At 37.8% G+C, this 202,500-nt stretch overlaps 13 protein-coding genes, 1 long non-coding RNA gene and 3 other non-coding genes across 22 annotated transcripts in view; 5 read left to right on the top strand and 12 right to left on the bottom strand.

Annotated features, from left to right (window-relative positions):
* LOC136265677 (transmembrane protein 115-like) overlaps positions 1-1,544 on the top strand; it is an 8,828-nt gene extending 7,284 nt beyond the window's left edge. Inside the window, exon 9 of the mRNA XM_066060577.1 lies at positions 1,215-1,544. Within this exon, the coding sequence (XP_065916649.1) occupies positions 1,215-1,434 (220 nt within the window). The 3' untranslated portion in view covers positions 1,435-1,544. The remainder of the gene's footprint in view (positions 1-1,214) is intronic.
* A 1,762-nt stretch (positions 1,545-3,306) lies between these two features.
* Positions 3,307-6,339, bottom strand: LOC136266549 (DNA-directed RNA polymerases I, II, and III subunit RPABC1-like). The gene is made up of 9 exons (XM_066061553.1): positions 6,182-6,339; positions 6,042-6,130; positions 5,840-5,901; positions 5,731-5,788; positions 5,587-5,668; positions 4,137-4,217; positions 4,023-4,081; positions 3,509-3,587; positions 3,307-3,462 (listed from the first exon to the last, which is right to left on the bottom strand). Exons 1-9 carry the CDS (start codon positions 6,236-6,238, stop codon positions 3,397-3,399), a joined length of 633 nt encoding a protein of 210 aa, XP_065917625.1. The 5' UTR covers positions 6,239-6,339; the 3' UTR covers positions 3,307-3,396.
* On the bottom strand, positions 6,234-7,176 carry LOC136266547 (peroxisome biogenesis factor 2-like). Its single transcript, XM_066061552.1, has one exon. The coding sequence runs from the start codon at positions 7,161-7,163 to the stop codon at positions 6,321-6,323; it is 843 nt and encodes a 280-aa protein (XP_065917624.1). The 5' UTR covers positions 7,164-7,176; the 3' UTR covers positions 6,234-6,320.
* Positions 7,177-12,642: 5,466 nt separating this feature from the next.
* On the bottom strand, positions 12,643-13,584 carry LOC136267442 (leucine-rich repeat-containing protein 74B-like). Its single transcript, XM_066062604.1, has one exon. It carries the CDS (start codon positions 13,582-13,584, stop codon positions 12,643-12,645), a length of 942 nt encoding a protein of 313 aa, XP_065918676.1.
* A 17,150-nt stretch (positions 13,585-30,734) lies between these two features.
* LOC136267443 (protein NLRC3-like) lies at positions 30,735-48,092 on the bottom strand. The gene is made up of 2 exons (XM_066062605.1): positions 47,686-48,092; positions 30,735-33,655 (listed from the first exon to the last, which is right to left on the bottom strand). Exons 1-2 carry the CDS (start codon positions 48,035-48,037, stop codon positions 30,735-30,737), a joined length of 3,273 nt encoding a protein of 1,090 aa, XP_065918677.1. The 5' UTR covers positions 48,038-48,092.
* An 8,270-nt stretch (positions 48,093-56,362) lies between these two features.
* On the bottom strand, positions 56,363-58,549 carry LOC136266424 (uncharacterized). Its single transcript, XR_010706109.1, has 3 exons — positions 58,411-58,549; positions 56,613-56,718; positions 56,363-56,563 (listed from the first exon to the last, which is right to left on the bottom strand). It is a non-coding gene; the product is annotated as an uncharacterized lncRNA (long non-coding RNA).
* Positions 58,550-58,698: 149 nt separating this feature from the next.
* On the bottom strand, positions 58,699-156,785 carry LOC136265338 (U4/U6 small nuclear ribonucleoprotein Prp4-like). Of its 2 annotated transcripts, XR_010705479.1 has the most exons (18): positions 156,582-156,785; positions 155,954-156,030; positions 155,819-155,891; positions 155,159-155,221; positions 155,043-155,104; positions 141,669-141,754; positions 141,192-141,285; positions 140,786-140,880; positions 140,170-140,352; positions 139,818-139,907; positions 139,151-139,208; positions 139,038-139,102; positions 138,145-138,252; positions 137,558-137,676; positions 137,457-137,506; positions 136,890-136,971; positions 136,715-136,832; positions 58,699-58,755 (listed from the first exon to the last, which is right to left on the bottom strand). XR_010705479.1 is itself a non-coding variant. In XM_066060135.1 (17 exons), exons 1-17 carry the CDS (start codon positions 156,727-156,729, stop codon positions 136,765-136,767), a joined length of 1,521 nt encoding a protein of 506 aa, XP_065916207.1. In that variant the 5' UTR covers positions 156,730-156,785; the 3' UTR covers positions 136,663-136,764. The 2 variants fall into 2 exon arrangements, 1 of the variants encoding a protein (XP_065916207.1); XM_066060135.1 differs by lacking the exon at positions 58,699-58,755 and having other exon boundaries at positions 136,663-136,832.
* Positions 58,748-65,706, bottom strand: LOC136265339 (U4/U6 small nuclear ribonucleoprotein Prp4-like). Of its 2 annotated transcripts, none has more exons than XM_066060138.1 (12): positions 65,101-65,706; positions 64,621-64,714; positions 62,935-63,029; positions 62,318-62,500; positions 61,990-62,079; positions 61,217-61,274; positions 61,104-61,168; positions 60,206-60,313; positions 59,601-59,719; positions 59,500-59,549; positions 58,933-59,014; positions 58,748-58,875 (listed from the first exon to the last, which is right to left on the bottom strand). In XM_066060138.1, exons 3-12 carry the CDS (start codon positions 62,952-62,954, stop codon positions 58,808-58,810), a joined length of 843 nt encoding a protein of 280 aa, XP_065916210.1. In that variant the 5' UTR covers positions 62,955-63,029; positions 64,621-64,714; positions 65,101-65,706; the 3' UTR covers positions 58,748-58,807. The 2 variants fall into 2 exon arrangements, with proteins under 2 accessions (XP_065916210.1, XP_065916208.1); XM_066060136.1 differs by having other exon boundaries at positions 64,621-64,767.
* LOC136267835 (U5 spliceosomal RNA) lies at positions 72,250-72,368 on the top strand. Its single transcript, XR_010706798.1, has one exon. It is a non-coding gene; the product is annotated as a U5 spliceosomal RNA (small nuclear RNA).
* LOC136265337 (protein NLRC3-like) lies at positions 76,053-97,523 on the bottom strand. The gene is made up of 2 exons (XM_066060134.1): positions 97,214-97,523; positions 76,053-78,992 (listed from the first exon to the last, which is right to left on the bottom strand). Exons 1-2 carry the CDS (start codon positions 97,518-97,520, stop codon positions 76,255-76,257), a joined length of 3,045 nt encoding a protein of 1,014 aa, XP_065916206.1. The 5' UTR covers positions 97,521-97,523; the 3' UTR covers positions 76,053-76,254.
* Positions 98,213-101,588, bottom strand: LOC136266400 (uncharacterized). 3 transcript variants are annotated; one of them, XM_066061415.1, is made up of 16 exons: positions 101,178-101,588; positions 101,006-101,119; positions 100,784-100,951; positions 100,561-100,731; positions 100,279-100,395; positions 100,080-100,224; positions 99,909-100,036; positions 99,631-99,843; positions 99,461-99,583; positions 99,279-99,404; positions 99,162-99,230; positions 99,024-99,109; positions 98,785-98,917; positions 98,622-98,730; positions 98,494-98,570; positions 98,213-98,433 (listed from the first exon to the last, which is right to left on the bottom strand). In XM_066061415.1, exons 1-16 carry the CDS (start codon positions 101,586-101,588, stop codon positions 98,302-98,304), a joined length of 2,322 nt encoding a protein of 773 aa, XP_065917487.1. In that variant the 3' UTR covers positions 98,213-98,301. The 3 variants fall into 3 exon arrangements, 2 of the variants coding, with proteins under 2 accessions (XP_065917487.1, XP_065917488.1); XR_010706105.1 differs by lacking the exons at positions 98,213-98,433; positions 98,494-98,570 and having other exon boundaries at positions 99,031-99,109; XM_066061416.1 differs by lacking the exons at positions 98,213-98,433; positions 98,494-98,570; positions 98,622-98,730 and having other exon boundaries at positions 98,914-98,979; positions 99,031-99,109.
* On the bottom strand, positions 123,033-136,415 carry LOC136265336 (protein NLRC3-like). The gene is made up of 4 exons (XM_066060133.1): positions 136,344-136,415; positions 128,283-128,567; positions 123,211-126,105; positions 123,033-123,162 (listed from the first exon to the last, which is right to left on the bottom strand). Exons 1-4 carry the CDS (start codon positions 136,375-136,377, stop codon positions 123,131-123,133), a joined length of 3,246 nt encoding a protein of 1,081 aa, XP_065916205.1. The 5' UTR covers positions 136,378-136,415; the 3' UTR covers positions 123,033-123,130.
* LOC136267833 (U5 spliceosomal RNA) lies at positions 150,791-150,908 on the top strand. Its single transcript, XR_010706796.1, has one exon. It is a non-coding gene; the product is annotated as a U5 spliceosomal RNA (small nuclear RNA).
* On the bottom strand, positions 152,653-152,770 carry LOC136267834 (U5 spliceosomal RNA). Its single transcript, XR_010706797.1, has one exon. It is a non-coding gene; the product is annotated as a U5 spliceosomal RNA (small nuclear RNA).
* LOC136265342 (calcium channel flower homolog) lies at positions 156,769-161,273 on the top strand. The gene is made up of 5 exons (XM_066060139.1): positions 156,769-156,941; positions 158,520-158,619; positions 158,942-159,070; positions 159,339-159,446; positions 161,033-161,273. The coding sequence occupies exons 1-5, from the start codon at positions 156,857-156,859 to the stop codon at positions 161,139-161,141; spliced, it is 531 nt and encodes a 176-aa protein (XP_065916211.1). The 5' UTR covers positions 156,769-156,856; the 3' UTR covers positions 161,142-161,273.
* A 96-nt stretch (positions 161,274-161,369) lies between these two features.
* LOC136266783 (uncharacterized) lies at positions 161,370-176,277 on the top strand. The gene is made up of 3 exons (XM_066061799.1): positions 161,370-161,513; positions 172,498-176,068; positions 176,117-176,277. Exons 1-3 carry the CDS (start codon positions 161,510-161,512, stop codon positions 176,211-176,213), a joined length of 3,672 nt encoding a protein of 1,223 aa, XP_065917871.1. The 5' UTR covers positions 161,370-161,509; the 3' UTR covers positions 176,214-176,277.
* A 17,575-nt stretch (positions 176,278-193,852) lies between these two features.
* LOC136266499 (uncharacterized) lies at positions 193,853-200,586 on the bottom strand. Of its 2 annotated transcripts, XM_066061517.1 has the most exons (4): positions 200,323-200,586; positions 200,229-200,261; positions 195,262-195,515; positions 193,853-194,061 (listed from the first exon to the last, which is right to left on the bottom strand). In XM_066061517.1, exons 1-4 carry the CDS (start codon positions 200,465-200,467, stop codon positions 194,011-194,013), a joined length of 483 nt encoding a protein of 160 aa, XP_065917589.1. In that variant the 5' UTR covers positions 200,468-200,586; the 3' UTR covers positions 193,853-194,010. The 2 variants fall into 2 exon arrangements, with proteins under 2 accessions (XP_065917589.1, XP_065917590.1); XM_066061518.1 differs by lacking the exon at positions 200,229-200,261.
* Positions 200,587-202,500: the final 1,914 nt, after the last annotated feature.

The following is a 202,500-nucleotide window of genomic DNA, read 5'->3' on the forward strand; positions in this document are numbered from 1 at the left end:
ACCCAGCTGGGTACCAAAAGGTGGCAGAATTTGGTGCGTGTTCGTCACTCGGAGCTACTTTCCTGGAGACGCTGTTCACCCACATACTCCCAACCTTCATTACATCACTGCTAACGGTTTCCATGGATATCTACTTGTCCATCAAAGCTTACAAGGTGAATAAGCAAATTCAGAAAGAGTCCCAATTGACCGGAGCTACCAATCAACTACAAGCCTTAAAGCAAAAGCAAGCTGCCATCAAGAGGAATTTGAAGCCATTGATAACCCTACTGGTGGTGATCGCAGGCAGCACGTTGATCGGCCTACTGTTTCCATTGATGTATATTCCAGTGGGAATACTGGAAGATGCAACAATGTACAAGTACTTCGTGGATTCTGCCATAGCCCCCAACATTGGCTACATTGTTCTTCTTGTGCAGCCGTTCGTGTATGGGATATACTTCAAGCAGATTCGTCACCCACTGATGAATTCAATGAAGTCTGTGTTTTATGCATGCAGGTGTAAATCAGCTGCTGTGGCTCCACAATTGTAATGGACTAAATGAACTTGTGACACTTAATAAGCATGTGTGCTGTATATAATTATGATATGCACAAGTGTATCTTTGTGAATTTTATTTATCCTACTGTTTACCCCAGCTAGTCCTATCCCCAGGGGTGTTTATCCATATATGCAGTATTTCACTGGATATGCTTGACAATTAGGGTTGGGAAATATTTCAATAAATTGCCAGTATCGCCTAAGCAAGTACTTGCAGTACCATTATCGCATGTATTTTGCCTTCGTAATATTATCACATAGGCAATATTTATTGCATTTTGCAATAATTATCACAATGATCATCCATTTCGTGTCTCTTCTAGACCTCATATTTGATGCAGTTCATGTATATTATTGCTAACTACGTATGTCAATTGGTTAACTTGTTAGCAAAGAAGTTGTGTTTGTAAACTAATTCTCAGTGAAAACAAGTAGTCATGTGGTTGTGTTTCAATTTTCATATGCAATATTGCAATAATCGAATTAAATGACTCGTGCAATAATTGCATAAATTCAATATCGCCCAACCCTAATGACAATGTGTAGACGGAAGTTGAATTCTTTGCTTTTGTGTGTGCATGTGCTCACATGTATATACGTATGTTCATGTAGTTGTGATGTACATGTGTGTACACAGTGCTTCATTTTTTACTGCTGCCTTTCCCACCCACAGACAAAGGGCTATTAAGGCCCTCAACGAACGTCTCAACAAATTAGATCAACCTCAATCTAGCCAATGGCCTTCCATGGAGGACGAGGACTCCACCCCTTCACAACCACTTCCACAAGGATCCCCAGATACCATTGAACTACAAGATGTTGCCGTGGAAACTGAACCATCAAAAGAGACTACCAATGAACCTGCCCTGACTACTACTGACCACACCTCCTAGCGACATCCAATCATTATTTAATTACTATAATAGACAGTACATGGTTTGTACATTTTCCATAGCAGCACAAATTGACTATGATTTTAAACATTACAAAGTATTTCAGTAACTACAGTAGGATCAGGTGCTACGTTAAATCTTATTTCTCTAATAAAGCAGTCGACAAATTCAGGTACTTTAGTAAAATGTTCATCTCCAACTGTCATCTATCTTATGCTCTAACACATTTTACTGTTACTTCAGCTACCGTAGTAAAAGTGATACAGTCTGTATGCACAACTTACAAAACGTGACATTTATATCACACAACAACTATGGTCATGTGCAAATTGCACAAGAACAATTGCTGGCAACATGATTAGGAGAGAGGACATTAATTTACAATGATTTATTCTTGCAGGTTCCATTGGGAAAAGATAGACATTGTGAATATAAGGCTAGTACACTTTATTGTCGCTGTACACAACAGAAAGCAGTTAAAAAGTCCAAGGTGTACTCTTATTAAAGAGCAGCATAGCACATAAATGATTTTGTGTACTTTGTGAGAAAAGCATCAAACTTAGCACATAGTTTGTACTTCCAGTGCCATATAGTTTCATTGCATTTTTGACCTTCGGTGATCTTTATGGCCACTATTGGAAATTCATCATTTTTGTCTATCTCCCTCAGGCATCGTTTTACACCATTAAAACATGGTTTTAAATTAAGGATCTTGTTGAAAGAAACAACTTGGTTTTTATTTGAAGTTAATCAGTGATTTCATTCCAAAGATGTGATCATTTGTAGTAGCTGTAAAATTTTATGAAGTTTCCTTCCCATTGGTAATTTACACCTCAAGGGCAAATAAATTCAAAGAATTTATGACCACTAAAAATGATCATAACTTTCAGTGGAGTGGAATGAGCTACACTGTGTTGACTTCAAATTAAAATCAAGCTGTTTATTTAGCCATGTTTTAGCATGTAGAATGCCTTGGACAAACATGTCTAAATTTTCAATACAAAATTGGCTGCAAAGGTCATCATATAGGTAAAATCTATGGTGGCACTATAATGTCATTAAGAGTACAATTTGATATGAAGTTTCATGCTTTGTCACAAATGATACAACCTTAATTTGCGCTATGCTGCTCTACTACTGATATTTTCAGAATTAGTGTGCTCCAAAAATTTTTTATTACGTGATATCTGTAGCACAATACTAGGACTAACACATTAAAGTAGAAAGATGGTTGAGGTTCCCATGTAGTTGAGATACTCTAATACAATGGTCTGATGGGCCAGTGAAGTCGGACTAAATATTGTAAGAATTAGCTTTATCAGCAATGTATAATATAAATGGGTAATTTGTAACTTACTCCATCTGTACGTGTGTCAGGCACAGCACTGACAGTCTGAGATGAGAGACTCAAAAACATTATAACAGAAAAAGACCACCCGTGCTTATGGTGTTTTGAAATAGTAAAAGTCCACATTTTATAGGTATTCTCCAAATTCTCAAATTAGACCATTGGACATACCAATACAACTACTCTATTGGCCTGCAACTGTGTCATCATCCAATTGTGTAAAATGGAAAGTTTCAATTTGATGCCATGATTACTTTTCATGGTACAAGTTCTAGCAGGAGCTTGTTGCGGCACTTATGAGCTCCTGTAGCTGGTTCTAGTACATGCGCTGGATTTTGCAGAGACAGTCACATTAAGTGTTAGTAGAGTGGAATCACATAATTTAGCATAATATGGTTTACAGGTAGATCTTCCTCACTTGGAAGATTTACATACATCTAGAAAGTAGTGTGTAACAAAATGTTAACAGCAAAGTTTGTCATTTACAATCCCAATTTGAAATTGATGAGACGAATCTTAAACCATCAAGAACAAGAAAATTACATTTACTGATCATGGCATGTTGTTACATATTGTATGGTCATGTGCACTATCAGTTACTATGGTAACAGTGGTCATGTGACCAGCCGATAGGTGATATAACGTCCAGCAGTCTCACTTGGTCTAACAATCTTCACAACCTGTTACATTATGGTGTGCATTAATAAAAAATATATACTTGTGTACCTGTCCTCTTTTTAGACCAAAGTAACGTGCCACTGGATCACTCTGCTGTATCCGTGGCAACTGGTGTTCTTTTAATTTACTGTGTACCAAGTCAAGGAGAATTATTTGAGTCAAACGATTTACCTAATGATTTCAAGCAAGGCTAACTGGACAATTGTTACTTATATAATTTGTTGAATAATTGTACCATTACCTGTGCTTGTACACACTCTTTGTAAGAGAGTAAACAATAATAATAATAATGCCAATGTGCCTTGCTTCAGTGTTGCATATTATGCTGGAGACCATTCCCTTTTTGAATAAGGATCAAACAAAACAGCTCTAAAAGTTAAAAGTAGGACAATAACATTGCATTTCTGTAAAGGAGAACATTGAATTCATTTACTCTAAAGAAATATTATTACTCATAACATATTGACAAAACATTCTAATAAAACAGTATGTAGGCGATTGTGATAATCCAATGGTTTGTTATTGTACTGGGATAATAAACTCAGTGTGTTCACAAGGATACTATCTTGCTAGCAGATCATTTTTTTCTTCTGTTGTCATGACAACATGTTCTGGTACAAGCTGTGGTGTGAAATAATTAGAATAAAATTGCTACCATGAATACGACATAACGTACCTCATGTTCGGTGATATTAATCATCAGTTCAGCCTCCATGAACTGCTCCAGTATGTACTTGGGAGCCATCTCTACCAGTGCCTAGCAATGAATAGGTTGTGAACAATTAGTTTGAGTGTCAAAATAACAGCATTGAAAAATGTTATTATTGAGTATGCACAAATTTGCAGTTTTTGCTCTCCTGACCTGGTTATCAGCAGGAAATATAAATGCTGATATATTGGTTATTTACTTGACTGCTCTATTAGAGTATCTTGTAAGTCTGCGTATGTACCCTGTGAAGAAGAGTGGAGGTACTTTGTTTGTGCCTTACACCTGGTGTGAGAATACGCTAACATGGATCTCTACAATTAAAGAACTGTATTAGATTCCTTGAACATGTATAATAACACTTGCAGTGTCTCAGACTCTAAGTTACACCTTACTAGAGTATGCTGTTAAACTTCATAGTGAAGGTGTTGCATATTCTTTACATTTTATTAAACTATAGAGTATATTTCCATGATTTATTAGATATTTTTATAAAAAAAAATTCTGTCTGAGCATGCGTATGTTTATCCTTGCTTGTTTTGTCTTAGCTAGCTATACTTAATTTTTGTTTGGTATATACTTGACATGATTACATATACTTTATGCAGTGCTCACATGATCTCTTTATAGTGGGCTGCATACCTGTTGGGTCAATGGTATATGCAGTATATTGGGCTAAGGCAGAACCCTCCAAGTTCAGATCATCAGTTTTATTGGATTGCCAGTGGGAAAGGACCAGAATTTGTGTGGATCGAGAATCATACACCCATGTATTATCGCAAATTCTGCATGGACTTCACAACATGATTAATCTCAAGTCTATATAGATGGTCTGTATGCAATAGCTAAAATTTTCATATGTGGTTAGCCAATCTAGTCATTTTGGCAGCCAAAATTAGTCATTTTCATGTACTTGGCCCATCTCTAATTGATACAAAACAGTAAATAGAGCATAGTTGTATATACAGGTTAGCATACATGTGCAGTGGTAATATACACGCAAGTTATAGATTGAGAAGTATAGAAGCAGGGGCAGATCCATGCAGGAGCTGGAAAGGGGAGGGGGCACAAACAGGCTAAGGTGTAGGTGGTTGGGGAGTACGAAGGTGCGGGATGACAGTTTGACCTTGCAATAAATACAGGTATTATCATGAGTTATATAACTAAACTGATTTTGGTGACAACCCTCGTATGCACTTACAAATGAATAAGCACTACTCGAAGACAATGTTTGGGAGTACTGTGCAGAACAATGTTGAGTATTATTGTATAAATACAAAGGCGATGATATACTAGGAAGGCCAATGCTAATTGAATGTTTATGCCTCGGACTCAAAGGCAGTTGTGTAATTCACATACGCACTCAGAGTGTTACAGCAGTGTTCACTTATCCCACACTAACAAAATTTGGGACTCTTACCATTTTAGCAGACGGTGTCATTCCCTGCTGCACTACAATGATGGCTCTTGATATGTTCTCCTCCTGCATCCTCTGACAGTACCTACATAAGGGGGTGGGGGGCTAGCATTATGCAACACAGCTTGCTACCACTTTAAGACTTACTGTTTAATTGTCTTGATGCCAACCTTTGGATCTTCAGGAAAGAAAACAAACAACTGATCTGCAAGCATAACAATTAAAATATTAAATCTGTTGTTTTTTCCCCGAATACCTGTAGGATCATTGTTGTGCTCTACTAAGATGGACAGGTCAGCACGTGATGGATGGTGATCACTACAGAAACACAAGAAAAACAACACACATGTACACAGCTTTTTAGATCCACGTGGTGCAAAATAATTTGTTTTGAGACATTTAAATGAACACAAGAACAGTTTTAGATTCACTATGCTCTAAAACTCACTGCGACTAACCTTGGTCGATCACCAAATTGTTCTTTAAACTGTCCTATCGTCTGATCGAGTTCGTCTTGAGTCACGAGGTATCCACGATCGTGACATAACTACACGACATGTCATAAGTGAACTTAACTATTCACGTAGACTACAATTACCTGCATAAGCGTCTTTCGTACACGCCACAATTTGTGGCACTCTGCTTCGTCATCCATTCGTTACTCTAATAAATTCACATAACGCGCATAAAACATTACACAAATAAAAAAATTAATAGGCGCTAATAAAACTGATTTCTCATGTTGTTCCCATTGGATGGCACTGTGTAATGGGTTCATTACATACTCCACACTGAAACATTTCATCAGCTAGAAGGTTAGCTCTCAGGCAGTAATAACAATGTACATGTCCACATTCTGGCTGGTGTGGCATACAGGGGACTTGGTTGCACACAGGACAACAATTATTGGTGGGACGGGGTAACTGTATGCCACATCTTCTGACAACATTATGACTCCATCGCTTTAGACGTGATGTATTTACGAGGGGAAGCACTGCAAAAATGAATTCGGAAAATCCGTGCCACAAAATTTCTCTGTTCATGTAGACATATTCAGGTGATTGTGATACTTGCTTGTGTGTGTGAGACATTCCCAAATTTAGTAGTCGTTGTAGCAAAGTTGGATATCTCCCGTGTAACAAAAAGGATAAAAAGTTGATCAAAGTTACTAATTTTAGTAACATTTCAATGTAAGTCATACATTTGCACAAGATGGCACCTTTAACTGGTGATAACCATGGCAACAAGGCGCCCCATCTCTCACGTGCCCACTCCACAAGCACTACAAATGCAAGGAGCAAAATCCTCCTCACACGTGATAATGGTAAAGATGAATTGTAGTTCTCTGCGTATGTCAATCCTAGCATTCGTTGTCCAAACGTAGCTCCGGTGGAAAATACAGAGTACCTCCACAGTAGTACTCGCAACAACGCGGTCATTTCTGGCTTGATCGTGTACAGCACGTTGGTCGTGAAGTGACGTGCACAATTAGAAAACTGGGTCCAAATCATTTCCAGGATTTCTTCATCCAGTTCTATCGCGTCTAGTTGGCTTACTCGTAGCACCGTTTCTGATTCCATTATTTCAAGTAATTTGATAATTAATAAATTGCGCATAAATACCAATATCACTTGTAATTATCTAATTACAGGCTTACGTGAGGTAGGTAGACTAATTGCGTCTTGTAAGTAACTTCTAAAGTGCATAGCCAGGCTTTTAATAATTTCTGGCTGACCCGTAGCCATGTAGTCAAGCAGTATGGGGTTTAAAGCTGAAAGTTGCAGTAGCTATTTTCCTGTGTTCAATTCACTATGCATGTGTGGTTTTTTTTAGCATGCATAAATTACTTAACATGCATGTGTGATGCATGTAAAAATTTATGTCACATCACACACAGTCCATCAGCTATTTGTGTCGCGCTACGATTTATGTGAGGTGTACTGATGAGCCGACAGGTTGAGGCTAGATATAGGTAGTTGTTTGAACAAATTACTCAGCATGCACTATGAAGTACTCAGCATGCGTATATACATCTATGCAACAACTTTCAAACATCAATTCAGTTCAATCAAAGCACTTTACCACCAAATGTGTGTAACTCTACTGATTAGCCTGTAGTGTATGTTATATTAGAGTAATTCAGTGCACATAAAACAAATAACTTTTACGTTGATACTTCTTGAAAGATGCGGATATATACTGCACGTAGTTTTCTTCTACATGCACCCATGCCTACTAGCAACTCAACTATCAAGCCTTTTCCCTTGTTAGTGAACATTTTGTAATCATTAAATCTCTGTATACAGGATTTGCAAGCCCGGGAATGCCTGCAGTAGCAGGACTAAACGGACTATTTCATTACTTAAAAAGCTACACAAACATTTTGGCATTGCCTGCCCACACCATGTAGTCTTTCAATTGTACAGATACACAAGAGAAAATAGTTAACCTTTGCATTCTTGATCACTCCCATTGTTCTAGCCACCCAACCATCAATACAAAGAATCAAAAAGAAATACATAATCTTCCATAATGGATCTGGTTGGTAGTTACCTTCATTACATAGTGGTTGTTTGTTCACTGTCACTCATATCTGGGTGATAAGTACTTTGTAGCATGTGCCACTCCCTTCAATCATAGATGCAACATACGTAGCTAGATAGCTAATGCTTACAGCTTGCAGTCACAAATTAGTGCTTAAATATTCCTGCCTAAGTATTCTTTGTGGATAGTTAGTCTGTGAATCATTATAATGATCCTCACTAATCCCAAGTAAAGTTGTTTAGTTTATAGAGGCAACATACAGCAGTGGATAGCAGCACTTATATGCCAACTCTGCCACCACTATCAGTGCATATGCATCTGGGTAACCGAGTTATCTGTACACCATATAAGCACTTCCAAGATCAATGATGTCATCACAAACAGTTCTTGTACAAAACAACTATACAGTGAAACCTTATTAATGGGGCCAACAGGATACTGAACAACTCTATATCCATACAATATAACCAACTTTCAAAAAGAAGATGGCATGCAGCGAGCCAAAAAACAATAGTTTAGTAGATTAGCTAACATACACACCGGCCACTATAATTATTTGATTTGAAAGAATGCAGGCATATTTGACGCAGGGAAATCATTATCACACAGGGATCTTACATTACATTATGAGATTGCCCAGACATTGCAATCAATGACACAGCTGATCACTGATATGATGCTGTAGTATGTTACATTGCTTAGGTGTAATGAGTAATATGTAATGAATGGTTATCATTTTTGTACATGACCATTATAAAATTCATAGGGTGTGATTTTTTTTAAAAATTTCACAACCACACAGTCAATAAAAAAATTCAGAAAATCGGACACAAAGCTAGTTTATTATTAGTGTGAGAGATATTTATGCACTATAAATACATAGTATTTGTTATCAACATACTAGCACATTTTAGCAGTCAGTATTGTACAGGTCATGATGTTGGTAGTTTAAGTTTATTACATTATATACCTTCAGTGCTGGTCACTGTAAAGTGCTAATAATAATAATACCACTTTGACACCTCAGATCAAAGGAAACCACAGGGCTATATTGCACATATTGCCCTGACCACAGGGCAATATCTAGATATCGCCCTGTGGTTAGGGCGATATCATTATAGCCCTGACCACACCTGCCTTTGATGCTGAGGCAGTTACAAAGCATCAGTTCCCTTTGATTATTTATATGGAGCTGCTTAAAGTTTTGCATTGTGGGTTTGAGTTTAACACGTTGGTTTAGTTATGGGCATGTTGTGGAGCAAAAAGAATTGAGTGAGTCATTGCATAGTTCTAATCATTTTTGCAATGTGGGGATTGTCTTTCTACATTGTACATTTCAACTGCATGAATTCATCCACAAAGTGGTTATTTTAAAATGGTATCACTACAACCAATGAAACACACAATCATTATTTCTTTTTGTGCCAACAATTTATACGCACAATCGATGCTTGCAAACATCTGTATAAAAGTAATGTGGTGAATGCAGGTTTGTATCTATTAGGTGAGTGCTTATACCATGGCCACTCGGGATTTGACTGATATATATGCCCAGGCTCGGGCTTGAGCATATATATCAGGCAAATCCCTCATGGCCATGGTATAACTATTAAATAACAATGATCCTCACTAAGGAACTGGCGATGTCTACTGATGATCGGTGTAGTGAGTATAAATTTCTTCTACCCTGGTGTATCTAGTAATTCCTGTCAGGATATCTACAATAAGAATCTTGACAGTCATGACAGGTTTGGATATTACTGGATCCTTAAAGGTCCCAGGAAAGTCTTCTGTGAGATGAATTATACTGGATCATCTTGCGAGGATGTACAACAACAATCCTGAAACTGGTGACAAGTCAGAATACTATCGCATTAATGGCAACCAGTGCAGTGGACATATATATTGTAACATGACAGAGACTGCTGCTACTACCTTTATTCCCACATGCATGTGCTGGTGTGGATGGAGAAGAATTGCTCATATCAACATTAGCACAGGAGACGATTGTCCCAGTGAATGGTGTAAAACTTACTCTAATGTTAGTTTCTGTCATGTGCTCTGTGGTATTTGCTCTTCTACTAACTTCCATACTAACAGAGTAAGTTACCAGAGGGTGTGCGGTAGAGCAAGAGGATATCAGAAAGGACAAACCTTTGCCTTTTATACATATCACTATGACAGTCAGACGACAGTTGATGACCATTATGCTGATGGACTATTAATAACATGTGGCAATCACGTCTGGACTTTTGTTGTAGGTATGCACATTTGATGATAATGTACTGTTGGTGAAGGGGTAGCCCCACCTCCTTTGTGGGTACTAACTATTACTGTGAATCAGGGGGTATCAACGCTGTCAGCTTATTTCTTTAACCCATTGTGGAGCAGATCTGATTGCTACCGTAGTAGTAACTGTTGCACCAACCCTACCTTGCCATGGTTCTACTGAGAGTTGAGTCAGAGCACTACAAGTGATATAGAAGCTAGAATATACACTTGACATCGATTTTCTGCTGGATCTCCTTTGATTGATCGACTGGAGCTCTACATTCAGTAGTTTTATTTATTAGTGTATAATCAGTAACATGTCATTTCTGTACTTACCATGCACTTGTATGCTTTCTTACAATCATATAACCCTAGCTTGTAGTTGAAACCTGTAGTTGTATGGACCATGTAGAATTGTTTTGATGTACACATGCTCAGAGGCTGATACAACATGGACTAGTCCCTATTGTTGATCATGTGATCACCTGAGTTTGATGTACGTACATGCTACAAACATTTGAGTACAGCTATAATATGATTACATGAACTATACACAGTTACTACACTATATCCTTATGTAGCTTAGTATTGCATGTGGGAAAGAAAAGTATTACAAAATATGTGACCAATTGTTAATTTCTACAAATTTGGGATATGGTACACACCACTAATTTGTGCTCTCCAATAGTGAAATCTTATAATCAACTCCTTGCATAACAGGTAAAATAATTATGTGAAAATTATATTCTTGACTGTGAAACTGCATTTTCATGGTGGACCATCAGACCTATGCACTCACAGCATTAAACAGAATAGTCCGTAGTTCCAATAAAGTAGTTAGCCGGTAACTTATTTAACATGACTGTTATATTAGAGTATATTACAATTAAATTGATAAAAACTCATTTGCAACGATACCTTGTACTTTCAAGCTAACAATTAAAGTTATTATTATCCATTCAAAAAGTTCATTGGCAAACATTCAAAGGCTAAGCATAATAGCTAGCTGCAGAGTTTTTATTAAGCACTGTATATTATATAATAAAATATAGGATCGGATCTCTGGGGGCAAGGTGCATGTATGTACCTGGTCTGGGTTTCAGAGGGCACAGCCAATCAGATTATGCATTGTTAAAAATCACACTAGAATTAATGTTGTAGTTGCAAAATGGAAGCATTTTAACCTGAAAATCTGCATGAAGCTTAAAGTGAAGCTATAAAGCTTACCGCCATAAGTACATTGGAATAGTTTTCAAAGCACCAACAAAAGTTATGTGTTTAATTGATCAGTGTACGAGAAAGTACAGAATTTAAACGAAGATGTTCTGGTACAATAGTTGACTACTCTATTTCAATTTCAACAGCTTTTTAGTTTAACCACTAATCCTACAAATATAAGTTTGATTTCAGTGTATAGTGTATAGTGCTTACTACTCAGCTATTTAGTGTATTCATCTTTCAGTGTTACACATGTGTATACATATGTTTAAACACACTTGGTAGCTAGCTGTTACATACAGTGAATCATGATCATTCAGCGGTATAATTCTGATAGTTCAATAACAAGTGCCTGCATGTACACTGACAACACATGAACACAACTTTGATCATGCTAGATAGATTCCAGAATTTATGAAGTGCATATCATACATTAATCTGGCAGCAATAGCTATTTTTGTAAGGAAGTGACAGCATATTATTCTATTGTGCATGTGACGTACTGTAGCTATAACCACTTTCACATATAATTATAATAGTAACAGCTCTCAAAAGTTCGATGGGTCTTTTATTGCATGCGCATGCACATTATATCACCCTCATTACTTCATGCATATGCCAATAAATTATACTATTATGCACACCACAATTTCTCCAGAACTATAACTTCATATATGTGACTGGATCTGCAAAAAGGGTCTTCCACACACATCCAACTTACCAACTTTGACTACTCATAACTTTACATCAAAATAGGCTATAGACTCTAAATTTGGCTAGTAGAGAGCACCAACATAGCTAAGTGGATGAAGAAATATTCATGTATATTATACACTGAATGATACTCTTCCAAGTTCAAGAATTGGATGTGTGTGGAAGACCCCTTTTCGCTAATCTGGTCACATATACACAATAAGAATAATTGATTAGTTAAATTAATTCAAATCTTACTCTATACATCAAATGACATTCTGCTGCATGAGGCAACTTGTCAATCACAGAATGCAGAGTGTAATCTAGCTGAGGTTACAACACAACATTTAGAGTACAGGATACACCTGCTGCTCTTCTGGCCGCTTCATTAATGCCTTTGACAAATGTCTCAACACTTTTTAAGGTTTCCTTATATCCATATTTCTCTGGGTCAAATGATCCCAATTCCAATTTCTCCAAAACATCATTGTGTATTGTTTTTAACAAAAACATTAAAGTAGTAAATTTTACCCTATTTTTGTGAATTGTTAGTGTTTTAAGTGAACTGTTAATCATCAGAGATTCAGCTAATGGCAGTACATCTTCACATGATCCCATATCAGACTCTATAACTAACTCTTTAAGTGTTTTGGTGTTCTTTAGTATGCAGGCTACACCTGGTATCCACTTATAAAAACAGAAGTAACCAAATGTAAGCTTAAATCTTTCAATGCTCTTGTTATGACTAATAGCAATTAGCACATCATTTTTGTAAGCGGAGCGTAGACCCCAATGATTTATGCAGATTTCAAGATTGTTCACTGTGGTGGTTTCAGCTATAGCGTTGTAGACTAGTTCACTATCCATAAAGTTAGACTTGACCTTGTGTAATGCAGCAGCAATGATTGGGCAAGATAACATAGTAGCACCTACCCACCGCAATCCAAACTTCATTGTTACTGTCAGTGATGATAAGATTACATGAACTCCTTCATCTTTCAGACCATAATTACCTGACAACTCAATACTGGTGAGTGTTGGATGATCAGTAGCTATCAGTCTTTTTAGGTAGTTAGCACCAACTGTAGTGATCTTATTATCCCTCAAGTCAATATGTTGGAGTGCTGTGTTATTGATCAAATGGTACATTAAGCCTTCCACTCCAGTGTCCTCAATGTCATTCTCACTAAGATCAATAGACACAATGGAGTTATTATGATGCAACATTTCACCAATCTTGTCTGCTCCTGCACTATTTAGACTACAATGTTGCATTCTGAAATCACAAACCAGGGGCGTAGCCAGGATTTTTTGAAGGGGGGTTCCAGCACCAGCATTGAGTTACTAGTAGGGCTGGGCGGTTTCTCGGTATTATAGTAATACCGCGGTATTGCAATGAAACGATATCTGTATCGCGTAGATTTCGGTGAAACGATAATATCACGATATCGATATTATTACGATTTTTAGTGTTTGTGACAGCTTATTAAGCCCTTAAGATTGTTATAATGCACCTCAAATAATCACGTGATACTACTGCAAACAAGGACCTAGTACTAGCTAGTCATTTTTTTTTTACAAAGATCGAGATACTCTAATAGAACAGTCAGCTAGGATCGAGATACCCTAATAAAGCAGTCAGCTACTCTAATATAGCAGTCATGTTTAATAACCGCGATAAATAGTAATATCGTGATATATTTCTGCACGATATATCGTGAAGCGAAACTCCAATACCGCCCAGCCCTAGTTACTAGAAGCAGGGGTCTGGGGGCGCAGCCCCCAGCCGCTGGGAGACTTTCAATATTTTAATAAATCAAAACTCAGCAAATTGCTATATTTTATGCAAAAAAGTACATTAATTATGATGCATTAAGTGCCCCTGGGATAAAGGTAGTACTAGATAAAGTCACCTAGTGGAAACAGACAGCATAACACATAGAGAGAACACATATAGTAATCTGTAAGCGATGGTTATATCTCACTGTGGTATAGGAGCCATGAATCCACTGATACAAATGACAATCAAAACAATAATACTATACAAATATGCATAGCATGAATTCATTTTGCATAACACAAATGATAAATTACTGGAGCTCTATATCTTTAAACACTGCACACTAAAGCTATAGCAGTATAAGGTCATGCTAAGTTTTGCATTTAATGTTGGAATGTCTGAAAAACTTCATATGGACATGGATATTTAAATGCATGTTCTATTAGAGTATACCTGACTGCTCTATTAGAGTATATACCTGACTGCTCTATTAGAGTATATCGATCTTTTTAACAAGTTTTGAAGAGGGCTCATGTTACCTCTGTAAATCCTTCCCTGAGAGATGAATATAAGTTTTATCAATTGTTGTGCTGTGCCATTACACTATATTGCTCACTCATTTTGTCCTACCACACTAAATGGTGTGTTAGGATCCTGCTTGCAGAAGTCTAAATTTCACAGGAGGGGTTCCTGAACCCCCCGGAACCCCCCCTCCCTACGCCCCTGCAAACCTTTATATTCCTAAGAAACAGATAGCACCTTCAGGGCCTAAATTTATTCTACTGATGTCTAAAACAGTGAGAGTACTACTACTGGTAAATAGCTTTGATAGCAATTGCACATATCAGTGATGACGGTAATGTTTTTTTTGCATCATAAACCAAGATCTTTGTGCAACTAGCAGGGGCCTGCAGCTGAAAATTTATACATTCAACACAGAGCTCAGCAATAGGATACTGGATTGACAACAAGTTAATGGTAAAAGAAAGTGACTGATGTGAAGTCACACCATCTAAACGAAGAACAAGGTTACCATTACCATACAAAAACATTCGTTTTTGTAATGCTTCACATAACAATAGAAACTCATTATCATCAAGAAACCTTGACTAAATTTGTGTCAGTTTACCTTTGTAGTGTATAAGAAAATAACTAAAGACATGAATTATTGGTTCTTATAAACACACTTCTATATTTCCTGTAACATCAAAACAACCATCAAGGTGGTCTCCAATTACCTGGCACAACCTAGCATTTTGTGCTTCATAAACACAGTGCATCAAGAGTGGCACAGTTCTGTCACAATAACTGCGCTTGACTAACTTAGATGGTAATACAGAGTTTAGTACTTCGCAATTACGTAGTCCAGTGATACCAGAATAAAACCTCATTACCATTGTATGCCTATAACTATCCCAGTTAGTGTGTATTTGATCTTGTAGGGGCAATTTAGAGATGTACCATGCTGTGCAAAATCCTTGCAGTGTTCTATGAAGAAAATTATATGATTTCTCTCTGCCATACACTGAGGTACTGGGGGCAGTCACTAATAATCCAATGTTATTCAGTTTTTCTTGAACAACACCAATTAATGTCTCGCAATTCATGAGATGAAAATATTATCTTACAATTCTCCATGCCTTTGTATGCAATAATACACAACTGAGAAAATTGCTCAGCGATATCCTCTGGAAGATCATTCAATGAACGAAGTTAGTTCATTTGAACCACATTAGTTGTTTTTGTGGAGATGTGTCTCAGGATCAAACGTAAACACAATAAAGTGTACAATTCTGTGAGTGTCTCTGATAGTTTTGATAGGTGGAAGAAAATTTGACAGACTATTGCTACATTGATTGGAATGTGTAACATAGTTCTCACAAAATAGTTGCTCTGTAACAGTGATTTTAGATGTGATTTTAGCCTCTCTCTATCACTGATATACTGATATGTTTTCAGTTTGCAACGCATTCATCAACTGACTCTTTGTTAAACCCTTCTATTTCTATAACTTGGGAAGCGAGACTTTCCAGCTTACCATAAGCTCCAGGGTGAGATGTATAGACAACAGTACACTTGGGAAATTTGTCTGTCAACTTTGTGAAGATGGCAGACTTTTGTAGTGATGGAGGTAATTCATCATATCCCTCAAGAATGAAACAAATACCTTCACCTAAGCATTCCCCAATCTCATTAAAAATCATCCATCTCATCTCATCACCTGGTATCAATAACAAATCACCTACAGTTTTAGTTCTTGTATCTCTGGGTCACGTAAAGGTAACAGAATCACTGCTTTATAATTTTGCAGCAAATTGTCACTTGCCCAGCATTTGCAAATGTTTATAGCAAGAGTAGTTTTACCCATTAAATTTTCCGGGATCTCCCTTTATCAAAATAACTTTCTTTTCCTCTCCTTCTACATTAAGTGCCTCTGATAAACTAATAATATCACCTCTTTTATTTTTTGTAGTTGTGGTCTTTCCTTGTTCATCAATCTTTACTAAAGTTAGGTTGATATAATCTGATACTGAGTTTTCATCAATCGAAATTAAATCTAATATTTCATACTTGCACTTCAGTAACTGACGATATTTACTCATGCAATCAGTGAAGTAAACTTGAGGAGATTTGACTACAGTAGGCTCTACACAATACACCAGCATGTGACATACATATGCTATATGTATATATGTTTACATATATATATGTGTAACTTATAGACATACTAGCTGTGCATGCATGTGGTGCATACAGTACTCCATTACATCATTATACAGTACATATATGTTTGTGTTGAACTAATCTATACCAAACCAGCCAAGCTGTGAAATAGGGTGTAGTCAAAAAAACACAGGTGAAAAAAGTTGTGAATGAAGAAATGGCTGAAATTCCATTGATGGCAGTGAACATTAATAAAAATGATTGGCACTAACTTCATTGCTTGGCCACCATTTTTGATTGGACAACTTTTTCAGCTTGGCTTTTTTTTAGAGGGATGGGGGCACCTTGTGTTCACAGCTTGACTGCTTTGGTGTAGATATCACTTTTTTGTATTTGCATGCAGACTTGTTTTCCTTTCTACAGGAATAGCAGAGTGGTAGTGATCAAGTCTTTTTATAAATTATGTGTTTATATGGTTTACTGATTTACATGGTGAAGGGAGTCTCAATTGCACTTTTACACACGTTTGGCTTTTGCATTATAACTCTGTAGCCGCTACTCTGATTCACTTGCAAACACAATGGTTTTAGCTGTGATGTGTAGATGACTTACATAATATTGAGTTTCAACTCAGTCCTATAAGTAGTTTGTCCTGTAGGTATTCTTCTTTAAGAATTTAGATTGCAAGCTTAATTGTTGCAATGGTTGGGCTTTGCATTATAACTCCGAGGCTATCACTCCAATTGGTTTCAAACTACAATGTTCAACTTACTCATAACTTACTCATACAGTGAAAACAGTTTACCCTGTAGGCGTGACAACAAAATTAACAAATCGGTCTTTTTTACATGAATAATTGTTAACAACTACACGGCTGAATTCAAACCAAACTTTGTAATGAGATTTGCCTTTGAACCAACCTTATGTGTGCCAAATTTCAAGGCTATTAACATATTCACATTTTACAGCAGTTTATTTTTGTTTAATGTGCAAAAAGGGGAAAACTGATGAATACAAGTTAATGTTCATATCTTAGGGATGCACGGGGGTGATTGGGCTCATACGTGGACTACTGATGGTGGAGGGCATTTCTATAGTAACAATTCACATGCTTCAGCATGGATGGGGGAACATTGCATTATTGTTCTTGTTAACAACACACTGGTGTGGAACACTGCAGGTGGCTTCTTGGGCTGCATGACACGATATATAGGTGATAAATATCAGTCTATTCTCAATTTGCGATGACAGTTAGGGTGTAGATAATATTTGGCACTATTGCAAGTTTGTAAAGTTCTTTACCAGACTAAAGGTCCATACCAGACTATAATTCATATGGCTTCCCACAGGGAAATAAAACGCCTAACATTTCAATGAAATGGTTTCTCCAAGTACGTAGTACTACAAATGAGCCAAATTTCAAGATCTTGTGTAGTTAATCCCATCAATGACATACTAAAATTTTTCAGCTCAACATGAAACAGCTCAAAACAATTCGCTTTGTGCGCAGTACTGTAAACACTTAAATGTTATACAACACATGCCCTTCATATACTGTAAGGTTGCGGTAGTCGTAGTATTGGTCTAGTTTTCTGAACCTCTATGAGGAAAAGTCCTGTACATTACATGTAAAGTGTACATATTTTAAATAAGAAAATAATTGATATAGCTAGTCTGTCAGTTATAAAAATAACTTCACATTAGCTATAGCTACAAATGATTCTCTTTAAAAGTTTCAGTCTAAATTTTACTAGAAGCCAACCTCCTCTGGCAGACTATTCCATAATGGTGGAAAATGAATCATGGTAATCATTTATTCTGGTTGGTAATGTGTCTGTAGGCCCCCGAGTGTGGTTAGCATTTTATTCTAAATTGTAGTCCACAAATACAGAGTTGTTCAGTATCTTATACATCATTACAACTCAGACTTCAGCTTCAGTTCTTCGCTGTTTAAGTGTTGGCCACCCTAGTTGTTCTGTCATGCATTCTTGTGACTTTATTCTTTTCTTTATTATTAATTACTAGGCAGGCTGATTTTCCTAGGATGTGGTACAATCACACAATATTACAGTACATTACTGCGTTACAATTATGAATTATACAATACTAGCTATATTAATTACATAGAATACAGAACTACAAATACTAAGTTACTATGTTACAATTACGAATTATACACTATATTACATACTGTAGATTACAGATATTTATAAACAGTACAGCTATTTCCAAAGTAATTAAATCATGTAGACCTTTATACAATATGGTAAGTCTTGAGATGGTTCTGTGAATATGTAATGCTGGCCACTGCAGTTCAGAAAGCATGGTTGATACACTGTTCTCCTAGTTATAGTTTGATTTCACCCATCTTGCTGCTATTCTTTGTACTCTTTCAATGGCATTGATGTCTTGGATCTCAAACTGCACATGCATACTCCAAATTTGGGCAAACTAATCCAAGGTAAGTAGCAGATTTTATAGACTCATTACAATTATTGAAATTATGCCGCACAAAGTTTAGTGACTTTGTTGCATTATTTGCTACATTGTTAATATGTGTTGAGAATGGAATAAAACTCCAAGATATTGGTGTTGGCTTGTGTGATTTAGCATTGTATTGTCAATGTTGTAATGATATTCAAGTGGAGAGGTAGATCTTGAACAGGTACAGTTAGTATGACACATTTATCGATGTTTAAGCTCATTTGCCAACGTTTAGTCCATTGAATAGTATAAATTCTGCTGTAAGTGGTGATGATCCTGTTCAGATTGAATAACATGGTACATATATAGTCATCCACAAATAATGTGATGCAAGAGGAAATATTAGAAGTAATGTAAAATAGAAACACTAGTGGGCCAAGCACTGTTCCTTGAGGAACACCAGAATCAACATGAATGTAAGTTGAAGTGTGACCATTGATGACAACCCGTTGTGTTCTTTTGGTAAGCCAGGTGGATATCCAGTTATAAACATTTCCCTGAATTCCATAGCAATGTAATTTCTTGAGCAAACGTTGATGTCTAACAGTCCAGATGTCTCTTTCACTGCCCTTCACTCTTTATCTGTTGCTAATTGTGTACCAAATTTCAATACTATCTAATAATGCATCTGCATTTTATAGCAGTTTTTGTAAAAAAGGGCAAAAAACTGAATAATATGAGTTATTTTCATAACTCAGGGATGCAAGGAGTGATTGGGCTCATATTATGACGTATGTGAACTACTAATGGTGGAGGGAATTTCTATAGCAACAATTGGCTTGTTTCGTAAAAGTAGCATGGAGCTATGCATGGGGAAAATTGCATTATTGTTCTTGTTAACAACACACTGGTGTGGCATGCTGAGTCTTGGGCTATATGACACATGGTAGGTAGGTGACAAATATTAAGTGACAATTAGATAGTTACATGATGACAGTAAAGGTGTGAATAATACTTGGCTCTATATGACAAGTTTGGACATATTCATATACCGTAATTCGCTTTATTGTCGTGCAAGAAATTTCGCGATAAAAATTATCGTGTAAGAATGGTTAACGTGAATGACTGCTCAATTAGAGTAGTTCGATCTTGAGTAAACATTTTCATATAAGAAATTTTCGTACAAGTTTTGCATACGAAAATTATTTTACAACGGGAAAAAGCTAATTACGGTAGCTTCCCACAAGGAAATAAAACACCTAACAGTGGAATGAAATGCAAGTATGGTATTACAAATGAGCCAAATTTCAAGATCTTAATAGCTAATCCAATTAATGACTGACTGAGGTATCGACTCAATGTGAAACATGCTATAGTTCACAACATTTTATTTTGTGCAGTACTGTAAACACCGAAGTGTTATATAAGTAACACAACCCTTTCACATGCAGCTATGTAGAAAGGATTGGTACTGGGAATACATAGGACCCGAGTACATTTGCACAAAGCACACCGATCATGCATGTGTAGAACTTGACAGAATATCAAGTTACTAATCTTGTGTCTATATAGATTGTTTTCCAAATTCAACACATAAAGAGATCTATGTTTATGTACACAGGAATGCATCAAATCCTATGGGTAAGGTTTGCCCCATAGGATACAAAACACACAGTAATGTTATATATGCAACAAAAGTGGTATCCTTCAGTAGAGAATGTGTACTTAACTTGTAAGTGGCTTTTTATCTGACTGGTTACATAAAAGTGTGAAAATCAAAAGTGCATGTGGTGGCCAAGAAATAGTGTAAACTGTTAAAAACATGATCTCATTATTAAAATTGGTTGACAAAAGTGTAAAAACTGTATTGGTTTCCATCTCATTCTGTGATTCACAACTTTTGATCCCTGCATGGCATTTATGAAAGCAATACCCCTTTTTCACATGTGTATAGCTTGGCTAGACAGACAATGGCATGCATAATTTAAGTCACATTCACTAATTGTTTAGCTGTAAATAAAATTGAATTTGAAAGCAACAACACACAATGTGTACATTCAACACACTGTATAGCTATATATAGTTTTGTGTATAGCTATATATATGTATAGCTATATATAGTGTTGTATTGGTGCATGTTTATTTTCAGTGACTGTACAATGACTAACAGTACTGCAGTTTTGAGCTTGCATCTTTGACTAAGGTATACTAAATTTTGCAAGTATTCATATAGCCAGTTATTTAAGGCCACATAAACTTAATAATTATATTTCTCATTCCCACCCTATCCTTTTTTATAGCATGGTTGGCTGAATGCAGCTTAATTACAAGCTAGAAAGTTGTATTCTGGGTCATGTGAGCTATGTAATTCAGCTATTTAATGTATAAAACTTTGAACGCATTGCTACGTATTTTGAGAATTGGATATGAGAAACTATTAGCTAATTAAGTTTATGTGGCCTAAAACATTTGTATACTGGTACGTTTATGTATCTGATTTGTAAATATGTCTATGTCCTCAATCACAAATTGTGTAGCTAACTCAATTAAATGTATCAATACATATAATTATGTGATTAACAGATTCCATAGCTATAGGAAGTTGCTGTTACAGTAACACCAAGTGCATCATTTATACTACATACATACATATAATATTATGTGTGTGTGTGTGTGTGTGTATGTGTGTGCGTGTGTGCGCGTGTGTGTGCGTGCGTGTGTGTGACTCTGTGTGTGTGACTCTGTGTGTGTGTGTGACTATAGTGCCAATAACCCACCAAATCTTTTGCAATCGTATATGTGATGCAAGCATTGATTTAATTATTAGCTACAACTTGTGCAGCATAATTTTGTAATAATTGGCAGGGCAGATGATAGTGTTGTGTACAGGGATGAAAACCTTATTAAGTGGTTTCTGTTTCCAATTCCAAAGTAGAAGAGTAGTTGCTTTACTTAGCCACAGGAAGCTTTAACAATGCAGTCTAAAGTTGTTAAGTACAACAATTAGTTTAGAAAGGCTTAATTTGCTTTATGTACTTCAAGTGAAGGTGTTGAATGAGATGTTGAGAGATTTTGAATCCTGAAACGGGGTTATGGCTTTAGGCTGTTCTAGTTATTACAGTATATCGATTTTTTCATTTGAAAATATTTATTGACTGGTTTTTGAAAACTCGTGAAACCCACCTAGAACCACACTTGATTGTGCTGACAGGTCATTCATGCAGTAATGAAGATTTTCATTTTAAAACTAGTATCCCAAAATAATCATACTTTACATCATAATATGTGTGCTAAAATGAGACATGCATGCAAACAGTTGCAAACAGTCACCAGTTCATTTTTGAAAAATATTCTAGCCATGTGAGACTATTTTAGTGATGCTTACTAGCTACTGGTCTGGAGTTTCAACAAGTTCTACATCAGTGCCACATTTAGGAGCAAAAGAGTTCTGTGCTCTTGTCCAGCTGCAATTTATCAGGATTTAGAAGATATAATTATAGTGATTTACCTTTAAGGTTGAATGGCTTTATGGTAGCTATATCTGCTTTAGTGATTTAGCCAGGTTACATTGACCAAGTACAAGACTATAATAAACAAGTGAAATAGTATATACAGTTTCCTTTAGCTATGCATTTACTGCACTGGTATAGAACTTACACTGGTAAGCATCACTTAAAGTAGTTTCATGATGTTTGAAAATGAACTGTTTCAGAAGTATATTTATGTACACTGTACCAAGTGACTGCAGGTAACATACACTGTACGTACCATTAGTATGAACTTCATACTTTTGAATTTACAGTGAGTTACATTGTGTGATTGACCAGCAATATATTACTGGTGCACATCCTCAATTATCCGCTTACAAACTCTGCGCAAATAGCTGTGTAACTGCTGGGAATATATCTAGAAAATTAATGGTAAAGGTAAAGTACATGCATGTTTTCGGTGAATCAACTTTAATTCTTACTGTATCTATTGTATGTAGATACAAGTATCAATTACAATACAATAATGAAACTGATAACAGCATTTACTCTATTGCTGCTAATAATACCCATGACATGGGCACAGCAACCGATGGTCACAACCATTCACCTAACTCCTCAAGACGACATAAGCAAGTACAATATGTCTAATGTACATATACACCTCACTCCAGGAGAGTATCACCTAACAAATGACCTCATACTTGATAAAATTGATAACTTTATGATAACAGGATCCATATTTACCAAAATAAAATGTGTTCAACCAGTAGGAATACTTGCAGTTAATGTCGGAACTATTGCACTGAAAAATATAGTGTTTGTCAATTGTAGAAAACAGGATGATGTTCAAGTAATCCCTTCATATTTACAGCACCAATACATCAAGTTTGCAAATTATAATGCATCAATTATGCTCCACAACTGTACATCAATGGTTATTGAGAATGTTACAATAATTATTACACCGGGTACTGCTGGGATGTTGGTTAGTACCATAAATAGCTTATTGAATGCATCAAATATCAGAATTATAATGAACTGCTCATCTGATTCAACTATTTCTTTCGACCAGGTACAAATAAATGGCATAGTTCTTTACCAGCACAACATTGCAGGAAATACATTAAATGGGAGTAGTGTTCAATGTGTCATAAGTCATTTTCAATACAACACTAATGAAACATGCTTACAGTTCCAAAGATATGCCCTAGGAATATTGCTATTTAAGGATAACCATAATGTTTCGATTGTCATTAACAAAGCAAACATTGATAGTGTCTACAACACCAGTGTTTTGTATTACTATAGTTTAACTTGTGGAATTGATATACACACTAAATTAGATGTTCAGAATATCAATGTGTATAACCGTATAGGATATTCAATGCTGACAATGTTTCACATAATACTACGCAGCCGTATATGCATGCACTACTTTGGAAACAATAATTACAGTAGGCAGCAATACAACATAATTGAATTTGTCAATTGCAAATTTAATCACAACAATGACATGAGAGCAATGATTTATATAGATCCAGCATGTACCCGAGCTATCACTGGGGTTGTCAACATTATCAACAGCACATTTTGTGAGAACAAAAATGTTAATTTCATTTATATGGGGAGTTCTGGTGAAATATTATGGCAACTAACTAATTCCATTTTTGTTGTTAATACGAACATATCATCAAATTACAATTACGGCACTAACAGTTTAATGTCCATCACTAATGGCGTAATGCTTATAGAATCATCAACAATAATAGACAATCAAAATTACGAGAATATAATTGAACTTTATTTGTCTACATTATTTGTGAAGGGCAGCATTAACGTGTCTAACAATTTTGTGAGACATGTTTTAAAAGCATCTAAAGATGGATCTTACATTGTTGTGATGACCAAAACAACTGTGCATGTAGTGAATAATGCTCTATACTCTGTAATAAAGCAGGAATATAGCAATGCACAAAGGAGTTGTCTTTTTCAGTTTTACGTCCCTAGAAATACAATGGACAATAATTTAAGCAGTATAGAAAATATTTTCAAAGTTCAAATAATTGGTAATACATACATGACATCCAAAGAAAATTTAGCTGCAAAAAAGTCTTTTTTTGACTGCAAGTGGATTATTGGATCTGCTTTTCATACTGCTCATTCTGAAGTAGTTTACAATAAGACGTTAACTATAAGAAACACAGTGATAGACAAAGGTATTCTAAGACCAATTCCTTTGAGCGTTTGCCAATGCTCAAATAATATGACCAACTGTTCTTGGTCTGATTTAGGTGAATTATCACCTGGACAAACCTTAAAAGTTAAATTGATTGTATCCAAACACTGGTTGAATGAAAACGAGTCTGTTACAACTTTAGTAGCAACAAATTCAGCAGAAGATAACTGTAGCATTGTGGATGCCTCACAGCTGTCACAAACCCACTTCAACTACAGTTGTAATCAATACAGCTACACTATTCAGCCAAGGGATAATGCTGTAAGAGAATGTGAACTTTATGTAGGCTTAAGGGGCATGCCAGAAATGTTTTTTGTACAAATAAAGCCATGTCCAAAGGGGTTTACACTGCAAGGAAATAGACGTGCTTGCTATTGTGATCCAATTTTAAATTCCAAGGTCTTATCCATCACAACCTGTAATTTGGATGATGAGACTGTTTTCCGTCCAGGGAACAGTTGGATATCAGCTAGAACTAATAATGATAGCACACACCACTACCACATATCTCCATATTGTCCACCTGACTATTGCCTACCTCAATCATCACATCTCAACCTATCAAATCCTGACTCACAGTGTCAGCTTAAAAGATCAGGTATGCTGTGTGGTCAATGTCAACAAGGTCTCAGTGTTGTGCTTGGTTCATCTCAATGTGAATGGTGTTCCAGTGTTTATTTACTAATCATAATACCCATAGCAATAGCAGGTATTGTATTGGTGACAATGCTGTTTATTTTCAACCTCACTGTTGTGAATGGAACAATCAACACCTTCATTTTCTATGTAAACATCATAAACATCAACATGTCATTGTTTTCTCCTGTTTGCTATCCAGTAGTATGTACATTGTTGTCATTACTTAACCTTGACTTGGGCATCACTACATGTTTCTATAATGGTATGGATGACTATGCTAAAATGTGGCTACAGATGGTGTTTCCAGCATACCTTATTGTGATTGCCATTTTACTCATCATAACGAGTCGCTATTTTACTACAATTCAAAGAATGACAGCACATAGAGCACTACCAGTACTAGCCACACTATTCTTATTATCATACACCAAAGTACTGAGCACTGTCTGCAATGCATTGTTTTGGTATTCTGAGCTTACACACCTATCCAACAATACACATACGAGTAAGATGATATGGTTGGCAGATACTAGTTCTCCAGTGTTTGGAGTAAAATTTTTGATAATGTTTGTTGTATACTTATTCCTTCTCTTCCTTCTACTTCCATTCAATTTTATTCTTCTGTGCAGAAGGTTATCAGCCATAAGATTCATCAATACATTTAAGCCATTGCTGGATGTGTACTTTGGTCCCTACAAAGATAAGCATTATTATTGGATGGGCCTTCAGCTTTCAGTCAGAGCAGTTATTTATGGATTTTCTGCTCTTAATAAAGATGACAGAATCATTGCCATTAGTATTCTCCTGGCACTATTACTTTGTTTCCAAGGATTTGTGCAGCCATTTAAGAATAAGTTCAACAATATACAGGAACTGTTAGTGGTGTTTAACTTACTTGTGGTGCACATGGTTTTGAGCCATGAAAGCAAAAAGTTTGATATTACCACATCACAAATCTTGATCACAGTTGCCTTAGCATATTTCATTATTACTATCAGTTTTCTGTGCTGTGTAAACAAATGTAAAAGTGCTATTTATCGCAATAAATTCTTTTGCAACACAATTAATTTAGTTCACAAGAATGAAGACAACAATGAAATTGAAATGAACGCATTCAACAAGACAGGATTAGATGAAAATAGCACTTATGAGGAATTTCGTGAGCCATTAATTGAGTTTGATAGTTGAAACATAAATGCTAACCATGCATTTACATTGCATACTGTATATGTAGCTAAGCACTCGATATTACATGTGTGTGCGTGCACTGCACTGTATTGTACATGCCACATTTTTCTGTATATATATTAATTTGGTATTCATGTTTGCAAGCATTATATCTTTATCATCAAAACTATTCCATCCAGCACTCATCAATTTGTTTCCACTTTAAACATAGCCTCCTTGCATTATCACTGAACGTGCATGGATCTTACGTATCATGACCTACAAGATCATTCATTTGTACGAGCAGTGCGATATAAGTGCAGGGGCCACTGGCACAGGGGTACCATGCAGTGATAGCCACAGGTTAGTCAGTACAGAAGCCCTGGCAAGCCTTACACTACTTAACTTGGCAATGCAAAAAGTAATTATATTATCCGCTAATCAAGTTCACCTCAGGTGATCCAATGGATTCCAGTCTAGGGAAACTCTAGAAATACTGAAAGATTCTGTATGAGCAGGAGACAGCAACACAAGCAGCCTGCTCAAGCAACAGATTCTCTTTCTTACATAATAAACATTAGCCAGTGTGTCTAGCTGGCATAAAGTGGCCTAAAACATTTAATCTCAGTAGAATTAAGATCAACAGTTAACCCAGAATGTTCAAGGTAATTTAAAGTGCTATATCGATCTTCCTTATGAGCTTGTGTTGCCAATAGACGTTGCTGGGTAGCTATTATTAGTATAGGAATTAGTAGTCTCCAACAACAAAAAAAACAACAGATGCATGGAATCATTAGAATACATCAGGTCTGCTATGGGTACATAATAAGAAATAGGGATAGCCTGGAAGGTCAGCATAAATTATAAAAAAATTAAAATTTAGGTAAATGCTGTTGGGGCCCATGAACAAGAACCTGCAAGACTGAATCATATCTCTATGCAGATATACTTTCCCTGATCAAGAGCAACAGAACATCCGATCAAGATATATGGTCCGTTATGGGTTGACAAAGAGGGTAATAATGTTCCACAGGAACGGTAGAGTATCATAACTAGCAAGACAGACAGTTGTTTGTCAGGGACTCAGGGTGACCGTCCATTGATCTCTTCTACAAAGGACAAACTTGCTAATGGCTCAAACTGTGGAATAAATGTGAGCAGCTAGAATGTAAATGATGATATGATGTGCATGGTTCATGTTGGCAACTGATGCCTTAGCAGCAGATTAAGAGTCAAGGACAGTAGAAGAGACATCTGGACTGCTAGTATGTCACAGCTCTACAACCAGTGGTCTACAATCAGTGGTCTACAATTAGAACGTATGTTGGTATGAGAATAAAATGTACATGGCTATTGTCTTGTAATTAGGGTATGTTGAGGGATGCTAGAGGAGAATGGTCACCATGCTCGGACCATGCTCCATGTCATGAGTACAGCTAGACCAATAATTAAGAATACTGAACTTTTTCACACAATTTTTTTTGTGAAAACGAAAGTCCACGACATTGATTAGTAGTAGTAGACTATACATGGCTGGTGCATAGATCAGTAGTGTGTCAACTTATAATGTGTAGAGGTTCAGTATCAGTCAAGCAAGAAGCAGAAATTCCATTGTCCCTCATCATCCATATGTGCATTTGCCTGGGCTATGATGGACAGAAATGCTGATGGTATGCATTTATTTGCCTTGTTGTTATGGATAATCAAACAGTCGCATAACAGGGTTAAATATAACATTGGATTGCTGCGATGGCACACTGAGAAGTTAGAAACGAATTTGAAGCGTAAATAAATTTAAATCTCAAAATTTACACTTATCCATGACTTACAGCTACAAATCCCTGTCTAAATCTTAAAAATCCTGTAGGCAATTTTTCACTCATTGCAGACCCATCATGACAACACAGGCATTAACTATAAAACTCAACTAAAGCACAGTGTATAAATCTATGCTAATGCACCTGCATATCACTGTTAAAACCCTGCACCACTACCCCACAGTACAGGCAAAGGTATTTTCATCAACCAGACTCTTACTCAACTGGCAATTTTAGGTTATAAACCAACACCAGATCTAAAATCAATAAGTATGTCTGAGGAAGGGTCTGAGTGGTGATAGTGGGAATCAAGCGTGAGAGGTTTGCATTCTAATTTCTTAATCAATTGTCTGTTACAGTTGCTTTATGTGTGCATGTATAATATATTATGTTTGGATGTGGTTGTATCAATTTCCTGTACATGCATGTGTGTGTATGTGCACGTGTGGTGTTTGTAAAATGGATGCTATTTATGGGTGTATGCAGCTCCAAGGAATAGTAATCTAGATATGACATTCTAATCCTGTTATTTGCATGTGCATGGATGTGTGATAAACATGAGCCAATTGTGTGTTCTGAAAATAATCCATCATGCTTTTGAACAGTGCTCATAAATCAAGCCTATTATGCTCAAAATTATATTTTCATGTTCAATTCGAGAGCTGACTGTTACTGTTTTATTAGGGTATATCAGCATTTCCTGACTGCTGTATTAGAGTAAACAACTGTTCTATAAGATTATCTCAATCTCCTTCTAATTGTCAGCCACAAAACAGTAAAAATTTTTGTAAAATTTGTGCTTATAGTGTGTTCATGTTTGTAGTTATTTCAGTTGGTGTGTACATTGTGTGACAAGCATTTAATCCTATTATCTGAAGGTATAGACAGCCACTCTTGTTTCACTAAAATTTCCTTTAAATTCCTAATTTTTCACTTGTTATTATGCTGGCATAATTAATGCTTGATTCTCAGTTTTGCTTATAAATTATGCTGGCATGTTGAAGCAATCCTAGTGTGTGTGTGTGTGCGTGTGTATGCCTGTGTGTGTCACTGTAATAAAAGGTTAATCACAACTAAATATATATTGCCTTCAAATTTTACGACTCACATATACATGTGAAGATAAGTATATTAAGTATTTATCTGCAATGAAGCCCTGCAAGGTCAAATAAACCCTAGCATGATTCTAAGAAGATACAAAGCTTTCATTTAAAGGAACAAAGCCAATGCCTTAAGACATTACATGGGCTAGTTTCCAAGATTCATTGCTATGGTCATACAGATGATACCACATAATGAACTGGCCTTATTATGAAGTCAGTAAGTAATAATGTTTGGTCTTAAAATTAACCCATTATGTTTTTGACATGCACCAATAATTGGATCGGTTATTGGTTATCAGCATTGTTTTTGCATATAAACAAGCAGCAGATAAAGATATACATAAACATCTATTTATGGACACTCATACTCTAGTAATATCCTAGTAGCACCTGTTCATGGAACATTGGTGTTGATTACAGTCCCATTCTGACTATTTAGAGTGCAATTTATTAGAGAAAATATCTATCTGATCAGCTTTGTTTATTGGCTTGATAATATTATATCTGCTTTGCTAAACTCTCTACACGGTGATTTCTGATGTAACTAAAATTAGTCTAAAATATTGTAACTAAACTATCTATAAGGTGACTTGTTTGTAGCTGAATAATAATTACTGAGTTGTAGCTAAACTTTCTACAGGGTGACTTTTTGTAGCTGAACAATACAAGGTGGCTTATAATGGAGTTAAATTCTCTTAAGGTGACTTGAGAATATTGGCTAAAAGTCATATCGGTGCACAGTTGTTCTGTTTTTTGTATACCTGTAATTTGATAATTCAAATCCAGAATTGTGTATAATTGTAACTATCACCATTATAGCTATATATAATTTCTTGAAGTGATTGTTGGTTCTATGGACGAAATACTCAGGGGAATACCTACCACAGGGATAGGGTCATTAAGTCATATGCATATTCAAATAATAAATAAACTGTATCACACACAAGAAGAATAATTGCAAATGTCATAATTTATCAAAATTTTAAATGTCACTCATACATCACATGATTAATAACTGTATACCTGCAATGAAATGGCTATTTCAATAACAGAATAGAATAGTGATTGAATTTATAATTACCAGTTATTATAGGAGGAATTTGGCTAATTTATAAGAAGCAGTTTTAGTTGGCAGGTTACACCTGCTGTTCTCCTGGCTTGGTTAATCTCTTTGATAGTTTTCTCCATGTTGTCTAATAATTGATGGTCATCAACACCAAAGAAATTAATTGTCAGCTCTTCCAAAACATGGTTATGCTTTAATTTTTCCAGTAGTTCCATTGGAAGTTTACCTTCCATCGAAATATTGTAAATGGACAGTACTTTAATGGAATTGTTAACCATTAATGAATCAGCTAATTGTGTTACAAATAGCAGTACAAATAGCAGTACAGATTTATTACTAGATTTATTACTAGATTCTATTAAACAAGGCTTTTTAATAGTCAATTCCTTTAGAGTATTGTTGTGTTTCAATATGTGTGGTATACCTAATATCCACCCAACATACCACATGTAACTGAGCGTAAACTTCTCAATACTCTTGTTATGGCTAACTGCAACTAACGTATCTGGTTCATTAAACTTTGTATGCATGATGTTATAATACACTTCAAGATTTTTTAATGTGGTGGTTTTAGCTATACTCTTGTTTATTATTTCATTATCAGGTAAATTTAAACTGATAGATTTGACCTTGTGTAATGCAGCAGCAATAATGTAGCAAGTTAACGGCATCTCAACATCTATTCCCTCCAATCCAATGTGGTCCATAGTAACAGTCAGTGATGACAATAAGATCACACAAACTCCTTCGTCTCCCAGAGGATTACCTGACAACTCAATACTAGTGAGTATTGGATGATCAGTTGATATCAGTCTTCTCAGTTGCATAGCACCAACTAAAGCAATCTTATTACCCCTCAGGTTGAGATGTTGGAGTGTGTTATTACTAATCAAATGGTAAACCAACTTCTCTACTCCACTGTCCTCGATATCATTGTGACTCAAATCAATAGATGTGATGGACTTGTTGTGATACAGCATTTCACCGATTTTATCAGCTCCAGTATTCTGCAGATTACAGCGTTGCATTCTAATGTCACATACCAGAACATTCCTAAGATCTGCAAGACTGGCTACTTCCTCAGTGTTGAAAGAAGTTCCACTGATATCTAAAACAGTGAGTGTGTTACTAGTTGTAAATATCTTTGATAACATTTGAACATCAGGGTAAGTTGGAGTTGAGTCTTTATTATTGCAAGTTGTATCCTTGAGATACATATGGGGCATGTAAAGTTCAGTAATGGGATATTGAATTGATAACAATTTGATAATAAAAGAAAGTGACTGGTCTGTAATCCTAGAGTTTTTGAAACGAAGAACAAGGTTATCATTGCTGTTGTTGTGTTGTGGCATTCTTTCCTGCAAAGCCTCAAATAACATTTCAAACTCATAGGCAGTTCTCATCCAGTCTGTACTAATCTGTAACAGTTTTCCTTTGTATTGTATGACAAAATAAGCAGTGGAGTGAATTATTGTATCATGTATCGACAGTGTGTTCTCTGATGTAAGATCAACAATACCATCAAGGTGGTCTCCAACTAGCTGGCACACCTCATCATTGTGTGCTTCATAAACACAATACATCAACAGTGGTATAGTATTGTTGAGATGATCAGTAAACCACCAGCTGACCAGCTTAGATGGTAACATGAAGTTTAGTACTTCACTGCAACGGAGTCCAGTAATACCAGCATAAAACCTCAATTCCATTATATGGTCACGGTATATCCAATAAGTCTTTATATACTCCAGCTGATCTTGTATGGACATTTTAGAGATGTACCATGCTGCACAAAACTCCTGTATTGTTCTATGAAGAAAATTATATGACTTTTCTTTACCATATATAGAAGTAGTGGGAGCAGCTACTAATAGTCCAAGGCCACTTATTTTATCTATAGGAACTCCAAAACTTTGAAGGTCTTGAGATGAGTATATTATACGACAACTTTCTATACCTTTGTATGCAATAAGACATAATTGAGAAAACTGTTTGGCTATATCCTCTGGGAGATCATCTAACGAACAAAGTTTTTCCACTTGAGCTACGTTAGCTGTTCGTGTGGTGATGTGTCTAAGAATCAAACGTAAGCACAACAAAGTGTACAGTTCTGTGAGTGTCTCTGGTAATGTTGAGAAGTGAAAGAAAATTAGACACACAATTGCAACATTGATGGGAATATGTAATATTCTGCTTATCACATGGTTGTTTTTTAACTGTAATTTAAGCTTTGATGCTAATGTTTCTCCGTCATCAATTTTCTTAAAAGTGTTTGAAATGTATTCTTCAAGTGATTCTTGGTCAAATCCTTCTATCTGGATAATTTGGGAAGCAACATTTTCCAACCTGTCACAAGCGTCAGGACGAGATGTATACACAAGCGTACACTTGGGAAAATTGTCTGTTAATTTTGTAAATATAGAAGACTTTTGTAACAATCGAGGTAATTCATCATATCCCTCAAGAATAAAACAAATACCATCTCCACAGGATTCCACAATCTCATTAAGAACCATTCGTCTCTTCTCATCCCCTGGTATTAATAACAAATCAGCTACTGTTTTTGCTGCTTGTATTTCTGGGTCGCGTAAAGTCAACAGAATCACTGCGTTATAAGTTTGTAATAAACTACCTTCTGCCCAGCATTTACAAATGTTTATGGCAAGAGTAGTTTTACCCATCCCAGGATCTCCTTTAAACAAAACAACTTTCTTTTTCTCTCCCTTTACATCAAGTGCTTCTGATAAAGCAGATAGATTACCGGTTTTGTAGTCTTCATGTGCATTCCCTTGTCTATCAATCTTTACTATAGTTAGGTTAATATAACAAGATGCTGAACAGTTCAAGTATTCATCAATTGAAACCATATCTAGTGCTTCATATTTGCACTGTAGAAACTGACGATACTTGCTCATGCATTCAGTGAAGTATGCTTGAGGGCATCTGGTTACAGTAGTTCCTAAACAATAATCATACATAACACAGTCATTTGGAGTGTAAGGAGGGGAATTCCTAGGGTTCCAAAAAACCTTTAATATAATTATTTGCACATATATAGCTATATGTATGATTTGCAGCACAAGAACAATAAAATGCAGTATGATTATAGTAGTTAACTAGTGGTACCTGCGCAAAATGCGTGTGATACTAAGACAATTGTTATGTGCTATTGTGTGAATACACTTAAATTTGAACATTACTAATGATCAAGGAGTAATCACATCATTACATACCAACAAAGTCATGATTACGCATAACTACTGATGTGCACGCATAATTTCTTCAATTGTGTGTGGCACTAACATTTATAGCTATAATGTTGGTGGCTTCATGAACAAAGAGTGACTGATTTCATAGTTTTTATAATGTAGGTTGGCCTTGTGCACTGGAATTTCTGCGCATCTGCACAGTACTCACATTACAACCATGCACATACATAAAAGAATTAGTTTTGAGCGGCAGACAAATACTACAACTGGGATGTACTCTACTTCATTTGGATGATGTTACATGAACTAACATAAAGTGTCTGAGTGTGGTATGAGGATCAGGTTACCAATAGTTGGTGCATCACCACAATGAGCTATATTTTAATTCAACTTGCATTTGTCACATAATATATTTAGATAGATTGTGTAGTCAATTTGAGTAACTGAATTGGAGTTCCGTTTCTACATCCTAGTCATTACATATTGCATAGCAAAGTGTGTATGCAGTAAAGCATTGAGTATGGGTATTCAAGTTAATCGGCTGTACTGGGCAAGACCAGCATGTGTATTTGGATAGAGAAGAGTTGTATTTTATTGCTTTCAGAACTATTAAGGTATCAGCATAGCCCAGGTGAATACTTCATACGAAGAGTGGTTTCTCAATTAGAGGTCATGTGTATTCTATTAGGGTAGATATTGTGATGTATGTTCTATTAGGGTAGTCAAATGGATATAAAGTAATAGAGCTTCTGGGAGTAGTTTCAGCTGTCCCTATAGAGTTACCAAGGAGTGAAAATGTGTCTCTGTCTCCCTACACATTGAAGACTGCAATAGCAACTAAATGATCCTGTCCCCACCATTTGTCGCTTGGTAAGGTAGATGTATGTTCTATTAGAGTATTTGAACGTAATTTTCCGTTCTTCCTCGCTCACAAAGATGTCATCCTGCAGAGTGTGTCATTGTAGGCAGCCTGGTCGGAGTGATTATCACATGTTAACTTGCCACACCTACTACAAAACTATCCTTTGTTGACTGTTTCCTTCTCCCTTGCAGTGGTGTTGCTAGTAATCCTCCGTTTTAGGTCTGTCTATAGTCCCTGACCTGCCAGTCTTTTTGTCGTAGTAGCTATACTTCGTCTAGCGCACAGCGGGATAGGCCTCTCAGGATGTCTATCCTTGTAGTGGACAGTGGAACAGGGTGCAGATTGTGTATTTCTGACGAGTCTTTCTTGTGTAGTCTCTGTCAAGTAGCCTGATAGATATAATCATTGCTTGTACACTTGCCACACCCACTACAAAACTCTCCTTTATTGACTGTTTCCTTCTCCCTTGCAGTGGTGTGCTGGTAATCCTCCGTTTTAGGCGTCCCTGACCTGCTTGTCTTCGTGTCGCAGTAACTATACTTCGTCTAGCTCACAGTGGTGTAGGCCCCAGGACGTCTATTCTTGTAATGAGCGCAGCAGGGTGCAGTGTGTATTCCCGGTGAGTCTTTCTGGTGTACTCTTTGTCAAGTAGTCGTAAACTGGCCACACCCTCTACGAAACTCTCCTTTTATACTGGTGACTGTGTTTGCTGGATAATAGCATACACACCAGATCACACGATCAATTTCGCTGATGTGATTGGTTAAATCATGAAAAAGTGATTGATCCTATTTCATTGTAAGCTTTTAGATAGTTAAACCATGACATCATCTGATTTCTATTGGCAATGCGTGTATACCAGAATGCCGTATACTTGTATTGTAAACTTAAAATGGCCATTGGCAGTGATAAACATCTCGCAACCAAGGTTAGCACGTAATGATAGACATGAAAACCACCTTATGACACATTGATTTGGACGGGTAGTTGATCTAGCGAGTTTGAAGCTAATCGGGGGAAAAACCAGGGAGGAGTTTTTGTTTAAAAACTTTCAGTTTGGCCTCGATTTTCCGTTTCTTGTTCTGTCGTCCACAGGGGGAGAGTGATGTCTACTGTAAGCTGGGATGGGGAAGGCCAATAACATGATAAGGGTCTCCAGAAAGTTTTGGACAGAATCGTGTCTTCCTCAGGTAGTTACGGTGGTTTAAAGGATATTTTCTGTAGTTTAACGAATTGCCACCAATTCCGGATCATAAGATTCACCTCAAATGATTTGAATGGTACCGATCCGATTGGAATCCAACCAAGAACGAAGGGGCAGTGCTGGAAAAGAGTTAGAGAATATTATGTAGATTAACATGTAATAGCCATGATTCATCAGGGCCATTGTATTTTAGACACACAGTAGTGTGTTATGTGGCCAATAAAACCAACACACCACATTGTGCATATATTAATTAAGGAAACTTGTGTGCATAGCTCCATGGTTAACCCTTCTTCAAAGCACAGCATTGTAGTTGTCTGCCAGATAATAGTAAATCTGATTGAATTCACATCAGGCATTTGTGAGGTATGTGTGACCAAATTTTCAACTATTTTTCTTCTTAAGTTTCTTTTCGAACGCTTCACAAAATTGATATAAAATACAAACTCATACTTTGATTGCCTTGAAATTTGGTGCAGATAAAAAGCATATAAAGGTGAATTCAAAAAGTAAGCTTGATATGAATCTGATATACATCCACAGTGCTATGAACATTTATTTGCATAAAGCATCAAACTTTTGTCATGGCTACAGTCACCACAGGGTAAAAAGTAGTGATCCACCGATACAGAGAAAAGCCGATACACAAGGTTTTACATTGCCGATATCGATACCGATATATGTTTATGACAGTTATCAGGTAACATTTTACATTATATACTTTATTGACTTTTCTGTAGGTACAAAGACTACAAAATACAAACTACTAGTGATGACAAAGCAAATGACAATGGACAATCAGTACACTACAAATGACAAGTACAGCGGTTTTATTAGATCTTGCATGACAACAATTTAAAGCGGAAGTCACGTGCATGTTAATTGTTATGACGTGTCCATAGAGCGCGGTTTATTTGAAACCTTAGTTTTGGCGGACTGAACAAAGTCAAGTGTGAATGTTGGTGCTAGAATGAGCCAATACACAGAGCTCTTGCAGCAAATGCTTCGGCAGCTATCGCAGCATAACAGCGTTGTGTTACCACCACTAGCAGTGAATTCAGCAGCGAGCTCAGTGGTGAATACAACTGTTTCATCACCGTTGACTGTAGCTAGCACTGGTGGCCCCAGCCTTATAAGTAGGTTAGCACCACTGAATGTCCCAAGTTCTCAAAATAGATCGTCCTGGGATACGAACGACCGTGATGCAGCACCAATAGGCGTGGAGTATTACTACAGAGTGAAGCTGATTAACTCTAATAAAAAGAGTGACTCCATTGTTAGACAACTGAACAATTTCACTTCGAAATTTCGAAGCATTCAAGAGGCAAGAGGAAAGTTCAAGGAGCAATTTGGTGACCAAGTGTCAAGTTTGCCAGACTTTTCTCTTGGATACTTGGATGGCTCACAACAGGCGAAGGTATGGTTGTACACAACAGAGGACCTGACTGCTATGTACAGAAAGTATCCCAAAGGAGGAGCAATTAACCTCTGGTGCAAGGGAAATTATGATTTGGCTGATGGAGGGGGTAATAAGAGGAAGAGAGGAGATGCTGCAGAACAGTCCTCTCACCGTAAGGCAAAGGAGGATGAAAACGAATCCATCTTTAAGGACTTACATGAGAAGCATTCTGGCAAGTATGACACACCAAGGCTTCGGTTATGGTCCAGAATGATTGCAGCTGGTATCCATGATGATTATGATGAGCCTCCAGACATACCAGCTTTTTCTAAGAGTAAGAGGGCACGTAAGGAGACAGTGATGGATAGCATTAGTGGTGCTGCTGTTGCTATTGTGGAAGCACTGCAAGACAAAGGCAAGACAACTGGAACAAGTGCAGCACCTGTGTCAACAGGGATGTCACCTGGTAAATGTATTGATCTACGAATGAAGAAATTTGAGCAGTTACGGTACCTGCAATCATTGCTGGATGATGGAATACTGTCAGAAGCACAGTATGCTGAACAGAAAAGGAGCATTTTAGATATTTTAAATAAGTTAAAATAAATAGTAAACATGACTTAATAATTACATTACTTGATAATCACACATGATGTTTTTGATTAATTTTGTGCTTGAATTAACTATCAGTCATAAATAGTGCAATGCTTAATCCACTGTGTGCAGTCCTTTGAAGATATAGATGTAAAACTTGAATATAGTTGTGTCTCTACATCAAGGGCTTCATCACTTTCACTCCTTAAAGTTTGCTTTACTTTTGAAAAAGCTTCTTCTATTGGATTATAGTCTGGTGAGTATGGTGGGAGGTAGTGTACCAGCACACCAACCTCCTCTAGCACTTGCTGCACCTCACTGATGCGGTGAATTGAACAATTGTCCAGAACTACCACTGAGTTAGGGTTCCTACCATCAAATGGTAAAAGATGAGGCAACAAATGGCTATGTAAGAAGTCGTAAAATGTGTCACCATTACTGGTTCCCTTTACAACTTTTACATCTAGGATACCCATAGCTGACATACAGGCAATAGCAGATACTCTCTCTCCTCTTACTAAAAGTGAATGGTTTTGAGGTGGCTTTCCCCTTACACTATACCCTTGCTTACGCAACATGTTTCTACGATCAGCACCAGTTTCATCAATAAAAACAAACATTTCCATTGAATATACTGATACATCTGATACATACTGTGCCCTCTCAAACTCATCCCTTTGTAATGCAATCTGACGTAGCTTCTGTCTGGAGAATCCACTTGATGACAGAAAGGTGGCAATGGTTGATATATGAATATCAATTAAAAGGTACTCTTCTACAGATGCTTGAACTTCATGTAGATAGATTGCTGGGTTGCTGATAACCAAGTTTAAGATAAACATTGCACAGACAGGAGTTATCTTTCGAAAAGCAGCCTCCTTAGGGTAGCTCTTCTTTGATACACAGCCAGTACTCAAAAATATTTGCAAAACTCTGTCTACAGTTGATCTGTGTACATTCAAATTCTTTGCTATGTCCAGCGAATTCAATCCCAAGGCATGCTTTTGCCAAACCATTCTCCATCTGAGATCTTCACTGTAGGCGCTACTACGGCCAGATTCACACGAATCCATGCTTAAAGAACCACTGCAACAACAACCGGGTAGAGGCGCCAAAATACGTATTTGAGTTTATACAATGAAGCGATGTGATTGGACGTTTCTCATTGCACGTGACTTCCGCTTTAAATTTGTTGTCGCGCAAGATCTAATAAAACCACTGTAACACAGGACCTACAAAAACCTTAAAGATGTTCACACTGACTGTACTAATTAATAATCATAGTTTACTGTACGTAAATTTTGGTTGAGGAAAAGTAAGTATTCCACTTTTGTAGTAGAAAGGCGATTACGCAAGTCAGTACATATGTTAGAAGCTGAGCTAAACAATCTCTCTAATGCTACACTTGCAGGAGGCGCACATAAGTAGCGTAGTGCTAAAGCTGTTAATAAAGGTGAACTGTCTTGCTTACTTTTCCAGTAGGAAAGAGGATTCGATTTTCTTGGCTGTGTTGGTTCCTTATGATACTTATCAACCACAGACTGTGTAGACACTGGTGAAGTATCTGTTTCAGAATTCTCATCTATGAGCTCCTCACAATATTTCCATAACAGATATGACCTCTTCTTAGCAGCAGTACTACTACTGCTATCATCCCAATCTAACCTTGCACGTTTTGTAGCAATGGTACGACTTTGTTCATCTTGATCTTCCAATCTCTCGTGTGCAGCAATTAGCATTTATTTGGCTAAAGCAGCTGAAGATGAAGATGAAAACACTCTCTGTTTGAATCTAGGATCTAATAAAGTGGCTATAGCATAGTACTCATTAGATTCCATCTGCCTTCATTCTCGTCACTCCTGCATCACTATCACTTATTTCCAAAGAACGCATTATATTGTTAACAACTGGGATAACAACAGCAGCAGTAGCATAATTACCACTGGCTTCACGTGTAGCTTCTTCATAGATCTGCAGAAGTTTCACTACCTTCTCTGTTAGCAACCAATTTGAGCTTGTTGCTCAACAGGAACATCCAGCTCTACTCCAGTAGCAGTTATTGCTACTCTCAGCTCCACCAGTCTTTGCAACATATAAAAGGTTGTATTCCATCTGGTGGGCTCATCCTGGATTAATCTCTTTGGTGACAACCCTAACTGTTTTTCAATCCTCAACAATGACTGCAGTGTTATATTTGAATGCTTATAATGTCCCACCAGTTTACGAGCTTTTGCTGTGAGATCAACCACTACTGGTTGGGCTAAACAACTATCCTTAACCACCAACTGCAGAGTATGGGCCAAGCACCCAAAGCTAGGAATGGCTGCATCTCGTAGCCCGGCTACAAAATTACTACCGTTGTCCCTTACTACAACATGTATTTTGTCACTTAAGTTCCAGGAATCTAAACACTTGGTAATCATGGATCCGATACGTTCACCAGTATGATCATTGAAAGGAGCTGCGTGCAAGCAAACTTGTTGCAGGGTAAAATCTGGTGCAATGCAGTGACATGTTAAACTAATGTACAAATCTTGTACAACTGAGCTCCAAATATCTGTTGTTACACTAACATGGGATACAGAAGAAAGGGAATCTCTTACTTTTGCACAAACCTTCTGATACATTTCTGGTATCAATGTTTCGGAGAAGTATTTGTCAGAAGGAAGATTGTAACGGGGCTCTAAAAGCTTCAACAACTGACTAAACCCAGTGTGACCCACTACAGTAAATGGCTTGTTATCAAGTGCTATCATCTCACCTATAAAGGCTGGGATTTTGTGAAAGATTCCATGATTATTGGCTGGTCACTACTCCCACTGATACTTGAGCTACTACTCTTGCCTCGTTCTTTTTCTTCCTTCTCTTTCGCTTGTAATTGCGAGAATTCGTCGGGATGCTTAGTTTCAAGATGGCGACACATGTTGCTTGTATTATAACTCTTAACATCTTTTCCACCTCTGGGAACATCCGCTGGACAGAGAGAGCACGAAACTTTAGTTTCATCAGCGACATTAATCATGAAGTAATCCCACACAGCACTTCTTTTAACACGACCAGTCATTGTAACATTGTTCTCAATGTTTAGACTACATCACGTGATACAAGTCAGCAGTTTACTCACGTGAGTGATCCTGCTGTTACCTTGCTTTGTACTATTTGCTCTAGGTAGCTCGGCTTAATTCTACAGTAAAATATCGGCATATCGGAGTGATACAGCAACCGATACCGATTTGCCAGAAATGCTAATATCGGTGCCGATTTGATACCGATCCGATTATCAGTGGAACACTAGTAAAAAGTGCTTGAGAAAAAAACCCAACAACACTTGGGTTTGGTTTGGTTTGAACCAACACCCATATCTAGTTAGCGGCTGCTATCATAGTAGTAAACAACAGGATTGTTTTTGTACCATGGCATCCTGTTAATTTGTCCTTGTAATCCTATTGTTTTATAATGTCTTGTGTATAAGTGTGTTTGTGGGTAGTACGTTTGTAGGCTTGTACGACCCGGTCTTTTGACAAAATTGATACCGTAATTTGCTTTTTTTTCGTTGTAAAATAATTTTTGTATGCAAAATTTGTACAAACATTTCTTGCACGTATACAATATCGAACTACTCTAATAGAGCAGTTATTTACATAAATCATATGAAAATATTTTAACATGAAAATTTTATCATGATTTTTTTTTGCACGAAAATAAAGTGAATTATGGTCAATAAATAAATAGTTCACATAACTTATAAAATGAAATTCTAGCTTAAAAAGTTTATAAATTTATAGATCTACCAATAGAAATTTGTAGATTAGGGATTAAATGTCCACTAGCATATTTACAGGCATAAGCAAAACTTCATTGTTTCACCACTTTTTAGCTATTCCCTTGTTTCACTAGAGAAATTGAGACTGATTGTAGGATGATAATTTTGGCTGGAAAAACCCAGTTCTTCATGATCCCTAATATACTGTACAGTACTATAATACTGTACATATGATAATCTATAGTAAAAACAAGTATTAAAAAATTAGGAATTTTAAGGGACAGTGTATAGTGCTGCAATAAAAAAGTATTGAAACAAGCTGGATCGGAGTAGTACGTAATGTACAAATACTGTAAAACAATAAGAAGTGAATATCCCTACTGTGCTACACTCAATGCACAGTAGGGATATTCAATTCTTATTGCTTTACAGTATTTGGACATTACGTACTACTCCGATCCAGCTTGTTTCAGTACCTTTTTAATGCAGCACTATACACTGTCCCTACTCTAATTTTAAATTCCTAATTTTTTCTTATACTTGTTTGTGAATTTTTTTTGCAAGCTCATGACAACTAAATAGCTTGCTTTTCACAAAACCAAGTCACAATATTTTAAAAGAGTTAATCACAGCACTATTATACTAGAATATGACACATACAATAACAACTGATCAGTGGGTGTGGCTCTACATAAGCCTGCAGACAATAACGGACGTGGATTTGTGCATACCTACAGACTGATGAATGGGCGTGACTACCATATGTCTACATACAGTAATTTACGTAGGTGGGTGTGGCTCATGAAAGAGGCAGGGCTACACTATAATGTGTAGTAACATGTCCACATTTAATTTAGCATGTGGGGTCAGACCCGAATAATCTGTAAAGCGGGATCTGAATGACCCGACTTAGTTTAATATTGTTACTAAATAAACTATATTTATTGACTTATACATTGCTATACATTTTGCTGTGAGTAGCTCTCTCTGATCAATATCAACAGCAAGTCATGTACGCGTGTTCAAATATTTTAGTGCAACTGGCGACCACGTGTATTCGAATAGTTTGATGCTATAAACACTTGTAGATGGAAGCCGTACAGTAGTCTATTAACACTCAGCGGTAGAACCTTGACTGATGGCCATGGTAAAGAAGGATAAAAGGTAAGACAATAGTGCAAGCATTGTATGTTTATCAATATACCAAAGTTTTTTTCTTAAGCAAACTAAAAATGTTTCTGCGAAATAATTAGGGCTGTAGCTGTAGCCAGTTTTCCGCTATGCTTGACTGAAGGTGTAGGCAGTAGAAAATTCCGTTGAATAATTTTTATTTAAATTCTGTAGCAACTTGACAGAAACGTTTTGGGTTGATCTGAAGACACTTTTGGGCTTGGTTTTACCTAACCAATACTGCCATGTCGTTGTGAGGAAAAATAGTGGCAGGTTTTTGGGTTATATTATATCATAGATTGCCCCCACACCTTCGATGTCCCTACTATACAGTACTATTGTACTGTATGATGATATTTACACTTGTTTTAATTGCTTCAGTATGCACTGAAACAAAGCTGAAATCAATAGAATACCTATACATGGTGAACAAGTCTTGTCTTCGTACCTTGTTTCAGTCGTGAGTTATAATCGATTAAACAAGCATCTGTATAATTTATGTATTTGCAATAATGTTGCTGCACAATTAAATTTGCTGCTGTTACATCTGTCTAGCCACATTTATCATAAATGGGCTTTACATGAGAAAAGGAATTCGAGGAATGTGAAAAACGATCAGTTTTTGCTCAGTTAGTCGCATTTGACAGTAGAGTAAAATGGTTGGCCTGCTGGTCAAATAGCAATTCTAGCTCGCAAACAAAATATCTACTTCATACAAGTTGATGTAATGCTACTTTTAAAAACCAGGCACCCATGCAGTTAATACTATCCCATTCTAACCAAATAGGCAATTAATCAACCATGTATATAACTGTAGTTTATGTTCATGCTATTGTTATTATTAATTCAGCTAGACAATTAGATATGTACATACTGCAATTTAATGTATTTCATAATTCATGAATTATTTTGTAATTTGGTAATTACGTTGCTATGCACTGCTAAGGAAGCGTAACTATAACAAACCACTTTAAACACCAAATTACGCACAAAAGTATTTTCTCAACTGTTTCATAGTGTGTTATTTGCCTCAAGGCTGTCCTTCATTTTCATTCGTACAAATACAGGTAATGTCCCCTTTCAACTTGAAGGATACGCTATCTCTGGTAACCTAAGAGGCCTTCAACATTGTTTTAAAGATGTTAAATGTCTATAAAACCGAAAGGGAAGACTGTTCACGAAGTATATGAAGAGTTGCCATACCCGTATTTCAGACTGCAGAGAAGAAACCGCCTCAGAGCAAAGTTTACCTGTGCGGAAGTTTAATACAGACTTCATTTCGCTTTTACTTCTTATACATGCAAGCTACTTTTACCATTTAATGACTTTGCTCATGTGAGTGCGTATGGACAAACATAGGTAGGTAGGTAGGTAGGTAGGTAGGTAGGTAGGTAGGTAGGTAGGTAGGTAGGTAGGTAGGTAGGTAGGTAGGTAGGTAGGTAGGTAGGTAGGTAGGTAGGTAGGTAGGTAGGTAGGTAGGTAGGTAGGTAGGTAGGTAGGTAGGTAGGTAGGCAGGCAGGCACACACACACACACACACACACACACACACACACACTTTTCCGAAAACAAATTTCATAAACCAGGCGTGCACCCACAGCCGCCTAGGACTTCGGCCGGCTGTGGGCGCGCACCTGGTTTTAACATAAATTTATGTAGAGTCAATTAAGGATGGGCTTGCAATTTATACTAGTTTGTTGCATGGGGTGAAACTTGTTGGTAGTTTTGCCAACCCATCACTAAAGGTCTAGCTGAGTCAACTGATTTAGCTTTGTGGACGCTGAAATCGGAAAAAAGGAAGTAGTCTGCCCCTTCACAAAAGTAAGAATCTTATGAAATACAGATCTCATATCAGTTCAAGTACAGAAATTCTGTGCTAGCCAATTAAAGTGTGCCAATGACACTCACACACAAATCACTTTGGTAATGCAATACTCTTATTTGAAAAGAACAATTGAATTGGATTTAAAATATAAAGTAAAAGAAATGAACAGCAATCATCTGACAGTAGTAATGCATGTTTTAATGTGGGACCTGTATTTCACCAGAATTTACTTTTTGTGAAGTGTAGTGCAGCCAGACTACAAAGGAAGGTGACCCATAACTAAAGCTACAGAACTTTTACTTTTACTAAATTGGACAACATGAGATAGATGTACTGCCCTCGACACCACCCCCAGCACTGGCTGTCAAAGTGCTGGATAGTTGGAAATACCAAGGCTGCCAGAACCAAGGTGATCCTTGGAGTAGGAAAGATTGACATTAGATGGCACAGGATGATTAGATAACTCATCACAGCAGCTTTTATTAATGTACCCTACATTTACTATGTAATTAATACTTCACTTATCAGCCAACATGGAGGCTAGTTTCATAAACACAGTATTAGGGTTATACCTATGCCACCAGTACAAAGGGGGAGTCACTCCAACAGCCATTGTAGTACGATCTGTGACCATGATCAAAGCAAAAGGTCAGTGAACAAGCTAGGCTAATTCAATGAACAATTTTTCACAATGGGCAATGATCAAACTGGGTAAGCATGGCCAAAGTTGCACCAGTAAGTAGTGCATGAAAATAATTATAGCAAAGAAAAACAGAAACAAGTCAACGGTTAAGACAAATTTCTGGCTAAAGTCAATAGTCAAAACCAAAAATTGATCTTGGCCGATTTTTTGACTGCAGCTGCAGATCGTAGTACAGTGCCTATTGCAGGGGCGTGTCTAGGATTGGGTTTCCACTGGAAAGTAGATCCGGGATGTAAGGTCTGAGGTGCAAGCTCCCAGAAGATTTTAGCGGATTGTCAACTGCCAGTAGTCTGAGTATTAAACACAGTAAAAACAAAGTAGTGAAAGCCACTAGTGAGGTCCTGAAATTCCTAGCAAGCTAAATGTACACATGGAATAGTGCTGCAGATTCAAGTTTTCATGCTATAAGCAACTGTAGAAGTGTTAAATGGGCTGACTGTTCTATTAGAGTACTTCACTGACTTCTCTATTAGAGTATCTTGATCTTTTATAGTGGGAGTTGCTGGGGAGGGAGGCTGTGCCCCCACAGATCATCACTGTAATGATGTAGATTGATGTAATCATGCTGATATTGTGTTTGCCAAAAAATCAATCAGCAACACACTGGTCTGAGCTTTTCTTGCTACTGACAATTTCAGTTGGGGTTTCCTGAAACCCCTGGAAACCCCCTTCGGCACACCCCTGAATTATAGAAAGGACACCCCTTGAGCAGCCGCAAACACTAATGGTGAAAACCATGTATGATTTCTCCAGTCTCCACCTCCTGAATAAATTCATCGACATAATCATCTATTGCTGGTACGTAATGTTTAATCAGGTCGTGTTGAGACACTTTGTGAAATCTCGTATGCTCCCTGAAGTAGAAATCAGAAATCAAGCCTCTAATCTCCGTGTTTATCTGTAAATTGGAGAAGATTTTCCGTAAACTATAGCTTACGTGGACAGAAATCAACCTGGAAATCAAAAATCTCGGTAGAAATCTGGAAATCTTGTACGCTCTTTCTGAAGTGTCAGCGGGGGGGTCCTTCACATACAAAATCCATCTATGATATTTTGAAATATGGAAATTTGCCAACCCAAATTTCTAATTTCTGGATAAATTTCTACCAAATTTCTGAATTTCTGTCTTGAAAATTCTTGAGTGCTATGAAGTTGTAGCTTGAGTTGTAGCATATTCTGTGCCTAAGTCATTCAGTGTGTCCGTGGGTTACTGACGAGTGTTTTATTCAAATTCCTGAGAGATCATATGCACTGGCACCCTCACCCGAACCATGATAGAGTCACAACGGCTTACCAAACCAATAGTGAACCATTAGGCTAGGCTTGAACCCATGCTGAAACCATCATACAGTAGCCTAACACTGTGGGAATCGAATCAGCTCAAAAGTATACAACAAATTTACGAAGCAGATTATGGACAAATGTTAGTGCGCTTATAATCTAGATAGTGCTATAAGGCTTACGTCTTCTATTGACAGTGCATGACCCTTCTTCCTTGCATCTCAGTGCATCTGGCCTCGTGTATATACACATATAAATCCAATGAGTACATCTTACATTATTGAAATAATCAAAATAACATTTAAAAAATTTTAATCGTACCGATTTATGTATTTAAAATTTCAGTTAATATTTCTGAATTTCCAACAAAAATTTTTATAAGGCCCCTATTCGGTGATTATTAGTTTCTCATCCAGCCTTTCTAATTATTATGATGCGGGCGGGAGGGTATTACCATTAGGCCATTATTTTATAATATTAACACACTGATGTACAGACCTTGCCCAAATTGTCTTTCTTTCTTACTACAAACATTTCCTTCACCAGCTGATTCTACTTTTCGTGATCGCCAGCTGTTTTTCGACAGTCAGCTGAAAGCCTGCTTTGATGAAGTCGATAGAGCACGATTGCAACTGGTACTGCAGCAATTTGCTAAGGAAAACGACAGTTCTCCTGGTGATATATAGTGCATTGTAGCGTTCATCAACAAAATTATAACAGTTTGGTATCACGTGTTCTTCTGAGCATGCGCAGAGTAAATAATGGCTTACTATGCGGTAGCTTAAGAAGGATGCGGGCGGTGGATGAGAAACTAATAATCACCAAATAGGGGCCTAATTCTAATAAAAATTGCCAAATTTCCATGGTCATCGACGACATTTCTGGAAGTGAGGACCCTTCGAGTGTCGGACCCTTCGGGTCGTGTATAATACTACTACACCTCGTACTATACCAGTATGACATAAGTCATTGCCACTCACCGGTCGTGATGTTCAGTTCAGAACAAATCTGTCTCGCTAATTCAGCACACTCTACGTGCCGTGATGACTGCATAACCTTCAGGAATTCATGAAACGGACGAGGAATCCCCTCGAACAATGCCTTACGAATGGGTAGTAAAATAGCACGATCTTTGGACGACGACGTCGACTGTGATAATATTTCTTCTTCCTCTTCAAAACTAATGACATTACTAGTCACGAGATGAGGTAACAACTCTTCAACTGTCACTGGTAACAGTTCACACAATTTAGCATAGTAACGTGTAAACACTTCTCGTTCACTAGTCAACTGACTAGACGATTCCTTCTTGGACTGATCTTCACACGACATTATTCAAGTTGTTTATCTCTCTGAAAAAGCAAGTTATGTTAAACGCCCATTTCAATTTCCTAATATGGCAATCTATGTTAGGAAATCGAGCGGCAATCTATGCCGCTCGTTTTATTGTGTCAGATTACCGCAGATTAAGTAGTATATCGCGCTCGACTAGACATTGGGTGGCCTGCAGTTCGAATCCTGGGGTAGGAGGGATTTTTTTCCTTTCTTTGACCCTTTTCTGTTTCACCTTATTGTTAGCTAGGTCATGTAATCTTTAAGTCTCCAGTTCCGGCAGTGTGTTAGGTTAGGTTAATCCAAAGGCTGCAGCACATGTTGCTGTCAGACCTTCAGTGCAGGCCACTGTAAAGCTTTAATAATAATAATCACATATTCTAAATTCACTAAAGTTAAAATACATAGTGTACCACCATACAAGGCTTCGTCTCTTGACGTTCTACAAGATTGTCAATCACCTAGTACATATCAATAAATATGACGCATTAACAATACATTTAAACATTTTACGAATTTAAATTACGGAAAATAATACCGTGTTTTATACAATACGCCATAACTTCCGCATACTTCAATTTACGGAGATAAGGTTTTGTTCATCAGACTCCTTGATAAATTCCGCATCTTGTGATATATAAAGTTTTAAGACACGACCAAGGAATAAGAGAAGGGAGGGCCTTAAACAGCAAAAATACGCATCCAGGTACGAAATAATGTAGTGAAAAAACACGGTTTTTTCACACATTTTCTGTCACATCTTTGTAAAATAGCCTGTTACAAAAAAAGTTCGGGTGGATTCGTAATCAGTGTGATTCAACACGTAGAATGATACCAAGTTTAACAAATTTGGCTGGTTATTAAGCGCCGCCTTTTTGGGGTTTGCGTGCTGTGGTAATGGTTTTTTGTATGGGAAAAATGTATGGAGCGTGTTTGATGGCGGAATCAACAGTGAATAACTGCCTCTATAAAAGCGCTACAATAAAAGTTCGGGTTGCATTGATTAGATAAATTCATGGGCTTTATTTTCATGTATGGTGTGTCGGGCAAATTATGAATTCTAATGGACGCTTTTTTGCGTTTTCTAAATTTAGCGTAAATACATGTATTTCCATTGGGAAAAGAACAGCGGGCATTACAAAAATTTTCATGACAAATTCATACATTTAGTTTGACCAATGTGAGGCTGCCAACAAGGATTCAAGATGGACATTGGGCTGTTTTGGTGGATATATCACAAGAATTGAGGCTAAAACTTTGTTCTGTGCAAAGATTTTGCTCTGAGTAGTTCAGTTGACAATCCTCATTGGCCTTTTTTGATATGAGAGCTTCCTATCCCCAGTTATATTGTACATTCTACAAGATGCTTACGAGGAAACCAGGATAAGTTCATCAAACCATCTGCTACTGTTGATGCATACAAATTTAGTTTTTACCCAAGATCAATTACCCTATGGAATCAACTACCAATCAATGATATTTTTTCCCTAAATGATTTTGATAGTATTCTTCAATCAACACTGTCACATTCAATGAAAAACAGTAATTAATAATCTAAAGACATTGTTTTTATACTCAAATTTGTGAGTTTTACAATCATAAATAAATATATATATTAGGGTCCGCAACGCGAAAAATCGATATCCTCCAATCAACTACCTAACTATTGCAATGTGTTAGGCTAAGTGTAACTTGAATAACACCAGTGTGGCAGCCAAGTTTGTCACTTTCTTCTGGTAGAAACCATACAAATGTCTTAAAATCACGTGATTTTTTGTTGCAGCAGTTCGTAGGGTTGTTCGTATGCCACGATATTCACTCTCAACATTGTTCAAGTAGTCTATCATCAACTCAAAGTATTGGTGGTTTGATTTTATTGGTCAATTTCTGGTGACTCCATCATTCCATCTGCTACTGGTGTGCAGCAAGGTGACCCCTTGGGTCCAGTCCTTTTCAGTCTAGCCATCCATTCCTTGGCTAGTGAGCTAGTATAAACATTTAATGTTTGGTATCTTGATGATGGCACTCTTGGTGGCTCACCACAGTCTGTTCTAGCAGATTTTACAACTATTCTGGATCAATCTTCTTCCCTGGGACTCTCCTTGAACCTTTCCAAATGTGAAATGTACATTGCAGGTGCATCTTCCACCCCCTTTGTTGATGAACTACAATCTGTTGCACCTGGTGTCCGTCTCCTTGATTCTTCAGAGGTGACTTTGTTGGGTTCCCCTATTACTCTTGATGCACTACCTTCAAGTTTCGAATCCAAGCTTGGATGTATTCAGACTCTTATTTCACGTCTGGAGACTTTATTTGCTCATGATGCCTTTTATCTGCTGCGTCATTGTTTTGCCATCCCCAAACTCCTTTATCTCCTGCGCACTTCTCCATCCTGGAGGGTTTCTGGACTTTTAGAGAAGTTTGATGGGTTAATCTGCACTTCCCTCCAGACTATTACCAACATAAACATCAGTTCTTCTGCGTGGGCTCAGTCTATTCTCCCTGCTGCCAAAGGAGGTTTGGGAATCCATAGTGGTATTGATTTAAGTCTGCCCAGCTATCTTTCTTCCCTTCATAGTACCTCCGAACTAGTTTCTTCCATCTTGACTACTTCCGGTTTAACTTTTGAATCTTCTCTCCTCCACGAGGCTCTTGACCAGTGGTCTGCTGAGTATCCTATGCCCCCTGAAGACCGCAGACATTATCAACATAGTTGGGATGAACTGCTTTACGAACATCATTTTTCATCTCTTTTGGACTCTGCCTCTGATGCTAGGACAAAGGCTCGTCTATTGTCAGTTTCCTCCTCAGAGTCTGGTGCGTGGCTTGGTGCTCTACCTGTACCTTCCTTGGGCACTAAGCTGGACAATGAATCTTTGAGGATTGTTCTTGGTCTACGTCTCGGTGTTCCCATCGTTGTTAAGCGCACGTGTGTTTGTGGCAGTAAAGTTGATGTTTTTGGAACTCACGGTTTGTCTTGCAGGCATAGTGGAGGCCATATTCCTCAGCATGCTGCAGTGAATGAAACTATTCGTCATGCTCAGGTGTCTGGAGGTGTACCTGCTGTTTTGGAGCCAGTCAGTGTGTGTCGTAATGGGATTGTTACTGTTCATGTGAGACCCAGCTTTGCTTATATAACTTTCAAGCCTATAAAATAAAATATGGTAGCTATATTGATCAAATTAAACTAATTCATATACTTTGCAGTACCTTTGTTGTATTGCCGGAAGTAATACTTTATACCTGCAGTGCTTTGTAGTAGCTCCATTACTGCATCTTGATCAAAGAGTGAGTCCATTGCATTGTTTTGTCATAACTTTTGTTACCATTACCCTGATGTCAGCCTCCACTTTCAATGTGGGCTGGTATAAGATCTTTCTCAACCCAACTCTTCAGAAGCATTCTTAAAGCTCTTTGATTTAAGAAGTACACTTGTACCAAGTCTGTGACCTTCTGCTCTATCTCAGTTAGAGGTTTCATCGTAAGCTGATCTTTGATGGATGATGGAGTGTGTGATGACAAGTGTGCACGTAACAATGGCACTTTGATTTCTAAAATTTCCATCCCGTTGCTGACTATAAGGTGTCTAATGTAAATGCATGCTGGACAACCAAGACGACGAGTGTCAATTGAAGCACGTGATTTCTTCTCCGCATCTAGACTTGGTGGATTTAACTTCCCCTTGCCTCCACACAAGCAATTATATGTATGTACCCATGATGATGTATAGGAGAACTGGCCTTTGTTTACTCTGATAACACCTTTTTCTCTTGTTTTAATGTTGGCTTTAGAGCCATTTCGGGCAGTGTATTCACACTGTGTTTGAAGTGTAAACTGTTGAAGCCACTTTTCCCATTTTTCCTCATTATACGGCATCATGTAACCAGTTGCATTTGCATGGTGTCTTCAAGTTGTCTGGGTTTGAAGCATAGCATTCCAGGTGGAGACCTGCTAAGTTTAAGCAACACTGAGGAAGTCCCAGTTCTTCGCAACAGTCAACTTTTTTTTACAGGTGGCATTGCTCCCATCATGTCGCAGCTGCTGGCGACATGTTGTGATGTTGTTCTGCTTGTCATCACAGCTAGTGCACACATCAGCACCAGCTTCTTCATGCTGTTTCATCATTCGGCAATACTCAGTACTTGCTCAGTACTCCTCTTATTTCTGTAGCATGATATGCAGTGACCCAAGATTTCAATGTCAGCTGCATTTATAAGGCACACATAATGTTGTAGCTTTACAGTAAATATTTATTCACGTACACACTTCTGAAAGCACTGCATGGTGACATGCACACTATCATGCAATTTTGTTTGCATCTACTATAATGTATAGCTATGATCTGATCTAGGTAACTAATGTGATAGCTATAGCATGCCTCGATGGATCCATGCCTCAATAGCTTGTCATTTTTATATTAAGTCAAGCATAACTATTAATTTTTGTATAAAGTGCATGGAATTGAAGCTAGTTTCCTGCCCCTTAGAAAAACTTTCTAGCCAGCTTAAAGCTCTCTATATAGCTACATCTCTTACATCCACCTAATGCACCTATCAATGTATTGCCCCACCACCCCCCCCTCGGGCGTAAGTGGGGCTTTACAGGGGGAATTGACATGAAACTGCTGCCCCACTATGGGGCATTTGACGATCGTTCAGTAAGCACCCAAATATTTTTTTATTGTAACTTCCTTCGCTATGTCAAATCCCGAGTAAATCCCGCGTTGCAACTGGGGCCAACGGTGGGGATTTGACACGATAGGTTTGCCCTACTATGGGGCATTTGACATTCGGCTGTGTCAAATCCCCACTATAGCCCCATATATTCCCGAGGGGGGGGGGTAGTGGGGCAATACATTGATAGGCAGTGTTGGGAGTAACGCGCTACTTATGTAACGCGTTACGTAATATTATTACTTTTGTGGTAACAAAGTAATATAACGAAATACGCTATAAAAACAGGTAATATAACTCAAGTTACTCTACTTGCAAATGTAACGCGTTACCTAAGTAATATAGTTACTGTAACGAATCTAATATTACGTAATATTATTACTAAAAGTAACGAAGTTACTAATCTTGTTAGTAACCGACCGCTGAGTAACGCCTAGCCACAACGAAGTAATGAAGCCTACTAAAGGAGGCTTATTCACCAGCTACTTACTTATATCAAGACTTGCACATTGTCCAACAACGAAATCGTGTCACGTGATAAGGTGGTAGTTTCACACGTGACAGCTTAAGGCTATGGACACAATAATATGTAATATTATTACAGTTACTTTATTTTATGGGTAATATGTAACTGTAACTAAATAGTTCAGCTGCAAGTAATATGTAACTAGTTACTTTAAAAAGTAACTTGCCCAACACTGTTGATAGGTGCATAATAGACTTCGGCATTGGCAATCATGAATACGATTAGCTTTGATCAAATAACTCGCCACGACACCATCAGTGATTCAGTATACGTCCTACGTAAATTGATAATAAATAAATAAATAATAAATAAATAATATGTCTAAGCTACAGGGTAGTATGGGGTGCCGTTTGTACCAAAATTGTACAAAAATGCCTTATTTGTAAACTACAAGCATACTTTATAAATCAATGCACTACTTTATAAATCATGAACATATATTTTATAAATCAATGCACTACTTTATAAATCATGAACATATACTTTATAAATCATATGCATGCATGATTTATAAACCATATACCTGATTTATAAACCATATACCTGATTTATAAACCATATACCTGATTTATAAATCATTGACATACTTTATAAACTATAACATTGATTTATATAAATTATACATGTGATTTGTAAACTATAACACTTATTTGTAAAGTATAAACACTGATTTATAAATTATAATATTAATTTATATATCAATGTACTACTTTATAAATCATGTGTATAGTTTATAAATCATGTGTATAGTTTATAAATCATACGCATGATTTATAAATCAATATCATACTTTATGAGCCATACATGCATAATTTATAAATCATCATTATGATTTATAAATTGCACACGTCAGATTAATAAATCATAAGTATATTTTACAAACCATCATCACGAGTGACTTAGTTTGGTTATTGTTGTATTTTATAAATCATTGTCCTACTTTATAAATTTAACACATACTTTACAAATCACATGTACAATTTACTTTTGTAAACTAATACATGATATATAAATCAATAGTGTAATTTAGTAGCCATATGTTGTTGTTTAGTATCGATAGTTAGAATTCATATCTATATTGCTTAGATGTGCATCAAATGGAAAGCATTTGTGGCATGTGATTCAGCACAGGATTTAGCACACTTAGTAGCTACAAGCTTTGGAAGCTGTTGTGAGCACTTGCACTAATGAGAGCAACCCGGCAAAGTGGAGTATCACCATTACCAATGCCCCTGTCATCGTCGTGAGTAACTCTCCTGCCAGTAATTCCACTAATTATGCCACTCTTGCTGGCTACTCTTACATGGTGTAGGATTTGGGCTCAAGCCGGTCAGTGACAACAGTGGCATAATTGGTGACAACAGTGGCATAGTTGGTGGAACCACTGGCAGGGGCATTGGTAATGGTAATATACTCCATTTTGCCGGGTTGCTCTCATTAGTGCAAGTGCTCACAACAGCTTCCAAAGCTTGTAGCTACTAAGTGTGCTGAATCCTGTGCTGGATCACATGCCACAAATGCCTTACATTTGATACACATCTAAGTAATATTGATATGAATTCTAACTATCGATACTAAACAACATGCAAAATACACCTGTATGGCTACTAAATTACACTATTGATTTATATATCATAGTATTAGTTTACAATAGTAAATTGTACATGTGATTTGTAAAGTATGTGTTAAATTTATAAAGTAGGACAATGATTTATAAAATACAACAATAACCAAACTAAGTCACTCGTGATGATGGTTTGTAAAATATACTTATGATTTATTAATCTGACATGTGCAATTTATAAATCATAATGATGATTTATAAATTATGCATGTATGGTTCATAAAGTATGTTATTGATTTATAAATCATGTGTATGACTTATAAACTATACACATGATTTATAAACTATACACATGATTTATAAAGTAGTACATTGATATATAAATTAATATTATAATTTATAAATCAGTGTTTATACTTTACAAATAAGTGTTATAGTTTACAAATCACATGTATAATTTATATAAATCATTGTTATAGTTTATAAAGTATGTCAATGATTTATAAATCAGGTATATGGTTTATAAATCAGGTATATGGTTTATAAATCATGCATATGATTTATAAAGTATATGTTCATGATTTATAAAGTAGTGCATTGATTTATAAAGTATGCTTATAGTTTATAAATAAGGCATTTTTGTACAATTTTGGTACAAACGGCACCCCATAGGGTAGCTTTCGAGGCATGGTATCACTCAGGCTACTAAACCTACAACAGCTGACTATGCCACGGTCCAGCTGCAGCACGATGATCGTGTGCACAAATATACAGCACTCCACAATCGCTTGATCTCCATTCTTGGACTCGAGCTCAGTAGCATTGTTGGCCATATCTCGAGATAGGTAAAAGCATGTGACAATTACCCGCAACTCAACTCTGTACTCGAACAATGCGCCAAATTCATTATTAATTTTTGTAATTTTACCAAATTCATTATTTGTAATTTTTACCATTAAATTTTAGTTTTATGTACAATAACAATAAACTATTCGTAAAATAAATTACCATAAAAAGTTATAGTGAATAACAATGCACCCATCAAAGTTTTGTCAGTCTAACCCCATACCGGCAAAGAGGGGGATTTGGTCAACTCTCAAGTCAAAGTAAATTGCTCTGATGGAAAAACGTAGTCTGGACATTCACCTCTAGGGCTGGTGGTACCTCAGGTGGTACAGACTACACTAATGGTACAAATGAATAGACAATTTGTTTGTAAGTGAACACATAGTAAACTGGCTGCTTTTCATAGTGATTACATAGTAAATGCATCACCCTATGCAGGGGCGGATCCAGAGTTTGGAAAGAAGGGGGGCACCTGGCTGAAAAAACAGTTGAAGACCAAAAAAAAAGGTCACAACAATACTGTTATGTAAAACAAAATCCTATTTTATAGCTTCATAGGTAAGCTACACTGCCTCATGAACATTGTGACTGCTTTATTAGAGTAATTGACTGCTTTATTAGAGTAATTGACTGCTCTATTAGAGTATCTCGATCTTGTATGCAATTTCTTGAAGGGGGGGCATTTGCCCCAAATGCCCCATCCTGGATCCGCCATTGCTATGATATAACTTTAATCTAAATCATGGATCATGAATTTTTATATAGCCCCTCGTTTACCTAAATGGAGTAGGTGGGACAAAACTTTGATAGATGAATAACTATTGTTGTAAGTAGTGATCTAGTTCATTCCAGTCTTCTTCACCTAGACAGTGTTCAACTTCCTTGATGATTCAGTATATTGTCTCCTTATGTATTTGCTAGAAATAAGGAACTGTAGTATTGCTGACATATGCACTAAATACATACCATCACTGTACAGTATATGAAGCCCGGCTCTAGCCGGCTACTGGTCTTACATCACACAGAGATGCTCAGTGTTTCTGAATGCACTGCAAAATTCAGTGCTTGTTGCCTGCAAAGAATATCAACAAAATAGAGTTGTAGTTTGTTTTTAAATTGTAGCTTAATAGCTTCTATTTCTAGAAATACAGTACATTGCTTATGTCCATACACCTCGATACATTGATATACAGTATCGCTATACACAATATATCAATGACCTAATATTTTGTATCGATACGTATCATGGTCTCACTCAATACTCAATATATCGATATATTGTTGCATCTCTAACACATACATGTACGCACCTGCACATAAATATAGGAGCAAAGTACATACATATTCACACAAAAGATGAACCTTGTGCAGGCTAACTTGCAGCACTGTCTTGCAGCACTGTCCAGGTCTCATAGAGAGGACACGGGACCCAAAGTTTCACAATGGCCCCAACACTGCTAAACAAGACAAGGACAGTTGGGCATTTGCTTCCCCAGCTAACACTAGGTACCCATTGATGTTAGAGCTGAGTGAGCTGCTTCCCTGGTTGACACCAAGTCCCTGTTATATGGCTATGTAGACTGGAGAAAGTGAGTAGAGTGAAGATCAACTGGTTACTACAAAGTTTTTAAACAACACGCACATTAATAGACCACTAAAAACCTGTAGTCAAACAAAGATCTACTTTTCAAGCACAGCAGAATAATTATGCAACAACTACCCTGTAAGGGATTGCCAGGGAGACTCATATGGCACACCTTAAATAACAATTTTGAAGTTGGCACAAAGGTACCATGTGAACATGAAACACAGAAAATCTTAGCCACACACACAATGAGAAGGTAGATAAGGTGGGAATAAACCGTAACAGAAACACATTATATCAACAAACTGACCCTTGTGAAGTGAAAAGCCATACTGCACCAAAGAAATAGCTAAGAGCCAGTAAGAGGTACCTTTCTTCTGGTAGCACTCAATACCCCAACACAAATAGGAGGACAACGAGACACAATACATTTGGAAAGGTCTATACAAATTAAGGATTCTTAGCAAAGGTAGTAAGGTACATGTAAGCTGTTTAAGCAGTTAATTTGACAGTGGATTACATACGGTAACAAAGCTGATCTGATATGGTAGCATAGACCCCTTCCTCTTACAATTTTTGCTCTAACTTCAGCTATAAAGTTACAGTGTGGGCAACAGTTGACAACAGGTGTTGCTAGGATATTACTTGAACACGAGTGCTCATAAATAAAAGTTTATGTGTATCTATATCTGCTGCTTGTTTACACATGTTACTGATCTGATGATGAAGTTATGCAAAAACAAGGCCAATATAGCCAAAGCCAATTGGATTATTGGTACACCTCTACACCTGAGTGGTGCCACAAGGGCTCACAACACTACTGTAGTGTAGCTATCTAGTCAGCACAAATCAACACAAATTCTAATTTTGCGACTTAAAAACAAAGGTACAAGCTTAAGCCATAGACCTATAATGCAGGCCTTGCCTGCATTAAAAAACAATTAAAATAAAATAAATTATACAGCTTTTTATGGTTGTGCCAGGTAAATAAAGCTGCCAATCTTAATGGACCGCCCGCCTACATGCAAATATGCTTGCAAGTCCATGACTGGAAACGCAGAATTTATTTCTATGCTACAAGTGACCCCGCCCATCAATTCATAGCTGATTGCGCAGCCAATATGCCATATTATACTATTACTTTACAACATAAATGATCTGATAACACTTTTGCATTACCTGTTGAATGAATAGGACCTGGGTTTACCTCCATCGTCAGTACTTGGTAGGGCGTGAAGGTCAGGAACACGTGATTTCTGCAACTAACATCGACGTGGGGGTGCCTTATTGTCCATAGATTAGTTATGGAGCAGTGTGCAAGAGTCGTAATTGCACCCGATACTTCTGCTGTTCTCCACCTTCCTACAAACACAAGCAGTTACTGGGCTCAAGACTGGGCTCCAATTCTGCTTCAACAGATCTGACAGCAGGCCTAATAAAACCATGCTCATTAGCTACCTATTGTAGTCCACACAACTACATGACAATCTTTTACACATATTAGAACATAAAAAAGGACCATAGGTACATATCATAGTGTAAAGGAATATACTACACAGCTATCTACTCTACTAGCTCATGACTCATCACTAGTCCAGAGCTTAAATGTTCTATCATATGATGCAGTTACAATGTATTGCTGATCTGTAAACAGAGACAACAGCAACACTTCACATGTGATGATGAACTACAATCACTCACTTGAAGAGATGTCTACTGCCATGACCTTGCTTTCATGTCCTGCCAGTGTTCTAATTGGTGCCCACCCAGGATGTGTCCAAATCTACATCAGGTGGTACATACAAACATGTACTACTACAATTTCTCATAGTTCAAACAGTAATATGCATGTCTAAACTCTCTTATGTGCACATAACAAATTTCAGATCCCAATAAACATGCTAGCCAGTGAGTGAGTTGCTTTTCAGGGAGAAAGTTTCATATAGAATCTAGTAACCTCGGTACAAAAAGTTTTGTTGGTATGCACTTAGTGATGAACATAATGAACTTCTATGTTGAAATATCAACTTTACATACAGTGTATTCAGTCTCTAAGAATTCTCTAAGAATCATTGCAGAGGAGGTAGGACAGGCTCTTTCAAAACAAAGTACATTTTACGTAAAGTGGTATCTAAAGATTTACTGAGCATATTGAACTTCAATGTTTGCTGGTTTTGTGTAACGACTATTGAGACTCACATGAAATTATACAATTAATGTGCGTACGCATCCTCTGGAGTCATCGTATGTTCAATTCACAGTACATACCTTAGCAGTGTTGTCATAAGATGCAGTTATTAAGTAGTTTCCATCAGTTACTGAAAGAATATGAACACATGATGAAGCCATGTATACCCTCCACCCTGTACCTTGGTACTTGAGATGAGATACAAGATTGGTATGGGCTGGTATGGTGTACACACATTTGGCCTTTCTGAGGTCCCAAACTTTTACGAGATGATCATCACCTCCAGTAGCCAGATGTACTCTGAAATACAACAATATGAACTACCCAGTATTTATGAGTCAGCAATACAACCGTGTACACTACTATTGCATGCTTCAACTACGGGCAACCCTACATATAATGTGTGGTTGCACAAAAAGCTTTGTTGAGAGTTTCGACTAACATGAAATAAAACTGTGGGTTAAAGGCACCCACTACCTTTCAAGCACCACATGAAATCCCAATGCACTAATGTGCTTACACACATATCTATGGCTTCTATGCAATGGTGTTTATACACAATAGTAATAATTAAATCACTGAAACATGGTATTGTACTAATCAGTAAACCAAAGTGGAAACTGTCCTAGCCAGTTAAAATATAGACTGGTGAATAGCTGTATAAATATCCTAATTTGGTGAATTTAAAGATGGCCAGTTTTAAGAGGTGGCCCTTCTAAACAAGTCAGATTCCATTGTACCAATGTAATGGTAAGCATGTCAGTGTTTGTGTATATGTCACATTACCCATTGGGAGAGAAGTCTACTCCTAGTACTCCACTAAGGTGACCATCCATCAGTAAGATACACTTGCCAGACCTCAAGTCCCATAGTCTACCACATCCATCCATTGCACTATACAACAAAACAGGATGACAATTGTTTCTCTTATTCCACTCTTATGTTACAAAATGTGATCATCTCAGCAAACATAGCTTGCACATGCAAGCATACTTTTTTCATAAAATTGAGCCGTTAATCGAAAGTAAGTCTCAAATCTGTAGCATTTAATTCCATTACACGGGCTTGTCTCATCCCTCTGGTCTCAAATCAATTAAACTTATATACCTCCTGCTCATAGAGAGTTTGACTGTCTTACAATAGCCCTAAGGGTATTTTTTCACGTGTGTTTATTATATGATGCAGTAGACGTAAACAAAATTGCTATTATTTCTTCAATTAAAATGCCTTCATATTTGTATGCACAAGTGAGTTTACGGCTAACACTATACATGTACCTTAATGGATTGGCTATTCTACAGTTTAAGCCAAATCCCAACTCTGTAGACCAATACAAACTGAAACCTATTGCCTGTAGCTGTTTTTTTTTTTGTTTGTTTTTTTTTTCAGCATAATCACTGTACAAACTGATTATTTTTGCTCTTTCTACTGTCTACCTATAATCACCACAATAAGCTGCAACTTTGCTAACTCATTATTTAGACACTGTAGATAACACAAGAGACAACAGAAAAAAACTTGTAAACTGTGCTAATTATGCAGGTTCTTTGCTGAGACAGTCACAACTGTAATCACACACATGTACACACCACATACAGAAAGACACAGAGACAAACACAGACACCTTACACACACACAGACATGTACACACACTTCACTACACACACACACACACACACATTACCTTGTAGCTACTATGGACCCATCAACATGAAAGGCAATATTATACACTGGTCTTGAATGTCCTTCCTAATACACATAACACTAATCCACCATAGCAACCAGCTAGTTACTGACCTGATGAAGAACTTCACCACATGTTCCCAGGTCCCATAGTCGCCATGAGTTATCAAAACTGTAAAAATACAGTTTACAACATATTAACAGTCAGAAAATAAAAATGAAACTCTTTAGAAGTAGTACATGCATTAAGTGCAGAAGATGTACAGAGAAGCATCTTAATTCTACAGTGTAATTTTAAATGGGGTGTCAGGAATTTATAATGCAAACATGAAATGACACACAATAGAATTGCTCTATAACAAGTGTATGTCTGATAAAGTATTCAAAGTTCTATTACACTTTGTTATTTGAATTGGCCGGTACAGAGACACCGTTGACAGTTATACACACTGGTCCACTTCAACTGCCCAACAGTACAGTAGACCCTCAGTTATCCAATCCTCCTTTATTCATACCCACATTTATTAGAAATTGGAAATGACTGTTCTATTAGAGTATTTTGTGTACAAGTGTATGTTCTATTAGAGTATTTTGTGTACAAGTGTATGTTCTATTAGAGTATTTTGTGTACAAGTGTATGTTCTATTAGAGTATTTCAGCTCTGTACAAAAACTGTATGGACTTCAGCATTGCATACTTATGAGCTCCTGGCTTAAGTCCCTAGCCAAATATTTTTGTGAACACACACACACATCATATCACATGGCAATAATAAAAGTAGAATATAACGTCAGTGAAAGGAAAGATCTACTAAGCAATTACTGAACAAACCGGACATTAATGGACACCTTTGCTTCACTAGATATAAACAACAATGCAGTCCATACCATGCAATTCCAAGGAATCTCCCAGAAGGATGATAAGCCAATCTGGATACTCTCTGAGAATGACCCTCTAATTCTGCTATCGGTGTATCACTGGAATAAATGAAAATCACAAGAGTTAAAACATATCCCTTGAAGATACATGTGCACATGAAGATAATAAATAAACAAACATGTAGATGGTGTGATCACTTTAACACTGGATCCAAAATCGTGCAAAGGTATTATTACACACCCAGGCTTTAAATTACATGTAGCAGTTCTATATATGTAAGTATATACATTCACCACCGTACTGCATAAAGTACAAATACAGTATCTATAGATGTACCTGGTCAGGTTCCACAGGTATACTGATCCATCAGCTGCACATGATGCTAGTCCTAAGGAGGTCTCTGATAATCCTAGTGTAGCTTGAGGATGAAACACGATTGCTCCAACACGATCATTGTGACCTCGCAGCACACGGATCGGCTCACAATCAGGCACAGTCCACAATTTACACAGTCCACTCCTAAGATGGTACAACAAAACAAATGTAAGAGCCACGTGTATAGTAATGGTTTAGGTGGGGCTGTGTTTCCCATGTTCAAATAAAAGCAACACATTGTTGTGATTACTTTTAGGATTAAAAATTATATGTAGCCATGGTAATGAGCTGGCTTTGTAAGGCCAGAAAGCTGTATCTTTGGGACTTACTTGACATAGTCAATATAATGAGCTTGCAGTTAAGAAAACTATCACCACAGTAAAACTTTCAACAGTCTACATTGTATAGATTAACAGTAGTGATGGATGTGTTGATAGATTAGATCAATTCAGTGACTTAGTTTCAAGATGTAGGAACCCAATAGGAATATGAAATTACACACATACGTAACCATGAGTACCATACTTCAAATGTTGCACACAGACTACAATATTAAACATATCATATTTAGTGCTCACCATGATCTGGTGGCTAACATTTCAGAGTTAGGTGAGAAGTGACAGAATGATATCGGCCGATCATCACCAACCTGACTGCACGAGTTGGTCACTACCTGCGAGTGTACAAAAGTGTGACACTAACACAGTCAACTACAACTAAACTAATCTGGTCACCATTGGGTCAAAATTTCTGACCTTGCATGATTGCACTGGAGCGCTCACGTTGTATGCAAAAGACAAAATAATTAAGTTTTCAGGTTTAGACCTTAATGCTGTTGTCACGAGACTTTGTATACAAATGACATATTTGGGCATGTTCAAGGTTGGTCAATTTAGACACTAGATAGGTTATAATAGTGACCAGGTCTTAGTGCGCATGCACCGTACAAATACATACAAGTGTGTATGCATAAGTGTAGGCTTGCTAAGAGTAGTTTGCAAACTCATAACTTTCTGAATTAAGGAAATCTCTGTGATGCAGATACTAGTACCAGGCATACAATTTCTTTACTTGTATATAACAAGTTTAATAGAACTTGACTTTCCTAATCTCAGTGATGTAATGTAAAATCAAACCCCACAATCAAAGTGCACAAGTAAATACTATATAAAAATAGTGGCTTAATTTCAGTTGAAAGAGTTCATCTGCACCTATAACTAAACACATGATCATTTTTGGAAAGGCTTTTTACATACATAACTAGCCTGTAGGCTAGGGGATGGATTGCTTACTGAATTACACAGAGTAATACTGCATGTTAGGGATCATGAAGGTTTGGGCAAAACTATCACCCTTAAACCAGCCTCACAATAGCCAAAAATGGATATTCTTGATATTAGGAGCTTATTAGCGCCAAAGGCTTCGACGTTTATAAGCTCCTGTTGATATCTATCCACTTTACACAGGGATTAGCTAGCTTACTAAACCACTAATCTTCTAAAAGTGTTGTTAGCTGGTTTTGTGGCCATCAATCGCAAGACGTATGGCTTCAAAGAATCTTTACTTGACCATTTCACCTAATAACAGTATATATATCTGGTGGCGTCTTTCAAAGAAATTTTTGGTCTCGTTCAACTCACTACACATACCTCCACCATTATTATTAAGTAATGGTTTGTGTTGGACATCTATAGCTTTACCAATACAAGTCCAAAATGCTATCAAAAATTTAAAAAGTAATACTAGGGCACTTTAAGAGTACGGATTAGGTAAACCAAACTGCCTGTACACCATAGCACTACAAACAACTAAAACCCACAATCACTTGTTATACACTACAGTATATAAGACAGCCAATAGCAGCCAATAGTTCAACAGTAGAAACTGATCAAGTGTACTGGAGATGTGTTGTTAACAAAAATTTTTGGAAGGCTTGTTGAATGTATGAGCCTGTAGCGTCACAATGTGACAATGAATGCTTCTTTCTAATGTGATATCACAATTTCTAATATAATGTATGTAATAGTGTAAAGCACATTATAGCTAGTTGTACTACTTTTTCTATGCTTGCTTGCCAACACATATCACTATCATTTGAGATCCTAAGCTACAAACTAAAAATATACCAGCAATGTATGTACGTATTCCAATGCCTTTTCATGGCAAAACTTCATTTAATGACCACCCCCTTAAAAGACTACAGAACCAACACAACACTGACAATATACACGACAGCAACATCAGTACATATGAAGGATACTCACCCTTAGTCGTTTGTGTAGTTTTTGTAGTCGAGCAGCTTTCTCTGCTGGTGGCTTGGCCTCCTCCTCCTTCTGTTTAGCAATCCTTGTCCTTGCTCTGCAATCGATGGACAATTTGGAGATGTGATAACATTTCCAATAGCTTATGATCTGTAGAGAATCAAATGTGTGGGCACTCACAAGTTCAAGGTGAGCTTTTAAAGTTTTGAAGGCAACACTATTGCATCTCTGTATAGTCCTATTTAGTAAGTTACTAAAAAAAACTGGCCAGTCTGACAAATAAAATGTTATGGAAAATAATCCAAATCTTATTAAACTGTAGCATATGCAAGTGTTTTATGCTGACAAAATCATTCTAATTGTTGTACTACAACAACTAGATATTAGCTCTCTTGGATTTTTATCCACCCAAATATATGTATATATACTGGCACAAATTCTACATTACACTACACACGCACCACACTGCACACACACACACACCTTGGAAGAGAATACTCAGCTATCCAGTATCTGGCAATATACAATTCTTGTGATCCTTCATGGTACCAAATACTAGACTCATCGATCTAATGTATACAACAAAAACATATCGACTCGTACAAACAAACACACATCTATAGATAGGGAATAACTATTCACTGCTGGACAGTTTTTACACATGTAATGTTCATGTACCTTCAGAGACTCATCTCACCATTTGTATGTCAATCTAGCACAAATAAACTGCCTCAGAATAATACTTCACAGTTAGAGCTGGGAGATAGAGCTGGGAGATAATTTAGATAAAAAGATAATCTAGATACCTAAATCACCTATCGTAAATTAGATAATGATTTTCATTATTGAGATAATAGTAAATCTCCGTAATCTGGTGTATATCAACCACAGTCAGATGAAAAACCTTTGGAAAGGTATCGAAATAAATGAGGAACAGGTAAAATTTCTGACTTGACAAGGACTTTATGTCAACAAATATGTAAAACTGTGCTTATAATATTACATTATTATCGAGATAATATCGATTATCAAGATAAAATGGTTGTCACTTATCGAGATATAGGTTTTACTATTATTACACAGCCCTATTCACAGTACAGAAGTTAAAATACAGGCTCTATATAGCTTTCATTTCTTGCACACCGGCTGCTTTAGCATAAAACGTTTGCTCACAATGGTACAGACTGTGTTTTCAAACAACATCAACATCAGGAAACCAGATGTGCGCCCACAGCCAGCAGTAAAAACATTTGATGTTCCAAATATAGCCAGACTAAGCCTAATGCTACATTGTGCAAGATAATATGTATTATTTGCCATTCCACTGTACATAAGCCCAACAATCAAGTTGTGTTATCCATCACATTCTTAGTGCTGTACTATGACGGTTTCCTCTACTACTAATAAATAATACTACATGTTAGTAACACACAGTCCACGTGACTAGGTGTATTCTAAGAGGTGTCATTTTAAAGAATATGTAGCTTGTGTACAATTGAGTGTAGTTAGAAAAGTTGGTGTGTGTACAGTTGAGGAAAGGCTAGTGAGTGTAGTTTGCAAGGCAGTCTAGTTGGTGTTTATACAGAAGAAGACCACTACGAGTGGCATGGGTTGCTCTGGATCAGGAACTGATAATGAGACGGATCACCAAGGATCTTCCCTGTCAGGATATGTTGCCTATCTTGTACTGCTCTACCAGCCGATTGTTACAATAGTGAACTTGCTACTGGCTAGGTGGGTGGTCTACACTATCAAACCACAAGGAGCTTACACACGCATCATAATATATTTGTCACCAACCTACTGATATCTGGCATGATAACTAAACTACTTTTCTGTCTGACTCCATTTTCATGATAATCAGTTTTTAGTTAGGGATAGACTCCCCTAACAGCTGCTTCAGGCTAAGGATCGCGGTTTTCTCAGCTCTCGTGAGCACCATGTCATTTGTGTTAATAACAGCTGACAAGGTGGTAGCCATTTGTCCTCTCAACTCACTCCCCTTGAGGAGGCTATTCGTCTGCACTTGCTGCCGAAGTTATGTCTCCATGCCCTTAATGACTCTGAACAGGCTATGTTTGCTTTGCCAATCCGTCAAGGGGGCCTTGGTGTATTTGACCCTTGTAAATCTTCCCAAGACAGCTATCAGTTTTCCACATCCGTTACATCCCCCCTAGCATCTGCCATCTTGAATCAGCTTTCTTTCTTTGATTCCTCCATCCTACAACAATAGCGTGCTCTTAAACAAGAAGCTCTATCCATCAAACGTCAGAATCTCTCTCAAAGATTTTCAGAGTTTTTCTCAACTTTGTCCAACAATCTCCAACTGTCCCTGAAACTTGCTGGTGAGAAGGGTGCATCCTCCTGGCTATCCACTTTGCCTTTGGAATGTCATGGATTTGCTCTCCACAAAGGTGACTTTTGTGATGCGTTAGCTCCTAAGAATCTTCCTGTCAGCTGTATCTGTGGCAGATCCAACAACATTGAACATGCTCTCAGCTGTCCGAACAGAGCCTTCCCTACCATCCGCCACAATGACATCCGAGATTTGACTGCAGAATTAATGTCAGAGGTTTGTCATGATGTATCTACTGAACCTCCCCTTCAGCCCTTGAGTGGTGAATCTCTCTCCCTACGTACAGCTAACCAAGATGTCGGTGCTCGCTTGGACATCAAGGCTTCTGAACCTACTTTTATTGATGTTAGAATATTTAACCCCCCCCTTTTTTTTTGATTTTAGAATATTTAACCCTTATGCCCCTTCAAACCAATGTAATCCCTATCGCCAGCATGAAACTTCGAAGCGCCGTCAGTATGAGGAGAGAGTGCGAGAGGTGGAACATGGTAATTTTAGTCCTCTTGTTTTTTCAACTTCTGGAGGCATGGGTGCCTCCACCACTGTGGCTTACAAGCGCCTGGCCTTCTTCAAAGAAACCATCATGTAGAGAGTTCAGCTATAAACAAATCTCCCTGTAGAGAGATCAGCTAGAAGAAGTTACCTTGTAGAGAGTTCAGCTACAAAGAAACCATCATGTAGAGAGTTCAGCTGCAAATAAATCACCTGTAGAGAGTTCAGCGACAAACAAATCTCCCTGTAGAGAGATCAGCTAGAAGAAGTTACCTTGTAGAGAGTTCAGCTACAAAGAAACCATCATGTAGAGAGTTCAGCTGCAAATAAATCACCTGTAGAAAGTTCAGCGACAAACAAATCTCCCTGTAGAGAGATCAGCTAGAAGAAGTTTCCTTGTACACTGTTAAAAATGAAGTGCTATGGTAGCACCTAAAAGTGCTAAATTTTGACTGCTCCAGTCAAAAAATAGCACCTAGAGGTGCTACCATAGCACTTCATTTTTAACAGTGTAGAGAGTTCAACTTCAAACAAATCACCCTGTAGAAAGATCAGCTAGAAGAAGTCACCTTGTAGAGAGTTCAGTTACAAAGAAACCACCATGTAGAGAGCTCAGCTACAAACTAGTGACCTTGTAGAGACATCAGCTAGAAGAAGTTACCTTGTAGAGAGTTCAGCTACAAAGAAACCATTTTATAAAGAGCTCAGCTGCAAACAAATCACCTGTACAGAATTCAGCTACAAACAAATCACTTTGTAGAGAGATCAGCTAGAAGAAGTTATCTTGTAGATAGTTCAGCTACAAACAAATCACCCTGTAGAGAGATCAGCTAGAAGATGTTACCTTGTAGAGAGTTCAGCTACAAAGAAACCATCATTTAGAGAGTTCAGCTTCAAACAAATCACCTGTAGAGAGTTCAGCTACAAACAAATCTCCCTGTAGAGAGATCAGCTAGAAGAAGTTTCCTTGTAGAGAGTTCAGCTTCAAACAAATCACCCTGTAGAAAGATCAGCTAGAAGAAGCCACCTTGTAGAAAGTTCAGTTACAAAGAAACCACCATGTAGAGAGTTCAGCTACAAACTAGTGACTTTGTAGAGACATCAGCTAGAAAAGTTACCTTGTAGAGAGTTCAGCTACAAAGAAACCATTCTGTAAAGAGCTCAGCTGCAAACAAATCACCTGTACAGAATTCAGCTACAAACAAATCACTCTGTAGAGAGATCAGCTAGAAGAAATTACGTTGTAGATAGTTCAGCTACAAACAAATCACCCTGTAGAAAGATTAGTTAGAAGAAGTTACCTTGTAGAGAGTTCAGCTACAAACAAATCTCCCTGTAGAGAGATCAGCTAGAAGAAATTACCTTGTAGAGAGTTCAGCTACAAAGAAACCACCATGTAGAGAGTTCAGCTGCAAAGAAATCACCCTGTAGAAAATTCAGCCACAAACAAATTGCCCTGTACAAGGGTGGATTTAGGGGGGTGCTTGGGGGGCTGAAGCACCCCCCCTCCAAAATTTTACAATGAGCAAGCTAGGAAGCTTCTAGAAGCTGCAGTACAGGTACAGTTGCATTTTATACACATGTATGGGTAATGAAAAGGTAGAAAGAGCAAGGGGAATAATCTTATCCAAGAATTACTAAGAGGGGTTCATAATTATACTTTTGGAGTAAGTCTTACCTTAGAATCTGCTAAAATCGAAATACTCTAATAGAACAGTCAACTACTCTAATAGAACATCCATCATTAAAACTATAATTTTGAAGAAGTTACTAGAGTGTAAGCTGAAATTAAACCTATTCTTCTAGACCTGTGCACTCCTACCCTCACCATTGTACCAAACATCCTGCCATATATCAGGTAAAAGATTTATACCTTTAATGTACTAAATTGTATAAACATCATTAATTGAAAATCTATTCTGAAAACAACTTTTTCTGTCAGATAGTTAAAGTGATTTTAGGCTCTGCTACAAACTTGATTCTTTGGTTGAAATACTTCTCTTGCAAGTAAAACAATAATCTTATATAATAGTGAATTTCATAGCATTTATAAAGTTCACAAGGCTGCAACATCTGAGAGCTGTTTGTTTTTGTTTCCCTTACTTGATCAAACCCATGCTACATTTATCTAAATCTAGCAGCTGCAGCTTCTGGAGTTTGCACCTCAATTTTAAGCTTAAATGATACTGCAGCATTTATGTTGTCATGATCATTGTGTGCTAAAAAGAGGTTAGTTGCATGTGGCCAAAAACTAGTTGTATTTGTAAACTAGTTGTAAAACAATTATGGTGATGGATGGATCCATCATTTTAAAAGTTAGATTGAAATATATAGCAACCTGCACCACAGAACGGTGGCTATACAGTATTGAATCCTGTGTTTGAAATATTCTCCATGACCTTACATTCATAACTATACGCTCTATTCTCTTTGACAAGCCACTATTATACATTTTCTTAAAATCCAATAACAAGAAACAGTGTTTAGTTCTGTTTTTTATTTAAAATTACTTCCAACTGAACTCATTCATCTTGTACCCACATTTGGTTAAAAATAGCTTCTAGATTCAATCTTGTGATTAGCCATTTTCCAAAAATTTCCCAGGGAGTATGCCACCAGAGCCCTCTAGCTGGAGAATTCTATACATGCTGAGTGCATGTGCACTCCACACACTGGTGAGTCTACTTGCCTTCTCCACTCACACTTACCCTCTCTACTGTTTGGACAGCTAGTGTAGTTTGAGCCATGAGACTAAAATTATGCTATAATTCAAAACACTAAATTTGGTCATGTGTAGCTGATACCCATACGTTTCCACTACTAGTTCTTTAAGATGTTAGTCTAAGATTGAATTTTAGCAATTTAGCTACTGGCTGTGCTCTTTAGGTATTATTGAATAACTGTAGGGGAAAAATGGCATCACATAAACAAAATAACATCATTTTACACTCAAAATTACTACCAAATTCAATCTCAGTAGGCCAAATTTGCAAACTTTTCCTGTGGGGCATGCCCCCAGACCCCCCTAGATGGAGCGTGCTCCGCATGCTGAGTGTGCTTCACACACTAGTCGTATCAACTTTCTTGCCACATATATAAATGTCCATGCCAGCACCCCCCCCCCCCCCCACCTTCTGAAATCCTAGATCCGCCCTTGCTGTAGAAAGATCAGTTAGAGAAGTTACCTTGTAGAGAGTTCAGCTACAAATAAACCATGCATTCTGTAAAGAGCTCAGCTGCAAGCAAATCACCTGTACAGAATTCAGCTACAAACAGATCACCCTGTAGAGAGATCAGCTAGAAGAAGTTACCTTGTAGATCGTTCAGCTACAAACAATTCACCCTGTAGAGAGAGCGTCTAGAAGAATTCACCTTGTAGAGTGTTCAGTTAAAAAGAAACCACTATGGAGATTTCTGTAATAAATATATGTATTATATATATAATTTGTACATTTACTGATAAAATATTTTAAGTACATCTACTTCATCTTTTCTTCTTCCTGTGGTAAAGAAAAAAAGATAGGTTAAAAAGTCCCAAAGCCGGCCTATTTTGGGGCATACAAATACGTACAAAAAGAAATGAAATCTAATCCAAAACAGCCAAGCTGTAAAAAAAGTGTGCGGCCCTCAAAAAAACTATGGTGAAAGAAGATGTGAAATCCAAGGTGGCAGCCAAGAAATGGCTGTGATGGTAGGTTAATAGTAAAAATTTTAATAATGACAATTCAGGTGTATTTTGTGCCAAGACCAAGCGGCACAAAAATTCACCTGAATTGTAGTTATTAAATTTTTTACCATTCACAGCCATTTCTTGGCCGCCACCTTGGATTTCACATCTTTTTTCACCATAGCCTTTTTGAGGGCCGCACACTTTTTTTACAGCTTGGCTGTTTTGGATTAGATAATGGTTTCTCTAACATTACAAGAGCTAGAAAATTCCTGGATTATTGGTAAGAGGCTGTTTTCAGCCCAAACTGTGTGTTCAGCCTGAAAAATACATACCCACATTGAATTGTTTTCCTAACTAATATACTGTAGTAAAGTCGGGTAATATACTGTAAAGTCGGGTAATATACTGTAAAGTCGGGTTGTTAAGCGCATGTGCTTATAATTTTTGGAGAAACGTTTTGTAAAAATTATACAAAATAATCATAGTGAGTGCAACACAGAATCACTACGCTGTAATAGAGTAGGTAATAGTTTGTGCTGGTAACAGTACGTAAGGATATTTGACTCCATTTCTGGGTGAAATCCTTCGTGATGAACGAGATTATCACTATCCAGATGGCTGATTTGCTGTATATACATAGTGAAGAGAGACCTCAAGGGAGGTGTAAGCGCTTGAGAAGACATTAATTTTTCAGTACTTTCAGCTTTTCTTGCTGTGTGTAGCTTTATCATTGCATTTTGCCATGTGTGCTTATCATCCATGGTTAATTACAAGAAATGTGTATGCGTTTAACAAATAATATGCGCTTAATAGATACATGCGCTTAACAACTCGACTCTATGGTACAACATTCTTTAATACCAACACGTGGCTCTTGGTTGTAGACTTGTTCACCACAGGGTTATCAGGTATAGGGTAGGGCATGGCTTTTGTGCTGGTACATAGCTCTTAACAGGATATCAATGCTAATGTTTGCCACAACCAATAGCATGAAATGACTGTAATAATAAAAAAAACTATAACCCACAATCAATAGTGTGAGGTGACTGAAACTGTATCCCACAATCAAAAACTTTAGGAAGGTCTATATAAGAGAGATAGGTGGAATGTTGGGTTACTCTGGTCTTTCTTCAGAGCGAATAAATCTTTCGCCTTTTACTAAAGATTTCCATGGAGGAGGACACATAATGAGTATGAAATAATTATTTTTTGTTTGCCCCTAATTGGGGCCCAAAGAAAGAAAATTTAATGGTGTTAGTCAGATGATGCAGCGTAATGTAAGTTCTTTAGCACTTATGAATGTTGCATGCAATCAAAATGCATGTATGCTTTTTTGAACACAAAACATGTCGTTGTTTTCTCAATAATGTTTTCTCAAACATGTCATTATTTTCTCCTGTTTGCTATCCAGTAGTATGCAATGGCGGATCCAGGATGGGGCATTTGGGGCAAATGCCCCCCCCCCCCCCCCCCCCCTCCTCACCTTTTGGAGGAATCATACTTCAGATTAAAATATATACTAAACTCTATGTCAGGGTTAGATCAATTAACTCACGAAAACAATATGCAAATTTTAGTAGCATTACAAATTCACCTGAATCAAAACAAACAAAAGTCAAACTAGTTGTGAAATTGCCCCCGGCACCTTTGTGCGTACTAAGCACCTCTAAGCCTTTACACAGCTTTTAAGACTCCACAACCATCTGCAAAAGCCAAAATGTCAAAAATCAACAGTGAGACACTACTAAGTGGTGATTATTTGCTACTTCAAAAATGCAGCAACTAACAAGAGAATCTGGCTTTCCCCACCCACCTACAACTCAGCCTGTTTGTGCCCCTCCCCCTACCAGCTCCTGGATCCGCCCCTGGTATGTACATTGTTGTCATTACTTAACCTTGACTTGGGCATCACTACATGTTTCTATAATGGTATGGATGACTATGCTAGAATGTGGCTACAGATAGTGTTTCCAGCATATCTTATTGTGATTGCCATTTTACTCATCATAACGAGTCATTATTTTACTACAATTCAAAGAATGACAGCACATAGAGCACTACCAGTACTTGCCACACTATTCTTATTATATCATACACCAAAGTACTGAGCACTGTCTGCAATGCATTGTTTTGGTATTCTGAGCTTACACACCTATCCAACAATACACATACGAGTAAGATGATATGGTTGACAGATACTAGTTCTCCAGTGTTTGGAGTAAAATTTTTGATAATGTTTGTTGTATACTTATTCCTTCTCTTCCTTCTACTTCCATTCAATTTTATCCTTCTGTGGAGAAGGTTATCAGCCATAAGATTCATCAATACATTTAAGCCATTGCTGGATGTGTACTTTGGTCCCTACAAAGATCAGCATTATTGGATGGGCCTTCAGTTTTCAGTCAGAGCAGTTACTTATGGATTTTCTGCTCTTAATAATGATGACAGAATCATTGCCATTAGTATTCTCCTGGCACTATTACTTTGTTTCCAAGGATTTGTGCAGAATAAGTTCAACAATATACAGGAACTGTTAGTGCCGTTTAACTTACTTGTGGTGCACATAGTTTCGAGCCATGAAAGCAAAAAAAAATTGATATTACCACATTACAAATCTTGATCACAGTTGCCTTAGCATATTTCATTATTACTATCAGTTTTCTGTATTGTGTAAACAAATGTAAAAGTGATATTTATCGCAATAAACTCTTTTGCAACACAATGAATTTAATTCACAAGAATGAAGACAACAGTGAAATTGAAATGAACGCATTCAATAAAAGAGGATTAGATTCAAGTATCACTTATGAGGAATTCTGTGAGCCATTAGCTGAGATTAATAGTTGAAACATAAATGCTAACCATGCACTTACATTGCATACTGTAGCTAAGCACTTGACATTGATATGTAGCTATATATGTTTGTGTGCACTGCATTGTATTGTACATGCCACGTTTTACTGCATATTTATTAATTTGGTATTCATATTTGCAAGCATTTTATCTTTATCATTAAAACTATTCCACCCAGGTTCCAGTAGCACTCATCAATTTGTTTCCACTTTAAACCTGGCCTCCTTGCATTATCGCTGAACGTGCATGGATCTTATCATGACCTACAAGATCATTCATTCATTTGAGCAGTGCGATATAAGTGCAGAGGCCACTGACATAGGGGTACCATGCAGTGATAGCCACAGGTTAGTGAGTACAGAAGCCCTGGCGAGCCTTTCATTACTTAACGTAGAATGATCACGTGACACAAACTGTGTACAACTACATAAATATCCAAAGATTTACAGACTTTTTGTGGAAGTTAAGCTACATTGCTTGTAGGCATGAGATTCAATACTTTGGGCATGAGATTGCACCTCATATCATGAGAATCACTCCAGAGGCAAGTTGAGAGGTATGGTGTAAGGCTTCTTTGTCTGGTGGCAGTAGACCTGCGAAGTCATTTTCTGATTAATCCAGAAAAAAGTCGATTCACGGACACCCACAGTTTACAAATCACACTTACATATAATCAATGGTTTTATATCTTAAACTTGTAGAGTAACTCATCTACTTTCTAAATATCCCCAGTTTATTTAATCAAATCATTCAAATCACAAATCAAATAAAATGAGACATCACTAGGGTAATAATCGCACCATAAATTTAAGTATAAGGAAACTTGATAAAGTATATGTTGTTTGAGATAAGTTTACGGGAAATGTGTACCGTATACTTTTACAAACACAGTATACTTCCATACACTTAAATTCATGGTGCGATTATGATACTCCAGTGACGTCTCATTTTATCTGATTTGTAATTCATGATTTAAAGGATTTCATTAAGTAAACTGGGAATATTTAGATAGTAGATGAGTTGCTCTACAAGTTAGAGATATCAAACTGTTGATTAAATGTGTGATTTGTGGGTGTCTGTGAATCGACTTTTTTTCTGGACTAAACGTATTAATTGGAAATGACTGCAGGTCTGCTGCCACCAGACAAAGAAGCTGAGAAAGCTGATACTTGGTGTGCATAGTCCCACAGACTTGAACTACCTCAAGACATATAAGTTGTTCAAAAACTCCTGTTGTGGCTCAAACAACTGTGTCCGATTTTGGAGCCCGTCCAATATTAGGTGAGTTGCAGGTGTATAGGCGACCTCCCTTGTTTCTCAACTTTTTTCTATGATCCCAAATCGAATTTAAAATTCCTAATTTTCTTTATTATACTAGCATTGGCACCTACCTACCTTACGTGCAGGTGGACCATCACATTAAATGTTTCAACAAAGACCAAGCACTAAACACTTGTGACCAGCATCACTCATGTAGCTAAAAAGCACATACTGTACAATAATACTCGAGTTGTCAGATAATAGCGGCATTTAATTTTGTTAAAATCCCACATAGATACGTGCTTTGTATGCCAAGATACTATGAGCTAATAGTTGAGTATTAAAAAGGTGTTGCTTAGAAAGAAAAAGTGCCAACATATGGATTCAAACCCACGACCTCTTACATGCTATAGCTAGTCAGGTGTTCTACCACTTGAACAGTTTGTGCTGTGGTTTTCTCTACACCTTGGCCTTCTACATGCTGTAGAGAACAAACAAAAGCATGCATGAACTCGTGATAACAATCTTAGAGCAGCCGGATGATGAATACTTTACTATCAGCACAGATTCATTTGTGTCGATTGGCACCAAGTTAGGAAAGCGCCGTGACAGATACATCAAAAGCACTGGTTATAATTATATACACTTTAACTCAAACATTTCCTATAGTTATGTTTGATAACTTCCCAGCACCGATATTATGATACACATTATACATTTGTGACACACTGTAACATCACACTAGTTAGCTATATAATACAACAAATTTAGACAGTGTGGCATGCTGTTATAGTGATTGGTGAACATTGCTAACATTAATTTCAAAGGTAGCAAAATTACATATATAGTAGTACACCAATATACACATGTATTACATGCTACACTTTCTATTTACCAGGCAGTTATTTGTCTTGTAAATGTCAAAGATACAAACTGCTTGCTGCAGATGCTTAATTGTCATACTTACTATCTATCTTTTGCATGGATTCTCACAGTACAGATACCTTTATAACTCACTAGTATTTAACTCTAAATTAATGATAGATTTATTGTAATACAGGCTGTTAATTAGCATCTTAATAGACTCCTTGTTCAATCTGCTATAACGATTCTTTAGTAACAATTCCTTAAGTGTTTTGTTATTTGCCAAGACTTTAGCAATTGCTAGAGCTCCATTTTCTTTTAATAAGCAATAGCGCATTGATAACTTCTTTAAAGAAGTGTTGCAGAGCAAACTATTTGCAATTGCTATAACTCCTGTAGTCTGGATATAATTGCTATCAATGTCAAGTTTCTTAAGTGTGACAGTTTTTGCAATTCCTAGTGCAAGTATCACTGCTCCATCATCACCGAATTTGTTGTTATCAACATTCAGTTCCTCTAAACTGGTCATCATTTCAGATATGGCTGGTGCTTCCTGTGCTGTGAGTTCATTATTATTCAAGTGCAATATTTTGACTGAATTGGTACTAATTATCCTAATAGCAATGTTTTCAATACTAGTAATATAATTATTACCTAACAACAGAGTGTGTGGTTGAAGGTGGGTGATGAAGTCAGCAATAAGAAGTGATGATGCTCCAGTAAGTTCATTATGATCAAGATCAATTGTCCTTATTTTATGTTTCTTTGCTTTCTCTCCACAAAGATAATGATGCAGTAGGGTGATGCCATGATCTCCAATGCGATGTACATCAAGATGTAGTCCTGTCCAACTCCTCTCTGATTTTGATAGGAAGAATCCAAGCGATGCTGTCAGATGTGGGAGGAGACGGGATGTTGAGCTAAGATCGATTGTACCACCATCAAATGATTTGGACAACATGCTACATAATTTATCATCCTGAGCCTCTTGAAAACACTGAAATAAGTACAGAATCTTTACTGGATCCTTTAAGATAAATTGTGAGATACCTACAATGTTAGAGGCTTCTTTTTTTGAAGTTAAATCTTGTTCAGATATTGAAGCATGTTTTTCTAAGCATACACAAGTGTTAATATTAGCAGTACCCTGTGTACTTTTGGTAGGATGGAATGCTTGGAAATGGTAAAACAGTTTTTCACAACTAGACTGGATGCTGTCATATGATAAAGATGTATATTCACTCATAGATAAACGATCTAATATGGGTGATAGTGAAACAACTGATCCATGAATGACCTGCACAGGTGAGCACAAAGGTAAGTCACCATCATCGTCATCATCATCATCATTTGTATTGTTGTCTCCAATACTACAGTCATCATCAATATTGTTCTTGTGTGCATGTGGTAGATTTGATGAAGAAGAATCAGAATCCGAATCACATTCTATCAAGCCGTGTAAACCATAATCTGATGTAGGCTGGTACGTTGACAAGTAGCACCTTAAGGAATTACAATGTCCTTTAGTTATGCCACAATACATATTCCACATGTTGGAAAAACGGACATGCTTACTACGAGATTCGTCATTAAAGTTATCAAAAAACAGTGACTCTTTCAGGAGTTTGTGTATCTCATCTTCTGTTAAGGTTGCTACATGTTTAGCTGCAAAATATTCTTGAATTCCCACATGTAAGAAGTTAAAGGACTGTGTTGGAACACCAATGTCATCTGAACTGTAACATTCAACAGACTGTAACAGTCCATAACAAGTGGTATCATCCTGACATACACCAGGTAAATCATCTACTGTGAAGACTATTTTGTCCTCTACAAGACCATCATATGCAACTTTTTCTAGTTGTTGTAGTACTACTTGGACTTGCTGAGGTAAGTGTTCTATTGTATTAATGCATTGACTAATCTCTCCAATCCTTGTTAAATGTCGACAGACTATATGCAGGATGAAACTTGAAAACATTTCAGTTGCAGTTGGTGGTAGGGATCCTAGTAAACACAGAAATACTATGATTACCATGTTCAGTGGTATGTAGCACAATGCGTCAACAATGGGATACTGTCGAAAATGTGTCTTTAGCATTTGCAGCTCAGAAGGAAACATCTTGAAAGCATCATTGACGTATTGCTCTTTGCTGGATTTTGTAAATCCAAGAATTTCTACTCTTGTATGTATAAACTGATGTAGGCTAGCTGAAGCAGACGGTCTTGATGTCACCACCACTCGTGCGTTAGGCATAGTGTCCCCTTCAATAAGTTCCCTGAAAAACGATGCCTGTCGTAGTTCATTATTAAGTTCATCAAATCCATCAATGATTATAGTAATCCCAGTTCCATTAGTGGTATGCATAAAGCTCAAAGCATTTCTTCTTTGATTTGAAGGTAGCATATACTTCACCAGCTCTTCAGTGCTAGTGATCTTTTGAACACTTGGATCCCTTAACATCAGTAGGAAAAGCAATTTCTCTGATGTAAGCAGTTTGTCATTGGCCCATTGAATACAGATCTCCTTAGCCAGCATTGTCTTCCCAATTCCAGGGTGACCCTCTATTAGGATACACATAGGACTTTGAACATTTGAAGTGATAGGCATGAATATCTGATGAATATCACCCAGTTCAATCGATGAGGTTAGTTCAAACAAAGTGTCTATATCTCCTTTTGTGCGTACACTAGCGGCTAATTTAGCATCTCTTTTAGCTTGTAGCTGTTTGATTTTTTGATAAACTAATGCTAAGCTAGTAAAAGATTCTGCATGAAATGGAGGCCATGGATCTCGTTCCATTGAAGATTTCATCAATCCTTTACGTCGGTACCTTGCTTTGATACTGTCAGTGGCTTGCTGTAACTGACCACCATCACCTATAGAATTTGCACACATACATAACTATCACAGACTAGTATATCATCTACTAAATGTAATACTGTTATGTGTATACTATATCAATAGCATGTACAATGTTGCCAACACCTGCAACTATACTGAAACTACGTACGAATAAAATAAAACTTTGAAAGTGTATGGCTCAGAGATAGCTTGGCAGATTTAGCTATGAGGCAGTACCGCCGGTTCAGGTGGTCAGGTTTCAACCTGGCCACTTTTAGTAGCTGAGTCAAGTTGTTTTAAAGGCTCCAATTTCATTAGGTAACCCAAAGGCTACAGCACAAGTTCAGACCTTCCGTGCTGGACACTGTAAAACTCAAATAATTATACAATAATAATAATAATTATTATTATACAACTAGGGCTCAAAATAACGTTTGACAATCAGCCACTTTCCGGTCAATATTGCATTAGGCCTGTGCAATGAAGGGTAAACCAATAATAAAGCAGATTATCACGATAATGGGTACTACAATAATTGTACCAAGCACCCAACACTGCATATGCACAATACACATGTTTAATAAATTTCTATAGTTTCCACAGGTGCAGCCAAACTGGGCAAAGGTATGTTTCATATTGGAACATATTGTACACAATACACTTAAACAGTGATATACACAACTGTACTATGTACATTGTATGAAGCTTTAATCATGTATAATGAACTTGAGTAAGTACTGAGTAACGAATATTTCAGGTTTTGGACCAAAAACACAGCCATGTTTGCTCTGGAAGTAAACAGGATCATTTGGAGTTGATCACATGACCAGCAGCACTAAAAGCCCTTTCACTTGAAACTGAAGTTGCTGGGATACAGAGATACTTCCGTGCAATTTTTTACAAGACAGGAAATTGACTAGAATATTGTTTCCACCACAATAGTGGCTTTTACTCTGGATCACTGTCAATGCACAAGTATTTTTTAATTTCCTTCTTGGAATGCTCTTCAGGATTAGCTCGCACTTCTGGTTCCCACACATCCTCTAACAATGACATAAACTTACTCTTCTTCCTCTTTCGGGCAGGCTCCTGATCCACTTTCATATCTTTCTTCCACAGTAGCAGCTAGGTTTGCAATAACTATTACTTCCACTTTGATCGCTAGCATAACTCTCTGTTTGGTTTCTTCTGACAGAAAGCATAAAGATTTAAACCTTGGATCTAAAAAACAAGCCTTGTGCAAAATTTCCCCAACTGTGTATCTACTTTGAAAATCAGTAAACAATATCCTTTTCATCTGGTGTCAGACAATGTCTCTACAAGGTGCTTAACAGTAAGCTTGTACATCAGTGGCCAAACCCCAGAGAGGGTTACCCATTTCTCCCCACAAATCACTTCTGTGATACGAACTATGGGCTTCATGACAGAGATAAAAGCTAGCATCACTGGGCATAAAATCAGACTTGTGTATTTCAATCAGAGCTGTGAAAAGAGGCTGCTACTGTTTCAAAATTCTTTCTATCATATCATAAGTAGAGTTCCATCTCGTTGGAACGCACTGAATCAAGCACTGTTTATCATGCTTCAGGTCTTGTTGCTTACAACGCAGAACATAGCTTGATTTGCATGAATGGTTAAAGTGACTCACCAACCTTTTGGCTCTACCTATAGCCTTTGACATCTCTGGCAAGTCCATTGCCTTCTGGACACCCAACTGAATGGTGTGGGTAAAACAACTACTGTTCAACATCCAAATTCTCAAGTGCAAGACAAATATTTCTGGCATTATCAGTGACAGCAGCAGATAGCTTCCCTAACGGTAGCTTCCATCGTTCAAGTGCATCCTTCAAACCTGCTGCTAAGTTGGGAGCTGTGTAGTCAGTCATTATTTCAGCAGTTTCCGGCAAGTAGCAGCACATCTCCCAATCCTTGCTCATATAGTGCACAGTAAGGCTAATATAACTGCAGTTAGACCTTGATGTCCATCCATCAGTGGTTATTGTGAATGACTACACACCTGATAATAGTGCACTACTAACCTTCACCTTTTCACATTCATACATAGCTGGAATATAATTCCTAGCAAAAGTAGTCCTATCAGCAGGAGTGTATCTTGGTTCAAACTTGCTTAACATGTATCAGAATCCACTATCATTGACTGTATTGATTGGAAGCATATCCTTCGTGATGATAGTGTAGTCAGGGCTTTCCATTTAGCAGAACTTCTTGGAATAGGGCTGGCAAGTTCAAATGAATGTTCGATAGTACACTGACCAGGTTGTAGTGACACTGCAGGTGCGCCAGAACTTGTAGTTGCCTTTCTTTCTCCTGCACTTTATCTTCTTTCTAACTTCTTTGAACTACACTTTGTGGTGATACTGCAAATGAACCATCAAATTCGTTGTATTCCCTTTGTATGATAGAGGATTCTTACAAAGCATACAATATATTGTCATTCTTTTCCCCTTGTCCTTCTCCACAAATTGACCATCTTTCACTTTGAAGCCAAAGTGTTCCTACACAGGGCCTTTTGCTTCTTTCTCTAGCAGCAAATACCCACCATCATCGGCATGCTCTTCAATTTCAACATCTTCGTTATCCTTTCAGTACAAACATGAAACTGATCAAATTGCAATGTGCATACAGACTGAGAGTCTCCTAATCTGAGCTATAATTTACATTACTGGTGCCTTTAATAGTTGTCAAATTCAGTGAAAGGATTGTTATTATATGCTTGACTGCATTATTAGAGTATTTACATGACTGCTCTATTAGAGTATTTAATCTAAATAACCCGCCCATGTACAATAATCACGGAGTGAAAAAAAAAACCCTTGCAACAAAGTCTTCAGCACAGATCAGTGTTTATTCCAGGATCTCTCCTTTGGGAGGGGGATCAGGAATTTTGGGGGGTGACCAGGTGAAAGCCTACATATAGTTGTCCAAGTTCACGTAAAAAGTCACTGACTAATTGTCGAACTGGTTAGTCATTTAATACTGTGTTATGAGTGTTGACTTTTGTGATTGGATGAAGCCAGATCCTATGCTTGACACATGAGTGATAACATAATGATGTACAACCTGGACAACCATGTACACAATTATTCCTTTAGTAGCACACTGTGTATGTTGAATCTGTTGAACAAACAATTTGTGTGAGATCATGTATTGACTATTATTGTATGATACCACAAAGCACTAGCAAATTAAAAAGATCTGCATGGGTGGGATGTTTTCCAAGAACTTTAATAGGCTATTTGAAATTGAATATTATAGGGTGTTTTCATGGTTACAGAAAATTTTTAAATCAGACTTTCTAAGATTAAATCTGGGAGTATATTGCTGGCGGCTGTACATGGCATTTTAAAAGCAAACTGGATTAGAATTTTTTACAAAATAGACCAGTTCACTTAAGGACCTTAAAAATGCAATTAGTGTTAATTGCATATGACATAAAAACTGGATGCTGTGGATGCCCATAAAAATGTATTGAAGCCATTGGGAAAACGATGATAATCGATGGTTAAATCCCCGTTACTTACAAAGTATATGGTATGTTCCAATTCTCTGTACATAAAACGAAACTATATTAATTTCTCTTTCGCTTCATGGCTGTCTGCTGTGAATAGGGTAAAGGATGAGCGAGTTATAGAGCCACAAAGTTTAAGATTTTGCTGAACAACACTTTCCATGGTTGGTAATAGTGAGTTTGTACTTGAAAACCATTCAGAATTGATTGGCAAAGCTTTGTAGTAGAGTTTTCTGTGGTTCGCATCAAAGACAAAGGCTACTATCGACTTAATGGGTCAACAAGCAAACACCATGCTTAGTAAGTCAGCAAAAACTATCCAGGTGATCCTAACGCTTGTTTTAGTGTTGTTATTCTATATAAACATAGAAACAAGCACCTGCTGGCATTCTTTGTCACTAGACAAAGTTTTCACCAGGCGCTTTTAACTTCAGCAGCTCATAACTCACCAATCGCTACAGCAGACAACCACCATCAGATGTAGTTTCCCATGCTGTCTTCAAAACACGGATATCTTCTTTACTTTCTGTGCAGCAGAGAATTTAGTTCGTGGTTGTCCATTTCCCAATGGTTTCTGTACATTTTCATGGCTAACCACAGCATCCAGTATTGCGCAATAGCAAATACCACAGCAATTAAAATACTTTCACATTAAATGAACTGGTCTATTACACTTTCTGAAAGGATATTTTGACATTAATTTTAAACATGCTGTTTAGAAAAAAAAAGCTATGAAACTAATATTGCATAGCCATCATTATAATTATTATGTCAGTAGGAATTTTTGTTAGCTGTATATGCATCCTAGGGGAGATTTTTATAATTAAGAGATCTGATACTGAATCTGAAAGCATTTCCAGATAAGGTAATTTTTAACCTGTCTGAGAATGAATCTGAGAGAATTTTTGATAAGTTTTGTGTGCAAAAACAAGCTCAATCTAAGTGTAGTGTAGTAGTTATTCACGGGTGAGTCTGAGATTTTAGGGCCCCCAACAGCCCTAGAATAAACACTGGCACAGATTAAACTTCCTGGCCTATACTGAGTTTAATAAAGACAGATTCTATTAGCCACAAGCAATGCACACCAAAAAAACTTAACTCTGAGTGCAATCTTGTATGGCTTCTCATGTGTAATGGCGTTTGGGCCGTTTCCATTCAAAAACGAAATCAAAAATAGGTCATGGACACACACAATGATCCATTCAGCAATCCTTGCTACTTTTTATCCCAGGATTCTCCTTGTAAACTTTGCTATGTTGTGAAAGAATAATAATATTATGATATGAACAAACGGGCAAATTTCAGTGTTGTCTGAAATTCATTTACTGTTTCCTTTTTCACTTGATACTTACTAGTGGACCTATACTCATCGCAAAGAACTACTAGGGGATTGTTTTGAGTTGAAGGGTGCTTTTCAAGGTGGTTTTTAGGTGTGTGTTCTATCAGGATTTTTACAAAAACATGGGCGATCCCTATTATGAACCCACTATCGTGGTTCATGACAAGCATTACCTTTGATTTGAGGGATACATGAAGTTTCATTTAATAGCTTAAAGACTGTTGTACTTGACTAGAAACAATATTTTATGACATGTTACATTACTTTTGGCATGACTACATTGTGAGTACTGAAAACTTAAAACTGGGTACCAGTACATTTTTATGTTTTGGCAGGACAAAATCTGTGTTTTACTGGGTACACTAAAAAAAATTACCGGGAGCCCTGGACAACCAAATTCTAAGACTAATATAAAAATGACATCATAAATAATGAATGAATGAATAACTATTAAACTGTTTTAATAATAATTGCACACGTCTATTTCGCATTGTACTTGTGATATAATAAGGTTTAAGTCGGCAGTTATTCTTGTGTACAGCTGGAATTTGGGTGTTGCATCATGTAGTGTCTGGTATTGTTACTAAGTCATATACAAAACCCACTACATTAGGGGGCTTGTCTGGGGAGAGAAAAGCTATATGAATGAAACCGGAACAAGGCAGAGCAAGTAAACAAGCATACGGCCAGAACTTGGAAGATACCTGAACAGAAACAGAATACTCAATGGCAACTAAAGTGCTTAAAATTCAGCTGGACACCCTGCCTTACAAGTAGAGAATGTTAGACAATGTGGTGAAAACCCACAAACCGCAGAGGAAATTGATACGGAAAGGGAGGAGCTGACAATTTGACAAATGAAGTGGACGAAGTTTGTCAGAACTTACACACAAGCAGGGAGGCAGAGCTTCAGCTGAATCAGCAAAAAGTACGTAGTTGAAGAATTGAGTGAGACTAAGAAAAGAATTGAGTGGGCAAATGAAGATTTCTGAGGGAATGAGGCAGCTGCAAAACAAGAGATTATGGAGCTCCAGGAATTAAATGGTAGGCTTTAATTAGAGTTAAAGTATGCTAAACAATAAATTGAATTGTTCATTTGTCTGCTGAATGCAACAAAGTTGAAATACTGCAAGCACTGGGCATAGTGCGCAGTGCTACTGAGGGTTCCGTCAGTAGTGATTGTAGATCTAGAGCCTGTTGTTGAACTTACTCTGATGTCTAGTGATGATGTTACACCTGTTAATGTTTTGAATCTTTAGGACGTAGTCACTACTTCAAACTTTACTATGCTGTCGACAGCACATGCCCCTAGTATACAGTCTGCAGTGACACTGCTACACCCTTACCAGTTTGTGTCTGGGCTTCTAGTGGAGATTCAAGTGAAGGTGGCTGGTATGAAGGAACATTTGATCAATTGTGGATCAGTGCCTTGAAGTGGCCAAGTTAAGAGATCTGTCATCCGGAGACAGTAATGGTATTAGTCAACCCAGTCGAAGCCTGACAATCACCATTACCATTGCTACAGTCAGTCTAGTCATAGTGAGACACTGAGTTGTAAGTGCTATGTGTGTGCTAAGGTAGGGAACTTGGATAAGGACTGTCCTCAGCAAAGACAAGAGAAACCTGCAGAGTCTTAGGTCCTCAGCAGCAATCATGGCAGCAGTCTGGTACTACCTCTGGTCATGATGCTAACCATCATGTAACAATTGAATTGAGTGAAGCTCAGAGTAAGGTAGCCAGCCTTCATAAGGAACTACAAGCTGCAGAAATGGAAGAGGTGATGACTGAGAACAGTACAATAATGCAGGAGCTTGAGCCACATGGTTCTGCTGATGGGCCTGTGCTCGGACTTACTCTGTTTGTTGATGTTATGCTAGAGTTAGGGCACTGGTAGACACCAGATCATCGATCACTATTGTTTCTGTGAAGTGTTTGCTAGATACTCTGGAGAAATTGAGGACTCCAGGACAGTCTGTTGAAGAGTGGAGGAAAGGAGTAACAGTCCCCTAGCTTGTCAGTGAATAATTACGGTGAACGTTATTAGTTAGCTATCTGTGCATCTAGCACATGAAGGCCAAGAATATCAATCCACTATACTGGTACAGAAAGGGGGATCACTGGATTTATTGTTAGGTACTGATGTATTGGTTGTTCTGTAGTTCTGCCACAAGACAGTGACTAATTTGTTACAAGGTCAAGTGTGGGACAAGTCTCAGTGTCCATACCTGAGAAGTCAGGCTCCTAGTTTCAACCTAGCTGTTGTCCAAGGTATGGCAGCTGAAGTTGGTCATAGTAATTTGAAGTCTGGTGAGTCCAGTGAGTCTCAGCTGTGTGTAGAGGTTGAGACCAACAATAGTTTGAAGCGTTATGTTCCTAGTGAGTTTCAGTTGAGTGCTGATTTTGAGTTATTGAGATGAACAATGATCCGAAGTCTGGTGAGTCCAGTGAGTCTCAGCTGAGTGCTGAGGTTAAGCCTGAAGTGAAGTTGTTACAGGCTACATGTTTGCCAGCCCATCATGCTAAAGTAGTACTCAGCTGATGCTGTTAGTAGTGGAACACATCTGTTTATGTTGGAACCTGGAAAGTGTCAGAGTGGAGAGTCAGATGTGATTGTATCTACGTCCATTGTTCAACCTAACAGTGACGGAGATTTTAAGGTGCTTATAGAGAATGATGGTATGTGTCCTGTTCACCCAGAAGCCGCACATGCTGTAGGGTCACTGTCATCTATTACTAAAGTACTTAGTGAGAACTTACCAAGGCTGTGGAATAGTTAATTTGAGCCAGTGAGTGATGACAAAGTAGATGTTATGTTGTGCAACATGCAGTCCAGAGTTGTATTACTTCTCCAGTCTGTACCTGTGAATTGACAGAGCTTTGATGAAGCTGATGCAGTCCAGTTACAGTCACTGATTGAACACTATCCTGATGTTTTTGCAATGGATTACAAGGAGTTGGGTAGGACTGACCAAGTTCAGCATGTGGTTGACAACACCAATTAAGCAACCTCCTCACAGGAAAGGTAGAGACCCAGGTGCAGGAGGTGTTGACACAGGGAGTTAAGGAGTCCAGCAGCCCATGGACGAGTCCCATTGTTTTGGTGTTGAAACCAGATGGTACCACAAGATTTTGCATCGATTATTGACAAATAAATTCTGTGACGAAAGTTGATGAATACCTTGGATAACTGCTTAGATCTTTTATTGGGTCACACTTATTTTAGCATATTAGATCTTGCTAGTGAATACTGGCAGTCATCATGGGGTGCCACCTGAACTCCTGTCAGACCGTGTAACAGCATTTTTGTGTAAGAAAATGTATAATGTGTACAAGCTGTTAAACATAAAGAAGGTCAACACAACTGCTTACCACCCCAAAATGGATGGGCTGGTGGAGAGGTTCCACAGAACACTTACTGATATGCTAGCCAAATGCGTACAACGTTCAGGGAAGGATTGGGATGAGCAGCTCCTATATGTACTACTTGCTTACAGGAGCAGTGTGCAGTCTTTTTTATTTGTTATATGGGAGAGACCCCCATCTCCCTGCAGCTGAAGTACTTGCTGCCCCAGATGATTGACATACTGTAGACCTGCATGACTCAACACAGAATTCTTGTCACTGTTTTACTGAAGCTTGGAAGCTGGCTCAAAATGAAATAAAAAAGTCCCAGAAAGAGTACTATGATTGGAAGAATACACTTGTAAAGGTATGTTTCAGTGTTTGTGCATATACCTGCTGAGAAAACAGGGAAGCTTACAAATTTAGTTGTCTTTACGAAGGCCTCTACAGCCCTGGTCATGAAATGGTAAAGCGAAACGCCAAGAAGAGTTCCCAGGCTCACTATTCAAGTCAACAGCTCTTTGAAGCTGTGGAGAGAGACTGATTTCAAGAAAATGTTCCTTAGAGGCCTCATACCAGTGTTGGTGAACCTGAGCTTTCATGGATCAGGTATCTGGGGATGAACAGGCTGGCTAATAATCAATTCTTTTTAAAGGTGCAGTAATTTTCAGGGAAGCATTAAACTGAGAGTCACACAAATTAGTAGGGTCACTCGCACCCGACCCTGCCACCAAAATGACATGGAAGAGAGAACAACTCATACTCACTAGTGGTGCATGCAACGTGTTCAGTGATAGAAGGAAGAAGTTGTAGTGATTACATCCTCCAATGGTTGAAACAGAGAACCAATGTTAGGGATAGTTCCCATCAAGCGGCTAAAGATTCCATGAGTAAAACGGGGCATGTGGCTGATTACTAGCAACCCTTCCCAAGGCAGAAACCTCAGCAGTCCAAGATGTCACCTTTGCAGTCACTTACTCTTCAGCAAACTCTCTTGTTCCCAGAGCTGCACCAAGATATCACTGGTCACGAGCAGTGATCTGTATATCAGAATCAGCAAAGAGACCTATGCTGTAGATAGATGTTCTGGCGTTATGATTAAAGCTGCTTGGCAGCATTTATAAAATAACCATAATCTGGTTCAACAGAAGAAAGATGCTACCACACCATACAGTACAACAGTTTCAAAAATGATCCAGCAGCAGTAGCATCATCTGCAAACCATGCCTGAGGGACATCAGAGCACCATTGTGCGGAGACTCCTAATCAACGGCACCACTGCTAAAGCATATATGGCCATTGCAAGGGGATCACTTTGGGTTGTACCTTCAGTTGAAGGAATTTCCCCTTTACCCACAATGAACAGGCAAACTATAAGTATTGTGCAGGATGATAGATAAAAATCTGAGATACAAATAACACTGCACTTGTAAAGCTGCTCTGAGTTGGCTCCAAAACCCATCAACGTACTCAATTGCACAACAACTTTTACCATGTGCACATTACATCACAAATGCAGCTACACCCACCATCTACTTCCATTGCAGACAGACACATAAACAAATAAACATACAGAAACTTAACTATTATTTGTCTCGCACTATGGAACTCAGCAATAAACACCAGTCCTTATCACTACTCAATTTAATAACCTACATGTACTTACAAGAAGCCACGCACTCACTTTGTTAAGTTCAACCAGTAATTGTTACAGATATTTGGTTTTGTAAATACTATCCACCTCAAAAACACCTTCGCTGTAAAAAAAGGCGCGTCCAAGAAACTACAAGTACCTGTAATCCAATGTAATTAAAAACAGCTCAGTTGTAGGGAAACACTTCATAAAAGTAAAAATAACTGGTAACTTAAAGAGCTGATATCTGGAGCGGCCAAGAATAAATGCTGATATACAACTAATTGGAATTAACAAAAGTTTAACATCGAACCTTTATCTTTCAGCTGTGTTCTACATTCACTCTTGCTGCATCATAAATTGATTTCTTTTAACTCTAATTGGCTGGTAATTTGGCCGCCTTTTTTAATATTCAGTGTGAGCAAAAAAAAGGCGGCCAAATTACCAGCCAATTAGAGTTAAAAGAAATCAATTTATGATGCAGCAAGAGTGAATGTAGAACACAGCTGAAAGATAAAGGTTCGATGTTAAACTTTTTGTTAATTCCAATTAGTTGTATATCAGCATTCATTCTTGGCCGCTTCAGATATCAGCTATTTCAATTGCCAGTTACTTTCATGGGTGCACTTTTCTTGGCCACTCCAGATATCAGCTCTTTAAGTTACCAGTTATTTTTACTTTTATGAAGTCTTTCCCTACAACTGAGCTGTTTTTAATTACAATGGATTACAGGTACTTGTAGTTTCTTGGACGTGCCTTTTTTTACAGCGAAGGTGTTTTTGAGGTGGATATCACTCATTTTTGTTATAGTGATAGTCCCACTCAGTGGGGGAACAACAAAATTGTTAAAAATTTGATGGTAACATTTAGATGACTGATATTTGGAAATTAGCAATAATATTATTATCTTGGAGAGTCAAACATGTGCACCTGTCATCTTGTTTGACAAAGGCATGCACATTACAGACTGTTCACTCTGTAAATTTGGAAGTATGAATTTACAGTGTATAGACAGATTGTTTTATAGATTTATGTTTACTGTGTCATTCATTTACTATTTATAACATCTCATATCTGTGGTAAATGCTTTAGATTATGCTCATAATTAGCAAGTGCCTAATTAGTTACACAGCTAGCTAATAGCTATTGACTGTTCTATTAGAGTATATTTATCTTTTTTCTAATATTATTTACAAAATATATCTGTGGAATACTTCAGGCATCTTATGCTCAAACTTAGCTAAGTGTTAACTGGGTGCATAATAAATTACTACACAGCTAGTTATGCATACTTTTGACTGAATTCATAATACAGACAATTTATTGTACAAACACTGATTGATGGTAATATGACGCAATGCTTACCAGTAGCTATAGTGATCTTACTTAGTTCACTGCAGCTATATACATGTAAGTCTCAGATTACATTTCAAGTGTTTTTGTGTTGTGGCACTGTAGGGAACACTATGCATCTCTTCGTCTCAATAACTGTATCATCATCATAATTTTTAGATCAACTGTTGTAACTGGATTGACAAGGCGTACAGATTTTCTAGTCATATAAATTCAATACAGAGGGATCAGTAAAGAGGATGGAGGGAAACCAACAAGATATCAGATAATTGAACAAGAATCATAGGAGGAACAGTCAAAATGCACTTAAATAAAACACACTGTAAAGCACTAATAATAAATACTTTAAGTTTAAGGAAGAAAATCCATCCCTCCTGGAGGAAGACTGAGTGTGGCCCCGACTAGACATTGGGTGACCTGCAGTTCGAATCCTGGGGTTGGAGGGATTTTTTTCCTTACTTTGGCCCCTTTTCTGTTACACCTTATTCAGTCAGTAAGTCAAGTCACTAAGTCAAGTCACTAGGTCTTAAGTCCTTGTAGGTTAGGTAATCCCAAGGCTGCAGCACATGTTGCTGTTAGACCTTCAGTGCTGGTCACTGTAAAGCACTAATAATAATAATAATAATAATCTCAATTAATATTCGAACTCTTTGCTGATACAATAACCATGAACTCTGCTCTGACAATTATCTTATTATTGTGTTGAACATTATATAATTTGATTCTTAGTGTGGAGCTAGAGCCTTACATTTCCCAGGCCTCATAGTACATGGAATAGCAATTTATACCGGCAGATGAAAGAATACCTTGTATACGCAACCTGAAAGCTAAATACATATAGTTATTATTATCAAGAGTCCATGCAAGCATATAACAAGAGTTCATTTTAATATGGGACTCTACTGAATTATCAGTTGACTTAGCCTTAGCTACCACTTTCACCTTACTCTGGTGCCCCTGATGCATCAGCAACATAATAGTAGCTATAGCCATAGGCATAGCTAGGGGTGGGAATTTTCCCTACCATCATGCGTTCTATGCGACCATATGCATCATCACACAAAAAATCCTATAGCTAGGCTATAGTACACACGTACCACATTGCTGAGCCATGACTAAGGACAAGTACCGTATATACAAGACTGACAATTATCACGTGATCTATTTAAGGGAAATCCCTTGGAATGTCCCTGCAACACCCCAAGCGGACACACGTGATACGCGGTTTTAATTAAAATTGAACAAATGTTGTAGTTTAAAATGGCAGTCCAAGGAGGAGAGTGAGAGTAACGAGACTGAGTAATCAACATTAAGTCGTATTGAAACTGGATTTCATTTCATGGCGAGGTGTACTTTAATGCAGAGGCCGTACACCGTTGCTGAAGGATGAAAGAACCCGTGAAAGAATAAGAGTCTGGAGTGGAGGTTAACGAAACTGATTAGATCGAGGATTAGATCAACATCGACACACACCAATTAACCGCATTTGCAGTATTTTAGAGTCCCGCCAGGCGAGAACTCCTAGTAGCTCCACTAGCTCGTATTATCTCATGGTGAGATTGTAGTGACAAGGTATACGGACCAATTACCAAAAAACCGAGGCTATCTTATCATTTGCCACTTACATCATCATCAGAAGTCTTGGAACTTTGGCTGCAGATGAAAAGTCAGTAAGTGAATCTGTGTCATATCGATGTTTGTATGAAAAAGTATACCCATTCACATGTTCTGGTCTAAATTACTGAATTTATGTACAGTGAAACATATGAAGAAGTTTGCTGCATGGCATGGACATTATTTTGTTTAATCACGGAACACTGTCATTTTCACAAACTAAACTAATTCACAGTGCTTTTGTTCAATTGTAACACTAATGTGGTGAAGGTTAATAATGGCTGTCAAGACATCAAAATAGATCAGAGCGTCCTTTTCCAGATATCTGGCATTCAATTCGCCATAGAAAAAGTAAGTGATTTTCAACCTTAAAATGATGAGCTTAAATTTCCTGATTTCCTTCTGCTATAGCTCATCTTAATCACTAATCACTGCTATTTCCAAATCTGGTTCGGAATCTGAGGTATCTATCACGTGTCATGGGTTATTACGCCTTTATTGCATGACCCCAAAATACTCAATACAAAATGTATGGGGGAATTTGCTACATCCGGTCAGTTTAGGCCATTTTGACAGCCAAAATTTCCTTGAATTGGAGGCATCATTGTACTCGCAGAGAGTTGCTCTACACGTATCAAATTCAGAAAGTTACTAAACAGACTTGAGGTAGGTGGTACACGATAATTAATTTAATTTTTAATGGTTTTTCAATTGAAATGTATTGGACATGCTGTTCCAGCTGGCATTTTTGCCATGAACAAAAGTATAGCAAATGTCTGCAAACTTCTTGATATACCTGTCTATTCAGGTCTCTGTGTAACAATGTCAACTGTTTAAATGAATAAATCTCCAAATGTTTAAAAGTGATAAATTTAAGTGTATTGCATTTAATGCTGACCTATCTGTTTTTACAGGCAATCTAATCATAGTGATTCACCCACTAATAGTGGATGTGGTTGTGATACTTAACTCTGGACCAGGTAGGACCTTTATTAGTATTGTGAATTTCATACCATTGGTCTGTTGTGTTGTCAGTTTACCAAGCAAGTTGTGTTTTGTGGTGACCACAAATCCAGCCCTAGTGATAATTGGCCAGTTGTCTGATTAACAGCTTTGACTTCAGATATGTGCACAAGCTCACAGCAATTGCTTTATAAGTTGTACTTTTATGTACTAGTATTTAAGATCAGGTATTGGTTGTAAAATAGGTTAAACAATATTGTCAGGTATTCACTTAGCTTAAAAGTTGGAATTGGTACAATTGCAATCCTAAATTTCCTGTTGTATAGCTAAGAAATATATTTACCATGTTGTACATTCTGTTTGGTGCCCACTTGTTGTTTGACAGGTCTCCTTGTATTCATTTTTACGTACTTAGGCACCAAAACACATTTATGTTACCTCTGGTACACAGTGGCGGATCTAGAAATTTCAGCGGGGGTTTCAGATTCCACTCAACTTCAGCCTAGCTATAAGTCAAAGACCAAAAAAAAAAAAGGTCACAACCTGCTGTAGAACGTCGTAATTGCGATTTCAAAGGCTAAAGTATGAAGTTTTTCATTTTACACCCATACGACGACTCGTCAATAAATTTTGGGCATGCTATTTCCAGAGGGGGTTTCAGCTGAAACCATTGCAACCCCCCTGTAACTGCCACTGGTACACCAGATTCACTTAAGTCTTAAATATAATTTTTTAAATGTTAATTCAGTGCCTGCTTGTTCTTTTACAGGGCTCACTTTACCTTGTATCATCATGCAGATATCCAAGAAATAATCACTTTGTGTTAAACTGATGTTTATTAAATTTTTGTTATGTGTTGTAATAGCATTGTTATGTGTTTACTCTACCGCAAGAAATTTTTATGAATTTTGTAGCCATCCTATCCACAATTAGAATTGCCTCATTTGTTCTGTCACAGCAGTTCACACTTCCACAGCAGTTTCATACTTCCACAAAGCACCATCAGTTTAAGGTGGAGTGTAGTGGCTTTCATTATGTACGTAAACTAATGTAGGGCAACAAAGTTTTGTCTGGAATGTGGTTCATGGTTTCTGACTGTACATGAGTTTTCAGTGGTCATTCCACACAACTTACAAAATATTTCTTGTATCATAAGTGGTGCATGGCACTAAATGGAGTATTGACTAATGATTTATAGTGTCTGTACATTCTTCACGCTTTCACACCTTGTTTATAAGACATCTGCCAATTATAAATGCTCGCATGGGGCGTGGCACTAAATGGACTCTAAAAGATTTCTGCTCAAAACGCCTTCCCTAGGGAACTTACGGGTCTGCACGCTTTCGCAACTTGTTTGTCAGACATTAGGGCTTGTGTCCACATCGTGTCTTTAAAAGTTATTGTAGGGATTACAGGTTTGAATGGAGAAAATACGCGTAGGACCAACCAGAATCAGATAATGTCAGGCCTAGATGGCCAGTACAAACACGGGTAAGATGACTGGTATAACGTGATGATACGTGTAACACAAAGTAGAGAATAAAGTTAAATATGGCTATATTTTTTATTTTAGCAAGGTCGCAAGAAAACGACGACGACTAAAGATTTTTTTATTACGTAACACACTACAAATCCATTGAGAGATGTTGCATAATCCAGGGCTAATATTGCAAAACCGACCCTACATGTAAATAACTCACAGTAGTGGCCGCATCTTTTAATTGGGCGTACGCTTCGTAGTTTCTTGGCCGCGCGCCTCATTACCGTGAGTCTTGATTTTCCTTTAAAACCATATCCCCATGATCTCTCCCCCCCCCCCCGAGTCCCAGTGTTGCATTATTCTTGCATCACCTTTGTTATTTTTGCAGTTTTGGTCGTTTTAGTATTTGTAGTGTTAATTAACTATGTATGTCTGTAACATGGGAAAACTTGTGCAGGCCTCAAGCTTTTTAGTGAAACTCTGTATTTTGACAAATCAGAAACTGTAGTAAATAAAGAATTAGACTTCGGAACACAGGATACTATGAAAAATCTAGAAACCCTTAGCCTGACATAGTAGCACGTTTGTTTTGCTTAGGTGCCACAACACAGGGCATTTGAATTACTACATAAAACCTTGTGTTTCAAAGTCTAACCAATAGTGATAGGGAAGTTCTCTAATGCGAACAGTTAAACAGTGTGGACTGTTTTACAATGCATCTTAGTGTTCGACAAATTTTAAACTATAAGCTCTGCAGTTTTGCTCACAACTTAGGAGTGTATACTTGTGTGATTCATATAGTATCCAGGGAGACCATAGGTTGCTCTATTGTATGATGAGGTCCTTGTGCGGTAAGGAACTTTTAAGTGCTAATAAAGACTCAAATAATTTACGACAAGCCGCATACTAACCCATATTCGCAAAAGCATTCTCCGACTTGAAGAGACTGGGCAACTAAAAATTTCCAAGAACATTTCACATCAGTCATTATACACAGAATATAAGCATAATTGAAGGTTGGAAGTTTGTTACTAATGTATTTAAAGACTACCTATCAAAGGAAAGTTGATAAGAAAGTAATTTGTGAGCCAGAAAATTTAGTCGTGATTTCTTTACAAGCTGGATTTAAAGCTAAAGTCTAGAGATTCTTTGAACCCATTAACAACATACAGTATGTGTACTTTGGCACATTTGCATTGCTTATTTTCCACATGCTAATACAATGCCCCATACCTAGACGTTCAACATCACCTGGATGCGCAGGTGTTTACGGATATGGAGAATAGTAATACTCCCGTTTACTTATTATTGTCAACTTTACCAGTTAGCTAGGCACTGGAGAGCAAACACAGAAAGCAGAGCCCAATGGCGGATCCAGGATGGTACATTTGGGACAAATCCCCCCCCCCCCCCCCTTCCCCTCCATCTTCTGTGGAAAAGGCATAGTTACTTCTTTTGGTAGAAATACGATATATCTTGTCAGACCAAAATTTGTATAAGTCACAAAAAACAGCATATTACCACCATTTATTACCAACTCACCTGAAATCAAAGTTAAAAGAGCAGTCAAACTGTCACCTGGCACCTTCGTACATACTAAACGCTTCTAAAAATAATTATTGTATATTGTTGATGTTTAAGACTTTCATTAGTTTCAAACAGTTTTTTAAGACTTCACAACCATCTGCAAAAGGCCATAAGGACAAAAATCAACCTACAAGGAGTGATCATTGCTACTTAAAGAAGCAACTAACAATCTTCCTATCCACCTACAACTTAGCTAGTCTGGCAGCGCTCGCCCCTTCGCTTTTAAAGTAAGGGTCTGGTGACCGTAGTATATGATACTTATGCTACTACCACTATAGTGGTAGAACCAATCAAATCACTGTATCCAGTTTAAATATTTGTGATGTAAAACGTGTAGTTTGTGCCATGAATAATACAATAACCTGAGATACACATGCTGTAAAGGCTTACGTTGAGAAGTATGAAGTTTTGTGCTTTCTTCGCCGAGTTACAACAGCTGGAACAGATAGTTTATTACGTCACGCACAATTTGAAACCACATTTGAATTCCTGTTGCACAAGTACCGTATACTATGGTCACCAGACCCTTATTGTGTGCGAAGGGGCGGGTGCTGCCAGACTACAACTTAACCTGTTTGTGCACCTCCCCTTTCCAGCTCCTGGATGCAATAATCTTCAAGTACACTGAAGCAGTGGCGTATCTACACCCGGGCCTGGGCCCTAGTTAATTTGAATCGTGCCCGGGTAAATGCTATTCAACATCAATGTTGAATAACCATTTATAGCAATAATGATTGTAAAGAATAACAAGCACAACTTATGTAGCTCTAATCCATGTCAACTCAAACTTTTCTTTCCAGAGGTAGTGCAGAGGAGAACGGCGATCTTGCATTGGTTTCGATTGTGGTATTGCCAATGTAAGGCACTTAATAGAAGGAAGATCACATGACTACCAACTGCAGCATCGTGACAGAGACCAAATGAATGTGTGGTGAATAGTGCCAATTCAAGACGAAGATGTAGTCAAAATTCAGATGTGAACAGACAAGAGCAACTTTTGAGACGTTTTGAGATGTGGCTTGAAACTTCAAAGTTTCCTCCAGCGTACTGTGTGTGAAAAAGATGATAGTAGCTAGCGTTTGTATCAAGTAGGGTAATATTAGTTATCCTGCATGCAGTTAATGTAGGTATAGCACATAGATAGTGATGCACAACATATTTTAGACACTATATTGATGTCCATATGAAGATGGGCATGTGTATGTGTGTTGCTTGGCTGAGTGACGTGCCCACCCAGTGCCCCGGTAAAGTAAAACGTCTAGATACGCCACTGCACTGAAGTAATTTTCGAGTACACTTGAAGGACTGGGAAAAAAGCCAACCACTCGTGATTAGGCCAGTGAAATCGGCTACAACCCTGGCATGGCTACGTACTACCCCGGCTAATTACACACGAGAACCAACAGTGACCCTCACCTTGAAATAACGGTCCAATTTTACTGGCCACCCCGTTTAGTCCAATACTTCTCATAGCTTCTGTCAGTTTGTCCCAGTTAGCATTATCAGATGTTTCTAACCACTTGCTGAACATCTTTCTACAACAATACTGCACGTCACGACAATCGGAATCCTTTTCGATAATATCTAATGCGCTTTCATATTTGGTATCCAACAGCTCAAGACCAAGATCGTACCACTTCGTAGCAACTAGTGGGATTACATATTTGTTTAGGTCTTTCATTGCGGGACGTCCGCGACCGACTACAGGTATCGTTTGCGCCATCTTTATGCTTTATGTTTGATCTCGTGCGAGGGGATCTGTCATGCGACAATTGGTCCCCCCAAAATCAGTCCCCCCGGACTAGTTAAAGCCGCGCTATATGGTCCCCCCGGACCACTTGAGACACTTCAACTTGTCCCCCCCGGACAACCTAGAGCGCCACGGTTGGTCCCCCTCTGCTACAAGTGGTCCCCCACGCTGAATATGATCCAGGCGCGGCAAGCAACACGGCCGGATCAGTTTCTTCGTACAGCTTGTTTGTAAACTATAAAGCTACAGTGCCAGTGATCGGGTATGAGGCTACAGGCTGTGCCTTGTATGCTCGGCTAGGCCTGTGCTTCGTGGATTCTCAGCCATGATGCCGGTGATCAGTCTATGTTGTCAATTCACTACTAATGTATTCACTGACATATATATATATATTTGTTAATGTACAAACTCAATCATGAGTATATTCGTACATATGTAGTTAGCTACTTATTTACAAATTTATATAATTGTTAAATAAATCAAGAGATGGAGCTTGGATAATATGATCATCTAGTTGGTTCCATAATTTTATTGTAAAAGGAAAGGAGTTCATATAAGCATCTACCCTTGTTGGCAACTGCAGAAATCTTTGATGGTGACCTCTAGTTGTGGTGTTGCTTGGTCAAATGCGTCATGCCAGCCTATATAGCTAGCCATAAAAGCGATGCAGCTAGCATAATTAATGTATGCCATGAAATAGCTAACTAGTTAGCAAAGTTTGCCAATATACATCAACAATTGTTACAGTCATTAGCTAATGTGTAAAGTCTTTACGTTGTTTGACACAATCAATACAGTTAAATTCATAAGAGGGTGCTGAAGGGTCATCCACAGTTACTCCTGAGCAGATTACATGCACCCACGCATTACAGTTACCACACTGGATCTACATACACAATAAATATACATAAAGTTCTCACATGAATAATATATGTGTATAGCATACCCAGCGATCAGTATAATCTTCATGCTGAAAACTTTCTTCAGATCGTCCACACATGATGCAGCGCTCAGTCATGTCAACTGAATTTGAAACACACGTATATATGCACACTTTAACGCAGAGCAAATTACTTGAATTGGTGAGGAGTGCTGTGCCTATATCTATTCTGGCTTTCTTCATATTCATTTGCAAAATGGTGTCTTCGTCGATACGGTTAAAATTTAACAATTGTTCAGCAATCTGTGTATAATACACAAACTTTATAGCCTTAGCTACAAAAGCGAGATGTTATACATTTAAACTCAAAACACCACAGTTGAAGCTGTCTCCTGGCTTTTGCACACCTTTCTTGAGCTGAATGAGCTCAAAATTGTCCAATGAGACGTTGTCTTGACCAACGCAGTTATATCTCATAGCAAAGAACCTTCTATGGAGCATATAAAACTAGGTGTAAAAGTGCATTGCATCAATTTAGTTCACAGTGATGCACTGTATAATTATGTTAACAGTCAATGTTACAGTATTGAACATACTTCAAACCTGTGTATGCTCCACGTATGGCTCGCGATGGTCCAAGAGGATCGATGTAGTAAAACTTTTTTTCTTCCATGTTGATTGCCTACAGAGCAGCACAACAAGTGTATTGGTATCACCCTATGCAAATTGCTTACAATCAATATCCAGTGGTTTTCTCCACGATTGTACATTCCAACAATAAACACTTTGGTGCTTAGCGTCTCCTATAGTATGAATAAACTAACTCCTCCACGTAGCATTTGTGATCTTACCTTGCTTAAAAGGTGCGATGATTTCCCAGATTTTGAGCGATTAACCCAGGCAGTGATGGTTTGTGACAAGACAGCAAAACTGTCATTCCTCAATTCAACTAGCATGCGTAAATATCCATTCACTATCTATAACATTAATTTTAGTGCATCAAATTTAGAGGTATATAATACAATGCACTGACCTCATCATTTAACCAGTTATTTCCTTTCAAGTTGTGAAAGCTACCTTGATGTATAGCCAAATGTCCAAACCTAGCTTTAATTACATAGCACGGCTTTCTTTTCCAGATAGCTTTTAGCTGATCCTGTATGTATATATATGAGTCATATGTACCACAGCACAAAAACATACATAGGCTGTAAGTGGTATGATGCTTCCATTGTTGGCTCCGGCTGTATTAATCATTCCTGTTACTGCTGTAGACATTGTAGCTGTTACGTTAGGTGTGGCTGTTATCTTGGATTCCACTGTCTCTGTTGTTGTCGCAATCATAGGTGCTACCACTGATGGTTCCGCTATTGTAGGAGGCTTTGTTACGGTGTTTTTCTGAAACTCCTCACATCTCTGTGTAATGGTAAGCACACAATAATTACAATAGCTGTCAAGGAATTATCACAACAAAATACAACCTTTATAAGCTTGCGACGTCGTCTCAATGGCTTAACTGAATTCGTATCAGGACTATCAGAGAAATTCAGCTTTCTCTTGGTAACAATGTGCTTTGGTGGTGAGAATATCATATCAACAACCCTCTTTCCTATTGGAACTGTTGTGATGTTTTTCCAGCTATCACAATTTACCTTTATCAGATGTAGGCTTTATTTTAAATTCATTGTGTTCCAGTTTTTGGCTGTAAATAGGTGATAGCGCAGGTGCACTAAAACTGCCAAACTCTGGGAAGTAGCCTCCTGCTTGTTTGGGGGAACTGTAAACCAATGGGCAATTCTGAAAATAGACATTAGTAAGATATGTGAAGAACGAATTGGAGGAACCTCTAACCACATTAATAGCAACTGATACATTGTACCCTTGCTCCTTATTCATTCGTACTAGATCTTTACAGTGAGTGATATCTTCCTCATCCCATCGTGATATCAAACTGGGATAGCTGGGTTCCTATTACATGTACTCATATAGAATTCCACGTGGGTGTATATAGTATGCTACAGTAGCTATGTAACCAGCAAATCAGTGAGCTTATTAAAACTACTCAAAGTATGTATGCTGGCTGCACTACAACCATAGTTACCATGCTTGGCAATAAGCCTATACATTACTTACTTTGTCACTCATGATGCTGCTAGGATCATAAGAAATGGACGTTCTTGAAGAAGAGTCACTCTGATCATGAGATGTACGAGCATGTAGGAGCACTGATATGTTGCCATCATCCATTTGGTCCAAAATTTTGGTCTTAGTATCTTCATCACACTGAGATGTCAAGATGGGATCCTATAACATGTACATGATATAAATATTACAGTATAGTATCAAATAATCTTACTTTATCACTTTTGGTGGCACTAGGTTCATGTGAGATAATGGACACTGTTGGGTTGTGAGATTTTGAAGTATGTGTACAAGTATTGTGAGTAACAACTGATGTGTTGTCCTCCTCTATTTGGTCAGTCTTGATATTGTCATCATACTGGGATATCGAGTTGCATGGTTCCTATGTATTGCAAGATAATATTACATCAATTAACATGCAGTTATAAGTTCTTACTTTGTCGCTCACACTGGCACTAGGATCATGTGAAATGGATCCTTTTCCACTTCTGACAGATGTGTTGCCACTATTATCACTTTCGTCATGAGATGTTGAGATACAACCAGTTGCCTATACAATTATAACTTACATAAACACACACCTGTGTGCCGCACATACATGCATGTACCTTCTTGGGTGGATAGAACAATTTCAAATGTGTACCATGGACTTTTAAAGTCTGTTTAATGTCATTGGTGTTTAGGATCTGAAAAATTCCTTTACCAACAGACTTCACAACTTTATAAGGACCCTGCCACTTATAATCCATTTTTCCACCAGCCCGCTTTTTCCTCTTCATATCTTTTCTAAGAACCAATGCTCCAACTTTGAATGTAGCTGGGTTATGGTGCTTCCTGTCATACACTTGTTTTTGACGCTTTTGAGCGGTGAGTATGTTCTCCTTCACAATTTGTGCTACTTTTGTTTGATGAATGAAATGTTGTTCTATAACTTCATCATTATGATCCAAGTGCTGTACGATATCTTCTTCTTTGGGAGATTGAATTTCAACAGGTAACAGAGCTTGTCGTCCAAACATCACAGCAAAAGGGCAATATTTTGATGACTCGTGTTTAGAAGTATTGTAAGCAAAAACACAGGTGTCTAAATAATCTTCCCAGAGTTCCTTTTCTCATTAACAAACTTTACCAGCATATTCTGGATGGTCTGGTTAAAACGCTCAACCAAGCCGTTTGCCTACAACAGACACATAATACAGTTGTATCTACTTAAAGTGCATAAGGTAAATATGCATATTATAGCACTATGCATTTCTTTACCATGCAACTATTAATGTTGATTAGTTACAACATAGCATATAATATAGGATAGTAGAGTAGTAGTTACCTGAGGATGGTAAGGGGTAGTCAAACGGTGGTCAATTTTCATCATCTTCATCAATTTCTTGTCAAGGCGATTGTTAAATTCACTTCCTTGATCAGAAGTAATTACTCTTGGTAATCCAAACTGCATGAATAACTGTAAAGTATGTAATATGCAAGTAAATAACATGGTACACTTTGAATTGCATGGTTCTAGTGGCTGCTTGGGTTATAATGACTACTTCATTCTGTTAGTATTTAATTACATTTTTGCAGCACACTATAATACATTGCTTTGTCTTGGGTGTGTGTGTGTGTGTGTGTGTGTGTGTGTGTGTGCGTGTGTGTGTTCATGTATATGTGTGAACTTTTCCGAATGTATTAGTAGATTTTATTTTGCATTGTTTTATTGTTACTGCATGGAAACAGAATTAGATGCAACATACAAAAGTATTCTTTAAGTCAATTTGGACACCTGTGGATGTTATTAACTGCATGCACAGTTTCACATTAATGACAAACATTCAAAGTACATGTATTACTTCTGCACGGTTATTCTGTATTCCGTAATCTCCCAAATATTGTGCAGTTGTTTTACATACTCCTACATACAATAAGCAATCAAGTTGAAATTTTCAGCACCTAGCTGCTTCTCTACCATCTCTATCTAGCTACTTTTCTACCATCCAGTAACCAAGTCAAAATATTTTGGTGATCATAGCATACGATTGTGATAGGCTTAATTATAAAGGATCCTTTATGATGAAGCTATGACAAAATTAATAAGTTTCAGCAGCCGCGTGAAAGGATAGGAATACTAAAGCTAATCTATTGACATCCAAGTAAGCAAGATTCACATCTTGCTAAGATAAGTGATTTAGCCAAAGGTTTTCATACAGCTATACAAAATGTTTCAATTAGACGTAGAAAATGAATACTGGAATTGGTATGCTGGGAGAATACGGGTTAAACGGCCCACATAACTGGCTATACAACTCTTTTCCGACCCATATTATATAGCTGCTTTAACAAACATATACTGTAGTTCTGTATTAGTCTATACGTCCAAGTGTTTGCAAACTTTAAGTAAATATGTGTATTATACACACAACATATATATATATATATATATACCTTAAACAAAGCACTAAACACGGTTGAGGATTCCTTATTGCTGCAAGCAAATGCCTGCACAAACTTGCTAAAGTAGTCTGCTACTGTCAGAATATAGCAATTTCCTTGAGTGGACTTGTGCTTTAGTGGTCCGACAAAGTCTATTCCAATGTGGTACCAAGTTGCTACAACTGGAATAGGGTTAAGTTCTGGTACCCCTGTGTCCATTTTCTTTGTCATCCGTTGGCACACATCACATTCCTTCACCTTAGATGTATAGAAAAATGTGATGATGCAAGTTTATTACTGATGAAATATTTTGCATCTTGTGCAAAGGCATTATGTATACGTGCATGGTAAACCATTGTTCTTTACAACCTGAAAGCATATAAAATTAATAGAGTTTTGCAGTACAGTTCTATAGCAACTCCAACATGTTGATTGATATAATTGGGTCATTTTTCATTTATGTAGCTATTTAGAAAACAGAATACTGCAGTTGCAAGTGGTATAGAAGCATGCAAGCAGGGTAAATTTTCAACATAATCATAATTATTATATATGTCTACAACATTATCATAAAGTAAAACTGACAAGACCAAAAAGATGTAATAGGGGCATCATACTGTAATAAGCAACCAAATTACATAGCTTTTTGGTATATGTATTGTGAAAGCTGAGTATTAGTCTGCTATTCTAAATTGCAAGGCATCAACTGCATGATATACTTCCGCATATATGTATACCCCCAAGGTATAGCTGTATAGGTATGTACTTACAAATGCTTTTACATCCTTTCCTACTCCTTGCCACATGTAGCGTTCTGTAATCCTTGCCTGTGTCTTCTTTGTCCCCATGTGACCTGATGTAGGGTGTACATGACAACCTCGCAATATCCGCTCTTTCTCTTTCGGGTCTAGTATGTATCTGACCTATACAAACCATACACTTGTATTACCAGTCACATACACTGCATTATAGTATGCTGAGTCAGCAGCTATATATGGCCCTACAGCTCTATACAACTTAGAATTAGAGAGTCAATAGGATCTTGAACTAAAAGAGAAATTATCACACCAAGCAATTTGTCCATGTAGACAACAGCAGGCCATGCAAACTAGGTGGCTACCAAGTACCGGAACCATAACATCCTGAACGAAAAGAACTTCTTATTTCAGTGGAAACTGAATCAGTTCTGTTTCATTTACCAGAGGTTGCACTATATGTATGTTTTGCATTGATTTTGCAAAAGTTCAGAAATACTCTATAGCAGCCAGCCACTCCAACAGAACAGTGACAATTTTGTTTATTCAGCTGTGCATAGCAATTCACTAAAATGGTCCAAAACTTTATTTCAGTTGACCCACCCTGTTTAAGTGAAAAGTTTGGAAGCCATATAGTCACTGCTGCAAAATTTTATTCCTGACTCATAAGTTTGCTTTCTGTACTCAGGGTTACTGTGATTAAACAAATAATAAATATGGCAGGGAGACAGAAACATAACTATATGTTTAAGTTTTCATAGTACAATTATCTGGAAGCTAGCCAGATGTAATAAATAACAGAAAGGAACCATGGGACACGTGGTAGACTGTAAATACAATGGCTTATACGTTGGCAGCTGCATTCGCAGTTTCTAAGTGTGACTGCTCTATTAGAGCAACTGACTGTTCTATTAGAGTAAGTGGCTGAGCCACTTTCTTTCTACAATTATAGAAAGTAAGCCCGACTCGGGGAGTCTATGCCACGGCCTCCTAATGCTGGCTTCTCCACCTCCGTCCTATGCATACATGATGCATTATAATAGTAAATCTTTACCTTGGTCTTGTCCTGTTTGGTGTACAGAAGCGCTCCATCTTCTAAAGTGTACCTCATTGCCTTTCTTCTAATACACCTCTTCTCGTTCTTTGTACACTCTTGTCTGTACCTCTGCTCTTGAAGATACAGTAAAATATCCTCGTGCAGTTGTCTCTCAATCTCTCCACGACTATCTTCCGACTCCGTACATTGGCTGCTGCTACTGTGACCAGCAGGGTTAGCGGAGCCATCCGCCATCATCCTTAAACTGAACTGTTACAAATACTGCTCTAAGCGTCCTTAAAGTGCGAGTTAAAGTGACGAGCCCTCAGCCGAATCAGTACAGCTATAAACTTGAATCAAGTAAAGTCACGCCAACAGTCGAGGCCAACAGTCGCTGTTCAGCAACTGACACATGTTTAGACTGTAGATCAACCGTATCAATATAAAATATGGCTGAGTCGACAGCTGCCAGTCACCTTTGAACTCCTTTCGACACGATCATCAAAGGCAGCGGTGTGCCGGAAAGCTACTGATAACATCCACATAACTGAGTTTTCCGGTAACGAACAAGTAACCCATATCTAACCGGCCTCTATACAGCTGTTTCATTGGGGGGACCAATTGAAGCAGGGCGGACCACTTGACGCAACTTCACATGGTCCGGCCGGACAGCCTGAAGTGCGCTAGTTGGTCCGGCCGGACCACTTGGGGCGGGGGACCATCTGTAGCGTGACAGATCTCGTGTTTGACGTCCCACCCACGTCTTGTGTTAACTTATCTTTGCGCATTTTGTGTAATAATTCTGTAATTTGAACAATTATAAAATAACAATTAAAAGTTACAACTAGCTACCTATGTAACTAACTAAGTAGCTAACTACATATGTACGAATATACTCATGATTGAGTTTGTACATTAACAAATATATATATATATATATATATACACTGATATATAGCTATATAGCTAACTACGCAATGGCGGATCCAGGATGGGGCAAATGCCCCCCTTGTGGAGGAGTCAGCCATACTTCTAAGGCTGATTAAAATACTAAACTTTTTGTCAGGTCAAGATCAGTTTTATAAAGCTCATGAAAATATGCACATTTAACTAGCATTTAAAAATTCACCTGAAACCAAAGCGAACCAAAATCAAACTATAGCTGTAAAATTGTCATCCGGCACCTTCGTGCGCACTAAGCGCAATTATCGTCTTATTATTATTATTGTTTACTGAGCAGTCAGCCCTGCTGGTGTGCTCAGGAATCACATAAACACAAATACATTAGGTACAATAATATGATTGGAGTCTAGTCGTAAATAGATCAGTATCTGCAATTTCAATTGTATCAGTTGGTAGTATGTTCCAGTCGTTTATTGTTCTTGAGAAATAGCTGTTTTGGTATGCCGTGGTGGATGAGGTAGGTAAGATATAGTGAAGATGGTGGTATTGTCTTGTTGGTTGTGTTTTTGGTAAGTAATAATGAGGAATTTGGAGTGATAACTGTTGGTAGTGTATCTTATGCAATATTTGTAACCTAGATAATTTCCGACGAGCTTGTAATGTAGGCCATTTTAGCTGATCCAACATTAGAGAAACTGAACTGAATCTGCCATAGTCATTCAACACCCAGCGCGCTGCTCTTCATTGTACTTTCTCTAACTCTGAAATATCTCCAACGTGGTAGGGATCCCAGACAGCAGATGCATACTCTAGTTGTGGTCTCACCATTGTTAGGTAAGCTGATCCTTTAACTTGTTTTGAACACTTGTTTAGATTGTGTTTTAAGAAATTGAGTGTTCTAGATGCCTTATTGACAACATTTGCATGATATGTGAGGTGACCAAGACAGTGATTTATGAATTAAGACTCCTAGGTACATATGTTGATCAGATATATCTAGTATGTGACTGTGAAGTGTGTAGTCGTGAGTGAGTGGTGATAAGGATCTCGTGCAACGTATAACTGTACATTTACTAATATTCAGTGAACTTAAGTTGCCAAGTATCGGTCCATTCTGACAGTTTATTTAAATCTTCTTGAAGTCTATTGATGTCTTCTACACTATTGATAACTCTATAAAGCAAGCAATCATCAGCGGACAGGCGGAGCGGTGAGTTGATGTCTTTAGTTATGTCATTTATATACAATAGGAACATTAGAGGTCCAAGAACTGTGCCTTGTGGTACCCCAGACATTACCGACACTGGATTAGAGGATTCGCTATTTAAAACAACACACTGAGTATGTTGGGTAAACCAAGTTTGGATCCAGTTATAAGTCCTGCCATTAATTTCATAATATCTTAGTTTGGTCTTGATGCTGTTTAAGGCATTCAGAGCCTTTTAAACAGCTTTTAAGACTTCACAACCATCTCAGGCATCTGCAAAGACCAAAATGGGAAAAATCAACAGTGAGGCACTGCTAATATAGAGGTGATTATTTGCTGCTTCAAAAATGCAGCAACTAGTAAGTGAATCTGGCTAGCCTCCCCAACCACCTACAACTTAGCCTGTTTGTGCCCCTCCTCTTGCCAGCTCCTGGACCCCCTCCTGCTACGGTACAGCTATACTACTACACCAATAACTATCCAAGTCCGACATCCTCAGAAGGAGAATCATCTTGGCGGCATTAAAACTACACCGCAGATTGACAGAAAGTTGCTGCAGTAACTGTCGTCTAGCAATCTTATGGGGCAAATCATATTTGACTGTAGACCTGTCAGCTATTGAAAACAGGGTGGACAAAGCATAAGGTCATTAAAGTGTCCAGACACCCAAAGGATCGCCGTAGCTCAGTCACAAACGAGTGGCGGATAAAGTCGCCTGACTTGTTAACAATGTCCAGATATACTGGTTTTATTTATTTATTTATTTATTGATTAGCAAAACCCATCAAGGGTATAATGCTAATGTACAAAAAAAAGGTCATGTAAGTGATTAACTCAAGGGCGTAGGCAGGGGGGGTTCGGATGGTTCGGACGAACCCCCCTTTCAGAGGTAGAATTTTTTAAAATTAAACGTCACACCAAATCTTACAGCCCTGGAACTCTCCAGTAGCTACGTACTTGCCCACTGGCGCTCCTCTGTATTCAGGCCCCATCACGTTTAATGCTGAATATCTATTGAATCACGTGATCAATCGAGATCACGTGATCAATCGCGCACGTGATGCATGGTTGAAATGGCGCGACGAAGGACTGTTCAGTGGTTGGTTGAGACATATTACAAGACAGCAGCTGCTAAACTTCAGTGGTCGTGTTACACATGTGTCAGGTTAGCTGAATTGTTGATGTATATTTACCTGTTGAATGGTTTGTTTATTTGTTACATGTTGTGGGCACGTGATGTCTTGAACATATTGGAGTACTAGCTAAGTCTGAAGTTATTGACCATCAACAGGAGGACCGGACGAGAATAATGTATAGCTGGAAAGAAGTGTTGCCAACTAAGGGACTCAAGTGTGGAGGGCTCCCGTGTGCTGAAGTTGGCTGTCAGCATGTAGTCTCGCCCCCACACAAAGAAAAAAACGGGTCTGGGCCGGCACGAGACTAGTCAGTTTGCTGTCTGGAAGTGAAGATTAGTATAGGTTTATAGTTTCTATAAGCTGCATAAACAGCAGTGTGTAGGTTTTAGCTAGTTAGATGCACAAACACCTTTTAACGTTACTGCCTAAGGGCACATTTTGTGTATGCATCATTTTCGTTCAAACATGGTCTAGGGGAAGCACCCAGGCCTTTCCCTTAAGACATACAACTTTAAATCCGAACCCCTTCAAAAAAAATCCTGGCTACGCCCCTGTAACTAGATAAATAATCCTTAAAAAATTCTAGATTACAATTACTTAAATTCTCAATATTCAAGTTATTCCAGTCAGGGATTGTCCTTGGCAGAAATGAATAAAAATATCGGTCCGTTCTGGCATACTGTCGCATAAACTTTTGATCGTGGTTAGCCCTGGTAGTTGTTAAGGGGGATGGCACTGGCAAATACTGGGTAGGAATATGTATCAACCGTTGTTTACGAACTTAAATAGCAGAATTAAACGTGAATGTCTTCTACGATTCTCAAGTGATGGCCATTTCAACGTCATCAGCATGTCAGTTATACTGTCTCTGTGGTTCCTCCTCCAAGGTTTGTTTAATACAAACCGTGCAGTACGATGCTGTAGCATTTCAAGCTTATGGATGGATGTTTGCTGGTATGGATCCCATATAGCAGAACAATACTCAATTGTTGGTAAAACAATCTGTTTATAAGCACGCTCTTTTAAGTGAGGTGGACAATGATGGAGGTTTCTGCCGGTACTGAGCCGGAAATCCTAGTAGTCGATTTGCTTTGTTGCAAATCGAGTTAATGTGAGGGGTCCATGATAACTTGCTATCTAAAAACACTCCCAGATAGCACTCCCAGATAGTGATGGTTGTTTTTAGCCTCCGTCCTCACCGGCTGCAGCCACTCTAGTCTCGCGTGGCCAGACCGCTTTTTTCCGTGTATTGGGTGTGGAAAAAAGGGTCTGGTAGATGTTTACTTCTGAGCCGTCCCCAGACACTGGGAACACTAATTGAATAACATTGGCCGCAAAGGAGGCGCCGATGACGTCAGTAAGTAAATTCGAGATCTGTTTATCCTTTAAACGAATCTTAATTTGCTTCGATGTCTCTTTTATAGCGTCTTGAAAGTTTTTCCTCATCGTGTAACAGGACTCACAACCGGAGCAGGAGTGTAGGAATACTTCATTGTTTTACTGACGTCATGGCACCTCCTTTCTGACCAATGTTATTCAATTAGCATCCCCAGCGTCTGGGGACGGCTCAGAAGTAAACAGCTATTTGGAGTTGCACCAGACCCTTTTTTCCCCACCCAATACACGGAAAAAAGCGGTCTGGCCACGCGAGACTACAGCCACCCCAGCCAGAGAAGCAGTATAGGAAATAACAGCAGACTGAGTGGTGCACCCTGACAGAGAGGGTCGTACATATCTTGACGTTAAAAACTATGCAAAACCACGGGGATCCCATGGGACGATTTTACGTTAGCTTAACCACGGGTACCCACTTGCGGGTACCGAGCGGCGGGTATCCCATGGCATGGGACTATTTAACGTCAATACAAAATACGTGACTTGGTCAATATGCAATAATTGGCAATAATGTACTCTCCAGGGACGATTTTACGCTAGTTGGATCCTAGACACATGATCTCAGGTGATGTCATATTGCGTAATCTTTATATCAGGACTGCCAAGTGTAAACCAAAAACTTAATGCAACTACTTTGGCTTTGAAAAAGTGTCGAATTACGTAACTAGCTCACGTTTCCATTCACTTCCTATGTTGCACAATCGTCTGTACAGCCATAGATTCCCGAGAGAGGGGATAGAAAACTCGAGAAAACTATCACGTGATTTATTAAAATTTGTTGTGATGCGATTCTTTATCACAAACTAGTACCACGAAATAGTTTATAGTACTCTCTGGTAATGCTTACTCGTCACAGTCTAGGCGTTCCATCATAGACATTTCTAATATCTATGGTTCCATCAACTATCCACTGCCTGGTCGAGTTTTATTCCCGTGCGCACTCCTCACCTACAGCAGCCCACGAGCTTGTGGCACAGCTTACAAGCGACAGGAGTGGAATTAGATGATTCTTGACAGATCTAACGTTTCACTGATAAATGCCATACACCCTAAAACGTATTAAAACTTCGATCATAAAGCCCTCTGGTTATGAGTGAATGCGGCAAAACGTGTTCAATTTCAAAACGATTTATGCCCTTTGAAGTGCGAATTTGTGGCAGGGCTTACTCCTCGATAACAATGATTAGACGACTCTGCTTCGAGATGCGAAGTCGCTTTGTGCTACTGCTGATTGCACGAATCTTTAAAAATTGCGTGACGCATGCGTTTATGCGCACACAAGAATTGAAATATTTTGTTTCACGGAACAAGTTGCTTACATTGGGAATCTTAGTCCCCGACATCAGCAACCTATTCCGTGAAACAAAATGCTTTTAAATCTTGTGTGCGCACACACGCATACGTCACGCAATTTTTAAAGTTTCATGCAATCAGCAGTATTATACACCCCGCAGTAAACAACTTTTCTCTACAAACTTTTATAAGACAGTTTACAAAATGTGCAAATGGAACTGTATAGGTGAGGAGTGCGCGCGTATAAATCCCCCCTCTATAATCTATGGTACTGCTGATTGCAAGAATCTTTAAAAATTTCGTGACGCGTGCGTGTGTGCGCACACAAGATTTAGAAACATTTTGTTTCACGGAACAGGTTGCTGATGTCGGGGACTAAGATTCCCAATGTAAGCAACTTGTTCCGTGAAACAAAACACTTTAATTCTTGTGTGCGCATACACGCATGCGTCACGCATTTTTAAAGATTCGTGCATCTATGGTGCAATCAGCAGTATAGCAATTATAATGCGCAGTCGTTACTTCCGTTGTGTGGTGTTTAATAGTGGCTATATCACACGTTAGCATTAATAGAAAACGCTCTTGTCATAATGAAGAAGAAGCAATGAAACAAGATTCTCTGCACGTTTATTGCATCGTATAGAGGTAATTGGCTGATCCTGCTCTGCCTCCTAGAGCCACTATGCTTTTTTGCTGTTGGAATGGTGTTAGCTGCAGCAGTGACAGTTTTCTTGCAAAACCTACAGTTAAATGGCAATAGTCAAACGTAGGCAAATGATACATGCTGGTTGACGTGCTACAACTATAACATTGAAATTATATTTTTATAGATGCAAGGTAGTTACCATATTGCATGGTTGTTTTGTCTGTTTTGGGGTTGACTGAAAAATTATCAGCTCCCTTTGAAGATGATCCGATGATTTTGGATAAGTTCCCCTTCTAATATTGATAAGTGCACCACAAAGAAATTGTGTACCAAAAATGGTGCTTTTATCCACCCCGTAGCTAACAATAATTCAGCTAGCTACCCTACTAAAATTATGCAATATAGCTAGTCTAATGCCATAATAAAATTGTGGGTGGGACTCTGCTGACATATTTCTACTATCTTGAGCTAAATTTTAAAAAAACGCGACAATGATAAAATCATGGGTTGATGGTATTTCTCCCTAAAAACCACAAGTATAGTGAAAGGTCCTATACAAAAAAATAATTGAGTGCACATCTTATAAATGGCTACAATAGATGCCTGATAAGTGCATTGCAAAGAATTATATTTTACTAGTCTAAACTGTGATGCTAGCAACCAGCGGCGGAGGAAGTAGTTGATATGAGGGGGGGGGGGGGGGGGGGGGGCTCCGCTGGGCTGACCCAGACTTCTTTCTATAGTTTGGTAAGGTGAGACCAAAAAAAAAAAAAAGGTCACAACCAACTGACAAGAGTTTTCCACCTCACCAGCTACCATTTCTAGCTGATAAACTACATAAAAATCCTTACATAGCTCGCTACACACTGACTACTTTATTAGAGTGACTGCTCTATTAGAGTATCTCGATCTTTATCACGGTTTTCAGCCCCACTCCAAGAAAGATAATTTCGGTGTGATATCATTCTGAGGGGGGCTAAGCCCCCCCTCAGCAGACCGAGAGGGGGCTTCAGCCCCCTAGCCCCCCCCCCCCCCCCTTTCCGCCGCCTATGCTAGCAACACATCAGTGATTCATCGTATATAGCGGCTAAATTTTAGGTTAAAGATAGTAGAAAAGCAGCTTCCCGATGGCTTCAGCCTTACTTGTGATATCACGTGAGGATACTCAGTCAGAATCTGAAGCCCTAGGTTTTTTGATGTAGCTGCAAAGTATATATCTTACAAGATACCTAAGCCAGAATCACGTGCTATTACATAACATTCATCACGTGACTTCGTGTACTAACTGACGTTAAATTTTCCCAGGTTAGAGTAAAATAAATCCATTCATTCCACCATTTTACGCAATTAACAAAAACGTTATTTCGTCCCATGGGGTCCCCAAGGTCTTGCTGACGTTAAGTAGTCCCATGGGGTACCCGTGGCTTAGCTAACGTAAAATCGTCCCCCATGGGAGCGGCTTTTTAATCACTTTTACGTAAAGATCCGTATACGACGGACAGAGAGGTCGAAGTAAGCAGCTAGGGCGGCCACTGATTCGTAAGGCTGAAATTCTGCTGGGAGGGTGGTAAATATCTCCGGGACGAGAACGATCAGAGGTTGGGGTACCTTGTTCACGAAGAACACCGGGTTCGGCCGGGGTGATTCAGTGAAGTAGTAAAGCATGATGAACTACAGAAACTAAGGAATCGTGACGCTGGATGCGGAGGGGCCCATATTGCGAGCAGCCCCGGGATGTGGGTTACCAAACTGGTCAATATAAACAGAAAGGCAAGTACAAACAGGTGACAATGGGAACAAGGGAATCCCAAGCCACAAGTGGAGAACAATAATAAAATCATGAGGGGACAATGCTAAGCCCCAAGGCAGTTGTGGCAAGGCCTTAAGCCATCCACCGCTGGCCCGGTGCCAGAAGCACTGCATGCATACGTGCTTGATCATAAATAGTTGAGCTGTTCAAAAGTTGTTTGAACAGAAGATCATCCAGAGAAGTTTGAATATCATTCTGAGAGGAAGCATTGGACAATGAGATGGGAAGGTCTTCAAAGAATGATAGAGCACATACATTCTTCTCTGGGAAGTGGTACAGAAGCATCAGAAGATCCTACCAAATGATCATGAGATACCAAAATTTGAGTGATATTACAAGATTAGCTGAACATTCAGAGTCATGCAAACCTAAGCCACCAAACCAAAAAGGCAATGTGGCTTGCGACCAAGCACCATCAGAAATGCTACAGCACATGATCCTACTTAGACACTCTTGTAACTTATAGTCAAATCGTCATGGAAAGGTAGGAAGTAGGGACGCAACGTAAAATACAAGTGACCTTGCAAACACTTAGACAACTTCTCAGCAAGTGCAGCTCCACCTGAGGATCCTCAAGCAAGGTAAGCTTATCTTGAATGGTAAATATATTATCAATCTGAGAAGATAAAAATGAGTCATAAAACTGAGAGGGACCCCATACAGGGGAGCCAAGAAGCTCCAAACCATTACTTTCAGGATTAATGTGTTTGGTAGTGGGAGGGAAATCAGGATAGGTGCTATCATTACAAGGCCAGTACAGCTCGCATTTAGATAAATTGATGTGCAGACCAAAATGGGGCCCAAAATCAGCAAAGCAAGAAAGTATATAATTATAGTATGAAGTGAAGATCTAGGCCTTATAAAAGTATCATCGTCTAAGTACCACAAGCTTAAGAAACATGTGACATCAAAAGATGTGGAACCAAGAAATTGAACCAGAGCTAAAGAAAACAACAAATGACCTAGTGGATTGTTAATTTGTCAACTGCCACTGACTGCTGTAGCTAAATGCTGCACACTTATACTAGTGTCCATTTGGTTCTACTTGGGGTACTTAGAGATAATGAGTTACTCTCTAGAATTCCTATGGATATAATTACATGAAAATAACAAGGAGAAAACATCCTGACCACCTGGTAGACTCCTGTAAGCGTTCGAGCGTAAATCAGATGGCTGCAGGTTCGAGGCTACCTAGGTCCAGTCATGGATTTTTCTCCTTTCTCCAACTTTTCAAACACACCTTAGGTAGCTAAAGTCTTTGAGCAGGCTGTAGGACCAGGTGTCCTACAGACCTTCAGCACTTGTGCTGTAAAGCATTAATAAAAATAAATAAATAAATAAATAAAACCTTATGAACTCCTTGCATGCGTACTGCTGGCGTTCTGAGCTTGTGTCTATTAGCAATGGACCAAAGCCCATGCAAACACTTGGAATGAGCTCCCTACTGAACTGGCCACTGCACCCACGGTGACCCACCTTAAGTGTTTTCAAGAGATGACTTGATAGTTTTCATAGTAATACTTTTTTATAATAGACTGGCTATACATGAATGGTGCTGATCATGATGTTCGAGTTAATAACTTGGTTGGGAAGTAATGAACTGTAGGGCTCTGTCATGTTTCCTATAACTGATCCAGGGGTGGTTTTAGGAGCGTCCCAGAAACCCCCTTGGGGCTGGGCTTACTTCAGAACCCCTAGGCAACTAGTTATTAGCTATAGTACTATACTAATGTTTCCTTAACTACAACTATATACATAGGACATAACACACAAATCACACTCACCAATTCTCATGTGCTAACTGATGCTTTTACTATTCTTGCAGCAAGACACAAAGATCACTAGTACTATGAGACTGTAAGGTCTAGATACTCTAATAGAACTATCATCTACTCTAATAGAAAAGTCAGTTGAAACATTAAACAATATGCTAGTTCTGCAATTTATTTGTTTTTAGGGTGCAATTACCTGTCTACAATTATAGAGATGTTTCTTTACAAATTTATGCATGTATTTCAAAGACCTAATTTTATTGATATCTATACTACTTGTACAGTACTTATTGACAGTTATTGAGAAATACTGTATTCATGTATGCATGCACCACTGAAACTCAAATTCTCAAAGCATCTACCTTCAAAATTTCTTGTGGGGGCATATATGCCCTAATATGGTGATTTTCACACTAAGGTGCTATTAATGATTCTTAGATACTTCCTGAATGTTAACTACCTCATATGACTGCCCACCCCCCTCAACTTAGAGTATTATTATTATAATAATTGCAAGACCTCGCACAGCGAGTATGAATGCAATATACAAATCAAAATATATACAGCTAACTAATTACAATTTTACAGTTCATTTATAAGAAGGTTGTTAAACACGGTGATAGATGAAGCTTCAACGGTCTCTGGTTGCAAGTTGTTCCATAGTATAGCAGTGGAAGGAAAGAAGCTGAATTTATATGAGTCAATTCTAGTGAATGGCAGGGTAAGTTTGTACTCATGACCCTGGGTAATTCCTCTATTTAAAGTGATACATTCTGGCAGAGTAAGGTCCACAATAACATTATGATGAATAATTTTGTACATCATTTGGAGTCTTACCATATTTTGACGATTATTTAAACTGTCTCATTTCAGGGTAGTGAGCATTTGTGTTGCACTGCTGGTGGAACGAAAATCTCCAATTACAAATCTTGCTGCGTGCCTTTGAACAGCTTCTAGCTTGTCAATATTACATTGGGTGTGAGGGGCCCAGGCACAAGTAGCATACTCCAGTATGGGATGCACATACATCAGGTAAGCTTCAGCTTTCACTTCACGCTGGCATGAAGAAAAATTTCTTCTCAGGAAGGACAAGGTATTGTTTGCTTTCTTACATACTAAATTTACATGTGTGTTGAAAGTAAGCTTGGAGTCAATCATTACTCCCAAATATCTAGCTTCATTTACACACTTTAGTGGTTCATCATATAATAAGTACAACTTCTTGATGATCTGCTTCAGTGAAATGTGTAGAACTTCACATTTATTCACATTTAACATCATTAACCACTTATTTGCCCAAAGTTGTAAATTATATAAGTCTTACTGAAGAATTTCTTGGTTGATTTGATTGGTTATTGGTCTATATAACACACAGTCATCTGCGAAAAGACCACAGGATGATGATATACACTCTGGTAAATCATTGATATAGACCAGAAACAATAAGGGACCCAACACTGTCCCTTGAGGTACACCACTAGTAACATTTACTGGGTGTGATATACAACCATTACATACAACTCTTTGACTATGGCCATTAAGAAACAATGAGAAGGGAGTGGATTCCCTAATACCATAATGGTGCAACTTGTGTAACAGAAATCGGTGTGAAACCTTGTCAAAGGCTTTACAGAAATCCAAAAATATGACATCAGTTTGTACCTTGTGATTTAAATTTAGAGCAAAATTGTGAATAGTTTGTAGTAGCTGTAGTTTGGCAGAACGTTTTCCATGGAATCCGTACTGACATTCTGAAAGAATACTGGACGTTTCAAGGTGAGACATAATATTTGAATAGACAGTGTTCTGTTAGAGTACTATTCTCTGCCTGTGTTAATTCTTGTTATTGATGCAGCAATAAACCTTCAAAGACTACAGAACAAATAGAAGAGGATATAGAAGGTGATGGTAATAGTGATAATGAAGGAGAAATGTCAAGTAGCTGTGAAGAAACAAAGAGTTGATAAACAGAATTATGACTAGCTATAAAGCTGCTAAATACTTGAATTTAGTCATAAAGATTCAGTAGACCAATCTAATAGCTATAACTACATAACAAACATGACATCAAAACCTCTGTAAAATAGTAGGTTTTAAATAGTAAGTTATTAAATTTCAAGCATTGTAAAATTAAAAACCTTGTCAGTGTCTGGGGGTGCACCCCAAGACCCCCCACATCTGAGTCCTACTACCACTGGAAACTCCCTTCTAGAAATCCTAAATTTGCCCCTGTGATCATGAAGTACCAGTAACTAATACAGGGGCGGATCTAGGATTATAGAAGGGGGGGTGCCAACATGGACACTTATATATGTGGCAAGAAAGTTGATACAACTAGTGTGTGAAGCACACTCAGCATGTGGAGCATGCTCTATCTAGGGGGGTCTGGGGGCATGCCTCCACAGAAATTTTTTTGCAAATTTGGCCTATTGAGATTGAATTTGGTGGTAATTTTGAGTGAAAAATGATGTCACTCTTTAATGTGATACAGGGGCAGTGGAGAAGGGGGTTGGGGGGCAAGTGGGGCTGCAGCCCCTCTGAAAAACTTATGGAGGGGCTTAGCCCCCTAAAATTATTCAATAGCATTATTCGAGATACTCTAATAATAGAGCAGTCAAGATCGAGATACTCTAATAGAGCAGTCAGAGTATTCTTTGAGGAGCAGTGTAGCAAGCTACGTATGTACTTATAAATAAGGAGCTAGTTGGTAGAGGGCAGCAGCAGGTAATGACTTTGTTTTTTTTTACAACTAGGCCATGGCATCATCATGCTAGACTCCCAGCCCCCCTAAACATAGGTCTCTCTGCCGCCTCTGATGTGATACCATTATTCCCCTACAGTTTGTTCAATATAACTAAAGAGCACAGCCAGTAGCTAAATTCAATCTTATAGAACTAGTAGTGGAAACATATGGGTATCAGCTGCACACGATCAATTCTAGTGTTCTGAAGTATAGCATAATTTCTCATGGCTCAAACTACACTAGCTGTCCAAACAGTAGAGAGGGTAAGTAGACTCACCAATGTGTGGAGTGCATGTGCACTCAGCATGTATAGAATTCTCCAGTTAGGGGGCTCTGGTGGCATAATCCCCTGGAAATTTTTGGGAAATGGCTATCACAAGATTGAATTTAGAAGCTATTTTTAACCATAGATAGTATATTCAACGTAACTGTAGAATATACTATCTATGTTTTAACCAAATGTGGGTACAAGATGAATAGGGACCCGCCGATTATGCTCATAATTTTACCTATTATGCTATGCTGCACTGCTCAAAAATTTACCTATTATGCTTAAATTTATGCTCAATTATTTATGCTTCAGTACTCATGCTCTGCTAATAATTTCCAGTTTATGGATAATAAGTGGCTGAAGCACAAACCTACTTGACAAAATACATATATATCACAGAAAAGATCGATATACTCTAATAGAACAGTCAGCTATGTGATTGTTCTATTAGAGTTACTGACTGTTCTATTAGAGTATATCGATCTTTCTGAGATAGCTATTTTTATAAGCAAGAATTCATACTGTTACAAAATATTCTATCTATTATGCTAGCATTATGCTCAACACCTATTTTGCTCATAATTATGCCAGCATAATCGGCGGGTCCTTAAAGATGAATGAGTTCAGTTGGAAGTAAAAATATAACTATACACTGTTTCTTATTATTGGATTTTAAGAAAATATAATTATAATAGTGGCTTGTCAAAAAGAATAAAGAGTGTATAGTTAATTGAATGTAAGGTCAAGGAAAATATATGAACACAGGATTGGATCTATTTCATATATATAACCACTGTTCTGTGGTGCAGGTTACTATTTCAATCTATCTTATAAAATGATGACCATAATTATTTTACAACCAGTCTACAAATACAACTAGTTTTTGGCCATAACTAGCCCCTTTTTAGCACACATAATCATGACAACATAAATGCTGCAGTATCATTTAAAGTTGAGTTTCAAGGAATTTGATAGTGCAAACTCCAAAAGTTGCTAGATTTAGAATGGGATTTGATCAAGTAAGGGAAACAAAAACAAACAGCTCTCAGATGTTGCGGCCTCATGAACTTTAAAAATGCTAAGAAATTCACTATTATAATAAGGGTGACTATTGTTTTACTTGCAAGAGAAGCATTTCAACCTAAGAATCAAGTTTGTAGCAGAGCCTAAAAACTTAAAATATTTGACAGAAAAAGCTGTTTTCAGGATAGATTTTCAATTAATAATACATTAAAACCTTTCTAAAGTGATAGGTATATGGCAGGATGTTTGGTACAATGGTGAGGGTAGCAGTGCACAGGTCTAGAAGAATAGGTTTAATTTCAGCTTGCACTCTGGTAACTTCTTGAAAATTATAGTTTTAATGATGGATGTTCTATTAGAGTAGTTGACTGTTCTATTAGAGTATTTCGATTTTAGCAGCTTATAAAGTAACACTTACACCAAAAGTATAATTCTTGGATAAGATTAGCTATTCCCCTTGCTCTTTTCATCTTTTCATTGCCCATACATGTGCATAAAATGCATAAAATGTAACTGCACCTGTACTACAGGTTCTAGAAGCTTCCTGGCTTGCTCATTGTAAAATTTTGGAGGGGGGTGCTTCAGCCCCCCAAGCACCTCCTAAATCCACCCTTGTAATAATGTAATTTTTGTACTACTTATTTTACTTTGTTTTAGTAGAATACTAGAAGTGGTACCAGTCTGTGCCACAATGGAATATCACTTAAATGATCGGAATACACACTTAATACTCTAATAGAGTGTTCATCTGAAACAAATAGGCTGCTATAAAGCTGCATTATGGCTATCCCCAGATATACACATACATAACTAATGGGAATTTAATGTGCTGCACATAGTAAAGGTGAGTACAGACACTACCTAAGCTACATACAGCTGGCAGCTCCCGTACGGTGCAAGAAGAAAAAAAAAACGAAGAAAGTAAAACGAAACTTTAAACCTATATCGCGCAAATGGCTGTTGCAAATTTAATCAGATTCGCTGTGTGGCCTACCCTGCCTGGTGGACAGCTATAGTACACAAATGGTGTGCTTTGGAGAAGGGGCCATGGAGCTATGCACGTGTGAAAAAGCTGTTTTCTTTTTTTTCCTGTCAATATACTTGTGCCGGCTTTCTTGGCCACACGACACACTACTGTGTGTCTTGCTTGATACAAGAATTACATTATAATTATTAAGCTCAAAAATTTTTTTTTCAAAACTTGTACTTCTATCCCACATTGGAAAGTGATGCACATTAGGTCTATCACAGTTGAGTGCAATGCTTGTATGGCATTTATATACACTTAGTAACAAATTATATTCTTAACACTGTGAAAAAGGTGGGATATAAGATGGTATTTCCAGTGGCTTATTGAATACAAATAAGCCTTAATATAAATCCTGTATTATACTCATGTTATACTTTAGTATAATGCATACTATACTATTGCATGTATGGTTTCAGTTTAATTACCACAATACTTGGAATAGCTTATATCTGATATAATTCCCACACTATACTATCACATATATGGTTTCAGTATGTTTAACACGGGATTGTTAGTATAATACAGGTTATACCAAGCTTTTTTGTATTCAATAAGCCACTTGAAATACCATCTTATATCCCTCTTTTTTCACAGTGTAAGGGTTTTGCATGAGTAAGCACATTATTTCTACTCAGGGGTGTACACAAAGGGTTTCAGGAAATCCCATTGAATGTTGGCTACACACTACTTGAGAACTGAAATCGACACTTCAAAAATTCATTGTCAGGAATAGGTTCGAGTCAATTATGCTATGAAAATTGCCTATTATGGTTTTGAGCAGTGCTCAAAAATCCAGCCTATTATGGTCAAAATTATGCTCTCAAAATCAAGACTATGCTTGAGAGCTGACTGTTTATTAGAGTATATCTGCATCTGTATTAAAGTAAGTGACTGCTCTATTAGAGTATCTCGATATTATTTCCATAAAGTGTGAATAATCAGTCAAGTAGTGAAAATAATAACACTGCATAGTTTTTGATATGAAATGTAGCAATAATGTGCAGTGTGTTCATGTTGTGAAGTGTTTTTGGTACGTGCATTGCACGTTTTAATTAAAATTCTTGAATATCGTCCTATTATGCTGGCATACTGCTGAATACTTGATGCTTTTGCTAGCCTATTATGCTCGAAATTATGCCGGCATAATTGGCGCAAGCCTAGTCAGGAAGCCATCATGAAACAATATATGGTATAGAAAAACCGGTATACCAATATTGTCTAGGTCAAGCCAATTATTATCTAAGAAGCCTTTAAACTGGTTTTGCCCGCCCACTTGGTAAACCACAAAATATTAATTACCCTTGCTGATAAGTGTTAACATCATAACATAGCCTCCAAGCATGTGTAAATATGTGATTGTAATAACTGCTATTGTAAGACAGAATGTTGATGGTCACTTTGGTACCACCCTAAGGCTTCCAGTGGGCCAGCCACTTTATCAAAACAGAACAGCATAAACTAGAGTCTTAAGGTCATTATCTCCTATGAGACCTCTTTTTTTTCTTCGATACAGTATATTATATAGTGTACTAGCTACATTTCACTTGCATGGAATATATTTGTATGACACATTCTGGTACCACAGGCCTGTGGGTTCTGAAGAACCGCCCTCTTGGAAAAAAAAGATCCCCAATTTCAGTAAAAAGGTCCACAATTTTAGCAAAAAGGTCCATAATTTAATCAAAAACTCCACAATTTTAGCATACAAGTCCAAATTTTCAGGAGCAAAAGTCCATTAGCTACAGTTTACTAGATAATACCAATAAGAAGCTAAATTAAGTACTCTGAGTAACTCATTCAGTGCTTGTATTAAATGCAATGCAAGATCGAGATACTTTAATAGAACAGTCAACCACTCTAATAGAACAATCACTCTAATAGAACAGTCACAATTACATTTTCTTTACATATAGATTGTCTAAACCAAGCTTTCATTAAAATATATGATTATGGTGGACAAGACCCTCCATACAGAGTCCACGAATAGCATCCACATTTCAACTCCATGCAATGTGTAAATTTCATTGTTTAAGACACCCTTTGTTCTGCTCCTATTCCCCTGTTGATCATGGGAGAGTGCTCAATCTTTTCCATTCTTATCACTGTGACATTCCAATATATTATATTTAGACACATGCATGTGCAGATGGTATAATTACAGTAGCAGTAGAGATATTTTCCAGATATCATCCATACAGCTGGTCTACTCTTCAGCTTGCCTAAAAAAGTGTTATTTTTATTGCCTGAAATGCCACTAAATTCAACCTTTTAGCATCTATTTTCAAACAATTCCTGGGGTAAGCATGCCCCCAGACCTCCCTAGTTTCAGCATGCTTCACATGCTGGGTGTGCACACCATAATTTAATCTGAATCATGTCATAAAAAGGTCCACTTTTTTTCTAAAAGAACCTACCCAGACAAAAATCTGGCTACGGCCATGTACTATCGATGATGGTAGTATTATCTATGCTGGTACAAACTAAGCGATGATGGTATATGACTTGAGTGAAGTGTGGACAAAGAGATGGCATTGATATGAGTCATGAAATACATGTTTAAAGTTTACCAAATATTACCATGGTCTTTGACCACAAAGTGGTCCTTGGCCATCTTCGAGATCTAAATACAATGTGGTCTTTGTACAGAGGTGGTCTTTAAGAGGTGGCCACTAAAAAAGGATTTTATTCTAGGGTACATTTATATGACAATTTGACCATTTCCGTTTTTCATTTCTACTTCCTGTTTCCAGTTTCCATTTCCACTGTTTCCAATTGCCCTTTACAATCAGACAATAACTGGTAAATATCCAATTATTCACATTCCAATAACTGGTTTTAGTTAACTCTGCAGGTTCACAGCACTACATTAAGCAATGGCTTCCAACTGAACAAATTGTTTTACTCTGAACACATAGTTTGGGCAGGATAAATACACTAATAATGACACAAAAATTAACTACTCTAATAGAATGGTAACTTTAACTAAAGTAGAACACTTTATATAATATCACAGATATATCACCAGAATTATAAACATCACACTAGAAGAATTATTATGGAACTGTGAAACACACATACATCTCATGATGTCTACTATGCCTGCAACAACCATGTTACTTAAGTGATGCACTTTAATCTAAACGTACCAACTGGAACAAAATGTGATTAAAAAATTACTTTAAGTTGACAGGATATACCTGCTGTTCTTCTAGCTTGATTAATGTCTTTGACATATTTTTCTACATCATTAAAGAATTGGTTAGACTCATAATCCCTTGTATCAACACTTCCTAATGTTAATTCTTCCAAGACATTGTTATGCTTTAGTTTTTCTAAAAAAATCATTACACTCTTACATGTCATTTTATTATGTTGAATGGTTAATGTTTTGATGGTATTGTTATGTGTCAGCACATCAGCTAATGGGAGTAAATCTTCATGTGATACTATCAAACAAGTATATACATTCATTTCTCTAAGTGACTTACTGTGCTTTAGTATACACACCATACCAGATACCCACTTATTGCAAAAAGGAGTACGGCCAAGCTTAAATTTCTCAATACTCTTATTTTGGCCAATGGCATAATACACCTCTTTGTGAGCTGAACTTTGCTCATCTATACGGGAAATATGAAGCTTTTTCAATGTAGTAGTAGCAGCTATGGCTGCTGCAATGATCACTTCACAGTGATCAGGTATGGCAATACTGATTGACCTCACTTTGTGTAGAGTAGTAGCAACAATGTGACATGACGATGATGTCATCTTTATATTACTCAATCCAATATGTTCCATTGTTACTGTCAGTGATGATAAGATTGTATACGCTCCATCATCTTTCAGATAGTTACCTGACAACTCAATACTGGTGAGTGTTGGTTGATCAGTTGCTATCAGCTTTCTCAAGTGGTTAGCACCAACTGCAGTGATACCGTTACCCATTAAAGCAAGGTGTTGTAGTTTGTTGCTCTTGTTCAAATGATACACTAACCTCTCCACTCCACTGTCTTCAATGCCATTCCCACTAAGATCAATAGACATAATGGATGGGTTGTGATACAACATTTTACCAATGCTATCTGCTCCTGCAGCATGTAAACTACAACGTGCCATTCTTAGGTCACGAATCATTACATTTCTAAGATTACCAAAGCAGACTTGTCCTTCAGGACTCATATGGGTTCCACTAATATCTAAAATGGTGAGAGTACTTTTACTTGTAAATATTTGTGACAGCAACTGCACATCTGATAATGTCAGTAATGATTTATGTACATAACGAACAAAATTCATAGCATTGGTGTCAGATTGGAGTTGTATATAGTTAATTTGGAGTTCCATGATAGGATACTGCATTGTTAACAAAGTAGTGAAGTAAGAAAGTGACTGGGATGTAATCTTGCAGTACATTGAATTAAGTGAAAGAGTGACATTGTCATTTAGGAACAGTCTTTTCTGCAATGTTGCACATAACATTTGAAATTCAAAATTGGTATGTATGCTTGCATTAATTTGTAATAGTTCACCTCTGTAGTGCGTAAGGAAATAGTCTAATACATGTGGTATTGTTTCATAGGTGAGCATGTAAACATCTGCAGTAACATCAAATCTGCCATCAAAGTGGTCTCCAATTACCTGGCACAGCTCATCGTTTTGTGCCTCATAAACACAATGCATTAGTAATGGTAAGTTTCTTCTGCTATAGTGTAATTTGATCATTTTATATGGTAACAATAAGTATAATATTTCATTACTACGTAGTCCAGTTATACCACAATAAAACTTCAATACCATTACACAGTTAAAATGATACCATGGCCAGAGTGCATAGTTGGAAGTGTTAACACTATTATCCCAGGTAGTGCGTACCCATTCAATTTGATCTTGAATTGATAATTTAGAAATGTACCATGCTGCACAGAATTCTTGTACTGTTTTATGAAGAAAGTTGTATGACTTCTCCCTGCCATAAACTGAAATACTAGGAGCATCTATCAAGAGTCCAAGACCACATATTTTATCTATGGAAACACTAAAACTTTGTAACTGTTGAGAAGAATAAATTGTACTGTTACATTCTATTCCCTTGTATGCAATGAAGCACAACTGGGAAAATTTTTCAGCAATGTCCTTTGGAAGGTCATTCAATGAATAAATTGCCTCCACCTGAGCCGGATTTGCAGTTCTTGTGGTGATATGCCTAAGAATCAAACGTAAACACAATAAAGTATATAATTCTGTGAGTGTCTCTGGTAGTGAAGAAAAGTGGAGGAATATTAAACACACAATTGCTACATTGATAGGAACATGCAACATTCTTTCCAAAGTTACATTTCTTTGTAACTGTGATTTTAGCTGTGACACTAATTGTTCTCCATTATGGATGCCTTGAAATGTGTTTGAAATATATTCATCTACTGATTCTTGCTTGAATCCTTCTATCTGTATAATTTGCGAAGCAACACTTTCCAACTTGTTGCAAGCTCCAGGGCGAGATGTATAGATAATAGTACACTTGGGAAAAAAATCTTTCAATTTTGTAAACAGCGAAGACTTTTGCAGTGATGAAGGTAATTCATCATATCCCTCAAGAATAAAACAAATGCCATCACCAAAGTATTCCCCAATCTCATTAAGAACCATCCGTCTCATCTCATCACCTGGTATCAATAGCAAATCACCAATGGTTTTAGCTTCTTGTATCTCTGGGTCACGCAAAGGTAACAGAGTCACTGCTTTATAATTTTGCAGCAAACTATCATTTGCCCAGCATTTGCAAACGTTTATAGCAAGGGTAGTTTTGCCCATTCCGGGGTCTCCTTTTATCAAAATAATTTTCTTTTTCTCTTCTTCTACATCAAGTGCTTCAGATAAAGTAATGATGTCACCTCTTCTATTCTCTGTTGAAGTAGTTCTTCCTTGTCTATCAATCTTTACTAGAGTAAGATCGAAATAATCTGTTGCTGAACAGCTAAAGTTTTCATCAATCGAAACTAAATCTAATAATTCGTATTTGCATTTCAGTAACTGACGATATTTGCTCATGCTATCATTGAAGTGAAGTTGAGGGGAATTGTCTACAGTAAGCTCTACATAATATACCAAAAGTGACATACACATGCTGTATGCATTCTCTTACATAACTTATAATCACATACATACTAGCTGTGAATGTGGTGCACACATGTACAGTGCTCCATTACAAGATTATATAGTATGTACGTTTGTGTTGAACTAATCTAAACTAAACCACCCAGGCTGTGAAATAGAGTGCTGTTAACAATACCCAAGGTGAAAAGAGTTGTGGAGGTAGCTAAGAAATGGCTGAAATGTCAATGATGACAGTGATCATTAAAAAATTATTGGCTATAACATTGCTTGGCCACCATCTTTGATTGGACAAGATGATTGGACAACTTGGCTATTTTTGGAGAGATGGAGCATCTTGTTTTCACAACTTGGCTGTTTTGGTTTAGATATCACTTTTATTGTATATGCAGACTTATTTTCCTTTCTACAGGAATAGCAGAGCAGTAGTGATCAAGAAAAAAGACAAGTTGGTATACATGTATTTAATTTAATGCATTTATATCCCAGGGAAAAATATCTTGCAATGTTTCCAAGATTCTTTCAAGGAAAAGGAACATTTCAGTGCAAGATTCTTACTTTGCAAGAGTTATGTAAGTTCCATGTAAGAGTCTTACATACAACATTGCAGATTCTTGCAAGCTAGAAATGGGACATTTTAGTGCTAGGTTTTTGGAACCTTTTTGCACGTTTCTTACAAGAACAGCGCAGGGATCTAGCACAACCAGATATTTTTTTGATGTTTACTGTTCTATAGGGCAACTGATCTACAGCTGTTAAGTGTATGTGTCTACTAAGCTCATATTATTTGTTAAGCACAATAGCACATACACATTACTTCTTGTGATTAACCATGGCTGATAAGCGCACATGGCCCAATGCGAGGCTTACATGCGACAGAGCTACACATGGGAAGAAAAGTTGGAAAATTAATGTTTCCTTGAGTGGTTATGTCTCCCTTCACTATGTGTACAGCAAACCAGCCTTCTAGATTGCAATATTCTTGTTCATCATGAAGGATTTCACTCAAAAAATGGAATCAAATATCCTTATACACTGGCATGATGAGCACAAACTACTCTAATACAATGTAGTAATTCAGTGTTAAATACACCATAGCTAATTATTAATTAGACATATGCACCTAACAGATAGTATCACTTTTACTGAAAGTTTTATAAGCACATGTGCTTAACAGCCCAATTCTATGGTATGAGGGAGTTTCAATTGCATTTTTACACACATTTGGTCTCTGTTACTCTGATTCATTGGCAAACATGTAGTTGTAGCTGTGATATAGGTAGAAGATTCACATACTGAGTTTCGACTAAGTCCTATAGGACTCAGTCCTATAGGCAGTTTGTCCTGCAGGTGTTTCTTTTATAAATTTAGATTGCAAGCTTAACTATTAATATCAAATTTGTTACTGAGATTTACCTTGGAACCACCTTAAGTGTGCCGAATTTCAACGCTATCTGGTAGCACATTCAAATTTATAGTAGTTTGAGTAAATTTTTGCAGGACTCATATTTTATGTGGACTACCAATGGTGGAGGGCATTCTATAGCAACTATTGGCTTGCTTCATAAAAGTAGCATGGAGTTAAATTTGGCAGGAAAGTTGCATTATTGTTCTTGTTAAAAACACAGTGATGTGGTGCTGTGCTGGTTTCTTGGGCTACATGACACATGGAATGTAGCTAATAAACATTAAATGACACCAGTCTACTCAATTTGTGATGACAATAATATTTGGCTCTATTATGAGTCTGTTCCACATATTCATATGGATTCTATAAGAAAAGAAATACCTAACATTTGAATGAATTGATTTTTCCAATTAGTACTACAAATGAGCCAAATTTCAGCTGAAAATGAAACATACTATAGTTCAAAACATTTCCCTCAGTGTAGTACTGTAAATGCTGAAGTGTTATATAACACAACTCATTCATATACGTACTGTAGCTAAAGAAAGGATTGGTACTGAGAATAGAAGCAATACAGCTTTCTTCTATTGGGTTGCCACAAAGCACACTGATTTCCAAATTCAACAATATAGTACTATATGTTTATGTAGTGCATCAAATCCTACGGGTAATGTTTGCCCATAGGATAGATAACACACAGGAAGGTTATATATGCAAAAAGGTGGTATCCTTCAAAGAATGTGTACATACCTTGTAAATGGCCTTCTATCTGACTGGCTACATAACACAAGTCAGTAATTTTTAGAGCTTCTATCAACTGACTCCAGCTGGGATTCAGTTGGGTGGTCAACCATTTTTCAAACATCTTTTTACAACAATCCTTAACACTATGTGGGTGATCTGCTGCAATCACTTCCAATGCTCGTTGGTCTATTAGAGAAGGATCTAATAGTTGCACACCAAGATCTCTCCACTTGTCTGCTATTGATGGTACCACATGATTATACAAGTGTCTTAAAGAAGGACGATCAGTTCCTACAAGCATGTATTTACACAAAATCACAGTGATCATATGTATGTGGATGGTCATATAAGCATGAACAAGATGACCTCACCTCTTATTGGTCTAGCTAGCTGCATTCACACCTCTTAGCTGACTTGAGATATACTTAATACAACAATTACTCTAATACAACAGTCACGTATGATATTCTAATAGAATTCACAAGTTACTTTGTAGCTAGCTGTGCTACAACAAAAAACTAAGCAAACTAGTATAAAATTTTTTTTTTAAATGAAGTAGTGATCTATGCAACAAAAAGTAGTGAAACAAGAGATGAATGATGGTATTACAGCATAGCTCAGTGGGAAAGTCCCTACTTTGGCATTGAGCGAAATAATTGTTATAGCTAATGTGCCAAAGTAGGGACTTTCCCACTGAGCTATGCTGTAATACCATCATTCATCTCTTGTTTCACTACGTTTTGTTGCATAGATCCCTACTTCATTTTTAAATTAACAATAATATTTTTAAAAAATACTAGTAGTGACATTGTAACAATTAAAAAAAAATACTATAGTGACATTGTAACAATTTTTAAAAAATACTAGTGACATTGTGAGGAAGGAATGAAAAATTCCAGCAGATGGTATTGAGTTAAACGTAACACCGTCCTTTCATGCTGGGATTATGAATTACTATTAGCCTTAGATTAGCTAAGAGCTGAATTTGCATCGGAATATTTTCTGCCCAGCATCTTTATTTTAAGAGAATATTTGCAAAGTGTGAAAAAGAAAAATCTAAGCTTCCATAGATGGAAAAAAAAACTAAGGAAAAATTGAAACTTCGGTTGCTCATATCTCACACAAATGCATAATTCTTACTGTCTTTGAAGAGCATATAAAAGTGAATCATGTACTTAGAATCTGATAAAAATTCACAGTGCTATGAATATTTTTAAACTGATTGAACTGTTGACATGGCTGCAGGATAAACCACTTCTGAGAGTAATTTGAAATTGTGTACATAGTAACAGCTACAGAGTTAAAATCAGAAACCCAACAAGTGTAAAATCATGGGGTCGAGATATTCTAACAGAACAGATACCGAAGGGTAATAATGAAGTGCATAAAAATGTCAAAATACCTTACCAGGAATCTCCATACTGAACACCTGAATCCCTACTGCTGAATAACTGCTATCACTTCACTTAATTTCCACTTTATAAGTGACAATTCTACTATTTAATGGTAAAGATTATAATTTCATAAATCTACCAATGGAGTTCTAGAACATTCTATGTGTATCCTATTAAGAGTCCGCAAAAATGTGTGTTGTGTGACACAAAATGTACAAAAAGAAATAAAATTCACCCCAAAACAGCTAATTAAGCTATGAAGAAAGGATGGGTGCAAAAATTGTGAAATCAAAGGAGATGGCCAAGAAATGGCTAATGAATGTTAATAATTCTACATCCATTTCTTGGCTGCCACCCTTGATGTTACACCTTTTGTCACCTAGGCTTTGGAAGACTGTACTCTTTTTTCATAGCTTAGCTGCTTTTGTGTGGATCACCTTTTTCATATAATTAACTGAGGTGAGCAACCATGATAGCATGCAGTTGTTCAGTGGTTAAAGTGATCAGTATGTAAAACCTTCATAGGTTTTTTGATATTTTTAAAACCCGGTGACTGTTCTATTAGAGTATCTCATTCCTCATGATTGTGCAGTTGTTAGGTTTAGCTTTGTAACTGCCTATGTGCATACTTAATTCCAAGTTTTCCCCATAAGCGGTTTATACCCTGTAGCCATGACAAAAGTTCTGAATCAAATTTTAACATGAATAAAAGGTCATAATAATTATCGACTTCATAGCAAACTTAGCAGGGGCATAAGAGTAAAAGTGAAGTGGCAAGGTTATACTACCAAAAGCAGCTGGGTACAAAGAGCGTGTATAGATGAATTCATGTGCCAAGTTTCAAGGGCATCAGAATAGGTGCAACCAGTGAGGCCAGAGTCTTACCACCTTTTAATAAAAACTTATAAACTTGATGCAGCTAAAAACTACAAGTAGTGAACAACATGCATTACTACTGACAATTAATAGAAGCAACAGTTATCTAACATGTCTTGTAGACTTTCATCTAAAACAACTTCATGTATGTCCACTTCGCATGCCTCTAAAAATAATTACTGTTATATTTAGCTTTGGGCCTTTGGTTTTGTAGCTACTTTGGAAACATTCCTTACAGCTTGTCATTTAACTAATGAACTCAAAATGGTTGAAGAGTTAAACACTATTATGGAGGTACTACTTTTGGTTGGTGTCCAGTTTTATCCCTAACTTTGACATTTCAGGGTCAGGTAGCTAGCTAACACCTTGCACACAATATTACAGCCCAAAATTGCCTTCAATTAGCATCTCAAAATATAAAATTTCCTGGGGTCCCCTTTGTTTGTCGCCTCCTTTGTAGAAAAGCAAGTAACATCTTGGATCAAAGAGTTGTAGCAGCTGTCAGACATTTCTGTTACCCATCCTCAAACTGTATATGCTGCATTTACACATGGATTTATTGGCAAATGGAATTTTCTAATGAGATGCATCCTAAGATTCAACCATTCTTGTCTCTTCTAGAAGAAACCATTTGTTGTAGATTTTTACCTAACTTGACTGGTCAACCATCTTTTAGTGACACTGAACGAAACTTGCTTGCTCTACGCTGGCGGTCCATGCGGTGTCTTGTAGGGTCTGTGTAGGTTTAGCTACTTTATGAGATCGGGGAGAATGGGAGTGCCATTAGGGATGGAATAAAAAATATATATAATAATAAAAACTTTTCAGACAATAATTGATATAACTTATTGTGTGCAGTGCCATTTCTTTCTTTCAGTATGCATGGACTGCAGAGGTGCTTTTCAAACAGTACTTGATCCGAAATGCTGTGTAATAGTTGAACATAGCTAACAACAAAACGTAATGGATATTTCACTTTCAGATGATAATTGATATAGCTCGGGTGCGCAGTGCCATTTCAGATGCGATATGCATGGGTTCACCAGTCATAATAATTATTTACAAAAAAGTTAACAAACAAGTACACAGAAAAATCTGGAATTTTCAACTAGAGTAGGGACCATAGCACATCGATAAAAAGTACTGAAACAAGCTGGAGTAGTGCACGATATTAAATCACAGTAAAACAATACGAAGTGTTATATCCCTACTGTGCTCAAGATACCATAATGTAAATGCACAGTAGGGATATAACACTTCTTATTGTTTTACTGTGATTTAATATCGTGCACTACTCCAGCTTGTTTCAGTACTTTTATTGATATTCTAATGCTATGGTCCCTAAATTCCAAACTTTTCTGTATACTTGTGATCTAATTTATTAATGTAGATGCCACATATTGTTTGTAGGAAACCGTATGCATTCATACATGCCCACAGCAAAGATTTCATGTGGTATACCTAATGGATACAATACAACATACTCTGCATAAACTATATTACCAAGAGTTTATAATGGTATAGGGTTATAAACTCTTGATATTACTTTTCTGACATTATATCTACCGTGTACCATAATCATTCTCAGCATAACAATTGTAGTCCATGCACCCCTGGAAAATCTGCATATGATTCTTATTGTGTACGGTCTTGGTTGAAATGATAAATGCAGAATCACTGAATATAATTATATCCTTGTTAGAGTTCCATGTCTTGTGACAAGTAGCTAGCTCAGTATATACCATCTGGTTAGTATTCATGAGAACACTGCATGAAGATACTACAATGACTAAGTGTCTTGACACATGTAGCAAGACAACAGCTGCTCAATATTAGGAATGTGTAATGCACATGTATAGTCTTGTCCACAGACAAGAGCAGTCAGGTAAATACTCTAATAATGCAGTCAAGTGTGTCTGATAACAACAAAGCTTACACTGAACTTGACAGCCACTAATGTAAATTGCTATGCGTATCTATAACAATTATCATTATCAATATACAAATCCATTACTATAATAAAAAGTACACAAACTAGATGAAAAAAACATGAAACAAGAAGGGATCGCTGGGGTGGTAATGCAAACCACAAATTCCTATTTTGACTTGTCTCTATGACATAGAGTCAAAATAGGGATTTGTGGTTTACATTACCACCCCAACAATCCCTTCTTGTTTCATGGCTTCTTTTTTCAGCAATCTCTATTCTCCTTTTAAGATTTTCAATTTTTCATTCAGCTACATTGGCATGCTATAACAATCATTTTGTTCAGTAGGGATTTTCCCACTGGGCTATGCTGTAATACCATCATTCATCTTGTTTCGCTACTTTTTAGGAATAGTGTTTACTGAGCACTTGAGGTATACAACACAGCATAAACTGGTTTCTTCACATAATATTCCCAAATCTATTATAGCTGAAAAGCTGCTGTCTGTCTGCATTCTTTCCTCGTGATTCTGCTAATTACAAAACCAAAGCACGTATCAAAATGGAACTTTAACAAAATTAAGTGCTCATCATCTGGTAACTCCAAGTTTGTTATAACAAATTGATACGTACTTTTGTTTGCTCTCTACAGAGTGTTGAAAACATTGGAGTAGAGGAAAACTAGAGCTACATTCCTGTCAAAACCACAAACAAACAGCTAAAGCATTAGCGCATAGAACTATTATATTAACCCATGGCCAGAGTTCTATTCCTACCAATGACAACTTTTTTCTTCTCAGTGCCACCTTTTTGTGACATTTTTTCATTTCAGCTATTGACAAAGTAATCCATGCATGTATCAACATGATTCACATGTGAAATGAAACGTTCACCATCTGGCTACATATATCACAAAGTTTATTGCAAGCTTCTACCAGCATTCCTTCATCGGCTACAGCACTTTGAAGGCCATGATGTAGAGAAAACTTCAGTTGCATTCCATTGCTAATCACCCGATAATTAAACAGCTCAGCTGGTAAAGCACCTCCCTGAAGTTGTCGTAGTTACAGCTGTGTATGGTGAGGGTTCAAATCCCACCAGTGACAAAACTTTTTTCCCTTTTTGGTGCATACGTTTTAAAACTCAACTTTTTTCTCAATGTAAGTCCATAGCACCCCGGTATTGTTTCACAGTGTATACTGTTGAAAATGTATATAGTAGCACATTTGATGGGTATAGGGCAGGCATGGGCAGGCCAATTGGGTGCATGTTCATTTGTCTGTGTGTTCATACCGTGTGTTCTATTAGAGAAAGTGTCTTCTCTTTGTAACCCCAATTCTTTGTGATGTGAACTACTTGCCTGAATTATGATTAGCCAGGAAGTGTACATGCACCTGTGTCAAAGATTTTTAGGATCCCCCCCAATTGCAATGTCTCATTGCCTAAATTTGGTCACTATTACAAGTTTTCACTGCATTATTAATTTTCATTAATGATTGTATAGAAGTTACAGTGTATAAACAAACTTGCTTACATAGCTAGGCACAGAGAAAGGAAAGCTAGATGTGCTGAAGACCAACCACAATGCCAGGAGAAAGGACTTTAATTTAACGATTTCACTTCTTGATAATAAATAGTAATGCTCTAATAGAGCATTCAGCTAACTCTAATAAAACAGTCAGGTACATGTAAGACTGCAATGCTGCCTGCCTGAATTGGTTTAGGCTATCTTTCTGATCTGAAACATAAAATTAACAATAAGGGCCTGATAACACATTTTCTTGTTCTGTGTTTTAGTTTTTCATTCCGTTCTGTGGATTAGGGAAGCCGGGCCTGATATTCCATACATGTACATGGATTTACCTAAGCTGCAAGCATAGATACAGTATATTTTGCAATGGGATTAGAAATGGAAGTAACTCACATGACATTATATCTCTGTACAAATTCCCAATGTGACGTAACAAGCTCTAAAATCCATTTGTGTTTTGCTTGTGCTAGATAGTCGCCATAGATACTGTCAGTGTGGCTTTATTTGTCAATTGGTTGTAATTTGTCGGAGTCTAATGTGGTAAATTGGTTAACCTAGCCTCATACATGATAACAAGAATGTGTGTGCTACCACAAGAGGCTGCTGTTGTTAACAAACAAACCACTAGTAGGTAGTAGGTCATGAGGTAAGTGAACTATGTTATGGTCACACCCTCTCATGTCAGTGGAGTTCGCAAATATTTTGTGTTGAGAAGCAGCTTAGCTAGTTATGTTTTGATTTCTATGCCAAGTGTGCAGTGCAAATGGCAACTTGGATTTATTGTATCAATTATCCACTATACTTACCATTTTATACTTGTGTAATTCATGACCATACCAGATATCAATTTACCATTATCATTAACTACTATCACACTAGGGACCGTGTGTAAAGTTTGCATTGGATTGCTCTGAAACCAATGCTGTATATGGTGGTATGGGGATGAAATGACTGTATTTCCGATAAGACACAAACTTTGCAAAAATCATCCAAGCCACAACTAGGTATCCATCAAAGAACAGCAAACAACATTGTACTGATGACCAGCAAGCAAGAGCTCAAGATGTACTACATTCTAAACTAAACATTTAAACAATCAGTGTACTTTCAAAAGAACTAACATTAAACACATAGCTACAGTGCACTATGTAATTCAACCAATGCATATTGCACTGTACAGTTGAAATATTCTAAGGGTGCAGTTTCTTCAATACAGTTACAATGCGAGAGATTGTCAAAGAACGCAGACTTTATGCATTAGTTCTGTATAGGTGTGGTTATCTGTAGCTTTAGCAGCAATAGTTTGCTTATTGGCATGTAGTAAACCACTGAAATAAACCATAATTATACTGGGACTGATCAATCAATCCCTTTTATCCACCTTGTAGTCTGATGCCATGTAAAACTTCCATACAGGCCTCCTGCAAATCTAATCATAGAATGACCAAAGAATTGAATGTGGCCTGGTAGACCTAACGTTCTTCCATTAGTTGCAGACACACTTGCACTGCAGTGTTGTACAGAATAGATTTAAGTTCCTCTATGACAGGTCACTGAAAATCAGTCACTAATTCAAACAGACATTGATAAATTGCCAGTGTTCAAACTACCAAACATTTGCCAGAGTACAGCTCTTACACACTCTTTAAGCTGTCCAGTGTGGATACAGGAGGGTGGGGGCACGTCCCCCCCCCCCCTTAACAAATTGCATACAAGATCGAGGTACTGAGTAGTCAATCACTCTAATAAAGCAGTCACAGTATTCATGAGGCAGTGTAGCTTACCTATGAAGCTATAAATAAGGGTTAAATATGTGATACAATTGGTAAAGGATAGCCATTATTGGTGTGACCTTTTTTTTTTGCTCTTCAATATTTCAGCAATGTGCACCCCCCTTTCCAAACTCTGGATCTGCCCCTGCTGTCATCTGGTTCAGTAAAAGCCATCTTGTAACAGTGTCACGTGTTAGCATTGCTATCAAGTCAGCACAAATCAACACAAATTCTAATTTTGCGACTTAAAAACAAAGGTACAAGCTTAAGTCATGCATAGACCTTTAATGCAAGCCTTGTCTGCATTAAAAAGCAATTAAAATAAAATAAATTATACAGCTTTTTATGGTTGTGCCAGGTAAATAATGACTGGAAAAGCTGCCAATCTTAATGGGCCGCCCGCCCACATGCAAATATGCTTGCAAGTCCAGGACTGGAAACGCAGAATTTATTTCTATGCTACAAGTGACCCCGCCCATCAATTCATAGCTGATTGCGCAGCCAATATGCCATATTACACTATTACTTTACAACATAAATGATCTATGATTAACACTTTTACATTACCTGTTGAATGAATAGGACCTGGGTTTACCTCCATCGTCAGTACTTGGTAGGGCGTGAAGGTCAGGAACACGTGATTTCTGCAACGTTAAACGGGATTTCCCCTCAATTCTATTCATATACTAACATCGACGTGCGGGTGCCTTATTGTCCATAGATTAGCTATGGTGCAGTGCACAAGAGTCGTAATTGCACCCGATGCTTCTACTGTTCTCCACCTTTCTACAAACACAAGCAGTTACTGGGCTCAAGACTGGGCTTCAACAGATCTGACAGCAGGCCTAATAAAACCATGCTCATTAGCTACCTATTGTAGTCCACACAACTACATGACAATCTTTTACTCATATTAGAACATAAAAAAAGGACCACAGGTACATCATAGTGTAAAGGAATATACTACACAGCTATCCACTCTACTAGCTCATGATTCATCACTAGTCCAGAGCTTAAATGTTCTATCATATGATGCAGTTGCAATGTATTGCTGATCTGTAAACAGAGACAACAGCAACACTTCACATGTGATGATGAACTACAATCACTCACTTGAAGAGATGTCTACTGCCATGACCTTGCTTTCATGCCCTGCCAGTGTTCTAATTGGTGCCCACCCAGGATGTGTCCAAATCTACATCAGGTGGTACATACAAACATGTACTACTACAATCTGTCATAGTTCAAACAGTAATATGCATGTCTAAACTCTCTTATGTGCACATAACAAATTTCAGATCCCAATAAACATGCTAGCCAGTGAGTGAGTTGCTTTTCAGGGAGAAAGTTTCATATAGAATCTAGTAACCTCGGTACAAAAAGTTTTGTTGGTATGCACTTAGTGATGAACATAATGAACTTCTATGTTGAAATATCAACTTTACATACAGTGTATTCAGTCTCTAAGAATTCTCTAAGAATCATTGCAGAGGAGGTAGGACAGGCTCTTTCAAAACAAAGTACATTTTACGTAAAGTGGTATCTAAAGATCTACTGAGCCTATTGAACTTTAATGTTTGTTGGTTTTGTGTAACGACTATTGAGACTCACGTGAAATTATGCAATTAATGTGCATACGCATCCACTGGAGTCATTGTATGTTCAATTCACAGTACATACCTTAGCAGTGTTGTCATAAGATGCAGTTATTAAGTAGTTTCCATCAGTTACTGAAAGAATATGAACACATGATGAAGCCATGTATACCCTCCACCCTGTACCTTGGTATTTGAGATGAGATACAAGATTGGTATGGGCTGGTATGGTGTACACACATTTGGCTTTTCTGAGGTCCCAAACTTTTACGAGATGATCGTCACCTCCAGTAGCCAGATGTACTCTGAAATACAACAATATGAACTACCCAGTATTTATGAGTCAGCAATACAACCGTGTACGCTACTATTGCATGCTTCAACTACGGGCAACCCTACATATAATGTGTGGTTGCACAAAAAGCTTTGTTGAGAGTTTCGACTAACATGAAAACACCCACTACCTTTCAAGCACCACATGAAATCCCAATGTACTAATGTGCTTACACACATATCTATGGCTTCTACGCAATGATGTTTATACACAATAGTAATAATTAAATCACTGAAACATGGTATTGTACTAATCAGTAAACCAAAGTGGAAACCGTCCTAGCCAGTTAAAATATAGACTGGTGAATAGCTGTATAAATATCCTAATTTGGTGAATTTAAAGATGGCCAGTTTTGAGAGGTGGCCCTTCTAAACAAGTCAGATTCCATTGTACCAATGTAATGGTAAGCATGTCAGTGTTTGTGTATATGTCACATTACCCATTGGGAGAGAAGTCTACTCCTAGTACTCCACTAAGGTGACCATCCATCAGTAAGATACACTTGCCAGACCTCAAGTCCCATAGTCTACCACATCCATCCATTGCACTATACAACAAAACAGGATGTCAATTGTTTCTCTTATTCCACTCTTATGTTACAAAATGTGATCATCTCAGCAAACATAGCTTGCACATGCAAGCATACTTTTTTCATAAAATTGAGCCGTTAATCGAAAGTAAGTCTCAAATCTGAAGCATTTAATTCCATTACACGGGCCTGTCTCATCCCTCTGGTCTCAAATCAATTAAACTTATACACCTCCTGCTCATAGAGAGTTTGACTATCTTACAATAGCCCTAAGGGTATTTTTTTCACGCGTGTTTATTATATGATGCAGTAGACGTAAACAAAATTGCTATTATTTCTTCAATTAAAATGCCTTCATATTTGTATGCACAAGTGAGTTTACGGCTAACACTATACATGTACCTTAATGGATTGGCTATTCTACAGTTTAAACCAAATCCCAACTCTGTAGACCAATACAAAATGAAACCTATTGCCTGTAGCTATTTTTTAAAGTTTTTTTCAGCATAATCACTGTACAAACTGATTATTTTTGCTCTTTCTACTGTCTACCTATAATCACCACAATAAGCTGCAACTTCGCTAACCCATTATTTGGACACTGTAGATAACACAAGAGACAACAGAAAGAAGCTTGTAAACTGTGCTAATTATGCAGGTTCTTTGCTGAGACAGTCACAACTGTAATCACACACATACACACACCACATACAGAAAGACACAGAGACAAACACAGACACCCTACACACACACACAGACATGTACACACACTTCACTACACTCAGTTACACTACACACATTACCTTGTAGCTACTATGGACCCATCAACATGAAAGGCAATATTATACACTGGTCTTGAATGTCCTTCCTAATACACACAACACTAATCCACCATAGCAACCAGCTAGTTACTGACCTGATGAAGAACTTCACCACATGTTCCCAGGTCCCATAGTCGCCATGAGTTATCAAAACTGTAAAAATACAGTTTATAACATATTAACAGTCAGAAAATAAAAATGAAACTCTTTAGAAGTAGCACATGCATTATTAAATGCAGAGGATATACAGAGAAGCATCTTAATTCTACAATGTAATTTTAAATGGGTGTCAGGAATTTATAATGCACACATGAAATGACACACAATAGAATTGCTCTATAACAAGTGTATGTCTGATAAAGTATTCAAAGTTCTATTACACTTTGTTAGTTGAATTGGCCGGTACAGAGACACCGTTGACAGTTATACACACTGGTCCACTTCAGCTGCCCAACAGTACAGTAGACCCTCAGTTATCCAATCCTCCTTTATTCATACCCACATTTATTAGAAATTGGAAATGACTGTTCTATTAGAGTATTTCTGCTCTGTATAAAAACTGTATGGACTTCAGCATTGCAAAACTAATGAGCTCCTGGCTTAAGTCCCTAGCCAAATATTTTTGTGAAAACACACACATCATATCACATGACAATAATAAAACGTCAGTGAAAGGAAAGATGTACTAAGCAATTACTGAACAAACCGGACATTAATGGACACCTTTGCTTCACTAGATATAAACAACAATGCAGTCCATACCATGCAGTTCCAAGGAATCTCCCAGAAGGATGATAAGCCAATCTGGATACTCTCTGAGAATGACCCTCTAATTCTGCTATCGGTGTATCACTGGAATAAATGAAAATCACAAGAGTTAAAACATATCCCTTGAAGATACATGTGCACATGAAGATATGTGCTGGTAGCACACACAAAGAAATAAATAAACAAACATGTAGATGGTGTGATCACTTTAACACTGGATCCAAAATCGTACAAAGGTATTATTATACATCCAGGCTTTAAATTACATGTAGCAGTTCTATATATGTAAGTATATACATTCACCACCGTACTGCATAAAGTACAAATACGGTATCTATAGATGTACCTGGTCAGGTTCCACAGGTATACTGATCCATCAGCTGCACATGATGCTAGTCCTAAGGAGGTCTCTGATAATCCTAGTGTAGCTTGAGGATGAAACACGATTGCTCCAACACGATCATTGTGACCTCGCAGCACACGGATCGGCTCACAATCAGGCACAGTCCACAATTTACACAGTCCACTCCTAAGATGGTACAACAAAACAAATGTAAGAGCCACGTGTATAGTAATGGTTTAGGTGGGGCCATGTTTCCCATGTTCAAATAAAAGCAACACATTGTTGTGATTACTTTTAGGATTAAAAATTATATGTAGCCATGGTAATGAGCTGGCTTTATAAGGCCAGAAAGCTGTATCTTTGGGACTTACTTGACATAGTCAATATAATGAGCTTGCAGTTAAGCAAACTATCACCACAGTAAAACTTTCAACATCTACATTGTATAGATTAACAGTTGTGATGGATGTGTTGATAGATTAGATCAATTCAGTGACTTAGTTTCAAGATGTAGGAACCCAATAGGAATATGAAATTACACACATACATAACCACGAGTACCATACTTCAAATGTTGCACACAGACTACAATATTAAACATATCATATTTAGTGCTCACCATGATCCGGTGGCTAACATTTCAGAGTTAGGTGAGAAGTGACAGAATGATATTGGCCGATCATCACCAACCTGACTGCACGAGTTGGTCACTACCTGCGAGTATAGAAAAGTGTGACACTAACACAGTCAACTACAACTAAACCTGCATAATCTGGTCACCATTGGGTCAAAATTTCTGACCTTGTGATTGCACTGGAGCACTTACGTTGTATGCAAAAGACAAAATAATTAAGTTTTCAGGTTTAGACCTTAATGCTGTTGTCACGTGACTTTGTATACAAATGACATATTTGGGCAGTTCAAGGTTGGTCAATTTAGACACTAGATAGGTTATAATAGTGACCAGGTCTTAGTGCACCGTACAAATACATACAAGTGTGTATGCATAAGTGAAGGATACTCACCCTTAGTCGTTTGTGTAGTTCTTGTAGCCGAGCAGCTTTTTCTGCTGGTGGCTTGGCCTCCTCCTCCTTCTGTTTAGCAATCCTTGTCCTTGCTCTGCAATCGATGGACAATTTGGAGATGTGATAACATTTCCAATAGCTTATGATCTGTAGAGAATCAAATGTGTGGGCACTCACAAGTTCAAGGTGAGCTTTTAAAGTTTTGAAGACAACACTATTGCATCTCTATTGCATCTCTATATAGTCCTATTTAGTAAGTTACTAAAAAAAACTGGCCAGTCTGACAAATAAAATGTTATAGAAAATAATCCAAATCTTATTAAACTGTAGCATATGCAAGTGTTTTATGCTGACAAAATCACTCTAGTTGGGTATATTAGCTCTCTTGGATTTTTATCCGCCCAAATATATGTATATATACTGGCACAAATTATACATTACACTACACACGCACCACACCACACCACACACACACACCTTGGAAGGGAATACTCAGCTATCCAGTATCTGGCAATATACAATTCTTGTGATCCTTCATGGTACCAAATACTAGACTCATCGATCTAATGTATACAACAAAAACATATCGACTCATACAAACAAACACACATCTATAGATAGGGAATAACTATTCACTGCTGGACAGTTTTTACACATGTAATGTTCATGTACCTTCAGAGACTCATCTCACCATTTGTATGTCAATCTAGCACAAATAAGCTGCCTCAGAATAATACTTCACAGTTAGAGCTGGGAGATAATTTAGATAAAAAGATAATCTAGATACCTAAATCACCTATCGTAAATTAGATAATGATTTTCATTATCGAGATAATAGTAAATCTCCGTAATCTGGTGTATATCAACCACAGTCAGATGAAAAACCTTTGGAAAGGTATCGAAATAAATGAGGAACAGGTAAAATTTCTGACTTGATAAGGATTTTATGTCAACAAATATGTAAAACTGTATTTACAATATTACATTATTATTGAGATAATATCGATTATCGAGATAAAATGGTTGTCACTTATCGAAATATAGGTTTTATTATTATTACACAGCCCTATTCACAGTACAGGAGTTAAAATACAGGCTTTATATACCTTTCATTTCTTGCACACCGGCTACTTATAGCATAAATGTTTGCTCACAATGGTACAGACTGTGTTTTCAAACAACAACAACATCAGGAAACCAGATGTGCACCCACAGCCAGCAGTAAAAACGTTTGATGTCCCAAATATAGCCAGTCTAAGCCTAATGCTACATTGTGCAACATAACATGTATTATTTGCCATTCCACTGTACATAAGCCCGACAATCAAGTTATGTTATCCATCACATTTTAGTGATATACTATGAAGGGTTTCCTGTACTACTAAAAAATAAGGGAGGCTGTATTCCACGGAATACGGAATAGCGGAATAGCGGAATAACAGAATAAGGCCAAGGGCTACTTAGCAGATTCTTAATTAACTACCAAACAAATTCTACAACAGTCAGTTTATACATGTACATAGCTACCTTACAATATTTTAGGCAAGAAATCTAGCGCTGAGTTGCACCCGAGTTTCGCCAGGATCGGCGATCACTAAACAGGAATTCCGAAGAACTAACGATTTTCATCCATCTTTTGTTGTAGAATGTCAAATAGAATAGAATTCATCCATCTTTCATTGCAGAATCAACAGATACATGGTGCACATTAAATAACTACCAAAACATGGTGTGCTCTAAATAGACTCTAGTACATTAAATGGAACTGGCTATTCACCACGTGGTGTCATGAGTTTGCAATTATGTTGTCCTTTATGCGTTCTCCTTTCAAAAAGAAAGCAAGGTTAGCTAGCTAGTTAAGTAGCGACTAAGTGAATTAGTAGCTAAGTAATGAATTTGTTCAGCTCATGATAGCCATGTGATAAGTTCTGTAGCTAGCTACTAATGCTTTTCAGAGATTGTTGAATTGAAATGGGTAGCTATAGCACTGCCAAAAGTTAATCTCAAAGTTTTGCTTTCTTATCAATAGGCAGGAAGAAGTGAATGTGCTTTCAGATTCTGATGATATTGGCACTGATGAAGATGGATCCAATGCTGAAGATCAATCTCCAGATGAACTGCTGATTATACCAAGCTCTGATAATGATTCTGCATCAGAGTCACCAGATAGCAGGCTGTCAATTATACCAGAGTCTCCTATGATGAAAGCAAAGCAACTAAAGTAAGCATTTTATATCAGTGAAGCTAACTTATTTAGTACCTGACCAATATCTAGGTATGAGTTTACGGACAGTGACTCTTCAACTGAATCTACTCCAGTGCAGCCGGTTCAATTAGAGTATTAGTAAGTGTCACTTTTTAGAATAGAATCATTACTGATCGAATATTTTTACAGTGTATATGATCTTAATACTTATATCAGATTTACACCAAGTTATTATGATGATGATATGAATCTTCCTATATTGGAAGAAATATCTTACACAAGGAAGCGTCTCTATTCGGTAGAGGACATTGTCAGGTTGCTACTTCATCCATCTCTGAAGTCATCAAAATTTGTTTGCTCTAATGTGCCAACCTCTGTTTCTAAAGGAGTATCATTTGTGATTGATTTGGATTCCCTTGACAGCAAAGATGACGTGTGTGTAGATGATATGGGCGTGTGGAAAAATAATGGAGTTGACACCAATTACGTTCGTGTTACTATGGGAAAGTCCTCTGTGAACATAGTTCAAAAATGTACTTCAAAAGATCGGAAGTCAGGTGCATACTCAGTTAAGAGGGTACACAGGACACATGGTACAGACAGGAGTCTTAAAAAAATTACAGCATTTGTCTATGGTGAGTGATTGCTACTAAAGTGTACTATTGTTGATTTATAAAAGGTTGCATCACACAGTAAACATAGGCTAATAGATTTCAGCAAATGCACTGCTACCAGCTGCAGTATGCAGAGTATCAACACCTCACCTTGTACTGTAAAACACCTTGCACTGTAAAATACAGAAGTGGTGACATACACTGTTGCCATGAGTTCATAATATATGGAGACTGTCCTATTGCAGTACGCCTGTACAAAGGTGAATCTCAAAGTTGTGATGCAATACCTATAGTCACTTTCAATGTGTTAGTTGGTCAGGGGTGTACTCAGCATTTATGTTTCAATGACTGTTGTAGTTATGACTTAATAAGCAGCCTACTGATGACATTGTCAATGCTCCTTAACACTTTATGTGCCCTAAAGTAATCAAAGTTTTACTGTATTACTTTAAGATATGCGTTTATACAGGTAGGACACTTTCCTCTTATGAACTCGTGCTATTACCAGTGGAGTTATCAATTTAGGTGAACCAGCATGTAAAAGTCAGTAGCACTTGTATAGGCTGGCTGTTTGACATTCACTGTTAGTTTCTAATGTTATGCACTAATTATAGAGTATAGTAATAATAGAGGTTTCTTTTGCAGATTGTCATGATCAACCGATGCCTTTAGCACTTGTAGTTTATAAGTTTGATGAAGTACCCGACCATCCTGTATTGGTTTGTCTCCATGGAAATGCAAAATCAAATAAGGCATATCGAAGAACTAAGGAAAGCACTAAGAGCCTTCTCAAAGACAAGTAACACCATAAGGAACCCAAACATGCTATTGATGAAGTGTTATCTGAAAAAGGAGGAGTGCTGAAAGCTCGCAGTGCTGGTGATATACCTAGGAATAGGGTACAGGCATATAATATCAACAGGAAGATGAAACAGAAAACAGTTTTGAATTCACTTGGTGGTAACTGTAACAGTCTTCGTGATACATGTGACATGTTATTTGTTGTCATGGAACAGTGCAAGAGTGCTGAAAAACATGAAGCTTTTGTTCAGGATGTAACATGTGCCCCAGAACTGATGGCTGTTCTATGCAATGAACAGCAGCTGCGAGATATGGAACGATTTTGCTGTGATCCATTTAATTTTGGAATTCTTGGAATTGATCCTACTTTTAATTTGGGAGAATTTAGTGTAACACCAATTGTTTACCAACATTTACTTCTAGAGAGTTCTCGTACAGGTCATTCACCTCTGATGTTGGGGCCTCCGTTAGTACATTACCGGAAAGAGTATCGCAATTACAATTACTTTCTCTCAACCCTCTGTGCTTTAAATTGAAACGTTCAAGCTGTTAAAGCAGTTGGCACTGATGGGGAAAAGAATTTAGTTGATGCTGTCTTAGATAACTTTCACCAAGCTGCTCACATCCGATGTTTTAGACATTTGCAACAAAATGTTGAGCTCCATCTTCGTGAACAGAAGTTTCCAACCTCTACAATTAAAGAATATGTTCATGACATATTTGGCTAGTCTGGCACTAGTGGAACTTATCATGAGGGACTGGTTGACTGTTGTGATAGTATTACTTTTGATACATTGCTGAGATCATTAAAGGAGAAATGGGATAAAATGGAAATTGAAGCTTTTAACAATCACAAATCCCATAAACCACTGTTTTATGGGTGGTTTGTAAAATATAAGTCTGAAGATTTTCGTAACTGTACATTACGAAATCTCAGAGAAGATGTAGGTCTTGGCTCACCTCCTAAAGCTTTTTACACCAATAACAGCGAGTCAATAAATGCACTGATAAAAGAATGTACAGGGTATAAAAAGCACCAGTGGGCTTTGTTTAATGACAAAATGAAGGAAGCCATTCAACAACAGCAACGTGAGATTGAGAAAGCAATCATTGGCTATGGTGAATATAAACTACGACCTTGGTATTCTTCTTTAACAGTTTCAGTTGAGAAGTGGTTCAGAATGTCTGAAGAACAACGACGGAGGCACATCAACAGGCTAAATACTGCTACTGTGTACCAACACTCCAACTCTGAATGTTTGCTTTCAGAAGCTTGTGAGCAGCCATCAACAACAGCTATTTCTGAACAGCTATTTCTGAACAGCCATTAAGTTCAACAATTTCTAAGCAGTCATCAAGCGCTAAAGATTCTGAGCTGCATTTAACTCCAGTCCTCTCTGAAGAGTCCTCCACTTCAGCTGTATCTGGACAGGAATTGACTTCAGCCAGTACAGGTAGTCATAGTCATGCAAGAGTAGCAATGACACAGGATATAACAATTGGACGATTTGCAGGTGAACAATCTGCTGGAGGAGAGGTACAAACACTTTCTGTATGCCTGAAAGATGCTGTAGCTAGTACACATCTCCCCTACACAACTGTGGAAGGTATTTGGAAGAAGGCAACTTTACTAGTCTCTGAAGTTAATGCTGTTGTTCCTGCGCCAGGGTTAGGTCCTAAAGAAAAGATGGTGAAGTCCAAATCTGGATCTACTCCACATCTGATATCTGTTAATGGAGTCAAATATGAATGTGATGATAAATGCCCTCATTTTAAGTCTATCAAGTTGTGCTCTCATACAGTTGCTGCTTCAGAAGTGAATGGTGAATTGAGAGAATTCATAAGTTGGTTTAAAACCAAGAAGAGTTCTGATTCTCCAAATCTTATGCAATTAGGAATGCATGGAATGCCAGCTGGAGCTGGTCGTATGCCTGGCAAAGTTACTAAAAAGAAGCAAACATCAAAATGTGTAGCTCCATCAGATGATAACCGAGTACCCTTAGACACTACTCCTCGATTCCAAGCTTTAATGCAGGATAATTACAACTCGAGTACTATTGTTTCTTCAACTAGTCCATTTTCCTATGACTATACTACAAGTCCGCCATCACAGTACAGTTATGTTCAACCTGACAGTTATGGACCGTCAAGTGGAGGGCCATCAACAAGTGGAGGGTTCCCACCCCCTTCTATGCCATATCCTACTTACCCTCCATGGATGTGGTCTCCACCACCATGGGTGAACCAAAATTCTTTTCTTCCATCTCCACCTGTCACTGGGGACAATCCGTACAAAGTATGTTTTAAAAGGTGGAAACATTTCTATTTGTAATGGATGTCGCAACAATTTCTCACAAGCCGACAATATTGTTCTTCAACATGAAGAGTTTTGACACTACACGAATCCACAATCTGGCTTGCCTGCCTCAAAATTTGGCAATGCATATTATCACCCAAAGAGACTTTGTGTAGAGTTAAAAACAGGAGTGCGATTTGATGCAAGGAATTTTTAGTCATAGCAGACAGTATTAAAGAACAACTTACAACAAACCAAAGGCAGTACTTGTCCAGGAGTTTGGAATGTCAATGTAACTCGATACCATATAATTGCTGGACATATTATTATATGTCGTGACTACGTGTATGTCTTTTTTTCATTTAGTGTTTGATGTTACTGATAATTGTGTCTCATGTCAGTATTCTTTTGTGATGTTATTGCACCTCATTTCAATTCAACAAACTTTTGAATAGCACTAGTAACTACCATCATGAAAACAAATCCGTTAGTTGACTACTGCACTTAGTTGAAGCAGAACGTACAAAGGGCAGCATAATTAATCTCGAAGCGCTAGCTATTTGTGCAGCTCACGACACCTCGTGGTGAATAGCCAGTTCCATTTAATGCATTAGAGTCTATTTAGAGCACACCATGTTTTGGTAGTTATTTAATGCGCACCATGTATCTGTTGATTCTGCAACGAAAGATGGATGAATTCTATTCTATTTGACATTCTACAACAAAAGATGGATGAAAATCGTTAGTTCTTCGGAATTCCTGTTTAATGATCGCCGATCCTGGTGAAACTCGGGTGCAACTCAGCGCTGCATTTCTTGCCTGAAATGTTGTAAGGTAGCTATGTACATGTATAAACTGTTGTAGAATTTGTTTGGTAGTTAATTAAGAATCTGCTAAGTAGCCCTTGGCCTTATTCCGCAATTCCGTGGAATACAGCCTCCCAAAAAATAATACTACATGTTAGTAACACACAGTCCACGTGACTAGGTGTATTCTAAGAGGTTGTCATTTTAAAGAATATGTAGCTTGTGTACAATTGAGTGTAGTTAGAAAAGTTGGTGTGTGTACAGTTGAGGAAAGGCTAGTGAGTGTAGTTTGCAAGGCAGTTTAGTTGGTGTTTATACAGAAGAAGACTGCTATGAGTGGCATGGGCTGCTCTGGATCAGGAACTGATAATGAGACGGATCACCAAGGATCTTCCCTGCCAGGATATGTTGCATATCTTGTACTACTCTACCAGCTAATTGTTACAACAGTGGACTTGCTACTGGCCGGCTGGGTGGTCTACACTATCAGAACCACAAGGAGCTTACACAAGCCTCATAATATATTTGTCACCAACCTACTGATATCTGGCATGATAACTACACTACTTTTCTGTCTGACTCCATTTTCATGATAATCAGTTTTCAGTTAGGGATAGACTCCCCTAACAGCTGCTTCATGCTAAGGATCGTGTTTTTCCCAACTCTCGTGAACACCATGTCATTTGTGTTAATAGCAACTGACAAGGTGATAGCCATAATATTTCCTTTCAAGCACAGAAGAATTATGATATCTCGTGTTGTAGCTACCATTATCAGTGGTACATGGCTATTAGCTACAGCTAGCAGCATCATCTTTAATGTAGATGGTATCATCAATGTGCCAGTATTTGGAGCTTGCAATTTTAAAGGAGCTGCTTTCACCGACTACTTACTTGCCATTATAATTCCAGGCACTGCGAATTCCATTCTTGCAATAATTCTGAATTTTTACTTAGCCATAGTGGCTTACCAGGTTAATAATCAGATTGAGAAGGAGACGAGGTTATCAGGAGGCAGCAGCGGTGGCAGTAGCAGTGACAGCCAGTCCGAGAGGGTTACAGTCTTGAAGAGAAAACAACACAACATGAGACAGAATATGAAGCCAGTTATCATACTCCTTGTGGTTACTTTCGGCAATGTATTCTCCATCCTGGTGTTCCCTGTACTTTACATTTTGGGAAAAAAACTCTTCGGCTTTCTACCAGGAGCTTGTGGAATATATAATAATCCCAAACACCCCATATTTGATTAATTTCTTCAACCCACTTGTGTATGGCCTGTACTTCAGACAAGTCCGGGAGCCAATGATGAAACATCTGAGAAGATTTGTGAGGATGAACAAGGTCAATTCAGTTGCCTCACAATCATAAGAGACCGCATGTATGCGACTGTACCTCTTAGCATTAACAATATGTTTGTAATAAGTGTGTTCCTAATTGTAACCATATAGTAGTCTCCATGAGCACTGGCACTGCTCCATTAAAGGAATGTACCCCCTGTAATATCACGTACTGTATGCAGTATACTTGTCATATATACTCTGACCTGACCTGTACTTGACATACTGTATACACTACCTTTATGGAATAGTCTTACTCCATTCAGCATCAATTACAACATCAAAAACAAGAAAACACTTACAGGTGCCCAGATATTGAATTTTAAAAAAAGTCATAACTCACCCTGCCTGTCTGCAGTCACAAGGCTAGAGGACAAATAAAGCAGTGCACAGCCATCATTTTATGCCATAGCAACTCATCGGTGGGATGTGCCATTTGTAGAATGTCTGCCTTCTGTGTTTTGTAAATTTTAAAGCTTCATTTTTAAAGCTCCAATTAAATCATCGTCTTCCTCTTCACGGAAACTATGCCAAGCCATCAATTTTCCCTATCAGCACTTTCCTTGAAGGAACATATTTAGATGCCACAAAACTATTTGAGGGGCTTAACGGACTGTAATATCGATTAGTAGCCAAGATGCTCTTTTAAAATAATTGCCATGCCACCTTCTTTCTACTGCTGAAACCTTTCTTCATTTTTAAATTAATATGTTTTAATTCATCATTCAGAGGGCTAATTGCTGAGTTTAGTACTATCCATGCAATATGCACACTAAAGCAACTTTCTTACAAACATTCTTAGCACAAGAAATTGGCACAAAGTTTCGCAGACTGGACTCATGGACTGCGGTGGAAAAAGCCGTTTAACAATGCTCAGGCTTCAATGATGAACCAGAAAATATTACTACCCACATGACCATGTACTGTAGTCGTGTGCTGCCCATGGAATATACCTAGCGTATCTACAGTTGTGCATTCTGTCTAGGAGTAACAATGTTCCACCCTTCAAAACTATATTAATAGTTCTCTTTCTCATATAACTCACGAAGGTGTAGTACATGTACCAATTCACTAGTAGAATATTTACAAAACGTATGACAGCAGTTGGGGTGTACAGTTGTAGCTCGATAATGGTGTCTCTAACATTACAAGAGCTAGAAAATGCCTGGATTACTAACAAGAGGCTGTTTTCAGCCCAAACTGTGTGTCCAGTCTGCAAAACACATACCCCATTGCATTGCTTCCCTAGCTAATATACAACATTCCTTAATACCAACACCTGGTTCTTGGTTGTAGACTTGCTCATCACAGGGTTATCAGGTATAGGATAGAGCACTGGTACATAGCTAATAACAGGGTATTACTTTGCAAGAGCACTTTTTCATGAATGCTAATATTTGCCACAATCAATAGTATGAAATGACTGTAATAATAATAAACTATAACCCACAATCAATAGTGTGGAGTGACTGAAACTGTATCCCACAATCAAAAACTTTAGGATGGTCTATATAAGAAAGATAGGTGGAATGCTGGTTTACTCTGGTCTTCCTTCAGAGCGAATAAATCTTTCGCCTTTTACTAAAGATTTCCGTGGAGGAGGACACATAATGAGTATGAAATGATTATTTTTTGTTTGCCCCTTAATTGGGGCCCAATGAAAGAAAATTAATGTTATTAGTCAGACAATGCATGTGTAATATAAGTTCTTTAGCACTTTTTGAATTAAAAGTAGTTAGTCAGTGCCTTTCAAGATACCTGAAAAATTTGACATCTGCATATGTTATTGATGTAGTCGACTTGGGATACCTACTTGTGATTTTCATGAACCTTGAACAATTATCAGTTTAAAATAAAGCATTCTATGCAGTCAAAACATGTCAAAACATTTAAATGTTTGCAGCCAAAACATGTGACCATTGCGAGTTCAGCAATAAATATTGTGGATAAGTCAAGCATATAATCACGTAATCACATCCACTATTGATTCCTTACAAAAAGTATGGGATATTGGAGATTCCAGTATCGGTATTGATATTTAAGTTATATTGCCCACCTCTACTTGTACAGGCAGTGATAATATTACTGTTATTGAAAGTCCCAAGCAGACACAATCATTTGTAGCAAAAGATAGTTCAGGTGCATCAGTTCACAAAAAAAAGTCTATCCAACTTGACCCTTAAACCCACAGAGAACTTTTCGGAAATGCATGTTTACACAATATGGGCACTTATAGAGATACTAGGTGGGGTGACTTAATTCTTACAGCCTACAAATACACATACATTAAAAGTGTGTTCACTGGGCTACTTGGAGAAGGTTAAATGAACACTGTAACTACAGTGGCTTACTTGTTATGAAGTAATAAACAGTGACGAGTCGCGTCTCCGTGTTTCAAAATTCTTGCCACGTGCTTAATTTCGATTGTGGGTTTGCTCACATGAGTCATATATGGCTTGACAAAAAATTTCACGATGAATCGAATGGAAGTTGTTGCAAGGTGATAGGAGCAACTACCATCAAGTTATTGACCATTTTATAAAGGTATGTAAAGAGTTTCATGTGTTTCTTTACTGAAAAGTTATTTTCACAACTAGTTTTGGCTCACTATTTAGCCCTAGGTATTATTTTAATCCTTGTTACATCACAAGTAGAATGATGTAAATTGCATAGTCATAGGATGGACGCTTTGAAAGTCACAGTGCTTTGTGCAAGGCATGCATAATTGTGACCGTCTCAGCAAAAACCCAACTTGTTCACGCAATTAAAAAATGAATCAATTTGTACAGCGACTATACTAAAAATAAACTACAGGCGCTTGCATTCGCAGCCATAACTTCCGTTTGGATTAGTCTACAAAGTTGGAATCTGGCTTACAATGTTCACCATGGATTAGCAGATCAACAAAGGTATAGTAGCCTTGCAGTCACTTGTGCATAGGAGTATGAAGGCTGTTTGGTAGAAGATGATCTTGTTTACGCTTACTGCATCGTAAACCAACCCATACCGTTAAAGCTACAAAAACGAAACAAAGATTTTTGAACTCTCCATGAGCAGGCAAATAAGATGGTATATAGTTTTAAATGACTTGAGTCCTCCTTTTTCGAGTACTGGCCTGATAAAAACTTGTATATTTTTTCTTGTAGCATGCGTAATTTTACGAATTATTGTTGAATTTCGATTTTCTCAATACACATGCTTGTGTGAACTAGATGGGTTTTCACTGAGACGGTCACATTTATTAAGTTTAAATGCAGTTTTCTGGATTATGCGGGTAGGGTTAAGCCATATATTAAACTTCATCTGTTTTAGTTCCTGGCTTTATCTGGACATCAACACCTTTGGCTTACTTCGCCTGACATCTCTAGTCAGAATTAACACTTACTTGGTTTGATTTTGGGCCCCAATTAAGGGGCAAACAAAAAATAATCATTTCATACTCATTATGTGTCCTCCTCCACGGAAATCTTTAGTAAAAGGCGAAAGATTTATTCGCTCTGAAGGAAGACCAGAGTACTTAACATTCCACCTATCTCTCTTATATAAACCCTCCTAAAGTTTGTAATTGTGGGATACAGTTTCAGTCACTCTGCACTATTGATTGTGGGTTTCAAATTATTAACATCACTGGGACATCTTGCTATTCAAATATCAATGTTTCTATCATCGCATGTTACGGAATGGCCTGGACTAGAAAATGGACTCACATACGCTAGCCTAAAACATGTGATTACCATCCCAAAAACCCAATACACACACTTGTACAAACCTGCAAAAGGAATTGTCTTGGTCAGTACTGCAAACAAATCAACAAATAACATGGTGAAATTTTGGGGATTGAAAGTGTGTTTATGCAATACAGGTCGGGCTCAACCCAGAATATTAATGCAGAGGGGGGGGGGGGGGGGGGGGAAGTAAATCACTTCGGATTATAGGGGGGTCTGGGGGCATGCTCCCCCAGGAAAATTTTGAAAATTTAGGTGTAAATATACTCAATTTTGGTGAGATTTTACTGTGATGCCATTGAATATTGACCATTGGATTATACACCTTTGGGATCAATTAAACTTTTCCATTTCTCAAGGCTTTAGGTATAAACCTAGGGGGGGGCAACAGCTAACCCAGGGGGGGAGGCTGTGCCCCCCCCCCCCTCCCTCTAGATTAACCCCTGCTGAGGTGTGCATGGCAACAGTAGGTGGCAGTAACTTAATTCCTGTAGCCTAAACTACACATTGATTGAAAGCACTGGGCTACCTGGAGAAGGTTAAACGAACACTGTAACTGCAGCAGCTTACCTATTACGAAGCAGTGAACAATAGCAAGTTGCGTTTCCGTCATGTCGCAAGTAGAATGATGTAAAATATACAGCCATAGGACATACATATACTTCAAATCACAGAGCTTTGTGTAAGGCACACATATTTTACTAAGTTTAGAGCCAGTTTTCTGGACTATGTGAATTTAAGGGTTAACACAATTAAGGACATAAGCAGTTATATAATTCAAAAAAGTCACTTTAGTATGATGGCAGGTACAGGTGTAAGCTTTCAACTACATAGTAAGATTTAATCTCAAAACGAACCGTTGTAGAGTTCTCCTACATTTGCATGTGTCATCATTTTTAGAATGTGATGTCACAACATCACAATTATTTTATAGTACACATCTCAACATCACGATGATCAGAAACAATCACAATTAATCCCAGAATTGATATAATCTACCAGGTTTAAACGTTTATCACAAAACTCACTGTATAGTTGCTAGAAAGAATATAAATTGCACAACAATGGCCTGAAACAAACTCTTGCTGTTGTAAGATGTAAAGCAATGTGTAATTGTTACATCCTCATAGCATATAGCCCCTTTCAAAGTATAAAAAAATATAAGCCCCTGTGGATAAGAAAGCCACCTGTTCCACTCCGGTTTTGCACCCTTGTGAATTGGCTGTTCATGTTTTTTCAACGATGGCAGTGTGTAATAGCCTTGTGAGGGACTCATCATTCATTGCAGTGTGTTATGAATCCACAGTAGGTTATTACAGGTGATGGAAAGTGGTGACAACATCTGAAATATCACGAATCAGTTCAAGAGATAAACCACTACCCACCTTAGAAACAACACCGTCAATAAGCTCAAACCTACCCATCACCTATAAAACTAAAGAACAGGCACCAAACCAATTGCAGTAATCAACCTGAGCACAAAATCCAAGCAACAGCATCCTTGAAGCTTGTGTCTTGCTTGTTTACGAAAAGAAGAGTGCGCTTTTAATTAACGCAAAAGAAAATCAACTGAAGAATGTACAAGATTGTGTTCAGAGATTTCATAATTGCTCAGCCCTGTAAACCTTTTAAGGCAAATCCTTCCAGCAACTGTTCCACGTTTTAGTCATGTCCTATCATTTAGCAATCCAACACTCATACAAATTAACTGCTTAATAAGGATATTTACTGTTCTTATAAAGTACACAAAAGTAAAGACCACATCTTATGGCAGTCAAGAAAAGTTGCTGCAGTGAACCAACAACTATTTTGTAAATGAACAAAACAGCCTTTTGATGACTAAACATAGAAGACAGTTTGAAAACTGTGATCTCTTTTGTTCCCAATTATAGAAAATCTACATAATGGCAGCATGAATGCAAAACAACGGGTGTCTTAAAATACGGGGAATAAGTGATCTTCATGTTATGCATTAACTAGCAAATCCATATACACTATGTATGAAACAGCAACACTTGCTTTCATACTTAGTAAACTTGAAACAACTGATATAGTTTCACGCACCTTTTCTTCAACTGGTGCTACAGCTTGTTCAATCTTCTTATCAACTTTAACCCCAGCTTCAACTGTACAGCGGGACATGAATGTAACTTCAACAACACCAAGCTAAGATTACTGACCTAAAGCAGCTAACAACTGTCTGAGTCTCTCTCTTCTGTCAGCTGGTCTTTCTCCAAATAAGCCTAAAATTCAGATGATAGTATTATTCAAGACACGTGTATGGAATGTAGTACACATGACTCAAGCAAACTGGTACTATGCACATAGACGTGTGTGTGTGTGTGTGTGTGTGTGTGTGTGTGTGTGTGTGTGTGTGTGTGTGTGTGTGTGTGTGTGTGTGTGTGTGTGTGTGTGTGTGTAAGATTGCTATGCTCATGCTGCCAACCTCCTCTAGCAGCTGGTGGCGTGATTATTGGCTGTATGTTACCATGTGGTAGAGGGTCAGAGTTCCGTAGCCACTATACCAGGCAAGCACATCATGCTTTAGTGCAGAAGTCTGTATTCCAAGGACCTGGTTCCTAGCTCAAATGATCTTTTCCTATTCACCCTCCTAGGAATTCTCTCACCAGCACTAAATATAAAAACAACAGCTACTGAGCATCCCTTAGCTAGGTTAAGTGGAGGGCTAGGGTGACAATGAAATCAATTCTCAAACAAGCAGAAGTGCTTGTGGTATACGTGCACATGTGTATGTGAGTTTATGCATGTGCGTGGCGAGGGTGTGTGTGTGTGTGTGTGTGTGCGTGTGTGTGTGTGTGTGTGCGTGGTGTTACACTCACAAGCTGGCTGTCCGTGTGCTCTTAAGGCAGTCTTCACTTCAAGATCGTCCACTGGAACCACAACAGACTTAATCTACAGTAATTACACAGTTGTAAGGAAACATGCACCCATAGACCAATACTAAGCTGTAGTACCTTTTTCCTGCGGTCTAGCTCAGCCATCAGTTCATTGTTACGGTTAGTTGATTGGCTATCTAGTTCCACCATAGGAGCTGTACAAAATGAGGATGCATAGTTTGATGATAGACACAAAACACACATACAAGAAAGTTGGCTGACAGGTTTACAGCAGAGACTGGGCAAATGGTACCAACTGTTCTGTCCCCATATGCACTGGCGTTATGTCACTACTTGTAAATGTGGGACTTTTATACCAGCCTGAATTCTTTATGCATTATACAATATTAGAATAGTCACGCAGACATTCAAGTTGAATCTTGAATACTTAACAGATTTGCCAACTACAAGCCTTGTCACTTCAAACTAACTGACTTACAGCAGGCCAAATCAATCACTTGTAACCCATAAACCTAAGTGTCCTCAAATCAAAGGAATTTTATGAGACAACCATGCACAAAGGGCACCCTATTACTTGCAACCTACATTTAGCAATACTGCACAACACACCAGCAAGCATAAAATTTTTATGGTATCAAGAGTCCACAATACAAGCTCATACTGCTGACCCATTTGAATTCAAAAACCAACTGTATAGAACAAGTAATAAAGGGCACAGTGGTTGATTTATGTGGACGTTGCTTACCATCCGATATGTTAATATTTCCCGCCTGAATTCCTTCCATGATGGCGGCGGAGCTGGCACTACCAAAACTACCCATCTTTAACCGAGGCTTCTTTTCATCAGGGCCAGTGGTATTGAACTGAACTTTAGGCTTTCTTTCTTCTTCCATTTTTAATTGAGGTCAAGTTATAAACGCGCTTTAATTAGAAACAGCAGTCCTATACAAATAAACGGTAGTTGTGGTTTTTAGTTTATTTGTTAGTCAAAGAATAAAAGTTGTTACTCGAGTTGTTACAATGAAGAGACCGTCACAACAAAGCCAAGAGTTTGGTTGTGGTATTGTATGTCTATCCAGAGGATGTGGGGCACTGTCAGCTATCAGTGAGTTATAGCGTTATTGATTTCTGTATTGTAAACGCGACTCGAGCGCGTGACCATGAAAGAAATCTCATCTTCCGTATATTAAGCTCGGTATCAAGAACTTTAGTCTCGCTATTGGCGTGTTGAGTGCCTTTCAGTAGTACCTATTGTGTTTATAGCACACCATTTTGTAAAGAAGGTTTTCATATTAACCACTTAAAAGTGTTTTGACACCTTTAAACTGTATGTTTGTATTTTTTGAAGTTTGTTGAGGTAGTCTGACACCTGTTTGTACACTGGTGTGGGCTGCTGATGAAGCATGTAATGCAAGATGTAATGATGATGTAAGGCTTTTGGGAAGGAAGTTTGCGTAACACATACTGGAAGTGATAGTGCTTTTACAATTTCATAACTGAAACAGGATGTCTTTTATATGACAGTTACATCATGCTTTGATATAAACTCAGAAGAGATTTTCATTTGTTTTTTTAATGCTTAATGTAGGGTGTATCCATTCACTGGACTGGATTACTGGACTCACATAAAATTTGTTCAAACACATTTATTCAACCACAAACACCTTTTTCAACCACTAAAAGTGATTACATAGAGTACACATGAGGCTACTGAGGCTTCATTGGTTTTACTCTTGTTACACTCACTGCATTTTTTTTGTAAATACTGTAACCTTACCTTTCTGTTTGAAAGTGTGTGCATTGGGAAGCTTAATATGTACCACTGCATACTCATTGCTATTTACAAACGTTATAAACCAAAGAACCAGTAAAGCTGAAGTCAATGCACAGTATTTTTTATGTTACAGTAACATAATGTAATTGCATGGTAAGAAAATGCTAGAGAAGACAGACAGATGCATTAGTAGTGTTAACAGTGCACAGTGCTTGAAACATTGCTAGCAGTAGGTACATTATTTTTGATAACATGTGATTAATGTACAAGTTTAATGTCTCGTGGTGAATGGTGTCAGTTTCTAAAATACTTTTTAGTTAAGTTTAGTGATAAAAACATAAGAAAACAAAAATAATAATAAAAGTCTGGGTCCAGTAGTCCAGTCCAGTAGTCCAGTCCAGTGAATGGATACATAAGGTACATTTATAATGTTGCAATGAGCAAAATGCACCTGGTCTTATTAACAACACCACTTTGTTGGTTAGGCTGCATTTTTCATTCCAGTTATATATATATGACCCTGGACGATTAAATGTTAGATTCTTGAAGACTTCTATATGAACATCAACAGGCTTCTGTTATGCATAGGTCCAACAGGCTACTCACAGATTTAATTCCTAGTGTGTATCATCAAGCTGAAAACATTCTATGAGCTACGTAATTTCAGTAAAAAAATTATTTTTATTAGCTTGTTTTCAACAGGAACAACAGACTACTAACACAAAAACTGTTTTTGTGGATTTCTCTTACTTGTTAAAAAAACTGATTTCATATGAACAAGAGTATATAATGGGGAGGGCTATGGATTCATAGTACTGTAGTTGTAATTGTCTGGATCAAAGCTGGTATTTGGTTTACATGTGTGTGAGCTTCTGTAGTACTGTGATGCTGTTTGTGTTGTTTCTTTAGTATTGTTGGCTTCTGGTTTTATTACACTTATACCAACTGATCTAATTTTTGGAGAAGTTTCACAAGTTGCAAGATGCGTACCAGCTGGAATATTAATGATGTAAGTTGAGTGGTGTATGTTACACTGTTGTATGCTTGCAGATTGATGAACGTTGCATACACCAAATGTCCATAAGCACCTTGCAGTGCTTGTGGGTTCCTGCATACACACACATGTACACACACACACACACACACACACACACACACACACACACACACACACACACACACACACACACACACACACACACACACACACACACATACACACGCACACACACACACACACACACACACACACACACACACACACACAAACACATACACCATGCTCACACTGTATGTTGGCACTCATTGAATACTTTGTTAATGTTTCACAGAATCTTTTCAGTGTTGATGTTCATGTCAGAAGTGCCAATCATTGGGACATTGTGTAGTGAGAGATTCCTGTTTCTAGCCAACTTCTTTAACCATATCAAACACTGGCATAGGATGATCATATATGTAGTGTAAGTGATCTTTTTGTATTGTACAGTTAGTGGAACTTGCCGCATCATCTAGATGCTTAGTTAAGGTCCCAAAGTATCCCTTGTACATATACTGGCCTGGAGAAATTAATCTCCTTTATATGATGGATCCCCTCTTTATAAAGAATATGTCCCAGATCAATAGTACTAGTAGTAGCTTACCTAAGACCTAACCAATGGTCACTGCCAAGTATACCTTGTGTGTACAACAGTTTTGTTGACAAGTTGTATGTTGTATTGTTGTGTACAGATTTTCTGTTATTCCACTGGCACTGTGTCCATCTGTCTCAACTGTGATCGGTTGTGGAGTAGTGTTTATTACTGGAGTATTAAACTTTGTGCTAGCCATAGGACAGAAGTGAGTGATATCCTAATTATGCTTGGATTAGTAAATTCATGGGTGTGCTTGTGTGTACGTATATATATGTGTGTGTGTGTGCGTGCATGTGCATGTGCGCGTGTGTTAGTGTAGCTAGCTATTAATGGTGGAACCTGTCCTGTCCTGTCCTCTGTGTTGGAGGTCATGTAGGGTCAGGGTTTGCTTTTCAGCCAGCAACAAAACTTTCTTTATACATTCAAACATTGCTTTACTGCCTTATACGTATATATTCCTAACCTTTGTCAGTCAGCTGTCCTAAGGGTCCTTCTCAACTGGTAAAAATAAAAGGCTTGTAAGTACGTAGGTTACTTGACTAGGCAGGTTATATCTCTCTCTATGGAGTGTGGACTTAAAGAAGGTGTTAGTGGGTGAGTGTTGTAATCACAAGGTTTTGGGTTTAATGCTCAGTGATGCCCGGTGGGTTGTTGTTTCTAATTTTACTGGCATGGTATCTACCAAGCTGTATAATATTACTGTTGTGAAATAGGGAAGAAAATTGTAGCCATTGCCCGTTGTGGAAGTGTGTTTTGCGACCTCTATGTATGAGACATGGTACATTCCTCCTGTGGGCTACTAGGAAGATTTGCCTGCACTGACTATAGTACATGAGTAGTGTATGGGTTTACCTATATCTCCTAGTGCTCACTTGGGCCACCAGTGCTATGCAGTGTGTGTATGTGTACATGCATACCTGTGTATGTGAGGAGGGAGCATAGTGCTAGCCTGATAATCAAAAGGTTCAATACCCAGTGATGCCCAGCTGAGCATTGTTGTTTGAAACAGCCCAAGTACCTGATGTTCACAGGTGGGTAAGCAAATGCCAACTGTCCATGTCTCACATATCAGGTAAGGTTCAGGTGGGATTTCAGGTGCCCACACATTTGCCTGTGGGACATGGTAGGGGCTCCATCCTTTGGTTTATCAGCACTAACTCATAAACACCCGAGTAGTGTACTGGTTGCTCAGTTAACTGAGTATTTATATGGCAGCCAAAGGCATTGTTTTTCCTTTGTGTATGTGTGTGCTCGTGCGTACGTGTGTGTGTGGTGTGTTGGTTGTGTTTGTGTTTGTAGCATGCATGCGTGCGTGTGTGAGTGAATGAGGCAGCATAGCCAAGTGGCTCGAGCATCGGCCTGGTATTCAAAAGTTTCTACCAGTTATGCCAATTTGGTGTTGTTGTATCCTTCAGCAAGAAACTTATCCAGTCTACCCAGCTGTATATTGGGGACCTGGTGTGTGGGGTTCAGCTGTAGCATCAGTGGTGTTCACTGGGGAAGCAAATGCCCATTTTTCACTTAGCGGTTTTGGGGTCATTATGGAATTTCAGGTTCTGAGACCTGGACAGTCCTCCTGTAGGTTACTGGCCCTGCCCCAGGAGGATTTGCCTGCACAAGGCTCATGTGCCTGAGTGGTGCAGTGCTGGTTCACTGGGCGGCAATAACTGTGTTTTACATGTCTGCTATAGGCTTTGTGTGTGTGTTTGTGTGTGTGAGTGCATGCATGCAGATGAACTATGTGTGTTTGGTTGTGTGTCATTGATTATCCGTGCCTTATTCACACCATAGGGGTGACCATGATGGTGACTACACACTGAGCACAGTGAGATACCAGAGTGAAGGAGAAGAAGATGAAGCTGTCATTCTAGAGAACCCTACTATTGATTCCAATGTATAACTAAAATAAATAATGTACATAATTGTATTGTTTTATTCCATGGTATGCATATATGAAAAATATTTTGAATGTAAGTCACTGTAAAATTATTCTCTTGTACCCTGTTTTTGATGAACAAATGCTGTACATTTATCAGCATAATATAGAGCATGTAGAGTACGAAAACGAGTCTATCTTGACTCGGAAGCCACACAACGTTATTGGGCGATACCCTTTCAAAGCCATACAATGTTACTGTGCGATACACAAATTGACGACCTATTGTTCAGTTGTAAAAGCCAGGCGTGTTGTTGGAGTACATTGGATATTTCTTGGTGTCATCGCAGCGTAGGATACTTACGTGATCATTGTCAACACCACTTCGCGGAATGAGTAAGTTATGGCATTGCTGGGAACATGCATGTAACAATCACTTGTATTACACGCGATTACATTAACTACATACAGTAATAGATAGAAAGGTATTCAGGAAGATGTAAAACACGGTTCCTCTCTGCCACGCGGTGAATACATTTATGCGCATGCGTACTAGTCTCGTGCCCAGACTACTTTTCTCCGCCCCCACACAAAAAGAAAAAAAAAGCGGTCTGGGCACGAGACTACATGCGTACAGTACATGAAGAGCGGTTTTCCAACTTCTTGCAATGCAAAGTGTGATGCACTAATATTGTGTCAGTATGCGCAATTCTTTAAATGTACATAACTACACCTGTAATGTTCTGGTTGTGTGTGTAAGCATGCCTAAAGTCCTGTGAGTCAGTAGCCGTCACTGAAAATCCACTGTTGAACAATTGCACATTTGCATGCATAGATGCTTTGCATTGCTAGAACTTGGAAAACCGCAGTGCAGCAGTTTCACCACTTGTAATTTTTGTAGAAAAAGCGTAGTGTGATTGCTTATGCATGTTGCTATAATTGACTGTTCTTGGAGTGAAATAATCCACGATAACATCTCTGACAATGAAATTGTAGTATATACAGAAGCCTGAGGCCTGATTTGAGCACCCACCACCGTTATAGTGCTGGATACATTGCCTAAAAAAATACTCATGTGTACACAACCACTCGTTTGAATTGCAAGAAGTGCTGAAACCACTGTACACCGTGTTTTTTGTAATTAACATTTGAATTTGAAGGGTGTCAGTTGATTTTCAACTGATGTATGTAAAATATCTTAGTATCTTGCAATTATGTGTGAAATATGTAGTGAAAGTGCATATGATTTCTTGCACGATGAGTTGTAGGGGCTTATCACTTTCAGTAAGAGTTAATAATAGGAGGTAGGGAGAGTATCCAACACTGAATAGGCCTGTGTTAAATGAGCACGTAGAGCAACCCGGATATCACTGTACTTTTTCGTATTTCTCAAAGTGTTAATGTGAAATTTTTTTTTTTTAGCTGACTGCACGGATCTGATATTTATGTTATTGGTACTATACAAGCCATACTTGTAGCACATGTCTACTCCGGTATGCGTATCCAATAGCCTCTTGAGTAGTTCTGATGAGAGAAGTGAAAGGCCGTCTCGAGAAGAGCGAAGAGAAGAGTTATTGGTGTGTCCATGAAGATTGCTGGGAGCCTTGCTTTCAACCAACATCGTCAGTAGAAACATCTCAATAAATGCCTGCCATGATGTGGAGGAAGAAATACTCGTTCAAGAATCAAGCGCGCCTTCAATTGAAATGAGTCACTGTGCTGTCAAAGAACTGACCAAATTTTGAAGCGGTTCATCCAGAGTTGCAGTGCTCCGGTGGATAGTTACACGCTCAACAACAACAGATACTCATTGTTACCCAGCGAGACATGCACATACGTCAAGACTTGATATCTATTCTGTGTATCAATTACTTGCGGCGGCCTCATATAGGCTCTCTTACTCTTTGTTTGTTAACACGTCTGACCAAGAAGTCATTCATTCTACGCGCTCATTTTACGCAGGCCTATTGAGTATTGGATACTCTCCCTCCCTACTATTGTAACAATTCAGGAATAAGCAACTCAACTAACTTTAACAGCACACCAACAAAACCAATTACAACCACAATATCACATGACACAATAGTTACATCATCAATAACAGTTCATTAATTACGGTCAGTCATTACACTCTTCCCCCCTCAAGTCTCTGCTCCATACCGTTGAACTGGCTTCACAACTCTTCCACTACTTGTAGTGATCACTGGAAAAGGTCCTCCAGATTGAGCATGATGAATCAACACTGACGGAGGTCGAGGAGGAACTGGATCAGAAACATGAGGATCATCAGGAGCCTCTGGAGGTCCAGGTGACGGAGAAGACTGGTCAGGGAGCTCATCATACTGAGACAAGGGGGGAGACCAGCCATTTGCCAAGCATCCATCCTCTGTTTCAGAAATGTCAGTACATAGGGGTCGCACACGATTCACATGAACTGCTTGTGTAACTCGACCCTTTGATAATAGAACAGTAGAATTCCCCTTCATCTTTCTAACAGTCCAAGGTCCTGTCCAGCGGAAGTCGAGCTTGCCAGCACGTGGATTATTCAATAAAACTAAGTCTCCTGGGAGTAGCCGACGAAATGACTGGCTTGCTTTGTAAAATTTCTGTTGGCTTTCTGCAGACTTCACAACATTATTCTCTACCAATTCCTTCAATTGTGCTAGTTTGCTTTGTAAGTTGTCAAAATAACCAGCAGGTGTTACATGTGAGTGGTTCTGTAAGGTAGGTAACAACAAGGGAGTTGGGTTAGAGCCAAAGAGTATCTCATGAGGAGAGTACCCTGTCGAAGAATGCTTGGTAGTTCTGTATACATACAGTAGTAACTGCAAATGTTCCTCCCACAGACTCTGTTCCTCCACATAGGTACGGAGAAGGCTCAACAATGAATGGTTCATGTGTTCCACGAGACCATCTCCCATCGGATGATAGGGGGTAGTTCGGGACTTTACAACACCAAAAGCTTTGCACAATTCATGCAGTATGTGACTTTCATCAAAGTTACGACCTTGATCTGAATGAAGCTTCTGGGGAGGGCCAACCACAGTGAAAACATGATCTTTTAATATGTGAACAATGGTTTCTGATTTCTGGTCTGACATAGGATAAGCAAACACCCACTTTGAAAAGTAGTCTTGGATGACCAGGAGATACTGGTTGCCCTTTGTGGAAAGGGGAACCTTTAATACATCAACAGCCACAAGTTCCCAAGGCTGTGTGGCAAGGACTGGTTGGAGTGGAACTGGTTGGATTAAAGGGGCTTTTGCCTTTTGACATATCACACAGAATTTGCAGTATCGTGCCACACTCTTGCTGATGCCCACCCAGTAGGCAATGTCTGACAGGCGAGACAGTGTACGGTCAATCCCTTGATGTCCAGAATTATCATGACATAATACGAGAAACTGCTTTTGAAGAGCTTGTTGGACAATTATTAGGTACTTGGCTTCATTTAGGGAAGGACATAGTATTTTACGACAAAGGATTGATTGGTGGAGGACAAGTTGGGACCATATTTGTTTGTAACGGTAAAGGGGGAATTGGTTCCACATTTGACCACTTGGAGGGGTGGTGTTTTTACTGATTTGTTCATATACTCTAGATAGCACCTTGTCCTTGAGCTGGGCTTTTTTAATGGTGTTCATATCCATTGGTGGGGTGAGTCCAACAAGGTTGACTGGTCTTCGAGAAAGAGCATCGGCATTATCATTGAGAGAACCTGGGCGGTGTACCAGGGTAAAGTAAAATCCTCTGAGCTCTAGCTACCAGCGTTCAAGGCGTTGAGAGTGAGCCTAGCTGGATTTGGAGGACTCCAGCCATTCTAATGGTTTGTGGTCAGTCTGTATAATAAAATGAGCACCAATAAGATAATGTTTAAACTTACGCACAGCCCATACAATTGCTAGGCACTCCTCTATTGTAGCATAGTTCTTTTCAGGGGAAGATAGAAATCGGCTGGCAAACTCTATCACTGTTCCACGTTCCGTGGAGAGGACTGCCCCAAGGCCAGTGTCAGAGGCATCTGTTGTCAAGATGAACTTGTCATGTTTAGTTGGGTAGGACATTACTGGTGGAGATGCCAACATCAGTTTCAACTTTTCAAAGGCCTGTTGGTGTGTGGAGTTCCAGGAAAATTGCACCTTGGTCCCAGTTAGATCATTCAGGGGAGCAGCTATATCTGCAAAGTTGGGAACAAATCGTCGATAGAAATTTGCCAGGCCCAGAAATGAGCGCACCTCCTTGGATGATTTTGGAATGGGCCACTCCATGATGGATTGTGTCTTCTCTGGTGTGAGACTGACACCATTACCTGAATAGTTAAAACCCAGATGAGAAATGTTACTCTTACCAAAGAAGCATTTGGATCCTCGTAGCGTGAATCCAGCATCTTGAAGCCTGCTCAGGACTCGCTTTAAGTCACTGGCATGTGTCTTCATGTCTGTCGAGTATATGATACAGTCATCCACATAGTTATCGACACAGTCTTTACATTCCTTGAGTACTTCATCCAGACCTCGCTGGCATGTCTGAGTTGCACCTGTAAGACCATAGGGCATGACAGTAAACTCCCATAGGCCATATCCCGGACCAGGGCAGAAGGCTGTTTTCTCTACTGAAGTACTTTCCATGGGGAATTGCCAATAGGCACTCCTAAGATCAATTTTTGAAAATACTGTCTTATTTGCAAGCTTTTGCTGTGGGCCATCTGCTCTGGAGACCGGGTACGAGTCTTTCTTGGTAACCTTATTAAGCTGCACAAAGTCTACACAAATACGGACCTCACCATTAGGTTTTGGTACATATACAGCAGGGGCACACCAGGGGCTGTTACTTGGGCGGATAATGCCTTCTTCTGCCATTTCCTGTAGCTGGGTATGTACACGGTCTGCAAAGTGAAAAGGAATTCGTCGTGGTGGTAATCTTACAGGCAGTGAGTTACCTGTATCAATGAAGTGCTGTGTAACATTGGTCTGTCCAAGGGATTGGTTGAAAATTTGGCTATGTTGCCTCAGAATTGGTTCCAGGGACTGGTGAAAGTCAGTTGGAAAGTCCAGTTCATTTCCTGAGGAATCAGTTTTGTAGGGTATGGCTTGTGGAAATTCAGTGTCAAATGTCAGTGTGCAAATGCTTGAGGATCGAAGTGTCAGGTTCCCTTGCAAGGCAGGTAACTGCTTGCTACTAAAGGTGCCATGGCTGAAATCAATTGTGATGGTATTGTTCATTAGAAAGTCACACCCAAGAATAGCTGGAGCAGACAGGTTGTCAACAACTATGAAAAGCTGGTCAACCTCAAGACCACCCAGGCGGACCTTCAAGGTGGCTGTGCCCACTGGTGAAATATTTCTACCATCTGCATTGATTAGCTTCATGGGTGTGGCCAGTTTCATTTCTTGTGATGTAACAAAATCCTTGTGTATTACTGAACAGGAAGCACCAGAATCCAGCAATATGTCAATATTATGATCGTTCACTGATCCTTGTGTGTATGCAGCTTTGTGTCTGATGATGTCTGACAGTGCAGGCACTATCTGAATTGGTCGAGCATCTACTTGTGGCCGGGAACACCCCGTGCTCGAGATTTTGAGGTTGCTCCCTTGGTAGTTTCCCTGATCAGAGTTTCAACGGTTGTGTGCCAGGTGGCCTCGTCTGCCACAGTTGTAGCACTGGACTTGGTTTCTAGGTCTTTTGTTGTAGCCTCCATCAATATTCTTCCCCAAAGCCGCCATCTGTTGAGAGACTTGTTGAACAGCCTCTTCAAGTTTATTTAATCGATCAGTGGGGCCGGAAAGCTGGCTGGCCTGCTCCATCTTCGTCTGGTCAGCGCGAGAGAACATTAAACACAGTTCTTTGGCCTTTGTGATCGTTTCCCGGTAACTGACTTTAGGGAGTAGTTTTAACTGGAAAGAAATTCTCTCAGGAAGAGCGCTTATCAGATAAAATCGCAGCTCAGTAGTTCTAACTGCACCCTCAAGTCCTGGTGCGGCTCTGTCTAACAACTTCTCGATATCTCGTGCAAGCTCATCCACACTTTCAAGTCCCTCTCGATATCGTCGCTGGGAGAGCTCATCTCTTGCTCTCATTCTCTCTTCATCACTGTCTGGGGCCAGCTGAGCTAACATTGTGGACTTCAGGTGATCGTACGAGTCAGTCTCGGCTTCTGTCAAGGAGTCAAAGATGGCCCAGGCACGGCCCTTTAGGAGAGTAGGCACTCGGAGGAGTTTCTTCGCTGCATTCCAGTCATTCGCGGCAGCGCACACTTCAAAGCGCTTGAACCAAGACTTGGCATCGTCACCTTGTAGCGGTTCGGGAAGAGCAATCCCAGTTCCTGTCGCCATGTCCCGGGTTTCGGCACCAATGTAACAATTCAGGAATAAGCAACTCAACTAACTTTAACAGCACACCAACAAAACCAATTACAACCACAATATCACATGACACAATAGTTACATCATCAAAAACGGTTCATTAATTACGGTCAGTCATTACACTATTATTAACTCTTGCTTTCAGTGTAAGTGCTAAAAACTGATCTGGTGCATTTCCAGTACTGAAGTTGTTCTGATGGACTGTCTCCAAGTAGTCTGGGACAACCATTCTATATTTTTTGAATATTTTTTTGAGGTCATAAGAGCAAAAAGTTTTATGTAAACATGAAGCCCTTCCAGCTTGATGAGCTACAGTATGGTGACTGGATTGATTGCAGAGGTGCTTTTTCTACTGTTCTTCGTTTGTAATGCTATGTAATGGGCTGCACATATCTGAAAGCAGAATGTAATAGCCACTTCACTTTTGAGTCAGTAATATTATTGATAGGTGAGGCATGAAAACATTAATTCTGGCATCATTACTTCTGGTATGCGTGGAGTCACCAGTCATAGTGTGGTTGAGGTCTCCTACAACTCCAGATATACTAGTGGACATTAAATCCCTAATTCAGTCATTGGTATAGACTGAATTAGAGATTAAATGTTCATTATCATATCTGCAAGTGTTGGCAACCCCCTTGTATCCCTACATTTTTTTCTATGATCCAAATTGAACTTAAAATTCTACATTTTCCGTATGTTTGTTAGAATGTAGAAAAGTGAATTGCCTCATTGATAGTCTTGCGCCGCCGTGCCTGCCTCCCGGTCCTGATAGGGACAGTGCCAAAGTAGAATTTAACATTTAAGGTTACTTTATATACTAGTTAAAACACCACCGCGACTGTAATATGGGAAAAATAGTACAAGGGAGTGGACGAGACACTAATATACAGCACGAGGTGAAGTATACGTATAGTGGAGCATTGTACAGAACATACAAGTCATCATGGTCTAGTTTTGTAAACAGAATTATAGCATGCAATGTGATGGAAGCACTAGTTGTGAATATTATCAAGACTAAATAATGGAAAATTCTCCATTATTTATTTTCACATTTGGTACCATATAGTGGGTTTTTGTAGTGTCCACAAAAGGCTGCAAATTAAAGCATTAGCAACAGAATTTAGTGAATATGGACAACTGCTAAATTAAAATCCAACTCTGCAAAAAATTTGTATCGCGTGCACTGTAACAAGTAACAAACAAGCTGTGACCTTGTAGTTTGTCGTCATACACATTGTTCTATTTATTGAGCTGTTTGTCTGAAGATTGTAATGGTACAAGCTTGACTTCATAATTGGTTGCAATGATTGCACGTGAAGGATAGCTATGAAGTTGCACGATAAATATTTACGCTCAAAAACTGATGTGGAAATTTAATTTACCATTTGCTACAATTCGCTAAATTAAATTCCTTGTTTCTAAATCCCGCTATACGGTAGTTAAATTTAATCCTCTTGGCATCAATTTCTTTGCAGTTAAAAATTCTATTCCACCATTCCAGTAGTCCGTTCCACCGTTTACACACTCTTGGAGTATTGGTGTTCTTTATTGCATTGAAATTATAGCTGTTTATGGGTGGTGCTGTGTTGCCTGACCACAATTTGTAAACAACTTTCATGCTGTCCAGAACTTCCTGGCAGCATAGGAAACTTCCTGGTTGCCTTGTAAAAGGGGTAAGTAGAATTTGAGAATGGAACAGAAATGCAAAATGGGAACAACCCATGGAGAATGCCTGATAAAGGTCAGGTTGGACAGGTTGGATTTTACAGCACAATGTTTCTTAGCAGCATTGTTTGGATCCTTTCGCTAAAACACTCTAACAGAGCAGTTACCTGCATTAAAATACTCTAATAGAGCAGTCAAAAATATTTTGTTGATTAGACTAGCTAAGTCATCAGTATTGAAAATTAGCTACTCCTAAACATTTTAACTATTACTGATGAAAACTGAGATTCACAAAGTGACTATGACTGACAGTGACTATTATAGGCTTCAAAAACTGCACCTATTGATAAGAAGTCATATGATGGGAGCAGTGTTGGGAGTAATGCGTTACTTATGTAACGCATTACGTAATATTATTACTTTTGTGGTAACTAAGTAATATAACGAAATATGCTATAAAAACAGGTAATATAACTCAAGTTACTTTACTTACAAATGTAACGTGTTACCTAAGTAATATAGTTACTATAACGAATCTAATATTACGTAATAATATTACTACAAGTAACGAAGTTACTAATCTCGTTAGTAATCCACTAAGTAATGCCTAGCCACAACAAAGTAATGAAGCCTACTGAATGGAGCTTATTCACCAGCTTCTTACTTATAACCAAGATTTGTACATTGTCCAACAACACAATCATGTCACGTGATAAAGTGGTAGTTTCACAGGTGGACAGCTTAAGGCTGTGAACACAAAGTAATATAATATGTAATATTATTATAGTTACTTTATTTTATGGATAATATGTAACTGTAACTAAATAGTTTAGTTGCAAGTAATATGTAATATGTAACTAGTTACTTTTAAAAAGTAACTTGCCCAACACTGATGGGAGTAAGCATGCAGCACTGGTATGCTTGTCAAGGTGAAGTGGCTCCAAGAGGAATCTTGTCAAGCTGAAGTGGCTCCAAGAGGAGTCCCTATGACTGCTCATATTGTCCTTAGTTTCCTCATTGAAGTCATGCACCTACACATACTGCAGCTACCACATATCCATCAAGTGACTTACCTGAGGTTGCAGGTACAAGTTCCCCCATCTATTATATGTAGGCACTGTTAGTTAATTAAAAACCTGTTTATGCTGTAATGGTTTAAATTTTATGGTTTCAAAGGAGTAGCTAACTTGCAATGTTGATGACTCTATGGCAGCTATAGTCCATCAATTCACAGTGGGTCCCTGGTTATAGTTAACAAAACATTCTTGACTGCTCTATTAGAGTATTTTAATGTGACTGCTCTATTAGATTATTTAATGTGACTGCTCCTTTGGAGTGTTTCAATCGTTTTAGCAAAGGATTCAAACAATTGTTGCAAAGAAACATTGTGCTTATAAAATCCAGCCTATCAAACCTGTATATTGCATGATGGCTTTTATCAGGCATTTCCCATGGGTCGTTCCCGTTCTAGCTTTCCATTCCCATCATGTTCTCAAATTCTACTTACCCTTGTAAAAGCAACCTATAGAACATGTGTATGCTCAATGATATGTGCAGACATGCATCCTTAAATTAACTACGAAGTACATACAGCATCTGTGTGTTTGTGTGTGTGTGTGTGCGTGCATGCGTGCGTGTGTGTGAAGAAAGACTGCTTTCCAGTGCATGAAGCTTATTCTTCAGTCACATGGGTTGATTCATTCTGACATGGCACTAAATAGCGTCTGTGAAGCATCATTCACATACAATTATAGATTGTAAACATGTATATTTATGCGCAAATGGTTTTGTCTTCCATCATAGTCTTCCAGGTCATCGTTTGGTACTCCTACATGCAGCCACCATATGTGCTGTGGAATCACCCTACATTCACAAGAACTGCAACTTTCATTGCACCAAGTAGTTATGTGTACAACAATATACTACTGCTATAAAACTAACTTAACTTAACCAAATCAGTGTGACCATCATCTACTAAATTTATCTCTAAATCATCCTTCAAGTGCCTACTGATCCAAGTACGTTGGAAGCTCTGGTTCAGTAGCACATTGTCATCATTTTAATCTGAAAATAATGTTAGCTCTCATCCTTTTTACATTCTGAGAAGTGCTGTGAAGTATGCCACATCATGTACCTGTGGTCTTGTCCTCAACTGTGGCAGAACTGCATTCTTCTGGTGTACATGTGTGTAATGAACCATATCATATTTTATGGCACTGGTAGATTATACATGTAATTGACTTACATACGTATATTATGCTTATCAGGAAATGCTTCTTGTATCAGTGTCTATGTTGCTGCTATGAAGTCAATCCGTATTTTAAAACAGACATAGTAAAATTAAAAACTTAAGGAATAGGAATTGCAGAAAAAACTCACGAAACAAGAAGGGATTGTTAGTGTCATTAACAAGGTTAGTGGTTACATCAAGTAAACTGACAAATCCCTTTTTTGACTCATTTGCTAGTGTCATGCAAAGTAAGTTGAGAGTCAAAATAGGGATTTGTAGGTTTGCTTGATTTAGCCTCAAACCTTGTCCAGCAATCCTTTCTTGTTTTGTGGACTTTTCCAACAATCCTTAAATTTTTAATGTACTGATACACTTACTTTGATAGAACACACAGGTGCTTAAACTTATTTTAGCTACATGTGTTCAAAAATTGTTAACCTAATAATTTCTTGTGGGAGATGCTCCCAGATCCCCTAGATATACCATTCTCTACATGTTGAATGTGCTTCACACACTGTACTACCATTTACCACTTTTCTTAACCTCCTCTCCCACTATAGACTTTGTTGCAACAGTCCTTTTAACACAGATTTCCCCTGCAGGAAGCTTGTACCTTAGGGGTAATACAGCCTTACAATGTAATTGTGGACTGTAGCTGCTGTATGAGACTGCAGAGCTACAACTAGCAACATGGTTATTGTATAGTTGACTGTTCAGATGTTGAGTCCATGTCCATGTCTTTCCAGTTAGTCTTTTCTGACTACCATACCCAGAAGCTAGCATCTTTGAAGTTAAACTGTGATAACTCCAGAGATGGTATTAGTTATTGTATCATTCTCTCAAGCTGTTTATGTAGGTAAATCCTTAAAAATTACAATAAAGTTACAAGTATCTATATTTCAGCTTCTATATATAACTAACAGGGTAAGATACCTGTGGGCGTGATTATATATTGAACCAATAACTACTGCCATGTTATGGTAGATATAGTACTTTTTGGTAGGAAATCACAAATGTTCATGATCCCTACTATCAAGTACTATAATATTTAATAATATGAAATACTGTATTCAAATTACTGTGGTCTTTTTGTATAACAACATACTTGTTTTAACAGTGTCTAATAGGATTGAGATCTTTATTAGATTGATCATTTTGACTGCACTAACCTGTCAACTTGTCAATAGTACGGTGATCACCATCAGCACTACTGGTGTTAGTGACAATACTACATGTTGTGTTGACGGAGAATGTGTGTGTACTTCACTATCTACTGCATTACTAAACTTAAACAGTAACACTATAATCAATATTACATCTTCATCGGTTGTACTAAATAGTTATACTCAAATAGGATCAGGTAGATTAAAGAATATCACAATTTCTGGTAACAATGCTACTGTTATGTGTAACGGTAGTGGAGCTGTATACTGTGAGTATTGTAATGACGTTTTTATTAATGGAATCATTTGGGACAAGTGTGGTCACAGTATGGTGTATAGTGTCAAAGCAGGAGTTGAATGTGACAACTGTCATAACATCACATTAGCAAACTGTACCTTTCAGTATTCTCCAGTAGCAGTCGACTTTTCAGAAGTGACTGGCATTATGATAATTGAAAGTTGCAAATTTTTGTACAATACTAATTATGGATTGAGGATCATTAACAAGGTCAGTGGATCTCATGGCTGTAGCCTTGTAATATCTGGAAGTACATTTCATAGCAATAAATGTGCTGGATGTCTCGGAAGTGCCTTTCATTTGGATATTAATAGCAAATATGGAACGTTAAACACGTCAGTTTTAATTGAAGATAGTCTATTCACATCAAACATTAGAGCAATAGAATTTTCATTGGTCACTGGTTCCTCACATAGTGTAGAGTTTGCAAGAATCATAGTTAGTTATAATAGTGGTGGCCTGGACCAATCTTATACATCTGGCATTTCTCTAACCTCCCAATCTCATTCGGGTACTGCTTCTGTTGTGGTTTCATCAGCATTATTTGAGAATAATACTGGTATTGCTTTGTCTTTAAATGCAACTGCAAGTATGGCCACAGTTTTGTTGCTAAATAGCTCATTTGTTAACAACACACCGATTATTAACTATTACGAGGGTAGTGGAATTCTGCTTATTAAACCTGGTGATAAAGGAAAATATGTCAAGGTGAATTTGACTGATGTTTCATTTTCACACAATAAATATGAAGGAGAAAATGGCGGCACCGTGTATATTTATACTACTAATAAAGAATATGAATTCTTGTTTTCAAACTGTACTTTTCAAAATAATACTTCTCATGGTCACGGCACTGGTTTGTATATTGACAATAGCCATGCAATCAGTAGCAGTTACAATTCCAGTTTGATAATATTTAATAGCACATTTTATAATAATTCTGCTGAAAAAAGCGTTATTTACATTAAAGAAGGAAATGTTGCAATTCAGAATTTGACCTTGTCTTCGGTACAGTTTGTTAAAAATTTTGGAAGTTCTTTGTATTTGCCCAAGTGTAATCTCCATCTATTTGGATCCATATACTTTTTAAGCAATGTTGCTGAAAATGGAGCAGCATTTTACTGCTATCACGGTACTACAATTAACATAACTGAAGGAGTAGATGTCACATTTATAAACAACATGGCTACAGAGTATGGGGGAGCTGTATTCATTGATGTGGATCCTGTTATGTGTCAAAGTGGTTTCTATCACTTGCATGGCAATGTAGACGTTCTGTTTCAAGACAATTTAGCTACGTTTGCTGGTGACTCGTTTTATTTCAGTATTCCTGATTTGTGCTCAGCTATCACTAATATTAATTATTATAAATCCATTTGTCAGTTTAATTACACCTACTCATCACAGCGTCTTCCTTGTATTGGTAATGTTACTCAAGATGTTGGTACATATCCTGTAATGACATCACCACATATGTTGACCTTGTACTTTCCGTATGATAATGGTGGTAAAATATCTGATCAAAGTTATTACATCCTCCACAATGCCCTTGGTGTCCCATTGATGGTTTCAGGAATTGTTCATGACTATTTTGGCACTCCTTGTGAAGTAACAATTTTTGACTTACAGTGCACTGATTGTCCAGAAAGTATTGAACTGGTATATTCCAATGTTATTGTTGATACCAATTCATCTCTAAATATGATTTTTGTTGGAAGTAAAATTATCAACCCAGCTGGTATAAATGTCACTGTTACAATAACTGGATTGTTAATGACTACCATACTTGTAGTTGAGTTATTGCCTTGTGAGCATCATCCCGGAAATGTGTATGATGTAACAACTAAGGGATGTGTTTGTTTCCACAATGACATCATAAACTGTTATGAAGATTATAATGAAATCAAAAGAGGTTACTGGTTTGGCAGTGTAAGTGGGAGGCCAACCACATCACTGTGTCCCAGTCATTATTGTAACTTTCCTCCTAATTTAAAGACCACAGATGGTTTCTTTGAGTTACCAAATACAGTTGATGGACAGTGTAATAATCTTAGGAGAGGAATTGCTTGTGGAGAGTGCAGTCCAAGATACACTCTAGCATATGACTCTACTGACTGTATCAGTGTAGACCATTGTAGCGTTGGAATGACAGTGTTAGTGGTTGCGTTGACCTGTTTGTATTGGATTGTAGTGGTAGTTGGTGTATTCAGTTTGATGTATTTAAATGTTCAAGTATCACTAGGATATTTGTATGGGATAATCTATTTCTACAGCATGGTGGTAATCTTGCTGTATGATAATCCTGACATGTCAGATAGTGCATTTCGTTTTGTTTCTGTGTTATCAAGTTTTGCACAACTATCTCCTCAATTTCTTGGTGAACTTTGTTTTATAAAGGGACTAAGCGGAATAGACCAACTTTTCATCCATTATTTTCATGCAGCTGCTGTTTCATTACTAGTGCTTGGGTTGGTGGTGGCAGCCAGGTGTTCAGTGAGAATCACAAGATTTGTCAGCCGGTGCATCATCCGTGTTATCTGTCTTCTCCTTTTGCTGTCATACACTTCAATAGCATCCACTTCATTACAGTTACTTCATCCACTGAAGTTTGCTGGTACTGGTCAATTATACACATACTTGTCTCCACACATTAAATATTTCCATGGCAGACATGCATTTTATGGAAGTGTCGCAGTAGTTTGTGAACTAGTCATTGTAATAGGCCTGCCATTAATACTACTACTGGAGCCATTTGTTAACAGAAAGATTAACTTCATCAAGATCAAACCATTGCTGGATCAGTTCCAAAGTCCTTACAAGAACAAGTATCGTTGGTTCGCTGCCTATTACCTAATATGTCGTCAAGCAATAGTTCTCACTGTCTATACAAGTAATGATAGTTACAACACTTCCCTACTCTATGTGAACATTGTCATTGTCACAATTCATCTCTGGATTCAACCATACAAAAATATATTCCTCAATGCTATGGACAGTTTGTTTTTATTGTTTATGGTACTACTAGTAGTTGCTCCATTACTACCAAGTGCAGCCACTGCAGCAACGTTGGTTTTCATTGTGTTTCCTCTTGCATTTGTTTGCTTTAATGGCATTGTGAAGATGGTTTCCTGGTGCCTCCATAAAAGGAAACCACATCATCAATATGTTGCAATTAATAAACATGAAATTAATGATGATGATGATGATGAAAATATTGTTAACAGAAGGTATGGTGTAGCTATAGCAAGTTCTTAATTGAATTTGATTTGTTGCAGGAACATGAAACCAGTTGAGAGATTTGCATCATCAGAAAATCAAAGTTACAGCACATTTCAGGAATCACTTCTAGAGTACTCGTCAATGAATAATTAAATTTCAAGGAGTTGGATGCACATTAGTATAGGAATGGTGTGTGTGACATAACAACATTACTATAGGGAGAGTTGAGTTAATGAGTAGACAACCTATTAAGATTGTGACTATTATCATGTAATGCATACAGTTAGTATATGTCTATTTATATATCTTATCATGGATTCTTGTGCCATACATCACTGCTATATACCTTGCATGTGTCTTCACAGATATATACTGGTTGTTTAAAAATTATGTAATGGTAAAAATAAATGGTATCATCATACGTAGGTAAAAACTATACTTGCTATACATTTTGCATGTGTAGCATTCCAGGTAATCCCTACTGTACTGTAAGTAAAAATATACAAACATGAAATATTTTATAGCCTAAATATTTTTTGAGGCAGAAAGAGCTACTTTTGAGGTTGAGCAATGTTGTAATAGAAACAAGATTTGCAAGCAATTCCTACTGCAACACATGAAGGTGTAAATATTTCAAGGAAGATATTTTTATTGTTAGCCCCTTAAAGTTCAAAATCAGCAATAATCCCCCCCCCTCGAAATATTAAGGCTACAGTACAAAACATGCAATAGCCAATAAGTAGCTAACTAGATTTAACTGACCAAGAAATGTGGTGCATTTGCATGGTATCAATTATTACTTTGCTTGAATGAGTTTTTGGAATACAAACTAATGGTACATATGATCATCTTATATAGGACATAACACAGCTACTGTTTAATAGAAAGTTACAAAGTTCATTCACCCATGCAATTTGTAAGTAATACAGTTGCATGCATATGAAGTGTAATGTGTACTTTATATTATTTATAATTACTACAGACTTACGTAATTATAATGTGCTCTTATCATAATGTGCATGCATGCATGCTTGAGTAATAGAATTTATTATCACAAGATTCACAACAAGACATGTCAGGTATATACATGTACATGAGTGCAAAATTATTGAGTACAACAGAATCGATGAGTACCTTGCAATTGCTGAATACAAACTGTGACCTCTTAAAGTCACATTTCAATGGGATAGTAAATCACTATGACACGTGTATAATGTGATTCAGCTGTGACATTTAATTTTCCTCTGCAGTGATGCTGTACAAAACGTGTCTAGGCAGTCTTTAAGTACTTATGTACAAGTTCTTGGGCTATGGGATTACAGTTTATGCAGATCATAAACAATTGGTATGCACAAAAGTAATGTATAGCTACACTTATAACTTCCTTCCGTGTAGTAATGTTGGAAGAGGTGCATGGAACTTGACCATTAAAACATGCACTACCTCACCTTGTAGAGCAATTTGCATTCATAAATTATATTATAGTCTTCTCCATATGAGGGGATTTCCCATCATTTGAGATTAGGCACACTATTATTATGTAGTGAAAGAAAAGGTCACCTATATTTTGCAGATTATGGCAATATTCATTAAACATAATTATGTAAGACATCCATATGCTGTGAGTGGCCTTATGTCAAAAAATGGTGAAAGCGCAATGCAGTGCTGATGGCTAGCTAGATCTTAATTACTATAAGGTATGTTACCTAGATACTATAAATATTCCAGAATATGTGTATAGCCAGGAGAGGTTCTAAAAACCCTTTGTATTTCCCAGTATTTAGCACAAAGAACCTCAGGCCTCCAAATCAAGAAATCTATCAAATGGCATTGGTGAAATGCTCTAATAAAGCAGTCACAGAGGCTATATGATTGGACCAGCTAGAGCAGCCTGTGTCTATAGGTCCATTATAAAAATTCTATGTAAGCCAACAGACTCCCTCACCTGTAAACTGTAGTTATACATTGCATGGAATGTATATAGACTGCAACTGTTATGTATCTTGAAACGCACCATGCTTCAGGGGAATTCCCTCCACCAAAAATTTAACTCAGATCTCTCCCTTTAAAATTGAGTTACATAACAGGCTTAAAATGTGACATCACAATTGCTTCAAAGCAAATTTAAGGGACAGCTTTCAAGCATTACCTTTGTATGGTTTTCAAGATGTAAAATCAAACCAATTACAAGCCAAAATAGCTACATGAAAATGATCACAGTTGCAAGCAGATTTCCATCAAACATTTATTCAAATAACTACAATTACACAGTAATTTTGATGATAAATATGTTGCACCACAGTTATACTTTTATTACCTAGCTAGCTATGCAGTTCATGACATTATACATGCACGCATCCCATGACAGGTTCTTCCAGAGTTGAAACAAGGGAATTGTTTTCAATTTTCACATTTGGCAATTATCTCCATTGTTTCAGCAATTTTTCATTGCAATGATCCTTACTAGCAAAACTTTTCTTTCTCCTGTGTTTGCTGCTCAATATATTAAAATTTAAATTGTGTAACATCACTATAACAAAATAACCAGGAACATTATCACACTATATACTACCAAAACCGTGTTATATAACATAACTATATGCACAAAATGTGGTAATCCAACAACTGTCTTGGTGAGTTTCTGGATACTCGTAATTACAGAGAATTAAATACTAGCCGTGGTAACATCAGTGGCAATTGCAATAGGTGTTTACAAATGGAAAGTTTCCAAGACCAAATTACAAAATATTGACTTTTTCTCTTCCAGCACACACAAGAGCATCAACTATGAGTTGACGAGGAGGGGATTTTTCAGCTACTATGGCAACAATTTCTGCAATGTTGCTAAATTTTTGGCTTGATAATATGTATATCAATCTTGTATGACTTATCTAAATGATAAACTCTAAAGCTAACTTGGTCAGAGATAGTTCCAGTAAAGGATCTTCAACCACATACATTCTTAGTAGTGAGAGATTCTGTCTCACTCTTAAACACTTTTCTGATTTCAAATCTTGATGTATACTGGTTAGTCAGCATTAATGCACTGGAGACATCATCTGGTCTCGTCTTTCTCCATCCAGGTGTTTTAGTTAGTGATGTTAGCTATAGGTAGACACACACACATGAAGGAAGATCAAAATATTTGTACCACCACACATTGCTAAATACCACAGGCTTTATAGAATCAATTGAGCATCCCAAACCTGACTGTTGTATTCCCTGACGACTAGCTCTTCTCATAGTTTCTCAAATGAGCATATAATGAAGATGTCTTTTCTTTATATTTCAATCTTTCTATACTATGTACCCTTAGTAGACTTGCATGACTTGGTCTTAATTTCTAATGATTCATTCTATATACGTATTTGAACTAACAAGCATGCAATACAAATAACAATCAAACGCTTAAAAATTACAACAAAAATGTTTATATATAAGCATTGTGATGAAATGCAGAATGGCGGTCAGTTCCCAGTATGTTGAGGGGAACTTGGTTCCAAACAAAACAATAAACATGCACAAAGAAAGAATAATATCTGGCATTAATTGTAGTTGGCAGAAGGATAAGAGTAAGCTGATGACTACCTGTAGGCATATTGTTGTGGATCTCCTGATCCAAACCTTTTTCTCTTTATATACTGTAATGTAAATCTTTCCAGGGCTCCCGTACTGACCAGCTGTCAGTGCATAGAGACTAGGCCCCTGTATGTATATTATATTGTATATTGTCTTGATTAATAAGACTCCTGTTTGATAATAATAAAGCAGTCTGGCCATGTGAGACTAGACTATCTCAGTGTTTGAGGGTGGTAGATTACCTGCATGGGTACACTTCTGCATCAAGAAACCATCTTTAGTGCACAAAAATCAGTTGTATGTAGTATTGTGCATGCATATATGATCTCTAAGCTCTTAGTTCTTGGTTTTTAGTAATCTCCACTTCCCCTCCTAGTTTTACCAGTACCTCGTGATGGCTTCCCTACACTAAAAATTGATGGTACATATATTATTATGATATACATACTTATGAACATGCTTCTGAAGTATGTACATCGTCATACTAAGTTATGGCTTCTGAATTTACAGTGTAATATACATTTGTTAAACAGAATCATCTGTATTTTCTGTGGAGACTAGATTGATTACAGAGGCGCTTCTATTGTTCTTTGCTTGATGACCACTTCACTTTTGAGTCAGTAATGGTAGTTTACATGGGCACATGAATCGTCCTTATTTTTCATGGTGGCTGGATTGATTGCAGAGGTGTTTCTCCTACTGTTATAGCAAAAACAAAGCGTAATGGCCACTTCACTTTTTGAGTTAATTGATAGTTGGGGTGCATGTGTTCAGACGAAAACATTAATTCTGGCACCTACATATCTTTCTTCTGATGTGGGTTCACCACAGTCATAATAATGTTACAAAAAAGTAAACACTGAAACAAGCTTAATTAACTTAGGAATATTTTACCATGAGGGATTAAATGTCCATTAGTTATCTGCAGGTGTAGGCGACTTCCTTTGTTTCCCTACTTTTTCTATGATCCCTAATCAAACTTAAAAAAATCCTAATGTTTGTGAAGGCCATGCTCCACAATGCAGTTTGTGAACTAGGACATTAATATCTGTACTGCTCCTAGCTAACCTTTAGTAAAAGTAAATTTGTAAATGTGACCCTATTTCGAAAAACCATACATTTTGGCACATTGTTCAATTTTCTGTTTTATAGCTACAGTGAAGTACTGAGTAGTTATCTACACTGCTTGAAGGTTCTTAGTTTACTAATTTGTTAAGATGCCTTACTGTAGTTATACTGATAGTAAAGTGTCAGTAAACTTAAGTATATGGAACATAATTATTTTACTAAGTTTTAAACTCTCAGTAAAACATCAGTGATGCGGGTTTACTGAAAAACTACTAAAATAACAAACAATTAACTGTTCCATATACTGGGGATATACCACTGTAGTAAACTAAGATACTTCAAGCAGTGCTATGCCCAAATGTATGGTTTTCCAAAATATGGTCACAATGGGAATGTTGAGCTTGTAGTTACGTATTTTCAGGAGCAAGGCGATGCAATGAACTCTTAGTTTTGTTTACTTGGAGTCAAGTTTAAGATGTATATAGTATACTGTAACTTTCCTGAAGGAACGTTAGTATAGCATTACAGAAACCTGTTTATAGTGCATTTATTGCATACATTAGAAATTGGAAAAGAAGGAAATGTTAAATGCACACTATGATGTGTGATAATAATTAAGTTGGCATGAATCAGTTGTGAGTGTTGAACATTATACTCCATACTTCATCTTGATACTGGACTACTGGTATATTCTGGAGAACAAGAGTACAGAGTCTATGGCTGTGTGCACTGTATCAAACCTGAAGCCAGTAATGATGGTATATAGCTATATGGAAGGCTAAGATGATATTACAGAAACTATATAACATTTACACCTTACAAGATCGCATGGCTGAAGCAAATGCTGTACAGTATACTATAAATGAAGAGTACTAACTATATTCTGTAAATATTTTAGTGTAGTACAATGTATACTACTGGCTCAACAATTGGTGATGATGTTGTCAGTATATTACATTATTATAACAATGATCCTCGCTAAGGAATTGGTGATTACTGATCAGTGTAGTGAGTATAAGTTTCAGTCTCCCTTCCATGCTGGTAATTCTTGTCAGGATATCTACAATAAGAATCCTGAAGCTCATGATAGGCCAGGGTATTATTGGATACTGGATGGGCCCATGCAGAAAAGTCTTCTGTGGGATGAATTATACTGGGTCATCTTGTGAGAACATCTATATCAATAACCTTGAAACTGGTGACAAATCAGGATACTATCGTATTAGTGACACACAATGGACATATTGTAACATGATAGCAATTGCTGATAGCTTTATTCCCAAATGTGCTGGTGTGGGTGGAGGATGGAGAAAGATTGTCAATATTGATATCAGTGTAGGAGATGACTGTCCCAGTGGATGGCGTAAAAGCACTTTCTCTGGTGTTAGTTTCTGTCGTATTAACAGTGATGACACTGATGCTTGCACTTCTGCCTACTTTTCTACCAATGGAATAAGCTACCAGAGGGTGTGTGGTAGAGCAAGAGGATATCAGAAGGGACGTACAACTGCCTTCTTTGGCCATCGTGTTTTTAATCAGGGAATTGATGGCAACTATGCTGATGGACTACTAATCACTTATGGTGCTCTTCGTCAACACATTTGGACTTATACTTCTGGAGGATTTGATAATCATCCATCAACTCAGTTCAAATGTCCATGTGCTGGAGGACAGTATGCATCTCCAGTATTTGTGGGAACTAACTATTACTGTGAATCAGGAGCTGCTAATATTGAAGATTATTCAGCCTATTACTTCAATGACCCATTGTGGGACAGATCTGGTTGCATCACCAGTAGCTGTTGTGCTACCCTTACCCAACCATGGTTTTATCGTGAGTTGAGTGGAACAACTACAAGTTATATAGAAGCTAGACTATGTAATGAAGGTGCTGGATTCATTCACAGATCTGTCTTGATTGATCAGCTTGAGTTATACATTCAGTAAACTTTATAATGAAAGCCAGTTGGTAGACACTTTTATTTGCTCCCTTTACTTGTGATTTTGTGATACCACCTTTCATCCTTGTAGAATTTTATGTAGTCATGATTATTATTATTGACTAGCTAATTAGTCTAATGTATCTTATATATACTGAGGTTTTCACCAGCATTCGAATCTGCGTGACGCCGTGCGTGAGTGCGTAACAGCTCAGCGTGATTGCAGTGATTGCGTTAAGCGCAATCTGTGAATTTGCGCAGTTTATAAATTGCGCTGCGCATTTTGTGAATTCATAAAATGCGCAACAATTTATAAATTGCGCAGGTGTCGTGCTGCCATATGGCAAGGCGAGATGCGACACGTACAGAAAATTGCATTGTCTTTGCAACAACCAGCCATGCGCGGTTTGAGCATGCGCGTGTTTTGAATAATAAAACGCGCGCAATACCGGGTATAACAGTACGCAGGTATCGAAGCCGTTCAATTCCGCGTCAGTTAAATCATTGTATAACCGGAATTATACACACTTTTACGGCAAGTATACCAGGAATGGTAAGATCATCACTAGTTAGCAAATACCAAAACCCTGTATTGCACGCATTTTATTATTCAAAACACGCGCATGCTCAAACCGCGCATGGCCGGTTGTTGCAAAGACAATGCAATTTTCTGTACAGCCTGTTGTATCGGTTGCCGACCTACTGTCGTTCCAAGTGTTGTATCACGAGATTTCCTCGTGGCAGTGTATGCGAGGTGTGAATTTCACTACTGATGAGTTTGTGAGGTACGTCAAAAGAGGGTCACAGAGAGCCGGCTATTCGAAAGGCTCTGTAGAGGAAAATATCTTGGTCCCAATCGTGCAACTAAACACCTTCGCGGATTAGCCCACTTGACTTATGAAAGCCGTCTTGAAATTCTGGATCTCTATTCTCTGTATTGCAGACGTCAAAGGGGTGATATGATTGAAACATATATGATACTTAAATCAGTATGACTTGGACCCATCTACATTTTTTACTTTAAATACTGCTACCACCATGCAGGGGCCACTCTCTCAAGCTTTTTAAAGAAAGATCAAGATTACTTGTTAGGCAGAACTTTTTTACAAATAGAATAGTCAATCTATGGAACTCCTTACCTGACTTTATCATTTCAGCACCAACAGTTGCAACCTTCAAGCTGTGCTTGGATAATTTTTGGAAGCAATCTAGATATGGGCACCTTCAAAGGCCTGCGGCCTAGCCTGGCAAGTTAGCTTGCCTTGGCATCTACAAGCCCGTTAAATAATAATAATAATAATAATCACACCTCCAAAAAACAAAACAGTAACGGAGGAGAAGGTGCAGAAGATCATGTTTGATATCAGACCGTTTTGAATGGAGCCGGTGGAAAGAAGTGGTGCTGTTGTGACCCATATGCATATTTGTCCCATATGCATATTTGTCCCATACGCGGGTGGATCTAGGATTTATAAAAGGGTGGGGGGGGGGGGGGCAAACCCAAGGTACTAATCTCTTGGGTAGAGGTGTGTGAGGCACACTTCCCAGCATGCTTCGCATGCTGGAACTAGGGGAGCCTGGGGGCATGCCCCCCCTCCCCCCCAGGAAATTTTTGAAAAATAGATGCTAAAATACTGCAATTTGGAGACATTTCCACAAAATTCATAATATTTTCTGCCTGTAGATATTTTATATACTGCCTTTAGATTATATAGGTATGGCTCTCTGAAGCATTTTGCTAATGGAAAAGTTTGGGTAGGTACAGACAACCAAGCGCATGATGCACCCCTCTCACAATTGCACAACACTGAATAGGTGCATGTTAGAATAAGAATGTTGAAAGTGGAAAATTTTGAAATTTGAACAATACAAGATTGAATCTGAGAGCATTTTCAATGGAAATTGTGTACCTGAATTAAGTATTGCCATGCATATTAACTACACAAGTAGATGAATAAAGCCCTTTAAACAGACCAATGCACTTCATTGTATGCATAGGTGCAGGCAGATTTGGAAAAATTCCATAACAGAACCAACTACATGTTTCCAGTGAATGTTCTATTAGAGTAGTTAGCTGACTGCTCTATTAGAGTATCTCGATCTTGTACACCTCCAATGCTGATCCGGGTCCTTGTTGCATAAACTTTAGCATAAATCCACTGATAATACCTTGGAAAGATGTTTATAAGGTGGTTTTATGAGTATTTGTATTATTAGTGATCATATAATTATGCTAAGACAAAATTTCATTATAATACTCAGCATATTGATCAAGTAAAGCCTAAATATGAAGGGGGGGGGGGGGCTTCAGCCCCCAAAGCCCCCCTGGATCCGCCCCTGCCATACGCGTATGGGTCGCTAGCTTAAATCGATATGTTAGCTAAATCCTTCATCCAAGGCAGGGGCGGATCCAGGGAGGGGGGGGGGGGGGGTATTGGGGGCCGAAGCCCCCCCCTTCATATTTAGGCTTTACTTGATCAATATGCTGAGTATTGTAATGAAATTTTGTCTTAGCATAATTATATGATCACTAATAATACAAATACTCATAAAACCACCTTATAAACATCTTTCCAAGGTATTATCAGTGGATTTTTGCTAAAGTTTATGCAACAAGGACCCGGATCAGCATTGGAGGTGTACAAGATCGAGATACTCTAATAGAGCAGTCAGCTAACTACTCTAATAGAACATTCACTAGAAACATGTAGTTGGTTCTGTTATGGAATTTTTCCAAATCTGCCTGCACCTATACATACAATGAAGTGCATTGGTCTGTTTAAAGGGCTTCATTCTGCTTGTGTAGTTAATATGTATGGAAATACTTAATTCAGGTACACAATTTCCATTGAAAATGCTCTCAGATTCAATCTTGTATTGTTCAAATTTCAAAATTTTCCACTTTCAACATAACATGCACCTATTCAGTGTTGTGCAATTGTGAGAAGGGTGCATCATGTACTTGGTTGTCTGTACCTACCCAAACTTTTCCATTAGCAAAATGCTTCAGAGAGACCTATATAATCTAAAGGCAGTATATAAAATATCTACAGGTATGAATTTTATGTGGAAATGTCTCCAGATTGCAGTATTTTAGCATCTATTTTTCAAAACTTTCCTGGGGGAGCATGCCCCCAGACCCTCCTAGTTCCAGCATGCTTCACATGCTGGGAAGTGTGCTTCACACACCTCTACCCAAGAGATCAGTGCCTTGAGTTAGCCCCCCCCTTTTATAAATCCTAGATCCGCCCCTGCAAGGAGATGATTTAAAACCTTATGGTTAACCAACTAGCTAGCTAGCTGGCTCTAGTTAGCTACAGAGCTATACTCAAGTTCTGACAGTTTCATGCATGTAGTGGCGAATCTAGATGGGTTTCTTTGGTTTCGACATAATCCCTTTCTCAAACTTGCTGAGTAGCTAGCTATAGCAATTCTAGTAGAGACTGATCATGAGCTGTGTTAGCAATTTATCATGGAAAAACTACTGCTATACCAAACAGTATTTTAAAGCTATATGCATGTATTCAATTACATTTTACTAGCATCCATTATAGTTATTCAACCCCCAACAAAACTTTACTTTTGATTTTATAGAAAGTGATCGAGATACTCTAATAGAACAGTCACTCTAATAGAGCAGTCAGGAAGTACAACTGTCGCCCTACAGTTAGTTTATTTCACATTCTAAACTATTTATTTTTATTAAAACTTCACAACATTAAAGCTGAAGGTCTATAGGACTTGACAGTCCTGTAGCCTGTACGGAAACAAACTGAACTATATGCAGTATTGCATACAGTGTGTGCATGAGTTAATTACAAGTAAATTGTGTTGAGTCACTGATCAGAGCTGTGTTAAAAGTGTGGAAATTAGAACGACTGATCATTGATAGTAACAGGGTTAGACAGTATGAAAGTTGCAGGGTAAATCATGCAGAGTAAGAATTCTCCTGGAGATAGTTTATAGTTAAATGTTACTCAAGTTGATGTACTAAAGAGATATGTCGATTACAGGTAGATGGTTCCACAGTCTGACAATTCTGCTGAAAAAGAAGTGCTGGTGTATGAAAGGTGATTTGGAATGAACCATGGTAACTTGCAAGAGTTCCACATCTTGTATAGCTTACAGCTATTTTTATTAGCTTATTAATTTTATGCCGATGCATGTTAATGATCAGATAGCTGTTTAGGGAACTTTACTGAAACATTAGTCATTGAATTCATAATGCGTAGTAGTATGTGTACATTAGTGGTAGCAATTGTAGCTGCTCAAGTCGAGTTTTTAAATTCATAGCTATTTACACAGGAAAAATAGTGTTCCAATGCTACTTATATGAATCCCATCTTTAGTCAATATTGAAACAACTATTTTCAAAATACTCCTTATAAAAAGACAAAGTAGACCTCAAATCTATAAATGACTCTAATGTTATTTACTACTGTAGGCTGTGGTCTGCTTTTGGTTGAGCTTATGTAAAATTGAATTATTAGTTCCATGCATACAACACCAAAACATAGATAGAATAAATACAGTCAGTATTTTTGTATAAATTATGTTGTGTTAAATGATTTAATATGAATTTTTCCCTTGATTAACTGTGGGCTCCATAGCTGAGAACTATAGAGCAACTGAGATCTGACTAAGAAAATGATTAATTGTTTTTCACTAGGTAGGATAGTGTTTGTCCCTAAAGTATGATGGAGAAGCCCCAGGGTTTGTTAGACTTTTCCTGAAATGATTTTAAAGCTATAGTGCCCTGACCATTAGGGGTTGTCAGTAAAAGTAATACCCAGGTCTTTGTGCAATGTTTTGTTTGGAGAGTTGAAGCTCTTGGCCAGAATCGCAGATGAATAGCTTTATTGAAAAGAATATTAGTGTTGCAGCTCCAGAATGAGATGATGTTAATGTCCTTTTGAAGTTGGTTTATGTCATTGGATATGACTTGATAATCAGCAGTCATTTAGCATCATCAGCAAACAGAAAAGGAATTGCATAAAGAACAAATACTCTCTGGAAGATTATAGATAAAAATGGTGACCAACGGACAGTCAGACACTACCTTGTAGTATACTATCTCCTGAGAGAACATTGCATAGCATTTTGACACACTGCATGAGATTGAAGAAGTTACCTTGTAGGGAGTTCAGCTACAAACAAATCACCCTGTAGAGAGTTCAGCTACAATGAAATCATCATGTAGAGAGTTCAGCTGCAAACAAATCATCCTGTAGAGAGTTCAGCTATGAAAAGATCACCCTGTAGAGAGTTCAGCTAGAATAAGTCACCTTTTAGAGAGTTCAGCTACAAAGCTACCACCATGTAGAGAGTTCAGCTGCAAAAAAAAATCAATCACTCTGTAGAGAGTTCAGCTAGAAGAAGTCACGTTGTAGAGAGTTCAACTGCAAATAAATCACCCTGCAGAGAATTCAGCTACGAACAAATCTCCCTGTAGAAAGATCAGCTAGAAGAAGTTACCTTGTAGAGAGTTTAGCTACAAAGAAACCAGAGTTCAGCTGCAAACAAATCACCTGTAGAGAGTTCAGCTAGAAACAAGTCACCCTGTAGAGAGATCAGCTAGAAACAAGTCACCCTGTAGAGAGTTCAGCTAGAAGAAGTCACATTGTAGAGAGTTCAGTTACAATGAAACTCCCATGTAGAGAGTTCAGCTGCAAACAAATCACCCTGTAGAGAACTCAGCTACAAACAAATATGCCCTGTAAAAAGATCAGCTAGAAGAAGTTACCTTGTAGAGAGTTCAGCTACAACAAAACCATCATGTAGAGAGTTCAGCTACAAACAAATCCCCTGTAGAGAGTTCAGCTAGAAACAAGTCACCCTGTAGAGAGATCAGCTAGAAAACAAGTCACCTTGTAGAGAGTTCAGCTAGAAGAAGTCACATTGTAGAGAATTCAGCTACAAAGAAACTACCATGTAGAGAGTTCAGCTGCAAACAAATCAACCTGTAGAAAGTTCAGCTATGAACAGATCACCCTGCAGAGAGATCAGCTAGAAACAAGTCACCCTGTAGAGAGTTCAGCTAGAAGAAATTACCTTGTAGAGAGTTCAGCTACAAAGAAACCACCATGTGGAGAGTTCAGCTGCAAACAAATCACCCAGTAGAAAGTTCAGCTATGAACAGATCACCCTGTTGAGAGTTCAGTTAGAAACAAGTCATCCTGTAGAGAGATCACCTAGAAGTATCACCTTGTAGAGAGTTCAGTTACAAACAAATCACCTGTAGAGAGTGCAGCTAGAAACAAGTCACCCTGTAGAGAGATCAGCTAGAAAACAAGTCACCCTGTAGAGAGTTCAGCTAGAAGAAGTTACCTTGTAGAGAGTTCAGCTACAAAGAAACCAGAGTTCAGCTGCAAACAAATCACCTGTAGAGAGTTCAGCTAGAAACAAGTCACTCTGTAGAGAGATCAGCTAGAAACAAGTCACCCTGTAGAGAGTTCAGCTAGAAGAAGTCACATTGTAGAGAGTTCAGTTACAATGAAACTCCCATGTAGAGAGTTCAGCTGTAAACAAATCACCCTGTAGAGAACTCAGCTACAAACAAATATGCCCTGTAAAAAGATCAGCTAGAAGAAGTCACATTGTAGAGAATTCAGCTACAAAGAAAGTCATCCTGTAGAGAGAACAATGCAGCTAGAAGAAGTTACCTTGTAGAGAGTTCAGCTTAAGAAACCACCATGTAGAGAGTTCAGTTGCAAACAAATCAACCTGTAGAAAGTTCAGCTATGAACAGATCACCCTGCAGAGAGATCAGCTAGAAACAAGTCACCCTGTAGAGAGTTCAGCTAGAAGAAATTACCTTGTAGAGAGTTCAGCTACAAAGAAACCACCATGTAGAGAGTTCAGCTGCAAACAAATCACCCAGTAGAAAGTTCAGCTATGAACAGATCACCCTGTTGAGAGTTCAGTTAGAAACAAGTCATCCTGTAGAGAGATCACCTAGAAGTATCACCTTGTAGAGAGTTCAGCTACAAACAAATCACCTGTAGGGATTTCAGCTACAAACAAATCACCCTGTAGAGAGTTCAGCTACAAAGAAATCATCATGTAGAGAGTTCAGCTGCAAACAAATCATCCTGTAGAGAGTTCAGCTATGAAAAGATCACCCTGTAGAGAGTTCAGCTATAAGAAGTCACCTTTTAGAGAGTTCAGCTACAAATTAAAGCAACCACCATGTAGAGAGTTCAGCTGCAAACAAATCACCCTGTAGAGAATTCAGCTACAAACAAATCTCCCTGTAGAGAGACCAGCTAGAAACAAGTCACCCTGTAGACAGATCAGCTAGAAGAAGTTACCTTGTAGAGAGTTCAGCTGCAAACAAATCACCCTGTAGAGAATTCAACTACAAACAGATAGCCCTGCAGAGAGTTCAGCTAGAGTCAAGTCACCCTGTAGAGAGAATCCTGTAAAGAGCTCATCTACATACAAGCACATCACCCTGTAGAGAGTTCAGCTACATTTCAAGTCACCCAGTAGAGAGATCAGCTGCAAATTATCCTGTGGGGATTAATTGACATGTAATAAATATATGCAAGAGTTCATAATATAATGAACTCTTGATATAATATTATGCATTATATATATAATTTGTACATTTACTGATAAAATCAGAATGAGTTAAAGTATTTATAAAATCTGCTTCATCTTTTTCTTTTTCCTGTGGTAAAGAAAAATATATAGGTTAAAAAGTCCCAAAGCTGGCCATAGGCCGGCTTTAGGGTATACAAATACAAAAAGAAGTGAAATCTAATCAAAAACAGCCAAGCTGTAAAAAAAGGAGTGCGATCCTTGAAAAGGCTATGGTGAAAAAAGATGTGAAATCCAAGGTGGCGGCCAAGAAATGGCTGTGATGGTAGGTTAATGGTAAAAATTTTAATAACGACAATTCAGGTGAATTTGGTGCCGCTTGGTCCATTAACCTACCATCACAGCCATTTCTTGGCCGCCACCTTGGATTTCACATCTTTTTCACCATAGCCTTTTCAAGGGCCGCACTCCTTTTTTTACAGCTTGGCTGTTTTTGATTAGATATTAAGGCTACAGTACAAAACATGCAATAGCCAATAAGTAGCTAACTAGAATTAAACTGGCCAAGTAATGTGGTGCACTATGCTCATTCCATCCTGCATGGTATCAATTATTAGGAAAAGAGGGTTGCTTGAATGAGTTTTTGGAATACGAATTAATGGTACATGTGATCATCTTGTATAGGACAAATGCAGTTACTGTTTAATAGAAAGTTACGAAGTTCGTTGACCCATATGTAATACAGTTCCATGAAGTGTAATGTGTACTTTACTACAGACATACGTAATGTGCGCTTATGTGCATGCACGCTTGAGTAATAGAGTTTGTTATCACAACTAGGCCTGAGTCAAATATGCTCAAAATTTTTCCCAAAATGCTTTCAGGAATTTCCCAAATTTTTCACCTATTATGCTCTTCAGTGTTCCCATTATGCTTGCAATAAGCAACATTTCTTATTGAAACGTTTTAATCAGTGAATGCTCTATTAGAGTATTTCACTGCAAAATGACTGTTCTATTAGAGAGTATCAATCTAAGGAGCTATTTACAATGCATTTGAGTACTCTATTGCAGTTTGCACTGACTGCTCTAATAGGGAGTATTATCAATCTATTTTTTATGGAATTAAGGGAGCATCTCCAAACTGATTTTGGTATGCTTAACATCATAATGACATTAACTTCAGACCCCCCCTCCTTAGCGTCACACTATGAAAACAATACATTGACAATAGAAGTACAAAACATTATATTCTTTACTTGAAAACATAGTCTACAAACAGCATAGCTGCTTAATCACGTCAATTTCTCTATTCCTAGCTGTTTACACTAAAACTGCTTTAATAAAAATTTATAATGTCATGGGCTGAACCCCCTTCCCCCTTAATGTCATTATGAACGTTAAGCGTATCAAATTCAGTTTGGAGATGCCCCTTAAGCTCCATAATTTGAAATATCCACCTAATATGCTGGCATTATGCTAGCAATCCAGCCTATTATGCTTTTTATTATGCTGGCATATTTGATGCAGGCACAGGTACATGAGTACAAATTATAATAGGGAGTACAACTGCTAACTTAACTGCAGATCAGTACATTGCAATTGCTGAATACAAACTTCGACCTCTTAAAGTCACTTTTCAATGGGATAGTTAACCACTACGACACACATGTATAGCATTAACATTTCCCTCTGTAGTAATGCTGTTACAAAATGTGTCCAGGCAGCCTTTAAGTACTTATAAGGTCTTGGGCTACAGGATTACGGATTATGCAGATCATAAACAATTGGTATGCACAACAGTAATATATAGCTACACTCACAACTTCCTTCCGTGTAGTAATGTTGGAAGAGGTGCATGGGACTTGACCATTAAAGCATGCACTACCTCACCTTGTAGAGCAATTTGAAATTATGTGATGAGGTAAAGTATATAGTCTTCTCCATATGAAGGGATTTCCCATCGTATGAAATTAACTAATATCAACTATTATGAAGGTACACTTTAAATTTACTGGTCAGGAAAATTTTGTGGAGTGCAATATATTAATATATTAATATATGTTGCTCAAATTATGAACTAACTAATCAAGTTAAAGATGTATGTACGTATGGTGACATTTGTATGAAATGGTTTTCACTAAGCGCATTATAGACTCTGAAGTTCAAGTGTGTCACAGAATTAGGACACAGTGAAAATTCGGATAGCTACCACAAGCATCGACTTGACCCGTTATGAAATCCATTGGAAAACTTATGGTGGCAACCATGAGCGCTTCTGTTGATAGTGTCTCCATTTGCAGTGTATACATTTCATTCATCCACTGTACTGAAGCGATCTGTCCCAAAATGCTTTATGTAGTTATCGGTGCATGTGTTAATATGCTTATGCTGCACAGTTATATAATAATTATGGAGAATGCTATACCGTGCACATGATGAAAACATGCAATTCTTCAAGCAATTTAAAGTACTTAAATTGGCATCTGGAAACTGATAATTAAGCCATTGGCAGTACACAAAAATCACAAATGTCTATAGCTTTGTACACAAAAATGTGCCCTGTGGCACCAAAATAGCACACTTTGGTGTCATAGGGCACACTTTGTGTGCAAAGCACACTTCATTTTTTAGCGTTGGAGTGTGTTCTAATAGTTATATTAAGTCAGTTTGTAGTTGTACCTAAGAGGTGAATATGTGTTCCACTGGCGGATCCACCAAATGCCCCCCCCTTGTGGATGGAGCCAGCTGATTAAAATGCTAACCTTTGTCAGGGCAAGATCAGTTCATAGAACCCATGAAAATTTGCAAAACATTTATTATGAAACCAAAGCGAACCAAAGTCAAACTAGCTGTGAAATTGTCATCTAGCACCTTCTGCATACTAAGCATCTCTAAAATAATTATCGTGTTTCTGTTGTTCAAGACATTCAGAGCCTTTTAAACAGCTTTCAACACTTCACAACCATCTGCAAGACCAAAATAGCAAATAAACAGTGAGACACTGGTGATTATTTGCTGCTTCAAAAATGCAGCAACTAACAAGAAAATTTGGCTCCCCAACAACTTAACCTGTTTATGCCCCTCCCCTTGCCAGCTCCTGGATCTGCCCCTGTGCTCACTCCAAATGGTTTGGTATTGAAACAAGTCATGCCTTCATTTGTAAACATGTTTGTGCACCTGAATTGCCTGTACTAAATGCATAGGATATTTTAAGCTTCATAAGTCTTGCTTGTATCAAAGCTGTGCTAATTATACCAGCCATACAAAACATACACTGTATTGCACCAAATAAAACAATCAAGTGCTACAGGTATAGGTTTCTTTATCTTCCAAACCTTCAATGTAGCCAGAATCTGCTAATATACTTTGCAGTTCCTAATGCTAGAATAAACAAAGCAACTGGGTAAACATTTTTGTGGCACTACTGGCTTATGATGAGTTTCAATTATCAGTGGATATGACATTATGACCATACAATTAACTTACAGAAAGCTACACTGGGTGTAGCAGACGCTATAATTATATAGTGTAACTATACCGAGAACCATGCCAAATCCAGCCGCAGTGTAAAGTAATGAGAATTGAAACTATCTCAAAGGGCTATATAGGTTAGAGGTAGGCCAGCAATGACAGAAAACAGAATGAAATTATCCTTTGGAACTTGAGGTATGAAAGAGTTATATAAATTATTACAATGAAGTCATGTGAACAACTTCGTTACAAAATATACAAAATTTAATATTTAAATAGTGCACAATTAAAAGTTTCTAAAAAACATTTAGCATATTTTTACATTTAGTAAATTAAGACACAGTCAGCTTAGGCATTAAGTGGACGTCCCTTTCCATGTCCTGCCCACATGCGTTGTTCCTAAGTAATGAAAAGGGTAAAAAACAAAGAAATGATGATTTAACATTAGCTAGGATTCATGTGACCAAACTATGTATCTTATCACATGGAACCTGAATAGCTAATTATGTAGTGTATTTCTCTTTTTGTATTTAATAAAGTATATACTTTTTGTGCATTGTCATGTTACTACAAATGTACTGAAAGGCGGTGCCATGTTGCTATCGAGAAAGATTATACAATGGGTCACATCTTATGATATGCCACCTTCATGGGAACTACATAGATGCTCAGAAACTCTACTGTTAATACCACAAATTCAACTATATAATATAACACCATTCAAACTGTAGCATGTCACTTTTAGTTGTTTAAGTTACCATCAGTAAGGTCAATAGAACAAACATCTCAAACATTTGGCTTTGTGTATGTGGTAATTTTAAGAAACAGTGACATTATAGATCAGTGTACAACACACCATTGAAGTAATCATGATTGTATAGCTCTGCAAAAATACAGATGGTGCTGTCCACACTAAAACATACTTGGTGGCGCAGTGAGTTACAAGTTGCCATGCCAATGCCCAGAGGCTTGAAGAAGCTTACTGGCTTGTAACCAACAAGAAACATTTGTGAAACGAATCAGCACTAACTACAAATGATAAGTAATTCAGTGACGTTTGTCCATAGTTGCTAGTTGTGGATCAGGCATGGTCAAGTAGTGGGTGCATGGTACATAAAATGACCATCTGTTAGTCACCAGCACAAAAATGCACAGTTATTATAATCATGCTTGTATTTTTGTTCAATGGCAATCCTATCTCCAGTTAGTACATCATGTCTGTAGGCCTTGTAGATTTGCATAAATTTAATAAATGATTAATTAATTCCTTCATTATTTATGAAGTAATCTTGATTGAATTTCTTATTATTCTTAGTACTTGGTTGTGTACTTAATTCAGGAATTACAAAAGAAAGGCACATAGCCTGTAAGGTTCCTGGTCCTAAGATACAGAATTAACATGAGCACACAGCGCTCTCTGGTACAATACCTCCAGAGTCCAGGCATTAGCATTACCACATTTATTCTGACACCTGTCTGTAACAGTGACTACTAATGCTATAACAAAGGGTCAAATACTTGCATCAGCTTACTGCCTAGATTCGTATCAAGTTATGGCAACCGGGTTTATTGCTAAATCTGTGTATAGACTTAACGTACCATTTCACTCGGAGCAGAAACACTGTGGATGGACTTTTGATTTTCTGAATTAGTAGACTGAAAGAAAATACCCTTCCTGCTTTGGGTGAAGTTTTCCACAGTGTTGGACTCTTCCACAGGGTTGGACAAATTCTTTTGTCCATCTGCTTCTTTGGATGCACTCCTCAAAGCTCTAGATTTCTTTTGTTCACGGTAGTATATAGTGACTCCACCCCACACTCCTGCTATGAAGCATAATCCAAGAGCACTAAACCCTGTAAATAAATGAACAACACTAACAGCATTATAGGCTACATGTGTAGCTATAAGCACCAGGTATGTACCTAGTCGCATTGCTAAAAAATAAAGATTACATGTGCTCTTCTAATTGTCTGGAAAAAGCAATGTAATTGAATTTACAAGCTCTGCCAACTATTAATAGATAACTGAATGATACATGTACAACGTAACAATGATTTAAAACCAATAAATCTACCAATTCCTGGGAAGGGGCAGATTGTAAGGTTTTTAAGAAACTGACCAAGAAATTTACCTTTCAAGCTTGTCATAATGTATTAATAGTGAACATAACTTATAAGTATCAGTCTGCCATGCTGATGCAGTACTCATCATGTATGCTGACAATTGTGATGGACAAGTTGAGAACTATCTGAACCAACAGCTATGCATGAATGTAGGCAATAGAAATTCATCTGACAGTCATGTGAATAAACAAGTTGATTTAGCACTACTTATAAAAAGCAGACACCAGTTAATACATACAATACTATCGCCTGTTAAAGAGGGAATTAATCAACCATAATTAACTTATTTAGTTAATTAGCACGTTTTTGTTTTATTATTACTTTACAGTGACCAGCTCTGCAGATCTGACAGCAACTTGTGCCACAGCCTATGAGTTAATACATACAATATTACTTTATAGAGGGCTTGCATGCAGATGTAAAAACAACAACATTATGTAAAATGTTTAACAACTGTTGCAGTCGGAGGGTGAAGACTGCAGTCATTTTCAATGGTTCAGTGTTGAATGGAAGATATTTGCTAGGTTAGTTACTTGTATTAACTAGTGGGCAGCACAAACTGGACCGAATGTACATAATTGCAGATCACAAAAAGAAAAGCTTTAGCTATTTACATTTCACCCATTCCAAAAGAAAAACTAGTGGAAGTAGCATTTTCTGCACGCACAGGGGTAAGTGAAAATAGGAATGGGATGGGAATGGAAAGTGGGAACACTGAAGACTGACAGTCATCATGGATACAGGTTGCATTTAACAGCACGATGCTTCTTTGCAGCATTGTTGGATCCTTCCACAAAAACAATTGAAATACTCTAATAGAGCAGTCAACAATGTTTTGTGGATAAATAACTGTCCTACCTTGAAAGTCTGAATTTAATGGACTATAGCTGGTAAAGATTAGATATATAGACTAGCTAAGTTGTCAACACTGAAAGCTAGCTACTCCATTGAAACCATAATGATCAAACAAATATACCACTTTGACACCTCAGATCAAAGAGCTATATTTCACATAATATTATTGCCCTGAATACAGGGTAATATCATAATATTTCCCTATGGTTAGATTGATATCATCATATAGCCTTAACCTTTGATGCTGAGGCAGCAGCTGTACAAAGCATTATAGTCCCTTTGATTCTATACATTGAGCTGCTTAAAGTTTTACAATAGGCCATTCAAAGTTAATTATTTGTTCATTCTGGTCCCAATTCCCCAGGTGACCAGGTTTTTTTTTTTTTTTTTTGATGTGGTACACTACTACATTTGACATAGCAAGCAGTACATGGAATTATAGGAAAAAACATTACAAGACATGAAAACCTTTCAACAGATGTAAACACATATAATTCATTCAACACAGGAAGGGAACCAGAAACATATAATTAGCTTTTCGTGGCCTTGTTATTATTATTATTAGAGTACTTGGTTGTATAATTAGAGCTTTACAGTGGCCAGCACTGAAGGTCTGACAGTGTGGGTTTCAGTTTAGTAGTATTATTAGTTTAGCTAGCTAAGTATTGTCTCCTCAAAAAGGTATTTTATGACCCAATATTGTGTAGTTAGGCAACCAGGCATTACTAACTACTCATTTTTGCGAGTGGGTGATTACTTTTATGCATGACACATTTTAACCATGTGACAAGGTTCTCAAAGTTGTTCTTAAGTACTATCACTACATATGTGCTTTTTTTTTTTAGAAACGGTCCATATTAGATGAATTTTATTGTAAAAAATGCACACCCTATATAAGCTACTATATATATATATATATTCACAATACCAAAGTCTCTGAGGCAGTACATAGAAACTATGGGTAGCTAGTTAGCAACACTGTAAATATGAATGTCATACAAAATTGTCACAGGAGTCGACCATTTGTAGGGTCCGCAACGCGGAAAATCGATATCCTCCAATCAACTACCTAACTATTGTCATGTGTTAGGCTAAGTGTAACTTGAATAACACCAGCGTGGCAGCCAAGTTTGTCACTTTCTTCTGGTAGAAAACGATACAAATGTCTTAAAATCACGTGATTTTTCGTTGCAGCAATTCGTAGGGTTCTTCGTATGCCACGATATTCACTCTCAACATTGTTCAAGTTGTCTATCATCAACTCAAAGTATTGGTGATTTGATTTTATTGGTCAGTTTCCGGTGGCAGCACGATCTGTGCAGCTTTTTGGCGACAGACAAAATGTTTCTTGCTCTGGAGCACAGGACAAGCAGAGCAGCAACTGCGCCGTGGGTCAACAATGACCAGTAGTAGGTAAAGTACCTGCATGTGGAGTATGGTTATAATTGAAGCTTGTTAGCCATCTATATGCTGAAATTCGGCCAAAATGACGCGATTTTTGCAAACAAATACCAGAATGGTTGATACATCAGTGAGACAGTCTCCAACAGCAAGGATACGAAGCTTATAAACACCTAACAATACGGCTATCTCGCCCAGTAAACGCATAGAGCAATCCAATGCATGAAATAGGCACTCACGTGATCGATATTCAAATCTCGGAAAATACAACCATAATCTATTCCAATGACACTAAAAATCACTTGGAATCAAGTGACAATCAGTTTGTGTGCATTAAATTCAACATCTCGATTAGCCCAGCAGTCTGAAACTCTCCCTATGATGCCATCACAGCATAAAACACACCTGCACTGGCCCAGACCACGCCTGAGTGAACAATTAACACAAATATTTACAAAAGGAGCACACTGCATGGTTGTTATTCAGAAATGAAAGCGATTCATGGGTATTTTCGCGATTTGAAATTCGATCACGTGAGTGCCTATTTTATGCATTGGATTGCTCTATGCGTTTACTGGGCGAGATAGCCGTATTGTTAGGTGTTTATAATCTTCGTGTCCTTGCTGTTGGAGACCTGATGTATCAACCATTCTGGTATTTGTTTGCAAAAATTGCATCATTTTGGCCGAATTTCAGCATATAGATGGCTCAGCCAGATGGCTAACAAGCTTCAATTATAACCATACTCCACATGCAGGTACTTTACCTAGTACTGGTCATTGCTGACCCACGGCGCAGTTGCTGCTCTGCTTGTCCTGTGCTTCAGAGCAAGAAACATTTTGTCTGTCGCCAAAAAGCTGCACAGATCATGCTGCCACCGGAAACTGACCAATAAAACCAAACCACCAATACTTTGAGTTGATGATAGACTACTTGAACAATGTTGAGAGTGAATATCGTGGCATACGAAGAACCCTACGAACTGCTGCAACGAAAAATCAAGTGGTTTTAAGACATTTATATCGTTTTCTACCAGAAGAAAGTGACAAACTTGGCTGCCACGCTGGTGTTATTCAAGTTACACTTAGCCTAACATATGACAATAGTTAGGTAGTTGATTGGAAGATATCGATTTTTCGCGTTGCGGACCTATTATGACCCTACCATTTGTATGACTCCTGTGGCAATTTTGTATATATGATATTCATATTTCCAAATTCACAGTGAAGTTCTGGTCACCAACATGAGAGTTGTTTACACAATGTGGGTAGACCAGGTAGCTATGGCACCCACAAATAATTTTAACATGGTATAACAAGACTTAATACCCCACGCAACAAATTCATAGCAATGAATAAGCTGATATCAATGCAATCATTTGGTCACCTAAGTGCAATTGATATGGCTTCTTGTAGCAAGTAGGACACACCAGAGACACTATATTATATACAAACTTCTAAGAGTGAAGAGTGCTTTGTAGAGCCTTGATCCAACTAACACTGCAACATTGGTGAACATGAACAAGGGGGTGTCACTCCAATAGACAATGCATTACGATCTGTGACTGCGGTCAACATCAATTTCAATTTTGACCATTGATTTTCATTGAAAATTTGTCTAGACCACTTTCCTGGTTCCATTTATTTTAACTATACTTTCATGCACTACTTACTCACACAGCTTTGACAACAGCTTTATCGTTGTCCATCATGTAAAATATTGTTCATTGACGTTTTACTTTGACCACGGTCAAAGATTGTGGTACAGTGGTTATTGGAGTGGCAAGGCCAAATATATGGTGCTGCAGGTGCAAGTTTTCATATTCAGCAACTGCATGTATAGGGCATGTAATAGCAATCTAATGTTACATGCAGGTGACTGTTCTATTAGAGTATTTGACTATTAGAGTATCTCGATGTTTATGGAGGGGGCACGTGCTCCCATGTTACCCTTAGATCCGCCATAAAATTGGCATCTTGAAGCATAGATTATATATTCCCTAAGCACAGACCCCTGTTATCTATGGTACTACCCTGGTGCATCCTCCTTGCCAAACCCTGTCTAATGTGTTTATTAATTATTAGCTATTTATAATAGCTATAGCTACTAGCTATTCTATATTGAGGGAAGAACAAACTGACGCAAACCGAAACGCCCAGTTCGTGTCGGACGAATAAACTTACTTACCAATTACGAGCCCTACGGTAAGTTGGTAGCTTCCTGTCATAAATACACCAAACTTAAATAGTTTCACAGATCACCCAATCCTTGAACTGCTTACCCTTGGCAATACCACTCTCCAAGCCTCGCTCTATGTAGAAGCCGCCGTTCTCCAAACTAGTACTCACATTTTCGGAGCCTTTTACAACAGCCACGCTTAAGTTTTCAGAGCCTTTCACCAGGCCCCTTTCAGCAAAATTTCCCATTTCCAAGCCTTTTGGCTTTCAATTAGACCATATAAATGACTTGTCGTAACTTCTGAACCTCACAGCTAGTTAAAATGACTAGTTTCACACAGCTAGCTACACCTACTGACACTATCTATGGTAACCTAAAACTATAGGAAGCGAACATAGCTAGCTGGCTCGTATATAGGAATCAGTTCCGTGCGAGGTTCCGTGCAGTAAACTGCCGGATTTTTACTGATCTGTAGAGTATGTTTTCAAATTCCGGACACCACATAATAACGGACTGCATCTAATTCCGGACACTACTACCCATGCATCGTAGCTACGTCGGGTATCTATTCGCAGTGTGAGTGGGAGGTGACACCTAATTGTCTAGCTAATAATCACGCATGATGCAGCACTATAGTGTCGACAAGTGTAGCTAACTCTTAACTCACTGATTATGATTATGATAATGATTAAAGTATCGGTAAAGGCACAGCCTGTATACCGGATCTGCACACAATAGTACAATTAACCATTATACAAAAGTAAATCTCGAATCAAATAAGTGATTATCTAATAAGGATTTAAAATTATTTACAGAATTTACGTTAACTACAACTGCAGGCAAAACGTTCCAATCATTAATTAACCTATTAAAAAAATACTTTGATTGACAGTTTAATCTTGAGTGACATTTGAAAAGCTTAAACTGATGTCTCCTTGTAATGGTGGTATCGGAGTAGGTATATAGAGTGGAAAAATCTGAGTTATTGATAATCTTGTAAAGTAGTATCATATCACCTCTGTGACGCCTGTGAGCCAGGGATGGTAGCTGTAGCGCTGCTAGTCTCTCATCGTACGGTTTATCTCTTAATGATGGCAATAAACGGTGTAAAAACTGTTTATTAAATAAGCTAAGGCAATGGTCGTAGTACAGATTGGAGTGAACTGGCAGACCTAAGAAGAAGATTGATTTAGCCATTTGAAGCAAAGAAAACAATAGCTGTGACATTTAGGAGCAGGAGCCTACAGAAATCTTTACAGAATTGCAGTCAACCCTGCATGTGATTAGCTAGCTAATGCAGCTATGATTGGGATTTGATTTTTATAGTAGCTACTAATACGTATACATTATGAAATCCAACAAAATGTGTTATTGATGACTTCAAATGCCATAACAAACCATTTACCAAAGCTATGCACTGGAATTTGTGCATTTTGTAGCTAGCTATAGTCCGAGCATTGAGAGTTGGCTACTTGGCGCCTTTATAACTGCATTAAAGAGGAAGGGAGGGGCTGACTACTCCTTGCCAACCACAGGGGCTGACTACATAGAATGATGTGCATGGACTGACATGTAGTTAGCTAAAAGGATAACGTTTCTTTGCAATGTGGAAGTAAATCCTTTGTTGTCCGGCATATGCATCACTGTTCTGTTAATCAATGGTCCGGAGGTCTCGAAAAGTGCAGCTCTCTAATCCACAGTGGCTGAGCTATACTCCCATAATTTTTATGCAAGAACAAGTAATGCAACTATTTCAAAGTAGTGCAATTTCAATTGCAGCTACTAGCTAGTAGCCTGGTCCGGCTGATATAACGATGTCCATGTGATGGTGTCCGTTGAATGACCATTTACTCTACAGTCCTGTAAAGTATAAATAAATAAATAAATAAATTTAAATTTAAAATTTATGAACAGCCAACTGTTTTTGAAATACCGCCGGGCGGCTTTAGTCTTGGTGTGGTGCTACTATTAAAAAAATGCGGAATTCCCAAATATGGGGTAGCTAAACAGGATGTGCTATGTAACTGTATATAGCTATTATTTGCTGACAATGAGAGTAGCCGGCATGAGATAGCATGATCCCGTGAGTGAAGCCAAAATTGGCTGTAATCTTTTAAAAATAGAAAGATGACTGCCCATATTTAATTTTTCAGGAGATATTCAGTTCATCTTTATTTGTAAATTCAGTAGCTAGTTCCAAAATTCAAAATTTGCAAATCCTTACATTTTAGATTTCGTAAAATACCGTTACATATGTTTTCAGTCATCCTTTTAATATTTC

Source organism: Dysidea avara, chromosome 9 (genome assembly GCF_963678975.1).
Source record: "Dysidea avara chromosome 9, odDysAvar1.4, whole genome shotgun sequence".
Lineage (NCBI taxonomy): Eukaryota > Metazoa > Porifera > Demospongiae > Dictyoceratida > Dysideidae > Dysidea > Dysidea avara.

Bases quoted from the DNA above. Each gene is read 5' to 3' on its own strand.
- LOC136266400 (XM_066061415.1), bottom strand. From the start codon at position 101,588: ATGTTTGGACGACAAGCTCTGTTACCTGTTGAAATTCAATCTCCCAAA. The intron at 101,120-101,177 runs GTACATGCATGT...ATAATTGTATAG, and splicing joins TGTTCTATCCACCCAAGAAG to GCAACTGGTTGTATCTCAAC. The intron at 100,952-101,005 runs GTAAGAACTTAT...TGCAATACATAG, and splicing joins GTGCCAGTGTGAGCGACAAA to GAACCATGCAACTCGATATC.
- LOC136265336 (XM_066060133.1), bottom strand. From the start codon at position 136,377: ATGGAGGTAAACCCAGGTCCTATTCATTCAACAG. The intron at 128,568-136,343 runs GTAATGTAAAAG...ACATGCTTGTAG, and splicing joins AGGTCCTATTCATTCAACAG to GAACTGATCGTCCTTCTTTA. The intron at 126,106-128,282 runs GTATGTACACAT...TATATTATGTAG, and splicing joins GATAGAAGGCCATTTACAAG to AGCTTACTGTAGACAATTCC.
- LOC136266783 (XM_066061799.1), top strand. The intron at 176,069-176,116 runs GTATGGTGTAGC...GATTTGTTGCAG, and splicing joins GAAAATATTGTTAACAGAAG to GAACATGAAACCAGTTGAGA.
- LOC136266499 (XM_066061517.1), bottom strand. From the start codon at position 200,467: ATGGGAAATTTTGCTGAAAGGGGCCTGGTGAAAGGCTCTGAAAACTTA. The intron at 200,262-200,322 runs GTAAGCAGTTCA...TATTTATGACAG, and splicing joins GGAGAGTGGTATTGCCAAGG to GAAGCTACCAACTTACCGTA. The intron at 195,516-200,228 runs GTAAGTAAGTTT...ATTTATTTACAG, and splicing joins TACCGTAGGGCTCGTAATTG to GGTTTAGTGCTCTTGGATTA.
- LOC136265339 (XM_066060138.1), bottom strand. From the start codon at position 62,954: ATGTTAGCCACCAGATCATG. The intron at 62,080-62,317 runs GTACATCTATAG...CATTTATTCCAG, and splicing joins TACCTGTGGAACCTGACCAG to TGATACACCGATAGCAGAAT. The intron at 59,015-59,499 runs GTATGTACTGTG...CACCTGATGTAG, and splicing joins CTTATGACAACACTGCTAAG to ATTTGGACACATCCTGGGTG.
- LOC136267443 (XM_066062605.1), bottom strand. From the start codon at position 48,037: ATGTCGTGTGAAGATCAGTCCAAGAAGGAATCGTCTAGTCAGTTGACT. The intron at 33,656-47,685 runs GTGAGTGGCAAT...ATTATTGTTTAG, and splicing joins TGAACTGAACATCACGACCG to GAACTACTGTAACCAGATGC.
- LOC136267442 (XM_066062604.1), bottom strand. From the start codon at position 13,584: ATGCAACATTGTAGTCTAAATAGTGCAGGAGCAGACAAGATTGGTGAA.
- LOC136266547 (XM_066061552.1), bottom strand. From the start codon at position 7,163: ATGGAATCAGAAACGGTGCTACGAGTAAGCCAACTAGACGCGATAGAA.
- LOC136265338 (XM_066060135.1), bottom strand. From the start codon at position 156,729: ATGGAAGAAGAAAGAAAGCCTAAAGTTCAGTTCAATACCACTGGCCCT. The intron at 141,755-155,042 runs GTGCGTGAAACT...TGTATACATTAG, and splicing joins TAGCACCAGTTGAAGAAAAG to ATCGATGAGTCTAGTATTTG. The intron at 141,286-141,668 runs GTGTGTGTGTGT...CATCGATTGCAG, and splicing joins GCTGAGTATTCCCTTCCAAG to AGCAAGGACAAGGATTGCTA.
- LOC136265342 (XM_066060139.1), top strand. From the start codon at position 156,857: ATGAAGAGACCGTCACAACAAAGCCAAGAGTTTGGTTGTGGTATTGTA. The intron at 158,620-158,941 runs GTAAGTTGAGTG...AATGTTTCACAG, and splicing joins CCAGCTGGAATATTAATGAT to AATCTTTTCAGTGTTGATGT. The intron at 159,071-159,338 runs GTAAGTGATCTT...TGTTGTGTACAG, and splicing joins AGGATGATCATATATGTAGT to ATTTTCTGTTATTCCACTGG.
- LOC136265337 (XM_066060134.1), bottom strand. From the start codon at position 97,520: ATGGCGCAAACGATACCTGTAGTCGGTCGCGGACGTCCCGCAATGAAA. The intron at 78,993-97,213 runs GTGAGGGTCACT...CAAATTCTATAG, and splicing joins AATTGGACCGTTATTTCAAG to GTGATGGTGGTCAGTTACAG.
- LOC136266549 (XM_066061553.1), bottom strand. From the start codon at position 6,238: ATGGATGACGAAGCAGAGTGCCACAAATTGTGGCGTGTACGAAAGACG. The intron at 6,131-6,181 runs GTAATTGTAGTC...CATGTCGTGTAG, and splicing joins TACGAAAGACGCTTATGCAG to TTATGTCACGATCGTGGATA. The intron at 3,588-4,022 runs GTATCCTTGTGA...CTTGGTACACAG, and splicing joins AATGATCTGCTAGCAAGATA to TAAATTAAAAGAACACCAGT.